Genomic DNA, 288,358 nt, shown 5'->3' on the forward strand with positions numbered 1-288,358 from the left:
AAATTTTTCTGGAAGAACAAAAGGTCTAGAATATCAAGGCAACTAAAGAAAACAAATGCTAGGGAAGGTGTCATAGCTCTATCAGACCTCAACTTGTATTATAAAGCAGTAATTATCAAAATCACTTGGTACTGGCTAAGAAATAGAAGGCTAGATCAGTGGAATAGTTTAGGTACTCAAGAAACAATAGTCAATGAGTACAGCAATCTACTGTTTAATAAACCCAAGAACCCCAGCTTCTGGAATAAGAACTAACTGTTTGACAAAATTGCTGGGGAAAATTGAAAAAATAGTCATTCAATGAAATAGAGGACTTTCAAGAATTCTTCAGAGCTGAAGAGAAAATTTGACTTTCAAACTCAAGAATCAAGAGAAGCATGAAAAGGTAAACAGGAAAGAGAAATCATAAGGGACTTACTAAAGTTTAACTGTTTACATTCTCACATGGAACGATAATATTTGTAACTCCTGAAACTTTTTTTTTTCTGTTTACTGTTTTCACCAAGTTTCCTTAAGAAATTCAGCACTCAAATATTAAGGCAAGCTACAGAACAAATTTATGCAATAGAACTTCAGCATTTGCAAAATTAAATTATGATACACAAGTTATGTATCAAAATCCACCACAAATTGAGGAATCCGAATACAGGGTTGTGTGTGTGTGTGTGTGTGTGTGTGTGTGTGTGTGTGTGTGTGTGTGTGTGTGTTTTGAAACTAGCCTCAGAGTCAGAAGTCTGATTCTAAGAAGACCTGGGGCCAGCCAAGTTTGGGGCCTGTGGCTTCCTAGCTGTGACCTCACTTCATCTCAGTAAGTTTCAGTTTCCTCATATGTAAATGAGCTAATTTGTAAAATTACCTAATCTGTACAATAGCATTCATAGAACTGCGAAAGCTATGAGACCTTACAGAAGACATTATAGTTGTAACATCCTAGGAATCCAGAAAGCACTAGGGAATGGATCCTGGTGGATCCATTACTGGTTGATATGAGTTATCATCAGGGATTCACAGAATTTCAGAGTTGGAAGGGACCTCAGTGGCCATGTAGTCCAAATCATATTTGAAAGTAATCCCCACTATAACATGTTTCATAAATGACCATTAATTCTCCTCATTTGAACCTTCAGTGATGAGGAAATTACAATCTCATTCCACTTTTGGACAGTTCTAATTATTAGGAAGTTTTGGGTTTTTTTTCTGACTTCACACCACAGTTTTTCTTTCTGAAATTTCCAGCAAGTAATTCTACTCTCTGGAGCCAAAGAGAGTAAGTTTAATGTTTCTTTCACATGACATAGCATTTCACATACTTGCAAATAGCTACCAGTTTCCTCTAAGTCTTCTCTTTAACCTGAGTTCAAATCTCACCTCAGACACTTGACACTCAATAGCTGTGTGACCTTGGGCAAGTCACTTAACCCCAATTGCCTCATCCTGGGTCATCTCCAGTTATCCTGATGAATATCAGGTCATTGGATTCAGATGGCTCTGGAGGAGAAGTGAGGCTGGTGACCTGCATAGCCTTCCCTCACTCAAAACAAAGTCAAGTGCAAGTTATGTCATCACTTCTCTGATGGTATGGTCTTCTTTAGCAACAAAGGACAAACACACACAAAAGAAATTTGAACTCAGACTGCTTACAGTTGGTTTACTCATTAGGTAAACTTAATCTGTAAAAATCATCTATGCATGTGGATCACAGAGTGGACAATAAAATGCAGCGTATTTAATACTTAAGAAGCTAACTTTCTAATGTAGTTTTATAACTATCAAAATAGGCACACCAATTAACCATTCAGTCATAGTTTAATGAACTGGTGAAAGAACACAAGAGTACATTTAATTTCAAAGACATAAGGTATTTAAATATTTTTACTTTTAGTATGTGTCAAAATAGAATGGTTTCACTATACAAAACATATCTGACAGATAATATTTTGGCAGCACATTCAATAAGCAAAGAAGCTATTAAATTTACATTAAGTTACACCTGTACAATCTTCATTTAAATAGGAAGCACATACTGCTAGAACATAAATAATAATCTAATTTCACATGAATATACACTAGATTGAAGTCAGGCACACTCACATAGTTTCTGCCTATATGAAAATTCACAGTTGTAAGAAAACATCACTAGGCCACCCCCATTAATTTTGCTAGTGTAGGTGTCCCCATGGCACACTTTCAAGTCACAGATTTTGAAGCCTATTAAGTTACTTTGTCCATCAGGATCAGTCAAAGCCACATCTTTATATTTAACACTAAAGGTTTGAAAAATATAAATAAAAAGTCTCTTAGATTAGCTGGTTAACTCAGCATTTTAAAAATACCTGTGAGAAGCACAGGAAATCCTAGCTCAGAGCAGCAACACACACCTATCCCTTTGCTGGATCTACATAATTACCCTTCATTCCTCAGTGAACTCAGCCCTTGGGGCTGGTTTCACAACACTGTCTACAATACCTGGATTTTAAAATAAGTCAGCTCTCAATTGTCAGGACAGTACCTTGCAATGCATGTAATAAGCACTTCATAAATACTTTAATGATACATCTGTGTTAACAGGGACAGGGACACTAATGTGAATAATTCAAAATAGCAAAGAAACCAAAATTCTTTGGAATGCCATTTTGATATTTTAATAGATTTTTCTGATATTCTGAGTAATCATTTTATGGTGTAGTTTTAATATCTTTGTTTAGAGACTTGACTCAGAAAGAGCAAGGAAGCTACTTAGGTTCCTCAACTTGTGTCTCTGTGCTTCCGATGAGTGTCAGAGAGAGACAGCACAGGGCCTGAGTTCTGGCCTCTCTCACATATCTTCCTTGGAAAGAGGGGTTTCATTTAAGTAGTTTTTCTTAATGAATAAGGAGACCTAACTAAAAACTTCCTTTTCTTCAGATTGAACTACTGCAGGCCGAAATAAAGCCTTTCAAAACTTATGGAAAATAATTATTCTGGAAAACTTTAAGTGAAGGGAATTTGCAATGCCAATGGCTTTTTGGTTTTCTGGTAATCTTTTCGATCCCTTTTCACCCTAATTTTCATCACATTTCCTGATGTTTTACAACACTATTTTTTTAATATTCTACACAATAAATTACATTTTAAAATGTTTTTAACACCTAACAAGATATCAATATATTAGTCTATCTTCAACATTTTGGTTGGGTCTCTTATTTTTCAAAATCTATTAACTTTCACAAATTATTTCCAAATACTATTAACACTTAAATGGCTCATGAAAGAGATCCTCTACCTTCCCATTTCTAATCCCATATGGTGAGTGATCCCTGGCTCTGGATTATAAACCCAAACAGAAAATCATATTGAAAGTTTAACCCAAATCAGTGAAGAGCCATACTGGATTTTGTTCCCTTTCAATGACCTAGTGTTATTTTAAATATTTTACATTCACACACTTCTACTTAGAGAAAAAGACATGAACAACATCTTCTCAGAAACATACTATGCAGAAATCACCTATTGAGACAACCATGCTCCCTCACTATCATTTTCAAATTTATTTCTATCTGCTCATTTTACTTACCAAAAGACAGCAAAAGAGAAAAAAAAGCCATAAATTTACATCAGCAAATCACATAGTAAACAGGACTTTAGGCAGAACGTTTTAATGATTTATGCTTTAGACTAAGACTCCAACTTTAATTTAGAAAAGAACAAAAGCAAACCACCATTAGGTAGCCTCATAATTATGAGGTCATCACTTTTTTACCCACAAAAATTATGCACAATATAAAAACTAACATATAAATGTTGCATACATAAAACACTTAAGAGACAGAAGCAAAAGAACTTTATATTCAGTACTTCACACCTTCAGCACTTCTTTTTATATTATTCTGGCAAAAGGACCTTTTCATGAGTAGTTTACTTTCCTAGATTAGATGAGAAACATATACTGTGCATCTTCCTCACTGATATGAAAGAGAATGAATGGTTATATAAGATCCATGTTAGAGAAACACAGGACCAGGCAGGAGACAAGATGGCAGAGAAAAGGCAGCGTCTCACCTGAGCTCTCCCAAAAATCCTTCTGAACACCTTTAAGTAAGGCCATAAAACAATCTGTGAAGTGATAGAACTCACAAAAAGATGGGATAAAATATTTTTTCAGCCAAAGACAACTATAGAAGGTTGGCAGGAAAGGTCTGTTGCATTTGGGTGAAAGTGGAGCACAGGACATGCCAGTGTAAATCATGCCCCAGCAAACCAGGAGCAGGCCTTGGGAGCCATTGAATCAGTGCCAGCAGTGGCTACTTCTGGACTCTTAGCCCACAGGTGGTAAGTGGGTAGAACCGATCAGGAGATTATGGGTCTCTGCTGGCACTGGGGGTGGGACTGTTGCTTTGACCATACTCAGATCTGGGACACAGTCCTGATGGAAGTCCCAGGGTGAGAAAAAGCACTAGCACACCAGAGTTGCAGCTGCAGGGGAGCAGGGACCCTCATCACAGTTCAAGGGCAGAAAATAGCGCTTGTGGTCACTCAGAACAAAGCACAGGCCAGGAGAGTAGTAAATACACCTCTCCTTAGATAGTACTACCTTGGAAGAACTAAAAAATTATAGGTCCCTAGAAGTATCTCTGAAAACAGCAGCACAAAACCCCTGAAGCTTGGGACAGTACGCCCTCTACTCTGGAAACTGAGCCCCACTTTCACAAAGAGTTAAAAGTTAATTAATTGGCTGGGAAAAAGAACAAACAGAAAAAAAATCTGACCATAGAAGTTACTATGATGACAAGGAAGATCAAAACATACTCAGAAGAAGATAAAGTCAAAACTCCAACATCCAAAGCCTCCAAAAAAAAAAAATATGAATTGATTTCAGGGCATGGAAGAGTTGAAAAAGGATTTCAAAATCAAGTAAGAGAGGTAAAGGCAAAATAGGAAAGAGAAATGAGAGTGATGCAAGAAAAATGAGTCAACAGTTTGGTGAAGGAGACACCAAAAATACTAAAGAAAACACCTTAAGAACAGATTAGGTAAATGGTAAAAGAGGTATAAAAAGCCAATGAGGAGACAAATGCCTTGAAAAGTAGAATTGGCCAGATGGAAAAAGAAGAACAATAATTCACTAAAGAAAAAAAACTTTTTAAAAAGTAGTATTGGTCAAATGGAAAAGGAGATACAAATGCTCACTGAAGAAAATAATTCCTTACAAATTAGAACTGAGAAAATGGAAGCTGATGACTTTATGAGAGATCAAGAAACAATAAGACAAAACCAAAAGAATAAAAAAATAGAAGACAAAATATCACACTCGAAAAAGAACTGACCTGGAAAATAGATTGAGATCATTTAAAAATTATTGGACTACCTGAAAGCCATGATCAAAGAATAAGCCTAGACATAATCTTTCAAGAAATTATCAAGGAAAACTGTCCTGATACTCTAGAACCAAAGGGTAAAACAGAAATTGAAAGAATCCAACAATTATCTCCTAAAAGAGATCTCAAAATGAAAACTCCTAGGAATATTATAATCAAATTTCAGAGTTTCCAGCTCAAGGAGTAAATATTTCAAGCAGAAAGAAACAGATTGTGAAGCCACAGTCAGGATAACACAGGATTTAGCACTTTCTACATTAAAGGAACAAAGGGCTTAGCGCATGGTATTCTGGAGGGCAAAGGAGTTAGGATTACAACCAAGAATGGCTTACCCAGAAAAACTGAGCATAATCCTTTAGGGGAAAAAATGGATATTCAATGAAATAGAGGACTCAAGAATTCTTGATGAAAAGTCTAGAGATGAATAGAAAATTTGATTTTCAAATACAAAACTCAAGAGAAACATAAAAAGCTAAACAGGAAAGGGAAATCATAAGGGACTTTATAAAGTTAATCTGTTTACATTCCTACATTAGAAGATGATATTTGTGACTCATAAAAACTTTCTCATTATTAGGGCACTTAGGTAGTATTTAGACAGAGGGCACAGATGTGAGTTGAATATGATGGGATGATATCTAAAAAAATAAAACTAAAGGGTGAGAAAGAAGAATGCTCTGAGGGAAAGAGAGGGAAAGAATGGGGTAAATTATCTCACATGAAAGAGGCAAGAAAACACTTTTACAGGGAAGGGGCAGATGGAGAAGGCAGAGGGGAGTGAGTGAATTTTACCCTCATGGCTCAGAGAGGGAATAACATACACACTCAATTGGGTACAGAAATCAATCTTATCCTCCATGAGAATAGAAGATGAAGGATATAAGAGAAAGGGGTGGGGGTGATAGAAGGGAGGACAGACTGGGAGAGGTAGGAATCAGAAACAAAACACTTTTGAGGAGGCATAGGGTGAAGAAAGAAAGAGGATAGAATACACAGGGAGGGAGAATATAGGAAAGGCCTCACTTCTCAAATATATAGAGAACCGAGTCAAATTTATAAATATAGGAGCCATTTCCCAATTGATATATGATCAAGATAAATGAAATTTTCAGATGAAATCAAAGTTATCTATAGCCATATGAGATTGTGCTCTAAACTGCTATTTATTAGAAGCATGCTAATTGAAATAATTCTGAGGAACTACCTCATACATTGGCTAATAGGACAGAAAAGAATGACAAATGTTGGAGGGGATGAGGGAAAAATGAGACATTAATGCACTGTTGGTGGAGTTGTGAACTCATTCAACCATTCTTTAGAACAATCTGGAACTATGCTCAAAGGACAATATAACTGTATATACCCTTTGACCTAGCTGTGCCTCTACTACTAGGTCTATATCCAAAAAGAGATAAAAAATAAAGGGGAAAAGGACCTATCTGTACTGAAATATTTATATCAGCTCTTTTCTGGTGGTGGGGAGTTGGAAATTGGGAGGATGCCCATCAATTGGGGAATGGCTGAACAAATTGTGCTATGTGATTGTGATAGAATACTGTTGTGCTATAAGAAATGATGAGCAGGATGCTCTCAGAAAAACCTGGAAAAGCTTATATGAGCTGATGCAAAGTGAAATGCACTGTGTACAAACTAACAGCAATATTGTGAGATGATCAGCTGTGAAAGACTTAGCTGTTCTCAGCAATACAATGATTCAAAGGACTTATGATGAAAAATGCTATCTATCCCCTGACAGAGAACTGGTAATATCTGAATACAGATTGAAACATATGTTTTTTTACTGGCTTTATTTTTCTTGAGAGTTTTTTTGGGGGGCAGGGTCTAGCTTTCTTTTACAACATGACTGATATGGAAATATGTTTTGCATGTCTACACTTGTATAACCCATATTGAGTTATTTGCCTTCTCAATGAGAGTGATAGGTAGGGAGGGAGAGAATTTGGAACTCAAAAGTTTTTAAAACAAATACTAAAAACTGTGTTTGCATGTAATTGAGGAAAATAAAACACTAAATAAATTTTAAAAAAAAACAGGTCCACTGTTCATAAAGATGTAACTGCTTATAATATCATAGTTTAGAAATATCCCATTCCTTTCAATTTGAATCATTTTTAATGTGAATAATTTTAATTTTTTTCAGTTCCAATAGTCAGCTAGTTATTGGGCCAGAATTTTAAAAAGCAATTGTGAGAAGGTCTAGATTTTCTGCATTAATCGTAATCAATATTTTGTAATTAGTGGAGTATGTAAAAAAGCAACATGTATACATGCCATTGTTTATTTGTTAAAATACACACACATACATACATACACACAGATGCACACACCCCAGAAACCAAGAATCCATCCAAATAAACAAAGAGATGTGATAAAATTAGATTTCATCTTGTGCAGAAAAAAATCATCATTGAAAACCACGAGCTGCCTAGTAGTCTGAAAAATAAATAAAATGATTAACAGATCAAACCCTTTCCTGTTTTGTTTTGTTTTTTTTAAATGAGATCCTTTCACTCATCGTACGCATGGACTCACAGATGTTTGATTACCCATACTGTTATGCCAAACAAGTTGAGTTAGAGCTTACAGGTGATAGCCATGATACTTATGAACAATACATGGAAATGGATAATAAATTTATTGAGTCACAAGATGATCCTGGTACCAGTTTGGTTTTTTTTTAATGTCATTCAGTTTCCTATTATGTTCAGTAGACATCAATCACAGACAAACATCTGACCCAAGCTCTCAAGCCCAGCGTCCACTCGAGGCAAAGCTTCTGCTGAAGGAGAAGCTGACGTCTGAGTTTTTGTATTTTCCCCAGGCACCAAAAGGCACTACGACTGCGGTGCTATTATCTTCAGTACCATACTGTATTGCCTATAGCATTTGGTAGAAGAAAAACAAATACAGGAAATTAGAGTTCGCACAAAGAAACTTAACTACTGTTGATGCACTGTAAGTACACCATGCTCTTTGGATGACTGATCCCTGCTTCAACTGTTCCCAAATACTTTTGATATTTTTGAGTCATTTACTAGCGAATAAATTCCACCTAACTGGTTAAAGTAATTGTGCATGACAGCAGTAGAAGGCATCAGGATCAGAGATTTAGAGCAGAAGCCATTTAATTCAGCCCCCTCATTGGACAGATGGAGAAACACAGACAAGCAAAGTCATTTGTGCAAGGTCACGTGAATCATTAAGGGGTGGACCCAGAAACCTGGCTTCTAAATACAGTGGTGTTTACGTTACACTAGACTCCATGACCACTCACTGATTTCAAGATAACTTTAATAATGAGATCAATCTTAGGGTGGTTGTTTATTTTTCCAATACAGATACAAAAAGTATACAATTATCTTTTTGGCAATTGTAACTTGATTGTCAGGGATTAATTCAAATAATACACTATCCAGAACCACAGGAGGCAGTTGCAACTGTTGTTAGATATATATCTAGTGTATTTTAAATAAGCCACATTCATTAACATATCCCAAAGTCAGTGAATCACCAAGATTAAAATGAATGTTAAAAATCATGTTTGCATGTAATTGGGGAAAATACTAAATAAATTTTAAAACCACAGGCCCACCGTTCATAAAGATGTTTCCAATTTCATACACAGTAATATCATATATTTAACTAGCAACTTCATCTAGCTAGGAAATAGTCAAGAGTTAGGAAGGAACAGGCAGCTTAACAGATTTGAGACACTCAAATCATTCCCTGAAAATCCTTCCAATTTCTAAGAAATCAAAAAAATTACTGCTCGTTAACTGCTTACTTAATATTTTCCAAAACTGGTATATTAGTTTTACATAATTCATAGCCATAATACAGGAAAGTAGAATTTTTAATGAATTGCATACACTATTGTACAGTGATCTTCAGTAACTGATGCATGTATGTGATGTACATACCTAACTTACAGACTTTCCTAAGAAGGATAGTTGGGTTTAGGGGAAAGAGCTCAAGTCAGGATAACTGAATTCTAGGTCCCAGTTCTGGCACGATCTCGCTGTGTGACCTTGAGCTAATCACTGAACCTCTCTGAGCTGCAGTTTCTCCCTCTGTAAACTAAAGGAATTATACTAGAAGAGTTTTAAAATTTCTTATAGCTCTAAAATGAAAACAAGCAAAATGTCAAATTCAGACATATGAAAAGAAAAATATTTTCCTGTATAATCTATAGCAAATTATACAGTAAAAGCAGAAGTCATAGATAATAATAAAATCACATATAAAATATACATATAAAATAAAAATTATAAAAATAGATAATAAAATAGAATCTATAATTTATACAAGTAACCTCGGAAAGAAAAAAATTAAACTGAGACATAAGAGAAATTTTTCTGCCCATGTGGCAGTCAGAGAAACTGGAAGTGGATTAAAGTTGTGCCTTTGACATACAATGTCTTTATTACCTCTCAGTGCCAAGGCACTAGCTGTATGAGCTTATGTTATGCAGGAGTGGCTCAACTAGAATGGTAGAGGGGGTTTCCCCACCAGAAGTTCCTTACACTAATGAAATCACAGGTTGGCACAAAAACATAAAGTTCTTCTATTCTGTGCTGAGACTTCCAATTTTAGCCATTTCACATAATTGCTCTCAAATAATTTCCCATGAAAACAGAACTAAAGTGACTGCCACATTACCTGTTCAGTGATAACATGGGCTGCTTCACTGGGGTCATGGCATTGATTGACAAAGTCACAAATCTCTTGACTATTCACCATGAAGTTAATTCCATCTGTAGTAAGGACCAGGAAGCTGTCATCAGCATGCTGCAGCTAGAAATAAACCCAAACATGATTATCAAGCAGAGTTTACTTGAGAATGACAGTGAATATACTTTATTTGTTGTGGAGTAGCCATTTATATACCAACATGATGGTAATTCTTGAAAAATACTTTTTATTTTCTCAGTTGATAAATGGTCAAAGGATATGAACAGGCAGTTTTCAGAGGAAGAAATTAAAGATATCTATAGTCCCATGAAAAAATGCTCTAAATCACTTGATTAGAGAGACACAAACCGAAACAACTCTGAGATACCACATCACACCTATCAGACTGGCTAATGATAAATGTTGGAGAGGATGTGGGAAAGTTGGAACACTAAGTCATTGTTGGTGGAGCTGTGAGTTGATGCAGCCATTCTAGAGAGTAATTTGGAACTATGCCCAAAGGACTGCAAAAATGTGCGTACCCTTTGACCCAGCAATATCTCTTCTAGGACTGTATCCCAAAGAGATCATAAAAATGGGAAAGGGTCCCACATATACAAAAATATTTATAGCAGCTCTCTTTGTGGTGGCCAAAAACTGGAAATCAAGGGGATGCCCCTCAAATGTGGAATGAATGAATAAATTGTGGTATATGAATGTAATGGAATACTATTGTGCTATAAGAAACGATGAACAGGAAGTCTTCAGAGAGGGCTGGAAAAACTTATATGATCTGATGCTGAGTGAAAGGAGCAGAACCAGGAGAACTTTGTACACATTAACAACCAAGAGGATTTTTTCTGGTAGACTTAGAACTTCATTGCAATGCAAGGACTTAAAAAATTCCCAGTGGTCTTTTCAGACAAAATGCCTTCCACATCTAGAAAAAGAACTATGGAATTCAATTGCAGAATGTAGCAGATATTTTCTTTTCTATTATGTTTTGGTTTGTTATATGATTTCTCCCATTCATTTTAATTCTTCTATATAACATGACTATAGTGAAAATGTATTTAATAGAAATATATGTGTAGAACCTATATAAAATTGTATACCGTCTCGGGGAGGGAGGAGGAAGGGAAAAAAATCTAAGTTATATGGTAGTGATTGTAGAACATTGAAAATAAATAAAATTAAAAAAAATAAATAAAATACAAAAATAAAAATACTTTTTATTCCTTAACAGCAATCAGAACAATATAAATGAGAAGGCAGAGGGGCAAATGTCCATTTTTCCAGGGAGAAAAAAAAAATATCACTCTCTACCCTTCTACCCATCCTTCCCTCCCTTCCTCTTTTTCCCTTGCCTTCCTTTCCTTCTTGGTATCTTTTTCAATTTATATAAATGCCATTCATAAACATGTACCATGCTTTTCTAATTAGATTACATACTTTTAAAAAGTTATTTTTAATTTATGGCATAAAACAAGCACTTCTATAACATAATATAATAAAAAAGATGATTGTACATGAAACTGCAAATTTACTGTGAACACCTTGTTATTCCTTTCAAATATACAACAAAATTATCACATACATCTTTTTTTCTTCCCAAATTATCACAGCACTTGTAAAACAATCCAGCAGTACTGCAATACAGTACAAAAGATTCATCTACAAGTCTTAATTTTATTGTATCAGATATTACTAACGATTATTTGTGATACAAATAATGACAGGAGTTAAGTATGCATATCATCTGCTTGCTACTAGCAACCATTTGTATACAACATAAGGTTTGCAAAGCACTTTACAAATATATTTTCTCATTTGACTTTCATAACAATTCCATGATTTGGGTAAGTTTGTGTATTATTTTTAAAATGGGAAAACTGAGTCTCAGAGAGATTAAGGAATTTATCTTGACCATGAACATATAGCCTTATGACTAGGCCTTGCTCCTCATATGATAACTCTGCCCCCACCCCCACCCCTTTTCCTCCTGAAAACTCTTCTTTAGGTTTTCTTGGTGGACATTGACATACTCAGATATATGAGTGATCCAGGCTCATGACTCTCTTTATCTCGATTAAAGATGCCTTTCTCTCCTCTTACGAGTTTGATTTATTTCAGGACTTGACATTTAATGGTGTCAGGAGCTTTTAGCTTACCGGTTCTGGGAATGAGTTTCTGGATACCCTAGTGCCAGCACAGACCCGAGTCCCTGGAACAGTAAATACTTAGTTCCACCTGAATCTAGACTCCTATCATTTTTAATTAAGTCATCTCCTTAATGGAGACTACTGGCAAAGACCCACGGGCAATTCAGGATATATTTCATCTGCCCCCTGTCCCTTAAGGGAACTGCAACCACTCAAATGGTTTTGCAGTACATTTCTAGGATCTGATCCCTGAAAACTGCTGGTTATGGTGGGGTTCCTTTGGTAAGGATAAAAATCAATCATTTAAAGATGTCCCTTGATGAGGAAGGGCCAAAAATCAAACACCCTGAATAGGAATCTTTTATTTGGTGGCCATAAGAATCCATTAAGAGGGAAACAGAATCTAGGCTTTCATTCACCAAGAAAACATTTAAAAATTCAAAATTGAAAAAAAAAAGAGGCTGAATTTAAAATATTTCTCCTCCAGGTAGGATTAGGCCAATTAGAATCTTAAAAAAAAAAAAATAGAAGCAAGAATAGTCTCTCAAGAGACATGATAGACCTGAGGGTACACTGCAGAATTTGAGTAATCTATATTTCTCTATGAGCCCTGTGTGTGTATCCCAGAATGTGACCTAAGTCTGTCTTTATGGAGTGTTAAGTTTGTATTTGTGTAAGTATGACTGGAGACAGCTAGTAACCCAAAATGAGAGCAGAAATGTCTGTTACAAGCACTATCTGTTGTGTGCTTCTACATGCTTTTCAAACACATGCTTCAGGAAAAAGCCTAGCAGGACAGACGTTTGAACCCAGCTGTCCTGTGGGCAGTGACTTAAATCGCTAGGGATAAGGAAGAAGACTGCCAGTAAAGAACCTCTGGGTCCTTTCTGTCATATCACTTGTGTCTAAAGTCACTTCTCCCATGACCAAGCCACAATAGCCCCTCCGAGGGGAATTCTGGCCACTCAAGAGAACGAGGTAGAAAATAAACCGAAAGATTTAAGCCTAGGTGAGCTTAAGGATTTTTACATGTAATGGGAACTAAGACTAGCAAAAACAGCATGGCCAAGAAGACTTCCTTAAATGAGCCAAAGGAAGCAGAAAATGGAAAAGCAATGAGGTCACACAAAAACTTCTCTAACCAGGATAACGAGGTATTTATTAGAAGGTGCAAGCTCTTGTCTCCTGATCTCTCCAGCTGGAGAAGTCACATCCTTAGATTTGATGAGCTTTCAGGAGACAGTATAAGAGGGAGAGAATCCTAACCACTTTTATAACAAGCTATGGAAAAGTGCTAACCTGGATGTGAGGTTAGATGCTCATCTTATTTGTGCCCATTTGTTAAAAACATTTCTATAACTGGTACCTTAACTGGTATAGCATGCCTACTGAGCACATCAAAAGAAGGGCAGAAATTGGACAGAGATCAGGTACCAAGATCGCAGCCTGTTTTTCTCCAGATGTTCCCCCCTCACCCTCTTTTCTAACCAATTTTAGAAGATTGAGAAACTGTTCTTTCTATCGACAAAGCATCCAGTAGAAACACAACAAATGCTAACAGACTAAAACTAAGTGTGGAAAGAAATTCTGTTTCTAACTCAAGAGGAGCAGCAGCTAGAGAGTAAGTAACTTTCCTGCTAAAGGCTAAACTTCAAATGAAAGTTTGTAGATTAGGTTCAATTGTAAATCTGGGGAACTGTCTGGCTATGGAATTCTGTTCCTTACAATTGCCCACCCAATATCTGACATCAGGGTAATGTGTTTAAAACTGAAAAAATGAGCTTTTTTTCTCTAAGGCATGCTTTGATCAAGGTTTCTGTGTAGTGACCTTAAATGCAATCAATTTGGAATTTCAGCAATTTATGTTTATAACGTATGTTACCATTGTAAAAAACTGTACAAGAAATGTTGGTATGAATTGAAAGACAATTCTTTTGATTGATGAATCACAAAGTATTCTCTCCTGATTCTGAAAAGTGAATATAAGTAAGCAGAAAAGAGAAGTATGATTTAATTTGGAACAATGCTTTGAGATCTTTGTAGACAACATAACAGAACTTGACTGAAAATTGCACAGTCAAGGCTTTCGTAAGCTGTTAACAGGGCTGAGAGAACCCAGAACTGCACTCTTATACTTGAACAGAAATATTAGCCACTGTAGGCCTTCTACAAGTTTTTGTAACTACTAAGAGCACCTTAACGGATTTTTAAAGGGATTTTCCCCACAAACTTCTTCAGAAACTGGGACTACGAACAGGCAGTACAGGTTTCTATCCCCATTTGGGATGAGAGAGATTTGAGATGCTTTAATCTCCTAGAGTAGAGTAACAAATCACATGAGGCCTCGAGGCCCCATGCCTGTGCTTGAGGATACCTGCCTGAATTGTAACTAATCAAGCAACAAAGTATGACTGTGATCAGTAAAGTAGTGAAGAAAATCATCTGGGCTGATACAGCTTGGGAAAGTAAGGTTTTATTAAGTCACTGAGTTTAACAACAATATGTGCTAAAATTATGAAGAATATACTTTGTAGAGTGAATATTGCCTGAGATGTGATTAAAATGTACAATTTGAGCAAGTAAAGGAAAGTTGTTTAGTTTGAGTAACAGGTTTTGGAAATTTGGAAAGGGAGAAAGAAGAAGGTTTGAGAGAAGAATATGGAAGGTAATAAAGTTTTGGTTTTCCAAACCATGAGATACACAAAAATGAAAAGCTAGGATGGGAAGGTTTAAAGTGGAAAGGTTGTTAGAAACTAATAAAAGCTGCAGCCTGATCTGAAAGCCAATAGAGGGTCATGGCATAGACTCTTTCTCTCTGAGACTGTAGAACCCAGACTTGGTCCTACTTAAGTGGGATAACTGTAAATGACTGCCATGTGAAAAGCCTTTGGTAGTGGATTGGCTGGTAATATGAAATGTTTGGGATAAAAAGTCCCTGTGTAAAGTATAATACTGAGTTACTGAAATCACGAAGTGAGATTGAAAAGTAGACCGAGTAATTGAATTGTTTTCTCTTTCTGATGAGATTCCTATGGAGTTCTTAGTCCCGTTCTTATTTAAATGCCACACCCTCCATCTTGGCCAGAAGCCATGCCGACAGACCACAGTAAAGGACGCAAGCTAGGAGACCTGCCTCAGTTTTACCCTTTGTAAATATCCATTGAAACAGAGCCAAGAGCTGTGAATTTAACTCGACAAAGTTTTATCTGTATTACCTAGTACTAGTGATGCAAAATTAAATACGTCTATATTGTGAAACTTTGCAACACCATTATCGATGGGAAAATAAATTCTCTATTATAATTTAAATACTGTTAGGTTAGAAATTCAGTTGTTAAAGCTGTCCAAAGGCTAGTATCTTTGTTAAGAATATTTTACTTCATTCGTATTACAAAAATGGGGATAAATCTTTTGATGTTTTATCTGATAAGGTTATTGAAATGTTTATAAATTTGTTTCAACTCTGTTGTAAGTTCTGTGATGCTTAAACCTGAGAACTACAGGAGTGAAAATACCAAGCACACCTAGTTAGAATGAGAAAGTCTGTTAGATCTGTTTAAATTTGTTTAGAATGATTTTCTATGTAAGGTAATGGGGAAATGCATTCAACTGAATTAAGGTCATCTGACTGGAAATGAGTTTTATTTCATGTTTTGAATCCATAATATTGTTTACAATGTGTAGATATACTATTAGGCATGCAGTTTTTCTTCTAATCTGGATGTTGTTACATTAGGAGTTGAACTGCTAAAGGAAAAGTAAATGTTTGAAAACTGCTAATATTCCGTAGTACAATTTAAGAAAGTGGAAACTTCCAGTTTATCTACAGTAAAGAGGAGGTTTTATTGGCTATCCACTTCGAAAAATGAATTTCCTCTCCCAATGCAAACAAGTTTTACAAGAGGGGAATGGTAATTAGATATTTATTTAGTTATGAAGTTATATCTGGAAAGGTCTATACTGAAGTTACATTTTAATTAACTTAGTCTTAACAAACTCCAGTCTTAAAGATTTATTTTTGCCTTAAAGGTTGAGTAAAAGATAGATATCTGTCAGTCTGGAGACTGACTCACTATCATATGCTCACTATCTATGTGAATTTACAAAATGGTAATACTTCATTAGATTCTAAGGACTCCCATTTTACATCAGGATAAATTTTTTGCTATTTTTGAGAAGGAGGAATATTAATAGAAAGGAATGTTAAGTAAAATCTTTTGTGATTTTTTTTTCCTAGAAGGCTGCTAATTTTTATTTGCTAGCTAATTTGTTCCAATAACTTGAGAGGATTGATAACAACTCTGTCCAGAACTACTGTGATCAGTGAGATTTTGCTATTTGAGGTGAAATCTGTTGGGATCTGGAATATTTTTTCATGAGTTTCAATTTTAGGTTTGGTGTGTTCTTTGGCCAACGTCGCACTGCTTCAAGAAAAAATGCCAGCAGTGCAACGGGAGTGAGATCTGAGCCATAAGACCAGTGGGTATCTATCTGTCCCTGGGAATAAAGGTTAGGAGGATGACTTTGGAAAGACTAAGGTTGGACTCTTCCTACGTGTGTAATTCTGAGCCTAGGTGTGTGTCTTGCCATATACTTGTGTTTATACTATTCTAATATATGTGCTGAGTCATTCTGAGTCCTTGAACTTTGGTTTGGAGGACCAGTATTGATGCTATAATACAGAATCATGGGGAGGATTGGGGAGTGAAGCCAAGATGGTAGAGTAGAAGGATGGACCTACTTTAGCTCTCCCCTGCCCAGCCCATAAAATACCTGTAAAAAATAACTCTTAACAAATTCTAGAGCATCATAAGCCACAAAACGACAGAGTGAAAGAGATTTCCAGACCAAGACAGCTTGGAAGGCTGACAGAAAAAGTCTACTGCATCATGTTCAGAACAGAGCACAACCCACAGAGCGCAGCCCAGCTTTGACCATGAGGCAGCAGGGACAACACTGGAGCAGGCTTCAGGGAGCGGAATCACAGGTAGCAGCTGCGGCTCCCAGATTGCTCAAACCACAAATGCCAAAGACAGATTCAAAGGTCAGTGAGAAAGCTCTTTCACCTGCATGAGAAGGGAACGGGGTCTAGCCCTGCCATCAGCAGCCACTGTAGTAGCAGCATCCACTTTCGGAGCCCTCGCACCTGGGAGCCAATGAATACACACCTCTTCTATCAAGCAGTCCTTACCTTAATTCTTTTTGTTTCAGGTTCTGCAATCACACCACTGTTTTTGAGATCCAAATCTCCAATGCTCCTTGTCATTGCAAGTCTGCCATTCACATGAGGCTGTCCCAAACTGTTCCAAGCTACAAAGCCACCACATTTCTTGATCCTTTCCATGGAGAAAAATTTAAAAGCTAATCAAAAAGGCAGGCTAATATTACTTCAATTAACTCTAAAAAGCTTACCATTTGTCAAAGGCCTTGATTCAACTTAGGAGAGAAACTGTTATTTAAATGCAAACCAGCATTTCTACCAAAAAAAAAAACAAAACCCAAAACAATGGAGGCAATACCTTTCTTTTTCATCTTTTCTCTCTGGAGTGTGGTCTGTGGTCAGCTTTAAGGGCTTTCCTTTTCTACATAAGAGAGCACGGCTATCCCCAACACTAGCTATGACCAGCTCAATACTATCCCGCAACAGGGCTACTGTTGCAGTGGTCCCAGAGATCAGCAAAGTGCCTGCAAATATTACATACAGGGGTATAAATTAGTGAGAGTGACAACTTGAACATACATACATATATACATATATATGCATATATATGTATGCATACACATATATATACATATATATGATAAATTTTTGCTGAAAAATTTTTAGTTAAGTCAAATAACTACAGAAACATAGCATGCTAATTTATCTGGAGCTGCACAAAAACGAGGTAAGAAAAGAAAGCATGCGTGGGCTAAGTGATTCAGTAAAAAGGTTTCACACAGAGAAGAGAAATGAAATTGAAACTAGGAAAAAACCTATATTAGACAATTAAGTATTACAATTTATTACCCCTTCTCCCTCAAAGTTCATATCTATTTAAATAAAGTGCAACTAATTTGAACTTCAGAAAATTCTGATAGCATGCATGTGGATTCTAGGATAAACTTTAAGCATTAAGTTGGGTAAGACCATTATGGGCCCATTTAGTTAAGAGGTCTTTACTCTAATCTGTGGGACCATTAAGTCTCAGATTGCCCACACCTCAGGTCTGGCCCTATTAAAATATAAACTGTAATAACAGGTTAAATTGAAATATACTAAGGAAAGTCAATCTCCATGTGCACATCTACTTTGGAACAGTGCCTTGACACAACTATTCTCATTTTCTCAAATGCTACTAATAAAAACTATCCTATGAACAACAAAAGGTCCCAACATACTTTCCCTAGGGCATTTTAACCAATTCAGCAACTGACATTATAGTCGTCACTCTATTTAAAAAGATGAATCCCTCAGATTTCTAGAGGGTCAGAGTTCATCCAAAAGAGACCTAGCACTATGTGTCTAAAACACCTGCTGCTACCTTGCTCTAATTTTGCAAAGTTATTAATATGCTCAGAATAAACACAACGATAATTAAATTCTACTATCCTTTCCTATAACCCATACTTTGTTTTCTTTTTTCCTTTTAGTTTAGTTTACTTTTAATAGTGTGTCTCTTGTGTTATGTTCTCTCCTTGACTGTTAGAGAAAAGAACGTTGGGTTTGGTAAAAACTTTTAAAATTTCATTGAGCCTCACTGTAAAGTAAGATTATTGCAAAGTAATGAGCTAAAAAATTCTTTTAAAAATTCTTTATTCATGGAATGACTTGATTTGATAGAGAGGAAGTAGGGCTTCATGTAGACCTATAGGCGATATGGGAATAGTCAACGCTAGAGGGGTGGTAGGAGAACAAGACACTAGTGCATTGTTGATGAGAATGTGATTCATCACTACCACGATGGAAAGCAATGTGGAATTATACAAATAAAGTGACTAAAAATCCATACCTTTTAACTAAGAGATTCGACTATGACACTTGTACCTAGAGGAGGCCATGGCTAAAATGGCTATACCACATCACATACCAAAATATTAACAGCAGCACTTTTTGTGATAAAGAATTGCAAACAAAGTAGATGCCCAGTGATTGGGGAACATGGTACATGAATGTAATGGAGAAGTATATTATTGTACAGAAGTGATAAATGTGATATAGAGAGATGCCTTGGAAGAACTACATAAATTGATACAGAGTAAGGCAAGCAGAATCAAGAAAACATTATACATGGTAACTACAACAATGTAAATGGAAAGAATGACCACAAAAACAAAAGAAAATAAAATCAAAGTTAATGCTGAGAAATTATAAAGAACAAGGATGACTGGAAAGAAGAGATATAAGAAGACACCCTGACCCCAACTGTTTGCAGAGGTAGGAGATCCACAAGTGTTGGATATGTTTGCACATATTTTCAGACTTCTTCAACATACTGATCAGTTATGCAAGGCTTTCTCGGAGAGGGAAGGAGCAAGATATGGGGAGAAATTATCGTGACGCAAAAAAAGAGATATCAATAAAAATTATTTTCAAAGGAAAGTGGACTCAGAAATTTAAATTGTTGATTTAAAGCAGGTATTGTCTTTGGTGAAATAATTGACTGAAATAGCAAGCAAATGATTCAATTTCATTGAGGCAGTTTATGTATTTTATATAAATATGTACTGATATTTATATAATTTGTACATTGTAGATGCCAACAAACAAATGTGATTTTAGTATTAAAGGGACTTTAGGGAAGATAAAATGTCTTGTTTAAAGTGAATGATTAAGGATCAACTGTATAATGACTGTTTTTCAAAAATTTTTTAAAAACTACTTTGATTTGGGACCAAACTTCATTAAAAAAAAAAAGGCAGCTTTAATTATGAATATAAAGCAAAAACATCTATTTAAAACTACATTTTTAATGAAATGGCAATTAAATAACATTAAAAGTTTTGATCATCTTCACATTTTATCCTTTGTTTTTGCAATTATCATAGAAAAGACTCATCCAATGGGCAAGTTTTATATAGGACCTAGAAGGTCTCTTTCTACTGTGAAAGTCAAAAATCAAATTGGAACTGCTGTATTATCCAAAAAAAAAATTTTATTTCTGTAAAGCTAAATAAAGCATGTTATGTGCTAAGAACAGGAGATGGTGGCTCAGTAGATAGAACTCTGGGTCTGTAGGCAGGAAGACCTGGGTTCAGATCCAGCCTCAGACACTTCCTAGCTGCGTGACTGTGGGCAAGTCACTTCACCTCTGACTACCTGACAAAATGGAGCCACTGGAAAAGGACATGGCAAACCACTCTGGTATCTCTGTCAAGAAAATCCTAAATAGGGTCACAAAGGTTTGGACACAATTGAAACAACTGAATGAAAAGATACTAACAACATAGCATTAATATAAGTACTTATTTGCTTTTTAATCAAACCTAAAATTCCCACTTGAAAGAGAAATTTTCAAACCACAGACTTCAAATTTAACTTGTACTTGATTGCCACTACTCTACTGGTAATATGACTGGATCATTAAAACAGAAATGCTACAATAACTTGTACTAACAAATTAAAGGCCAGACAAGTGCCCAAATGGCAAATTCAGATGCAATCTGCCAAGGATGCTCCTTTTCTATGTTTAAAGTCAACATATGGCAGTCACATATGTGATGGGCTGAGCCTAGAGAAATGAAGTTTCAGAAACTTAAGTAACCAAATTTTACCAGCATATTTTCTATCAAAAAAGTTCAAAAGCATTTCAGTTCTACCCAGACTAGCCACGCAGACCCCAAATCCTCAGATAAGAGTACATCTCTACAAATTATCTATTATATTCATAGAAAAAAATCATAAAATATGTTCAATCAGCATCCATTCTTATAAAACATTTAACATAAAAGAAAAATTCTCATTTTTTCCCTTATTATATGATTGTATTGCAACATATTCTTAATATTGGCTAAGCAATTTCTATAAGTCATCTTGACTAAGGTCAAAGAGGACGTAGGAAACTAGAAATCACCAGATAAAATCTGGCAGATCTCTTTCGACTGAAGCCTGGCTTAGAAGTGTTCGTAGAATACAGGTCCAAGTTCCCTGCCACAAAAAACAACAACAGAGGCAAACAGGAAATTCACTCAAGAATTTTGGTTAAAGGATTATAGTATAAAGGGGAGGTGTTTCTGTTTTGTTTTTACTTTGGTGAAATATTACTAGCCAAGTTATATAATATTTCAGAAAATTCCAAACCCATGAGTAAAATGCTCCATTTGGCTAGATCTACGGATATTTTTTAGTCCAATGGATTTAGAGTACTTCTCTTAATTTCTTTCTTCAAAGCGAAGGAAACAAAACTAATACGTATGAACAAACTGTTTTCGTACAGTGTGTTTTTGATCAACCAATTTATTTCACATTGATGAAACAGATTCTACATGCCATACTTACCATCCTAGAAGTTCCTAAAAGTGGTATTAAGTCTTAGTTACTTCTAGTTATTCATAGGTTCACATTCCTACTGTGAAGCCAGCTGTCCCTCTGGCAAGGAGTCATTTGGAACTTAACCAGGCTGTTCCTTGAACAAGATGTATATCTGCTTGCCAGGACTATTCTATGAGCCTTCCAGTGAGGCATAATCTTCCAGAGATCCTGTTCCACTAGTGTCCTCCCACAGATGAGCCATCATGGAAGGCTGAAGCTGCACTGTAAGAAACTTATACATCTATACAAGTACTTGCCACCTGATGAGGGTCATCTCTTAAAAATATTTTAAGATGGTGATCTTGAAGTTTCCTCTCAATGCTCATAAATTCCTTTAAGTTCTTATTTTTATCAAGTTAAACACTCTTACTAGGTTTTAACCAAAACAAACAAATTTAGTTATTCTAATGATCCAGAGTTTCCCAAATTTGTTTGGCCTACTACCTCCTTTTCAAAAAAAAAGAAAAAATTAATCAGCACCTCCCTGGAAATTTACTTTCTCTAACCCTTTAACAGTTTTTTTTTTTAATTTGTATTATTTCAAAAAATTACCACCCCAGGATTGTTGCAATGCCCTTGAGGGGTGGTATCACCCACTTTGGGAACCTATGGGTCGATTCTCTGTTATATCTGATATTATGATTTAAGCAGTCTACCACAGCAGACAAAATACCTTGGAGTCAGACAATAGGATTCAAATTTTGCCTGTGGAACTTACGACCCTGTGTCCTTGTGCACCTCACATCTCCTGGCCTCAGTTCTCTCATCTGTAGTATGAAGGGCTGGAGGAAATGACTTCTAGGGTTCTTCCAGCCCTAGATCTATCAGCTAGGATATATTCTGTACTGTTATTTAAGTGGTAGTGGTACGGGGACACATATTCTTGTTAAACTTGAACATCGTCTTCCAAACATTTTACTCCAAAATGCTTAGCTATTTTCACAATGGCCTGTTACACATGAACTATACTGGGACCAAACAAAATTATCTGATATTGACCCATTCTTTTAAAAATGACTAACAAGAGTCAAACAGTATTTGGATTCTGCCTCCCCTTTGAAGTCTCTCCTTTTGGCTCAGAAAGAAGCCAGCAACTAGATAATTAGCCCTGAAAAAATACAATATTCAATGTTTTCCTGAGGATTTTAATAAGAAAACCTTCATCAGAGAGCAGAGAAAATAACGGACTCTCACCACAAAGTCACTGTCTCTAAAACACAGAATTCAAGTGAAGTTGCCCCGAGAATCAGGAGAAATCTGTGTCCTACTCCTGACACTGTTCATTCTTTTTGTGAATGCCAGTCTCCTTATTTGCAAAAAGGGAGTAATCCAACCCCATCCACTTCCTTGGGACACTGGGAAAATGAAATTGGGGTAATAGATTTTAAGCTCCTCAAAAGAAAAGAGTTAATCAAATCCAGAGTATCAATCATCAAGCTAGCTAATAAGTCTAAAGGCACACCTCTTGTAAAAAGCATTGCAGTTCAGCTTTTTGCCCTTCCATTTCACAAACAACAATTTTCTTGTTAGTACAAAATACTCTGCCAATTCTGATATGGGTGTGCATTATAGAGCTTCCAAATCCTAAAAGACTCTATCTTGTGTGTACATTGTCCTTCAGTGTGAATGGAGCAACCCAGTAAATGAAAGGGCAGGGTCTGGCAATTCATCTCTCTTGTCTAAACCAATGGGAGCGATAGCCTTTTAGGGGAAAAACATGATTTTTCCAATGAGGATCAAGCTTTACTGTCTAGTAAATTGTTCTAAGCAAGTAAATTCTGAGGAATAATATGAAGTAACTTTTTAAAAGTTTAGTGGAACGTTACATACACAAAACTCTTCAGGACAATTTTTAAGTACAGTGCGAATAATCCATCAGTTTGGATTTCAACATATGCTCAAATTGATTCCTTCTATGACATTAAATAATTTCCTACTTAAAAGTCCATTTCAACATTAGAATAGCAAGCTTTTTTTTCAAGTGGTTACCTGGAAGAAATGTAGATGTTTTACTTACCATCAGCAGATAAGTGTGCATGCCTTATAAATGCTTTATCTATTTCTAGGAAAGCACTTGTCAACACAGTTTCCAAGTTCTTGTCCTTGGTAAGGAAATCCCTTTGTTTGGAAAAAAAAAAAAAGCCAAGAGCAAATATGATCATTTTACAGTTTTTGATCGTTTTACTTATTATACTTAGCTAAATCATTATAGACTTAACTATAACAACTTTAGTCTTTTTAGTGTCACCACCAATCACATTTACCTAGCGCTTTATACTTTTCAAGACATTTTCACATTCGTAATTTATTTTATACTCACAACAATCCTGTAAGACTAATGAAAACGTCTGACCAGGAAGTCAAAGAACTAGGCAATGGAGCGTATACCTTTATATCCCAGTAGCCGCAGAGCATGATAACCACAGGCAGTGTGACAGACAAAGAACTCTAAAGGACGTGGGCTCAAATGTTCCTTCTTTTACTTACTACATGCACAACTGTAGACCAATCACTTGCCTTTTGTGGATCTTGACTGTCTTGTCTGTAGAATGAAAGGCTTACTAAATGACCTCTAGGCACCCTTTTGGTTTACAGATCCTATGACCTAATTGGTACACATTCCTCTATTAAAACACTATGGGCATTCACCTGGATGTATTGTGGTGAACTCCTCATTCACAGCTAGTAACACAGCACTCTCTCAAGGATAACTAGGCCAGTGAGATTATTTAGTAGGATTCCAGTGACCACACTCAAGGAAATCTCCCTACCACTAATATCATCACACAATAGTTGTGTCAGAATACTTCAAATTTACTCTCTATAATTCAAAACCATATAGGCCATTTGAAATGGATACCAATAAAGCACTATGAATCCTGATCAATATTTACAAAAAATATATATATATAAAGCTCAAATAAGTATTTCTAAAACTCTCATTAAAAAGCAGACCATATAAAGCTAAGCACCAAAAGAGAGAAAAATACATATATTCCACTCAGATGAGGTTACATTCCACACACATAATCAAATGTAGTGGCTGTGCTTTGTCTTGCTTCACTACAAAGATGAGTTCTATGAGGGGGAGGGGGAGGGCTGCAGTTACTGGAAAGGGAGAGAATTAGAGAAAAAAATTCAATACTTTTTTTTTTTAAGACAATGGTAAGCTGCTTTTTCTATCTCTGGCCACAGACAAGATGTAACTTTCACTCTGCTATTTTTTATGCCAACACTGTTACATAGTATAAGATTTACACATGTCTCCAGTCTGAATCAAAAGCCTAAAAGGGCCTGACTAGGTCACCACCAGACGCCAGACAGAAAGCTTCTGTACATACATAATGTATCTTTCCATGTGCGTGTGACAGAAGTCGGCAGCTGCAGACCCACCGTGCCCGTCATACACTGCAAAGTACAGGACCCCGTCCGTCAGCTGCGCGAAGCCGAACCGGTCCTCGTTCTCTTTCCGTTTGCCGATCTGGGAGGAGCAGCCCACATTTTCCAGGCTAACTTTGGGAATGGGCTTTCCATACTTAATGCTCGGGGGGAGGAGGATTGGCTCATCGAGGCGGTTATCCCAAATCCCAAAAGTGTCCCATGTGGCTGGGCGCCCGCTGCCGTCCGCATCGAACCTAGAGGACCTCCGCGCAGAGGTGGAGCTGGGGCAGGCGGGGGTCACTCTTCTGTCATCCTGCAGCAGGCGCGTGGTCAGCAGAGCTCTCCTTCTCACCTGACACCCTCCACTTCTAACTAACAACAGGGCAGCTGTTGACATCACTCGATCCCAAGGAACTTGGCGGTTAAGAAAAGACCACTGGAATGTCTTCAAGGAAAATGGTACAACTAGGAGGAAAGAGAGAGATGGGCATTACAAGCAATTATAAGCAGTAAGTCACAAGCATTTATTAAGCACCTGCTGTGTGCCAGTGCTACGGTAGGTCTGTATGACACAAAGCCCAGAACAAAGTAGCCCTTGCTCTTTGACTAGCTGGGGAGTGGGAGGGAAGGAGCCCAGCATGTACATGTACACACACACACACACACACACACACACACACACACAACTTCGGGGCACAGGGAGGCGCTAATAACTGCACAATGTAAGAGAGGGGATGTACAGGGAGCCAGGGACTCTAAGAGGTAAGGTGAAGGAAGAGCGCTCCAGCATGGAGGTGGCCTGTGCAGAGGCTGCAGGAGGGCTGGAGATGAAATCTCTCGCGCAGAGCAGTTTTGCTGAACTATTCCCCCCACTCCATCCCAGACACACCTTTGTCATTCTTTGTCATGAGGGATGGAACAATGGGGAAGGAGGGAGGGGAAAGGAGACATTAAAATATAGACATGGTATGAAAACAAATGATGATACATATGGGAAATGACCTTGTGGTTTTATTGATGGAGGAATTTTTCTCATTCCTGAGTTCCCTATATCAATAAAATTACCTTCTCCACAACTTAGAGTCTTAGAGAGTTGCCTAGGGCACTGAGAGATTGTGACTCCTCCCCCTCCATCAACATAATCTTTTTTTTAACTTTGACCCCCAAAAAAGAATAGATATTTCCCAAAGTCTCCAATTTTTAGCTAAGACTGCACCTTAGCTATTGGAGTATCGTTTATTAATCATTCCAAGATACAGGAACGTAAGTCTTATATAACAAGGCTCATGAAAATTTTAGCACATTTCAACACCTTAAAAGAAAAACTAAAAATCTTTTGTCTTCGCCTTTGAGTTAGATTTGCATGAATTTTTTTGGTGTAGTTGATCTTGAGGAATGGCTGCACATAATTAACAATCTAGACAGAAACCAATTTACAAACAACTCCTCTATACAACATGATCATCCCCAGTCCCTCCCACTGAAGTTTCTCTGGTGGAAGGAGGGAAGGCGCCCCTCCTATTTGGAGAAAGCTATGTTCCTGGCACTCTGAGTCCTAAATGACTTTCTTCATAGAGATAAGGTTTTAAATGATGGCTAGTTTCTACAGTAATTTAAGTACCATTTTTATCTGTAATTATATTTATTCTGTATGTAAATATACATATAAACATACAGATATGTATAGACATGAATAGATGTGTAATTGTGTGGGACAGCTAGATGGCATAAAGTACTGGCCTAGAGTCAGGAAGACGAGTCTTCCTGAATTCCAATCTGGACTCAGACCCTAGCTGTGTGACCCTGGGCAAGTTAGCTAAAACAGTTTGCCTCAGTTTCTTCATCCACAAAATTATCTGGGAAACAAAATGACAATCTACTCCAGAATCTTTGTCAAGAAAACCCCAAATGGGTTCAGAGCTGGACAAGACTGAAAAAGGACTGAATAACAATAGTTGTGTTCCTCATTAGAACTTTGTACTTATATTCTAAATGAGGTTATCCACTTCCTTATGTTTCATGATGTGTTGTGGTGGAACCATCTCTGATCCAAGTACAGGAGTTTATTAAGATTGATACCTCTCATAAAGTGGGTCAAGTTCCAAGAGAAACCAGCAGCTTCAGAGAAAGCAAAATGGAATTTTATGGGGTAAAGATGCAATTACATAACATAAATTATGAATATGAAAAGGCAGGAGGGGTTTGTTAAGGGATTAGGTGATAGGGAAGGGGTCTCTGCCACAGTGGAACTGTGTATGCAATTACCCACAATGCATACATAAAAACCCACAGGGGTGGGGTATGTATGTATGATAAAACTATATTATAATAAGCCTCTCTAGTCACAAGTTCACCTAAAGGACACTTTTGCTGTTACTGTACAGGTACCTACTTAAGGGAAGTCCCTTCTATTGTTTTGGGATCCACATCCTGCTTGGGCATCCTGGTAGTGATGCTTTCTGATTGGCTGAACATTGTGGTCCTGTCTGAGACTAGATGGATGTGGTTGTGATTGAATGCATGGACACACCTGCTGTTTCTGTGGGAAGTATGAGTTCATGGACACACCTGTTCTAGTGAGCAGAGAGACATATGTAAACAAGTTAGGTTTTTGAGTGGCGGTGGGGGTGAGTGAGTGGCTAGGTAAGGGCAGTGGGCCTGCTGTTCAGTGGTGCCTATTTTTATGGGGATTCCATCACTTACGTCATTCAGAAATCTTTCACTATTTACACACACCTTCATTTGGTCTTGGAAGGTGGCCTTTCTCCTTGCCAAAGCTAACTACTCTCTACATGCACCCTGACCTTATTTTCTGTTGATTTCTCCAGACTTGCCCCCCTCTCCACTCCTTACTCTATTTTATCTTCAATCTCCTAGTTCTTTCCCACTGCCTACAAACTTACCCAAGTCTTCCCCATCTTAAAAAACAGCAGCACAACTTTCCCTTGACTTCATCATCCTTATCGCTATCATCCTTTATCTGTTCTCACCTAAGCTTCATGAAAAAGAGCCTTTCCCTCTCTTCCAAACCTTTTGTTAATCTGGCTTCTGATCTGTCACTCAACAGGAACTGCTCTCTCCAAAGTCACCAGTGATCTCTTCTCAATCCTCATCCTTCTTGACCTCTTTAAAACCTCTGATCACCTGTTCTCCTATTCCCTGTCTCCCCACTCCTCCTCACTCTCCACTGAGGGACTTTCAGCCAGGTTGTGCCCACTAACTCCTTAGGGGTATGCTAGGGCTAGCTCAAAATGGCTGGTGAAAGGCAACGATTACACTAATCAGGGCTGGATTTAGTGTTTTGCTGATTGTTTGGATTTTTAAAAGTGATGGATAAAATGCTAATAATGCAGATTAAACTTAAAAGCATATTATCCTGCATGCATTTTTTTAAAACAGAGAGCTAATTATTAAACTTTTGCTAATTGCCAAGTTTCTACCTCCAGCCTTCTTTTGTTTTCTGTGCTTCATGTGTAAAGAAGGTGAAACTCAGAAAAATGTGGCGGATGGAAAGAATATTTTCATGATAACTTGAACCTTCCTTTCTACAAAGCTATTTAATCTGCTGTTCCTAATCAACTGGAACCAGATACTACATCTGAAAAAGTTTATATGCTTTCAAAGAAATACAGATGTCAACCAATCAACAAGCATTTTATTGCTGCCGGTGCAACCCACCCCCACCCCCACCACAGAAGAAATACACAGTCTCAAATATCATAGATTTCCTGTCATCCGAAAGTTTACAGTCAAGATAGCCCATAAAAGAATGAATTAGCCTGAAGACAATAATCTTTATGCTGACAACTGAATGGAAAAAAAAAATCATCTTTCCATCAAATACCTCTGATAAAAGTCTGATATCTTACATAACATGGCAAAAGGATATGAACAAGTTTTAGAAAGAGTAGACAAATGAAAAATGCTCCAAATAATTATAAGACTAATGCAAGTTAAAATAAATTTATATATTCACGTCCCACCCATCAAATTGTGGTTTCTATAATGTCTAATCTAAAACTCTATTTTTTTTTTATAATATACAAAAGGATATGCTTGCTATTAAGGATTTCGATAACTTCATATAACATAAATCCTCAGTAAAAATGAATAAATTATTGTCAGTATCACTTGAACTAGAATGCATACATGAATATACATTTATACTTCAGTAAATTAGTAAATGGAAACCTTTTTTCTTCCTTAAACTTAGCATCCTTTTGAAGTCCCTCTAGGTAAACACTGACATATGTAATATACACACATATGGGAATGTATGTAGACATATATACACACATCTATATATGTGTGGATATGATATATATAAACAAATATACACATGCATATATACATATGTGTTTTGTTAGTATAATATATACTATGTGCATATGTGTGTATATACACATATATACATGTGTGTGTAGATATATATATATATGATAGGGAAAGTTATAAACTCCAGCAGAAGTTCCATTGTTTTCCCCCAAGAAGCACCCTCAAGGTCATTTATTTCCCTTGACATATGAAACAGCTAGTGCAGGGGCAAAGGGGAACCTCTCATATGATAGCTGCTGCCCCACATAAGCTACTCTGAGATCACAGGCCTCTGTGGAACTCAAGTAACTAGGTAACCAGCCAGCCCAGGTAACTACATTTGGTAATAAGAGCCTGCATCCCCACTGCCCCTAGTGGTGCTAGCACAATATTCTGAGAACTGTCTTCTTCATCTCTAGTGTTGCAACCTCAACGCTCATCTGGGAGTTTCACTTTATATTAGATGATCTGAGACTACAGCCCTGCACATAGCCCAGGTAGCTGGTAGACACATATAACCAAGGAATGTATTGCCGGCAAAGAACATCCTTCAGTAAACTTCATTAGAGTACATAAGGCATATAACCTGTTTCCTTCTACTCTGGGTAATGGGGTTAGTTAACCACAAAATGAATCATTTAAAAGCAATGGTGTCACACTCAAATAGAACTGTCCCTTTTGGTGATATACTGACTTACAAAACAACAAATTAACCTGATCTATATTGTACTGTATTTTCACTTTGTAAGGTATTAGGAACAAGATAATATGGTCAATTCCCCTTTAAAAAAAATTTCCTTTAATTCATTTGATAAAAGGAGTAGGGGAAGGGAAACAAACTAATAAGCTGTTGATGGAGCTATGAATTGGTGCAACTATTCTGGAAAATAATTTGGAATTATATGAAAAAAGTCACTAAGGTTTTCCAATCTTTTGCCCAGAGAGTCTACTTAGAATATACTTTATGGTAGATATAGAGAGAAACAACTCACTCAGAGTAAGACCTTGGAAAAGACCTTAGCTTAAAAAGGCCAAGGTCTCCCACTGTATTCTGGGCCATTTCCAGTCATCCTAATCTGTATCTTGCCGCTGGTCCCAGATGGTTCCAGTGGGGAGAGCGAGAATGGTGACTTTGTACAGCCCTCTCTCACTCAAATACAATTCACTTGCAAGTCATGGCATCATCTTCCTGATGTCATGGTCCTCTTCAAGAAGGAAGGACAAACCAAAGGTAGTCATAGAGAGAAACAACAAAGGATTTGATCCCAAATATATCAAAATGTTCTCAGCAGTATTTTTTGTGGTAGTAAAAACTTTTAAACAAAGCAGGCACCCATAAGAATGGCAGCACAGATTATGGTAAATTAATATGATACAATATAATTGCAACATAAGAAATGATGAATATGAGGAATTCAGAGAAACTTGGGCTGTGTAACCCTAGGCAAATGACTTAACTCCTCACTATCCTATGCAATTCTCTAAGACTAAGTTTCAGAGCGGGCACTGTTCTCCATTGGGAAAAGAAATTTTCTCACCAGGAACTCACTACACTGAAGAAATCACAAGTCTAGCTTAAAAAAAAAAAATGGAAATTTAAAAAATTGGAAATTAAAAAAAAAAGGGAAACTTGTATGAACTGAAATAAAGAGTAAAATAAATAGAACCAGGAAAATGATAGGCACAATAACAATAATGTAATAGAAAATAACAACAAAATCTCTCTCTCTATGTATACACACACACAGCCATATAGCTAAACAAACATGGTCCCAAACTCAAGGAAATCCACTTTTATCCTTTCCATTGAGAAGTATAAGCCTGCCACCATCATTGGCAGTAATCCTATCAATTGCTTTTGCTTGTTTTCCTTTGTTACACTGGCAGGTTCACTGGATGTGTAGTGGGGTACTGTGATATCAAAACAAAAAGCATTAACTTCAAAAAAAAAAAGCAACAGAAAAGAAAAAGTGGGACAATTTATGAGAATTGAAACAAAGCAAAGAAAGAAGGAAAATGCATCCGATCACAGGAGAACGTAAATAAAAAAAATATTAACAGGCAACTAAACTGAGAAAAATTGCAATAACTAATCTTGGTCCTAGGAGACAGATGCTGCAACACACATCTCTCCTTTAGGGCAGAGACATGGGATCCAGGTTCTGATCGCTGCTTATATTTTATTCAATTATATTTCTTTTTTTTACAAGGTAGGATTGTGTGTGCAAAATGACTGCAAATACAAAAAGCAAGAGGCATTAATAAAACTTTTTAGCAAATAGCACTGCCTGAGGGAAGCTTATTTTTTTTTCTTTTAGCTAGACTGATACTTGCTCCTACAACACAAATGGGATGAAATTTGCATGGCTAAGATTTTCAAAGCTATCTGATTCTCAGAACAACTCAACTATCGTAATATCCAATAGTATTATTGTATCCATGTTATGGCAGGGAACTAAAGTTGATTTTGAGAAGCTGAGGTCACACAGCTCCTAAGTATCAAAGGATGGATTTGAAACCAGATCTCATTGGATTCCGAGGCAATTCTTTTTCCTCTATAATTTGTTACTCTTCAGAATGATGACATTCCCCAAAATGCATTTCCCCTCCTGAAAGGTACACCATGCCCTAGACAACCCCTACTCCTTTCTCCAGATCTTTGAAAAACTTTGTGCTAAATTCAGACCATTCCTGATGTAACTGCTCAATGCTTTCCAATCTGGCACTCTAATCTGCAGCTCTTAAAGTTACAAGAAAAAAAATTAACACACTGATATTCTTTTCTTTTAATATTATGACTGACACTTTCCTTTTTACCTTCCATGTTTTAACAGTGAAAGAAAAAGAATTGAACCGGATATCCAAAAGTGGCGAAATGCCCCTAGAAGCAAAAATTAAGAATGGGGCTCAGTGGATCAGGAATCAAAAGAGAATGAAAAGCTCTCCGAACATAGTTCCAGGGACCCATGAACCATTTCTTTAGTAAATGCTGAAACCATTCAACTGCTACCTGTTTCTTCAACTCATACTCAACTTCAACTCAGCAGAAATATTATTGTTATGACCTCCTAGGTAAATTAAAGCCTTTTAAGAGATTCTCTGATACACTTATAATACTAAAAATACCTACATTTATACAATTCATTTCTATGTATGCCTAACATATATCACAGTCCAAATAGAATACTTAAACAGCTAGTTTTCCTGAAACTTTTCAGCTTACCTTTATTAGATGAAGAAATTAAGTAAGCTGGAAGTTAAGTGACTTGCACAAAGTAACACAGCTAGTAAGTGACTGGAGATGGATTTGAGCTCTGGTCATCTTGATTCCAGGAATACTTAGAACTCTGCCCACTATACCACCTAAACACCTCTAGGTCTGTTTTTAATCTGCAGAATTACTGCCTTGAACTAGATGTTGTCTATAGTTTCTCATACCTCTGGATTAAGGATTCTACGAACCTGTTCACAAAAAGTGACTATTTACTAATATAATGTGATAGAAATCTGTGAAGATTATGCAAAATATTTCTTTTTTGCATTAAAGAAAAGTCCTAAATTTTTATCACTCAATTTGACTTTGAAAAAGCTTTTTTTCTATGTCCAACATACATAAAACAATTTTATACTAAAATTATCTTTAACTTGCTGATCTAGTATTTTGGTGTATGGTGAAAGCAAGGGCTGAGGAACATGAGTGCGTACAATCATCCCTAAAAAGCTGGTAATATCAGGTGAAACAGAATTAGGTGAAAACAAGGTTGAAAGGACAGTTAATTGATATGGTCTATGAAGGTTTCCAACAAATGAAAACATCTAGACAAAAGAAAAATCAAGAAGGAAATGTTTCATTCTTTGCTTAAATGCATACCCTGCTGAGCGATAACTATGTACATCAAAGCTGTTACTATGACTTTATTTTTACTCCACCCATGCTGTATGATCCCACAGCAGTTAAACCACTCGAACTTTATTTTTTGAAAAGGCAGGATGTTGCTGAGTGCCTTTCACATAAGTTTCCACTTAAGATGGGAAGCCATTCAAACCTGCTCTGATTTTATGCCTTTAAACCCAAATCACTCAGGCTTTCACTGATTGACCAATAACAAGTCCCAGCCAAAAGCTCACTTGCTCTTAGGATGGCTCAGAGTAAGTGTAAATAACTGTCTTGGTTCCATCCAGAAACTCTGAGGGTCCCCATCTCCCACACTGATTATTTTAGGAAGGAAAACTAAACCATCTTTTGTCTCAATTCTTACCTAGCCTTTAATCGCTGAATGGGCATTGCCTCAGACAAACTGAGATCTGGGAAAGAGTTTTAAAAGGACAAGGTCTTCTATTGCATCGAGGGCCACTGGTCACTGAATTCTCATGACTGGAGGACAGAGTGGGGCTGGTGCAAACTTTGGACAGCCCTGCCTCACTTAAATCCAACTCCCTTGTAAGTCAAGACATCACCATCCTGACGTCACTGGTCCTCTTCTAATATGAAGGATGATTCAAACTACTCTCCTGAACTTTTCAAGGAAGTAAAAAAGGCAGCTTTGTGAGCTTTTAGGCAGTTTTAAATTCAAAGCATTCTTACCCTTCCTTGAGATCATCCCTCCAACACTAAAAGGATGAAATAGATACAAAGTTATTATAACATCTAGAGCCTTCACCAAGATGGAAACACATTGGAGAGCTATCTAGAATTACCAAGTCAAGGATGTGAACTTCAAAAAAATAAAAATCCCTTTTTTAAAAAGGTGGGGAGGGGAATCACAATAAATTTCCAACAGCCATTCAAGTTTCTCTTATATTTTAAGATAAAACACTCCCCAATGTTTAAAGCCAAATACCATCTTCACCAGGTCCCAGGTTGCCAGCTGGGAAGCTTATCTACTTGGAACAAGTAAGACGACCGACCGGTATGGTGCTTTAGGTTTCGTTGTCTACACTGTGTATAATGGACAAGAGTGTTTTTCTTAGCCTTCATCAGAAAACAAGTCTCGGTTCAATGGACCGAAGCCATCGTAGCCGTCCTGTGACACATACCTGGAAATGACACGAGCTAAATGCCACAATCCCCACGTGAATTTTAACATTTTCCTCCGCCCAAAGTACAAGACTGAGATGCAAGAACTGAGATAAGCCCCGGTTGGGCGCCCCTCCCTCCGGCCTCTGTTTTCTCATCTGTAAAATGACCCTGTCCGTCTGCCCCCTGGACCCCCTCTGTTCTGTGAATGGGTATGTTGCTACGAGGAGGGGCTCTGCTGCGGGGGGGTGGGGGGGACTGGAAAGGGGTAAGTAAAAGAAAAAAAGAGAAGGTAAAAAATGAATTTTAAAAGTGGGCGGGTGGGTGTGGGAACAAGGAGGGAGGCTTTCTGCCCCACGTTCCCCTTTCCTCTCCACGCTCGCGGCCCTCCCCAAGAAGAGGGCGGCGGTGCCCACGTCGGTCCGGGTGCCCACGTCGATCCGGGTACCCACGTCGGTCCGGACACTCCCTCCCCCCTGCCAGCCCCTTCTGGCCCAACGTCGGGGAAGCCCCCCGCGGCCGCAGCATCTTCACGTCCGGCCCGGAGCAGAGGCCCCGCTCCGTGGCTCGACCCGGCCCGGTCCGCCCCCCCGGCCCCCAGGACCTCACCCGCCGAGCCGACACTCGCCTTTCCAGCCGCCGCTGCGGCCACCCCGGGGTCCGGAGCCGAGCTCTCCCAGCGGACCTGAAGATGTGGAACGTCGGCCTCGGAGCTCCGCCGGCCACACCCCTGCCCCGCCCACTCCCCTGCTGCGCCTCGGCCTGGGCCGCTCCCGACCCACCAATGGGAAGCGGGCTCAAAAGGCCCCACCCCCTCCCCGGGCCGCTGCGAAGCCTGAGGCAGCCTCCAGAATCGGAACTGAAACGCCCGAGGAGGCCGCAGGGCCCGCACGGCGCCCGTCGCCCGGACTTTGGGAGGATCAGAATCTGGAGCCCCGGCGGAGCCCCCGCTCTCCCGGCGCTCTTACCTGGGGCCCGCTGCACGCCCCGCCGCCTAGCTCCGTGCAGCCGCGGTGCTGTCTGCAGTAACGGGGCCGCTTTGGTCCAGCCCGGCCCCAGCCTCCAGGAGCCGTCCTAGCCCAGGTCGCAAGAAGGAGCAACTCGAGCCTCTGGGCTGGCAGCGGGGCTGAGCCGAGGCGGGTTTGGCCGGGTGGCGGGCGGGCCGCCCTTTGGCCAATCACGGCTGCCGGAGGGAGCGAGCCTCCCGGCGGCTCCGCTTACCCTGGAGCTCATTTCCAGAGTGCAAACCACGAGGGGACGTCTCAGGCAGCCAGTAGGAGACGGAGATTTCCCCCCACCCACTCCCGGCCTGGAGGAGAGGGCCGTCCCGTGCCAAACGTTTCTGCGTGGGGATGTGCAGACTGTTAAAAGAAAAAGAGAGTGCAGCCCCGGACTCTTTGTTCGTGTCATCTAGGACCTGGAGAAGGATTTGTACGTGGGATAAACCGTCTCACTTGCCGCTATTTACTGGAAATGTAATACGATTTTAGGATTAAAAGAGGCTGGGAACTCAGACGTGCTCCATTCTAACCCGATGCCATCTCAAAAGCCAAAGAAAATGACCGCCACAACCCAGATCGCTTCTTGGAAGACCTTGAATTGCAAAGGGAAGGCTACGGGGTTGCATGGGGGAAAAACGCACTGTGGAGTTGGAAAGCACCTGGGTTTAAATCAGCTGCGTTTGAAAACTTAGGCGCTTCACTTAACCTTATTGGGGGCGGGGGAGCCTTGCTTTGCTCTGCTGCAAAATAAAAGATTTGGATCTGATGAGCTCCACAGCACCCTTCACCTTCAAAGCTCTGATCCCCTGAGGCAGTTTTGGACGGCTTTGATTTAGAGAAGTCACAATCCAGTAGACAGGGAGACGTTTCCAGTATCACATGGATGGCTCACCGATTTTAATAGTAAGGTTGAGAATGATAATATAGGGTTAGCATGCTCCACTTAGGAGTCTCCTGGCCCTTTCTTTTCAAGAAAAAAATGCTAATTGTTGGGTTTTAAACTTAATTAGATTATTTGAATCCATTAAACATTAATGGATTTGGGGGAAAGATTTGACACGATATTTTATCCCAAAGTCTTGGGACCAAAGTTAGGAAAAACTAATGATAGGTTTTGCTCCAGTAAACTTTTTTTTAAAGAGAAGACAAGAGGAAAGCTCCAAGGTGGATAATATAACACATTTAGAAATTATCTTCTGATTATTATCACTGATAGTCTTTCAACACAAACAGTAGCAAAGTTCATGCTCACTATTTTAATAAGTTTTTTTGGCATTGCTACATCTTTTCACTCCAAGACTCCTTAATCTACTTTCATATGATGTACAGGGTCAGTTAGGATAGTTTTAATTGTTTCTAAGCCAACACTGCAATTAACACTTATCTTTGATAATAACCCTATCCTCTGACTCAGACTTGAAAGTCAGTTGCTGCAATTTCGTATGCCCCCACAAATGAATCTGAACATATTTAGCACTAAAAAAAGGATAGAACCAGCAGTACCCCCCCTTAATTTCTTCTATTTTTCAAAGACTAGAAATATAGCTAGATACATTTCTAGATATCAGATTACTACAGAATGTTGTACAATTTCCAAAATAACTATTCCTATTCTATTTTGTTTAGGATTCAAATCTCCAACTCAAACCTCTTTACTCTATCTTTTCCGTAAAACAACAATTATAAACTAATAGTACTGAAAATAGTTACTTTGCCAAATTATGACCTGATTTTAGAACCAGAAACTAAAGCTATAAGAAACCTCAGAGACCATGTAGTTTACCTTCCTCCTGTGCTAATTTAACAGATGAGGAAACTGAGGTCTATGGAGGTTAAATGACTTGTCTACTGGTGCACAAATAATTAATCTTTAGAGGAGAGATTTGAATGCAGGTATGTTGGCTCCAGAACCAGTACTTATTCTATTGTACTGCCTCAACAAATTTTACTATTAAAAAAATACCTCACTATACTTCACAAAATATAAGTTGCTTTTTTGTAGATTTTTTTTGAAGGATGAAAGTGAAGGGAATAGGACCTGTACTCCTGAAATGTCTTTGAACTTTCCCATACATTTCAGCAGTCCAGATCTCTGGTGTTTGCCTGAGACATCTGGGTCATCCCCATCAATAAACCTTTAACCACCCTTTCATTGTGGTCCTCACAGTCTGTACCTGGCCCACTCCAGCCTACTTGCCCACCCAGAGCTCCCAGTCTCTCCGAATAAAAGTACCACTCTTACCCCCAGTAAATAGAGCAAATTCTATAAGAGTCTGGCCTGCTTGAACTGGCATCACAAATACCAAAGACTCATTGGGAATTTTGCCCACCCAACCAGTGTCACAATAAACTCACTACTTGGACTGAAAGAAGGTTTGAGCGGTTGAATTCTTCCCAGGCACACCCCCATTGCATTCCAGGATCCCTAGCACGCCTAGGCTGCAACAAAATCAGGTTTAAAATGAGAAGAAATTGTGACCACCACTTAAGCTAGAAAGTCACCATAATTCCACATTTCTCCTAAGGATTATTTTCCCTACTAGAAGTTAGATGTTGTGATATGATGAAAGTGATTTATTATGTTGCTTGCTGAAAAGAAAAAAAAATAGTTTTACAAATACAGCATTGTCAGTTTATGAGGTTAGTTATGGTAACTAAACCTGGGATGTAATGCTGTATTTATTCACAGTTTATTATATAATGTTCTTATTTTTTTTTAATTTTAAAAATATTTTTGTTTGATTTTCCCTGGTATTGCTATCCCCTTTCCTTCTCAGGGAACCATCCCTTATAATAATTTTTTTCCAAAAAAGAAGGAAAATGAAAAAAAACAGTAAAATCAAAACCCATATGAAAAGCTATCACATTTTCATATGTCATGAAAACACTAATGACAGCAAATAACTTGGAAGAAAATAGAGAAAATTCCAATTTTATCTCTCCCAAAGACGTGTTTTATCTCAGTTATTGTTTTCAAGCATACATTATTTTATACTACAATCAAAAGATAACATTGTATGGACCATTTGGTGATACCAAATCCATCTACAGATTCTCTAAAGATAATATTAAAAAATCACAAGTCCTTCCTGAGAAATAATTATTAAATAACTAATTGTTAATATTGGAGAGACAAAGACTGAAAGACATTTCTGATAATGAGACTAAATTAACTTTCTCGTCAATCTTGTTCAGACCCCATCCAGGTAGGTTTATGTTTTTTTATGTTCTACTCAGCTTTGGGTGGGAAGAGGGGAGGAGTAAATTCTTTGATTAGAGTGTTCAAGGCTGGGGGTAATTTGGAAATAAATGACCTAATCAAGAACACTTTCCCTACAGTCCCTTATTAGAACAGATCGACCTCTCTCTCATTACTTGTTAACCAATCAGAGTCAATTGCCACCCTCAGGAACACCAACTCTTCCATGGGTATATAAGAGTTGAGTGGGTCCCATGAGGAATCTTTGGCATGTAAGAGTGTCACTGACCCCTTTAATTAATTATTGTTAGCATGATTAATAAAATAATTATCCAGAAACTATGTCTCTCAAATTTTTTATATGCCACACTACCTAAGCAAATGTATAAGAAGCTAAATTATTTCATCTTGGAGTTGTTTGTTCTTACATTAATATCCTAATGGCAACTGAAAGTATATGAGGTATTGAATTAGCCAACTCTTACCGTGAGCCCCCTTCTGTGCTTAGCCTTCTTTCCAGTACTTTGTACTGTCCTGAGCTTGTTGATCATCTAAATGTCTATGATTAACATTCAACAAATACATCCTTTAAGATAGGAAAGTAGCCACAGAAAAATTCTCACCTTAACTCTCTATTTCTCTGTCTCTGTCTCTGTCTCTGTCTCTGTGTCTCTGTGCCTGTGTCTGTCTCTGTCTCTGTCTCTCTCTGTCTCTCTGTCTCTCTGTCTCTCTCTCTCTCTCTCTCTCTCACACACACACACACACACACACACACACACACACACACACACACACAGAGTCACACTCAGCATTCTCTCATACATTTAGGAGTCACATCTCCCTCTGCAATACACAGCATTCATCAGAGAGCTGTGCCTCCCCCAGTTCACTTGAATGGAAGTAGGTATCATACTAGCATTTCTGGTACCAGGAACAAACCAGGGTATCTTTTGAGAGGACCATGAAAATCAGGCTACATGGGGTAAGAGATTCCAGGACAACACTGTTGGGAGAGATGGGAAATACTGATGTTAGGACACAAGGTGTGTGTTTGTCCTTCGTTACCAAAAAAGACCATGTCATCAGAGAAATAATGACATGACTTGCACTTGACTTTGTTTTGAGTGAGGGAGGGTTGTGCAAGTCACCAGGCTCACTTCTCCTCCAGAGCCATCTGAATCCAATGACCAGATATTCATCAGGATGACTGGAGATGACCCAGGATGAGGCAATTGGGGTTAAGTGACTTGCCCAAGGTCACACAGCTAGTGAGTGTCAAGTGTCTGAGGTGAGATTTGAACCCAGGTCTTCCTGACTGCTACACTGGTTCTTTATCCACTGCACCACCTAGCTGCCCTGAGGACACAAGGAGCCAAACTGGGGAAGAACATACTTGAGGTACAGGAAAGCCTTGAAATTCCATGGAGGCTGATCTTCATAAGCTATTTATGTATTTATTACTCTAGGGTCAAGAAAACGCTGGTGCGTAGTAGGACTGGGCCCCAGAAAAGTAGCATAATTGGTGATAAGCCTCATAGGAATGGTAGTAAGGGAGTAGAATGAACCAAGAGGTGTTGTAGCAAGTTGGGGCTAGCTTAAGATCTCAAGATAACAATAACAACTAACATTCACATAGTGCTTACTGTGTGCCAAGCACTGTACTAAGAGTTTTACAATTATTATCTCATTTGAACTCTGGGAAGTAGGGATCATAAGACAGCTTTGGGGAAAGTGGTTGTTGTCCTTTGTCTTGGAAGAGGACCAAAATGACATCACCATTGTAAAGTGAAATTTCATTGCGTCCAACTGTGGCTGATCAGACCAATATGAGCTTGGAATGCTCTACCACAGGTTGGGCACAGATAATTCATGTGAATATTTAGGGTGGCTATCCCAAATTTGTGCATCCTGCGTTTACTTTGTGCTGTCATAATTCTGCTTTGCTCAAAGAGCACAGCACCTTTTCTTATGTGGGCACACCATGCTGAGCAGTCCTGTGCCAGTGTCTCCCATGTTGCACAGTCAAATCCAAAGTTCTTGAGAGAGACCTTGAGAGTGTCCTTGTATCATTTCTTCTGGCCACCATGTGATCACCTGACCCATGCAAGTTCTCCATAAAATAGTCTTTTTGGCAAGCGTACATTTGGCATTCGAACAATATGGCCAGCCCATCAGAGTTGCACTCTCTGAAGCATAGTTTGAATGCTTGGCAGTTCAGCTCAAGCAAGGACTTCAGTGTCTGTACCTTATCCTGCCAGGTGATCCTCAGAATCTTCCTAAGACAATTCAAGTGGAAGCAATTCAGTTTCCTGGCATGGCGCTGGTAGACTATCCATGTTTCACAAGCATATAACAATAAGGTCAGCACAACAGCTCTGCAGACCTTCAGTTTGGTAGTCAAATACCTCTTCTCTCCCAAACGTTTCTTCAGAGTCTTCCAAAGACTAAGCTAGCTCTGGCAATGCATGCATCAGCCTCATTGTCAATGTGTACATCCCTGGAAAGTACACTACCAAGGTAAGTGAACTTATCCACAGTATTCAAAACTTCTCCATTTGTTGTAATCGATGGTTCCATGTATGTATGGTGTGGTGGTGGCTGATGGACCACCTGTGTTTTCTTACTGTTAATTATTAGGCCAAAATCAGCACAGGCAGCAGAGAATTGATCCATACTTTGTTGCATCTCAGTTTCAGAGGCTGGATTGAGTGCACAATCATCTGGAAACAGAAAACCATGCACCAACACTCCCTCCACTTTGGTCTTGACTTGTTTTTTTTTTTATTTTTTTTTTATTGTTGCTGTTGTTTTAATTTTTTTAAAATTTATTTATTTAAGTTTTCAACATTCATTTCCACAAGATTTTGAGTTCCAAATTTTCTCCCCATTTCTCCCTCCCCCCCCCAAAATGCCAAGCATTCTAATTACCCCTATGACCAATTTGTCCTCCCTTCTAATATCCTTCCCTTCCCTTATCCCCATCTTTTCTTTTGTCCTGTAGGGCAAGATAACTTTCTATACTCCATTACCTGTATTTCTTATTTCCTAGTTGCAAGAAAAATACTCAACAGTTGTTCCTAAAACTTTGAGTTCCAACTTCTGTTCATCCCTCCCTCCCCACCCATTCCTTTTGGGAAGGCAAGCAATTCAATATAGGCCATATCTGTGTAGTTTTGCAAATGACTTCCATAATAGTCCTGTTGTGTAAGACCAACTATATTTCCCTCCATCCTGTCCTGCCCCCTATTTCTTCTATTCTCTCTTTTGATCCTATCCCTCCCCAAAAGTGTTGACTTCTAATTGCTCCCTCCTCCCACTGCCCTCCCTTTCATCATCCCCCCCCACCCTGTTTATCCCCTTCTCCCCCACTTTCCTGTATTGTAAGATAGGTTTTCATACCAAAATGAGTGTGCATTTTATTCCTTCCTTTAGTCAAATGTGATGAGAGTAAGCTTCATGTTTTTTCTCTCACCTCCCTCCTTTTTCCCTCCACTGAAAAGTCTTTTACTTGCTTTTTTTATGAGAGATAATTTGTCCCATTCCATTTCTCCCTTTCTCCTCCTAATATATTTCTCTCACCACTTAATTTCATTTTTTTAAGATATGATTCCATCCTATTCAACTCACCCTGTGCTCTCCATCTCTCTGTCTCTATGTGTATGTGTGTGTGTGAGTGTGTGTGTGTAATCCCACCAACTACCCAGATACTGAAAAAAGTTTCAAGACTTACAAATACTGTCTTCTTTCCATGTAAGAATGTAAATAGTTCAACTTAGTAAGTCCCTTATGATTTCTCTTTGCTGTTTACCTTTTCATTCTTCTCTTGATTCTTGTGTTTGAAAGTCAAATTTTCTTTTCAGCTCTGGTCTTTTCATCAAGAATGCTTGAAAGTCCTCTATTTCATTGAAAAACCATTTTTTCCCCTGAGGTATTATACTCAGTTTTGCTGGGTAGGTGATTCTTGGTTTTATCCCTAGTTCCTTTGACTTCTGGAATATCACATTCCATGCCCTTTGATCCCTTAATGTAGAAGCTGCTAGATCTTGTGTTATCCTGATTATATTTCCACAGTACTTGAATTGTTTCTTTCTAGCTGCTTGCAATATTTTCTCCTTGACCTGGGAACTCTGGAATTTGGCCACAATGTTCCTAGGAGTTTCTCTTTTTGGTTCTCTTTCAGGTGGTGATTGGTGGATTCTTTCAGTATTTATTTTGCCCCCTGGTTCTAGAATCTCAGGGCAGTTTTCCTTCATAATTTCATGAAAGATGATGTCTAGGCTCTTTTTTTGATCCTGGCTTTCAGGTAGTCCCATAATTTTTTAAATTGTCTCTCCTGCATCTATGTTCCAGGTCAGTTGTTTTTCCAATGAGATACTTCACATTGTCTTCCATTTTTTCATTCTTTTGGTTTTGTTTTGTGATTTCTTGGTTTCCCATAAAGTCATTAGCCTTCATCTCTTCCATTCTAATTTTAAAAGAACTATTTTCTTCAGTGAGCTTTTGAACCTCCTTTTCCATTTGGCTAATTCTGCTTTTTTAAAGCATTCTTCTCCTCATTGGCTTTTTGAACCTCTTTTGCCAATTGAGTTAGCCTATTTTTAAACGTGTTATTTCCTTCAGCATATTTTTTGGGTCTCCTTTAGCAAGGTGTTGACCTGCCTTTCAGGCTTTTCTTGTATTTCTCTCATTTCTCCTCCCAATTTTTCCTACACCTCTCTCACTTGATTTTCAAAATCCTTTTTGAGCTCTTCCATGGCCTGAGACCATTGAATATTTATTTTGGATGTTTGGGATACAGAAGCCTTGACTTATATGTCTTTCCCTGATGGTAAGCATTGTTCTTCCTCATCTGAAAGGATGGGAGAAGATACCTGTTCACCAAGAAAGTAACCTTGTATAGTCTTATTTTTTCCCTTTTTTGGGCATTTTCCCAACCAGTTACCTGACTTTTGGGTCCTTTGTCAAGAGTAGGATATACTCTGGGGGTCTGTAAGATCTCAGTTCCTCCAAGGTGGCACAGTCAAGCATGTACACTGGTCTGGGAGGAGAGAGAGATTTTTATGCCCAGAATCTTAGCAATTTCCTCTCCACAGCCACCTGGCCTGCAGTTCCACCAAGCCAGCACTGGAGGCTGATTTTCAGATAAGCTACATGGGCAGGGCCACCATTCAGTGTGAGATAAAGATCAGTTGCCTCAGGGCCTCTACACAGGGCTGAGGTAAGAATGGGCTGCTCAGTGGCCCCAGGGTTTTTATGATCCAACAATGGCTGCAGGCTGCTATAGGGGCTGCTATGGGAACTGCTGCCTGCCTGATGTGGCCTCTGCAGCTGCTACCTGAAGCCAGAGCTGTGGGAAGGCCCTTCTCCCTTCCTGGCCAGCTGAAAAAACCCTGTCACTGACCTTTGATGCCTGTGGGTTGAGGGATATGTGAACCACTGCTACTGAGACTGGGGATTCCACAACTGGAGATTCCACCTCCAAGGTATGTTCTCGAGCCACGTGCTGCTGGTCAAGGCTGGGCTTGGCTTCGCTCTGCATCTGGTGCAACTGACTTTTCCCATGGGCCTTTCAGGTCACCCTGGGCTGGAAATCTCCTCCACTCTGTTGTTCTCCACTTCTGCTACTCCAAAATTTGTTGAGAGTCCCTCTCTACAGGTATTTTATGTGCTGTGTGGGGAAACCCTGTATATGTGTGTCTTTCTACTCCTCCATCTTGGCTCCACTCCTTTGGTCTTGACTTGTTACCTTTTCAAATTGAAGAACTTACCATCGGTATGGTAGCTGACCTTGATACTATGTTCATCCTCTTTGAAATCATTTGTCAACATGGCTGAAAACATCATGCTAAAAAGCATGGGAGCAAGCACACAGCCCTGTTTCACTCCAATGGGGACTGGAAAGGCACCAGAGCTTTGCCCATTATCTACAACCCAGGAAAACAAGTTATCATGAAATTGATGTACAATATTGATGAACTTCTCTGGGTAACCAAATTTTGACACAATTCTCCATAAGACCTCATGACTAACAGCATCAAAGGTCTTGGTCAGATCTCTGCATTGTGTACAGACCTCTGTTCTGCTCCTGGCATTTCTCCTGGAGTTGTCGGGCAGCAAACACCATATCAATTGTTCCTCTGCCCTTTCTGAAGCCACACTGACTCTCAGGTATATGCCCATCTTCCAGGTGAAGGATCAGTCTATTAAGGATGACTCTAGCAAGAATATTGCCAGCAGTGACTAAGAGAGAGATGCCCCTCTGATTGTCACAGGACAATCTATTCCCTTTACCCTTATAGAGATGGACAGTGGAGGCATCCTTGAACTCCTGGGGGATAGCCTCCTCTTGCCATATAACCTGGAAAATTGCAGTCAGCTTTTGTATGAGCAATGGTCCCCCTACCTTGTAAATCTCAGCTGGAATAGGATCAGCGGTCTGTTGAAAACATCATGGAAGTGTTCAGCCCATCTCTCTAGGATCATGTCCTTATCACTAATCAATGTGATTCCATCAGCACTGAGTAGCTGTAATGCATCATAAGTTTTTGGTCCATAAATAGCTTTCAGGGAATCATAAAAGCACTTTAGATTGTTATTATCAACATAAAACTGAATTTCATCTGCCTTCTTACTGAGCCAGGAATCCTGCATCTCTCTAAGCTTTGCTTGTACTTTGCTTTTGACGGAATTAAATGCTGCCTTCTTAGAGGTAGATGAACTATCCTGCTGGTAAATCCTGTGGAGTTCTTGTTTTTTGTTAAGCAGCTTCTGAATTTCCCCATCATTTTCATCAAACCAGTCTTGGTGTTTGTGAGTATTCTGACCCAGATGAGCAAATGCAGTGCTGTACATCAAATCTCTGAGAGCTGCCCATTCCTTTTCTGCCCCACTGTTGCCAACTGTATGTTGGCTCAACTTTCCCTCCAACTCAGAAGCAAGCTGTTCACGCTCAGAGAAGAGCTCTAGTTGTTGACATTAATTCTTCTGGTAGCCATTTTGCCTTGGGGGTGGCACTTTTGATGCATGCGAATATTTAGCTTGCTAAGAATGAATCTATGATCAGTCCAGCACTCTGCACCACACATTGCCTTTGACACTCTCACATCTTGTCTGTCTCTTCTCCTTACAGTCACATAATCTATTAGATACCAGTGTTTGCTGCAAGGGTGCATTCATGAAGTTTTATTACATTTAGGTAAATGGAAGACAGTGTTGGTGATGAGAATTCTGGTCATGTGATGCACAAGTCTTTCAGCAGTAAATGACCATTGCTGTTGCTGTTTCCAACTTCATTCCTCCCTAGGACTCCCTGCCAAGTGTGGTAGTCTGAGCCTACTCTAGCATTAAAGTCACCCAGTATTATAAGCTAGTCCTCTTTTGGCACATTGACAATAAAAGTCTCTAGGTCTTCATAAAATTTTTCTTTGACTTTATCAGGGTATATGGTGGGAGCATAGGCAGTGATGATGGTGGCATGGTGTTTTTCTGTGAGTGGCAATCGCATTGTCATGAGCCTGTCATTCACTCCTTTTGGCAGGCATACCAGCTTGCTGATTAGATTAGTTTTGATTGCAAAACCCACACCAACTTCATGGCATTCCCATTTACTGCACCCACTCCCACAAAAGGTGTATCCAGCTCTGACTTCAATAAGCTGGCCTTCATTTGCCAACCTTGTGAAGGAATATTTCATATCCCTTGAATAAAGTAAGTTCACTCCGTCCTTTTGGTGACCTCTCAAGGAATATAACATATGTGAGCTGGCCATGTATTAATGTATCCCGGAACACATAGATAATACTTGGAAGATTTGGCTAATCCTCCCAGTATATGATTAATTAATTTATATCTTGTGGCCCCTGTATGATATCTCCTTGATGGATAAACACCTGCATTCCCATGGCTATGTGCCTGACTAGCTTGGAACAGTATACAGAGCCATTGGCAAAAAGCCTTCTTTGTCTAGATCCCTATAAAATCCTCTTGTTTAGTGTAAGTCCTCGGAATCTCACCCATGGAGAGGACGCTCTGCCTGGGACCACTTGTTCCCAATTCAGACCCTGAAAGCTGTATCCCAGGATTCCCCAGCTGAGAAAATTCAGGTGTTGGTGCTTCCCTGAATTGGTGATGTTTTTCTATTTCCTCTTATATCTATATTAATATTGCTACAATTATATTAGTATTAGGCTATATTAATTATTTCTGCTACAGCTCTAAACTGTTCATGCATTTGCCTTTTCTGTAAATCAATAAAATATCCAGCTTCTTCTTCTCAAATGTGTCTTATTGTAGGTGCGAATCTGAACCATATATTTCCTTAATCACACACCTTGTTTCACTTAGGGCTACTATTTGGATGTGATACCTGTTAAGTTCTCTTGCAATAAGAGCAGTTCTTCTTTCAGATCTACTGGATCTTGTGTTATCTCTTAGTGTGTGCACAATCCATGTGTCGATGGTGAGTGAAATCATCTTTGCAGATGTTTTCATACTTTTTTTGTGTTTTGACCATATAGAGGGATTCCTCTCCTGCTGCGGTAATCAGGTCAGGGTTGGGTAAGCAGGCAATGTTTAGGGCACCTTTTCTAGCCCCCTTCCTCACACACAGGTGAGCAGTGTTATCCTTAAAAGGCTGCTCAGACACCCAGGGGGCTGCCGAGTCCCACTGCTGCTTCCAGTGAGAAACAACCCTATGGCCTTGGCTGCCTGTGTGCAGGGTCGTGACTATAGCTCCCAGTGTATCATAATAGTGAAATGGTATGGGTGATGTCTTTTGATTCATACATAAATAGGATTTAAGTGAGGCAGAGTTGCATGAAGTCGTCAGCCCCACTCCCTCCTCCTGAGTCATCATAATCCAGTGGCAGGACAGATTTAAGACTGCTAGCCATGGCTCAGGATGCAGTGGATGACCTTGGCGTCTTCAGTGTCTAACCATGTTCAAAGCACTCCACGTGGCCTGCTTCATCTACCTTCATGGCTGTTGGAATAAATTGCTCTCATCTGCCCATTCCACCAGATGAAGTCTTCACATGCTTGGGGTAGACACCCCTGTAACCAATGGGTTTGAGAACCCTTGGTTACCCTCAACCTGGTTTGGTCTGTCTGCCGAAACAGTTTACCAGGCTGTGGCTGCTGTACATGCTGCAGCTTCTTGGAGCCATGGGTGAGAGTTAGGCAGAACAGGTAGACACCAAAGGTGGAAAGAGCCCTGAAAAGGCTCAGTAGTCATAACACCAGAGGTACTGGTCCTCCCTGAACACACCTTACACCCTGGGAAAAGTATAGGGAAATAAATACAGCCTACTCACATTCCAGTGTCAGATGACCTGCAGCAAAAACCTGGTTGTCTCATCCCAGTTATGGCTTTGACCACCATTAAGATGGCAGTTTAAGTGGGAGGAGTGAAATTCTTTTTTTTTTTTTATTTTTCATTTTTAACAGTTCATATCAAATAGCACAATTCCAACTTTCAGTCAGTCTATATTTCTTTTAAAGCATTTACAATATAGACCACAAAAGGATTTTTTTAAACAATAACCAACTGAGACACAAATAATGACTATGTATGCTAACGTCATAAGCCCTTGACCTAATTGTCTCCACACTATTGCTAACAATTAAAGGACCCTAACTTATTATTGTTGGTCTAAAGTCCTAAGCCTGATAGCTTAATCTTAGACTTGACCTCGGATGTTCCTCTACCAACAACCTATAATTTAATAGATCTGGTATTAAGCTTACAAACCCTTTGACTATAGGAATTTGCCACTAAGAGCAGGGACATTGCAGGGAAACAATATCTCCCCAACTTCATGTCAGTCCAAGGCAGGAGTAGGTTGTCAACTTGCATTCAGTGAGGCTTTCAGTCTGTCAGGTGTCAGTGGAGAAATTGAGTCAGGAGAATCCTACGTCAGCTCAGGCTGAACAGCCGCGCTCCCACCCTTCCTATGAGATCACCTTTTTCAGTTCATACCAGCATCTCACAGGCTTACTGACATCATGGATTGTAGGCTCAGACCACATTTGTTGCTATCCATACCTGGAGTTAGACTCAGAAGAACAGTCACTTAATAGTCCCATAGCATCTTAAAATAGCAAGTTCCAATAACCAGGTTTCAGATATGACTATAATTTCTCATTGGCTAAGGAACATATTTTGAGGCAAGTCTTAAGTGGCTTACATGCCTTTCTATACCTGTTCTAGTTCCTGCTTAAATAACAATCATAAACTCAAATTTACCATTAAAACCTTAACTTTTCCATCAATGTCAAATTTTACCCAAAGTTACCAGCCCCTAGGAAACTTAGACTAAAATTCATTTCCCCAAACTAAAGATGTCTCTGATTTAGTCTCAGTAATTAATTCAGTCAATTGTTTTAATACTAACTGCTTTTACATCACTTTGTAACATGTCCAATTTTTCTCCCCATCTCTCCCCTCCCCCCCCCAATACCTTGCATTCTGATTACTCCTTCCCTCAATGTACCCTCCCTTCTATCACATGCCACCCTTCCCTTATCCCCAACTTCTCTCTTTTCTTGTAGGGCAAGATAAATTTCTATACCCCATTACCTGTGTTTCTTATTTCCCAGTTATATGCAATAATAATTCTCAACGTTCGTTTCTAATACTTTGAATTCCATCTTCTTTCTCTCCCTCCCTCCCTACCCATCTCCACTGAGAAGGCAAGCAATTCAATACAGGCTATATGTGTCATTTTGTAAAAGACTTGCATAATAATCATGCTGCGTAATAGTAACTATATTGCCCTCTATCCTACTCTATCCCCCCTTATTTTTTTATTCCCTCATTTGACCTTGCCCCTTCCCAAAAGTGTTTATTTTTGGTTACTCCCTTCTCCCATTTTCCCTCTCTTCTATCATTCCCCCTACTTGTCACCTCCTCCCCTACTTTCCTGTAGTATAAGATAGATTTTCATACCAAATTTAGTGAGCATATTATTCCCTCCTTAAGTCATATGTGGAGGGAGTAGCTTCACTTTTCCCCTCTCCCCTTCTCCCTTTTCTACTCCATTGAACAAGATTTTTCTTTATCTCTTGTATGAGTTATAGCCTGCCCCATTTCATTTCTCCCTTTCTCCTCCCAGTATTTTCTTCCCTCGCCCCTTAATTTTTATTATATATATGTTTTTGTGGATATCATCTCTTCTGATTCAACACAACATGTACTCTCTGTCTATATGTGTGTGTGTGTGTGTGTGTGTGTGTGTGTGTGTGTGTGTGTGTGTGTACAATCCCTCCACCTACCAAAATACTGAGAAGAGTCTCAAGAGGTATAAATATTTTCTTTCCATGTAGGAATGTAAGCAGTTCAGGTTTAGGAAGTCTTTTATGATTTCTCTTTCCTGTTTACCTTGTCAAGCTTCTCTTGATTCTTGTGTTTGAAAGTCAAATTTTCTATACAGTTCTGGTCTTTTCAACATGAATGCTTGAAAGTCCTCTATGTCATTGAATGACTATTTATTCCCTTGAAGTATTATACTCAGTTTTGCTGGGTAGGTGATTCTTGGTTTTAAACCTAGTTCCTTTGACTTCTGGGATATCCTATTCCAATCCCTTCAATCCCTTAATGTTGAAGCTGCCAGATCCTGTGTTATCCTGATTGTATTTCCACAAATACTGGAATTGTCTCTTTCTAGCTGCTTGCAGTATTTTCTTCTTGACCTTGGAACTCTGGAATTTGGCCACAATATTCAGGACAGTTTTCCTCGATAATTTCATGGAAGATAATGTCTAGGCTCTTTTTTTGATCATGGCTTTCAGGTAGTCCCATAATTTTTAAATTGTCTCTCCTGGATCTATTTTCCAGGTCAGTTGTTTTCCAGTGAGATGCTTCACATTATCTTCTATGTTTTCAAGCTTTTGGTTTTGTTTTCTATCTGCTTGGTGTATCTCACAGTCATTCATTTCCCTGAACTCACTTCTCTCAGAGAACTATCTTGTTCAGTGAGCTTTTGAAACTTCTCCTCCATTTGGCTAATTCTACTTTTTAATGCCTCTTTCTTCTCATTGGCTTTTTGGACCTCTTTTTCCAATTGAGTTAGCCTCTTTTTAAAGGTGTTATTTTCCTCAACATTTTTTTGGTTCTCCTTTAGTGAGCTGCTGACTCTCTTTTCAAGCTCTTCTATTGCCTGAGCCAGTTTAAATTCACTTTGGAAGCCCTGGAGACAGGAGTCTTAACTTCCTGTGACGGTAAGCCTTGTTCTTCCTCATCTCAAAGGATGGGAGGAGACACCTGTTCAACAAGAAACTAACCTTCTATGGTCTTATTTTTTCTCTTTTTTGGGCATTTTCCCAGCCAGTTACTTGATTTCTGAATCCTTTGTCCAGAGATTAGACTCAGCTGCTTGGTTCCCCTGGGCTTTGGGCAGGGGCAGGGACATCACTCAGGGCTGGGGTTTAGATCAGCTGGTCCCTACTGCCAGAGGCTTTAAGCTGAGCCGCTTGGAAAACAGACCCAGGTTGCTTCCTGGCCTCTGTAGCTGCCTATAGTCTGCTGCTGCTGTTGCTGCTGTTGCCTAGGGCTATAGCTGGAGAAACCCCATTCCCTCTGCCTAGCTAGGAAAGCCCTCCCACACTGACCTTTGGAGCTTTCTTTGTTACTTGTGGGTTGAGATATCTGGGACCTTTCCTGCTAGGAACTCTGCCCTGGAGGGCTGTTCAGGTCCTGTTCCTCCCAGTGCCACATGGCCAGGGCTGTGCTCTGCTCTGCTCAGCGACCTATGAGATAGACCTCTCCTGTTGGTCTTCTGGGTTACCTCTGGCTGGAAACCTCTTTTGCTCTGTTCTGCGGCTTCTGCTGCTCTAGACTTTGTTGAGAGTTGTTTTTACAGGTATTTTGTGGGCTGTGGGTGAAGCGCTAGAGTATATGAGTCTTTCTACTCCACCATCTTGGCTCTGCCCCAAGGAGTGAAATTCTTAGGATGAGCTTACTTTACGAAATGTGAGCTGCGGTGGCTAATTGTTTTACCATCTTAGTCCTGGGGGACACAGACAAGGGATATGGGAGTTAGTGTGTCAGATTCTTTCCCCAATTTCCCATGACTTCACTCTGACAGGCTTATATGTCTTCCATTCTTTGTCTCTCTATGTATTCTCCCTTTCCCTTGCTGTCTCATGCTACACAATTAAGAAACCAGTCATTCTCACTAAAAGTAACTGATATGGACAACAGGGTCTGCTTAAGAGAATTTTATTCTCAGTTCACTAGGCATGAGAGTTTGGCACTTCCTTGGTGTCTTCATTGGTTACCCAACTGAGTGAGTCAAAAACATCCTTGTGAGTCAGAATGATGTGAAAATTATATATCGTGGGAAAAGGTTTCATAGTTTCAGGGTTTCCTTGACTTCTATGAGGAGGAAATGAAGAGAATGCTTTAGACTAGTGAGGTGTTAAAATGGAAGGATGACCTGTTTCTGTATATCTAGACCCCAAATTTCTAGATAAATTTCTTATACTTTCAAATCCCTAAAGAACCCTGAAACATAAGACTGGATTAGCAACTAGAAGTTGATTGATCTGGTATTCATTTCATGGAAACATTTTTTTCCTGAAAAGGAAGGGTAGAAGGAGGGAAGGAAAGAATGATGGTAGGAGGGAAGGAAGGATAGAAGAAAAGAAGGAAGGATAGGGAATTTTTAAAACACTCTCAAGCACTTTGAATATGTTATTATTTGACCTTCACAACAACTGAGTGAGTTAGGTGTTATTATGATTATCCACATTTTACAGATGAAGAAATTGAAGTCAAAAGTTTGTCCAGTGTCACAGAGTTAATGAGTGTCTGAGGCTGGATTTGAATTGAGTTCTTCCTTACTCCAAGTTCAAGATTCCATCTCCTGTGCCATACTTCCTCTCATTCCAACAATGTGATGTTTGCAATAACAGTTAGTTCAGTGATGTGTGAACGTCTTTGGCCAAGCAGTAATTTTGACATGGATCAGTTTTCCAACATTAAGTCTGTGCCTGTGTGCTTCTATTAACACTAGGCTGACTCACAATATCTGACCTTAACCAGATAAAAATCAAATGCCACAGTCTTGGGAGTAATTTTTTTTCGCTACTAAGCATGGTTGTTCTAGAGCTGGAGATCATTCATCCCTGGCTAGACTCACCAAACACTGGTATAGTCTGATTCCTTCTTTTGGTCTTTGGTTATATAGCCTTCCCATGCTATGTGCCTTGAGGATATAGAGAGAAGGAAATTATAGATATGACATATTCTCTTCTGTCCTAGGTGGAACAGGGAGGCCTGAATTCAAATGCAGCAGGTAGGTAGTACAGTGGATAGAGCAATGAGCTTGGAGTCAGGAAAAACACCTCCTCCTACAGGCTGACTGCCCACTTATTCAAAGTCATTTTGACTTTTTGACTTGATCTCTGATCCTGGATAAGTAACATAACCCTGTTTGCCTCAGTTTCATCATCTGTAAAATGAACTAGAAAAGGAAATGCCAAACCATCCCAGTATCTTTGCCAGGAAAACCCCAAATGGGGTCATGAAGAGTTGGACATGACTTAGCAATAATAACAAAGACAAGAAAACTATGTGAATTGTATATGAAACCTAACATTTTATCCTTGTTGATTGTTAGCTTTTGGCAATATGGATATGTTAGAGATGACTATGTTCAGAAAAATGTTTAGCCAATATAATTAAGATAAAACTTCCCTCAGGGCATTTCCATTTAAATTTCCCTAAAATGCATTAATGTTCCATGGAGTGCTACATTTATTTCAAAACTAGATAGGAGTTAATTTTTTTAAATGGCATAACTTTATTAGGGAACATGACAAAATCTAGATGGCAAAACTTCCTCTAAGCAAAACTTTCTTTTTGGGGATTTTATTTCTTTTATTAATTGTATCCCCAGCACTTAGCACAATGCCTGACACCTATTAGATGCTTAAGAAATGCTTTTTGGATTGGGTCTGCATTCAGGATCATCTCCAGTTGTCCTGATCTATATCTGTCACTGGACCCAGATGGCTCTGGAGGAGAAAGTGAGGCTGGTGACTTTGCACAGCCCTCCCTCACTTAAATCCAATTCACTGGAACGTCATGGCATCACCTCCCTGACATCATGGTGCTCTTCAAGAACAAAGGGCAAATAAGAACAACAATTAGAATGGGTATGTATATGAAGTTTATGTGTATAAGCACATACACAAGTATATGCACATGTGTATATGAACAGATACAAATTTAGTAATGTACCTACACAGATCAGTAGTTGAAGGTGGGGAAGAGAAGAGAACAAAACATTTATATTGTTCCTCCTATGTGCCAAAAACTAAGCTAAGCACTTTACAAATATTATCTTATTTGATCCTCACAATGACCCTGCAAGGTTGGTGCAACTATAATCCTCATTAGAGTTAGGGAAATTGAGTGACTTGTCCAGGGTCACACAGCTAAGCAATACTTTTTGAAACTATATACATATATTTTACTCCAAATTTTCAATTCAGTCAAAGCACTCAAAATCTCTATTTTTGCTTCTCAAATTTATTGTTCTGATGTTAAAAGAAATCTTGGGTTGGGCCTCAATCCTGGTCAATAATGCAAACTCAGGAAAAGAAAGGTCAAAAGATTTTATTAGCATATCTAGACAGCAGCTAGTTGGGTGCAGCTGCAAGGATTTCAAACTGTGATCTGATTTTATAGTCAGGAGTAAACAACTTTCATGACAGGGAAATACGTTTATTGGTTCATGTTGTTGGTTGTCCTTTGTCTTCTTTTTTTTAATTTAACATTTTATTTTCCCCAATTACATGTAAATACAATTTCCATCCCTCATTACAAAGTCAAGTAACTTGATACAGGTTACGCATATGCAGTCTAGCCATGTTGTGAAAAAAACAGACCAAAAAATCAAGAAAAATAAAGAAAGTAAAGAGAAGTATGTTTTGGTCTGCATTCAGACTCCATTGTTTCTTTCTCTGGAGATGGATAGCATTTTTCATCATAAGTCCTTTGGAATTGTCTTGGATCATTCATTGTATTGCTGAGAAGAGCTAAGTCATTTATAGTTCATCATCGTTCAATATTGCTGTTACTGTATATAGTGTTTTCCTGGTTCTGCTTATTTCACTTTCTACAGTTCAAGTCTTTCCAAGTTTTTCTGAGAACATCTTGCTCATCATTTCTTATGGTATAATAGTATACCATCACAACCATATACAACAACTTCCACTATTTCTCAATTAATAGACATTCCCTCGACTTCTAATTTTTTGCCACCACTAAAAGAGCTACTATAAATATTTTTGTACATATAGGTTCTTTTCCTTTTTGTTTTTATCTCTTTGAGGTACAGACTTAGTAGTGGTGTAGCTTCTGAGTGTGTGTTTTGAGCTTCGCCATCAGCTTAGTAACTTCTATACTCAGGATATTTTTCCTGCTGTTTGCTTATTTGTCCAGCCTCTTTTTTGACTTTTAACTATGCTAAAATGAGGCTTTACTTCTGGAATGGAAGGGGCACTGTCCCAAACTTCAAGTTTTTGTGCAGCTATTTTCAGAGGTAATTCTGGGGACCTGTAAGTTTTTGGTTGTTTCACAGTGGTATGGTCTAGGGGGAGGTGTGTTTACTACCCTCCTGTCCTGTGAGTGACCACAAGCACTCTTTTCCACTCTGGAATTTTGGCCTGTGTTGGCCAAAGGGCTGTACTGTGCTGTACTCTCACCCCAGTGCAACAGACATTTGTTGCCTACCTTCTAAGTTGTTTTGGACTGGAAAATTGTTTCACTCTGTCCTTTTGTGAGTTCTGCTGCTCCAGAATTTGTTTTGAGGCATTATTTAAATGTGTTCAGAGAGGTTTTGTAGAGAGCTCAGGCTAGTTCCTCCTTTTTATGCACCATCTTGGCTTCTCCCCACCTTCATTTTTAAAAAGGACCAATGACATTATAGGGTGATGCCTTGATTCATTCATGAATTGAAGTGAGGCAGAGCTGCATAAAGTTGTCAGCCTCACTATTCCAGAGTCATTGAAGTCCAATGGCAGGACAAAAGTCAAAACAACTGGTGATGACCCACTCCTAGGAGATAATGGATGAACTTGGCATCTTCAGTGTCTGACCAAGTGCTCCACAGGGCCTGCTTTGGCCATCTTCATGGCCTTTGGAACAAATTGTTGTCATCTGTCCATTTGCCTACTAGGGAGATAGATATCTCCCTAATTTATCTATGAGACTTGTTGGCGTGACCCTCAACCTGGTTTAGCCTGTCTGCCTAGATGGCTTAACTGGAGTGTGGCCACTGAAACCATAGGTTGGTACATATTGTTTTGGTGCATAGAATCACCAGGAGATGGGATTAGTGGCTCCTCAGCCCTTCCCCCGTTACAGTATCATAGGGAGAGAGGATCAGTGTGCATGTGCAATGGTATATCTAGACCACCACCTTCTGCAGGCAGGCTATCCGTGTACTTAGTCTAAGCAAACTTTAAACATGGCGTCACTCAGACTGCCAAGACAAATGACTGACTTTGCACAATCCTACCTTTGGTGTTAACTTATGTTTCTCCTTTGTTGCCTATTTGAAGTACCACAATCAGACCTATGTTGCACCTCTATCCTCAACTGCATCATCTTAATCTCAGCTGCTTATAATTTAGGGGTAGGTCTTGGGAGTAGTTCCTTACACTATAAACATACACAGCAAATAATCTCCACAAGGAAGACAAATTGTAAATCTACAAATACATCATTCATGAAAAATTTGACAGCCATGATGTTAGCACTCCCATGGAGACCAATAATCTTTCCTATATTCCTGGAACTAATTCCAGACGCTTTAAAACCCTTTGACAGGCTATCAAAGTTTTCAGGAACCTAGATCCTAGGTCCTATTACAGCATATACTCTCCCCCCTCTGCTAGGAAAAAGTCCAGAACTAACCTGTTTTGTTAGGCCACAGTCCTGTGGGCCTATACTTTGGTACAAAGTTTCCCCCCAGCAACTACGGTCTCATTGGCAAAGACGCAAAAACCTGCTCATTCTTTTCAGGAGGGGTAGGTGGTGTGTGACCTTGTATGTGGTGCTGAAGAGGCACTCTGGTTCTCTTGCTAAAGGGGAAGTGACAGAAAGAGGATGCAGGAACAGATGGCTACATGCTCCTGTGTGCTTCTGGTAGGGTGAGTGTGACCCAGAGGCCAGAAAGAACCCTGCTTATTTTGCAGTGTCCCTAACAATTTTTGGAAAGCCAATAGCATACTTTGTTATTGCATTAAAAATATAATCCCAGAGGGGCTATCCTAAAAGCCTGGTCCCCCCGAAGGAAATATTCTCCACATATCCTTGGTCCTTTGTGGATAGTCACTTTCTTATATAGGAACATGGTATAGTTACATTCTATCATTCCATTATCTGGCCATTTGTCCTGTTCTGTTTATAACACAGTTGGGGTAGCCTTATGGTACAGTGGGGCTGAAAACTAGGAGGTGTAACTAATGTTTCTTCCAGTCAAATATAAAGGATGTTGAAGAATTCTTCTTCCACTCTGTGGCAGAACAATTGACTCTGATTGTTTACGGTGCCCATTATTGAAGGCAAACAGTCACAGAAGCTCTGGTGGTTCTGCCTCACCCCTGCCAAGGGTGTTCCTTCCCTCAAGGACAAAGGGGCATGTACACATATCTAGCAGTTGGTCCAGTTAAAAGCATGGTTGGCATGTTGGAACAGATACACATAAGTGGTTGCTTTTTCTGCTGGAATGAAATCAATCACATCAGGCTTCACATGGGAGTGATATATTCAGGTCATCTACTTGGCAGCCTTGATGGCAGTATAACTTGCCAGGAGTCTCTTGGCCCAAATGAATCTCTTCCAAAGGTAGAGTTTATGTCAAGGCTGCTTCTTTCCAAACCTATGAAAGAGAAGTAGACAGAGAGATCACATATCTCATCTGGCTTTCATCTCTTGTCTCCTGCACAGAATTTCAGAAGGTACAGAGTCCTGACTACTATAATTGCTAAAGTTGGAACAACAAAAGGGAAAGCACCTGAGGGAATTTTAATTTTGTTTCCTGGCATAATTTTCCCAAGAGTCCTAACTTCCCTGTTTAGCCATTCAACTCCCCCTGTGAATGATAAGGGATGTATAGACTCAGGGTTATCCCAAAACACTTGGAGAGTTGTTTAATTATTTCTCTGGTAAAGTATGACCCTTGGCCACAGACAATAGTATATGGCAGCAGGTTAAACCTTATTAGTGTGTCCTTGATCAGACATCTTGTAACTATGTTTGTTGTGGTGTGTGTGGCTGGAAATGCCTCTGTCCAAGGGCTCAATTATTTGGAATACTAAGCAAAGAAGGGATCCTATCAAATTATTTTTATGAAACAAAAATCATATTGATACTTAAACCAGGAAGAGAAAAAACAGAGAAACTTAAGACCAATTTTATTAATGAATATGGGTACACAAATCCTAAATAAAATACTAACTAGGAGAATACTATAATATATTACAAAGATTATAGACTATGACCAAGTGGGATTCATACCAGAAATGCAGGGATGGTTTAATATAAGGGAAGCTATAAACATAATTGATTATGTCAATAATAAAAGTTTAAAAATCATGTGATTATATCAACAGATGCAGAAAAAGCTTTTAATAAAATATAACATTCATTTCTATTAAAACACTTGAAAGTATAAATATAAATTGATTTTTCCTTAAATTGATAAAAAAAAAAAAAGCATTTATCTAAAACCATCAGCAAGCATTATTTGTAATGGAGATAAGCTAGAAGTCTTCCCAGTAGGATCAGGTGTGAAACAAAACTGTCCATTGTCACCGATATTATTCAAGATTATGTAGGAAACCCTAGCAACAGCAGTAAGAGAAGAAAAAGAAATAGAAAGAATCAGAACAGGGAATGGGGTAATAAAACTATCTCTTTTAGCAGATGATACAATAATATACTTGGAAAATCACAAACACTGAACTAAAAGTTAGTTGAAACAATAATTTTAGCAAAGCAGCAGGGTAAAAAGAAAAGTCACATAAATCATCAGTATTTCTATATACCACAAGCAAGAAGAGATAGTAAAAGACACCCCATTTAAAATAACTCTAATATGAAATACTTGGGAGTACACCTGCCAAAACATCCCCAGGAACTATATAAATAAAATTATGAAAAAACTTTTCATACAAATAACTTATAGAATTTATACAAATAAAATCAGATTTAAGTAATTGGAGAAATATTAATTGTTCATGGATAGGCAGGACCAATATAAACAAAATGATAATTTTACCTAAGCTAATTTACATATTCAACACCAAGATAATTAAATTACTAAAAAAAATTGCTGAATTAGAAAAAATAACAAAATTCATTTGGAAGAACAAAAAGTCAAGAACATGAAAGAAAATAATGGGAAAAAATGTAAAGGAAAGAGCTTTAGCAGTACCAGATCTTAAACTATATTATAAGGCAGTGATTATTGAAACTATCTGGTACTAGCTAAGAAACAGAAAGGGAGACAATGAAACAGAGTGGACATACAATTTACAGTGGTAGATAAATATAGTAACCTTTTTGACAAGTATAAAGACTTAAAAGTTGGGGATAAAAAATTCATTATTTGGTAAAAATTGATGGGAAAACTGGAAAGCAGTGTAGCAGAAATTGGGCATACACCAATATCTTACACCATTTACCAAGATAAGGTCAAAATGGATATATGTCCTAGATATAAAGAGAATTATGGCAAGGAATTTGGGAGAACATGGAATATATTAAATGTCAGCCTTATTTATAGGTAAATAATTTATGAATAAACAAGAAGAGAGAGAGCAGAGTGAGGTAAATGAGGTATAAAATGGGTAATTTCAATTACATTAAATTTAAAAGGTTTTGTGTAAGTAAAACAAATGTAGCCATGATCAGAAAGAAAGCAGATAATTGGGGGGAAAATTTTATAAACTGTTTCTCAGATAAACATCTCATATCTCAAATATGTAGAGAATGTTATCAAATCTATAAAAATATGAATCATTCCCTAATTGATAAAATGGTCAAAGAATAGGAACAGGCAGTTTCAGATAAAAAAAATCAAAATAATTTATAGTTATATGAAAAAATATTCTAAATAATTATTGATTAGAGCAATACAAATTAAAATAACCTTGAGATATCATTTTACACTTATTAGATTGGCTGAAATAATTGAAGGGCAAAGTGATAAACGTTGGAGAGGATGTTGAAAATTGGAACTAATTCATTGTTGCTGGAGTTGAGCAATTGGAATTATGCCCAAAGAGTTATTAAACTGCCTATACCCTTTGACCCACTAAGACTACAGCTATTTCAAAAGATGATTAGGGTAAAAGGAAAAGAACCTATACTTTCTAAAATATTTATAGGAGCTTTCTTTGTGGGAGCAAAGAACTAGAAACTGCAGGGATGTCCATCAATTGGGGAATGGCTGAACAAGTTGTGGTATGTGATTATGATGGAATACTACTGTGCTATAAAAAATGATGAGCTGAATGATCTTAGAAACACATGGAAAGACTGTCACAAAAAAATGAATAGTGAAATAAGCAGAAGCAAGAGAACACTGTATACAGTAACAGCAATATTGTTTTAAGAAAGACTTGGAATAAGTTGTTTTGACTATTATAAATATTCATATGAACTATAAAAGGCATATGAATATGCCATCTGCATCCAGAGAAAGAACTGATAAATAAAAGTATTAAAGAATGATTTTACATATATATAATATTTGTACCTAATGGCAGCTATCTCTAGGGTTGTGGTGGGGAAAATTTATATGACTATTACATATTTCTATATATTATATATTTAAAAGAAATAGCAAGTTGTACATAATCGATTTGTAGTTTTGTGTGCAACTATGTTGTGGAAATGCTTGTTTTCTTTCATAAAATAAAAATAAGAATTTAGAGCATTTTTTTCATATGACTATAGGTAGCTTTGATTTTTTATTCTGAAAGCTGCCTGTTCATATCCTTTGACTATTTATCAATTTAGATATGACTTATATTCTTATATAAACTCGACTCCGTTCTGTACATATTTGAGAAATCAGGCTTTTAATAGAGAAACTTGGTGCAAAATCTGTGCTCCCTCTTCATTTTCTGTTTTCCTGCTAATCCTGGTTGCACTGGCTTTGTTTGGGCAAACCTTTTTAAATTTAATGTAAACAAAATTGTCCATTTTACATCCTTAATGATCTCTATCTCGTTTGTTCTTCACTTATCCATAAATGTGGCATGTAAAATATTCCATGCTCCCCAATTTGCTTGATCACGCTTTATCGTACATCATGTATCCATTTCAATATTTTCTAGATATGTGGTATGAGAATGTATGAGTCTATACCTATTTTTTGCTAAACTCCTTTCCAGTTTTCCTAGCAGTTTTTGTCAAATAGTGATTTCTTGTCCCCAAATCTTGCTCTTTGGGTGTGTCAAACAGTAGGTGACTATGGTCATGTACTACTGTATATTGTGTACCTAATCTATGCCACTGACATCACCACTCTATTTCTTGGCCTGTACAAGATTATTGTTGTTTTTTCTTACTTTGAATTTAATATTTTATTTTTTTCCAATTACCTGTAAAAAGTTTTAACATTTTTTTTAACTTTGGGTTCCAAATACTCTTTCTCCCCTTCTCCCTAATTGAAAAGGGCAAGCAATTTGATGTAAATTATACCTTTGCAGCCATGTAAAGCATATTTCCATGCCAGCCATGTTGTGAAAGAAAACACAGATAAAAAAAAAAAAACAAGAAAAAGAGAGTAAGAAAAAGTATGCTTTGCTCTGCATTCAGATTCCATCAGTTGTTTTCTTTGGAGATGGATATCATTTTTTATTGTAAGTCCTTCAAAATTGTTTTGGAACACTGTATTGCTGAGAATAGCTAAGTCATTCATAGATGATCATCCTACCATATTGTTTTTACCTATGTTCTCCTGGTTCTGCTCATGTCACTTTGCTTCAGTTCATGTAAGTCTTTCTAAGTTTTTCTGAGAACACCCTCCTTGTCATTTCTTATAGCACAATAGCAGTCCATCCCAATCATATACAACAATATGTTCAACTGTTCCCCAATTGACAGACATCACCACAATTTTAAATTCTTTGACATCACTAAAAGAACTGCTATAAATATTTTCAGTACCAGATTATTTTGATGATTACCATGCTGTGATACAGTTTGAAATCTGGTACTATTAGACCACCTTCCTTTACATTTTTGTCACTGCTTCTCTTGATATCTTTGACCCTTTTTCTTTGAGATGAATTTTATCATTTTTTCTAGCTCTATAAAATTATTTTTGATATTTTGATTGATATGACACTAAATAAGTTAATTTAGGTAGAATTGTCATTTTTATTATATTGACCAGGTCTACCCATGAGCAATTAATACTTTTCAAGTTGTTAAGATCTTCTTGATTTGTGTGAAAAGTATTTTGTAATTGTGTTGATATAATCCCTTGATTTGTCTTGGGAGATGGACTCTCAAGTATTTTATTGTCTATAGATATTTTAAATGGAATTTCTCTTTCTATATCTTGCTGTCGGACTTTGTTGGTATGTTATTTTTAAAGAGAAATTTCTATGCTGGTTTCAACACAAGAGGTCACCAAAGGATAACTTTGGACTCTGGCAAAAGTTGCCTTTCACTTTGACTACGGTGTCCCTTGTCAGCGCTCACAGGATAAAATTACAAATCAGTCACTAAGCTTAATAATTTGTGAAACATCTAAAGCAATAATTTTAATACCTAATGACAGCAGGGAGGAAAATGGAATGTTGAAGACATGGCAATTGGAGCTACACAATCCAGAAACAATGAAGAAAAGGAAACCTAGCCTATGAAAGTTACCCCCTGTAGCTCGAAAAGCCCCTCTCCCTCAGCTTCTGCTACAAGTAGGGGTGTGCTTCAGCTAGCTGAAACTGGCTTGAGAAAACCAATTGTTAAATCTTTATTGTGGGTACTAATTAATACCACATAAAATGACAAACACTACAAATCAGATCTTCATTTATTATTTTGCTGATTATCTAAACTTTAAAAAAAATATTTATTTATTTAAAAATTTTCTTCAACACCAGCCAGTTCAAAAACAGTCAGGGCTAAAAGAGTGGCCCTGGCTGATTAGTGTCTTTTGAATTCATTTGAATTCCGACTTCACAGTCAGTCGAGAGTTTAACTCTCCCTCACCAGAATATCTGTGCCTGTCCCAATCAGGGAGCCAGTCACTTTCATTAGATGTCATCATATCTTTTTTGAAGTAGTGTCTTCAATCTCTTCCACACTAGAGTTTGTATCCTTGTTATAGTAGGTTAATCCTAAAGCTTTCTTACCAGTGGTGAAGGTTCCCAAGTTTCCTCACTCGTTCCTATTTCCTTCCCTTATAGCCTTGATCTTAGTGGGATTTCCCCAGCAAAACTTCTGGGTTAGGGACCATACTTGTCTCTCCCTAGCCAGTAATAATTCTTTTACTTTCATTATTACTAAATCCATCAGCTGCCTCTCTGCCTTCCTGGTATCATCATTAAAAACCAAGGGTTCTGTCTCTAGTTTCTGAACATGCTAGACCAACTCATTTTAATTTTCCTTATACTTACCAATTCATCTTCTCTGTGACCATTAATAATGATATTCCCCATAGTGTTATCTTTATCCTCCATGGCAACCTGCTTTACCAACCACCAGGGGTCAGTGGTAGCCTTTTCTCTGTCCCACTGAAAGGACTTTCCACTTGCTACCAGGAGGGCTTTTGCTACAGGCTGCCATGTTACCATCTAATCACCCCATCCACAACATCTGCATCGCGCTTCTCGCTTTCCATTCACAGCATGAACCACAATGCTACTTTGATCTAATTGCTGTAGGCCAATCAAGACTCAGGCTGGTTTGGTAGTTCAGGTTTGAGACTAAAATGAAATAATTACAGACCAGGTAACCCATAGTCACTAGTTACTATAATAATAATAATAATAGCATCCAACTAAAGAGTGTTTACTTAGCCAGAACACAGGAGTGACGCTCAGCAAGGATACAATTTCTAGTAGATGTGACGTCCTCTCACCTCCATAGAACAGTTAGCAAAGTGTGGTGATTCACAGGCAGTGGGACATCAGTCAAGGCTCAGAGGCATTGACTCCTTGTGACCTTTTTTATGACTTTAGGTGATTGGAAAGACTTGTCAACAGCTTTCACATTACCACTCTGGACCAATCAAATCTCAGGGACAATTACCTTAACTTTTAGTTAAAAAAATAAAAGATAAAAAAACTTAGCCTAGCCTACATGGTGAATACCCTGGTAGATATTGTTTCTACCACAGCCCCCGTGGGTTCACTTATCAATTTCATTCATTCTTTCTCTGTGTGTGTGTGTGTGTATACACACCTATGTATGTATGTATATATATATATACACACATATACATATACACACGTATTATATACATATGTACAGGCTGCTGTACTTTCTCTTCTGAATCACTCTCTGTGAAACATCTCCATTTGCATGTTCATTCACGCTTAAAACTCAATGCATCCTAAACAGAACTTATTATTTCCCCCCACAAATCTTCCCAGCTTTCCTATTCAGATGCCTAGCTCTATGGTTTCAGAAACATTTTTCCTACTCTGTCACCCCCATAGCCAAACAGCTGTCAGGTCTTGTCAACTCTATCATCAAAACTTCTACTGACTCTGTTTCCTTCTCTCTACCCAAACAGGTCACCACCTTTATGAGGTTCAGGTTCTAATCACCTCTCAGATGGACTGTGGTTGTTCTTGCTGTTGTGTTCATCTTTCATTTTCGAAGAAGACCATGCCATCAGAGAAATGATGACATGACTTGCATTTGACTTTGTTTTGAGTGAGAGAGGGATGTGCAAGGTCACCAGCCTCCCTTTCTCCTCCTGAGTCATCTGGATCCAGTGACCAGATATTCATCAGGATGACTGGAGATGACCCAGGATGCACTGGGAGACCTTGGCCTTTTTAGGCCAGAGCTTTTCAAGTACTCACTTAGAGGGAGGTAAAGCCCATTGAGTGAACAGGCCTTCTTAAGAAGTAGTCAGGGAATGGCCCTTTTAATGAGCAAAAGAAAAAACACTAAATCACGATGGTAGGGAAAGAGAAACTGTTAACAGCCTTCTAATTATACTTCTGGCTTTCCACCCCTTTCCAATCTATCCCTTACACTAATATTCTCTAAACTGGAATATATAAGATGATCCACTGGGGTGAGGAAAGAAAAAATTAGAACTACTTCTATTTATTTTTGTCTTCAAAAGAAAATAATGAAGCTTTCCTAATATTGAATAGATGGATTGACAGTGGTATCCTCATTTGGCCTGTAGCTCAGTCATATGTCATGGATGGTATCAGAGAAGTACCCGAGGGAAGGGTTGAAATTCTATGACACAGAGTTGCAAGTGGCATCTTCACATGGTCATTCATCCTCAGTGTATTGCACTGTATTATAGTTTATATGTGCCTGATAAAGTGAATTCATGGGTTCCATTATCAAGTTCTAACCAAAATAATTCTCACAAAAATGGGAAAGTGGCTTGAAAGATTTCTGCAAATAAATCACAGATTGAAAATAAAGCTTAAAATTCAGGCACAAGCAAACAAGAAAATTACCGAGCTGCCATGTCTCCTACACCAAGTATGGGTTGCTCATCAGCCATAATACAAAGTAAAAATAATGTCGAGCTAACGAAATATGACAAGTAGGTCAAAAAAGAAACATTGAATGGTGCTTAGAGCTGTGCTCTAGACTAAGCTGTGCTTAGACACACAAGGCTTTGGACTAATTTGGGGGAATGGAAGGGTAAGGGAACAAGTATGCCTACTATGTGCCAGGGACTACTCTAAGCACTTTTTAAATATTATCTCCCAGGGCAGAGAAGACTGTAAAAACTGAGGCTCTGAGTGCCAGTCTCATTCAGGAAAAAAATGAGGATACATTATCAGTCCTTCATGGCATCCTCTTCATGAAACAAAGATAAAGGGGGTGGAAAGAAATTATATGGAACATTTCTAGCAACTCCTATGCTTGTAAGCATCCTAATGTTCAGTCTATTTTGGAAACTCTCTAACTTAAGCCTTAGCTTGTGAATGCCCATCTTTGTCTTCCACCCAGTCCCTTCCAGAAAATCTACTTTGGTTCATCTCCAAGCAAAACCATCGTACTTCCACTTGCTGAAAATAATGGGGAAACTTGAGGCACTTATCAAGATCGGATGGATGTGGAGATTTGTTTCACTTAATTATGCTTATCTTGTTTCTTTTTCTTTCTTGTGGAGGTAGGTAAATTGAATTTTAAAAATTTAATTAAAAAAATTAAGTGATTGGAAAGGGAAGCTTTGGAAAGATTCTTACAAGACACAAGTATGGGTTAAACAGGTAGTTGTTGTTGGGGTAAGAAATTAATAGGTATTCTAGCTAGGTCAAGACAAATTGTGTGGTAATCTAGCAACCAACTCTGTTTTGATAAACCATTTGTATATGTTACTTCAGCCACATCCTGCTTTGTTCCAGCCCCATCTCCCTCCCCCATGCCTTTAAGCAGTTTCAGTAAATACGTATAAGGAAGCACATACATATTATATGTATAATGTATGATATGTATATACATACATATACATACAACATATACATACATATATACAGTATATATTACAATATACTGTATATATGTATGTATATGTGAAGAACTTAAGAACAAGCTTTGCTTGTACTTATACCATGTGTGTGCCCTATTGTTTGCTATCCATTGCAAGGTGCTATTTCAAGGGCTCCTTTAAGTAAATCTCCCAATAAAGCTTGAACCTCTTTTCTTGGAATTCATTGCATTATAAGCAGCCTCTCTGCGACAATTGGTGGAGTTGGTAGGATTCCCAGGAAATGGGCTAACGAAGGGAGGAAAGTGATCAGAAGAGCCATGATAACTGTCCATGGGAGCATGGGTGAGGGTTCATCTAAGATTTGTGTGAGCCACTTCAAGGTGAGGGGGATGTCCTCAAAACGCTGCAAGCGTTGCCCACCTTCTTAGCTGAGATGAAATTGCTACTGGACAGCAATAGGTAAAGTAGCTTGGCTATCGTTAATTGCTTTGTGTTCCATCACTAAGCAACAGTTCACTACTGAGGCTGGATGGTGTCAATTGGGATAAAATCTAGGACTAGAAAGATATGTCGATTACAGCCTTCCAATTAATGAAGGCTATAGCTGAAAAGAGTGAAAAAGGAAAAGAGCACCTTTGCATGTCATTTTGTGAGGGCTAGAGGGCGTCAAATTCCAACAGTTAAGATCAGAGCTCTCTAACATTTCAGAACTGGCACCTAAGGACCAGGAAGAAAGGGATTCAGGTAAGGAGTGGTAGGTAGCATCTAAGTCTTAGGGGGAGATAGAAGATGCAGACCCTCTCCAATCATACCAAATTAGACCAGTACTAGAGAGCCGGCTAAAGCAGAGTTGTATAAGAAATCATTGCTCATTGAATTGAGCCTGTAGGGATGCTTGCCTGGACCCTACTGATATACCAGTATCAGAGAGTCACTGAGATTAACCCAAGAGAAATGGTCATACTATCTGCTATGTATGCACCCCTAAATTCTATGGGCCTGATGCAGAACCTGTTACAGCTGGGATGAGTAATGAACATTTAAAGTTAGCCCTTGCTCACTGGAAGGAACTTCATGGATTCTTTTAGTTTCCCTAATAGGGGCATCAGCCTATGATTTTAGGAAAGCATTGGATGAGTTGACTGAGATCCAGGATCTAAATTCTACCAGAACAAGGCCCAAGGCAAGTCAGAAAAGACTTCCTCAGCAAAAAGGCTGAAGACCAAGCAAATAAGCAAATGTGGCTTGATTTGATTTTGATTTCCTTGAGAAGGAAATAAATAATCTGAAGCAATGTTACAAAAGAAACCCCATCAGCAACATACTCGAATGACTTCATCAGCTCCTCCTGAAGAAAATAAGGTTCCAGACATGAGGAAAGGGACAAAAACCTGTGCCTTTCCCTTGTTACCTAGAAGCTTCTTGAAACTATAAGGGACCAGGTGCATGGGGGAGGTTCTCCAAGAGTAATGTGGGTGAAAAGACTAGCGACAATAGGTAGAAGTAACCTTACATTGGTCTGAAGTACAAAAAGCAGAGTCCTGGTCCTAGTAGCCACTGGGGTGGAATGCATCCTTATTTATGGAAATCCATGTAGGTGCCCTGGTCCCCTAGTTTACACTCATGTTACAGGAGTTCCAATAAATAAATCCCTTAATAATGTTTGGACTGATCACCCTGGGTTTATGTGCCTCTTTCCCCAGAATTTCCTACATCATAAACCACCAGTCTCCAACAAGGCAGAAAAACAATACTGTACTGTCAAAGTTCTGCAGGGAAAAAAAAGCAATCTGAAAAAAGGAGAAAAAACACATTATCAGAACTTAATTACTTTCTGAAGAATATAAAATACCCTTTCCTGGCTGGCCTACACTTCTTTCTCCAGACTGCAGAAAAATCGTACTTTGTCTTATGCTACATTAAACATGGAGAATTGTCTTACCATCTCCAGAGGAAGAGCTTCTTCCTGCAATTCCTGGATTTTATACTGTTGAAATTTCCAGTGCCCTGGGCGACCTGTACTTCCTGCACATTGTTCATAGAGACTTAAAGTTAGAAAACAGTTTGCTAGGTTTACCTGAACATATTGTCTTAACAGACTTTGAACTCTACAAAAAGAATGTAGAACACAATAGCATAACAGGCGTCTTCTGTGGCACCCCACAGCGCCCCTGAAATGTTCATGAGAAACCTTATGACTGAACAATTGACTTCTGTTGTTGTCATAGTCACTCTATGGCCTGCCTCCTTTCTACAGTCAAAATATAAATGAGACATCAAACAACATTTGGAACACAACCATTCAAACTGAAGCAAAATATTACAAATTCTACAAGATACCTCTTTGTGGACCTGTTGCAAAAAGATGGAAAAGAAAGATTTGGGTCCAAGGATGACTTTATTGAGATTAAGAATTGTATCTTCTCCTTTATTACCTAAGAAGATCTCATTAAGATGACTCCTTCTTTTAAAGCAAATGTAAGTGGACCCACTTTTCCTTTCCTTTCCTTTCCTTTCCTTTCCTTTCCTTTCCTTTCCTTTCCTTTCCTTTCCTTTCCTTTCCTTTCCTTTCCTTTCCTTTCCCTTTCCTTCTTTCCTTTCCTTTCCTTTCCTTTCCTTTCCTTTCCTTTCCTTTCCTTTCCTTTCCTTTCCTTTCCTTTCCTTCCCTTCCCTTTCCTTCCCTCCCCTCCCCTCCCATTCCCTCCCTTTCCCTTCCCTTCCCTTTCCCCAGTCCTCTCTCAAAACCTTAAACCTACTTCACTCTGAAACTGCCACTCCAAGGGGCCCCTACCAAGGGATCCTGGACGCCCCTAGCTTTACAGTCATTATCAATAGTAACTGCTGCTGTTTCCCACCCAGCCTGATGTCTTTCTTTTCCTTGACCTCACTAAAGGGGCCATGCCCTATTTCTTAAACAGGCCTATTCAATGAATGGCCGTTGCCTCATCCTAAAGGAGTACCTGCAAAGACCTAGGCCTAAAGGGCCCAAGGTCTCCCTTTGCATCCTGGGCCATCTCCAGTCATCCTGAGGAATATCAGATTGGCAAATATGGCAGAAAAAGAAATGTCAAATGCTAGAGGGGATGTGAGAAAATTGGGATGCCCATGCACTGTTGGTGGAGATGTGAACTGATTTAACCATTCTGGAGAGCATTTGGAACTATGCCCAAAACTGTGCATGCCAGCAATACTACTACTAAGTCTAAATCCCAAAGAGATCAAATGAAAAGGAAAAGGACCTACGTGCACAAAAATATTCATAGCAGTTCTTTTAGTGGTGGCAACGTTGCTGTTACAGTGTACAGTGTTCTGGTTCTACTCAGATCACTTTGCATTAGTTCCTATAAGCTATCCCAGATTTTTCTGAAACCATCAATGATCTAAAATAATTCCAAAGGACTTAGAAAAATACAGTCCACCTCCAGAAAAAGAAACAATGGAGTCTGAATGCAGATTGAAGCATATCTTTTTCTCTTTATTTTTCTTGCCTTCTTTTGTTGTTAAAAAAAAAAAAGACAATTTGTGTTACTTATAAAAACTTGAATATTTGCCCATTTGCACATCTTGGAAATAGAATATTCTGACCTGATTAAAAATCTTCCAAATAAACATTTTCAAAGAATTTTAAACCCAACTTCTTTTTTAAAAAAAATCTAAAAATGCAATGTGAAAATACAATGCTTCTGATTAGTTTTCACAGTGCTTAACATTTGGCTAAGCTGACTATCTGCTAGCCTAATTTAAATGAAATGTTTGTATGGAACTTGAAAATGAGTACCACAATTTGGTAGTTGCAGCTGATGATACATTTTTTCTCCTTTGACTTATATATCTTTTTTATCCATAATAATTATTAAAAACAAGTAAATTGATTAAAGATAAATTGATTTAGAATAAGAACTTCAAATGGCTATATCATCCCAAAATAAAAACTCTCAGGAACACAATAGGCCAAACCTAGAGCTTCTAGGTCAAAGAAAATAATTGTTCAAGCTGTTAAAAAGGAAGTATTCAAGTATCAAGGAGCCATAGCAAGAATCATACAAGATTTAATAGTCATTACCTTAAGAAACAGAGAGCTTGGAATGTGGTATTCCAGAAGGCAAAAGTTTTAGTTTTATAACCAAGAATAATTTAAGCAGAAAAAAACTGAGTATTTCCCCCTACAGGGAAGAAAATTGACCTTTAGTGAAATAGAGGACTTCTCAGATGCATTTCTGATGAGAAAACTAAATAGAAACTTCAAAAGAGGCATAGAAAGGTAAATATGAGTAATTAATTACAAGGGACTAAAAAAAGATGAATTGATTATATTCCAATATGGAGAGATGATTTGTGTTTCAGCTGCATAACCATATCATAAGATGTCATACAGGGAGTCTAATAAGGTGGAATACTTAGGAGTGATTTAAAAAAAATATGTTTTGATGACCTTAAGAGAAGAAAGGAGGAAAGGAATATACTAGGGGGAGGAAAAGAAAAAAAGAGGATGAATTATTTCATACAATTTGGGTTATAGGAGTAAAAGGCTATACAACAAAGAGGAAAAATAGAAGGAATGGGCACCTAACTTCTGAACTGGGTAAAAGAAGGGAAGGGGAAAAAATAAGCATGTTATAGAACATCCACTATGTGCCAAGCACTGTGATAAACACTTCACAAATATCATATATCTTTATATACACATACACACAGAGAATTGGGTGCAGAAATAAATTTCACTTGATGGTGAAACATAAGGGAAACATGAGAAGAGAGAGAAGGATATAGTGGGAGAGTAGATTAAAGGATGGATTAATCTTAGGCAAAAGAAACTCTGACCACAGACAGTGGGCTATAAAAAGGTGTTTAAAAGAAAATAAAGGATAAAAAGCTAGAATTCATTCTAGAAGAGGGAAAAAGAAGAGGGGTAGAGGAGAAAGGCAGATTGCATCACACTTAAACCACTGGTGCTGAACTTAATCCTTCCCTCTTACCACCCCTTCTTTACAAAGAGGGTTGGAAAACTGATCAAAACAATTCCAACCATGATTCCAGAGGACTCATCGTAAACTATGCTACCCGCCCGCTGACAGAGAGGTGATACGGAGAATGTACAGATTGGGACATATCATTTTTGGACATACTTATGGGATTTTGTTTTTCTTGAGTATGTATATTTGTTACAAGGGTTCTGTTTTTCTTTCTTTTTCAGTGTGCAGCTCAAACAACTCACTTCAGGTGAATGTCCCCGTGGGTGGTGAAGGTATGGGAGGAATCCCAGACAATCAACCACCTACTAGAGTTTTTGATAGTTCTTCACAAAAGGCTTCCGATGGGGCAAATATATGGTAATTCTTCATAATCACCATGGTTCTCCCATAGAGATGGAGGTCCTGACTTTTGAGTCAAGTAACACTATCATGCTGTATTCAAGGGAGTAATAACCTTTTATCTGTCTTACTACAAATGAACCTGACTTGTGATGAGAACTGGTGCCTGTAGAAAGAATAAGCATCTGTGCTGTAGCTCTGACATCCATAGGGCTACACTGACTCATTCTTACTGCTTTACATGGGCAGATGCATTGTGAACTGCAAATATTTGGTAGCACCCACCACATGGACCCAGTTGTTAAGATCTGGGACACACAGTGTGGGGAAGTCCGGAATTTCTGGTCTTTTTTCTGTCTTAGGTCACTCCTTCAAGGCACAACATTATTTCTTTTGTTTTGCTTATCCTTCTATTTTAAGTTTTTCCTTTCCTTTTCCAATGCTTCCTCTATTACACTTCCCAAATTCCCCAGTTGTCCAATAATCGTCCTAAAGATGTGTAAGTAGTGAAGATCTTCGAGAAGAACTTTAGGACTTTTTCACCAAGTAGAGACATTGTATTGGGAGCAATATCTTAAGGCTACATCCCAGGCATATTTGGCCAATTTTGCCTTAAAAGGTATTGAAACTGCTAATGGTAGACCATCCTGATAATAATCTAGTATTTGACAAACCCAAAGATCCAAGCTTTGGGGACAAGAATTCACTATCTGACAAAAACTGCTCGGAAACTGGAAAACAGCTTTGCAAAAACCAGGTATAGATCCATATCTCACATCATATATCAAGACAGGTTCAAAGTGGGTACATAATTTAGATATAAAGGGTGATACCACAAGCCAATTAAGGGAGTATGAAATAGTTTACCTGTCAGACCTATGGATAAAGAAAAAACTTATGACCAAACAAGAAAGAGGGAGTATTACGGAATGTAAAATGGATAATTTTTATCACATTAAAAAGGTTTTGCACAAACAAAACCAACGCAGCCAAGAATAGAAGGAAAATAGAAGACTAGGGGAAATTTTTTATAGCATATTTCTCTGATAAAAGTGCCTCATTTCTCAAATATGTAGAGAAATGAGTTAAACTCATAAGAATACAAGTCATTCCCTAAGTAACAAATGGTCAAAGGATACGAGTAGATGGTTTTCAGATGAAGAAACAAAACCTGTCTATATTCATATGGAAAAATGTTCTAAATCATTATTGACTAGAGACATGCAAATTAAAACAGCTCTGAGGTACCTGCCACCTCACACTTATTAGATTGGCTAATATGACAGAAAAGAAACATGATATTTGGAAAGGATGTGGAAAAATTGGGACACTAATGCACTGTTGGTGGAATTGTGAATTGATCCAACCATTCTAGAGAGCAATTTGGAACTACACCCCAAAGGCTCTAAAACTGTGTGTACCATTTAATCGAGCAATACTAATACTAGGTCAGTATCCCAAAGACACAAAAAGAGGGAAATGATCAGTTTGTATAAAAAGATTTATAGCAGCTCTTTGAGTGGTGGCAAAGAACTGGAAATTGAGGGGATGCTCATCAATTGAGGAATGACTGAAAAAGCTGTGATATATGATTGTGATGGAATACTATTGTGTTATAAGAAATGATGAGCAGGATGCTTTCAGAAAAACCTGGAAAGACTTACATGAAGGGATGTAAAATGAAGTGAGAAGACCAGGGAAACAATGTACAGAGTAATAGTGGTATTGTATGATGATCAACTGTGAATGACAGCTATTCTTAGCAATATAATGATCCAAGACAATTCCAAAGGACTTATGATAAAAAATGCTATCCACCTCTGTTCGGCCTACAGGCCAATGAGTTACCCGAGCCTTCTTACCTTTCACAGGTCTTTGGTGATCAGCTGGATAAATGTACTGAGAGAAGAGACTTTCCAGAGTCAAACAAGGGTTAGGCTTTATTCAGGGTCTTAGTTACGTATCCATATGCAGGGCGAGTTCTTCCCCAGGAGAAAGGAACCCTCCTCCTCCCAAGGGGCAAGGATCATACAGCAAGAGGATGGGAGCGGAAGCGGGGAGGGGCCCTCTTCCCTCTAAGGGCCCTGCAGCAAGAAGAGCCCCCGGAGGGGACCCCACCTCAAGAAGAGGGCCTTCAGGCTTTCCTGTCCCTACTTAAGCTCTCCCGCCGCATAGTTTGCATGTGAATACTGTGTGTGCTCTCAGCCCCTAGCTAATTAACAACAGGTGTGCTCAGACCATGGACCAATCTCAAGGGTGGGATGCTCTCCCTAGCAAGTTTCCCACCGAGAAGAGGTGGAAATACACAAGATAGCTCATGTTACATGCCTCAATCCCCAGCTGTTCCCTGGGGGGGCCTCGTGAGAACTCTGAGGTTTAGAAGCCCTCACTTTTACCTGCCCGAAACAGTTCACGTGAAAACTGAGCTTACACCCCAACACACCTCCAGAGAAAGAGCTGATGGGAGTCTCAATGCAGATCAAAGCATACTTTTTCTTGTTTGTTTTTCTTGTTTATATTTTCTTTTACAATATGACTCATTTGGAAATATGATTTGCATGACTGCACTGGTATAACCTATATCAAATAGATTGCTTTCTCGAAGAGGGAGGAAAGGAGGAAGGGAGGGAAGGAACCCAAAATATAAAAAACCAGATGTTAAAACTTTTTACATGGAATTGGAAAGAAAGAAAATATTTGAGAAAAGAGCTAAGTTAATAAAAAGTAGAATACAGAATACATTTATTATACCTAAAAATAAATATATAAATAATTTTACTTTAGCCCATAATTAGTCAAGAAATATTTCCTTTCTAGTGAGCTCCACTTTCTTCCAGATGCCTATGTATTTATTCTAACTTTAGAGGTGAGACCTCTTCCACCAAGCAAGAAAGGGTGTTGTTAGATACTTCCACTGACCATGAATTAACTTTTACTGAGGGATATTTACTGAGAAGATAGAGAAGGGGGGAAAAAGTATAAGCACATCCCTTCAAACCAAAAACACACTCCCCATCTTGGTCCGGTGGAAATTTAAGGTAGCTGGTACAAAGCATTCATCCCACCACAATTCACTTTTGAATCAACATAGACTCACTGTTAGACTGAGTCCTATGGGGCAGTCTTCATTGAGCTTAGCTACTGACAAACTGCAGAGAGTATAGGCTATAGGTCCTTGAGCTTTCACATCATATCTGTTTCATTTCCAATATTCATTCACTGACGAACAGGAAAGAACAAATGCAAAGAAACAGACTCCATGTTTTCGATAGTCATATGATATTGGTTGAGGAGATGGTTGGCAGAAGGAGATTATTGTTGCCACTACTTCTATACACAGGGAGACTTACAACAGTCCTTGTCTTAATCACTGCCAGGAAAGAGAAGTCTCTTTGGTTTGTTAATGTCTGCATTCCCAGCAGTGGCTCAGCAGTCAATCAAACAAAAAGAAACCTTGTCCTTTGTTAGGTATCCATGTGGTCAAGGGACTAGGTCTTCATTAGCCAATATCCCATTATTCTTATTTTATCCCAAAGATAGAATGAGGCTACTGCATCTTAAGAGATCATTGGGTTATAGAGCTTATTAAAAATGCATATGTACATTTAGATGACTAATAAAAGTTAGTATAATGTTGTGAAAAGTGCATTGGGCTTGGAGGTAAAGGATCTGAGTTTAGTTACTTACTACCTTTGTGATATTAAGCAAGCCATCTAATCCCCACAAGGTAAGGGCGTTGGACTAATGGTGTCTAAGAGCTCTTCTAATCCTTAACTCTCATCTACTATTATTTTGGTCTGAACCAAGAAATAAATGGATAGTCAGAGCAAACTGTTTCCTAGAAGACTGGTCTACATAATGGTGCATATTGATTCCCTGTTGCCTTACCCCACAATCTCTGGAAGGTCTTTATAAGAGCTTGTAATAGAGTCAAAGAATTAAAGTCATTATTAAACATTCACTGTTAAGCATTATGCAAGACTCTGGAGGTATAAATACAAACATAAAGGTAGTCTCTATCCTGGAGTTGTTTACATTCTAAGAGAAGAGTCAATAAATTAAAGGAAGTGGTGGCCAGTAAAGAAAGAATATTTTAGTTTGGCAAGCGAGAGGGATGGCAAGTGAAAGACATCTCAAAAACTCCAAACAGAAGCAACTGGGGCAATCAACGTGAGTGACTGACTCCCCATCAGAGAGGAGGAAAGAAGTTCTCCCAAAGGTGAACAAAAATGTACCCTTAGCCTTAGGAAATGGAATTTCAGGAAATTCCCAGGCCATTTTCAAACAAGTTTTTGCTGGTAGATGTACTTCAGGACAAGGAGAGTGGCTTCTGGCCAACAAGGATGCAACTAAAGGAAGGCAAAACTCCAGCTCCTAGCAGGTCTGGCAGCTCTTAAGATGTGAGAAACTAATATCATTCTAGATAAGCTGGTTCTCCTGCTTCATGGTATTCTTGTATGGAATTGTACCCTAATAATTAGAGTATGCTATCCCATTTCTACGTCCAACCTAACTCCTGGAGTTTCCATGGGCTCTCTAACCCTGACAGCCTCTGGAATGACCAAAAAAATAATAAACATGCCCTGTGCCTTTCCATGAAAAGAAGGAATTATCAGTTTCTCTGCTGTAATGTCAGCATAAGATCCCCACTTAAACTGGCAAGTCTACTTCATTTTTAGACAGAAAAAGAAATGAAAGGGGGGATTTCAAAACATGAAGCCCCTTTTCATGAATCTAAGAGTATTGCATACATAAATTTTTATGTAAACTTTGACCTCTGCGACAATCACAGTACATGTCCACAATGATGATCATCCTTTTGGTAAACAGGTATCCCAGATTGCCTAAAACTATACTAATTTTCATCCTTCCTCCCTTCTTTCCTTTCTTCCTTTCTCTCTTCCTTCCTTCTTTCCTTCTTCCCTCCCTTCCTTCCTTTTCTCCTTTCTTCTAGGATGGATATTCATTGTATTGAACCATTCATGAGATGCAAGATACACACAAGACAGATACACACAAGATGCACCAAGATGACTAAGTCATATTCTCTGCTTTTCTCTTTCCCTGGGCAATCAGATACTTTTAGATCCCAATGTGGATCAGGCTTTTCGACTTCTTTCATAAATCAGCTTGAACGCACAGAGTCCACCCTTCTTGCAAAAAAGCTGGAAGATATATTTGAAGAGTCAGCCAGTTTGTCAAGTGGATTAAGGATGGTTCTTGCATTTAAAATTTCCTTTCCTTTTAGATTTCAGATATGGAATTTAAGTACATTTGTTCTCACACATTCTGACATGTATCAGTTTTATCTACAAGCAGTTTTTATCCCAAAGGACTGATTTAAGATATTTAAGGAATACTCAAACCATTTAGTCTGACAGCATAAGACTAAGTCTTGGGTCCCAAAGAAACTAAACAAAATTTTCATTACAAGATGATAGATTCAGATCTGGAAGCAACTTTGGTAGTCATCTAGAGAAGCACTTCTTAAACTGTGGGTCACGAAAAATTTGGCAACAGTAAAAGTTGAACTCAGATGACCAGAAACTATTTAAAATCAAATGTGTAATGAACCCAAGGTGTTTCTGGCAGTGTTTGCTGGTGCAGCCTTGGTTCTGAACATAAAAGTATATGCACTGCATATGCCTTCTGGCTGCACAACACAGCAAACACTGTTGAAAAGTGAATAGGGGTGTCTAGTAGAAAAAGTTTAAGAAGCCCTGGTCTAGAGCAAACCACTCTTTTCACACATGAGGAAAATGGTGCCCAGAATGGTTAAGTGACTTCCGAAGGGTCAAGAAGGTGGTAAATGGCAGAATCATAGAATTTGTCCTGATAGCCTCTGACTCCAGACTGAGGCTGAACTCTTTCCACATTGCCAGAAGTTCTCCTAATCCTCTTGATCATTAATAACAAAATAAAAGACATATCTTGCCCAATGGCAGGGAATGTTTTGGTGGATATTTATACCTATGGAGAGACAAAAAGGAGATAGCTTGGAAACGCTTTTTTCTGGCATTGAGTTATCTTCTTTCATTCTCCGTTCTCAGAGAAGATCGTGACATCAGGATGATGATGACATGACTTGCAATTAAAGTGGATTCAAGTGAGGGAGGGTAGTAATTCAATAACAAAGTAGAAGGAGCTTTTAACTTAGGGTCTATGAGCTTTAAAAAAAAATTGATAACCATATTTCATTATAATTGCTTACGCATTTTCTCTTGCTTACATTTAAAAACAATATTCTGAGAAGGGATCCATTGGTTTCACCAGACTGACAAAGGGGACTGTGATACCAAAAAGGTAAAGACAGACACTCTTGATGTCATGGCAAGGGTACTAAGTGGGAACCAAGGGCCCTTGTGATCTCAGTTCATGACCCTGCTCTAACTCCAGTTAATTCAGGAAGATAAAAGTCAAACTTTGTGACTCAAAAAAAGTCTAGTAATTCTTCTAAGAAGCCAACAAGATTTGGAAATTACTTCGTGTTTATTCTGTATATACTCAAATGTGCACAACAAGTTGTCTGAGCTAACATAAATTCTGCTTTCATTTTAGTTTTTAATTCCCCCAGAGACTGGGCAGGGCATGGTACATAGCAGTCAGTTGTTAATAAAGGTTTCCTGTTCTGGCCAGGCTTGAAAGTAGCGATAACAATAGTGACGACTTTGGGCCAGTCACTCAATTTTTAGGGGGGCCCTCAGTTTCCTATCTGTAAAATAAGGAAGTTGGACCATCACTTCCAAGTATTACTGATCATTTAAATTCTGCCAAAATAAACATGCTTGCTTTGGAATGATATTCACAAATCTCTGCCTCGAAGGACATTTTGTTCAAATAGTATACTACTGACAGTTTGTGGTCCGAGAGATCTGTTTGTTTGGGGTTTTTGCAACTAATAAACACAAGAAAAGAGGCACCTCTGCAATTTTTTCTTGGAGAATGGAGGACCCAGAATTCAACCTTAAATCCATGGAAATAAAGATTTTCCTTTGACATACTTATTCCTTCCTTTCCCTTTGCAGTAATGTTTAATTAACATCTAGGTTCTTTAACCAAACGTAGGAGGTGATACCAATGGGGCCATTTTGAAGAAACAGGGACATTTGCTGATGGCAATGCTTATCACAGTTGCTGAATGGAAAGAATCTGGATGTGGAGACATAGGATCTGGGATCTGTTACTTGCTACCTGGATAACCTTGGATAAATACTGTATTTCACCACGTAATCATTGCAGGTTTTATGCCGATTTTTTTGCAAAAAAATGGGTTGTGACCATTATATAAATCTTTTGGGAAAAACAAATGTGTGGTACTTGTCTTTTAGTTTCCACCAGTCTCACACCAACTTTTCACTCACCAAAAATTATGTTTCCGCAACTGTTTCCATGCTGCTTACTTTCAGCTTGAAGCATGCAAAATAGTTTTTATATTTACCCATAATCAGAAAGAATTGCTTTGCACATTAATATGTCACAGGCAGATGAACTATACAGTTTAGGAAGCATGAGAAGGTGCAAATTTTACCATACTATGTGACTTTCTCATGGCTTCACCTGCCTGCCCACTCCCCTTACGCCTACAACTCTTCCTTGGGTTGAATACTGCAGTGCTCTAAACAAACCATGCAAGTCAGTTTTTGGAAATATACTGACAATGTGTGTGTGCTGAAAATTCTAGGCTTGGGGCTCACAATATACAAGAGATAAATGCACTGGTCACTGGTGAATGCTTTGCTGCTCTGTTTACCTTTTAAATGATGTGACCAATGGAATTGAACCATGCAACGATTATGTGGTAAAAATTTATAAACCAATTTTTGGACTAAAAAAAAAAACAGGGTGCAATGATTATGTGGTGGTGACGATTATGGGGTGAAACACCATAACTCACCCTTTCCCTCACCTTTCATTCCCTCCAATGATGAAGGTGAATTGGTGACTTCTAATGAGGCCTCTATTCATTCCGAATGTAGGTTCTGATGACCAGATCTACCCCTTTTGCCCCAGTTTCTTCATCTGTAAAATGGGGATAATAATACCTCTACCTATAGGGTTTTTATGGTTACAGTTTCTATTATTTCCCTTTCCTCTTCTTCATCTCCCCACTTTGAGTTTAGCAAACTAACATGGAACACTTCCCCCCAAATCTTAATGTTTTCATTATTGTAGTAAAATATAATTTTAACTAATATGAACCATGAAACTATAGAACACTACAGAATATTCAGTCCACAGATGAGAAAACAGATTACTTGACTTGTCCAGCGTCACAGAACTAAGAGGTAGAAAGGACCTTGGAGGGCATCTGATACTCTCTGTGCCCTGACTGAAACTCCTCCATAACCATTCTACAAGTGGCATTCTAACCTTCAGCAGTGATGTACTCATTCCACTTCTGGATAGTTCTGTTTGGAAGTTCTCCCTTCTATCACACCTAAGTCAATCTCTCTGAAAAATCCATTCTCTAAGATATAGAACATTGCTTTTGGCCCTGCCAAGGTGAACAAAATTGATGCTTTTCCTCAGACAACATGCAGCATGATACACTGAAAAGAGTACTAGTTCTAATGGCAGGGGCTCTGTGTTTGAGTCCTGACACATTCAGAGATAAATGTTTAAGAAGCAGTCCTCTGGGGGAAAAAAATCTGTACAACACAGTTTAAAATTTCGTTTGCATTATTAACATTTTCTTCATTACTTTTTAAAGTCTAAACAATTGACAAAACAATAAGTCCAGCATTTATTTGCCAATTTCTGGGGCATAAATGCTCAGTGGAAATTAAACAATTAACTTTCTCTGAGCCTCTTTGAGTTAGCTCCAGCACATCCCTACAATTCTGACCAGTATGACCTTGAACAAGTCACTCAAGGAAAACTGGGCCCCAGTTTCCTCATATACAAAGTGAGGGAATTGAACTAGACAGCTTTTGCTGCCTCTTCCAACTCCAAATCTATGATCTTATGATACTTGGAAGATATCTACAAGTCTACTTCTTTGTCTTCTACACTTCTTCAACCTATTGCTGTATGGGCTCTCTTCACCATCCTGATTGCTTTTTTTGGATAGACTACAGCTGTACTTGTCTTTTATAAAAGGAGTTCCCAATACTCTAAATGCCAACTATATTTTAATGAATGGAATGCAAGATCAGATTTGGCTTTTTGCATGCCAAGTTATGTTGGTTTGCAGCTAAGAAATTTTGAGTTTGAAGCTCTCTAACACTCTTAAAGTTTTATATATATATATATATGTATATATAACATATATGCATATATATACACACACAAATACACATATACATGTATGTATATACATATATATCTACATCTTTCTATTTATAGATAGATACATACACAAACACAACTCATTGCCTAGCTACTTATAACCATCTGAGTCATAGTTTATCTGTGAATAAGGGAGCTGGACTTTAGACTGCCTTTAGATCTCTTTCAGCCCTAAATCTATAATCCTATATTTATAATAGCTTACAATTATATAGTGCTTACTACGTGCCAAGCAGGGGCAGCTAGGTGATGCAGTGGATAGAGCACCAGTACAAGAGTCAGGAGCATCTGAGTTCAAATTTCACTTCAGACACTTGACACTCATTAGCTGTGTGACCTTGGGGAAATCATTTAACCCCAATTGCCTCATCCTGGGTCATCTCCAGTCATCCTGATGAATATCTGGTCACTGGATTCAGATGGCTCTGGAGAAGTGAGGCTGGTGACCTGCACAGCCCTCCCTCACTCAAAACAAAGTCAAGTACAAGTTGTGTCATCATTTCTCTGATGGCATGGTCTTCTTCGGCAACAAAGGACGAACACACACACACATGTGCCAAGCACTGTGCTAAGTGTTTTAAAATTACCATCTCATCCAATCGTCACAACAACCCAGGGAGATAGGTGCTATCATTACCTTCATTTTAAAGATGAGGAAACGAGGCAAATAGGGGTTAAGTGACTTGCCTAGGGTCACATAGCTAGTAAGAACTGAGGCCACATTAGAATACAGGTCTTCCTGACTCCAGTCTTGGCACTCTATCTACTGTGCCATCTAGGTGACTTTTACATCTAGGATTCCCCACTTTTATAGTTGATTGAAAACCAGGGACAAGAAGAATAACTGTAGGAATTTATGTTTGTCCCTGTTACATTCTATCTTCTTTGGCCTAGCATTCTAACCTGATCAGATCCTATTATATCCTAACTCTGTCATACAAATGATTAGTTATCTCCTCCAGCTTTAGGTTGGCTATAGATAGGATGGAGTAGGTTGAGAGGAGGGGAACCACTATGATCGACTGATCAAAGAGCATGGGCTGTGGACTCAGAGGTGTGAATTCTACCTCTAACTCTTTATATATTGGGCAGTTTACAACTTCTGTGGGTCTTGATTACCTCCTCAGAAAAATAAGGGGATTGGACTAGCTGAGGTCTTCCCAGCTCAAGATCTACCTACTATCTTATGACCTTGTTATACAAGGATTAGCTGAAGGCAGTGGAGAAGGTTAGCCTGCAGAAGACAAGAAGAAGTAAGAAAGAAGAGATGACTGTCTCCATGTTTTTGAAGTCCATTGAATGAGAGACAATGAATTACTTCATTAAATTCAAATTTTAAAAAACTCTCTATCTGATAAAAAATGCTGGAAAAGTTGGGAAGTAGTCTGGCAAAAAGAGACTTAGACTAACATCTTACATCACACTCCACAATACATTCTAAATGCATAGACCTTAATGTTAAAGATGATATTATAAAAAAATTAGGAGAAAAACAGATCATATCTTTCTCCCAGTTATGGGTAGGATAAATAATCTTTTTTTTTCTTTTCGGAATTTTTAAAAAAATTTATTTGTTTGTTTTCAGTTTTCAATCATTTCCATATGTCTTAAATTTTCTCCCCTTCCCTCCCTAAGATGGCTTGCAATCTTATATGGATTCTACACACATATTCTCATTAAACATATTTGCACATTAGTCATGTTGCATAGAAGAATTAAAACAATTTGGAGAAACTATGAGAAAAACCCAAACTAAACAAAACATAACACAAGAGAAAATAGTCTGCTTCATTCTGTGTTCTGATTCCATAGTTCTTTCTCTGGATGTGGGCATCTTGTCTCAAGAGGTCAGATAATCTTAACCAAACAAGAGATAATGCTAATTACAAATGATAAAATAGAACATTTTAATTACTTGAAACTGAAAAGCTTCTGTACAGACAGCATGAATGCATCTGAGATAAGAAAGGAAGTAGTTGGATGAAAAAAACTATCAGATTTCTCTGATAAGTGTTTGATATTCAAGATTTAGAATCTCTTTCTCTACTCTACTGAATGTGTGTATGTATGTATGTATGTATGTATAATAGTCATTCCCCAATAGATAAATGGTCAAGATATATAAACAAACCGTTCTCAAAGTAATTACAACCACATTTTAAAAAAATATTCCAAATGACTAATAACAAAAGAAATGCAAATCTAAACAACCCCAAGCTTTCACCTTACACCTGGAAATCAGAAAAACATTTTTAAAAAGTGATAGTCAATGTTGAAGGGGTTGTGAAAGATAGGCACAATGATACATTAGTGATGGAGTTGTAAAATGAGTTGTAAAATGATACAACCATTTTGTATCCAAAGTAATGTGGAATTAAGCAAAGTGAATAAAATGTTCATAGCCTTTGAACCAGACTCCATTCCTGGTCTTATTCCCCAAGGAAGAATTTTTTTAAAAAATCCCATATACACCAAAATATTTATAGCAGCACTTTTTGTGATAGCTAAGAATTGGAAATGAGGTAGATGAACATCAATTAAAAATGGCTAAAAAATTGTGGCACATGAATGTAATGATATCCAGTAAGTAAGAAAGTAAGACTTACTGTGCTAAGAAATGATGTATGATGAATATAGAGAAATATGAGAAGATATTTACGAGCTGATGCTGAATAAAGTAAACAGAACCAAGAAAACAATATATACGATAAATGCAGCAATGTAAATGGGAAGAACAATGGCACGCTAAAAAAATCCAAAAGTAAATGTTACAGGATTATAGAAATCAAGTGACGCTTGAATGAAAAAATATGAGAAGACACCCTTCGTGAAGGTGGGAGGTCCACAGGGGTTACACATAACACATGTTTTTGGATTTTTTCAATACATTGATCAGTAGTACTGGCTCCTCCACTCTTACTACAGAATATTGTGTGTCCTATGGGACTACACTTTGGGGACTGGAGGGAGAGAAATACATGAGATACTATGGTGATGTAAATGGAACTCTATCCCAAAGCCATTGGTATGGGGTTCCTGTTTCAGCAATCAGAAGTTATAATTCTAGGGACAGAGCTCCCATGTGTAAAGAGAGATCCCGTGTGTGATGAGGCCTGTCCAGTACATGTAGCATGAAGCTTGGCTATGTGCCTTGAAGGAACTCAGAATGGACATCTCTTGTCTTCTCCCACCACTTTTCTCCAAGGGATACTGTAATTCCTGTCAGGAGGGGAAGTTGGAAATTGGGGCCAGAGACTACTCTGCTCTCCTTAGAGAGAGGGTACTGAGCTAGAATTATATCTATCTAGGACATGATTAGGTTTAATCTTATTGGTCACAATTTCTCATTATTGGGGGAAGGGGGAAACCCAGTTCTATATCCTTCCCTCCTCCTCCCCCAATACCAGTTCCACAATAAACACACAGAGAATAGAAAAAAGCCTCATTTATCCAAATTGTAGCAAAACAGAAATCAGAGAAGGTATACACTGGATAATATATTCCAGATAATACAGAGTAAAGGAGCTCTCTCAGTGGTACTGAATTAGATCAGCTGAAGAGAGAGAAAGGGGGGGGGGGAAGAGAGGGAGAGAGAGAGAGAAAAGAGAGAAAGAGAAAGAAAGAGAGAGGAGAGAGAGAAAGAGAATTCTTTGTTCCTCCTTGCCACCTCTAGGATCTCACTCTCCTCCTTCAAAGTTCACTAAATCAATATTTACCACCCAATTAATTCTGGTAGCTATTATCTACTGACCTCCAAGATATTCTTCTTTCCCCAGTGAATTCAGTGCCTGGCTCACAGTTTTTCCTCTCCAAGTCCTGCCCTCAGACTTTGGGATTTCAACATATTTTTTGATATTCCCACAAACAGCCTAGTCTCCCAGTTGTACAACTTATTTCCCATGACCACTCTTCCTCAGCTACACATGGAGATGGTCATATCATTCATCTTGTCATAACCCACAAATACAATTCAATACAATACAATACAATTTATTCAGGTCTTACTGTGCACAAAGCACTGTGCTAAGTGCTAAAAATACAAAAGAGGTAAAAGATAGCCCCTGCCCCCAAGGAGCTCACAATTTAATGGGGGAGACAACATGCCAACAAATACATACATATTGAGTTGTATACAGGATAAAAGGAAATAATTAACAGAGGGAAGGCAGTGGAATTAAGAGGGGATGGGGAAACCTTCCTGTAGGAGATGGAATTTTAGCTGAGACTTAAAGGTAGCCAGGGAGGTCAATAGTTGGAGTGGAGAGAAAAGAGCATTCCAGGCATGGGAGACAGCCAGAGAGAATGTCCAGAGCCAAGAACTGCAGTGTCTTGTTTGTGGAATATCCAGGACACCACTGGCACTGGATCAGAGTGTGGGTGAAGGAGTTAGGATAAGAAGACTGGAAAGGTAGAAGGAGGTTAGATTTTAAAGGGCTTTGAATGTCAAACTGAGCAATTTGTATTTTATCCCTGAGGCAATAGGAAGCCACTGGAGTTTACTGTGTTTGCATGTGTGGGGGTAGTTAGCATGATCATACTTGCATTTTAGGAAAATCACTTCAGTAGCTGAATGTATTGGAATGGGGAGAATCAAGCCAGGCAGAATCACCAGCCTGAGGGTCTTGCACTAGAGAGATGGCAGAGACAGATGAGAGGAGGCATATTTGGGAGATGTTGCAAAGGTGAAACTGACAGACAGGATGGGGGGGGTGAGATAGTGAGGAATCCGGGATGAGTCCTAGGTTGTAAGCCTGAGGAACTGAGGATGGCATTACCTTCTGCAGTAGGGAAGGTTGCAGAGGGGAAGTTTTAAGAGGAAAGAGAATGAGTTCTGTTTTGGATATATTGAGTTTAAAACATACACTGGATATCCAATTTGAGATGTCTGAAAGGCAGTTGGAGATGACAGATTGGAGTTCAGCTGAGAGACTGGGTAAGCATAGACAGATTTAAGAGCCACCAGCATAAAGACAGTCATTAAATCAAGCAGAGCTGATGAGATCACCAAGTAAAGGAGTATTTTTAGAGAGAGGATTCTGAGAGAGATCTACAGTTGAAGGGTGTGATCTGAAGGAGGAGACAGAGAAGGAGTGGTCAGATAGGAAGGGGGAAAACCTGGAGAGAGTGGTATCCTGAAAACCTAAAGAGAAGAAAATATCAAACATAACAGAATGACCAACAGTGTCAAAGTTTGCAGAGAGGTCAAGGAGAATGAGGACTGAGAAAAGGTCATTAGATTTGGCAATTAGATCATCATACACTGCTTATATATTCATGAACTCTGAAATTCCCTTATCTGATCAAAATCTATTGCCATTTCGCCTATCTCTCTGCCTTGAAACTTCTCTTTTCTTCATCTTTGTTATGTAAGGACCTCCAGTCCTTAATGCCACCATACTGGCTATACTTTTCTCCTTTCCCTTTAAAGATATCTATACATCTACTCCTTTGTCTTTTATTCTCCAGTTTAAACAATCCCACTTCTTAAACCAATTCTTTTTTGGTTTTATTCAATATCCTGATTGCCCTCGTCTGGATGATCTGCACTTGTTTCTCCTAAAATGAGATTTTACTCATTTATGTGAAAATACTCCAAATGTCCATTATGTTTCTTTTAATGGAGCCCAAGCTCTAATCAGTTCAGCTCTGCACTGTCCCTTTTTCTTGAGTCCCTCAGCCTTTATCTATCACCAATATTTCCCTGGCAAGCCTCAGTCCTGGGTTACTCCCACCATCTTCTGACTTCACTATTGCTATCTACTATTTAACAAAGCTAGAGAAAATCACAAAACCGTGTTTATAAGATCCACTGCAATATTATGTTCCATAATCTCAACTGGGCCCTCACTATGGCAAAGCAATTCCTTTGTATCTCTTTAATTAACTCATTATCCCACTCACCATCATATGATTTCTAAACTTTTTCATCCACTCTCCAATCTTTCATCATTCTCTCTCCGTTTTCACAGCTGAGAATGGATTCATATTTCACTGAAAAAACCAAAGCCACTTACACCTTTCTTCCTCATCTCGTATCCCTTAAGATGTCTTCTATTTCCTCCTTCACCTTTGTCTTACATAAAGGCCCTTTTTGGCATGAAAAACTGTTCTTCCTGCACAACTGATCCCATCTTCTCTAATCTAGCAAACTACCTCCTCAATCACCCTAACTTTCTCTTTCTTCAATCCCTCCTTGACTCCTGGCTGCTTCCTTACTGCCAGCAAGTATGTCCATGTCTCCCTACCATGATCCATCCTTCCCCTGTAGCTAATCATCTATCATACCTCTCCTCACTTTTGTGGCTAAACTACTTGAAAAGGCCTTCTAGAATCAATGTCTCCATTTCCTTTCTCTTCAATGTCTTCTTAACTCTCTATTGTTTGGCTTTCAACCTCATAATTCAACTGAAACTGCTCTCTCCAACGTTACCAGTGATCTCTTAGTTGCTTGTCCTTTTCTCAGTCCTCAAACTTCTTGGCCCCCCTGCAGTCTTTGACACAATCATGTTGTTCTTTTCTTGCTTGCTTTTCATAACATTGCTCTAACCCAGTTTTTCTCCCACCTGCCTGTAGCTGTTCCTTTGTTGGATCTTCATCTAAGTCATGTCTAACAGTAGGTATCTCCCAAAGATTTGTTCTGGGCCCTTTTCTCCCTCTACATTATTTCCCTTGGAGATCTCATCATCTCCAGTGGATTCAATTATCATCTCTATGCTGGTCATTCTCAGATCTATTTATTGAGATTTAATCTCCCTCCCAGTCTCTCCATGTGAATCCTTAATTGCCTGTTGGATGTTTTGAACTGATATCCTGTAGATATCAAACTCAGCATTCCACAGCTGAACTCATTATTTCTCCTTCCCCAACTCTTTCATTTTATAAATTAAATCAAAATGACTTGAGCAGAGATTTTTCAATAAACAAGGGGAAACTGTAATTTGAATTTCTCTCTTTCACTAAACAGCAACGCTTGAAAATAAAAAATCATCTTTGATGGATATTGGTCAAACAAATGCAGACTACCTAGTTTTTCCTCTTACAGTACAAGTCCTCTTCATCTTTTTCATAAAATCTATGTCAAAACATTTCGATCAAGAAAGACGACCCCTCTACCCTCTTTCTTTCTGTCTTCTTCAGTTTCTCTCTATCCATGAAAAAAATAGTTTCTTGAGTTTCAAGCTCTGAATAGTCTTTCCAGAGACAGTTAAAACAGTCATTTTCAGAATATTTCATTAATAGTAACAATAATAGTAATTAATAATAGTGATAGTAAAAGTATACCTAGTATCAATAGAAGTCCCTAGTGAAATAGCTGCTAGATTTCTCCATTCAGTCAAAAATTTTCAGTGCCCTCAAAATCTTTTGTTGAAGTACATCAAATCCACTTCCATCCCAACCTGGTGGGGAGAGAAAGCAGTGAGAGAAGGTGATTACTACATTAGGGGCTATTATTGTAATGCCAGTTGGAAAAGAGGTCAAATACATATTGATTAGTAGGGACAAAAGTTCAGCAAGAAACTACCTTGAAATAATATTTTCAACCAAGGATTTCAAACAAATTTAATCTCTTGGGCTTTTGTTGTTTGTTTCATCTTGTGTATCAGTTTCCTTTCTTATTTTTTTAATTTCCTTTGTACAACCTTGAATATATTTGTCATATGAGTATGTCAATACTTCAAGAAGGCTTACTTTTGTAGGTGTCGATAATTTTCCTACCAATGCTGATAGTAACACCTTTCATGATACAGCACAAAGTTCTTGTCCGTTGGTATGATCCAAAACTTCATCACCCCAAAGTAAACCTAGTAATGAGCAGCTGTGGACATGGTAAAGCTCATCTTCATACAACAGCCACGTCTACAATAAATGCCCACACTGTCAGTCATACTCTTTTGTCCTGACTCTTTAATGGTGTAGAGTTGGAAAATCTTTGTGGGATATTGTGTCACACAGATTTCTTCCAAGAGGTATAGGTGATAAAAGGCTGCTCTCAGAGTCAGGACAGCCTGGGTCCAATCTCTGCTTCGGATTCATACAGATTATGTGACTCTGGACATGTCCTAATCTCTCATTGCCTTAGGCAATTCATTATAAATCTGTATGAGTTGAGGGAATTTCTATATTGAGGAACTCTCCACACTGACGAAATCACAGGCACAGAAAAAAAATTACATTGAGCATAAATCTATCCACGGAGACATCTGGACCAGAATTCATTGAGACTTAGATCAAAAGTGAATAGGAAGAACATGTTTAAAGCAATGAACATCTATAAAATACCAGTCTTAATATATATACTTTCATAACTATCAAATGGGCCACAAGGAATTTCAGAATTATTTTTTAAACTCAAGCATTGTGTAATATTTAAAAAGCACAAAGTCCATCTCCCTAATATAGTTAATAGAAAGATTAACATTTCCTCACCAAAAATGAGGAATGGTATTGACCTTTACGCTACATGATAAATGGATTTTAATAAAACCTAAGAAATAATTTTAGAATAGGCAGATATCACTTCACTGAACAATAGTAAAAACTGTAACACACCATTCATTGACTTTACTTCTAAAAGGAACTTATTACATGGCTGAAATCCAGGAATGGAATCCAAAGTACATCCATAGATGGTATCTGCTTGAATCTAGGCAGCAATATGTCAGCAAAAAAGCATTAAACAAAATGCCTGAGTCATGCTTATTTGTGGAAATAGGAAAGTTTATGAAAGCAATTCAGGACTTAGTCATTGCCAAGGGAAGTTACAGAAGTACTATCTTTAAGGAACCTGAATCTGGTGATCAATGTGGCTCATACAAGGACATAGTAAAAATGACGTGAAACATTGCAGGCTACAAAAATCTACCCTACATTGTGGTGGGTGAAAGATGAAATTACTGAGGAAACAAAGATTTGAGCTTCCAAGCATTTAAATTTATTTAAGCAGTGCATGCCAAGTACCTAACAAATTGGGAACAATCACCTTCCTCAGCTTTGGCACTGGACCTCGAATACAGGAGGAGACAGACTTTTATACATTAAAAACAATTAATTAAATAGCACTAGTTAATTAAAAGGAAATGATTTGTCAGGATACATTATTAGGTAACCTTATTTCTAATTGGAGAAAAGATTAGGGACAGTCCAAATTCAGAGGGGAAGAACAAACAGGTACAATTCCCTGAAATCAGGAAAAAAAGGTGTTCTACTCCCCCCAAGCATCTGAACCCAATCAAAGGAACATGGAAATAATTCATCAATATGGGGCCAACCTGTGTGAGATGTATAATTGAGAGAAAACTCCTTACATCAATTTTTGTATCTACTAGCATAATAAAACTGAAAATGAGCTCAGTCAGTGCATTCAGCACCTAGAGATGGGTGGTTGCAGGAGAAATTCAAAGGGAAATAGTATGTGTCAATGGAGATAATGGCACCTGATGGCTTGGTCTAATGGAGCCAATGCTCAATCTCCCCATATGACTTCCACAGGCTGAGGAAGTTCTCTGGGAGCACATTTTTACCAAATTGGCTACATTTAATAGAGTCTCCAGATGGGAAAGGTTATTTGTTCAGTGGCTGAGATGGGTGAATTCCCATTATAGTCAATTCCCCACAGGGATCTACAAGGGACAGAGTGAAGCTCCTAAAGTAAATGAGTTTGATAGATTGGACTTATGGGTCCCATTCCATAATGGGCCCAAACCCTGTGATGAACCTACCTGTGGGCAATTAGATCCTACCCTCTGTGGTGGAGCCCCACCAGAATAGCTTTAGACTTTAGCTAGGAGCCTCTCTTGCTGCACACCAGTATCGATGTGGGCTGATTCATTTGTGAAATTTGAGTATATGGTTGAGATAATTGTGATCTGAGAAAATCCTGCTATCAGTATGTACAGGCACTCTGGCAGTGGAGGGGGATGAGTCACAGAACATGCCACCTTGCTAGGTGGACAAAGGACACTAATACTCTCTCCTGGAGGGAGCTTTAGGTGTGGCTGCTGAAACATGGGATTGCTATGAAAGTAACTGATGGCTAGCCCATGGAAGTACTAGTAAAATTCAGCACCAGGGCACCAGGGGCTCTGCAACCTAACCCAAGCCTGAGACATCTTCTATATTCCTTATCTCATTTGGATAATTCAAAGGAATGATATTGAAAGACAGGGTATCATCGACTCTTGGGAGTCAGTATCAGTTCAATTCCTTTCAAGGGCCTCTATGCAGGTTACTGTAGGCATAACCAAATTAAAACACTTGGAGTTACCCAAACAAGCCCATACAATCAACACCAAATAGTAGTAGGTCCCCAAGGAGGTAAAAGATGTTTCTCCTCTAGTGATGCAGATGTAGAAGTCGAAGCATTTAGTTGTATCAGTTCCCCTTGGGCAGGCCCTGTAATGCCTGTGAGGAAGGCAATTGGCCCTCACTCAGCAATTTATGGTGAATGATAGGCCAGTGACTAAAGTCAACTTGTCTACCACTATAGCAGTTCCTCATTCCTCAGTGTCATAGATCTGGTAGCCAACGCTCACAGTAAGTAGCATGGGTTATTGACTTTACCAAAGGTTTTTAATTTCCCCCCTTATTCCTGTATCAGAGACTAGTCTAGAACAGTTTGCTTTCACCAATCAGTGTATCTTCACCATCCTTTCCCAGGGCTACTTATTCTCTCTCAGACTGCCATATTATGATGGGCAGAGACCTGAAAGAGGCCTCCTTTGCTGAATGCATTGATATGCACCATTGCATTGACAATACAACATTGATCAGACCAGATATGGTCATACAGGCAGAAGTACTAGATTAGATGCTGGCCCATATGAGGGAAAAGTGGTGGGAAATCAACCCTAAGAAGTTCTAGGGTCTAGCCTACTAAATCAAATTTTGGAAAATACAATGGGTAGAGAATACCCAGAGGATTCTAGGCACAGTTCAAAATAAACTACTAACACTTATTTCCCCATGATCTATGAAGGAAACCCAAAGACTTGTTGGATTCCTCAAGTTTTGGAGTACCCTTATTTATTAAGTCACTTAAATTTCTACTACTTTCAAATGGTGTCTCCAATAGGTCACAGTCATGAAAAATCTAGAGTAGGCTATCCAGCTGTCTCTTCACTTAGGCTCTTATGACCTTGCAAGGACAATATTTCTGAAGATGTCTAGCCAGAAAGACCAAGCTGAGTAGAGCTTTTGTTTGTTTGTTGTTTTGGTGAGGTAATCAGGGTTAAGTGACTTGCCCAGACTGGAACTCAGGTCCTCCTGACTCAAGGGCCAGTGCTTCATCCACTGCCCCATGACTAGAAGTTTTGGCAAGCACCAGATGGCCAGAATAAGTGACTGTCAGGCTTCTGAAGCTGCAAGATTCTCAAAGTGACCACTCATTAAACCACTTTTGAAAAGCATTTATTCACTTCTTTCCGTGCCAGTGTTGCTACTGAACAGATGACACAGCACCATACTACCACCCTTTGTCCAGAGTTGCTTATTATGGGTTGAGTAATACAAGATGGTCCCTCTAACAAGATTAGTAGGTGATAGGAATGTCCAATTGAAATGTAAATTCAAAATCACACGTCTGGGGCCTTTTGGTGTTAGTGCCTCTTATAACCAAGTACCCAAAGACTGAGCCTTCCTGTCCAGATCTTGGAACTCTGTCTCCTCTGCTGACCCAGTGGGCCCCTATCTATAAGGACTTGACTCCTGGGGAATACCATTTTGCCTGGTTGCCAATGACTCCGTCTGCTATGGAAGTGAAATAGCCATTAAGATTAGCTGAGCTCCAGCCTCTATGACTGGTGTGTGAGAAAGACTTGAGGAGATAGAGTGATGAAGATCTTTAGCTATACTGAGGAATGGCAATGGGTTTAGCCCAGTGGTCTGGGATAGAGAGCACAATACCAGATAATCAAAGACTCTCCCCATTTGGGGTTAGGACTAATGATGCCTTCCACTGCATACAGTTGTTTGTGGGGCATAACATCACCCACCGAAGACATATTTTAAATAACTAAGTTGGAATGTTGCAAGAATAGAAGGGGTTGAATTGGTCCCTGGGGTGGTGATGTTACATGTTGTGTGGGTATGGAAACATATGAGCCCCTTGGAGAAAGAAAAAGTTCTCCTTGTTCCAGGTGGAGCACCTACCTACCCCAAGTGACTGTTGACCTGTCCCCTACGGGCAAAATGGCATTTTCCTATCTCAAAGCAAGAGGTCTGACTCCACTAATCAACAGCTTTGTGCACCTGAGTACCCAGGTCACATGTCCAATTTCCTAGAAGTTGTCTATGACAATTTTTTCTGGTTGCCTTGACCTCAACATCCTTATGCCTTCTGTACACCCTTGGAAGCTTATAAAGCTTATATCCACTTCAGTTGATAGGCTTCTTTTTCTCTGAGAAGACTCAGGCAACTCTTTCCCAGAAAGGGCCTGGCAGAGATCAAGTGATGGTATTGTTAGGAAGTGCTATGCTTTCTAACCTCTTCATGTTAACTGTTCAATAATTTATGGGTGCCTCATTAAATCTTAATATCAAACAGGACCTAGCATGGTCATGGCTTTATGTCTTCCCCTAACAATTGGTGTACAGTACTCCCAGGGAAGAAATCCCCTCAATCACTGTAGACTGGCCTGTATAAATTCTTGTCTTGATCCAGCACACTGTGCTCCCTCTCAAGACACTTTTATGTTTAACATCAAAAGGAATATCTGTGAAATAAAGATTCCTGAATTGCAATCTTCCCTAATTTGAATTCTGCTAAATGGTGTTGCAAAAAATCTACAAATAACATTTATGCATTAATGCACTATTTGGTGGACCTGGGAATTGGTCCAGCCATTTAAAAAAGCAATTTGGAACTATACCTCCCAAAACTTCATGCCCAGCTACTGCTAGGTCTATTCTCCAAAGAGCTCAAAGTAAGGGGGAAAAAACCTATACATACAACCTTTCTCATAGTAGCAATTTTTATAAAAGAAAAAAACCAAACATACCTGAAAACTAAGAGGGTGCCCACATACTATGAAATAATGAAATACTATTGTACTATAAGAAATGATGGTTTAAGCAAACTTTGAGAAGATCTGCATAAACTAATGTAGAATGAAGTGATCAAAACTAGGAGAATGGTTTGTAGGATATCATTATAAAGGAAAACAGCTGAAAGGTATAAGAATTCTGATTGATGCAATGATAAAAGACAATTCCTAAGGATTGGGTGATAAAACATACTTACCCAAATCTTGACAGAGAGGTGATGAATTTAAGATGCATTCTAAGATGTGCATTTTCAGATATAGCCAATGTGGGAATTCGTTTCGCTTGATGAACATGTAATGGTACCTGGGTAGAGTGCCTCTAATAGTATCCTCTTATGTGGAGATGCTGAGGAGCCTGTTTCCAGAAGAGTCTGATGATGTGGAGTGTCAGTGCCTTGTAGAGATTGTGGAACATATGTGGACAATCTGTAACTGACTCTTTGATGGTCTGTGGAGGCATTAAGCCATTTTTTCTTTGACTTCAGCATTCCTGGGGGAAGTTGGTAACTCTTTCCTTATGGCAACTGGTAGAGAGAGGGATTGGAGCCTACAATACTGGGAGTTCAAAAGGTCCAGAAGACACCTTGGAATCCTGGTATTTCAGAGTTCAGATCTGTAGCCAGTGTAGCTCCAACATCCTGTAGAGCAAGGAATTCTCTTTGGAAGTAACCTTAAGGATGTCAGCCCAGCTGCAGCTGAGACAAGGACTCACCTGGCATTGATTTGACTTATAGATTTGAATTTGTTGGGATAGATACTATGTAAAAGTTGACCTAAGCTGAGCCTAGTTTCCTCAGAAACTGGGGTGGCTTAGAGGAGAGCATGACCCTACTGTACTGGGGAAAATGTCTGTACTTTATTCTTCCTATACCTTTGATGGAAATATCCGTTGCAGAAGCTACTCAGTATTAAGTGGTTAAGTGGAACTGAGAAACACAGCCAGTAGGGGATTGAGCTGATGGCAATAGAGAATAGATACTTCCCAAACCACTTGGGTTACCCTGGAACAGGGTACAGGCTACAGGGGACCTCGAGGTCCTCAAGTGCAGCCCTTTGACGGAATCCAAACTTCACAAAACAAATCCCCTTAATAAAAGGATTTGTTCTGTGAAGTTTGTATGCAGCATCCTATTTGTGGGAAAGTAAGCCAAAACATGCTTGCCTCATCACAAAGGATTCATTTTTATTGGGGGGGGGAAGGGTAAATTGGCTTGGTATAGGCAAAGAATAATGTTTCCTTTTTAAGTTAGGATATTTTTTTCCCTGAAAGGGAAGTCTGTCCCAGGGGCTTGATTGGCTCAGGAGGCTAATGCTCCAGCTGCTTTTTCTTTGAAGTAAATTTCTGGTAACTTTTGATCTTATCAAGTTTGACTTCCTGGTCAACTGAGGGCATAAAAGTTTCTCACATGCAGAGATTCTGGACCTTTGGACTTGGTGAAGTCCAAGACTGAAGGAGTCACCACACTTTGCCTTGTGGTGGCAGTGGATGTGGGGAAGTAGGGAAGGAGAGATCTACCCAAGCTAAAGGAGTAACCTTATTTAATATTCTTTCCATGCCATGGGTAAGTAAATCTTTTGTTAACTGTTGAATGAATGAATGAATGCCTTGGTTTTTTTGCTACAGCACTGAACCTGAACTGATGTGGTACCTGCCTGAGATAGGTCTGACCATTACAAATAGCATAAAAAGACAGGAAGGGAGGAAGGGAGGAAGGGAGGAAAAAAGGAAGGGAGGGAGGGAGGGAGGAAGGAAGGAAGGAAGGAAGGAAGGAAGGAAGGAAGGAAGGAAGGAAGGAAGGAAAGAAGTTCATTGAGGCTTTAAGTGGAGAGGAGAGAGGAGAAGGAATCCAGAAAAATCACAGATAAGCAGGCTAGTTTTGAAAGCTATTGTTTGGTTGTTCAGTCACATCTGACTCTTTGTGACCCACTATGGGGTTTCTCGGCAGAGATATTAGAATGTTCACCATTTCCTTCTCCAGTGAATCAAGGCAAACTGAGGTTAAGGCCCAGGGTTACACAGCTAGTGAGTGTCTGGGGCTAGATTCGAACGTAGGTCTTCCTGACTCTATCCTCTCTACCCAGCATTCTATCCACTGAGCTACCTAGCTGAAAGCTTAAAAGCTAAAGGATGAATTTATTATATACCTAAAAAGAAAGCAAGCAGCATAGAATAAAGACCCACAGTTTCATTTGTACAATCACCCTTCTTTTGCTCATTGAGCAGAAAATATATTTACTTATTTGCTTGTTTCTTCTGCTCATTTTTAGGTATTTCAAAAGTTTGGAATAAAAATGTTTCAAAATAAGAATAAAAATCAGCTCCTGTTGCTCTTTTCAGTAATAAAATGACAGTTTATGAATTTGATAGATTGGTGAAACCAAAAAAAAAAAGACAAACTGAACGCTGATTTTATAAACCAGTAGAGTGGAAATATTTAATATCTTTCAGGGTTAAGTTCTTGACATTTTGATTTGTCATTTAAAACCGTGAATTTTCTTCAATGACATTTGATGGTACATTAATCAGCTTGCCAAATTATAAGTAGGAAGAAAATACAATCTGACATAAATCATAAAAGAACATGATATAGAATATATAGAGGATGAAACAAAAGGCAAGATTCACCTGCTGGGTTCTCTTACCTAAAATAACCTAAAGGATTTGGCTGCTTGTCGTCCTCACTTGTAGAGGACCCAAATGGCACCTATGTCAGGGCCAATGTATAGTGTGTCCGACTATGGCTGGTCAGACCAGTATGAGGTTGGAAGGCTCTATCACATGTTTGTCCACATGAACATCTGGAGTGGAAACGTCTCTAAAGTTGCATGTCATGTTTCCTTTGAGCTACTGTAATTCTGCTTTGGTCATAGGGCATAGTACCTTCTTTGATGAAAGCATACCATGCTGGGCAGTCCTGTCATTGTCTCCAATGACTCATAATTGATTGCAAAGTTCTTCAAGAGAGACCTTGATAATATCCTTATATTGATCCTTCTTACCTCCGTGTGAACACTTGCCTCATGCAAATTCTCCATAAAAGTCTTTTGGGAAATGTATGTTTAACATTTGAACAATGTGGCCAGCTCATTGAGGTTGCCTTATCTGCAGTTGGGTTTAAGTATTTTCCAATTCAGTTTGAGAAAGGACCTCAGTGTGCAGTACCTTATTTTGCCAGGTGATCTTCAGAATTTTCCTCAGGCAATTCCAACATAAACATTTTGATTTCCTGGCATGGTGCCAGTATACTGTCCAGTTTTCACAGGCATACAACAATGAAGTCAGCATAACAGCTCTCACTCAGTTTTTTTAGGCAGCCTAATATCTCTTCTGTCCCACACTTTCCTCCAGAACCTCCTAAACACTGACCTAGATTTGGTAATGCATAAGTCAACCTCATTATCAATGTATACATCCCTGGAAAATGTACTGCCAAGGTTGAGTAAACATATCCACAGCATTCAGATGACTGGTGGAGAACCTCTGTTTTCTTGGTTTTCATTGACAGGCCAAAATTAGCAAAAGTGGCAATGAATTCATCCATACTCTGTTCCATCTCAGCCTCAGAGAAGTGCACAGTCATTTGTGACCAAAAAGTCTTCATCAACTCTCCTTCTACTTTAGTCTGGGTTTGTAGCCTTTTCAAGTTAAATAATTTGCTATCAGTGCAATAGCTGGCCTTGGTGCTGTTTTCATCCTTGTTGAAGATATGTGACAACACTGCTGAAGATGTCATGCTTAAAAGCGTGGGAACAAGCACACAGCCTCGCTTCACTTCAATGGTCACTGAGAAAGTGCATTGTCCACAGTCTAGATGGCAAGCATACCATCAAGAAAGTGGAGTACAAGACTAGTGAATTTCTCCAGGCAACTAAATTTTGCCATGATCTTCCACAAGCCCTCACGACTGTCAATATCCCTTGGTCAGAAGGATGCAGTTGTATCTAGACCTCTGTTCTGCTCTTAATGTACCACCATGACTCCACTGTAGTTTTTGTGTGTGCACGCATGTGTTTATACAGGCTTTAACAAAGATGCTGACAAGCTTGCTTATTTTTTCTTAAATCACCTTATTCTCTTCTGACAAAGTGTGTACACACATATTAAAACTAAAGCTGTGACTAGTAGTGTTTGGTTTAAAAAAAAATAGACATACTAGAACTTCATCCAAATGAGTGTTCCTTTCTTTTAAAAAATCTATTTTTTATTATGAACTTGACATTCAAGAGACATAAAGAGTCATATATACAGGACAGAAGGACAGAAAAATATCAAACTCCAAATCTATCATTGTGTTAATTCTAGTCTTTCAAAATTGCTATCCTTTACAATATTGCAGTCACTGTATAAATTGTTTTCCTACCTTCACTACATACTTTGAATATGATTTGTGGCTTTCAGATCAACTCATTTTTCTCCCATTTGGTTGTATGCCTCTGATTCAACAGATTTTTCTGTTTTATCAAAGGGAATGGATTCTTTCAAATAGTTAACAAGTATTTATTAAGCTATCACTATGTTCCAGGCACTGTGGTGAGCAGCTAGAAAGAGAAAATAGAGGAAAGGCAAAAACATCTTCCCTCAGTCAACAAACATTTATTATGTACCTACTATGTGCCAGACATTGTGCTAAGTGCTGGGGACACAGTAAGAAAAAGAAAAACACTCCCTGCTCTTGGGAAGTTCACAGTTTCATGGGAGCGTGTGGGCAGCAGGTGAACAAATATATATATAAAGCAAGCTGTATGCAGGATAAATAGGAAATAACTAACAGAAGGAAGGCACTGGAATTAAGAACAGTTGGAGAAAGTTTTCCGTAAAAAATGAGATTTTGGTTAAGACTTAAAAGAAGTCAGGGAGGTGAGTGGTTGGAGCAAAGGAGGAAGAGTGTTCCAGGCATAAGGCACAGCTAGAGAAAATGGTCCAGACTGGAAGGAAGGTGTTGCCGGCTATGGTAATAAGGAAAGGAAAGAAGGGGGTGGGAATTGGGGGGGAAAATGAGTTCCATTTTGAGCATATTGAATTTAAGATGCTTATTGGACATCTGATTCAAGATGTCTGAAAGAAAGGCGGTAGGAGATTTGAGATTGGAGGTCAACAGAGAGTTTGGGGCAGGAGAGTTAGATTTGAAAGTCATCAACAAATTAAAACCATGAGAAGCGGCACAGAAGGGCCAAAGATAGAACTCTACAGGAGACCTACCATTAGAGGGCATGATCTGGGCGAGGATCCAGGAGTCAGGCAGGCAGAAGAACCAGGAGAGAGTGGTGTCCCCAAAACCTAGAGAGGTTGACAGTATCAGAGGCTGCAGGGAGATCAAGGAGAATGAGAATGGAGAAAAATCCACTGGATTTGGCAACTAAGAGTTCATTAATCATTTTGGAGAGAACAGTTTCCATCTAATAATAAGGTTGGAAGCTAGATTAATTGGAGGAAAAAATTAGTGAAGGCATCTATTGTAGGCCACCTTTCTGAGCCGTTTAACTACAAAAGGAAGAAGAAATATAAGGCACTAGTTAGCACAGATGGAAGGATCAAGTGAGGGTTTTTTTCAGAATAGGGAAGATATGTTTGTAGACAATGGGAATGTTTGTAGACAATAGAATGTTTGTACCCAATAGGAAATGAGTAAGTAGAAAGGAAAAGAATGACAGTAAGGGGAAAAGTGAGGATGACAGAGGGGTCAGTCTATTGGAGGAGACTGGATAAAATGGAACTACTTTAACAAGAAGAGGGGTAAGCCATGGTAAGGAGTAAGGTCACTTCATCATGTGAGATGGGGGAAGGAGCAGATGGTACCTAATTGATAGGAGATGAGGGAAAGGAGAAAAGAGGGAACTCAAGGGGAGTGACCTCAATTTTTTCTGTGAAATGAGGCAAGGGTCTCAGCACACAGGTTTTAATTATTCCCTTCACATTCTTTATCCTATATATATAGTATTCATACAGAATTATTTGCTTGCGGTCTCCTTTCGATTGTAAGTACCCCTCAACACTCAGCTTTGTACCTGGCATGTGTAGGTGCTCAATAAATGCTTATTGACTGACTGCCCTTGCTCATGTGGTTTGTTCTCGGTGTATCTTAGCTTATACTACTAATGTACCTTCCTGGTCACTTGAGAGTTCTGGCTGGCCCTGACTCTTTGGATTGGTAGAACAGCAGCATTACCAATACTGGACATCTATGCTTAGCTGAAACAATTACATCCTCTAACATCAGGTTTGCTCCAATAGTTCTCTTTGTAGTTAATTACATTGTACCATCTTGGTGGGACCCCTTGTCTTAAGATAATGGAGGTCTCTCTCTGAGACAGAAACAGCACAACCCTGTGCACTGCATTTCCTAGATCTACAAGGTGACTGTGAAATGTTTTAAGGAAGAAAGAAGTTGATTTCCCTAAACTCACAGTATTCACATTAATGTATTTCTTCTACACCTGCTCTGAATGTCCTTCCCCTGCTATGGCTAAGGACATTCCTTTTACTAAATGTTATGTAAATCCTGTCCCAAAGTCCATTGGTATGGGACTAGTCCTGTTGGTGGAGATGAAGGCCCTGTTCTTTGGGGACTCTTCTGGATCCTACCCTTGTGGGAAAACTCCTAGAAGCCTGTAGTATGGCAAGCTGGGGGTGGAGACATGATGGAGACAGCCAGCTCCACTCAAGTCTTTCCAGAATCTTTTGCTTCAGCAGTCTACAGTGAGATTAGCCTCTTCCATCTTCTCTCTTGAAACTGGAAGCTGGGAGGCAGAAGCATTGGATACTCAAAAAAGACTCAAAGGGGGACTGCCTTTGGAGAGTCCCAAAGGCTATTAACCAAAGCTTTCTCCTCTTGCCAACTGCACCCTGCTTTTCCCACAGAGTGGGGCCTCCATCTCTACCACAAAGAAGAGTTCCATGCCAATGTGCTTTGGGACATTAGAAGTTCTATGACTCTCTCACTTCATTCTAATGATCACAATCAAAATCAAAGACAAAGTGATAGAAATCCAAAAAAAATGCTATTATACAAAACATCAAAAGTGTGGTACCTCTGTAGTCCTATCTCAACTACAGAAAAAAATACTGTGATATTGTATTTGTTATATTTAATATTTATTTTAAATGGTTTATATTTTATTTTTTCCAATTACATGTAAAAACAATTTTAAACATTTGTTTTTAAAAAATTTGAGTTTCCAATTCTCTTCCTCCCTCCAACCTCTCTTCCCTTCCTGAGACAGCAAGCAATGTGATATAGGTTATACATGTGCAGTCGTGCATAACATATTTCCATATTAGTCATGTTGTGGAAGAAAACAGACCAAAGAACCATGAAAAAAAAGTAAAATATAGTATGCTTCAATCTGCATTCAGACTGCATCAGTTCTTTCTCTGGAAAGGGGTAGCATTTTTTATCATAAGTCCTTTGGAATTGTCTCAGATAACTGTATTGCTGAGAATAGTCATTGCTAAGTCATTCACCTCGTACAATATTGCTGTTACTGTGTACAATGTTCTTCTGGTTCTGCTTACTTCACTTTGCATCAATTCATGCAAATTTTTTTATGTTTTCTGAAAGCATCCTGCTTGTCATTTCTAATAGCACAATAGTATTGCATCACAATTATATACCACAACTTGATCAGCCTTTCACCAAGTGATGGGCATTCCTTCAATTTCCAATTCTTTGCCACTACAAAAAGAGTCATTATAAATATTTGTGTACATATAGGTTCTCTTCCCTTTTCCCCCTTTGGGATACAGACCTAGTGGCATTGCTGGGTCAAAGAATATGCACAGTTTGATAGCCCTTTGGCCATAGTTCCAAATTGCTCTTCAGAATGGTTAGATCAGTTTGAAACTTCACCAACAATGCATTAGTGTCCCAATTTTCCTACATTCCCTCTAACATTTGTCATATTCCTTTTTTGTCACTTTATCCAGTCTGATAGGTGTGAGGTAGAACCTCAGAGTTGTTTTAATTTGCATCAGTGCTTGGGAATGGTTTTAGATAAATGCTACTTATTTTATGGAAAGCTCCATTTATTCCTATGCTTTTTAGTGTTTTCTAATAGGAATGTTTTGCTTTGTCAAAAGTTTTTTCTGCATCTGTTGAGATAATCATGTGATTTTCGTGGTTTTGTTACTCATATGGTCAATTTCCTAATATTGAATCAGTCCTGCATTCCTGGTATAAATCCCACCTGCTCACAATCTTTGTGACATATTGCTGTAATCTTCTGGCTAGTATTTTATTTAAAATATTCATTAGGGAAATTAGTCTGTATTTTTCTTTCTCTGTTTTTGTTTTCTTTGGTTTAGGTATCAGCACCATGTTTGTGTTGTAAAAGCAATTTGTACTGAATTAGTTGTACATACTGAACTCCTCATGGTATTTTTGTATTTTTGACCAGGATGGTACAGTGGCCTAAGCTAAAATATGCTGAAAACAAACCACACACAACGAGCAAAGGTAGTTGGTGAATAATTAGCGGTGCATTGAATACTGTAATAAAACACAGTCCTACCAAGGTGAAAAACAGAGAAAAGGAAAAACAGAGCTTTCCTATTAAGAGAAAGTCTAGCCCCAAATGGACTTCCAAATCACTGAGGCTTTCCCCACAGAGATTGAGAACTTGGATGTTAACCAGAAATCATGCCCTCCCCTTCATGTGAGACACCAAACTATCCTGGAGGAGAATTCTTCAATTATTTCCTTCAGCACATAGTGCAATCTTGGATAAAGACTTAGAAGACATTCTCATAGAATTTGCAAAAAGGTAGAGGTAAAGCTATTACATTTGTATGACAAAATTAAAGATTTCAAAAAGTATTAACCTTTTAGGTTAAATATAGATCAATATATATGTAAATGATATATATATGTGTACACACATATATATAAATGATAGGTCAATAGCAACAAAATTAAAGAGATAAGTGTAATTTTTAGAACTGAACTTCAAAAAAATCAAATTAACTAGAATGAAGTAAATGCAGTATTTGTAATTTGTTTTTTTGAAGGGTATATGAATCTGTTTGGGGAGATCTACTTTAATAGCAGTTTATATGAAAAAGCCCACCCTAGTGAGCTTAGTTTGTTGCAAACTTAGTATGGAAAAAATCACTGAGAGGTATTTATTTGTAAAAACAGATAAGGGGATAAATGGAACTTGAACTTAGAGTCTAATAACTGTGAGATATGTTCATTAGGACCCCTACTCTATTCCAATTAGTATTAACAAGTTTAATATTTTACATAGGATAATTAGATAAGATAGATTCTTATAATGGGTCTTTAGAGTAGGCCTCAAACTTTAAGGTAATGTTCACTACTTCTTCACCAGTTGTGAAGCTCACTTGCACACCCACAAGAATGCTAACAAAGGTATCTCTTTCCTGTTTTGCTCAAATTCCATGCCCAAACCCAGCATGACTGGGATGCCTTGACTTTTTGGAAAGTCCTCCAACTTATTTTTGTGCCTCCGGACCACCCTCTCTTGCTCAACATGGGCAGGTGACCATCTTATGACCCCTTGGTCACTGGAGATGACTCTTGCCTTGCCCATTTTTGGCCCTTAAGAGCAAACAATGGTCTATCAACCAATGAGATACTGTATTTTACCATGCCTATTTTGCATATTTGGTTATCAAATCCAATAAAAATATGGTCTAAGGGAACAGGGGCATTTCAGATCTTCAGAGGAAGATCTGAGGCCCTTTTCATTAGAGGGCACCATGAACCTTTTAATAAAGTACTCAGAACTCTGCTTTAGTTTCTTTTATTGTAGGCTGAACAATTTGGAACTCCACACCTACAACACTCATTATTCCTCCCCCTTGTTTTTCCCAGGTGTTTACTGCATGGGTTTAAGCCAGAGGTGGCCTTCTAGGTACTTGGGTGCGGCCTTTTGACTGAGTCCAAGTTTTATAGAGCAAATCCTTTTATTAAAGGTTATTATTAAGACTCTATTACATTCAGATACTGCTAAATGTATTTAGCCATTCCCAATTGATAGGTATCTACTGTCAGAATTCTTTGCTATTATTAGAATATCTTTATTATATAATACTTTGGTGTACATGTGACTTCTTTATCTTATATAACTTACATATCATATACAGATACATCCCTCTATCAGATTATATGCCTGGGGTCTAGATCCACATCCAAGAGTATGATTGTTTTTGCCCTTTTCTTAGTAAAATTTCAAATTACTTTCCAGAATGGTGATTGATCTAATCCAGGGGTGGGGAACCTTTGGCCTCAAGGCCACATGTGGCGGCCCTCTAGGTCCTCAGTCTTTTGACTGAATCCAAACTTAACAGAACAAATACTTTATTAAGGATTTAAATTCTCTATATTAAATTCAAACTCTAAATTCTGCTTGTTTTCATTTCATCATCAGTTCTTTTCAAATAGTTCTGTTTCTCCTCAACCACTCCCATTCCACCACCCATACCCCCTACAGCTATGTGACCCAGAACAAGCTGTTTCTCCAGTCAGGACCAGATTCCTCACCGGTACCCTGGGAATAAGATTTGCAGTGTCTACCTCCAGCATGGAGTTTGGAAAAGATTGTGTAAATGTCAAAAGTGCTTTACAGGAATACTGCGTTGAAGAGGAAGTTGGATAACATCTCTAGAATCCCTTCTGACTCTTAAAATATGAGTTAAAATATGTTGACTATACATAGTAAAAAGAACACTGTACAAACCATCCTGTCTGATGTCTTCAAAAACACCCTTCATTAGCCTTGCCCCCAATGCCCGGAATGATGGCACATGCCGTCCTCCTCCTTGGAGAATATTCAGTTCAAAGATCAGTTCAAATGGTGTCTCCTACTAGAGTTTTCCTCAACCTTGTGGTTACTAGTGCTTTCCCACCACCAAATTACCTTGAATTTATTTTGTGTGTATATGGGACAAATTGTAAGCTGCTTAAAGACAGGGGCTGTTTCAACTGCCACTGTGTGATCTTGGACAAGTGGCTTAACCTCTCCGGGCCTCTGTAAAATGAGGGCAGGACTAGTAAGCTTCCAAAGTCTCTTTTAGATGTAAAACTATGATTTTTGTCCTTCTATGCCTTGTGACCGGCACACAGTGGGTGCTTAATAAATGCTTGATAAAAATATTTGTTGGCCACTAATTTAACCTTTCAGCAAGCATTTTTCATAGCGCTGTGGATAATTCCTGACTCTGACCCACACTGACCCATGTTGGTATGACCGTGGGCAGGTGCCTTACCCTCAGCTGTAAGCTGGGAGCTGGGAAGGGGTGTGTAGATTCACTAGCCTCTCGGATCTCTTTCAACTCCAAATCTAGGATCCTATAAACTCAGCTCTTTGGGTAACCTTCTTATTTAAAGTGATTTTCTTCAGTATTTTTGAAGTCTCCTTTAGCAAGTTGTTGACTCGTTTTTCATGATTTTCTTGCATCGCTCTCATTTCTCTTCCCAATTTTTCCCCTACTTCTCTTACTTGATTATCAAAATCCTTTTTGAGCTCTTCCATGGTCTGTGACCAATTCGTATTTTTCTTGGCTTTGGATGTAGGAGCTTTGACTTTGTTTTCTCCTTTTGGTTGTCTTTGGCTCTTCCTTGTCACCCAAGTAAGATTCTATGTCTTATTTTCCCCCCACTGTTTGCTTATTTTCCCAGCCAATTACCTGATTTTTTAGCTCTGTTAAAATAGGTCTCTCCTTCCAATGTGGAGAGTGTATTGTCCCAAGCTTGGGGTTTTGTGTAGCTATTTTCAGAGGTACTTCTAGGGATCTGTAAATTTTCAGCTCTTCCAGGGCTGTATGATCAAAAGAGAGGTGTTTCCTTCTCTCCTGGTCTGTGACTGACCACAAACACTCTTTTCTGCCTTGGAACATGAGGATGTCCTCTCTACCACCACCACAAGCTCTGCCACATGCCAGCACTCCTCTTTGCCCCTGGAATGCCATCCAGGACTGCGACCCAGATCCAGGCAGAGGCAAAGTAAGAGAATCCTGCCTCAGCACCAGCAAAGAGATCCCTGCACTCTCCTTCTGATCAGCCACTCGATCCCCCACCATCTGTGGGCCAACAGCTCCAGAAGCAGCCACTGCCACTGCCACTCTGCAGCTAAGACCAGATCTTGCTTCTTCCCTCACCCAGGTCCCTCAGACTTTTCCTACTGACCATCTAAGGTGTCTTTGGCATTTGTGGGTTGAGCAGCTGCTGGTGATTCAGTGCCCTGAGGCCTGTTCTGGCCAATCTATGCCAGCATGCCCACACTGGACTGCACTCTTCTCTCAGACCCGTGCAACAGGCCTTTCCTGTCAGCCTTCCAGGTTGCCTTGAGCTGGAAATTTGTTTCACTCTGTCATTTTATGGGTTCTACTGCTCTAGAATTTGTTTAAAGTCATTTTTTAGAGGTATTTGGAGGGATTTTGGGAAGAGCTCAAGCAAGTCCCTGCTTTTACTCTGCCATCTTGACTCTGCCCCAAGGTAACTTTCTTAAGACTAAGACTTTAACTTAAGACTTCTCTCCAGGGAAGATTGGCACTGGTATTGGTAGAGGGGCTTTCTTTAGTCAATGAAACCACAGATTCAGTCCCCATTACCCTGCTGAGCAGACCGTGGTGCTAGGAGGCACTACTAGCTTACAAAAGAGCATGTTCCCTGCCCTTAGTGCATGGAAAAGGCAAATAAAATTAACACGAACAATATTATAGAATGATCACACAAGGATCTTAGCTATGCCCTCACTGGGGCACACACCTCCTTTTACATCTCCCTAATTGATTCACTAGCCCACTCACCAGAGACTTTCCCAAAGCGTTCTTCAGATTCTTCAAATCTCTCTTCAGACCTCCCATGGATCCTTCCCTCCTACCCTTTCAGCTGAGACCCTTGCCTCCTATTTGAGAGAAAAAATGGAGACCATTTCCCCAGAGGTCTCTTTTTCTCCCCTCATCTCTCATAGTCAGTCAACAAACATTCGTTAAGTACTGAGGATACAACAAAAGGGGAAAAACCAGTCTTTGCTCTCAAGAAGCTCACTGTCTAATGAGGGGAACAACATGCAAACAACTACGTACAAAGAAGATACAAACAGAGTAAACTGGATAATCTTCAGAGTGAGGATCAAGTTTCTTGTAGAAGGTAGGACCGATCTGAAGGAAGTCAGGAGGTGGAGATGAACAGGGAGGGACTTCCAGGCAAGGGAGAACTGACCAATCAAAATGGGAATCTGAAGGACGGTTGCCTTAGAAGAACTAACATAAGCATGGGGGCAGTGCAAGGGTGGGAACAGAGGAGAATAAGGTGTAAGAAAACTAGCAAGGTAGGAAGGGGCCAGGATATGATTGCCTTCCCCCAGTCTCCTATAAAGATGTGACCCTGCTCCTCTCCATATGCACAGCGGATTCCATTCCAATCTATCTTCCCCAGCAGACTACCTCCCTCTAGTAGAATAACCCTACTCTCTCACTAACTTTCAGGTCTATTCCTGTCTCCTGGCTGCTTCCCTCTGCCTACAAATGTCTCTTATGGTTGGAACACCCAAGTCTCCTCCATCTTCAGAAAACCCTCCCTTGATCTATCTACCCTATTAGCTATTGTTCATTATCTCTTTTTAATTTTTTTTATAGCTGAACTCCTTGAAAAGGCTGTCTAGAACTGGTGTCGCCAGTTCTTCTCCTCTCAAGGGATTGAGGTCTGCCTTCTGAACTCATCATCCAGCTCAAGCTTCTCCCTCCAGAAGGTACCAATGATGGAATTACCAAATCCAATGGTTTTTTCTTAGTCCTCATCCTTCTTGGCTTTTAATAGTTGATAGCCCTTTGATATTTTCTTCATCAGAGATTTTTTTTACACTGATTTCTCTTGGGGGATGCAAATAATTTGGGGACATTGATTTGACTTCCATGGATTTATGAATCATTTTTACGTAGATGATTCAGCCGACCCTAACCTTTCTCCTGACCCCATTTTTAGAGGCCTACTGAACATTTTGAACCAGTTATCTCATAGTACAAACCTTAAAATTAACATGACCTAAACTGAACTCATTCTCCCTCCTCTCCCCCCATTCCATCTTCCTCATTTCCCTATTACTGTCAGGGCTACTGCCAACCTCCCAGCCACCCAAAGTCACATCCTCCACTCTTCTCTCTTACTCCCTTCCCAATACCTAATCTATTGTCAAGTCTTGTTGAATGGCCTTCCCAACGGTCATCTCTCCCCATTCCAGTCCAACCTCTGCTCAGTTGTCAAACTGAGTTTCTAAAACACCATTTTGACTCACCCCTTTACTTAATAAATTCCAGCAGATCTCTATTACCTCTAGGATCCAATTTTTAAAAATCTCTTGTATTTTAAAGTCCTCCCTACCTTACTCCTCTGATACCCAGTAATGCCAGCTTCCTAGCTTCACACATCTAGGATTCCAAGACTTTTCCACCCCCTGTCCCAGTCTGCCACTGCTCTCCTTCCTCCAAATCTCTGTTCAAATATCACCCTTGGGCAAGAAGCCTTTGCCGATCCCGTCTCCATACTCGTGTCAGCCCTTTGCTTATCTCCTATTTATTCTTGTGGCTTTTTCCCTGGCTACATAGTAGTTTGCAAGTTGCCTCTCTTCCCCTCCCCCCTATTTAATTGTGCTAATAGAAGGCAGGGACTGTTGGGTGTTTCTTTGTATCCCCCGAGTACACGTTGATTTGAGACGACTGGATGGACTGAATGAAGACCTGGGTAAGTCGGAAGCAGCTGGGAGCCAATGCGGCCTCAGAGCCTGGCTGCGCGACCCTGGGCAAGTCCCTTAACCTCTGTTTGCCTTGATCAGCTAGAGAAGGGAGTGGCAAAGCGCCGCGGTGGCTTTGCCAGGAGAACCCCCGGACAGCGTGGGCCGCGGGGTCCCGGGAGTGGGGCAAAACGGTCAAGTCCGGCCCGTCTCTCTCACACCCACCCCGGCCTTCCGCGGTCCCTTCCTCGGCCACCACCAGGCCGCCTCCCCTCCCGACGCAGCCGGAGGAGGCTGGAGCCCTGCCCTGCGGCTCTCGGGGTGTGGCCCCGCGAAGCCTCCAGCCCTTCTGGCGCCCCCTCCCCGGCTTTCCGCCGGCCCCTCCGCCCTTATCTGGAAGTGTAGCTTGGCTTTGCAGCAGGGCGGGGGGGCCGTTTCCTCCTCCAGCTCCTCCTCTTTCTTGCCCTCTCCCTCCTCTAAACTCCTCCTGCTCCTGTCCGGGCTCCGGCTCCTCTATCGAGTCCGGATAACGGTGAGTAAGGAGGGAAGCTTCTCATGCTGGGGTTCGTGGCTTGGGGCAGCCCCTCCTGCCTCCCTTATTCCCTTCGCGCCCTCCCGGCAGCTTAGGAGGAGGCTTGGAGGAGGGGGCATAAAGGAAAAGTGGGCAGCGGCGCCTGGCGGGGAAGTGGGGTCCTCTGGGGAGGAGGGGGTCGGGGAAGCGCGAGTCCCTGCCTCCGCATCTCTCTCCCAGTCCTTACCGGTGCACGTGAGTTAGTGCAAACGTAAATTTGATTAAAAACGCCCGCTGGAAGAACCTGGCATCTGATGTTAGACTTTGCAAGGACCCGGGGCAAAGAAGAGGCAGGCTCCGGTGTCTTTACTTGTTGCTCTGTAGGCTTGGGGTTGGGAAGGTTCTGTTTAAAAAGTCGGCCGGAGCCTGAAACTGACTCGTGTTCATTGCAGAGGCTTCGACCGTGGTCTTTCAGTTTCCCCTCCAGCCCCAGGGTGAAATTGTTTAGCTTGGGATAGACTTTGTACCCCGACCACAATTTAACGCAGGCACGCAAGCGGTGAAATCACCTGTTTCCCATTTGGATCATCCTTGATTGTGTTTTGTCACGCATTTCAGCGTCTTATGGATCTCTAAAACGAAATAGCTGTTTTTATAAGCTTTATTTTGGGTTCGCAGTTTTCACCGCATCTCTTGGAAAATGGAGAAACTTTAACGGGATGTTCAGTTTTTGTTAACTTCAGTGGTTTTCCTTTTCTTCAAACCCTAAATACAAAATGAAAATACGAAATGTTTAGTTTGAGAAAGGACGTTTCCCCAAATATAGCAGGGTTGGATACCGATAGAAACATTTTTTTACAAAACACTGACCTTTCCTCCCCCCTATCCCTTAATTTAGCCTTCTTTGCATGAAAATCACACTTCCTGAAATGCATGTTCTGCTTCTTAGAAGCCCAGCTCCTACCGTGTAAGAGGAAGGCACTTAAGGCAATTGTACTCGTCTGTGTTCTTACCATTTCCCCCTAGAATACTAGCTCCAGAGGGCAGAGGTCATTTCATTTTTGTTTCCGATCTCCGGCACCTTCCAAAATACCTTACACATGGTGGGCTCTTAATAAATACTTTCTTATTGGTTAGCTGCATCTGTCTTTCGAAATTATCCAGAGCTAAGTTTAAGATTAATATTTTTAAAAATATTGATTTCTAATTAAGAAGACTATGGTTGAGAATGTAAATGTTGATCTGTTTTTAAAAATAGAAGTGAAACCTTAAGGAAACTATTACACATCAGCATATGTAATATATTAATTTTATTAATTAATACAGTTATCGATATAATATGTAATAATATAACTAATGATATCACATAATTATAATTGTTAATATATTTAATGAGTATGGGAATGGGGAGTGTGCTTATGGGGTATGGGTTTGAGAGCGGGGTATGGGGAGTGGCTGGAGGGCAGAGAATCAGGCAGTAACTAAGATTAAGCAAAATTTAGCAAAATACAGCTCTTGGTACCTTACATATTGACATTAATTAGAATCTTGATAATGGCTAAGGCATAGGGAATGTGTGTGTGTGGTTTGCAATTAAGGCAGTTTATTCTATTTAGCATTGTTTCACAGATAACACACAGGTGGCCCTGGAATATTTGGACTCTAGCCTCTAACAGGTTCACTCTTGCTCTGGTCAGACAGGAAGGACAGGAAGTCAGCTTTGGAGGGATTAATAATCTTAATTATTCTAGTCTAGTCTTCTCAAGAGGGAGTTGCTGATAACAGGAGCGCTAACTCCTTCAGCATTGCCTAATTCCAGCAGGGGCAGGTGGGAAGGGGGATGGCAGCTACCCATACATCTTGATGGGGTCAGTCGAGACAAGCATAACTTGTACACTCCCCTAAATCCCCTCAATCGTCAATGGCAGCCTTTTGAGGCCCACACAGCATCATACTGTCATATTTCCCTAGGGGTTCCCCTATGGTTTCCCTGCTCACTGAGCAGTGCCCACTTCCTTTATAGGGCAACAGACAGAGAAGGCGTCTTGCCCACATTAAACTCACAGGTTAACTTTAGCAATATCGCCATTCTGCACAGTAAATATCAAATTATGTCACTCCATATCTCATGGTACAGCCAAAGTAGGATTGTTTTATCACTATGATTTTAGGAATTACTATCCTAGGATTCTTGGGCCTATTCTGGGAGTTACTATCTAACACCTGGAAAACTAGACATTGCCATGACCATGGATTCTGAGAAATTAAACTCTAAAAAGATAACAAAATCCTCCTTACATCCAAGCAATTATGTGTTGAAAGAACTCTGATAGCTAGATCCTTGCCTCAAGAATGGGGCAAGTAAGGCATGGCTATAATACTGAGTTCCAGGACTCTGCTGGGTTTCTTATTTGCCACCTTCTTGATCAGGTACAGGTCTTCCTGGCCTGCCTGCTCCATATTACAACATGGCCTTAGTAGCTGAATTAGAGAAAGATTCAAAAGAAAAGTTCAAAAAGATTTTTTAAAAAACTCCTTTATTCGCCAGGAGAGACATAAGTTCCAGAACTTGCCCTTATGACCCCTTGGGCAACTGTGCCGTCTTTGTGCAGAAGATTAGAATTTAAAAGACAACCTGCTTTTTTCCTAGTAGTCATCTATAAGGAAGAAGGAAATAGAATGAAGAAAGCATTTTTATCATCTCAATTCCTTCCTCTAAAACCACCTTTTTAATGAAGAAAGGCAATTTGGGGGAGGAAAAAAGTATAATTAGGACAAAAGTGAGGAAAAAAATCAATTTAAATATAATCTGCGAATAGGTATACAGGGGAAATGATTAAATGATTTAAATTTAAATCATTTATTTAATTTAATTAATTTTAATTAATTTAATTAATTAAATTTAATTCATAAATGATTTAAATGATTAAACACCTCAAAGTGAGAAAAGATGAGATTTGTAAGGGAGAGGGGAGAACCTGGCCAATGGTCATGAACAGGTAACTGACTCTCCATTAAAAGGGGGATTCTGTTGTAAAGATTCATTCTCTCCTTGTCTTGTCCTTGGGATGTTTACCTTTGCCAAAGTTAGGCTATTTAAAGAATCACAGAACTTGACAGTCAGAATGGACTCCAACTCAACTCATGTATGAGCCAACTCTCTCTCTCTCTGAGGCCAACAGCTGGTCATCCAGTTTAATGAGAATAAAACCTATTCCTGCCCTCCCAATTGCCTATTCTCCCCTTATGGATAGTACAGATAGGTCCTGACTAGTGGGAATAATAAATCCCCTGAAGTATATTTGAATTGGCACTATTCGAAGTTTAATTGTGTGAATATTATAATTGGGTATACAATGGAAATATGTAAATTCAAATAATGTGACCACTTGATTCATTACTTCTCCTAATTGGGACCTGGTTTTTGTATTAAGGGAGCTTAAATTTAAGTTTCTTCTTTATGGTTTCTACCCACTGTTTCTAGTTCTCCCAGCTCAGCCCTTAGATGTAGTTATCATGTCTTCCATGTTGTAGTAGGAACAGTACCCTAATCCCTTCCTTTATACTGGTTAGACTTAGTTTTCTTTTAAAGGTTTTGAATCCATTCTCCAGATTCTTGCTTGTTGACTGAGTGCGAGCACCAAGTACTCTTTCAGATGTTTGACTGGTGAAACATTATGGACAGCAGGTGTAACTTGATGGTTCCTCAATGCTCATCCTTGTTGAATATCCTTCTCCAGCTGTGGCCAAATAAATTATAATAATGCCAAATGATTCATAAGTCCCATTTTGTTCCAGTATTGGACCTAAAATACTGGGATGCTGCCTTGAATGACGTCCGCGCTACACCAGTTGGCAGTATTAGAACACTATAAACTAATAAGTGCTCTGGAAAGGTGAGCTGTGACTAGCCTTCATATTTCTGGTGATATTTTTGGTGATGTCTCTGAAGAGGGAGCCTTCCAGGGAAAGACTAATATGAATATTAAAAATAGCATCTTGAAGATAATTGTAATAAATTGTCTTTTAGGTCCATCTGCATTATTTTAGATGTACCTGGACTTCCAGCCTCTTTTGCATGAGATAATTTTCCCCATTCTTCTCCCTAGATGTCCCTTCTTACCTATTCATTTTTTTTTTGGCATCATCCAAATTTGATCGACTGCCACATGCTTTTTTATGTAGACTCCTTCTAACTACTCTAATAATGATAAAGTTCCTACAAGATATGTGTATCATTTTTCCATATAGAAAGGCACAAAGTTTAATCTTACTGAGACCCCTGTGATTTTTCATGTTTTCCTTTCTGTCCTTTTTTTGAGTCTTGTATTTGAAAGTCACATTTTCTATTCAGCTCTGGTCTTTTCACCAGAAATGCTTAATTTCATTAAATACTCATTTTTCTTGGTTGTAATCTCAGTTCTTTTGCCTTCCAGAATAATATATTTTAAATCTTTTGCTCCTTTAATGTGGTAGTTATTAAATCTTGTGTTATCCTATGACTCCACGCTATGTGAACTATTTCTTTCTAGCTACTTGTACTGTTTTCTCCTTAACCCGAGAGCTCTAGAATTTGGCTGCCACATTCCCAAGAGTTTTCATTTTGGGATCTCCTTCAGGTAGTGATTGGTGGATTCTTTCAATTTTTATTTTACCTTGGGTTCTAGGATATCAGGGCAGTTTTTCTTGATAATTTCTTGAAAGATTATGTTTAGGCTCTTTCAGTACTCTAATAATTTTTAAATAATCTCTCTTGGTTTTATTTTCATGGTCAGTTATTTTTCCAATGAGATATTTCAAATTTCTTCTATTTTTTATTTTGTTCTTTTGACTTTGTCTTATTGTTTCTGTCTGGATTCTAGCCTGTAAAGATATTTTTGAATCCTGACTGACTGTCATATTGTAAGAGCTGTTTCTCACAAGTCATGTCATTTGCATATTTGATAAGTATGCTTTTATCCAGATCGTTAATAAAGATGTTAAACAGCATAGAGCTAATCGCCTATCTCTGGACTTTCCCCAGAGGACATTGTCCGAGTTAATATCAGTCTCTTTATGACTGCTCTTTGCTTTTAGCCACTCAATCAGTCTTGAATCCACCCAGCTATAATTAGCACATCTCTTCTAAGATTTTAGTGTGGGAGACTTTGCTAAAACCTGAATACACTCTATCCACCGCATTTCCCTTATTTATGCGTGACATAGAGGCAAGTAAGATTAGTGAGGTAGTAAAAGGTTATGGTTAAATACATCTGACCTATGCCCAGAGCAGGGACATTGCATTGTATTCAGAAATGAACTTTGAACTATTTATGTTAGAAAATGTGCAGTTTTGCTGAAACAGCTATAATATAACTGTTACGGATTATAGGCCATGGGAATGTGAAGTGGAAGGATTCCTAGATATCCTCTAGTCCATATCCTTCATCTTAGAGATAACAAGACTGAGGCCCAGGGAAGGTACGTTGATGTATATGTTCTTAGTGCTTGAATGGTTCCTATAAGCCTGGAAGGCTTAGCTTGGCATTTGCTTTCTGAGCATCAGCCTAACTTGTTGCCCAGAAACTTGTAACTAGGCAGAAGATTGGTCACCATTTTTTTTCCCACAGCAGTTCATGAAGGCCTTTGATTGTAGTGTGTGTTAGAAAGAGGAACACTCACTCACATGGGTAGAACTGGAAATCATGCGTTTGGAACTGCTTTAGGCAAGGGAAGTCTTTTAAGTTGGCTTCGATTTTGGGGAAAGATGATCCACATCTGCTGGAAGAAGTTTTCTTTCTTTTAAGTTAGAATGGTTAATTAAATTTTTTAATAATTAAATTTTTTATAATTAAATAAATTAAAAGCTAATTGTTGCCTAAGGGGTAAGAAGAAGCTAGTCTCAGAGCCAAGATGGCTTGGGTACAGATCCTACCCTGATACATGCTGGTTGGGTGACATTGGACAAGTCAGCTTTTTAGTTCCCTCAGACAACTAGTTAGGACAGGAGTGGGGAAGCTGTGGCCTCGAGGCAACATGTGAACTGTCCCTTTGGATTCAGTCAAAGGGTTGCACTTGAGGACCCAGAGGGGTCCTCTTGAGGACACTTGAGGACCTAGAGTATCACATGTGGCCTTGAATCCCCCTGGTTTAGGACTATAAATTGCAGGCATTTTTCCAGGAAATTTTCTTATCAGAGATGAAATCGAGGAAGCAGTAAATAGTGTAGTTTGACTAGAATGCAGAATGTGAGACAAGGCTGGAGAGGTCCGAAAAGGTCAGCTAGACCCTTGAATTTGAGGCTCAGGAGTTTTCCCTTGTGTGGGGGGTATAGCGGAAAGAGCTCAGACCTTGGTATCAGGAGACCAGGGTCGAGCGCCTGTTAGTATTTGGGTGACCTTCTATAAAACAGTGAACCTCAGTTTCCTCATCTGTGAAATGGTGATGATAATGTTTGCGATATTTTCTCATGGATTATTGTGAGAATCCGATAAAATAATTAAACATTTATTAAAACACTTGCCATGCTCTGAACTTTGTGCTGGACACTGGAAGCATACCCCCAAATAATTTACAGTCTTACATATACTCCAAATATGTTTTTGTTATAAAGTGTTTACCTCACTTTCATTTTCAAATTTATCCTTCCCCTTCTCTCTCTTTTTAAAAATGTAAAGAGTATTTTATTTTTTCCGATTACATGTAAAGACAATTTTTAGCATTCTGAACTATCTCTTGAAACTAATTTTAATTTTATTTTTTAAAATTTATTTTTAGTTTTCAAAACTAAGAATTTTTTAAAAGAATAGGGAAAAAGCATTCAGCAAAAGCAACTAACACATCAGCTAGGTAGGAGAGCATAGCCTGCACTCATGTCTGTACTTTTCCATCTCTACAAAGGAGGAAAGAGATAGCAGGCCTTTTTCAGTTCTCTTGCAGAGCCAATCTTCTTGGCCGCATGTTTATCTAAACCTTAACGATGGATATGTGAGTGCAGAGGACTTCCCTCTCTCTTATTACTTCTTTAATGCTCTGTGCTTTAGATTATTTTTTAGTTCCTGGCTAGCTTTTACAAGTTAGAAAACAATTAAACGTTTCTGGTGGGGTCATCATAGTGGAAAATGATGAGTGCCACTAAGTGTGAGGAAAGATTGGAGGCATGGAAACGGATGGTGATGGCTTTAGGGCAGTGGGAGTGGACAGGAAGTGACTGATAGAAATATTTTGACTTAGATATTAAGATGTAGTAACTGATTGGATGTGGAGGGTTAAGGATGGAGGACAAAGTCAGAGAAAACTGAGGTTTTATGTCCTGGTAACAATAGTGGTGCCATTAACCTTGGTTGTGAAGTTAGAAGAAAAGACAAGTTTAGAAGGTTTTATAAAGCTAGATCACCCTTATATGGAGATATTAAGACAATATTTCCCTAGCGAAGTAGGTACTACAGACGTTATCTCCGTAAAATATAGATACAAGATAATCTATAAGATAAAATAATCTATGATTATAGATATAGATATGTCACATATATATCTCTATGTGATATAGATATAAAATAATCCATAAGATTATAGATATTGATATATGTCACATCTATATCATATAGATATAAAATAATCTATAATATTATAGTTATAAATATGTCACATCTATATGAGATATAGATATAAAATAATCTATAAGATTATAAATATAGATGTCACATTTTTATCTCTATATGATATAGATGTCAGTCTATATCTCTATGAGAGTTATAAAATAATCTATAAGATTATATAGATATGTCACATTTATATCTCTATGATATAGATATAAGATAATCTGTAAGATTATCTCTATAAGAAAATTAAGACTCTGATTAAGTTAACATTTATTAAACTTTCCTCTTTATAAGGCCCTGTACTAGCTGGAGAGAATATAAAGAAACTTGAAAAATAGTCTCTATGACCAAGGAATTTACATTTTCTTTAGCAATACAACTTATAAAGAGTAAAATAAGGTAAACTATGGAGAGAAAGACCCCTAATAATTAGGGGAATCAAGAAAAGCTTCCTTTAATCTTGTTCACCAACCAGTTCTCAAATTTTGCTAATTGAAACCTCTGTTAATTTTTCTTTCATTACCCTTTTCTGAATAGTCATCACTGCCTCAGGACCCCATCATCTCTTGCCTAGAATACTTTGTCTCTCTTGGGTCTTTCTCCTTTCCAATTCATCCTCCACATGGGTGTCATGGTGACGTTCCTATAGATCATGTCACTCCCTTACTCAATGACTAGCACCCTGTTGACTTTAGAATCAAATAGATACTCCTCTCTTGGTAGTTAAAGCCTTCACAGTCTGGCTTCAGTCTTTCTTAAACAAGAAAAGATTTTTAAAGATTGAATGAGATAATATCTGTAAACATAGCATGTAGTAGGTACCCTATAAATGTTCCTTCCCTTCCCTTATATGTCTAGCCTTACTACATATCATTCTCTTTCACATACTCTGCAAACCATCTAGAATGTCTTTCATACTATTATTCAAACAGCAACCCATCTGTCTCTTCATATTTTTGACGCAGGCTGTTCCCCAGTATCTGGACTATGCTCTCTGTATGCATCACCCTCTTAGAATTCCCAGTTTCTTTCAAAACTCAGTTCCATAGTAATACTCCCAGGAAATCTCATCATGAGAAAATCCATCCTTTGAGACAGCACAAGCTTTGGTGCTCACACCTCATGGGTACCCAGTACCCTCCACCCCTCTGATTGGGGGATCTGGAGGGCAGAACAAATCTTCCACTTAAGGAGAACTCCCAGCCAAGTCTATATTTGCAACAGCTGCCCTCCTTGGCCTCTACATCTGTACTGGGTACCTCCTTCCTCCACCTCTCCCTTTCCCCATCCTCCCAGACTGAAAACAGGTTTACTTTTGTGTCTTACCTCCTGTCTCTGAGCTTTCAGATTGTCTGAGCCTTGAAGGAAGATGGAGATTCCGAGGGAGCTGCAAGGACATAATGAATTAGAAAAGCCCCAGGGGAAGGTTTTTTGATGCCAAGACAGAATCTGCATTTTATCCTGAAGGTGGGAGGAAACCATTGAAGCCTTCAGGATCAGGAGGGTGAACTTTAGGATAGCGAATCATGCTATATTATGGAAATGCTTGTTCATTCCATAAATTAAAAATTAAATATTTTTTTTAAAAGCTAGCTGGTAGCTGTCGGTGGCTATATGAGATATCGTGCAGGTAGAATTGACTGTTTAGACACTCACTTTTCAGCCTCCATGCTGGAACTTGTGGCTCCTTACCCTACCCCTTATTTACCATTGTTCTCGTCAGCATCATGGATGATCTCTTTATTGCTAATGCTGGTGACTTTTTAAAAAATCATTATTATTGACCTCTCTGTGGTGTTTGAAAGTGTTGACCACCTCCTGTCGCTGGACACTCTCTTCTCCGTGGGTTTTCGTGACAGTATCTTCAAATTCTCCTCCTACTTGCCTTACTTTTCTCAGTCTTGTTTGCAGGGTCACGATCCATGTTCCATTCCCTTTGTGTGGGTATATACCAGGGCTCTGTCTTGAGCCTTCTCTCTCTCTCCCTCTCTCTTTGTCTCTGTCTCTGTCTCTCTCTCCCTCTCCCCCTCTCTCTGTCTCTGTCTCTCTCCCTCTCTCTCTCCCTCTTTCTCTCTCTCTCTCTCTCCCTCTCTCCCTCTCTCTGCCCACTCTCTGGATGAACTCCCCACCTGTCATCTCTTAATGATGACTTATAAACCTATGTATGGAACCCTCATGTCCCCAGCTGCCCAAATCCTATTTTTAGGAATCATCCTTGACTCTTTACCTTTCCTACCCCCATCTGGTCAGTTGCCTCATCCATTCAATTCTACCTCCACTGTGTCTCTCATATTGATTTCTTTCTCTTGACTCGTACTACAGCTACTCTAATTCAGAACCTTAATTCCTTACTTGCTCTCCTAGGATAGTCTTTTAATTAGATTGACTTCCTAAATTTAATCTCTTCCCTCTCTGTTTTCATGGAGAGTTATCAAATACCCATTGATAGCTTCTGCTGTGAAATTGATGTTCTTAAAGTTCCAGTCTGACCAGGTCACTCTCCCCATCCTGAAGTTTCAGTGGCTTCCTTTTGCCTCCAGGATAAAATACAGATTTTGTTTCGGTATCTAGAATCCTTCATGCATGACTTCAGACTTTCTTGACAGTCTAATTATACATGACTGCATCTTATGTCCCCAGGGATACTGACTATTTCTATATATTACATTCTGTTTCCTTTCTGTGTCTTTGCATAGCTTCTCCTTAATGTTTAGAAGGTGCTCCCTGTATAGTAAATAGAGTTAGAGTCCTAGCCTTGGGGAGATCCACAAAGTCTAGACTTTGATATATATTGACTTATGACCATGGCAAGTCACTTTACTTAACCTTCTCAGTGCCCAAAGCAACTCGCTAAGATTTGATCATAGATAAAATCACAAGTCAGTTCCGTGTGTGTGTGTGTGTGTATGTGTGTTGATATAGTTGAACCCAGCATGGCTTTTGTTCTATTGGTATAGCTTTCAAGAATCCAAAGTCACATCCATGCTATGAATGTACAGGTATTACCCAGATTTTACAGATGACTGAAGCTAATTGAACAGTTAACTCATTCACACAGATGTGTGGCTCCAGGTGTGGAGTAGGAAATTGGAAATATGGTACTGAAACTCAGACACCAGGCTTCAGACATAGACTTGAATATTATCTACTTAGAAATGACAATTGAATTTATGGAAGTAGATGAAGGGAAGAGGCTGGGGACAAAATGTTGAGGGAAACCTATATTTCAAGAAGAACTATCAAAGAAAACCAATTAGACAAGTAGGGAGGGAACCAGTATATTTAAGTGTCATTGAAACCAAGGAAGGGGGAAAACTTTAGAAAAAAAGGAGTGATCTGCAGTGCCAAGTTGTATAGAGAAGTCAGGGAAGCTGAAAAAAATCTATTGAATCTGTCAGCTTTGTGGTTGAAGGTCATGACAAGTGGTTTTGGTTTTTTCATTTAGTCAGATAATCTATTCAAAATAAGTAGAATGAGAAAGTTCAGAACAGTTACTGACAGAGGTCAATCAGTTAATCCACAAGTCTATATTAAATCCCTACTATGAAAATACAAAGACAAAAATTAAACAATCTCTGATTTTAAGGATGAGATTCATAATAGTTAATAAAGGGTTACCATGGAATTGTGAAGGTCTATATTGAAATTAGAATTAATTTGTACTGTATACAGTCAAGATGTCTTAATTTTTTTGTTGTTGTTGTTGATAGGTCTGTGTTGTGAAGGTCTATGTTGAAATTAGTATTAATTTGTACTGGATACATTCAAGATGTCTTAATTTTTTTTGTTGTTGTTGATAGGTCTATGTTGTGAAGGTCTATGTTGAAATTAGTATTAATTTGTACTGGATACAGTCAAGATGTCTTTAATTTTTTTTTTTTTTTGGTTGATAATCCAGGTACACTGGCTTACTTGTCATCCTTACACAGGACACATCATTTGCTGACTCCACTTCAGTGCCTTTGCCCTAGCTGTTGTCCATGCCTGAAATGCTCTCAACTTCTCACTAGGTATGCTCAGTGGATAAAGCTGGGTCTCATTTGTTTCATTTTGCACTCTAAGTCAGTCTTCTTTCTGTCAGGAGGTAGGTAGTAACATCATTAGTCCTCTGGAAAATATGGTTGGTCATTATGCTGATAAGAATTCCTAATTCTTTGAGAGTTGGTTGTCATTGTATAGATTATTCTGGTTCTGTCGCTTCACTCTGAATCAGTTCATGCAAGTCTTCCCATGTTCATCTGAAACCATCACCTTCATCATTTCTTACAGCACAATCATTTTACACAACATTTACGTACCATAATTTGTTCATCCATTCCCCAATTTGTGGGCACTGCCTCAGATTCCCATCCTTTGCTATCTCAAGAAGAGCTAAATTTTTGTACATACTTAAATTTTGTTTTACTTAGAACTAATTCTTCCTTTAATCTGCCATCACTTTAATTACCCTCCTCCCTTACGACCTTTTCCTCCTATTTTCCTTTTGAATGAAATATGCCTCTAGAGGTACCTAATTCTATGTGTGTAGTCTTCCCTTCTTTGATCAGTTCAGATGAGAGTAAGTTTGAAGTGTTAACTGTTCTTCCTACCTCCTCCTACTTGTTTGTATAGGTGTTTACTTGGGCGCCCTGATGAGGTGTGATAATTTTCCCTCACCTTTTTTTCTCTTTCCCTCCCCCCACTAACTCCCCAGTGTTATTCTTTTCCCCTTTCCATTCTTAAAATTAGTGGGATGTAACAGAATTATTTCCAAGCCTTGTCTCATAAACTCTCTTTGACTCATGATGATGGTGATGATGATGATGATAACAACGATAGCATTCGGAATGGACACGTCATCTTGCCACATTTGAATGTAACCCATTTATCTTTGTGTAGGCCCTTATTGCTCATTCATATTTACTTTCTTATGTTTCTCTTAACTCCAGTATTTGAATTTCAGAGTTTCTACTCAGCTCCTGACTTCTCATAACAAATGGTTGGAAGGATGTGTAGGCTTTTTTTTTTTTGGTCATGACATTCAGAAGTCCAGTGATTCTTAATTTTTTTCTCCTTAATCTATTTTCTAGGTACGTTGTTTTGGTTATGGTAAATTACTTTTTCTTCTGTTTTTTCAGTCCCTTGACTTTGTTTTAATTTTTTTTGTTATTTCACAGAAGATAATTGACTTCTCTTTGGTCCATTTTGATTTTTAGGAAATTTGTTGCTTGTATACCTCTTGTGCTAAGCTTTAATTCCCTTCTATTGTGCTATAAGAAATGATGAACAATCAAATTTCAGAAAAACCTGGAAAGACTTACATGAGTTCGATGATCAACTATGAGAGAGTGAGCTCTTCTCAGCAACACAACGATTTAAGACAATTCCAAAAGATTCATGATAAAAAATGCTATGTACATGGAGAAAGAACTGTGGAGTCGAAATGCAGATCAAAACATGCTATTTTCACTCTTTTTGTTACTTCTTTCTTACGGTTTTTCCCTTTTGTTCCAATTTTTTTCACAAGGTGACTAATGTGGAAGTATGTTTATTATGATTGTACATGTGTACCCTATATTGAATTGCTTGCTGCCTTGGGGAGGGGTTAAGGGGAGAGAGGGAGGGAGAAAAAATTTGGAACTCAAAAATCTTATAAAAGGGAATGTTGAAAACTAAAAGAAAAAAGTTGTTAATTCCCTTTTAAAATTCTTTCATAGATCTTATTTCCTTTCCAGTTTTTTCCTTAAGTACTCATTTAATTTTTAAAAAACAAAAATTGAACTCTCTTTCAATAATTCTCATTGTGTTTGTGCCCAAATTGTATTTTTCTCTGAGACTTTACTTATGGGTGTTTTAGAATCATTCTCTTCTGTGTTTGTGTCTTGAGCTACCCTCTCACCGTAAATAGCTTTTTATGGCAGGATTCATTCTTCCAGCCTACTCCCTGACTTCTATTTTGTTTTGGTTTTGGTTTCTTCACAAGGATTCAGTCGGGTACATTTTCTAGATGTTTTTGGAGGGAGGAGCTCATTGTATTGCTTCCTTCCGCTCTTCCATTTTGTCTCTGGTTCTAATAATGTCTTCATACACACAGATACTGCCAAATATTTGATATTGTTATAATATAATTGAGATATAATTGAGTTACAGTCATCCCTCAGAAGTCATTCATACAATTCTCTTAGATTCTTGTCTGATACGTGCTTTTTTAAAGCATACATGTAGATATATATCATATATATATGCAGTGCATATATATAGATATATATTATATACATAGATATACATCATATCATACATATATATAGATAAATATCACATATATGCATGTGCATATGTAGATATATACACATACGCAAATTGGAGAGATGCACGCGTGTGCAAAGCCTTGACTTGGACATAGGGGTTCTTTACCTTTTTTGGGTTATTCACACTGTTGATGGTCTGGATTGTTTCTCTGTGGATAAAATAAAACACAGAATTACAAGAGAAGCCATTTATGTTGAAATGTTATCAAAATGCTAAAAATAGTCCACAGCAAGTTCACTGACCCAGCGTTAAGAACCCTTTCCTCCTTTCCCAGTTTTGCTTTTAACTCCCTGGACTTCTCTCTCCATCATGTAGTAGCTGCTTCCCCAACCTGGAATTTTCCCTTCTCCTCACCCCTGGCCTTCTTATTCTGGATGATACCATCAGCCGGACAGCTGTTTTCTTTGATTGATTGGTTCCTCGTAGAAGCTTGTATTGAATTCCTAGAAAGTGCCAGGCACTGTTCTAAGCAGTAGAGATGCAAAGAAAGCCAAAATGGCAGCCTCGTTCATTTCATTTTTCCTCATTATCTTGTTCCATTAGAATATTAGCTCATTGAGGGCAGAGCTTGGCCTTCCTTTCTCTGGAATTTATAATCTCAGGGCTTAGCACAGGAACTGGCACATAGCAAGCACTTAGAAATGATAAATAGAAGTATGTATAGAATAATTTTACACTTAATTTTATCTAATTTTTATTTAATTTAAATTTAATTTAATTTTATCTATCTTTTTGTGTCTAATGGTAGTCATCTTTAGGGTGAGGGTGGACGGAGGAAGAAATTAAAAAAAAGAAAGGAATTTATATTTGAAAAGAATAGCAGGTTTTGCCTAGGACATTTGCAGTTTCATGTACAATCATCTTTTTTTTATTGTACTATATTATGGAAATGCTTGTTTTTATTCCATAAACTAAAAATAAAATTAAAAAAAATTACTTGTTGAAGAACCCCTGAGCTAGAGGTCATTATGAGTTCTATTTCTCTGAACCTCATTTTTGAGAGTCCTGAAAAGGGCTTAATTTTTAAAGACCTTTACAACTGTAGGATCACAGAGTTGGAGCTTATAAGAAGCTTAAAAGCCACTTACTCCAATAGCTGAGACCCAGAAGGATTAAGTCACTTGTCCAAGGTCACACAGCTAGTAAATAGCAAAATTGAGTTTGAACTCTAGTTCATTGATCCAATTCTTAGTGTTCATCGCATCTTCCCCCATTGCGTGCAGTGTTATCTAAAAGGAATAAAGGTCTCTGTCTTTGAAGTGTACACAGAACTTGGAATTTTATGTTGACTAAATAATTGTTTTAATATTTTAAAGTCATTCTTGTGGTTAAGTGTAAAGACTGTAATTTGCTAGAATAAATGCCATCCTAAGCCCTTTGTAAGCATATATTGAGCATTGCATTCCTATCTCCTAGGAAACAGTGGCCCATCAAAAATTAGGAGATAATGAGGGACAGGGTACAACAAAGGTGTGGTATACATACGTACGTGACCTTGGCAGATGCATAGTCCAGTTTCATGATGCTTGAGGAAGGTGGTTGTATTCTGTCAAATTGGAGTAGTACACACACATGTGTGTATACACGTGTGTGTATATACACATGTATATGTATATATCTGCATATGTAGACATACACACATATACATGTGTGTTCATACATAGTTATAGATATATACACACATATAGTTTTCCTATATTCCACTGGTATACACGTATATACACATATTCATAAAAATATCTATACATATACATCTCTCTCTCTCTAGTTTTCATCTTCTCTCTTTTCAGTTTAAAGTTCTCCTGATTAGATTTGTAAAATTTCAGACAAAGATAATTTTACAAGAACTAACTCTTTATCCCAAGTTAAAGACCATAGGTTTTTAGCTTTGTTCCAGAAATATTTTAAGCTGTGCTATATCTGTTTGTTTTATCATATTTTTATTGGTGAATTGTGAATATACCCCTAGCTAGATCCTTGTAGCAAAGAATTTTTAAAAAGGGGAGAAGGAGGAGATCAGCAAAAGCAGCCAGCTTATCAACTCTGTCTGGAAGGAAGGTGTTGACCTTGACAATTATAAAGTTGTTTTAAAAAGGAGTGGTTCTGGAAGGGAATGATAATGAATTCTGTTTTGGATATGTCAGATTTGAGATGTTTTACAGGATATCCAATTAAAAGTGTTCCGTAGACAAGCTGATATGGTGCTGGAGGTCAGGGAAGAGACAAGGATTAACCATGTAGATCTGGGAGGCTATGATCTTCCACAACTGGCCTTTCATTATGCCCCCTAGGCCCAATTCTCTGTTACCCTTAACCTAGCCCAGACTTTCATTGTCTGTTACTTCTGGCTTAGAAATGATCATTTAACCTATGGATTTTTTCACTCTCTGTTTTTTTGTTTGTTTGTTTGTTTTTGTTTTGGAGGAAGAGGAAGGAGAGAGGGGCTAGTGGCTGTTGCCCCCCCCTCCCCCCCCCCCCCACACACACGAAGAGGCTCACTGACGCATTTTTTAAAATTCATAGAAATGAACAAAAAGACGACCTGAAGGAATCATAGACAAGCAAGAGAGCTTTGAAAGTTAGATGAAATAGATTTGTAATTTAAAAGTCCTCTTTTCCTGTCCTGTTCATATATATGCAAATGCTCATTTTATTTGGGCTTTAACTTCAAAATGAAAATGAAGTAAATGAATGGATGCCCACTCTGTTTACACTAGAGGAATTTTATCTCATGCCTCTTGCTGCTATGGTCATATCTGCTTCTAGTTAATTGCACCTTCTGTCATGTGCTTAGTGTTCAAACCCAAGAATGACCAAAGTCCATTAGTGCCAATTTGATATACTCAATAAATTTTATATTATGGAGAGCTTTACCTCAGTTGACTTCAATTCTCCTCCTTAACTATACGTCACAAAGTTTTTTTTCAATGACGTCTAGGGAATTGATGACTTGGCTCTATAAGTAGGAGTTTCTGTTTCCAAGCTATTCACAATGCATTGGAGCATTTATGTTAAATATTAACATTTTCAGTTTTTAAAAGTTCAGGTAAGAGGTGATGAAGGCCTGAATTAGGGGAGTGGCTCTATGAGAGGGGACTAGTGTAAGAGGTCACTTGTGGAGTCAGAAGATAAGGTTGGTGACTAATTGGGTGGAGGAAAGGGAAAGGTCAAGTATGAGATTGCACACTTGGGTCAAGGAGAGTAGTGTCCTCACCAGAAATCGAGAAGCTTGAAGGGACAGTGAGTTCAAAATGAAAGATAAAATTAAGGTCTTTTCATATATCCAAAACAGGACACACGGGTATAGACGGTACGCATCTGAGGAGTTCTAGAGAAAGATTAGAGTTGTATTTGGAAATCATCTATGTAGACACAATCATCAAACCCATAGGAATGGGCTAGTGGGAAAAATGGAATATGTGAGTTCAGATGTTACTTGTATGACCTTAGGCACATCGTTCAGTGTCTCTTGTTTTATCCCATAAATTTAAAATAATTTTTAAAAAACAGTTTATAGTGACAGATGAGGTACTGTGGGGAGACATCTTCACTTAGGGGCTGGACATGGGTGATGTTTCTGAAAAAGAGACTGAGAGAATGTTAAGGTAGGAGGAAAACTCAGGAGCTGGGAGATGTACTGAAGAAGATACAGTCTAAATGATAAATGATTAAAAAAAAAAAAGCATGTTTTAAGGATAAAATTGTGATGTAAATGACCAGATCCAGGCTCTGAAAACCCACTTGACCTGTCCTTGAATCTTCCCTCTTGATCTGGAGTTTGCCCGAGGCTATAATCCCCTCAACTGGCCTTTCATTATCCCTAAACCCAATTCTCTGTTACCTTTAACCTAGCTCAGGTCTTCATTGTCTGTTACCTCTGGATTGTCTCCTGCTACTTCCCACCTTTGATCCTATCAAAACCCGTTCTTTTGGTTCCTGGCGTTGTGAGACCTCTAGTCACCCCAGCCTACTGGCAACTCCCATCAAGACCTTTTCTCCAATCACCCCAGACTACTTGGCCAACCCTAGATACCTCCCACCATCTTTCTGTATATAAGATTCATGTTGCTTCCATGAAACTGTTCAGATTCAGTGTGCCCTGATTGCCACCACAAGGGTCACAAATGCTCAAATTCTTTAAGAGTCCAACCAATGCTGACATTCCTTGAGAGTCTGGCCAATACGGTGAATTTTTAATCATCTTTGTTTTTCTTTGACTGAAAGATTTGAGTCGAATTCATTCGGGCAGGACCTGCGTGTCACTATTTTGGGGTCCCAGCACCCCCAAACCACAACATAACCATTAATGGATTGTCTGCTTTGATAAAAAAAAAATTTAAAAAAGGTTTCCTGGGTAAGGTTACAGACATAGGATCACCATGAAATTCATTCATCGCATCATTCAAAGGCAAGTCAATAAAACAGAAGTGTACAACTTGCTACCGATGTCACCAATGTTAGTTTTATTAAAACAAGACTTTTAAATTACAGAATCTTTACAGTTTCTTATAATGAAATAGTGAGTGACCATGTAAACATTTTCAATCACGTAGAAGCTTGCTGGTTATCCTGTAGTGCGGTACGTATAAGAATTGTCAAACTTAAAGATTATATATAATTATATAATACATAGCTATTGTTATATATTCTTTTACATATTATACATTACCCATTTATAACAAGTGTTATAAGTCTACTGATTCTTCCTTATAATGTCCAGTGACTGTCAGTCATATACTACCTAGGAGATATTTTTGAAATCATAAACACATTTAATTAGTCTTTTTAGGATTAAAGTGCTACTTTAACATGAGTGAGAAACTTCTGCGGCCCTCTGATAACAGTCATCAGGCAAGAAATAAAACAGGGAGAGGCATGTTCACCCAAGGTAATTTACTGCTATGGTGGAAATCCCACTACGAATCCAGATCAGAGTTGGGGGTCACAGGATACTCATAGGCAGATAACATTATGTTAATTGCAGCAGCTCTTTGGAAGAGATGTTATCATTCAAAGGAGTTTGACTGGCCCCACTCTGGAAAGATCAAGTTGATAAAGCATTTCTATAGCCCAGGTTTCAACATGCATTGGAATGAGAGTCAGGTGGCAAGGTCAGCTATTTCCCTTAACCCCTTTCCCCTTCCAAATCTTCTCAACACACACCCATTTTCATGTTTGTATATATAGATATAGATATAGATATATATAGATACATATCTATATCTATATATATCTGCTTGTAAATTCTAATTATGTGAGATAATTTTCCCCAACATTCTTCTGCCTCCCCCTCTCCTGGCCTTCCCCTCATTCTTTGCCTCTTTCCTTCTCTTAGGAGATTTATAGGTAAGAGCCATACCAGGGCTTTGTCTAAGCAAATAACCTCTATGACCCCTGATGATGATTGGGCACAGAAGTCCGTGTATATCATTATCTCCCTGTATTAGAATGCAACCTTGTTTATTTTATGATTTATCGTTTTTTATTCATTTATCTTTGTTCATTCGTGTTTAGCATTTTACATTTCCCTTAACTCTTGTAGTTGAACTTGAGTTTCTATACAACTCTGGTCTTTTCATCAAGGAACACTTAGAAGTCCTCTCTTTCAGGAAGGGTCCATATGTTCCCCTCCAGTATTATACTTAATTTTTCTGGTTATTATTTGTATTTGTAAGCCCATATCCTTTACCTTGTAGAATATTGTATTCCAAACTCTCTGCTTCTTTATAGAAGTGCCTGATAAATCTTGTGTGATTCTGGTTGTAGCTTCTTGGTACTTGAATTTTTTCTGGTGGTTGTTTCATTATTTTTTCTTTGACGTGGAAGTTTTAGATTTTGATTATGATATTCCTGCAGTTTTCACTTTGGTATTTCTTTGAAGTAGGTGAACAGTAGAGTCTTTCTAGTTCTACTTTTACCTCTAGTTCTAAGAGATCTGGATCTTTTTTTTTTTAAAGATAATTTGAAGTAGGATGTCTAGGCCCTTTTTTTTTTGGTCATGGCTTTCAGATACTCTAATGACTTAAATTTTTCCTCTGTTTTCAGGTTAGTTGTTAGTTTTGTTATGAGATACCTTATTTCTTTCTATTTTTTCAACCTTTTGACTTTGTTTTAATATTTCTTGTCTCTTAGGGTCATCCACTGCAATTTGGTCCATTCTGATTTTCAGGGAATGTGTTGCAGGGTAAGGTTTTATACCTTTTGCATCAAGCTATTAATTCCCTTTCTAATTCCTTCTTGCCGATCTCTCATTTCTTTTCCAATTTTTCTCCCTCAGGAGTCTTCATTTAATTTATAAAAACTTAAACTCTTAAAAAAATAATCTTGCTTTATTTCTTTCAGTAATTCTGGTTGAGTTTGTGCCCAAGCTCTGTTTCTCTCCAAGGCTGTGTTTGCAGATGGTTTGGAGTCATCTTTTCTTCATTTATGTTTTGAACATCCTTGCTACTATTATAATGCATCATGGCGGGGTTCTTTTTTGTCGTTGTTACCTCTTGTCCATTCTTACAGGCTACTTTCTGAGTTAGATTGTGAATTTCCTCGAAGGTGACAGTTACAGTCTTTTGTTTCTTTTTGTATCCCTAGCACTTAGAAGTGCTTATTAACAAACTGATTTTGAACTTGATATCAAGGCTGGGCTGTGCCACTCTTAAGGAGAAAGTCTGGGTTGATGCTGTGTCTGCTTTCTTGGAGGACCCAACATCTCAAGGTCAGGATGGAGAAACCTGCAAGCTTTCATGGCTACCAGAGTGGTCTGATTCAGGACCTCCTATTTGGAGTTCTGCAAGTTCCTGACCTGGGTTTTGATCACAGCAAGAGTAGATGCTGCTGGACTCTCTATCAGCCGGCCAGGTTCAGAGCCACAGAAGTTCCAGCTTCCCTTTGTTCTGGGCATCCTGCCCTGGTGATCCCTCTTCAAGCCAAGTCCCTGCTCCATGCCGGGGTTCTGTTTGTTCCTGGTACCCTTATGGTTCTTTATATTTCGCCTGAGCTTTGTCTGCCTTTCACGTTATTTTCCACGTGTAACATTGGCATCGTTGTGTCTGTTTCTTTGGTTCTGCTTTCTTATTCTGCCCCATTTCTCACAGCATCCCTATGTTTTCATGAATTTTTCATATTCAGTATTTCTGTAGTTCTTCCTTGAAATTGTAAAATTTAAATCTTAAAATTCTTGCAAATCTTCATTTACCATGTTAGTTTTTTCTTTTCAGCAACTTCCCCAACCATTGAGTGCTTATGTTTTGGTTGCAAGTGATTATGAAAATACCATCTTGTGCCCCCAATTTTTCAGGATTTCATAAGGCATAAAACTTCAGGTTTTTGGGTTTTTTTCAGTTCTAACCCCAGGACACCTCTCACCCTTGTTCCTTTCTCTCCACGTACACAGCCACCACCCTAGTTCTGTCTCTTATCACCTCTCCCCTGGATTACTAAGATAGCATTCAGAGTGTTCTTCTTGATTCAACTGTCTGTAATAATCCTAAAGTCTGGGTTTGACCACGTCAAGAAGTTACAGTGGCTCCCCATTGCCTCTCGGACCAGATATAAGCTCCTTCTTTTTGGCATTTAAAACCCTTTTTGACTTGGCTCCAGTCTACCTTTCCATCCATTGCTGTTTCTCATGCACCCTGGTTGATCTGTAAGACATTTGCCTCGCATGTTTACAATGTTCCTTTTCCATTCCACTTTTTAGAATTACTTTCAACATTCCTTAATTATTTGTAAATATTGACATACTTCTGGGTGTACATGATGTCTCTGGATGGAATGTAAATGTGGAATTTGTTTCACTTCTGTTTTTGCGTTCCCTGATTCTTTACCACATGAGATCACCAGACGGTCATATTTTTCAAATTTTACATTGCTTGGGGAGCCTGCCGCATTTTAGAAGCAGGCCCCAAAAGGCAACACGCATCTCCCTTCTTTCCGGTGGATTCATGGTACTCCATAGCTTTCACACTATTTTGTCTCTAAATAATTCTTTGAGGTCAGGATTATTTTCTCCATTTTTCAGAAACAGACATGGCTACTCTAAGAGATTAAGTGATTTGTGGAAGCTCAGACCTCAAGGAAGACCTCCTGATCCCAGCTGAATTTTTCTCTACTTTTATTCCATTGAGATGCCTCCATAACCCTCAGTAAGGGATTGAGGTGTAAAGGTCAGAATGGGATAGACTGAGTGCTGGATGAGACCTTAGAGATCCAGCCCTCTTGTTTACACGTGAAGAAGCTAATTCAGAGAAGCTGAATGAATTGTTCAGGGTCACCCAGTTAATCATTTGCAGATCTGTGAGTTGGATGTAGGGCCTCTGACTCCAAATGGACTGTTTGGGGTTTTTTTCCCCACCAAGCCACCCTGTATCTCAAAGTGTGATAGAACACATTGTTAGTATTATCTAATCTATTTTCCCCCCTGTGGATGCAGGAAGGCAGAATAAAAATATATTTGTCAGTGGAAACAAAAGGCTGTAGCCCTGTCAGTTCCCCCAAACCTGTCTGTTTCTTCAGGAGAACAGAGTATTGATTAATTGCAACCACTTCTTAATAATCTGATGCAAGGCCAGTTACTATTGCCTGTTATTTCCTGTTCGATACAATCCCAGAACTTAGTATAATCATTCGCTTTTAGTTGCCTAAATGGCCGTCCTTTTTATGGTCACTTATGTTTTGAAGAGGTACAGTAAGTTGGTTCATTGAAAATAGGTCTCCTTTACTGAAGTGAAATTTTCTTTTATCTTCTTTTGGGTACTTTTAATGGGTGACTTTTGATGAGATCAAGACCTTGCTGATGGCCTTTCTCTTTTCTTCATAGAGAGAGACAAAGACTGCAGAATGTCAGCATCTGAGGTTCAAGTTGTAGTCCCAATGTCCCAAACAAACATCAATGGCCCGGAGGAGAGTGCTTCAGGGATGTTCCCAGGAATGAAGAGGCAACCGGAGGGCACCGTGTTGAGTTTTCATAACATCTGCTATCAAGTAAAAGTGAAGACTGGCTTCATAGGTTGTCGCAAGGTCGTTAAGAAAGAAATACTCAAGAATGTCAAGTAAGGCCATGAGTCTTATTTGGGGGCCACCAGCCACTTAGTTCCACCTTGCTGTTTCTTGACCACAGCACACCTTCTTCTCTGTGTGGGCTTTGTCTGTAATTGGTCCTCATGTCTATAACTCTGTACTTCCTGATTGCCATCTTCTGGCTTCTCCAGTTCCCTTCAAGTCTCAGGTAAATTCTTACACTGAGCAAGAACCATTTCATGGTCCTCCTTAATCCTAGTGTCTTTCTTCTGAGATTATTTCTAATCTTTCTCATTTATACACACACATACACACACGTTTGTGTGTATGTATAAGTGTGTATATGTACATATACACATGCATGCATGTATACATATACAGGTGCATGCACATATGTATGTATGTGTATATATGCATATATGTATATATATTTATACACATATATACGTACGTAACTCACATACCATCTCTCTCTATATCTATATCTATACATATACATACATATATCTTATTAATACATAGTTATTTGCATGTTGTTGATCCCATTAGTCTGTAAGCTAGGACTGTTTTCTACCTCTTCCTTCTATCCTGAGCATTTAGTGCTGGCATATAGTAAGAACATAGGGGCAGCTTAGATGGTGCAGTGGATGGAGCACCAGTGCAGGAGTCAGGAGGACCTGAGTTCAAATCTCACCTCAGATACTTGACACTCACTAGCTGTGTGACCTTGGGCAAGTCACTTAACCCCAATTGCTCATCCTGGGTCATCTCCAGATGAATATCTGGTCACTGGATTCAGATGGCTCTGGAGGAAAAGTGAGGCTGGTGACCTGCACAGCCCTCCCTCACTCAAAACAAAATCAAGTACAAGTCATGTCATCATTTCTCTGTTGGCATGGTCTTCTTTGGCAACGAAGGATGAACACACATAGTAGGAACTTAATAGCTGCTGACTGGCTTACGTTTGTAACGACCTTTGTAAATGACTAATAACAATGAGTGCTTATTACTTACCAGACACACTGGCACTGTGCTAAGGATAAAAAAAAAAAAAGATTAAAAAATGTCCCTGCCCTCATGGGTTTACATTCTATTTCTTGCTTTCCCACTTTGCTTATAGTAGCAGCCTTTATATCTAAATCATGTACCCATTTTGACTTATTTTTGTATAAGGTGGCAGATATTAGTCTGTGCCCAGTTTCTGCCATACTATTTTCCAGTTTTCCTGGCAGTTTTTGTTACATAGTGAGTTTTGATCCCAGAAGCTGGAGTCTGGGTTTATCACACAGTAGATTACTGTAATCATTGACTGCTGTGTCTTGGGTACCTAACCTGATCTACCCTTCTCTTTCTTAGCCAGTATCAAGTAGCTTTTATGATTGCTGCTTATAATACAATTTAAAATCTGGTATGGCATGAGGGTTTATATTCTAGTGAATAAGACAAGATGGAAATAATCTGTGGTAATTTCCAAGGGGAAGGCATTAGCAGCTGGGGAGACTAGGAAAAGTCTCCTTCTGAAGGTGGCATTTGAGCTGAGCCTGGAAGAAGCCAGAGAACCACGGGGCAGAAGGAAGGGGCCACCTTGTAAGGCCAGTCTGAGGTGCGATGAGAAGCTAAAGAAACTGGACGAAGGCGACAAGTGTCTGTGGTATTCTCCTTACTGAGTAATTGTTTAATATGTGTTTTATACATCCACACAAATGGCCAGTGGAAGAGTGGGTTTGGTTTGCATCGTCCTGACATAATAGGACTGGAAAACTTATAGAATCTGGTTCATTCCCCTCCAGTGATTGAGAATAGGCACTAGGCTTGCTTCATACCTGCTCTGTCATTGGCATCATGTAATTATGTTCAGGGAAGACATTATTCTCTTTTAAACATGAGGTGAACAGCTTTGCATAGAGCTCCAGAAAGAGCTGGAGGGTTGGTAAAAATGACTAATCTTAAGTAGTCCAGGTGAGAGAGGATGAGGATCTGAATAAAGAGGTAGAGCTAAGAAGACAGATGAGAGAGTTTTGGCAGTGGTAGAATTGATCAGATTTGACAACTCATTCCATCCCAGTGGAAGTGTTACAAAACTCAATGGAGATAATGAATGTAGAGCACTGCAAATTTTAATAATGATTTCATTTCCTGAGCCTTCTTTTGTCCTCTTGTTGATCTCAAGGAATATTTATAGAGTGAGATGGAGGGGAGGGATGTCCTGGTAAATACTCAAGAACTGAGCTTTCTGGGAAAAAAAATGCATATACACATACACTTGCGTTATTAAAATTTTCTTAAGTCTAGATGGGATAAGTATGCATTATTAGCACTTTCTTAAGTCTAATTCAAAAAACTGTGACTGATGATCCCAGTCTGACCTTCTCCCTATTTTTGTATGGTCTGCAAGCTACAAGTGTTTTTTATGTTTATAAAGTTTTATTATGGTTAGAAATATAAAAAGCATCCTTAGCTCACAGGTTGGACAAAAACAAGAAACAGGCTAGATTTGGCACTTGGGCCAAAGTTTGCTGAACTCTGGTCTAGACAGATCAATAATACAATATATCAAGCCCTAGCTTGTAGTGATTGCCAATTTCTGAGGTGTAACTGCGTACACTGAAAATTTGATCAGTTTTGTTGAGTAGATTAGAACAGACTAGCACATCCCTCCAGTATTCTGGGAGAGGCAGACTGGTGTCTACGTGATCCTTCACAAAATTTCCCTCATCCTTGATTTCTTCTTTTTCACTCTTAATATCTTCTGATGATCACGGATAGATATGTGGATATCTTCAGAAGGCACAGTGTCCCATGCCACAGTCTTCATTTCTGGTTTTACTTAACTGGATATCCATTGACACACTGGGCAACATGGAGTTGACTTGTACTTTCTCCTTTTCCTTTCATCACTCAGGGACTTCTCTTCCTTTGATGTTCACTCCTTCTATGAGTCTTAGGCAGGTTTTTGTCATCTTAATCTACTTCCCTCCAAGTCATTTTTCCTTCTTTTAAAAAAAATACTTCTTAAAAATAGTATTTTATTTTTCCCAATTACATTTCAAGACAATTTTTAGTATTCATTTTTTACTAGATTTTAAGTTCCAGATTTTTCTCCTTCCCTTCCCCGCTTCCTAAAACAATAAGTGATTTGATAGGTTATATATGTGCAGTCATATAAAACAACATTTCCACATTAGTCATATTGTAAAAGAAGCAGAAAAAAGAAAAAACAGACGATGAAAAAACTGAAGAAAGTAAAAATAGTATGCTCAGATCTGCATTCAGACTCTTCCTCTGCCTGTGGATAGCATTTTCCATCATAGGTCCTTTGGAATTGTCTTGGATTGCTGTATTTCTGAGAAGAGCTAAGTCTATCACACTTGATCACCGCACAATGTTGCTGTTAACTGTGTACAGTGTTCTCGTCACTCAGCATCTTTCCAGGTTTCTCTGAAGTCTTCCTGTTCGTCACTTCTTACAGCACAATAGCATTCCATTACACTCATACAACAACTTGTTTAGCCGTCCCCTGACTGATGGCCATACCCTAGATTTCTAATTCTTTGCCACCACAGAAAGAGCTGCCACAAGCATCTTCTCCACCTGGGAATGGTGACCAGGCCCTCTGCTCCTATGTGGCTGTGCTACCTATGTCCCTGAAAGTGTGACTTGGGCACGTTTCCCTTTGGCCACAAGGGTTAGTGCTTCTTTCTGCCTTGGACCTGAGATCAGGGCTCTTGCTCTTCCTTGTGAGCAACTGGAATTGTGTATACACAATGCAACAGAGTCCTGCACCCAGGACCAGCAACGGGTCTCCTATAACCTCCTTCTGACCAGTTGCTCAATCCTATTGTCATCTATGAACTGAGAGTGTCTGAAGTCACTGCCACCAGCGAAGGAGCTGTCTCCAGGGATTGGCACTGGCTTGCCAGGGCATGCTATGAGTTGAATTCTGGGGTGGCTACTGCCCTGGTGAGACAGGCCTTTTCTGATGACTTTCTACATCGTTTTGGGCTGCAAAATTGATTCACCCTATTTCGTCCTTTTGTTGGTTCTGGCACTCCAGATTTTGTTTTGAGGCATTCTTTAAATGCTGTTTGGAGGGGAATTCAGGAGAGCTGGCTGAGTCCTTGCCTTTACTCTACCATTTCGGCTTCTTCCAACCATTCCTGATGGAAAGGATCGAAGCTGTGGAAGTTCAGATGCAAGAGTGAAGATGAACATAAAGTGGTAAACATGAGTAAACAAAGATCAACGAATGAAAAAGACTAAACTGCTTACATACTAATACAGAGACATGATAAGTGTGTCCGCTCTGTGCCCCATAGAGGAAATCCAATTAGACAAAACCTGAGCATAATTCTGTGGTGTCTTGAGAAGAATGGAAAAAGACAGGAAGAGAAAATAATTGGGGAGAACCAAAGAATGTTAGGGAAAATTGTTTCACATCATTAGGGTGCACAGCAGACACCCATACAAACAAAGTGTGGGAGGGACACAACACTTCAGCCTCAGGCTTTCATCTGAACTGATTAAAGATGAATACACACGCTCACACAATTAGGTGTAATAGAAATGCATTTCATTCAACAGGAAAATAGAAGGGAAGGAGAAAATGAGGGAGGGGAATTAGAAGGAGGCTAAGTTAGAGGAGATGTAGTTCTGTAGGCAAAGAATGGGAATCTGAGAGGTTAGCCATTAGTTGGGGGAAAGGATGAGCCAGTTATCATATACAGACGTGATCAAATACTGTTGTGTTCAGTAAGAAATGATGAAAGGGATGGTTTCAGAGAAGTCTTGGAAGACTTGTGTAAACTAATGCCATGAACAGTTTATACAGAGATAAAAATAAAAAATTAAAATTAAAATTAAAAATTAAAAAATAAAAAGACAAGTGACTGAAAAAAATTAGGAACTCTTGTCAGCATAATTATCCAACCACGATTCTGGAGGATTAGTGATGAAGCATGCTACCGACCTCCAGACAGAGAAATGATGTATTTAGAATGCCAAATGAGACAAATGGATTCATTTTTAATATGGCCAGTGTAGAAATTTGTTTTGATTAGCAATACATGTTTGCAATTGTATTTGTTTCCCTTAAGTGCTCAGATGAGGAGGTTGGATGAGTGAACAGGTAAGAAGACAAATTTTTACTGATTGGAAAAAAATTATATCCATATGCAATATGAAAATAGAATATATGATGTGTGTATAATATATTTATAATTTTTATGAAAAGAATATTAGATTTAGAGTTGTGTGATTGAAGCCTGGCCCTGCTCTTCATTATCTCTGACTTCTGTGAGTGAAAACTTTGGTTTCTCATTGGTAATAGAGATGGTTGCAACTAGATGTCCAAAGGCTCCCCAGCTCCATATCCTCCACTTGGCATTGTCCAACGGCCACTTGCTAGAAGCATTAGTAATCCACCCCACCCATGCAATAATGAACTGCAAAGGGACATGGGCTTAGCTATAAATATCTTTTCGGTCTTTTCTATCTATCAGCATAAGCTTATCTACCCAAAAAGAAGCCTACAGGGAAACTTTTTCCTTTGGATATATGTTGTAATCTCTCTCTCTCTCTCTCTCTCTCTCTCTCTCTTGAAATTAGGTTTACTGAAAAAAAAGAACAAAAGATTTGTTGATAAAATTAAAAAAGCTAAATTCCTACGTAGAAGACATTTGAAATTATACTGGGAATGTAGAAGATTTTCAAACTCTCATTTAATTGAAATGATTCATGTTTTTTGGTTATTATTGAACTTCCTTGACCCTCCACATCTGGGAGAGACTCCACTTCTTCTTGTATGGTCATGACAGAGCCGCAGCACAAAGCAAAGGAGGAGTCATCTATTACAATAGTGTTGATTTTTTTCCTATCTGCAAACTCCATGGAAAAGCCTTTTTACTTGGATTTATTCATTTTGTCTCTTTAGAATGCAGTGACCTCAAGAAAAGGGGCTTTATTCATATCTTTGATATGTTTTCTGTTCTGACTAGTTACCCAAAAAATTTAAGATAATTTTTCAGAAGTTTTTATAATTTATAATTATAATTTATAATTCTAAAAATGCAATTTTAAACAGTTAATGGAATCACTTTTTTTTTTAATGAAATGGTGAATCAGTGTTATGTTCTTTTTTATAGTGGGATCATGAAGCCAGGCCTCAACGCTATTTTGGGACCTACAGGCGGTGGCAAATCTTCGTGAGTACTGAACTAGCAGAAAGCACGTTTTTCTATGAGAGTAATCTTTTTTTAATATAAAAACATATTTAAATTCTCTTTCCCAATTCTCAAGTATTAATTTAATGTCTAGTCTGTGCTTAGTACTGTGTTAATATTCTTGGAAATATCAAATAGTTCACAATCTAGTTGGAGTAGGGAAAATTAACGTATTTCGAGCAAAGCAACTGTTGTTGACTTCTTATTTGAGAATCTTAGATACAAAAGAAGCTGAGTGATAGCAAGCATCAGTTAAGTTCATTTTAAAACAATTTTAGGCTGTGTTTGTCAGTGCATGGATTGTGAATGGGAGACACTCCCATTGTTGGAGGTCTGATCTGGTTTATGGACTAGTCACCAATGTCAGATCTTGGAGATGCCTAGTAAGTAGAAAATCTTGATTTGGAGGTATACTGATTTCCCATCCAATAAACTTCCTAACTTTTTTTTTAAGAATGTAGATCATTCTTACATGAACTGATGCAAAGTGAAATGAGCAGAACCAGGAGAACATTGTACACAGTAATAACAATATTGTATAATGATCTGTTGTGAACACCTTAGCTATTTTCAGCAATACAGTGATCCAGGACAATTCTGAAGGACGAACGGTGAAGGGTGCTGTATGTCTCCAGAGAAAGAACTGGGGGAGTCTTAATGCAGATTGAAGATACTTTCTCTTTACTTCCTTTATTTTTCTTGGGGTTTTGGGGGAGTCTGTGTTCTCTTTCACAGCATAACTTAAACAGAAATATGTTTTGCATGACCACACATGTATAAACCTATTTTAGATTGCTTGCCTTCTCAAAGAGGGGGGAGAGAATTTGGAACTCAAAATTTGAAGAAATGTTAAGATTGTTTTTACGTGTAATGGGGAAAAAATGAAATGTTAAATAAAAGAAATAGTGGTATAAAATTGCTAATGTATAATGAGAGTTGAACTGTTGTTCAAGACCTGCCCAGGTTCAAGATGATAGTAAGTCGTGCTTGAGTTTGTATAATATGGTGGAAAGAGTGCTGGAGATGGAGTCTGAGGAATGGGTTTTGATTGACTCCGATACTTGAAATGCCTTGTAATCTTCAGCAGGTACTTGAGTTTTTCTGCTTCTCAGTTTCCCCAGCAGTAAAACTGAGATGTTAATAATTGTATTACTTTTCTCATGGGTGGTGGAAAGTCCTTTGTAAATTTCAAATAAGTGTGAGTTATTATTACTTCACAGGTTCTTGGATGACTAATTATATCAGAATTCTGGTTGAGGATTTTTACGTCTTGTAGAAAGCAGAGGGGTTCTTAACCTTTTCTGTATCATCGACTCTTCTGTCAGTGTAATGATCCCTGTTGGGCGCCTTTTTAGAATGCTTGTTGCCTATATTCATAATTGAGGGAAATGCTAAATTTTAATTAGAGATTAGTGAAAATAATTGTGTGAAAATTGTTTTCCCATCCAGGTTTACAAACCTCCCTAGAACCTAACCATGAACCCTTGGAGTTCTATGGACTCCAGGTTAAGAAAATCTGGTAATGTCATCGGCAGATATTTGTGATATTTTTTGAAACTTTTGATTTATCCCTCTCACCACTGGGAGTTTTCTTCTGTGTAGTTATTTATGTGACAAATATTGGAAAAAGTGGACTTCCTATGAATCTTTCCTATAGGTGGGGTCATGCCAGATCTTTATATTTTGGAAATTTAAAAGATGATAAAGATCGGGGCTTTATTTGTTGCTTTGTTGATTGTCTACACTTAAGAAAATAATGGAGAATTTTTCCCCTTTTTAAAAAAATATTTATTTTAAAAATTCCTTTCTTTTTAAATTAACTTCCAGATTCTTTCCTTCCCACCCCACACACTGAGAAGGGTAGCAAATGACGTAACTTACACATATGAAATCATGCAAAGCGTATTTCCATATTAGCCGTATCACAAAAAGAAAAATAAAGTGAGAAATTGTACTTTAATTTGCAATTCATCAGTTCTCTCTCTGGAGGTGAGTAGCACTTTTTTTTCATCATGAATCTTTTGGGATTGTCTTGGATTTTGCATTGATCAGAATAGCCAAGTCTTCCACTGTTGATCATGGTCAGGATCATTGCTATCCTTGTGTACAGGGATCTCCTGGTTCTTCTCACATCACTTTGCATCAGTTCATATAGGTCTTGGCATGGTTTTTTTTTTTTTTCTGAAACCACGTCCCTTATAATTTCTTATAACACAATAATATTCTGTAGCAATCATAAGCCACAACTATTCAGGCATTACTCAGTGGATGAGAATGCCCTAATTTCTAATTCTTTGCCATCACATAAAGAACTGCTATAAATATTTTTGTACATATAGGTGCTTTCACTTTTTCTTTGGTCTCTTTGTATCTTGTGTTGTATTTGCTGGGTCAGAGAGTGTGCACAGTTTTATAGACTTTTGGGCATAGTTCCAGATTCTTCTACAGAATAATTGGACTAGTTTACAACTCTGCCAACAATTTATTGGTACCTGTTTAACCTCATGCCCTTCAACATTTGTCATTTCTGACAGTTGTGAGGTGGTGCTTCAGATGCTTCACTATTTTCTGTTTTACTTCTGACCACTGCCTCCCTTCATCTCCCCTCCCTTTTGCTGTTTCCTATGTTCTTATCACCTTCCCTTACTATTTCCCTGTTGGATGAGATACTTTTCTGTACTCAGCTCTGTGTGTGTGTGTGTGTGTGTGTATGTGTATGTGTATGTGTACACATCTCTATTCTCTCCTCTTTGAACCGATTCCAGTGAAAGTGAAGTTCAACTATTGCTTACCTGTGCCACAATTTCCTCTCCACAGTCAAAGCTTTTCCTTGTGTTCCTCTTTTATTTGAGATAATTTTCTCCATTTTACCTCTCCTTTTCCTGTTCTCCCAGTACATTCCTCTTTCTCACTTTATTTTTTTTTGAGATCATCATAACTATCTCACACTTCTGCCCTTAGTCTCTGTAGACTCTTCTAACTGCCCTAATAGTTACAAAGTTCTTAGGAATTATATGTATCATTTTCCCACATGGGAATGTAAACAGTTGATCTTGATTGAGTTTCGTATGATTTCTCTTTCATGTTTAATTTTTAATGCTTCTTTTCATCTTTGTGTTTAAATGTTAGATTTTCTATACGGGTCTGGTTCTTTTATCAGGAATGCTTAGAAGTCCTCTTTTTCATTAAATATCTGTTTTTTCTGTTTTAAGATTATACTCAGTTTTGCTGGATAGGTTATTTTTGGTTGTATCCCTAGTTCCTTTGTCTTGCGTGTCATACTACAAGCTCTCTGCTTCTTTAATGTGAAAGCTGCTAAATCTTGTGTGATCCTGACTGTGACTCCATGATATTCAAATGCCTTCTTTTTGTCTCCTTGCCCTATTTTCTTCTTGAAATTTGGCTCTAATATTCCTGGGGGCTCTCATTTTGGGTTCTCTTTCAGATGGTGATTGGTGGATTCTTTGAATTTCTAATTTACCCTCTGGTTCTAGGGTATCACGGACATTTTCTTTTATATTTTCTTGACATATGTTTAGGCTCTTTTTTGATCATAGCTTTCCAGTAATACAATAATTCTTAGATGACCTCTCCTCAGTTTGTTTTCTTTTCTTTTTTCAATGGTGATTTTATGTGTGTGTGTATGTTTTTTTATCATTTACCAGTTCCATTTTTAAGTCATTATTTTCTTCAGTATTTTGAGGGGCAGCTTTTACCAAGTTGTTATTTTTCTTTTAATAATATTCTTGCATCACTCTCATCTCTTGCCCCAATTTCTCTCTATCATCTTATCTCATTCTTTAACTCTTCCAGGAATTCCTATTAGGCTTTTGTCCAATTAGCATTTTGTTCCTTTGAGGCTTTACTTGTAGTTATTTTTTTTCATTGTTGTCTTTTTTTTGAGTTTACGTCTTGTTCTTTCCTGCCATCATTGTAGTTTTTAATGCTCAAATTATGTTTTTGTTTGCTTGCTCCTTTTCTCAGTGTATTCTTGGCTTTAAACTTGTAAAGGCTCTGCTCATTTAGGGGGTGAGTGGTAGCGGGGGAGACACTATCCCAAACTTCAGGATTTTTCATACTACTGTTTTCAGAGCTAGTTCTGGGAGTCTGCGTGTTTGGTGCTTCCCAGGTGATATGTCCTGGAGATAGGTTTGGTCACTGCTCTCCTTGTCCATGGTCTGGTCTTCACTCAGGAAGAGCCACTGCTCCCCTGTAACTAAAAGTACTAGAGCTCCTCTTGGCCCTGGAACTACTCCCTTGTGACTGGTCACAAGCACTCCTTTTGGCCCTGGAATTATCACCTATATCTACTTATAATAACAGAGTGGCCAATCATTGCTGGATACACCCTGTGCCAGCGTAGGGTCCTCTGTCATATCTTTCCCACTAGTTGTCTGACCTTTTTACCATTCCTGGACTGAGAGCACCTGAAGCTGTTACTATTGTCCAAGGCCCACTCCTGGTGTCCTGCTGCACTCTGGGCCTGTGTCCACCCCAGTGTCACAGACCTCCCTGAGTTGTCTTAGTTTGGAAAAATGTCTCACTCTGACCTTTTGTTGGCTTTGCTGCTTCAGAATTTGATTGGAGGTATAATTTTAAAGTTGTTTGTAGAGGAATGTTGGGAGAGGTCACCTGGGTTACTGTCTTTATTCTGCCATCTTGACTCTGCCTTCCAGTGGAGAAAATGTTAATGCAAATTAAACTTTAGGGTATGACATAATTACCCCCACCCCCCAAAAAAAGAGCCAGTTGTTAAACACTTATAAGCCCACCCCTGAAGGGTTCTACTGTCTGTTTCTGCAGCTTGTATACAGGGTTCTAGATTTCTCCAGAAGTGACGCTTTCGGAGACATTCCCTTTTGCAGCTGTCGTTTTCTGATTAATTATTGGAGTTCTGTGCCTTTGAGTATACTGTTGATGGCCTGTCATCACTTAACAGGGGCTCCTCACTCTTCCTAGTTACCAGCTCTACACAAGGATGAGCAGGGAAGTGGGATCACAGAGCCATGATGCAGCCTTAGGAGGTGCTCCAGAGTTGTATTAATTTAAATAGAAAAGAAATTGAGGATTTAAATAAATATACTATTATATATTATATAGTTAAATAAATGTCTGTTTCTGTATTCTGTGTTATTTCCCAGTAGTGTTTAGCTGTGGGATTATTGATCAACTGATTTTTCTTAATTGATACAGAATGTTGGATTTATGCTTATGTCTTATAAAGTAAAAAAAGGTTTTCTTTTATTAAGGATTTAGCACAACACTTTCCTCCTTGCAGATTGTTAGATGTCTTAGCTGCTAGGAAAGACCCAAATGGATTATCTGGCCATGTCTTAATCAACGGGGCTCCTCAACCTGCCAACTTCAAATGTAACTCAGGCTATGTTGTACAGGTAAGCACTGGTAAGGGTGATGCTTTGGAGTTTTGGTGCTTTTTGTTCTTTGTCGAGCTGGAGCCATCTCTACATCATCTCCCTCTTCATTCCCGGAATACTCCATGGCATTGACTGATTATGCAGAGAAATATGGCACGGGGCTGATGTTGAAAATATACTGATCAAATGATCAGCAGCAGGAGAAATAAACTATATTTGAATACATTTTGGACTAATTTTCCCTCATGTTCTTATTTTTTCCTACTTCTGCTTCCCCTTTTTCTTTTAATTGTGTTTTCTTTTTTTAAGTATCACTTTGTCATACATTAACAAAATATCACTATTTCTAGAAACAAAAATGTATAGAGGAAGAGGATTGTATGTGTAACTGTGCACCCACTTTTTTCTTGTGCATGAACACATCCCCATCACTTTATGATAAGTTGACTTAGTTAAATTCAAAATACTATTTATATATGTGCCTTTTGCATTTAGAGGACTGGGCAAAGTCATGCTAAAATATTGCCTTCATGGAATTTATAGTCTAGTATACGAATGTGATTCTTAAACAGATACTGTGAAATTATGTATGGTAAGAATATTGCAAATCAGAGTTGGAGCAGTCTTAGAGGCCAACTAATCCAAGCTGTACCTGACTGAAAATTAGGAGGATACAAACCACTTGCTTCATGAGTTGGATTTTTGGAGGGCTTGGGTAGTGGCAGTGGGTGGGGAGATAGGTGAGGGTCGTTCATGATGAGTTGGGGGAAGTAGTGGGGCAGGGTTGGGCTTTTAAGAGTGGATAGGTATTTACTGTTAGGTAAAGAGGGAGGAGGGCAGGATGTTCCAGGCATAAAGAATAAATAGGTGGAAGTGGAAAAATAGAGTGATGTGTTCAGGAGAAAGAAAGACATCCAGTTTGGTAGTAGGATGGAGAAAATGAACGGAAGTGATGTGAGATTAGTATGCAGTGATATAGTAGCCTCACATTGCAGAGGACTTGGAATGTCAGTCAAAAGAGTCTGAATTTTATTTAAGGGCGTAAGGGAGACAAAGAATGACTTGACTGGATCTTTTTATAAGATTAGACTCAAGGCATGAGGGAGTTTTGGAAGGGGGAGAGAAAAGAGATGAGAAGAACTTAATAGCTAATGTAGACGTGTGGGTCTTGTGAGGAAGGCTTATAAACATGGGGTGGTGGGCAAAGAGCAGGAGCTGTTTCCACAGTTGTATTGCTATCCCTGGGGCCTAATGTAAGTAGGCACTTACATTCTTGTTTGATTGAGAAAAGATGTGTGTGAGAGATATTGTCCTATCATTAGGATGGACAGGATCTAATGGTTATCATTGGCCATGAGAGGCTAGGAGAGGAAAGCCCTTGTTTTTTAAACATGAGAATGTGCAAATGTCTTCATGCCTGGAAAGGACAGGGTTAGGGAGTAAGAGGAGCATTTTGTGGAATGTGAGGTGTTGAAACTCAGGACCTGAGATTCGTTATTCCACTCATGAATTTGTGATAGCATCAATAGGGTTGTCCTCTCCAGTGATGCTGCTTACATTCTGGGATGACTCTTATGCATCTGTCTTCTTCTGGAAGACCTAGGTTCCACCTAACAGAGAGAGCTTCTTGTTTTCTTCTGACATTGAGAAGATCCTAGTACCTTGTGTGCTTGGAGTGTGTGTGGAAGGATAGGAGTGAGGAGAGACTTGAGGCAGAAAGACCAACCAGCAGGTAGTAGTAGTCCATTGGGGAAGTGAGGAAGACTATACCAGGGTGTTTCTAGTGTTAGGAGAGAAGGGGATGTATATGACAAAAGTTATTAAGATTAAAATAGCAGGATTTAATAACCGCTTGGATACATGGGATAAGAAAGATGAGAAGTTGAGGATGATGCCTAGCTTGTGAGCCTGGGTGATTGGGAGGATGAGAGTGGTACCCTCCACAATAGAAAAGAGGGGAGAGTTCGGAGGAAAGGTTTGTTTTGGACACTGTGGAGTTTAAAATGTCAACAATGTATCTAGTTAGACATGTCTGATAGGCAGTTGGAGATATGAGTCTAGAGGTTGAGAGAAGATATTGCAGGCCAAATAGACCAGAATAGGGCTTTGCGGTGAGATTATTTCAGTTTTGGACCTAGCAAGTATAAGACGTGAACAGGACGTCTAGTCTGAGATGTCATAGACAGCTGGGAATTTGAGAGTGATGTTTGAGAGAGGAGATGATTGGACACGTCAATTTGAAAGTCTTCTGCTTGGGGATGACAGTTGGATGCAGCAGAGCTGATGAGAAAGATCACCAAGCAAAATGAAATAAAGGGAAGAGGTCTCTCAATAGCAACACTTGGTTGTATTTTTACCTCCCTTGGACCCCCATGATAATCACCATTCCAAACAATCCAACAAGAAATCCCATGTTTGTTTCATTCTCTTAGATAAATTACTTTGTTTGGGAGTAAGTTAAAAGGCTTAATAAAAAGTAGAGACTACAAGAACTTCACTAATAACATGTAGGGTACAGTGTCTTGTTAAGCAGTATTGTACTATGGGTGTTTATAGTTTCTAATATAAAACACATTTTGGGCTGTGATAAGTTTGAATTAATTAAAGGAGCTGAGGGAAATAAAACCCTGACACTTACTTTAAATACCATTTTTTCTCATAAGGATGATGTTGTGATGGGCACTCTCACAGTAAGAGAAAATTTACAGTTCTCAGCGGCACTTCGACTGCCTACAAGTATGAGGAACCGTGAAAAGAATGAACAAATTAACCGAATTCTCCAAGAGCTCGGATTGGAGAAAGTAGCTGATTCCAAGGTAATGCATGAAAGTGGATAGTCTGAGACCAGTCAATACTGAGTGTTACAGGATCTATGTAGTTGCATTCCTTTGATCTAGAAGTTTTATGACATAATCTATATCGTAATTTTCATAAATGACTTATCCCAGTCCATAAAATGGCTAATTATTACATAATTATGAATTATGTAATCATTACATACTTATTTTTAATTAATTATTGTGATAATTATATCATTACTATGTAACTATGTAATTATTACAAATTTCAATATTAAAATTTTAATTAACCTGAATTGCTATAATAATCGTGATTATAATTCACCTTGGTATAATACTTTAAAGTTCACAAAATATTTTCCTCATGTCAGCCTTGGCATGTAGGTGGAACTAATTTATCCTCATTTTCCAAATAAGAAAACACAGAAAGGTTACATAATGATAATTATTGCTAACATTCATGGTGTTTACTATGTGCCTGCCACAGTACTAAGTGCTTTACAGATATTATCTCATTTGATCCTCACAACAGCCCTGAGAAAAGGGGCAGATGAGGAAACTGAGGCAGAGGCTAAGTGACTTGCCAAGGGCCACATAGCTTGTCATGTCAAAGACTAGGACTTGCCAGTGTCCCTTACTTAAAAAAAGTGTTCTTCCCACTGTGCTACACAATTTATTGTCAATAAGTATTCAACATTGGAGATTTGAGAGAGGCAATCCTTTTTTTTGAAATTTTTTTTTTACTTTTTAAATTTATTTGTTTTCAGTTTTCAACAATCACTTCCATAAGTTTTAAATTTTCTGCTCCTTGCTCCCCAAGATGGCATGCCATCTTACATGAGTTCTACACATACCTTCTTATTAAACACATTTTCACATTAGTCATGTTACACAGAAGAATTAAAATGATGGGAGAACCCATGAGAAAAAACAAAACAAAACACAAGAGAAAATAGTCTGCTTCATTCTGTGTTCCGATTCCATAGTTCTTTCTCTGGATGTGGATAGTATTTTGCAGCAAGAGTGCTTTGGGAATGTTTAGGTCCTTGCATTGCTGTGAAGGGCTTAGTCTACCAGAAACAGTCCTCACACACTGTGGCTGTTACTGTGCATAATGTTCTCCTGGTTCTGCTCCTTTCACTCAGCATCAGGTCGTAGAAGTCTTTCCAGGTTTTTTGAAGTCTTCCTGTTCATCATTTCTTATAGCACAATAGTATTCCATTACATTTACATACCACAGCTTATTCAGCAATTCCCCAATTGATGGGTGTCCCCTCAATATCCAATTCTTGGCCACCACAAAAAAAGCTGCTATAAGTGTTTTTGCACATGTGGGTCCCTTTCCCATTTTTATGATCTCTTTGGGATACAGTCCTAGAAGTGACGTTGCTGGGTCAAAAGTATGCACATTTTTGCAGCCCTTTGGGCATAGTTCCAAATTGCTGTCCAGAATGGTTGGATCAGCTCACAGCTCCACCCACAATGAATTAGTGTTCCAGCTCTCCCACATCTTCTCCCACATTTACCACCTTCCTGTTCTGTCATGTTAGCCAATCTGATAGGTGTGATGTGGTACCTCAGACATTTGCATCTCTCTAATCAATAGTGATTTAGAGCATTTTTTTCATATGACTGTAGATGTCTTTAATTTCTTTGAGAAGCAGTATTTTAAACAGGGGTGGGGAATGGATTCAGTCAAAGGGCCATACTTAAGGACCTAGATGGCCTTAAGGCCGCAGGTTCCCCACCCCAAAATCATTTATTCTTATTGTATATTTATTTCATTTACGGAGTGGAGGGTGGACCAAGGTCCAGAGACCTCCCTTTTGTCATAGAACTGCAATTCACAGATCTAATATCATTTTAAAAATATGTTGTTTTTCTCATTCTTTCGTCAGTTTTTCTTACTTAGTTCCTTTTCTCTTTCTCCCCATTACTGATATCTTCTTCTTCCCAATGATAAATAGAAAAGATTGCTAAACTGCTTTGGGGGTGATCTGAACCATTGCTCTAGGGGATAGATGAATAGATAAGAAATCTCTCATACTATGTTTATTTGGTCTCTTGTGCAAGTAGATCCCTGACATTCAAGAGATTAAATCCTGTTAACTCTTTCTTATGTAGTTTGTATATTATCCAGGCCCTATTCTTTGTAAACCACAAAGCCCTGTACAATATAAGGTGTCATCGTTATAACTTGTTGTGGTTGTGGTTGTGGGCTGTTGCCAATGCCTTCATCCTTTTGACTCTCATTATTTCTTAGTAGATGATTCATGTGAATATACAGCACTCTTGCTAAATATCTATGCAATGGGTCAGTTGCAGTTAGTAGTAAGAAAGGCTTTTTAGAAGAGATTATAATTATAGGTAAAAATCAGATTTTTGTGTATCAAATATCCATGATATCACCATAGTCAAAAGTGAGTGAGTAGAATTTTATTTATTTTTATTGGCTTCCTGACTCTGTTGTCTTTTATATCAAATGTCTTCAACTTATGTCTAAGAATGACTTTGTAACTGTTTTTTTTCTGTAAGCTTCTCTTTGTTTCAGATCAGTCTCACTTTCTCAATTCTTTTCTCCCTTTCTTATCTACACTCTAGTATATACATCTACATCCTATACACATTCTTGTATTCTTCTCTGTAAGTCACTCAAAACATATCTTATGCTTAGAGGTAGATAGTAGGTATAGAGTAAAGCATACAGAGGCATAATCCATTTCCTTAAGAAATTTAGTCTCATAGTCCAGGTTAGTGGTCTCCAAATTTTTAAATTTCCTATTTCTATCTGTAAAAAATTTTTGAGAACATATACCAATATGTATATATTTATGGTGGAGTGGATACAGTATTGGACCTGGAGTCAGGAAATCTCATCTATCTGCATTCAAATCTGGCCTCAGACCCTAGCTATGTGACCCTGGGCAAGTCACTTCACTCTGTTTTCCTCAGTTTCCTCAACTATAAAATGAACTGGAGAAGGAAATGACAAACTCCTCCAGTATCTTTGCTAAGAACGTCCAAAATGGGGTCGCAGAAAGTTGGGCACAACTGAAAAATGAATGAACATTTATTTATAAGTTATGGATATCTACTACTATACTAATAGTTTTGTACTTCATAAACTTAGATAAAAGTAGATATTTTAAAAGCATGAGATAAAAAAATAATGTTTGAACCTAGAGTCAGGAGAGAACCACTGAAGTTCATTGAATAGGAAAGTGACTTGTTCAGTACTGAGCTTTAGGAAAATCACTTTGGCAGCTATGTGGAAGGAAGGTTGATAAGGGGAGAGAATTGAATCAAGGAGACCAGTTAGGAGGCCAGAGGTGATGAGGGCTTGAAGTAGGCTGTGTGAAGAGAGAGGAGAGACAGATGGAAGTGATTGTGGAAGTAGAAATGACTATTTTTGACAGCCAACTGGGTTTGGGGTGAGGAAAAGTGAGCCATCGGAGGTGATAGTAAGGTTGTGAGCCTGGCTGACTACAAGATGAAATTGTTGGGAAGAGTGAGATCTGTGATTATAAATCATAATACATTCAGGTCTACTCATCCTGAGAACCTCTCTCCCACCCAAAATGAAAGGAGGGAAGGGCAGAGTTCTTGGTCATCAGCGTTAAGTATGTAAGCCATGTACTGAAGTAGCATTTGCAGTCATGGGGTTATCTGATGGGGGAGAATTTTTCTAATGGTACCTGTAGCAGCTGTGGGTGTCTGGATAGCAGTTAGCTGCCCTGAGAAGCCAACTCTCTTTTTTCTCCCTGCCCTGTCTGCACGGTGGACAAGCCCCAGGATTGGCTCTCATGAGGTTGATCACATACCTCTTGGGATCAGGTACAGCCCCCATCTCTGGAGCTCCCTAATCTAGACAAGACACATGAAAGTGATTGACTGAAATATGTTAGGATAAAATGTGTTGAAGGGAAAGGTTGAGATAGAGATTAAAAATGCTAATTGAAGTCTGGACAGCTTTCTAGAGAAGGTGACCATGTGAGATGGTTTTTAAAAAGGTAAGAATAGGTGTGGTAGACCACTCTTTTCTGATCTGTTAAGGTTCCACCTTTCTTTTTAGCTCCCTGCTCAAGGTACTTCATATGAATCTGGTCAGCAGCAGGGGCTTTCTTTTTCTTTCTCCTATCTTTATCTTTCTTTCAGATGGGAATTTTACCAAATTGAGACTGTGTCTTCAGTGTTCAATTTGTTGAATTAATGACTTAGTACAGAACTTTTCTCTTTGTGAAATTTGCTGCTCTCTTGCTTTAGGTGGGAACTCAGTTTTCTCGTGGTGTTTCTGGAGGAGAAAGAAAAAGGACAAGTATTGGAATGGAGCTTATTTCTGATCCATCCATCTTGTTTTTGGATGAGCCCACGACTGGCTTAGACTCCAGCACAGCAAATGCAGTTCTTTTACTACTGAAGAGGTAAGGATGGAGGAAAGACAATCCATTTACCTGCTGCTGGTCCAAGAAGCCTTTGCTAATTCCCACAGTTATCATCGCTCTCTCCCTCTATTTTATATTTATATGTGTACAAGATATTACCCCCATGCAGAACCTCAGCTCCTTGTAGGTAAGATTTTTTGTTTGTTGTTAAAACCCCTTGCACATTGCTTTGTGCATGATGGTACTTAATAAACTCTTGCTATATTAATCTAATTGAATAAAATAGTCACTTTAGGTAGAGATACTGTCAGAATTTTTCTATTACAGAATTATTCTATTGTAATAGAAATTCTTTACATAAATTTGCATGATGCAAATCAAACTGTCTGGTGGGAGGCAGGACCCTGCACTGGCCCGGGGCACTCGCTTTGGCTCCTGGCAGGGGTGGTGATGGCAGTGGTAGCCTTAGTGTAGCCTCCATGCCAGGGATCCTCTGTTTCAGGGCCATGGAAGGAGCCCCATCAGGGAAGGGAAGAGATCTGCAGAATGGTCCATTTACATTGAATGAGAATTGACTTTTATTTTAGGGATGTGATTAACATTATTTTGAACGACCAGTCATAAAATAGTAAAATGCTATGAAATGCTAGATGAACTTTATGTCTGGACTTGAAATAATCAGTTTCAGCCTTCCTTGATGGTACAGAAATTTACTGTAAATTTCTAGGACACTGATTTCAGCGTTCTTTTGAGGCTTTTTCCTAGGAGACAGCTGAGTAGTATTTTGTCTGGTGAAGATAAAGGAATGAAAAATAAGTACATTTCAGGATTCAGAAGCTGCTCTAATATATAATATATCCTGTAAACTTCAAAAGCAAATTTCATTCACTAAAGATCATGGGAAAAGGGCATTCTGACTGATCTAAGTGTTAAAAAAAATTTGGAAACCAGCTGCTGGTTTCCAGCAAAATTGGAAACCAGCAGCTGGAAACCAATTTATTGTGTTATATCTTAGTGAGATATGTTTCAAAATGAAGAGCAAAATTAGTGTGAAAGAGAAAAGAGAAAACTCTAATGAACCAAAGGAGAAACTCACAACCGTGTCGCCTTTGAGGGAGCACGTTCTCCATGGGTTCACTGATGCCATTTTCTGTTTTCAATTTAGGATGTCTAAGCAGGGAAGAACAATCATCTTCTCTATACATCAGCCTCGCTATTCCATCTTCAAGTTGTTTGACAGTCTCACCTTACTGGCTTCTGGAAGATTGATTTACCATGGTCCTGCTCAGGAAGCCTTGGAATATTTTGCTTCTTCTGGTACAGTAGACTCTTTTCATGTACTCATGAAAGGAATTGACTAGAGGATTAAGGTGCCTTCCATCTATAAATCTTACATGATATGGTTCAAATTCTCAGGATCCTAAAAGAAAAAACTTGATAGGGAGGGCTGGCAGTGGTAGTAACCAAACCAAACCAAAAAGGCCAGATTATCATCCATCTGTGATGTGTAATCACTACGGGTTTGCCTGAAACCCAGTTATCCGGGTAAAACATTACTACTATTAAGTTGCTGTGTCTTCTTTATCCTCTGTTTTTTGTTCTTTGTGATTGCTATTATTAATCCAGATTCAGCCTATGTAGGTGTAATGGAGATAAAATCAGTATTGTACCTTCCCACCCCCTCATGCCAGCACTTACTTTGAAGTGTGTTCTGTATTCCATAATAACTGCATAAGATGAAAATCACATAGTCAGAATTAATCCTTGATGAAAATCTCTTAGATCAGGAGCAAAGATGGTGGAAGCGCTACAGCCAAGCTGTCTCCACATTCCCCTTTAAATAACTTTAATTCAGATTGGATTCTGGAGCAGCACAGCTAACGAAGGTCGTGGTGAGATATTTTTCCATCTTGAGACCACTTAGAAAGTTGGAAGGAGTCTGTGATGCTGAAGTGGGGGCTGGCCCAGAGTAAAGGTGGCAGTAGCACCAGCTGTAGACTTTGGAGGTGGTTGTGATAGCAGCAGCAACACCTTCTGGAGCTCAGTCCAGAGACATTCAAGGGATAGGACAGCTGGTCACAAAGAGATTCCAGTGGAACCCTGTGCTAGTACTGGGTGCAGTTCCTGGAACTGTTTGGCAGCTCCGTTGCTCACACTCACTTCTGAGTTGCATTTCCAAGGGGAAGAGGAATGTTTTAGGTCACAAAGGAGCAGGATCCCCGAGGAGCAGTAGTGCTTGCAATTACAAAGGATCAGGGGCCCTTCATGGATAAGAACCAGAATACAGACCAGGAGAGCAGTGACCACACTTCTACTCAGATCACACCACTTTGGAAACACTAAAAACTTTCAAACCCCCAGAACTAGCTCTGAAAACAGCAGTGCAGAAAAGGCTGAAACTTGGGAGAGCACCCTCTTTCCCCCCCACCCTCCAAATACCAGGAACAGAGACCAACTTTATAAGGTTCAAAGTCATGAATAGGCTGAAAAAGTGAGAAAAACAACAAACCTGACCATAAAAAGCCACTATGATGACAGGGAAGATCAATACCCAAACTCAGAAGAAAACAACGATGTCAAACCGCTACAACAGAGCCTCAAAAGAAAGAAAATGTAAATTGGACATAAGTCCAACAAGAATTCCTAAAAGAGCTAAAAAATGATTTAAAAAAATCAAATAAGAGTGTTAGAGAAAAAATTGGGAAATGAAAGCAATGGAAGACAACTATGAAAAAACAATAGCTTATTAAAAGAAGTACAGAAAATACTGAAGAAAACAACACTCTAAAGAACAGATAAATGATAAAAGAGTTATAAAACTTCACTGATAAAAATAACTCCCTAAGAAGCAGGCTTGGCCACAAAGAAGTAGAGGTACAAAAGCTCACTGAAGGAAATAATACCTTAAAGTTAGAATTATCCAAGTGGAAGCTAATGATCCTCTGAAACATCTGGAAACAAAAAAATAAAGAATGAAAAAGAAGAAAATGTGAAATATCTCATTGGAAAAACAATTGATCTGGAAAATAGATCAAGGAGAGATCATTTAAAAATTGTGGATTACCTGAAAGTCATGATAAAAAAAAAAAAGTCTAGACATCATATTGCAAGGGATTATAAAAAAAGTCCCTCAAAGCATTGATAAAGTACAGTATGGTGTCTTTAAACAGTTGCAATTTCAGAGGAGGTGTGTTTGTCCTTCACCCTCGAAGAGGACCATGACATCAAGAAGATGACATAACTTGCAGTTGACTTTGATTTGAGTGAGGCAGGGCTGTGCAGGTAACCAGCCTCAGTTTCTCCTCCACAGTCATCTGGGTCCAGTGGCCTGATATTCATCAGGACGGCTGGAGATGGCCCAGGATGCAATGGGAGATCCTCTAAGACTTTATGTAAGAGGTGGCATTTAAGCTGAGTTCTGACAGGTTAGGCATTCTAAGAGATAAGACTAATAAAGACCTGGGGACAGCCTGTACAAAGGTATGGCAATGAGATCTGGAATGTCCTACGTGGGGAACAGCAGGAAGGGCAGTTTGACCAGAACACAGAATGTATGAAGAGGCAGGTTTTGTAGTAAGTATAGAAAAGTGTCTGGAACCAGCTTGTGAAGGGGTTTAAATGTCAAACAGAGGAATGTGTATTATAACCTAGAGGCAAAAAAGAACCTTTTCCAGTGGAGGAAAGACATGGTGAGCAGGAGCACAAAAACCCAATGAGGAAAGGGTAGTCAACAGTGGAAAATACTGTAGAGGAACCAAGAAGGATTAGGATTAATCCAATTTTAATTGCCAATAGATTGGGTGATTTTGGAGTGAGCTACAATGCAAGGGGTTGAAAAGTGAATGAAGTAGAGGAAGCAGAGGCAATAAGTATAGACAGTGTTTTCATTTATGAAAAGGAGAGAGAAGAATTATTGTTAGAGTTAGTGTTAAGAGTTGAGTGAGGGTTTCTGAAGGACTGGGGAGAAAAATGGAAAAGAAGAAAATGTGAAATATCTCATTGGAAAAACAATTGTTCTGGAAAATAGATCAAGGAGAGATCATTCAAAAATTGTGGATTACCTGAAAGTCATGATAAAAAAGTCTAGACATCATATTACAAGGAATTTTAAAGTCCCTCAAAGCACTGATAAAGTACAGTATGGTGTCTTTAAACACTTGCAATTTTGGAGGAGTTAGGTTTTCTTTAAAAGAAGAAAAGCTATATAACTATTGCTATGGGAATAACTAAATAAGTTTAATTGAATATAAATTTGAAACTTGTCAGAAAAACTGATAAAGCAAAAAATACTCTTGAAAGGGCTTCACACGTAAGTGTGATTATATTAGAGGGTGATCACGCTGTCACAGAACTATTTGTTCTTCCTTGGCCACAAGACAAAAAGGACCAAAGTAAGTCAAAGGTAACATAGTAGGGACCGTTTAACCAAACTGAAATGCTGGGAAAGCCAGCTAAGAGTATCCCTCTCATTGACTGTGCTGACCTAAGCAGAATGAAGGCATATATTGTAGCTATGATGAAGAGAAAGTTCTGGATTCATACCACTGAGATGCTTGCACAGTGAGAAGCACACAGAAACTGAGACCGGCAGAGGGAGAATCCCATTTTCCCATTTTCTGTCTCATGCCAATTTTATGCTCACCCTAGTATATATGCTCATTGAGTAGAAATGGTGGATGGAATTATTGGTACTACTTAAATTGTTTGTGTGTGTGCCCTCTCTCTCTTTTTCTCTCTCTCTCTCCTCTTCCTCCCCAGCCCCATCTCTAATAGCTGAATTTGTGGGAATTAAATGTAAAATTCCCTTATTAGCAGTTAACAAATAACAGTTGACTGCTGAATGAAGTAACTTGGAGGTACCATAAAGGAGGGGATCTCCCCAGAGTCTTCCCTAATCATTACCAGGCTATTGGAACTTTGTACCATCACCTTCTTTTTATCAACCCCTCCCAATAATACCTTCCCCCTCCCATTCTAACCCTTTCTCTTCCCTTTCTTCAGAGAGAGATTGATTGATGGATGTAATAATTGCCCTGCCCAAGAATCTTTAATGACTCTCTATTGCCTCTAAGATAAAGTTCAAGGTCTTTAACCTGGATGAAGGTCCTTCACAGTCTGGCTTGAAGGCCTTTTTTCTGTATTACTTCGTTTGTAGATCAGCCGTTCAGCCAAACTAAGTTCCTGGCTGTTGCACACTCTCCATGCCATATCCTCCCAGGAGGCTTTCACGTAAATTGTCCTCCTACCTGGAATGTCCTGTAGATCTCCACCTTTTAAATGCCTTTTCTTCCTTTGAGGCTCACCTCTGGTGTTACATTATCCCTAAATCAGTTAATCAACGAGCACCTATTATTAAGCACTTATTTTTTCCCCAAATGTCAAAAGTTAAAGAGATATCCTGCCTTCTCTGAATTCTCTCCCAGATAGTACTTTCTCCTTTCCTAGATCTCTTTAGAGCATTTTTTTTTCCTTTTCCTCATTAAATCCCTACTTTGTATGATTCTTACCTATGTATATGTGGTATTGCCTTGAGAGGAGAGTCCCCCTGAGACACCAGCACCTTATCTTTGCTTTTCCAGCTTCCCATGATAGGCTTTTCATAAATGTGTGAATTGATGAATTTGTCTTGACGCAGATCTTGACAAAGGGTAGCTAGGGGGTAGAGCACTGGGCCTGGAATCAAGACCTGAGTTCAGATCTGGCCTCAGATACTAGCTGTGTGACCCTGGGCAAGTCACTTCACCCTGTTTGTCTCAGTTTCCTCCTCTGTAAAATGACTATGAGAAGGAAATGACAAAACACTCCAGTATCTTTGCCAAGGAAACTCTAAATGAGGTCACAAAGAATTGGACACTATTGAAACAACTGAATAACAACTACTGAAAGACCTTGGCAAATAAGGCTAACCCTAGAAAGATTGATTTTGGCCATATAGAGGGCAGTATTGAAGGAGAAAAAAATAGGGTTTAGATTGAGATAGATTATGTTGGGAAAAGGGCAATCTGTGTCTTTGTCTAAGTTGGAGTAAAGAGCATTAGAAACGTGCTGATTCTTTGTAAATGGATATTATGTATCTCTATATGTGTGTCTGTGGGGGGGGTGGGGGGTATAAGTACATTGTATACACCGATGTTTGCAACACCAGTCTATAACTTGGTAAGTTTGTTCCCTCTTTCAGGTCAGGCCAGGGTGCAAGGTGGTTCTGCTTTTTAATTCTACTTCACAAGTAGTTTCCTCATGATTATTTCCTTCCTTTTTTTTTTTTTTTTCCTGTTTCTTCCTTTTCCTCCCAGAGGTGAGTCTTACCAGATTTGAGAGGTGTCAGGAGAAAATGAAGCCAGTATAGGACACCCACTTCACTGGCTATTTCCCTTCTCATTTAGTGTGGGGATGTCAGAGGGAAGAAATACCCAGGCCCCAGGATAGTCATAATTCTCCTTCAGTGTATAGTAAAGCATGGGGTATAATTACTTAGCCAAGGTTGATTGAAACTATTTTATTGGATTATCAGGGTGGAAGGAAAGAAAACTAAGTAAAAAGAAAAAGTAAGATTTTTGGACTCTTTCTGCCCCTGGACTGATTGCTTTCCTTATCCCTGTAGATCACTACTAACTAACCCATATCCCCCTACCCCCAGTTACTGAGAGTGGCCATGTGTGGATTCTCTTTGTAGGCTACCATTGTGAAGCCCATAATAATCCTGCAGATTTCTTCTTGGATGTCATTAATGGAGATTCTTCTGCAGTGCTGTTAAACAGAGAGGAAGGAACTAATGAAGGTAAATAAACAGAAAATGATTTGTGAATTAATTAGATTCATAGTTTCATGTCCATACTAATTGGCTGAAGTTAAGAAACTGACTCTGTAGGGTTATGAATCTCAAGCTTTGATAGGAAAGTGTGAAATAAGCAATGAACATTTAATTTTGTTATCTGAATTTTAATAATCAGTGTTGCGGCTGGCTGACAAATAAGACGTTTGTTTACTGCTTATCTTGTGTCCACAGAACATTAGTTTTGGTGGTAGTTTTGTGGGTGTTGTTTAATCTGAGTATAAGGATTTTTGAGTTTCCACATAATTGATATCAAGGACCAAATATTAAAATGGGGATTTGAATTCATCCCCCCCCCAAAAAATAAAGAAAAATGATTTGTTAACATTTCTAAAATAGAGTCACAAAACTTCAGTTCTGCAATTATAATAAGTAACTATTAAAGTAATGTTGCTAACTTTTTTCAAATGTGTGATTGCCTAAACACATATATTTGGGAGAAAATATTTGGGAGTTAAATTATTTTTTTGTGAATTAAATATGAACTTTAAAATAATTTCCTTTTGTAAATTTGTTTAAATCAGGGTAATAATTATTTAGATCAGTTGTACTTTTAATAATTTTAACTTCGCCTTTTCTTTTTAATCCAAAGCCAAGAATCATGAAGAACCTGCACAGCATGATAAACTCATCGTAGATAAATTAGCAGAGAATTATGTTAACTCCAGCTACTTCAAGAACACTAAAGCAGAACTGGACACGTTCTCTGTGGGGATTCAAAAGGTCAAAATTACTCCTTTCAGGGAAACAACTTATAGTACCTCCTTCAGTCATCAGCTCAAATGGTTGTCCAAACGCTCATTCAAAAATTTGCTGCGTAGCCCTCAGGCTTCCATAGCCCAGGTAAAGTTGCTCCATCTTTTCAAACAGATCTAGAGGATGCACCAAACTAAATCCTCATGGAGAAATCCATAAAAACGTCTTTAAGAGAAAAGTCACAGTGAAGCATTTGTCCAGTCCAGGTAGGCTTAGAAAGACTAACACAGGGAGGTCTGTGACACTCGGGAAAGGTCAGATAAGGAGAGTTCAGGGTATTCCAGTGCCTAAGGAAGAAATAGTGCACCAGGGTGAAAGAAAGTTCCACAGCCATACCAGGGTACCCCCAGGCCTATCCTGGGCTATTGTAATGTAGACAGGTTCAGACTGACAGTTTTGTCCCCCACTGTCCAACTCAGGGTCAAAGATCCAGGATAGAGTGAGAAAAGGACCTGCGCACCACAGTGGCATTCCCAAGTAAGAAGACCTTGGATGGTGTAAGGCGAAAGGAGGAAGTCCAGGAGCCAGCAACAGCAATGTTGACTCAGACCTTAGGCACAAAGTAGAGTCTCACTTTAAACATGTAGCCAAGCCTGTAGAAGAATGACTAGGGTGGAAATCCCAGACCAAAATGGCACCTATGCCACTCTGAGCCAACAGAGTTTTCCTGTTGGCTGGTGGGAGTAGAGCCCAGTGGCAGTCTACTCTTGCTCAGACCCAAACCCAAAACCAAGGGGGATTAGACCACTTTGGGAACACTAAAAACCTGCAGGTCCCCAGCTAGTCAACACAATACTCAGTACCCCAGATTATCAAGAGAGCTAGCTCAGCCTTCCCTTTAAAAGTACTGCAGAGATAGAAGGAATAATGTCAATGAGAATTCTCTATACCACTGACATCCTAGTTCTAGACTTGGCCTACATTTCTTCCATCTTCTTGCCTTCTCCCAATACACTTATGAAACAAAGACAAGAGGGATAATTTTACCTCAGAATTCGTTATTTCTTCCTGCTTCATGACTGCCTCTAAAAATATGTTGGTTTTAATTTTATGACACCTTAGTACTTAGGAACATGCTGAGGATGAAATAAGAGAAGTCAGCAATTTTTACCCCAAAGAAAACATAGTTCCTGAAGATGTTGGAGGAAAATGTGGAGACCAATCAGAGAAAAACCATTCGTGTGTGTTTGCTCTTAACTATTTACATTATGTCTTGTAACTAATTGTTTTATGAGAGCTTGGCATGTCAGTACCTGGAATGAAAGATTTTTGTTTCTCCATAAAATGTATTACAGGGCACATAGTAGGTGATTAAAGCTTGTTGATTGATTTGTACATAGTAGGTAATTAAAAGCTTGTTGATTGATTAGCACATAGGTGATTAAAGTTTGTTGATTGATTAGCACATAGTAGGTATTAAAGCTTGTTGATTCATTACCACATAGGTGATTAAAGCTTGTTGATTGATTGTGACAACTTTCACTCTGGAATGTTTTACAACTTGCCAAGATTAATGGACATATCTGTTAGCTTTTTTCTTTTTTGAACCTGGATCTCCCTGTGTTGCCCGGGCTAAATAGAACTATATACACTTGTGGGCCTGACCCTGCTGCTGATCAGTGCAGAAGCTCTGGCCTCTCTTTCCAGCTTAGGTTACTTTACCCTTCCATAGGCAGCCTGTTGGTTTCCCCCTTTTCTCCCTCCCATGTTCCTCTGGGCTCCCCACGTTGGTGCCAGATTCAGTAAGGACGCTAAGTTGACTTTAGCCATATTTCCCCATTAGCAAGGGTTACAACATAGCAGTTTTCTCAGAATTTATGTGTATTAAAGTTCCTTCCCTCACTTGCTCCGTCATTTCCCTCTCTGACTGATTTCCTCACATCCCCATTACGATATGGCCTCTACCACATCCTTCAGTAGTATTTAAGGATTTTGTACTATAAAGAAGCTATGATTATACTCCAAAGAAAAGATTTTTGAGGCACATTGAACAGTAAGATTTATTTTCAGATCCTTCACTTTATACTAATATAGTATATTAAAATTTCTATCATAGTACAGGGGTTCCTGGGTTGTAGAAAAGCATTATATACAGGTAGAATTTTTTCCCATGAATTCTACCATTCCTCAGTATCACTTAAATTTAGGGAATGCCTTACATTGGACAGAGTGCTTTGCTCATGAATTAGTAGTTGGCATGATTCCCATTCCCAGTTTTCAACTGAAACTGGATTTAGAAAAGTTAGACCTGACGTCCATAGTCATCTAGCGAGTGGTTGAGGCTGGAGCTTCAGCTGTGGTCTTTGGCCTCAAAATCAGGACTATTCCTCCACACTGTGCTGCCTTCCTTTATCACCAGTGATGAACTGAAGAGGTTTTTATGTCCTTAATACCATTTGTCATAAAAGTGCCCTTTCCAGGCATATTCTTTGGTCTGCTTTACAGGGGGTTGTACTTGTCTGTGGAGAAACAGAAAGCTTGATAGAGATGGATGAAAGATATTAGGAAAAAACCCAAGTCTGCCCACATTTCTGCCAATACAGATTTCCAGGGAGGAATTCACAGAGAGAGATGGTAGCATGGAGCCCTCCTGCCCTACAGGGGAAGGCTGCTTGAGCGATGTCGTGGCAGGGATGGTGCAGGGCAAGGCACTCACCCCTCATGGGTGGGGCAGGCAGGTCTCCAGCTAATACCCATGTCCTTGTGGTATAGAATCCCTTATAAACATTTTTAGGAGCGCTTTCTTATTTTACATGCTAAGAATAGTGAGGAAATCCTGTTTTTACATTGGGGTATCATAAGCAAGGTCAATTAGCCTCAACTACCAGTTACAAAATCCAAGGAGAAACTACTAGTCACATACCTCTTTCTCTTTTCATTATTTAAAATCAACTGAAGTCACTCCCATTCTCCTTGCCCTTCTCACTGCTCTCCCCTGTCCCCTACCTCCACCCGAGATGTTCCAAAAATCTTAGTGCACTTTAAAGTTGGGACACCATGTATTATCCTCTGGTTCCAACAAGACAACATGGCACAGTAGATAACTTGTCTTAGAGTAAAAAAAATCCTGGGTTCAAATCCTGCCTCAGACAAAAGACTCTATGACCTTGGGAAAGGAATTTAACCTCTCTGTGTCTCGAGCAGCTGTTTCAAATTGTAAGTTGTGGCTCAAGTGATGATTTGTACTGATAGGAGGGCATTTTCTTATTGAGTATTCCCTGTACCAGTGAAACTGCAGACCCAGTCTAAAAGAACCCCTCAACAAAGTTTTATTGAATGTTTATATATGTATGTATGTATATATGTGTGTGTATACGTATACATATATATATTATATATATACACACACACTGTATCGTTTTATGAGTTGCTTGGTGTACGTTTCAAAAATGAGGAATGGTTCACACCTTTAAAGATCTTATAGGGCTGCTATGACCAGTTTGGGGTTTGTTTTTGCTTTAATGAAACCTTAATTTCTTGCCTTTACTTTGTGGAGCTTCCAACCGAATTTGTCTGGGCTCAGATTTCCCTGGGGTGTCAGTCATTTTAAATGCTTCCATCTCCCTCCCCTGTATTCAGCTAACACTATATTTCTTTAATGTAATCTAACATATTACATAGTGTCTCCCAATAGAATGTAGCCTCTTTGAATGTGTCAATTTTGTATTTGTTTCTCTGGCTTAATGCCTGGCACATTATTGGTGCTTAATAAATGCTTGGTGATTGATTGACAGGTACTAGTTGGTTATTTTTTAATAAAAAAATCTATTCTCTCCTTTTAAAGACATTAAACAACATTTAAAGACATTTTTAGGATGATTTTTGAGGGTGTGTAAACCTCTGACTTTATTGGTGCAGGGAACCCTTAGTGAGGATGCTTCCACCATCAGTGCAACTTTGAGTCTGAGAAAGTGACCAGGGATACTGAGAGGTATCTGGGCAGATCGTTTACCCTGCATCCATCCATACCCAGTGTGTATGTGTCAGAAACTGGGCTAAGACCCAGGTCTCTCTTCCTCTGAGGGAAGCTCCCATTACTACACTAAGCTTCTTATTAGAATATGTTCCATCTTTTTATTACATGAATTCAGGATTTGTTAAGTCAGTAGTTTGCTCTCTGATTCTAAGTATGCTGTATGCATCAGTTTGGAGAAGAGCTAACATTTTTCCCTTGTTTTATAATAACTTTATTCTAAGTTAGTGACAGAATGTTCCTATAATTTTTCAACTTTAGTTCTTAAATGTGTCAAGTTTTTGGTTTTGCTTCTAATGACAACATTCTTTGCTCTTTCTCTCCCACCCCCCCTCTCTTACAAAGGTAATTATCACAACTGTCCTTGGATTGGTTGTAGGTGCCATTTTCTTTGGGCTGAAAAATGATTCCACTGGAATTCAGAACCGGTAAGTAACCCAGCCCCAGAATGTCTGTGAAGGGACAGTAATAATTTTATTATAATTTATTCTAAATTTATTATAATTTATACTTTATATATAATTATATAATGTATATTATCTTTTTTATTCTTATATGATTTTTATTTTTATATTTTATTTATATATTTTTAAATGTTACATAATTATATATAAATGTATTTTACATATTATATAATTACATAATATATTTTAAAATATTTTATATATAACAAATTATATGTAATTTATATATTACAATTTATTATAGTAATTTTCAGGTGTATAAAGGGCTAAATGTCTTCCCTGAGTTGAAGGAGGCTGAGCCAGTAAATAGAATTATCATTAGAACTGGCTGTCAGTTTTCATCCTGGTTTTTTTTTTCTACTCCACTTATAGGATCCCTTTTTCTGGTTGTTATATTGAACGGTAACTACCATTATTGGGGTTCCTAGCTAGTCTCAGTTAGGGCTAGTGTAAAAATGCAAAAATTGCATTAAAAGTTTTATGTCATAAGAAAGTGAATACAGTCTTCACATGTATTACTCAAAACAATGTTGTCTGTGAATGGGAACTGTTAAAGAACTGTGTCTCCTACCCTTTCTGAGCTTTTTTTGCCCTGCCACAAACAAAACAATATTATTTTCTGACATTAGCACTGTTTAATGCCACTTTTTCCCAAATGGGGCACAGATGTCTGTTTTCCCTCTTAGTGTTAGCAAAGCGTTGATGATTCTTCATTTGTCACCCTGGTTGATTTGGAAACCGCATGGGAGGATGATTGTGTTGGAGTAATCAGGAAAAAAGAGCACGCTCTATTTACAAAGGTCGGGGAAATGGGTAGTGCGTTTTAGCAAGATTCCCATCCAAAACGTTTGAAAATAAAAAAATAACTTGTCATATAAAGGGATATTTTATGTTATCTGGAACATCTAATCTTATGAAGTATCTCCCAGATATTATACAAATGAAACGTTACCATGATTAATGCCCAGTTCTCTTAGTTTAAGATCGGGACTGCTAGGTGTTATAAATCCCCTAAGAATAAAACCACAGTAGGATAGGGACAGTCTGGCTTTGCAGCATAAATGGCCTCAGTGACATTGTGTTCTAACTAAGTCTTTGGTTATTAACATAACATAACATAATGTAACATAATATAGCATAGCGTAACATAACACAGATAACACAACTTAACACAGCATCATATAACATTATATGATTATATATTTTTATATATAATTAAATAATAATATGATATAATAATATTATAATTATATAATAATATAATAAGGCTTTTTGATCCCGTACAAGTAAATGGAAGACAGGGGTCATTATTAATTGCTAGAAATAATAGTTTTTGTTACTTATATACAGAATCATATCAGCTTAATGTAGGGTGTATGGTTGGCCCCAGGTGATTTTTGAACAATTTCTTCTTTCACAGAGCCGGCGTCCTCTTCTTCCTGACCAGCAATCAGTGTTTCAGCAGCATCTCTGCAGTCGAGCTTTTGGTTGTGGAAAAAAAGCTGTTTATGTTAGTAAGCTTTTTCTGAATAATAATCAATGATGATTTCCCAAATGCATATTCTGGTGTTCCTTTCTATTATTTTCCATAATGGATGAATGAAAAAGCTTATATATATATTTTAAAATAAGTGCTTATTATTGGGATAAGTGTTAGGGGTACAAAAAGAAATGGGCCAGTTCCTGGTGGTTCATGTTGGGCAGAGGAGCCATGTTCCTCTGACCCTGGGCCGTGGGTCTTCCATCCCCTGCTGGATGGCCTCTGAGGGAAGGTGTCATCATCTGCTGCAAAGCCGTGACTTCCATGAGTACCAACTCCTGCACCAAGTTTCCCAGCTTTCCCTTTGACCTCAGGCCTTTTTTGCCTACCTACGTTTCTTCTTACTATAGAGGGCAACACCATCCTCCCAGTTCCTCAGGCTTGCAACCTAGGAATCATCTTCAAGGACTCACTCTTTCTCACCTCCACATTTCCAGTCTATTGCCAAGGCCTGTCAGTTTCATCTGTAACATCTCTTGACCCTGCCATCCTCTGATGTCGGCCCTTACCACCTCACAGCTGGACTATCACAGTATCCTGCTGGTGGGTCAGCCTCCCTCCATTCAGCCACTAAAGGGATTTTCCTAAAGTATAGATCTGACTTTGGCAGCCCCTCTACTCAGTAAATTCCAGGGACTCCCTCGATCCAATTCTTTGTTTGGCCTTTAAAGTACATCATAACCTAACCCCCTTCCTACACCTTACCTCTGCCATGTACTCTCCATTCCAGTGACACTGGCCTCCTGTCTGTTTCCTAAATAAAATGTTCCATTTCTCAACTCTGGGCATTTTCTCTGGCTGTCCCCCATCCCTGACTTTTTTTATGTCCCAAGTAAAATCCCAAGCAAGCCTTTTCCAACACCTCTTAAATCATCCCCTCTATTTTCCTGTTCATCCTGTAATAGAACTTTTTTGTATATGTTTACTTATATGTTGTCTTTCCCATGAGTTCCTTGAAGACAGGGACTGTCCTTTGCCTTTTTTAAAATCCCTATCCCTTAGCACAGTTCCTTGAACATATAATAGGCTCAATGGTTATTGATAAGTTAATGTCAAGGAGCTCATGTTCTGCTTGGAAGAGACATAATTTTTAGCAAAGTTCAGTTTTAGGGTCAATGGAAAGGAAGCCAGTAATCTTCGGAGTGCATTGGCCAGTGTGACAGCAACGTTAGAAGGTCAGGATGGTGTAGTGATAGGGAAGACAGACCTTAGGATGTAGTGGCACAGGTTAAGTACCAGTGGTCCTCCATATTAACCAGAAGGATTATTGGGAATGACTCCCTACTCATCCAACCAGTGTACTTAACTCTACCTCTCTGTACCCCTCAGGATAAAGAAAAAAGGTGAGAGGAGTACCTCTGGTCAAAGGGGAATAGGAGTCTTGGGGTCTTTTCTTCAGGGATTAAAATGAGGGGGGAGGTCAGCATCCAGCTAAGATAAGGAAAAGGAACCTTGTCAGTAAGGTTAACGGGTAGAGACCCTGCTCTGTTACACCCTCTGATGCCAGGTAGGACTGGTGCCTGGAGAAAAGCATGATTAACCTCTGAAATAGCCTTGGGGCAAAGGAAAAGGGTTCAACTGGAAGAATTCACATCAGTGACAACCCATCGAGAAGACTTCAGTGACCAGCTCCTTTTAGCTGCCAGCAGCTGTCGTCTGACTGACTTTCTTTAAAACTGTTAGTTTTATTGCTGGTTTATTGGAATCCTATAAAATCATAATTCCAGATAAGTTATTATTAAATTAAACTTTCTTCAATATTTCTGATGGGCAAAATAAAAAATAGAAAGCATGGCAACCATAATTATTTTTTTAAATTGTATTTTTATTTATACATTTTGCTTTTGTTATACTAATTTCTGAATGTATCTCTTCCTTATTAAGATGCCCTTTATAACAGATTAAAGGGGAAGTAAAGGGAGCAATTTCAGCAAAACCAGCCACCATAATGCCATTGACAGAGTTTTAGTTACCTCCTCGCCCATATCTGCAGTGAAGGGCATGAGCCACTTCTCTGAACTCTTTCTTTGGGACTCCATTTGGTCTTTGTCATTCTTCAGAGTTCAATTTCACTTTATTATTCTTTCAGTTTGCGCTGCGGTCGTGGGTTGTGCATACTGTCCTGCTTTTTCTTACTTCACTCAGCATGAATTCGTCCAAGTCCTTGTATGTTTCTTTAAATTCTTCATCATCATGTCTTTATAACCGATTTCTCTTCCATTACATTCATTACTTACTGAGCCATTTGGAAGACCATGGGCACCATTTTGTTTCCATTTCGTAAAATTCCTTCCCTCCACTTCATAGAGTTCTTTCTTTCTTTAAGACGCAACTGGGCTGCCATTTTCTGTGCGACCCCTTTCCTGATCCTTTCTTTCCAAATTACCTTGTTTTTAATACTTTCTTTTTCTTTTTTTTAATTTACTTTATATTTATACTACGTACACTTGTCTTTGCATATATTGTCTTCTTCTTGTGAGTAGGAATTGTTTTGCCTTTTTACCTTTTTTATCCCTAGCACCTAGACCAGTATCTGTCACATAGCAGGCACTTAATAAGTAATTGCTAATTAATATTGTATTTTAAAATTAGTAACTATGCAATGGTTTTAGCCCTTAATTTAGAAACTTATTTTTTTCCCCAAGAGGTAAATTCAAAATGAGTTATTTTTCATTCTGTGGATTTAGAGTTTGAAATCAATTTGGAGGTCATCTGAACCAATCCCCTTATTTTGCATTGAGCAGATAGTGGGTCCCAGTTCGAGTGATTTGTTCATAGTCACACAGTAGATAAATACTAGAACCAGGATTTGAATCTTTTTCTCTTGACTCCAGGTACTTTTCTCTTTTTTATCACTCTCTAAGCTATTTTTTTCTTTAGCACATAAAGATATTTTTTTTTCTTTTTTAATTAATAGATTTTGTTTTGACACAGTCTGGCTATTCCAACAAGCGCCCACACTTGCCTCTGAAAGTACTTACTCCAAAATAATTAAGCAAAAACACATGTGAGAGGGAATCCCACTTCTTGAATTTATTAGCAGAAAGGAAGGATCTGAGCTTTGTCATGAATAATTTGGTACCAACATTATCTGTTTCTTTTGCCTTCTACGTTCTCATCATTTACACAATTGCCATTGTATATAGTGTTCTTTTGGCTCTCCTTTCTAGAATTTCTTCTTGAATGGAAACAATAAAATAGTTTCTTATTTTGAATATAAAGTCTTCTAATTTGCTGTTTAAAGCCTGACAAGTTATTTTCTGGAGCTCTTAAAATTCTGAATTGTTAAGCTGTCCATTGTGGTCTATGTCTAAATATCCGTAACATTGTGGTCTATGTCTATATATCCATAACATCTGTTTTTGGTCTTTTTTAGACATGAGTATGTCAGTGGATACTACAGAGTTTCTTCATATTTCTTTTCGAAGTTGTTAATTGATTTATTCCCCATGAGAATGTTGCCGAGTATCATCTTCACTTGTATAACTTATTTTATGTTAGGTAAGTAACCCAAAGACAAGGCTGATCAAAGCAATTGAATTTTAGAAGAAAGAGCTGATCTCTTCCTGTTACTTGCCCCATAATCAGCACAGTGCTCAGCCTATAGTAGGAACTTGTTGACTGACTGAAATTAGATTTATATATTTTCAATATTAAACTTTGATCCTCAAGATAAAAAGCCACCTTTTAAGTAGACCTGCTTTGCAATTTGGATTCTCTCCGCAAGGGCTGAGATACTCTTCTTAATGTTGGAAAATTTTTTTTCCCTCTAATAACAAGACCTTATTTATAAGAGTGTCTGAGCTAATGCTTTGCATATTAAACTGATGAAAAGAGAAAGACTAAATTTCGATATCTGATATTTTTAAAGTCCTCATTTTTTGGACTAGTTGTCTATCAGGGGATGATGTGATTACTGGATTTGGGCTGTTAGAGACTTGAGTTATCATACATTGCCCACTAAATATTAAAGCAGTAATAAAGTCATTCAATGAAGAACACATCCATTTATCTTCTTTTTCAGTTCTTTAAACAGAAAAAATAACCCAGTTCAATTAAGCAAGCATTTATTAAGTATACACTATATGCAAGATATTTTCCTTGCTATGGGTGATAAAGCATCTTCATAATCGTTATCTACTTCCCCAAAATATATAAACCAGCCAAATTGTAGGCCTTTTTTGCAGCTGGTTATCAGCTTATATGGCATATTGGATGGACTCATCTTCCTGAGTTCAGATCTGGTTCTGACACTTATGTACTTGTTTCATCCTGGTCCTATTTACCTCAGTTTCCTCATCTGTAAAATGAGCTGGAGAAGGAATTGGCAAACTCCACTACAGTATCTTTGCCAAGAAAATCCCAAATATGGTCACAAAGAGTTAGAAATGACTGAACAGAAGCCCTTAATAAATACTTGCTGATTGATAGGGATATTGTGTTTTAAAATTAGTTACCATGTAGGGGTTTTAGCCTTTTAATAGTTTAGATAGCTACATGTAGACTTTTTGGTATCCCAGGCCTGCATTCTGCACCTTTCTCGGTCCTTAGGGGACTGGGAAATCAGAACTAAACCTTGCTGTGTCTGGAGGAAAAAAAAAAAGTCATGAGGTATAGGAGATGTTTCATAAGCTGTTTGCCAGTTCCATGTTTATCCTGGTTTTTATTTTGCCTGTAAGACTTTCATCCCTGGCACTCCTTTTTCAGAGGGGAGAGTAGTTTACTGGATTAACTTTTTGTTAGTCAGTTCTTGAATTTTTTGGTAGAGCACCTTTGAAAAGACCACCTTCTGGTGCATAAACATGTGCTTAATAAGAGTAAGAAAAGACAAAGGCAGAAAGATATATTACCAAGATAGCATATTATGTTAGATGAAAAGGCTGTCAGTTAACAAGTATTTTTAAATGCCTGTTGTTAAGACATAAATTAAATAGAATGTAAGTTCTCTGAAAGAAGGGGCAAAAGCCAGAAGAAAACTAGATTTCTGCTTTGTATCCCTGGCCCTATAACATGATGTTTTCTAATATACCATATTAATGATATTATATTATGTATTATATTACATCATGTTATAATATTATATTTTATAGAATTTTAGATCAGCATTTTATAATACCATGTCTCAAAAAGACGTTGCAAACACTGGATTGTCTTCCTGTTTTCTTTTGTCCCATGCTAAGGACTGAAACAGGAGGTGGGGGCCTTCTTCATCATGATGTTTACTCTGATGATGGTGGCCTATACTGCCAGTTCTATGGCCCTGGCCATCGCTGCCGGGCAGAGTGTGGTGTCTGTGGCCAATATCCTCATGACCATCTCGTTTGTTTTCATGATGGTGAGTGAGAACCATTGTTTCATGATGTTGTGGGGTTTTTTTTTCTGTTGTTTCTTCAGTTATATAGAAACTGATTCTTGCACAGTGTCATAGAGGAAAGGGGAAGAATTGCTCCTCCATCTGATTTTAGAGCAGGGCATTTCCTTCTCTCTTCCCATCTCAGACTTTTTACTGTAGAGAGCAGATATAATTAATGGCATTCTGGCTTAGAGAATTGCCTCTGACACCCTTGAGACGTTAAGTATTGCATGGTATATGACAGAGGATGCGGGGCTTGAACAAGGTCGTCTGGATTCCACATGCCTTCCAATGCCTTTACAAATGATCTTTAAAAGGACGAAAATTCAACTTATTTCATGGAGGTGGGGTTTATCTAAGCAGTCCAGTTTCATGCAAATACTAAGAGGCATAATGGATTGATAAGAATAGTTGGAAAGAGGTATTATTTATCTTTCTTTTCTATTGTTTTTGATTCAGTCAGGGTTAAGTGACTTGCCCAGGGTCTCACAGCTAGTAAGTATCTGAGGTCTGATTAGAACTAGGTGCTCCTGACTCTAGGACTGGTGCTCTATCCACTACACCACCTGGCTGCCCCATTGTAGTCTTTAACAGCAGTCATTAGGACATGAGTTCCAGTCTCTAGAGAAGACAGCTAAGTTTCCGAAATCTGTTGCCTTTGACATTAGCCTAAAAACTGTGACTGTTTTTCCTTTTTACAGATATTTTCAGGGTTGTTAGTAAATCTCAGAACCGTTGCATCCTGGATTTCATGGCTCCAGTATTTTAGCATTCCTCGATATGGTTATACAGTGAGTATTTTTAGTTGTGGTTGTTCTATGTTGTAACTGAGATCTTGGCCCTAATTATGGAAAATCTGAAACTAGGAAGCCACGCGGACAACAAATCAAAATCACCTTCTGTTCTCTATGGAATCAGACTCTTCTCTATTTACATTTTTATGAGATTCATGTTAAGGAGGTGAGGAATTTAAAACTAAAGAGTCCTGTAGCCAGTGCTCCTTTACCTTAGAGGATTGTCAGGGTGGGAAAGTTTGACTCGTTGCTTTTCAAAACCTACAAAGGCTGGAAAGCCCAATGTATTTTAAAATCAATATTCATGGATCAAAGAAAAAAGATCTATATTACACAAGTATTATAGCAGCTCTTTTTGTGGTGGTAAAGAATTGGAAATTGGGGGGGATGCCCATCACTGGGGGAATGGCTGGACAAGTGGTGATACATGACTGTGATGGAAGACTACTATGCCGTGAGAATTGATGAGGATGGTTTCAGAAAAAACCCAGAGAGATTTATAGGAACTGATTCAAAGTGAAATGAGTAGAACCAGGAGAACACTTTTAAAAAATCTATTTTTAAAATTTCTTTCATTAACTGTTTCCCTGATACATTTTAAAACATTTTTAACATTCATTTTTTAAAATTTGAATTCAGATTTTCTCCTTCCTTTCCACCCTTCCTCTACCTATTGAGAAGGCAGGTAATAAGATATCTATTGTACATGTAAAGTTATGTAAAACATTTCCATATTAGTCATGCTGCAAAAGAAAACATAAACACACAGAAAGAAAAATACAATGCAAAAAATATGCCTTATTGAATGTAATTTTATTGCATTATGGTCTGAAAGGGGTGCATTTAATATTACTGCTTTTCTACATTGGTTTATGAAGCTTTTATGTTTTAATGGTCAGTTTTTATGAAGGTACCATGTACAGCTGAGAAAAAAGGTATACTCCTTTCTATTTCCATTCAGTTTTCTCCACAGATCTATCATTTCTCACTTTTCTAAAATCCTATTCCTCTCCTTAACATAGTTCTTGTTTATTTATGGTTATTAGATTTATCTAGCTCTGAGAGGGGCAAGCTGACATCCTCCACTACAGTACAGTTTTATTGTAGTTTTCCTCCTGGAATTAAGTTAACTTTTCCTTTAAGAATTTGGATGTAATACTGTTTGGCGTATATATGTTTAGTAATGATACTGCCTCATTGTCTATGGTGCCTTTTAGCAAGATGTAGCTTCCCTGTTAATCTCTTTTAATTAGAACTATTTTACCTTTTTCTTTGTCTAAAATTATGATCGCTACCTCTGCCTTTTTTACCTTAGCTACAGCATAATAGATTTTGCTCTAGCCTTGTATTTTAACTCTATGTGTGTCTTTTTGTTTCAAATGTGTTTTCTTGCAAAAAAAACACATTATTAGATTTTGGTTTCTATTCCATTGTGTTATCTGCTTCTGTTTTATGGGTGAATTTAATCCATTCACAGTCATGATTGCTAACTGTACATTTCCCTTCATCCTATTTTCCTTCTATTTGTGCTTCTATCTTTTTTTTGTTCTGTGTTATTTCTAACCACTGCCTTCCTTTATTCATTCTTCCTTTTATCACCCCTCCTTTCTCTTATCGTCTTTCCTTCCTCTTCCCTGTTGGGAAAGATAACACTGTACCCAATTGAATGTGTATATATTTTTTTCTCTTATTGAACTAACTTAGATGAGTTGAGGTTCAAATGTTGTCTGCCATCTCCCACCACCATTTTCTGCTCCACCATAAAAGTTCTTCTTTTATGTAATTTTCCTCCTTCTTTCTCCCTCTTCTCCCTTCCCCTAGTACATCCCTCTTTCTCACTCCATTTTTTGAGATCATCCCATCATAACTGACTCACTTCTGTGCCCTTTTGTCTATGTAGAGTCCTTCTAACTGCCCCCAAAATGGTTAGGTTCTTAAGAGTTATATGTATCATCTTCCTATATGGAAATGCAAATAGTTTAGCCTAATCAAGTCTCTTATGATTTCTCTTTCATGTTTAACTTTTTATGCTTCTCTAGAATCTTATATTTGAAAGTCAAATTTTCCATTTTACTCTGGTCTTTTCATCAGGAATGCTTGAAAGTCCTTTATTTCATTAAATACCATTTTTTCCCTGAATAATTATACTCAGTTTTGCTGGGTAAGTGATTTTTGGTCGTAATCCTAGCATCTTTGCCTTCCAGAATATCATATTCCAAGCCTTCTGATCTTTAATGTAGAAGCTGCAAAATCTTGTGTTTTCCTGACTGTGGTACCACGATATTTGAACTGTTTCTTTCTGGCTGCATACGCTATTTTCTCCTTGACCTGGGAGCTCTGGAATTTGGCTATAATATTCCTGGGAACTTTCATTGTGGGATCTCTTTCAGGAGGTGATTGGTGGATTCTTTCAATTTCTCTTTTACCCTGTGCTAGTGTTAGGTGCAGGACCATATGATTTTTGGCAGCTTCATTACCTATAGTCACTTCCAAGGTACAGTTTAAGGATAGAGTCATAAGGAAGCAGGAGCCCTGGGGAGCAGTATCATTTGCAAATAAGAGTGGCAGCAGAAAATTGGGTAAATTTAAGTCAGATGGAAGAATACTTACAAAAATATAAACAGCCTAGATTAATAGTAGAGGAAATAGAATATCTGATACATTTTTTTTTTGTTTTTTAGAGATAGAAATTAAGCATTCTTAAGAAAAAAAGCATTAGGCCCAGATGAATTTACAAGTGAATTCCACCAAACATTTAAAGATCAACTAATTCCAACATTAAATAATTTGAAATAATTGGCAAAGAAGGGATCCTACCAACTCCTTTTATGAAACAAATATGATACTAAACCAGGAAGAGCAAAGAGAGAAGGAGAATTATAGATCAATTTCATTGATGAATACAGATGCCAAGAGCCTAAATAAAATGCTAGGTAGGAGAATACAATAATATATCACAGAAATTATAACTGTGACCAAGTGAGATTGATACCAGGCATGCAAGGATGATTTAGTAGGAGGAAAGCTGTTAATATAATTGATTGTATCAGGAAAAAAGTAACAAAAGTCGTATGATTGTATCAACAAATGCCAAAAAAAACCCTTTTGACAAAATGCAACACTCATTCCTATTAAAAACACTTGAAAGCATAGGTACAAGTGTGTTTTTCCTTAAAATGATAAGAAGCATCTACCTTATCAGCAAGCATTGTTTGTAATGAGAATAAGCTAGAAGTCTTCCTAATCAGATTAGGAATGAACCAGTAATGTTCAGTATTGTATTAGAAATGCTAGCAGTAGCAGTAAGATGAGAAAAAAATTGAAGGCACCAGAAGGGATAATGAGGTAATAAAACTCTTTTTGCAGATGAAATGATACATTTGGAAAATCCTAGAGTTTCAACTGTAAGGCTAGTAGAAACAAATGTAGCAAAGTAGGAGGATACAAAATAAACCCACAAAAATCAAAAGCATTTCTGTAGATCACTAACAAAATCCTACAAGAAGAGATAGTAAGATTTTAAAATGTAGAATAATTGTAAAGAGATCCTAAAATATCTGGAATATGCCTGCCAAGACAAACCCAGGAACTACATGAACGTAATGATGAAATACTATTCATGCAAATAAATCAGATTTAAATAATTGGAGAAATATTAATTGTTTATGAGTGGGTAGAACTAATATAATAAAAATGACAATTCTACCTAAACTAATCTGCTTATTTAATGCCATCCCATTTAAATTACCAAAACAATTATTTTACTGAGCTAGGAAAAAATAATAAAAAAGTCAAGAATATCAAAGAAATTAATGAAAAAATGTAAAGGAAAGAAGTCTTCGCAGTACCAGATCTTAAACTGTATTTTATAAGGTAGTAGTTATCAAAACTATCTAGTACTGGCTAAGAAATAGAAACATGGATCAGTGGTACAGAGTAACATACAATACACAGTACAAAACTGTTAACCTTGCATTTGACCGATGTAAAGATTTAAGCTTTTGGGATAAGAATTCACTATTTGGTAAAAATTGTTGGGAAAACTAGAAAGCTTGGCAGAAACTAGATCCAAGATAATATCACAATGAACATGTGACTTAAGTAAAAAAGGTGTTATCATAAGTAAATTAGAACATAGAACATCTTACTGATCAGACTTATGGATAGAAGAATTTATGAATACATAGGAGACAGAATTGTGAGATGTAAAATGGAGAAGTTTGATTATACTAAATCAAAAAGTTTTTGTACAAATAAAACCAAATAGCCAAAATTAGAAGGAAAGCAGAAAATCTGGGATTTGTAGATGATTTCCCCAGGTAAAGGTCTTACATCTCAAATATGTAGAGAACTTTGTCAAATTTATAAGAAGTCATTCCTCAATTGATAATTGGTAAAAAGATTTTAACAGGCCATTTTTGAATGATATAAGCCAGCCTATATGTAGTCATGAAAAAACGTTATAAATAATTATTGATTAGAGAGATGTAAATTAAAACAACCTTGAGATATCATCTCACATCTCTCAGATTGGTTAAAAATGATTGAAGGGTAAAATGATAAGTCAGTATTTGGGGATGTGGAAAAATTTGTACACGATTGGTGGAATTATGAACTGTCCAGATATTTTGGAGAACAATCTGGAATTGTTCCCAAAGAGTTATAAAACTGTATACCCTTTGACCCAGTCATACCACTATTTGGTCTGTTTTCCAATAGGATCAATGTTCTGAAATATTTATAGCAGTTCTCTGTGTGTTGGCAAAGAATTGGAAATTGAGGGGATGCAAATCAATTAGGAAATGGCTAAACAAACTGGTATATAATTTTGATGGAATACCACTATGCTTAAGAAATGATAAGCAGGTTGATTTTAGAAAAACATGGAAAACTTGTGTGAAATAATGAGGAGTTAAATGAGCCGATCCAGGCAGTCAGAGCAATGTTGTTTGAAGAATAACTGAACAGCTAAGCTAGTGTCAGTATTATAATATTCAAATCAACTATAAAGGGCCTATGAAGGAAGATGCTATCCACCTCCAGAGATAGAACTGAGCAGTAGAAGCATGCATAGTATAGTTTTATATATCCCTGTATTTATTTGTGTGTGTGTGTGTGTGTGTGTGTGTGTGTGTGTGTGTGAGTGAGAGAGAGAGACAGAGAGATGATGGCATTCTAGTCCAGTGCGTGGTTGGGAGAAGGGATGGAAACAGCTTAGAACTTAAAGTGTAACCAAAGTATATAAAAATTTAAAAATGAATGTTAAAAGAAAAAATTAATACTCAGGTTAAAAATATAGAGATATGAAGATAATGATTTGGAAATATTGAATCTTTAGACTATTTTAACCATTTCTTTTTTCTAATGTTCTAGGCTCTGCAACATAATGAATTTCTGGACCTAAACTTTTGCCCCAAACTCAACACAACAATTCCGAACATTACTTGTGAATACGCAGTGTAAGTTTAAATCTCATCCAAATTTTGTTAGTAAAAAAAATTTCCTTTTCTTTATTCATCTCAATGAGGTGTTTAACTTCTTAAGGTCATTGTGTTTGATCAAACAATTTGCAGCACATGATATTTATTGATTACCTTTAGTATTTTAGTTATGTAAAGGACACATGGGCATATCCAAGATACTATTTCACTGATCAGAAGAGAGGGTGATAGCCACACAGGGTATTAAGTGAACAATTGCTTGCTGATGCTGCCAACCTAGTGTATTGATGGATGAACTGATCGATCTTTCAGCATGCATGTTTTAAGCACCTACTTTTGCTAAACAAAAGAGAAAGAGTCCCTAAGAGCATGAAGATGATATAGTAACTGCTATAGTACCTACTGTGTGCCCTGCACTTTACTAAGTGTTTTACAACCATTTGATTCTCACACCAAACCCTGCAAAGTAGGTGCCATTGTTAGGCTATTGACCTGTTGAGGGTCACACAGCTAGTAAGTGTCTTAGACCTGATTTGAACTCAGGTCTTCCTGACTCCAGGCCCTTACTCTATCCACTGTGCCACCTAGCTGCACACATACAAGTGTACATGCAATAAATAACAAAGTGATTGCCTGGGGCAGAGGCACAGCTTGGGGAATCTGAGAAGATCTTCTATAGGAGAGGATGTAGTTGATGCAGAAGATCTAGGTTTAAAATGTGCTGTGTGATTGGGCTATTCATTTTAGGGTTTTTGAGTCTTGTTTCCTCATCCATAAGATTCAGATAATCCTTCAGGGTTACTTGTAAGGATTAAATAAGAAAATGTGTGTAAGATTTTACAAATGACAAATCCCTATGTTAGTATGAGGTGTTTTTTTTTTTTTAATTATCACATCTGTGTTGGACATGAACCCTTGCAAGTCCTTTTACAGGTACAGGGATGGATTGCTGTGTAAAGAAGAGGGGAGGGGTATTGTATGCTTGCAAATGAAAGGGGTGTAAAACCCAAATATACCAATTAAACGTTAAAATGAAAACACTTTAGACAGACAATAAAATGTGGAGGGAAGAATATTTAGAGCTGGGAGGGGCATTAGAGATTAACCCTTCTCGTGTGGACATGTTGATGTGGCTAGCTTTGATCTTAATGCATTTGTAAAACTTCAGTTTTGGAAAAGAAACTGAGGGAAATATGGGAGAAAAGACTATATTTGTAATTATCTTTGAAAATACTTATCAGGCATGGTGACATGCCTGGAATCCATGTTACTGGAGGGGCTGAAGCTGCTGAATTTCTTGAGCTCAGGTGTTCTGAGCTATAATGGGTGGAGCTAATAGGTGTTCCCACGAAGTCTAGCTTCAAGATGGTGAGCCCCTGAGAATGGAGTGGATGGATGGGCTGCCTTTGGAAGGTGAACTGGCCCAGGTTGGAGTAGGTCCAGTATTCTGTGCCTTTCTGCTGTGATTTCAGACCTGTGAGTGCAACTGTTCAAACAGCGTGGGTAATCTAGGGAGACCTAGTCTTCCAAAAAAAAAAAAATACATTAGCTAGTTTTCATCCTTGGTTAAGTCTGTATAATTCCACTGGATAAGGGGGAATAATTTTTAAAAAATCTTAGTTTCTCAAAAATAAAACATTGGGTTCTATAGTGTCCTAGTTAAAGGCTATGTTATAAACACAATTATTGGAGCTTTATTTTTTGAGTGACAATGGGCGTTTTCTCAGGTTCTCTTTGAATGGGTAATTGATTCACTGACCTTCTTCTGCATATTAAGCAGTCACGAAGCCAATGCCTTTTCTTGTTGGGTTTCAGGTGCTCTGGAGAAGACTTTTTGAAAAGCCAAGGCATTGACCTATCTCCTTGGGGCCTGTGGCAGAACCATGTTGCCTTAGCCTGCATGATCATCATCTTCCTCACCATTGCCTACTTGAAATTGTTGTTTCTGAAGAAGTTTTCGTAAAATATTTTGTGAGATACGATGTTATTCAGCCTCACAAAACGTTTTTGATTATCGTAAAACATTCGTTGTTCGAACTTGCGTTGCTGAAGGATGATTATCACTTAAATTGGATTTAATTTTATCGTGATTAACTCCTATGTCTCTGTAGCCTATTTTCAGTGTCAAGCCGTCATAGAAATTAGGTTTGCAAAATACTAAAATTACTGTAAGAAACAGCAGCATAAGCTAATAGTATCATATATACCTCTCAGTTTATACTCGGTAAGCTTGTAGAAAAAACACTAACTCATTGATCATCAGTGAATGATAAGTATTTACATTACTGTAATAGGAACTCTGAAATGTCTTGGGACATTAGGTTGTACGGGTTTGTACTTGTCATGACAATGGACCAAAATTATTGCCCTTTAATAAACATTAAACTGGAACTTACTTGATTTTTTTTCTGGAGCCACAGAATCTAAAGAACCTGTACAAAAGAAGTTGCATTGTGCATAGAGATTGGGACTAAAGTAGAAGAATGGATTTTCTAACTCTGCTTCTCGTTAGTTGTACAAATCACCTGTAAATCAAGCATTTTTGAAACACCTGTTATGTCTGGCATTGTGCCAGGCGCCGTGGATACGCAGATAAAAATGAGACAGTCCTTTGTGTTCAGTATATTTGCATTCGTTGGGGTGGGGTGGGGATGGGGAATGATATGTACGCATATAAGTAGATACAAGAAAAATAAAAATCTGTTTGCAGTAGGGGAGACGCCAGCATCTGTGGAGACGCAGCCTCCTGAGGGAGGTTGTGTTTGTGCCTTGAAAGAAGGTGGAGATTCCAAAAGGTGAAGAGGAAGTGAATTCCAGACTTGAGGCCTGGCTAGTAATTTCGTAGTGTGTGAGATCACAAAGGCCAGTTTGGCTAAATCCTAAGAGCACACGAAGAGAAATAGTACTGTTTTATGCTATTGTATACAGCCATCTCAGGACCTCAGATATGTAGAAGGGGAAGTGGTTCTCAGCTCTCCCGAGAAGACGGACAAAAAGTTTTGTGCCCCAGTACGATACTTATTGTACTCAGTATCAGTTGACTAAAAATGTATGTAGCAAAAGGGGACTGTATTCAATAATGCTTTTGAGTGAATTTATTTAATTAGGACTATGTATGTTATACATATATATTTTAAAAGACATTCAGTTTACAAAAGGTATGTTTCTGCATATTCTGAATCTTTAATGAGCAGATCCTTTGCAACAGCTGTGGGGCCCACAAATTGGAGAAGCACTAACTAGATGAGGAAAATCTGTTCCTTATGGCTGTGGAGACTTGAATTTCAAATAAGTCCTTATGGTCACATCTGGCCTTAAGGATTTAGTGATCCTGAGATAGTTCATGTACCTTGTCATTCCCTCCACCCTGAGTATTGTCCACCCTGTAGAGCCCACAGCCTCAAATCTGGCTGCTCCTGGTCTCTATAAGGTCTCATGAATCTTTGCCAATGTTGTGGGGTAGGGTAGGATTTTGATACGCTTTAGAAATCTTGTCACTTTAATCACTGGAATCAGTGTATTATTAGGTACATTATTTTCTCCAAAAGTATTCTCTATTGCAGTATTGTAGTATGGAAAACAGAAGAGAGGTGGCTGGGCATCCAGACCAGAGTACGGAATTTACAACTGGGAAGACCTAGGTTCCTAGCTTGGTTACTTAAACTCTCTGGGTGTCCGGTCCTCATCTGTAAAATGAAGTTAGATTACAGATGGTTTCTAAGGCCCCTTACAACTCAAAATCTGATTGTATGATTTATGATTATTAGAATATTGTGGTAACGAGTAAATGAGAATTTTTTTCCTTTTAATAAAGACCACTCATACATGTACTATTATATGTAACATACAAAACTTTATTAAGAAGTAAAGTGCTCAGAGTTAGAAAATGATTAAAATGCTTGATTGCTGTAGAAAACTTCAAATATGGCTGAGCTTCTTACTAAGGCCAGTAGAGGGTAAGGGTTGGAAGGAAAGGGAGATGGAGGCAAGATTACTTTCTTCATTGACTAAGGAAGATGGCGACTGTAGTGAAGAAAACATGACAGCTATAAATGGAATCTTTACATTTATAATTAAAATAACATAATAATAAAGAGTATTATAAAAAACTACTACTGGCCATGATTACTTTTTGGCACATAGTCAACAAACATACATGGATATTCCATGAAATTTATTGCACTTCAAGATGAAGTTTGTTTCTAAGTAACATATTGTTCTATACACACACACACACCCCTAGTGATACAAGTACATTGATTTCTTATTTAGTAAATAGGTTTTCTTGTGGTGATATAACATATTGAGAAAAAAGTATAATATTAGAAGGAAAATATGTGCAAAAGTCAGGCTGAGGAAATATTTTGAAGGAATGTGGCATATTTTCTCTATAAGTCTAAGGGATCATATTTGCTTCTGTTTTCAGTGAATGGATGACCAAGAAAGTCATTCATGTGAACAACTTCCATACTCCAAAAATCCTAAATAATCCTGCCCTACCTTCCTTCAGTTCTTGGTGTTAGGATCAAGCCCTAAGATAGTTTTATCTCCTCTTCTTGCTTGGTTATTTTCAGTCATGGCTGTCTCTCTGTGATTCTGTTTGGAATTTTCTTGGCAAAGATTGGAATGGGCTGCCATTTCCTTCTTCAGCTCATTTTACAAATGAAGAAACTGAGGCAAACAGGGTAAAGTGATTTGCTCAGGGTCATACAGCTAGTAAGTGTCTGAGGTCACATTTGAATTCAGGAAGACGAGTCTTCCCGACTCCAGGTCCAGCACTCTATCCTTTGCATTAAAATAGCTTTCAGTTAATTACAGAACTTTTCAACTCTCAGATTTTGTTTTCTTCAGACAAACATATCATCTCTATTTCAAAAATTGAGGCTTCAAAATTTGGCAGCTACAAATCCAAAATAAACCAAACTTTCAGTGATGATCTGTCAATACCAAAACTTCCTTTCTATAAAGCTGGGTCATTCTGGTTATATGCTATCCTAATATTAACACTTTAACAAAGTAATTCTTATACAATCTGAATCTTTTAATACATGAATTCAGTAAGTTAGTCTTGATTTGTCCATCTGGTTATATCTTGGTTTGAGAAGTCTAAAGATCTTTTACTTTTTCTTTCTCTTGCCTAAGTGTACTACAAAATTCAGTCTGATTTAATTTAGGGAACCACCAGCACTCCACATACCTTCCAATCTTGTTTGATGACTTTGTGTTACAGAGACCACCTTGAGATCAACTTGATCGCTATGTATCCCCATGGATCCTTCCAAACCAATATTCATGTGACAGCTCTGCCATGTTTTTACTTCTATACACAGGCTTAATAAACAACACAGGAAGTGGGCAGTGATTATAAATGTTAAATAAATGTGCTAATCAAGCAAAGAAATTTCAAGCAGGGCCATTCAACCTTTGGCTTAAGAGCTCCAGTCTCTCTCATCCTTCATGGACATTTCATATTAGACACCTTTTGAAACAAACAGTTTTTGCAAAAAATTACAAGTAAAGGTAAGAACTAAGCTTGATATGACACAACATGTTCAGATCAAGCTGAGCTGAAGTTAGCACTGCCATGTTCCCTCAACTGTTCTGCAAATAAGACATACGGACTTAATTTGGGTTTGGAAACAAAATTCTACTCTTTTTTATCCCCCTAGAGCATTATTACTGCTGGTTTGAAAGGTTACTTTATCATCAAATGATGTGATGTTGTGAGATTCACAACAGCAACCCAATATGGCTTTCAACATTCTTCAAAAAGGATCTGGCCATTTCTGTACTCAATAAAGAGAAAAAAAAAATCTTCCTTCATCTGTGGGAAAAATCTATACACAATAAATTAAAGTGCAGTGGAAAAAAACAATTGGTCAAAGGGACCACCAGCATCAGACTTTGGTCAGGAGGTATAAATTGTATATTCACTGCTGCAGTTCAGGATGTGTTGGCTTCTCGTTAGGAAGGCACAGACTATCCATGGACACTGGTGCCTCCATTTCCTCCTCCCCCTTCTACACCTTCTGTAGACTGGGACGATGAGGGACGGGAACTCCTCGGACGCGGCTGGCCATTTGGCCCCACAGGAGTGCCTGCGCGTTGACTTAGCTGGGAAGCTGCATCATCTGATTCCCAGCGTTCTAATTCTTCTCGCACCAGGCGCTCCATCTGCTCCCTGTGGATTTCATTATCTCGACCAAGTCTTTCATCCTAAGGGTGAAGGAAAAAGCAAAGATGATAATGGGGGATGCAGAGCTTAGAAACTATAGAAAGGATGAATGCCTTCTGAAATGTGGGAAAGTGTGAATGGGGTTTAGGGATCTGGTTGAGATTAGGAATAAAGTCTTATAGTATATTGTAAAATGAGGGTGCTTAATTCCATAGCATTTAAGGTCCTTTCTAGCATTAAATCTAAGATCTCATGATCTTATGTCTACAATCCATCTTCAGAAATATGAACTTATTTATGTTTAATTTGTGATATCATCTATAAGCATTTCATTACGTTCAAAAGATACTATGAAAGACGAGAGTAAATGACTGAAAAAGAAGACAAAAAGCACATAGATTTTGATTTCTTATTTACAACAAACTTGGGTTCATTTATTAGAAATATTAGCCAAGTCACAGAGCAATATTTTATAGCATTTTTGTGTGAAATTTGTTATTATGCCCCTAGAGAGGTGGAAAAAAAATAGGTATGCTTTCTGTAAAAAAGAGGGAGGTTTTCATGGTTAATTTTCAAACCAAACTCTTTCCTTTATAGGCAAAGATGATTCTACTCGTCAACAACTTCCCTAATAATGCAGTGGGTTTGTGCCAATCCATTCATATGCTCATACTGTTTTGTCTTTTGACCAGCCGCACATATCAGCAAGATAATGACTAGAAGTAGGGGTGTAAGGTATAGCCCCCAAACAGAACTAAGTGAAAAGATGCACCAGGACCCCTGTGCTCTGGAATGGATGTCCTACTGTGTCAAGCATGACTCCCTGCTTCTCACTGTGAGCCTATGAAATACCCACTCTTGGCTTTGGACTCACATTATCTTGGTGCTGCTAGAATTAGCAACTGGCCCCCATAATGCTACTGTACGAGGCACGACCACGATGAATACTGTAGACACTGCTAATGAATTTGTATTCTACTTCAGTGATGTCACAGAACCTCTTACCTCCGTCACTCCATCCAGCAGCCTTCCTAATACTTCCCGTCGTTTCAGTTTGGCCCTCTCCATGATTTCTAGTTTCACGATCACAGCATCAATTTTGGAGACAATGCTGCCAATGGAGTGTTCCATGCGGTCTACTCGTCTAACCAGTCTGCAGGAAACCAGTGATTATGAGAAGGCACAGCAACCACTACCTTCTGGCCAAATGGGTGGGGTGGGGGTGGACTAGGGATGAAAAGGGCAAGCAAAATTTAAATGAAACTTGAACAAAGTACTTTATCAGACCTCTCAAATGGTGATTTCAATTATGAAGCCAAGGTGGTGATGGGAAGCAGTGTCCATAGCTAGGGAGAGCCCCATTAATAAAAACAGAGCCAAACCCAGTCTGCTTACACTTGAAACTCTTCATAGGAAACACCACTGGAGCTGCTCCCCCTCCTTCGAGAGCTGTGCCCACTATCCTCGTCATCATCCTCTTCGGAATCATCCAGGTTCCGTGGGAAACTGCGGAGGCTCATGGGTCGGGGCAGAGAGCTGTGATCCAAATCCAGATCCTCCTGCAGGATGGACATACCCCTGGTAAGAGTGAGCAGGCTGAGGATGGAGGCAGGATGAAAGCTAGCAAGGCAATGAGTGTTTTTTTAGTGCCCACTATAAGCCGGGCCCTGGAGACACAAAGAAAGGCAACAGTCCCTGCTCTCCAACAGGGGAGACAACATGCAAACAACTGTGTACAAACAAGTTGTAGACCAGATAAAGTGGAGATGAACAGAGGGAAAGCAGTATATTAAAAGGGGTTGGGATTGCAGAAGATGGAATTTTGCTCGGACTTGAAGGAATCAAGGAGATGGAGATGGCATGGGGGAGAGCCAGTGAAAATGCCTGGAGCTGGAGGATGGAGTGTCACCTGTCATGTATGATGGACAGCATGGAGGGCAGTCTCGTACTTATGGAGTACATGGGAGGGAAGTCAGGTATAAGGAGACTGGAAAGACAGGAGGGGGCTGGAGTTTATAGAACTGGCAGTAGGATGGGGGGTGTTGGTGACATGGTCTTTAGGAAGATCACTTTGACAATTGAGTGGAAGATGGACTGGGGTGCTGAGACCTGTGGCAACACAGCAACCAGCAGGCTGTTGTAATAGCCCAGGTGTGAAGTGGCAGCGTCCGGCATCAGGGACACCACAGGGTCAGGAGAGAAGGGGGTGTGTATGAGAGATGTGGAGGGGAGAATCAACAGGACTTGGCAGGAGATTGGATACGGGGCTTAGAAAGGGTGAGGAGTTGATAACATCTAGGTTGCAAGCCCGGCTGACTGGAAAGATAGTGCTGCCATCAAGAGTGATATCAAACTTAGGAAACGAAGGGAATTTTGAGGGAAAGATCATGACTTCAGTTTTGGCCATGTCAGGCCATGTCTGGGAAACACCCAGTTCAGGATGTCCAAAAGGCAGTTGGAGATACGATACTGAAGTTCAAAGGAGAGGTTGGGGGTGGATATATAGATCTGAGAATTATCTACAAAGAGATGGTAATTGAACCCATGGGAGCTGAGGACATCACCATCTCATCAGCAGCACAGAGGGAAAAGAGGGCCTAAGGCAGAGCCTGGGGGACACTCACCATTAAGTGGGCATGACCTAGAGAAGGAGTCAGCCAAAGAGTTATAGAGGAAGTGATCAGAGGGTGAAGGAGACTGAGGATCTGTGGTTTGAGGGAAAGGAGAACAAGGAGAAAAGAAGAGTCACAAAAACAGAGACAGAAGAAAATTTCAAGAAGGACTGACTGGCTGTGTCAAAGGCTGCAGAGGTCAAAAGCGTGAGGAGCAGGGAAAGGCTGCTAGAGCCAGCAATTAAGAGATCATCTATTGGTAACTCTTGTTGAATGATCAGGCTGGAAGTTATACAGCAGGGAATTAAGAAGAGGGCAAGAGAAAAGCAAGTGTAGCCATGATTATAGACAACCTTCTCCAGGAATTTAGTCACAAAATGGGAGGACAGATAAAGGGTGATGGCTAGATGCATGATCGAGTGAGGTGTAACAGCTATTTGTGACAACTTCTACCTGCCCAAGCTGCTTCTATGGAAACTCTTCTTTTAAATGGAAAAGTAGACTTCTCAAATCAACCACCTTAAGTAAGCTTCTCCCTACCCTCAGCTTACAGGTACTAAGAGAACACATCCCATTCAACAAGCCTTTATTAAACACCTGCTACATTCCAGGCACAGGTGATGTAGACAGCAAAGACCTAGCCTCAGAGACAGGAGGTCTTGACTGGTCTCTGTCACATGCTGGCTGTGTGTGACCCTGGGCAAGTCACTTAAGACCATAATTATAAAGCAAGTGCAGTTCTGCGTTTGTTAAAGGAATTTCTTGATGCAGAGTTCCCTCCCCTGATGAAATCAAGGGTCTACTTCTGTGCCTGAATCCTCCCTTTCCCTCCCTTCCAATGTTTCCAAATGTGTTAGTTGCTATTATATAAAGATCAAAAAAAAACCCTCAAATGTGAAGAATGTGTAGATTTGCTGCAAAAATGCTACAAGAACGAGTCCCTCTGAGAAGTTACCCACGCTCCCCCAAACTAGACATACCCTCTCTTTCTCCAAGTCATCTCTCATCTGCTGGTGTTCATGTTCAGTCAACTCTTGGTCACCGTCCTGATCGTATTTTGTGAATATCGCCTCAATCTCCGCATCTGTGTGCCCCTTCCTGAAAGCAGAGAGAAACAGGGAAGAGATCAGTGAGATCAGTGGTCTGGCACACACACAAAGGAAAGCACAAGAAGAGGTGAATTCCTTAAAGGAAGCCAGACATCTCCATAGCAATCGTTGCAGAAAACACTTGTCCCTGACTTGGTGCACGTGCATTTAGACATCGCTAGGAAAACCCCAAGACAAAGATTGGATACTGACAATCCTGGGGCTTCAGAAGCAGGATTCTTACCCTTTTAGATCTTGGCGAAGTTCATCAAAGTTTAACTTGCCACCACCTTGCTGCAGACTCTCTGAGATATCATCCACAGTGTTTTTTTTAAGTTTCAGTTTGATCATAGCTTTATGACAGCCCTAAAAAAAACGAGGCATATTCATTTTATCCTAAGCTGCATTTTATTCACTTCCACCCCCACGCTTCCTCAGGGTAGGTGGGCAAAGCAGGTAATGCCATGTTATTGCCCTGTAACAAGTGATGAAAGGGTCAAATTCAGAGCAGCCTTGGAGGACTTGCCATAGCAAAGGGAGCAGAACCAGGGAAACAACGTAAACAAAGGAGTTGTAAAAAAATGCAACTCTGAAAGTTTTAAGAATTCTGATCAAAGCAAGGACCAAGTATTCCAGAGGCCTGAGGAAGCAGCACGCTACCTACAGACCTCCTCACAGAGAAGCGATGGACTTAAGGGGCAAAGAAGACATTTTCAGACATGGCCAATGTGGCAAGACATTTGACCTGACTACATCTTGTTACAAGGGTTGTGTTTTTCTTTTTCTCCAATGGGGTTAGGGAGAAAGAGAATGTAAAATTAAGAGGAGATAGAGAGAGGAAAAAATGCATAAAAGAACAAAAGGATGGTTACAAGGAAACAGGACATCTTTGAAATTTATACACTGAATTTCTTATGTATTTAGAAAGCAAAAGTAAGCTGTATATAATATTCATAGTTTAATGTAAAATCTTTTCTTCTACACTGCACATAAAAATCGCCATTTTACTTAGTTTCTATGTTTAGAATAAGAAATTAACAAAAAGAAAAAGTAATGAAGAAAACATGGAAAGAGTTATATCAACTGATTCAGGGCAAAATAAAGAGAAAAGGGAGAATAAGACACAACTATTGTAACAATTCATGCAAAATGAGCACTCAGAAGAAGCTGAACTCTGAAGAGTACTGATTCATTTGAGAACATGAGGCCAAGTGCTATAGATGGGTGAGGAGATTATGGCTGGGGAAAGCGCTATCTCCTATCATATGCACTCACTGCGTTTGTATTTGGTTTTCCTTAAATGTCTGTTACAAGAACGTGTGTGTGTGCACGTGCGTGTGTGCATGTGTTTTCAAGAAAGTGACTGTGGTGTAAAAACAAAAGGCACCATAAAACGTGTTTAAAATTTCCAATCAGTGCTTCCAAAGTCTGTCCTCCCAATAAGGTCATATGGAAACTACAGAAAAATGGTTACATAGTTTTTACTCAAAGACTCTCCAATGATCAAACAATTTAAATGAAAAACTTTTTAAATTTTTATAAATGTCTTTTTATTGAGGAATCCAGTCAACCATGAAGCAGTTTTCTGAATAAATTACTACCTTTCTGATGAGATCTGACAGTTCCATTTCAGTCTTCTGCTGAGCCATATCAGACTTCACTTCAGAGTAGGTGTCATTGATGATGGCCAAAAACATATTCTGTTTAAAAAAAAAGAAAAAACAAAGGAAGATGTATCTTAGAGACCATTTTCAAAAAATAATCAGAAAACCCCCATGGGCCTTTTTGTCTCTCTGCTGTAATCTTGCAAATATCTGAGAAGTTTCTGATAGTTTTAGTAAAAGATGCTGCAAAACATTTCCAACTCATCAGCCAAACAACAGGCATTCAGAAGCACCTACTAAGTGGTAAGGTGCTAGGCCTCCAGACACCAAGGGACAATTCCTACTTTTAAGAAGTTTTGTTTGTTTGTTTTTAACTAGGAGAGAGAGAATTCCATATGGTCACAGCAGCACAAATTCTGATGAACTGTTCATAAAAAGTACAGATAAGAGTACCTGCAGAACACATACAAAACAAATCCGAGACACACCACAGGATTCTCGGATCATCCTATCTAGCCTCTCTCCAGATCTCCAGTCTTGCATCTCCAACTGTCTACCAGACATCTTGAACGGGATGTCCCCTAGATCAAACATGCCTCTTCTTCTAATTTTGCTGTTATTGTCAAGGACACCACTCAGCCACCCATGTGTGAGCAGTGAATTAAACCCAGATCTTGCTGACATCAAGACCAATATTCTTCAATGGCACATCTCTCTTTTAAATAAAGCTGAAGAACAAGACTTTCTGAACAGATATCATAAAGTAAAATATGGCATTCTGTTTTTCCAGACTACTGTTACAGTGCCTTCAGTTAGCCTCTTGATTTTTCTTAGAAAATGCTTTGTATTTATTACTTAAGTCTGCATTTTTAATAACTAATAAAGATGTGGAATACTTTAGCATCAGGACTATGCAGGGTATTTACTGGTTCAAAGAATTATGGCTGAATTTGATCAAAACAACAGGATTATAACAAAGCCTTTGCTAATGGTTGGGATTTCCAGTGTTCTTGTATGTTGTAAATATGTACATGTTCTTTTTTCTCCTAAGTGAAGTTTTTTTTAATTGATTTAATCATAAATATGTTAGGAAGGAGTAATACTTTTCAGATTAATAACAGTAATAAAAGATCGTGTTATATCATGTTCAAATGGTTAACCAAGTAGTTCACTTACAACCTTATGAGATATTAGTAGCATATTTTTATGTCAGGAAACAGAGACTAAAAAAAAATAGTGATGTGCTTGTGGTCATCCAGGTAGAAAGTGACAGAGGTTCGGAGCAAGGAGACCTGAGTTCAAATCCCACCTCTGATATATACTGGCTATGGGGCTGTTTAACTTCTGTCCTAGGTAATTAAGACTCTAAGTGGTAGAGTCAGTTTTCTGAGCTTTTCATTAATTCTAGCAGCTTCCTGGTTTGTCTTTCATAATCTGTCTTGACTACAGGCATATCGATGCCACATAAGTGAAAAATTGGGGCAACATTCTTTAAAAAAAAAAAATCTGACTTTTCCTTTGCAAGCTGCAGGGTTGAGAAAGACAGTTGCCTTCTTCACTTGGGTACTGGAAAGAATGAGATGATTTCCAGATAACTGGTTTTCTTCACAGACTACTCTCCTTAGTAAGTTATCAAAATGTTTTCTGTATATGATTAGGGTTTTCTATTCCTACACCTGCATTGCCATAGTAACCAGGGCTTTATCAATCTACTGTGAGAACTTAGAGCCTTGTGGCTATATTTATTAAAAAAATTCCGGGGGCAAGATGGCAGAGTAGCAGGAGGCGCTGAGGGAGTTTGTGGCGGTGACTGGGGCCAAGGAGGACCGGGCCCTCTTCTTCCTCAAGTCAGCCGGATGGGACCTGCAGATTGCCCTGGCCAGCTTTTATGAGGATGGAGGTGATGAAGACCTTGTTTCACTTTCCCAACCAGCACCCAGTTCAGTGTCCAGAGGCACAGCTCCCAGTGACAACAGGGTGACATCATTCAGAGACCTTGTTCATACCCAAGAAAATGATGAAGATGATGAAGAGGGTCAAAGGTTTTACGCCGGATGCTCAAAGAGAAGTGGACAACAGATTGTTGGTCCTCCAAGAAAGAAAAGCCCCAATGAGTTGGTAGAAGATCTCTTCAAAGGTGCCAAGGAACATGGAGCAGTGGCTGTTGATCGAATGGCCAAGAGTCCTGGCAAGAGTAGCAAGCCAAAACCATTTGCAGGGGGTGGATACTGTCTTGGGGCAGCCCCAGAGGAGGAGTCTGTCTATGTAGCAGGAGAAAGACAACAATTTTCTGGCCAAGATGTGCATATAGCATTGAAGCTCTGGAAGAGTGGATTCAGCCTGGACAGTGGTGAGCTGAGAAGCTACCAAGACCCATCTAATGCCCAGTTTCTGGAGTCTATCCACGGAGGTGAAGTACCTACAGAGCTACGGAGGTTATCACGTGGGGGGCAGGTCAACTTGGACATGGAGGACCATTGAGATAAGGACTTTGTAAAGCCCAAGGGAACCTTCAAAGCATTCACTGGCAAAGGTCAAAAACTGGGCAGCACTACCCCCCAGGTACTGAACACAAGCTCTCCAGCCCAGCAGGCAGAAAATGAAGCCAAAGCCAGTACCTCCATCACGATTGGTGAGTCAGAGCCCACGACCAACATCCAAATCAGGCTCGCTGATGGAGAGACTGGTACAGAAGTTTAACCACCGTCACAGGATCAGTGATATCCGGCTTTTCATTGTCGATGCCCAGCCAGCAATGGCAGCCATGACCTTTGTTCTTATGACCACCTTTTCCAACAAAGAACTGGCTGATGAGAGCCAGACCTTGAAGAAGGCCAACCTGCTCAACGTTGTCATTGTCCAGCATTTAATATAACACCTGCCCTCTCCCCCATACCCCTACACACACTCTCTCTTTTTCCTCGTTTCTGTCCACAGCTGTCTGCTGCAGTCACTCTGCCCTATGTGCACACTGTGCAGTGCAGTGTCACATCTTCCCTTAGCTCTGGGTTCTTAGATATTGGTTGGACATTTTATTTTATCTTTAGTTGCATTTACTGCATTTTTGTGATGGTCAGTGAACTTTAAAAAAAATTTAATAAAAACAAACACAAATTTGAAAAAAAATAGCCTCTGTGTAATATTCAGAATTGTTTGGTGGTGTATATCTCTTAATTTTTGACTAGGATTTCTAAAATAGTGGAGGTGATTTTGAATGTCACCAATGGATCACATCATTAAAGTTCATCAGATTTCTCTTCCTCCTAATCTAATTATAGAATATATTCTAGGACAACTGTGTGTATAATGCCCCCAAAGTATATGGAGATCCTTTCAACTATTTTATTTTTAGGTGTCTAACAAATCTAATCTCTTATTCTAGTGAATATATCAAGTTTAAAAGAAGGAAAACAAAACCCTGAGCAGCTCTCTTTACAGTGATTCCATGTGATTTTATCTGTTTAGCTAAATAAGTATCATATTTTGAGATTTTAAAAATACTTATATATTAAAAAAACCCAACATTCTTGTGGGGTATTCAGAGTTGTTTGGTGTCATATGTCTCAATTCTAAAATAGTGTGTTTGTGTGTGGGGGGGATGGGGAGGGCAGGGTAGATTGTTACCAACGGATCACCAATGGATCTATAACTTTCCAGAGGAAGTTTCCAATTTGGGGAGTTCCCTGCACCAATGACAGACCTCTCTTTTTCTTATCCCATAGTTCAAGAAACTGAAATGCAAAGGGCTAACTTGCCCCAGCCATACTGTACAGCAACTAGCAGTAACTGACGTGTGATTCTTAGTCCAATACTGCAGTCCTCCTGGGTTTCTCTCTTCTGAGCCTTGCCTGTGCCTCTAAATTACCCCTGCGAGGGTGTCCGCTGTTAATTTAAGGTTTCAGGCAGAGCCCTTTATGGCCATTTTAGGAGGACAGTCTGCAAGATGGAAGGGTCACAGAGCAGAGTGCCTGTGGGAGTGCCTGCTTTCTCCCAACCTTCATTCCATTCCCACGATTGTTAGGAGCCTAAGAGGAGAGATGCTGAGGTGTCTCCACTTGGGCTTCTGAATCTGTTGTCTGGGCCAGTTAAGGACGATGGGAAATAATTTAGGGATGGTCACTACTCTTCCTTTCCTCATTTCTATACCTCTAATGGGCTTTCTGAAAGAGGGTCCTGCATTATTAGGCTATCTTCCTAAGGCAACTCTTTCTTAAGGTCAAAGAAGTATTTTCCTTCTTTTTCTTATCATATGCAGTAAAAAACAAATGAATTTAGGACCCTAAACAGAGGATTCATTAAGTCTCTTATCACCAATCTAACAAAACAAATATCTAATTGGATTAAAAAATAAGTTTAGACTCTGTAAGGCATTACCTACTAAATAATGGCAGATTTTAAAGGAAGATTCTAGAATGATATACTATAGCATATGCATAGTAATATAATATATGCATATTATCTGCTGGCCACTAAAATTCTCACTTTGTAGATGGGAAAACCTAACGGAACTCAAGCGCTTGATCTAGGGTTAATTGGTGCAGCCCCTGCTCCCCTTAGCTGGGGACAAGAATGAACCATCTGGGTTCCACTTTCCTTTCTCAGGAACAACCATTCTCATCTTAGCAATTTGTTCTAGGTATTCCTCCTGTTAACACCACTTTTTTTTTTTTTTACTATATTCGACTTACTATATTTCTATTACTAATTAAAAGTAAATATTGTTAGACAGTAGTGCCAATCTTTTCTTGTCTCCTTGCATCATCTGTAAGAGCCCCCAGAAGCCCTCTCATCCAATGCCTTCATTATGGTTAAGTGACTTGCTTGGGATCCAGTCTCTTCCCCATTTACTGCCCTTCGCACATCTGACCACCCAACTGGTTGCTCTTTCATCTCTGCCTTTGTAGGGACCATCCTCCATGTCTGGAGTGCTCTCCTCCAGCTCCACACCATTCACTCCTTACAAGGCTCAGCTCCAAAGCCATCTTCCACAGGACACCTTCCCAGTCTCCTCACCACGTGAGCCTTCATTCTGCTCTGCGTGTATCCCATGTGCACTGATTTATTTACATTTTTTCTTCTAATTAGTCTCCTTAAGAGCAAGAATGGTTTTTGTGTTTTGGCTTTTTTTGCATTCCACAGTGTATGGCACCTTGTAAGCACTAGTAAACACTTGTTGATGGAGTAAGGGTCAGAGGTGGGAATTAAAGCCAGCTTTCCTGACTCCAGCTCCAATCTATTTATTCCATCATACGCCCTCTTATCACACCCTACCTGACTTTGTTTTTTATTTTTGTCTGTGATAGGAAGATGCTTAAAATATGCCATATACACAGAGCAAGATCCCAAAGTGGAGTATAAAAGAAAGGATTGGTAATTTGGGAGACACCTGATCTCTTCAAACGTCAGTTACACTAAATTAAACTCATCATCAATAACTGACACCAAAAATAATGCCATCCTAAAGAAAATAAGAGTAATCCAACACAGAAAACAAAAGTTAGATTTGGAGTTAGAGAACCTAGGTTTTAATCTTAGCTTTATAACTTATTACCCTTTGTGACTAAAGTAAATAACTTCCCTCCCTGGGACTCATTTTCCCCACTTATAAAATTAAGAGGATGGTCTAAATGACCTTTCTTGCTGTAAATCGACATGCCTGTGACCCGAGGGACCTATAACTAGACTCTGATGGTGATGAACATGATTGACTTTAAAGATGTGCTGCAGAGGAAAGAATGCCAGACTGATGTGCCACCGACTGTCTGTGTGACCTCAGCGAGTCACTTAAACTGAGGAGAGTTGGATTAGATGACCTGGATGATCCGTTACACAGACAGACATACACACACATACACACATCACATATATACATGTGCATGTATATGCATATATGTATATGTAAAATCATCCTAGAAAATAAGTAAGAAAGTACTAAAATTTTCAGTACAATAAATCCCAGCAATTTTGGTTGCAGAAAAAAAGTTGAGAAAATGAATTTCCCATTTATCTTTTGCAGAAGTAGAGGACTATGGGAATGGAATATTGCTTACTATGTCAGAAAAGAACGTAAAAAAGCAATTCAGCAAAACTAATAAATCAGTCTTATTTTCTATAGCAAATTGGAGAATGCTCAAATACCACATGTGAAGCTATGGATGGTCTACTGGTTACAACTCATCCTCGTCTCTGATGAGGTGAAAACCCCCAAAGAGCAAACAGCCACAGAGGGTAGGGATATGATGCATCTGCACACATTGAAGACCAGTCCTCACCACTTTCCTCTTTGCATCCATTTCAACAATAGCACAGTATCTTTGGAATCTTCCTCAAGACTGTGGCTATTAAAGGACTGGATTTATACTAGCAGGATCTCAAAAGTAAAGAACAAGGGGAAAGAAAGGCAGGGATTGGAAAGCAAATAAAAGCACAAGGCACTTCAGCATAAACAGAAATGTACATACCAAAAGAATGAAGAACGTGAAGAACACAAAGGTCGTGAAATAAATGGGTCCCAAAACTCGATTAGCTTCTTCAAGTTCTGTGAAGTTGAAATCTCCCAAAATGATACGGAACTGAGTGAAGCTACAAAAACAAAACACACGTCTGCCAGTTGATTTAACATTTTTGAGTTATGATTTCACAGTGTCGGACCTTATCAGCAACACCAGCAACTGCCAAACAGCAGAAGTAACACATATTTTGTCAGCTTCGAGAATCATTAAGCACTTTGAGAGGAACTGCACCATTTATACCAACTGATTTCTAGAAATAGAAATGTCTGTAACTTTATAGTTGGACAGTGAAGGAGGAAACTGCACAGATAAAGTAGACTACAAAGTGACATATCCTACAAGTTCAGAGGATACCTTTGTCAATTCTGGTAATCACAAAAACCAGGGTAGATTCCAACAGAAAATCTGCTTAAAACTGAACTAGAAAAAGGTTATTAAAGGCTCTCACCACATGCGAAGTGCCCAAACATCTCTTCTCAGCACCCCAAGTGCGGGTCTATGGAGCTGCGATGGAACTGAAGATGTGTTCAATGCTGGCAGTGTGGATCTTAATGAAACCTAACCAGTCCTTCATCTTATCAGACAACAGCATTCATAGGTTGCCCCGTTACGGGCAAGAAACTTGCCTACTCTCTTCCCATTTCCTAATTACTCCATGTGGGTTATCCTCTCTCCAGAGCATGATGTTTCCAACAGATACTTGTTTTTTGTTTGTTTGTTTTTTGGGTGGGGGGAGGGAGAGAGAAGAAACTTATGTGGGAAATTCTAAGACTCAAAATACCATCTGAATGCTCTTTTGAAAAATAAGGCTCACAGAGTTTTATTCACAAAATTATTTGAAAATAAAAGGTAAAGCTACAACTTTCAATGCAAACAAAGAACTGAACTCACAGTTCTATAATGGCTAACGTTTACATTTTGGTGCTGAAAAGTCCTGAGGGTTAAGACTATTTTAGTAGAGAGGGTTTATGGAATTAAAAGCTAAATTTCATTGAGCAACTGGTGGAATGGACTGAATGTAAACACCTAAAGGCTAGCAACCCTCGTAAAAAAGGTTATTAACATAAATACCAACCTTCTGGGAACAATGACCATCTTTCTAATGCTACTCTAATACTTCTGTGAAAGTCAGTTACCTTATTACTTAAAATTAAAAAACTTTTTTTGGTCATCAAGGAATGGTCAAATACTTTCACAGAGTCCCCAGCACACAGAGATCATGGCCATGCAGCCCTTCTGAAAACTGTACATGTACTTACATACACTCCTGGAAAGTGCTGAAGTCATCCACCTGGGTGCCAAAGACAAGGTAGGCCAACTGAGCATAGGCAAGAAAAATAATCAAAAACATAATTGCAAAGCCAACAAGGTCCTTGGCACAGCGAGACATGGTGGTGGACAGCTGGCTCATGGTTCTGTTAAAGTTGATGAATTTAAAAAGCTGTAAAAGAAACATGAATTGGATCTAAGAATTCTACCAAGTATCAACTTTCTTATGACTATAACCAGGCTTTATTAAACTTCATTTCAAGTGAAAAAGTGCTCCCCTCACAAAGGTTAGGAAACATAAAGAACCTGCTCCTCTCTTCCCTCTCCACCCCCAAATAACCAGCCAAGTGCTTAGTAAGCACCAATCATGTACTCAGAGTAGTGCTAAGAGATCTGGGGGACAAAGGGAGCAAACTCCTAATCTGGGGCTAAGCCACCTCCACTGGTAAATGGCAGATACAATGAGCCCATTATACAGCTGGCCCCAAGTATGAGGACCAGACGATTATATCCACCTTGCTGCTGCCCTGCCTCTCACCATCTGAAATCGTACCTCCAGGCTAGATTCCAGAACGGATCACCCATCTCATCCATATCCAGAAATTGAGGGAGTTTATGCCCTCATCTTTGAAACTCCCTGTGTAGTGGTCTTGACTGAGTGACCAAGGGCAAACTCAGCTAGCCCACTGCCTCCTTGACTACATACACTTTATCTTATACACCTCTATTATGCAACACTTTCCTTTTCTTCCCCAGTATAGTTTCCTATCCCTCCCATTTTTGCCTCTTCTTAGAACCATTAGAACAGAACTAAACCATCTAAAGACCTTCATTCATTTGTTTTCTCTATGACCTTTAAAGATAGTAGGGTTCTGAAAAGACAGTTGTATCTTATACCCCTATTAACATGAAACAAATATTAATTCCCACATATTCCCTTTCAATTAAACAAATATAGATACATATGTTTCTTCGGAAGCTTGCATTCCCATTTCCAAATGTCTGATCAGCTCTGGCCTTTTCATCAGGAATCCTTGGAAATCCTCTATCCCGTTAAAGACACATTTCCCCTTTCCTTTTTAGCCTTGTTCCCAAAGATTATACTCAATTTTGCCAGATAAAGAATACTTGGTCATAAACATTTATCAGGATTCCCATGCCAAGACCACTCCTTTCTTTTTACTATTAGGAGACTCCCTGTTTTCCAGAGCTAAGGACCAGTAAGCAAGCTGTTACCCAAGCTTAGCATAACATCAATCCTTTGCGCTCACCCTTTGAATGATCTCTGCTGCAGCAAAATTCTAGCTTTGTTTCCTACCAGTTTGAACTTGATAGTCCCTGAAGTTGGACAAACACCTGCGGATACCACATCCCAATGATGAAGCCCTGCTATGAATCACACTTGCCTCATTACTACTGTAATCCTGTCATCATCACTACAGCTCACTGCATAGTCACTACTATCTATCTATCTATCTATCTATCTATCTATCTATCTATCTATCTATCTATCTATCCATCCATCCATCCATCCATCCATCCATCCATCCATCCATCCATCCATCCATCTATCTATCATCTCCCTATCTATCTCAAGACTCAGCCTTACTGCAATGAGTCTCCTTGGTATTAGAGCAAATGTGTGTCTACTTTCCCTCTTCCAGTGGAATAAAGAAAGCCTGTTGCTCATGACCCCTGTAAGCTTTTTGGTATTTTATTTTTTAAGAGTTAACAGTTGGTATATAACGTCTGGGATCTATTCGGTATTTTCAGAGTTAACAGCAGTTGTATAATTTCTATGGTTCTTTGGTAACTTATTTTGTTTGTCAGCGAGCAATGGGGGTATTACTTCTGTGAGCTCTTTGGAATTTTATTTTTCAGCATTCAAGGCAGTTGCATGACTTCTGTGAGTCTTTGGTCATTTATTTTCAGAGCTGACACATTTATCCCTTGTCTTTGGAAATATTTACATCCCAAGGTCTCCTCTTCTTTATTGTAGTTGCTAAATCTTGTGTAATCCTTCCCGTGACTCCTTGGTATTTGAACTCTTTGTTGGCTATCTGTAGTATTTTTTTCTTTGACCCAGATGCTCTGGATTTTAGTTATGATGTTTCTATGAGTTTTCATATTTTTTTGAGTGGTATCTCCGGGAGTTTTACTTACAGTTGCTTCAGACCATGAAGGGGTAAGGAAATCAAGGGAAAAGAGTGGCACAGGCTTCAGGTATACAGGCAGGAGGACAAGGGATGCCATGGAGAGGAAGCCAGGGAGTTATGTACAACAAAGGGCATATCTACAGGTGAATCCAGGGGAGGGAGAGGGTTAAAAATGAGATCCAAACCAGCCAGATCATGGTGGGCAGCAGAACAGGGACATTTCTTCCCCTGCCCCCACAAAAATGTCACAGTGCATGCAACAAAATAATAAAATGTATGTACAAGGGCTAGGGGCCATCTCCCAACAAAGCCCTGAGGAGGGAGAACTTGCGGTTTCCCAGGGTCCCTGGAGAAGATGCAAGCAGTTGTTTCTCCCACCAGTGCCCCTCCTCCAGGAGCCTGGGGTGGGGGCAGCAGAATCATCTTATCAGGGAGAATCCTGGGGCTGAGGTTGGAGGTCAGAGGTCAGTCTCAGCCATTGTCCTTGATCGTGTGGTTGAGCTCAATGACGTACTTCCCCTCCTTGTATTTCTGACTACTCTCAAAGGCCTGTTCACATTTCCAGCCCAGGGTGGTCCTGCAGCTCTCACAGCGGATATCAGCCACCACATGGAGTCCAGGTAGTAGCACATGCTCTTCAGCTGGTCCACAACCCACGTTCACCACAGAGTTAAAGAGGTAGGCATGGCCCAGGCTTCCCTGGAAGGACTTGCAGATGAGGTCATCGTGGTTGCCCAGGTGTGCCTGACAGTGGGCACAGCTATATCTTCGGTGACAGTCATCCATATAGGCTTGGAAGGTTTTGGGCTTGGAGATCCAAACCATGGTGGGGGTTGGGGACAGCAGCCCCACCTGGGGAGGGGACCATGGTGAGCAAAGGGAGCCCAGAGCCTAGGTGCGCAGAGAGTTGGGGTCAGGTGGTGGGGTACTCCGGAGCTGGGATGCTGTTCCCCACAGTTTTCATTTTAAAGTGTCTTTCTGGAGATGACCAGGTGGATTCTACTTCCACTTTGCCCTCTGTTTCTTAGGGTTCTGGGTAATTTTCATTTATATTTAACTGAAATATGATATCCAGATTTTTTTCTGATCAGTCTTTAGATACTCTGACAATTCTTTTGCAAAGTCTTTGCAAACCTTAAAGGACGATAGAAGTGCTTAGAATGGTTATTATTCTCTCCTTGATCTGTTTTCAGGTCAATTGTTTTTTGGAACTGTATGTCTTGGATTTTCTTCTTTATTTTTGTTCTTTCTAAGCTTTTGGTTTTGCTTAAATGTTTCTTGTTGTGCTGCTGCATTGCTGTTTTCTGTCTGGCCCATTTTAATATCTGGAGCCCGAGTCAGGTTTTCTACCATCTGCCATTTTTCCCTTGGTTTTCTTTCCTGCTTAGCTTTTCTGTTCTGTATCTCTTCCTTCCTTCAGTTCTTCTTGCTAGAGGACTTGTTAAAGTACCACTATCCTTTTCAGGGTTTACCCTTTGGTTGTCTTTCAAATCAATGTTTTTCCTTATGGTGTTCAGAGTTTTCCATGGTTTGCTCTGGGGGGGATCTTCACTTGGGTCAAATTCCACAACTGAATGAGGTGGGCAGGATAGTGGGCTGGACAAAGCCTTTCCTTCCAGGGACTTTGGGGCTATTCTGGTCCCCACCAAGGCTGTTCTGGAGCTCCAGCCCCTCTCAGTTTTTAGCTATACTTGGGGTTCTTCCTTCCCGCTGCTGCACTTAGGGGCCCTGTTATAGTATCAGGCTGGATTTTGCCCAGGACCTTTCTCCCACATCTGGACTTGGGCCACTGGTGCTGCTTGACCCTGCTTTATATACACCAAGGCTGGTCTCTTTGCTACGCTAAGTCTGAATGTTTAGAATGGGTTCTGCCTGGCTCAGTCTGGGAGTGCTAGGTTGTACGTACCCTACATGCCCACAGGCTGGTATTTGGAGCTGGGCTCAGACAGTCAGCCATGGGTTTGGTCTGGTATCAGGGGCTTTTTGGTTCACTCAGGGTGTGCCACACACCCAGAACCCTCAAATGTGGCTCTCCTAAAGCTACAGCCTCAGGAAAGGTTTGGCTGGGGCTGGGTATTACTGAGCTCAGGCAGGGAGAGCTGGAACTCCCCTTTGCGTTTTGAGCCCCACCTCTGCAAGTCCGTGGGAATCCCCTTATAGATTCTGGGGTTTGGTGGGGGATTCTAGAGCCGATCTATTCTATCTCTTAGTGTGCATTCTAAGCCATGATGCAGCATTTCAGGGGGCTCTGGGATCCTCTGTATCCCACAATCTTCTTGGTATGCTAAGTGAGGCAGTCAGTACTCTATACAACACCCCCAAATTACCTGGTACTTATTGCACATGTACTTAGACACATGCTCTACACCCAAAGAGAGGTTAAAATCCTTGACTGGAGGTGCTATTTCTTTTTTCTCTTTGTTTCTCTGGTGCATGATGCATAGTAGTGAATCAATAAATACTTAACAATTGCCTGAAATGGGATAAAATGCTGGGTTCTGCAATCTGGAAGCCGAAATAGGAACCTGGGCTGTAAAAACCCACAGTAAATGACTTAACCTTTCTAGGCCTAAGGCTTCCCAACCATAAATTGAGGGTGGGGGGCATAGAGTGTGGAGGCTGCGCTAGAGATCGTCATAGGACCCTTTAAGCTCTATGTGGCATGTGTTCCAAATTAAATTTGGAATAAGATTCTGTAGAGTCTTGCTGGAAAGGAGATGCTTCTCAGGGAGCACTCCCATGCTCCCAGGGAGCACCACCTGCCCTCTGCCCCATCATCCTCACTTTTCAGCTCTGCAAGAATCAATCATTTTCTACTAGTCAAACTGGGCCCCATTCCAGTGATCAGTCAGCAGTCCAGAGCACTTGTATGTTTACTCTGGGCTGGGGCTGTAAAGACTTCCTCATATGGAACAAGAATCTACAAGCTTCACTTACTGACAAACACTAAATCCTGCAAGAATATATAGTAAATTTTAGTAAACTGACAATGAGATCAACTATATATCTGCTAATCGCACTGTTAACTTTACACCTTAGAATGTGAAACACGTGGATTACCTTAATCCAGACAAAGAAGACCATTACTGCTGTCACATTGTTGAACTGTATCTGCCAGTATGCTAGAGGCTCCAAGTTGGGGAAAGTATTTTGATCTTCGAGGTATTTCAGCAACAGTTCCACATTGGATTTCCTGTAGATGTCAATTCCTATAGCCACTACTGACAGCTAGGGGAAAGAAAGGCGATCAATATTTACAAATTCCATTGTCTTAAGACCATGAACTTTAAAAAATTATTGCCATCTTTTATTTTTCGAGCACCTCATCTGGCAATATATACCTCTCCATGCCCTTCCCCAGAGTCATGCCTTCCAACAAGGAATGAAGAAAGAAGAGGAAGAAAGCAATTCAGCTGAACATATCAATGGAGTTGGACAAAACGTGGGATGTTCTGCAACCACGGTGATCCGCCTTTGCAAAGGGAAGGAGGTATATTTTTCCTTTCTTCAAATGAGATCATATTTCTAGAGTATTTAGCACAGTGCCTAACACATAGTAGGCACTTAATGCTTGTTTCCTTCCCTCCCTTCCTATTTTCTTTAGGATCCAAATAAGTCATTATAATTCACACTGCTACATGGATACCACTCAATATAAGGTTTAGTCAGAAATCATGGGGGCTGCCCAAAACCAGTCAGTCAGCATATGTGTATGTGCATGTGTATGGGTATGTATATGTGTGTGTGTGTGTGTGTGTGTGTGTGTGTGTGTGTGTGTATTTAGGAAATAAAACCTAAAGAATAATAATCTTCAAATAGATAGCTCTAAAAATAAAAAACAATTTCTCAGATTTCTCCCTAATGGGCACACTGACCAAAATTCTAGGTCATTCGCATTATACAACTTTTAAAGTTGTACATGCTCTTCTCATTATAATATTATCTACCTACTTTGAGGAGGAGATGTGTGTGTGTATGTATATGTATATATGTATATGTATGTATGTATGCTTATATATGTATGTATGTGTATCTAAATAAACAGCATGCTTCAACATGTTACAGATCTCTGGTTTCATTAGTGTCAGTATCACATCCACAATGCAGATGACAACTCCTCCATCCATTAGGAGATGGTGTCTCTGAATCACTGTAACCAAATAAGTTATTACCCAGGAGTCAATCTGGTGATGAGCCTCTCCTAACTTATTCAAGCCCTGCAATCCCATCACCAGTTTCACAATCAAATCCTTTTCATATTAGAGACCCATTAGGGCTTATCCCATACTGCCCCAGACTTCAAGAGGCTGATCTTGCACATGATGAAGAGGCTCAGATAAAAAGAGGCTTATAGTTTTGATTTTGTACTGAAACTAAATTAATTACACAAATGAAATCGGTATGTGAACAACTTAAAGGAATTTCAAGTGGCAACACACTGCACGTGTGAGCAAGATACTGTAAGAGCAATGTATTATGGCTACTATCATTTCAGAATCCCTTCCCATCGTGGAGCCAAGTCTGGATAAGTAGATGATTCGCTACTTTTATAACTTATAGGAAAGAGAACTTAGCTCAGAAGAAATATTTGGCTTAGGCAAAATGAAAAAAATACACACACATACACTCATACACACATAGATTGTAGATATTATGTTATGGGACTAGAGAATCATCAAACTCTATATAAACTGAGAGGCAGATAGGCAGGAATCTAACGGGATCTAGAGTCGGAGGACCTGACTCCTGCCAGTTGCCACTCTGTTACTTTCATGTGGTCTTGGGCAAATCACTTCACCCAAAGAGGACTCAGTTTCCTTATCTGTACAACAGATCCATTTCAGCTCTAAATCCATTCTCCTATTAAATGTGAAGACTTGTAGATTCTCTACAAGAAGGTGCTAGGAAATCTTTTAACTGATATTTTAAAAACCATGAGTATTATTTACACAGTAGTAAGAATTCTGATCAATACAATGACCAACTATGACTCCACAGGACTGATGGTGAGGTATATTACATACACTGACAAAAGGACGGAAGGACCAAAGTATAGAACAAGGCATTCGTTTTGGGTCACAGAAAACATGTAGATTTATTTTGCTTTGCTATGTTTATTTCTATGCATTTTCTGTTTTATGAGGGGAAAAAGAGCTAGTGATAGAGTTGCCAAAGAAAACAAGAAAAAAGGGTCATTGAAGAAAATTTAAAATTAAAGGGAACTGAAGGGCCTTCAGAGGGAAACAGACAAGCAGGCAAGTTTTGAAGGTGACATGCTAAATTTATTATGTACTTTTTAAAAAGAAAAGCAAACTGTGCATAATATAATTTGTGGTTACAAATATAACCCTCCTTTTCTGCACTATTTTGCAAATAAATGTTGGTCTTTTTTTGGTGCTTATTGAATTCAGAATTAAAAGATAACTAAATTAGGTATATGGTTACTGCCTCAACCTACCGCAATAATCACGATGTCCAGACAGTTCCAAAAACTTTTGAAATAATGCAATTTGTGAATACGAATTTCCAAAATCTCTTCCACTATATAGTAAAGGATAAAGAAACAAAAGGTGATCTCACAGGCCGCCAGGAAGAAATCAAATGTTGAGATGTAGTGGATAAGCTTCACTGGCTGAAACCGCCAAGATGTTATCACGCCACCGGTAGCTGGGAACTCAACCAATAATCTATATTGCAGTAAAAGAAAAAGCCATAAATAAACATCTCCAGATGAAGATGGCAGTCTATTCTCATCCAGCACATATATGTACAGCATCATAAAAAGCAATGAGTTAGATTCCACAAACCACACCCAAAGCTGCCTTGTTCACTGCAAGGTCACCCTTGGGACGTTACTAACTTACCAATAAGTGCTTGGAATGCACTCCAGCCCCACGGAGGTGGGGTGGGGGGCACTTTTCAGAGCTTCACTCAAACACCACATCCAACAGGAGGTCTTTCCTGATTTCCTCCCAGCAGCTTCCCCTCCAAATTACTGTAGATTTATTCATGTTTATTTTGTACATATGTTCTGGCCTCCCAGATAAAACATAAAGTCCTTGAAGGAAAGGAATGGCTTAATTTTTGGTTTTGTCTCCCCTCTACCACCCAGTGCCTGATGCCTACTGAGAACTTAATGAAAACTTACTTCATTGACTGGTATCCTTAGGGTCTCACAAAATATCTCACTGCCTGAATGGAGAGAATTTAACTATTTGGGATACTAATGAAAACAAATTTTTTCAGAAAATGACCCTTAATTGCATTAATAGAATCATATGTTTTGACCTAGGAAGGTCTTTGGAAAAGCACCAAGAGATGGTAACTTCCTACAGGGCAGTAGACCTTTGCAGCAATCTCTTTCCCAGGCATGAGCTGCTAGAACATCTACTTGGTTTGAAGGATATGTTTTTCCTCCTTCACTGGATTTAAAATGACACAGAAAGATTGGATATGGATGGGCCAAGCACTGGATGTAATTCTAAACCTAGCAGAACAACCGTTAGCACTCACTAACAGATAATGACTGAAAGGGTCAACGACTTAGCTCCAGATGTTAACAGTCATCTAGCAGCACTGAGTCCTTTAATAATCCAGTCTGGAAAGCTCTTCTCATTAAAGGGCTGTTTTTGACAAAGATGTGAAGTACACTTGTGCACGCAATGTCTCTGATGATGGTGGTAAATATTTAAACTTGCTAAAGATCTTTCTGATCAACTTCATACTATACAAAGTTCATACCACTAGTGATACCAGGGGATGCTAAAGTAAAGAAAGCTAGCCAGTGACTCAGTCTCCCCACTACACTCATTTACTGTCAGACTCAGAATATTTAATTTATTCCTTTACCCTTCTCTATAATTTGGATGAAAAATACTGACCTTTATTTATGTCAGCCTGGCAACTAAATTCTAAACAATCCTGCAGAAACCAGATGTCAGTATGGACGGAGACCAGGATGTTAACCCAACCTTAGTTAACCCAGCCAACTAGTTGTATTTGACTATGAGGGAGTCACGTAACCTCTCAGGGCCTCAGTTCCCTCATCTGTAAAATGCAGGAGTTGGAATTAATGATCTTGGAGATTCTTTACAGCCCTAAGTCTATGAACTTGGTCATGGCTCTGGCACTAACTGGATGTGTGACTTCGAGAATTTAGAATCTAGGCATTAGCTGCCCAGTAATAAAATGACCAGAAAGGACTAAACGATAAGCTCCTTTCTCCATCTGTCTCTCTCTGGGCTTCTCACTGAACTTGTATCCCGGTTGATAGCCAGGAAGGTGCAGGCTGCTGCAACTCTAGTGGAGGGGGGAAATACACTCCTAACACTGAGAGCTGTAGTTCTCAATCTTCCACCGCTTCATTCTTAGTCAGAAATAAGCTATAATAATTTTTAAAATACAGCATTCCAAATGTAAATCTCTCACTGCTGGATCCAGAGCCTGTGGTGAAAATTTCGAGAGCACCCTCCCTAGCTAAGAGTAAGACACAAGCACCCTAGGCAATTCACAATGAGGGATTGGGGGTCTTGACATCCCACATCCCTCTTTAAGAAGAAGCCTTTGCAACATTTCTCTAATGAGGAGGGCCACTTTTGCTGAGTTCCTGATGGGATATTAAGTTATTTTTAGCAAAACAAAAACCGTAATCCTGGGGTTCAGGTCAGTTTCTCTGGCTGGACTCTAGGGGCTCTCAGGTTGTAGACGGCAAGTGTAAGGAAAGTGCAAAGGCATCTTCCCCTCTAATTAGCTCTTCCAAACAGCAAAGTTTCCCCCCAAATTAGCTCTTAGAAAAACAGGTAGAAGTGTAGACTCTGAGAGCTCTTCTGGCACCCACTCAGGCCTGGTCTCGACCAACCTTACTGCAGCCAAGCAGAGCCTCTTGTATGAAATGATACACCTGTATCATCCTCTGAGTCATGGGTCCCTGTCCTTAACTCCTTCAGTACTGATTGTCTGTACCTCTAATTTAACACCTTAAATATAACTTTACATAATTATGCATCATAGCTGTTGCTACTAAAGGAGAGCAATGTACATGAAGTGCTATAAAAGATACAATGATATGTAATTCTGATGTTCCAAAAGATGAGGCCACTTTTTTCTTTCCTAATTAATTTTTCTTTCCTAATTATCTCATTCACTCAACAAACATTTATCGAAGGCCTAGTCTGCGTTAGGCACTGGGTTCAATATCTGTGTATCCCCTCTCACCTCAAACCTCCATCCAGTGGCTCCTAGAGAACTTAGGCTTTCAATTAAAGTTTAAGAGTATAAAAATACACAGTCCTATCATTAGCACTGACCTACAATATCTCTACATATAATCTGAGTGGGGATTATGATCTGGTATAGATTAGTTCCATCTTCCTTCTATCAATGGGAAACTGATGTTAAATGATTTGCCTAACGACCTACAGTAAAGACATTAAAAGCTAGAACCAAAACTGGCCTAGGAAGGCCCGATGACTTCATGGTATTGTTCTGTGATGGAACAAAATGGTCATACTTCATGTTTGCAGCTCCTGTTCATTGATCCTCTATAGCCAGAACCATAATTTAACAGAGAAATGAAGATGGGGGCTGGATTAAACTGAGGCTAAAATACAGGGCAACTCTTCCAGCCCTTTTGTTTTTCCCTTTTTCCTTTTTCCATGACAAATTTTTCAGGATGAGTGAGAATAACGCCTCAGTGGAATAGAGTGAACACACATGTAGAAGTTCTGTATAAATGTGCCTAGGAGAGGCATACTTCTAATATATAGTTCCTTTACACACTCACTCACCTAGCACATCCTGACCTAGCATCTCTAAAGTGCTCTAAGATTCTGAGAAGGCAGTGCCATCATTCATAATCAAAATATAGGAAAGAAAGTTCAAGGGTAGCTTTTATTTAAACACACACAGCCAATAACACAGAATATAGATGGAGCTATTTCGCTGCTTTTGCCTTTTTTGTCTTCAAAGAAACCACATACCATTTCCTGTTTAGGTATGTTCTAAACAGAGTTCGGCAGTCATCGTAATTCTTTCTTTTTGTAAATAAGTACTATAAGATTTAACATGTTATTTTCTGCAAAAAGTGGTCTACAAATGTTCAAATTTAGGGATAAAAAAATCTAGTTGTGTGAGCATATCAAAGTTGAATCTTACAAATAAGGAGGAGACAGGATTGTTATTAAATCATTAGCACCATGAGTCTTTTGGAATTAGCAACTGAAGATAGTCGTTCTGTATGTATCATCCTGTTCTGCATAGCTGCCAGTGGTAGCTGGAGACTACTGCTTTCCTCAGTCCTACAACATTGCTGATTTCATGCACAGTGTTTCCTTCATCCTGTAAAACCTTTCTCATCCCTAAGATTCTGCTTCCCCACCCTTCAATCATTTCCTTCTCATGCAGCCTCAGCCCTGAAGAATTCCTTACATCTCTTAAGTTGTTGAGAGAAATATCTGCTTCTAGACTTAATCCTTCCCCCTCACACCATTTACAATTAGAAATAACTGCATGAACTCTCATTTTTGTCTGTAATTTAACTGTCCTTGCAAAAAGTTAAATATTTTTTGATCCTTTAGGTGATGAATTATCTGGTTGTCAACCCATTGCTACGTCTTTGTACAGATTAATCATAACATCCTAAAGATAATCTAGTCAATCCCTCATTTCACAGAGGAGGAAACCGAAAACTACCTAAGTTCAGTGACAGGTGTTTGTATTAAGCCAACAGTGGGAAAGTCAGAGCACCTTGTCTTCTCTTAATGAGGATTATTTTTATCCAAAGTTGATCTGTCCTCTGAAACACAGAAGTTGAGAAATGCATTTAGCCTCTCTTTAGTCTGTACTTGGCATGAGTTGTGACCTTGGTTGTTTACAGAATATTTAACACAATCCTCATCCTACCTGAGTTCATATGTTAAATGGAACAGATATCAGCCGAAGATGGCAAACAGGAAAAGAAGCGTTGACTAAAGGTCAGGGTCATGAGATATGACTGTGGCACAGAGATGACTAATTCTCTTAATTCATAGATGGTAGAAAAACAGAGCTTTTGTCTCCTCCCAGGGGTGTTACACTAGATAAAGATTCCTACTCTAAGGTTCTATTCTATGATTTTCATCCATATACCCAAGAAACACTAAGTATGCCATGAAATGCTTCTGCCCTTTCTTTTCTTTATCAGTACAACCCATTCTTTTCTATCCATCTTGAATCTTACAACCCTTATTTAATGAAATACAAGGTACATTTTTAAGTTGTGAATACTCCAAGAACATATCATCATGTACATCCACACACAAAACATAAGCAAACCAAGATTTACAATATGATCACAAAAAGTACATACCTGACCACACAAAAAAGATTGATGTTGGCATTGTATACTGAGAAGTCAATAAAAGTTGCCCTGGTCCCTCTGTCTAACCAGATGTTTTTCTTCAGACTAGCAATCTGTGCTGCAGTTTCCTCTCTGGTTTTTGACAGGTCCAGATAATAGCCAGCCCCACTGTAGGTGGCAATCAATCCCCAGTGACTACTCCCATTTAAGTCTTTTTCATTTGTGTATGTCCAACTAAATAAAAAAAACAAACATTACAGTCATCACTTTTAGTAACTATAAATATGGACAGAAACTATGTAATAAATCAGGGTCAGTGACAAAAGCAACCAAGAGAGCTTAAACTCCAAACAGAGACAACATCAGGAACGAATATTTTCTATAAACGGATACTCAACAACAATTGAACATACAGAATTAGTGTTCTCCAGAAGTTTTCCAGAAATAACCCATCTTATAATATTATTTAAAAATAACTCACTGGTGAAATTTACACGGTCAGGAAATAGCCATCCTAGAATGTAATCAGCATAAATATGATATATATATATAAAATAACGTTCATTCAGAACCTGTGATTTACAACTCTCAATCATTGCGCTACATTGTAACTAGCACATACATCACTTCTTACAGCGCAGTGACATTCGCTGAATGCATGTACCACAATTTGCTTAGTCATTCCCCAGTCGATAAACCTCTATTTTGTTTCTAATCCTTAGCTATCAGGAAAAGTTCTAGTACAAATATTTTGATATATGTGGGGACTTTCTTCTTATTGAGTGCATTCGAGAGGTATAAGCCCAATAACGGAGTCTGTGGTTCAAAGGGAATGGACATTTTAGTCACTTGTTGTCTGGTTGACTTCTTAAACATGATTTGCCTTTTGGTGTACATATATATATATGTATATATATATTTAATAATGATATTGTCTATGGCTCCTTTTAGCAAAATCTAGCTATCTTTTTTTATTAGGGTTATATTTGCTCTTGCTTTGTTTGAGAATATGATTACTGCCTCTGCTTGGTTTTTTGTTACTTTAGTGTGAAGCATAATAGATTCTGCTCCTTATTTTAACTGTATTCATCTTTCTGCTTCAATTTCTTTTTTGTAAACAACATATTGTTATATTCTAGTTTCTAATCCATTCTGCTCTCCTCCATTTCACAGGTGAGTTCATTCCATTCATCTTCACAATTATGATTGCTAATTTTGAATTTCCCTCCATCTTACGTTTTTCCTACCCCTCCCTGCTGTATCTCCCTAAATCCCCCTGGACTGTAAAAATGACTCACTGTGACTTTTTCTTGGATTTCCCAATCAGAATTCTGCCTGATGTTTTTTACATCTTTGTGGAAGAGGTTTATTGGGAGAACTAGGATATACTTCTTTCCATTACTCCTCCATCTTGACTCCACCCCTACATGATAGTATTTACAAAGCTATCACACAAATGAGGAATTAGAGCTCTTCTGCTTGGCCCAAAAGGGCAGAAGTAAGAGTAATCTGCAGATGTATCAAGTTGGGCTTGACGTAAATGCAATGGGACACCCGACCACTGGTCTGTTACACTGTAGAGAGGATTCTTTGGCCACTCCTAACAGTTTCAAAATTCTATGATCCAGAGACTGAAAGGACAACATATAAATTAAACTTGTGGGTGAATATGTTCTAGCATCTGTTTGGCAAAGTCTAGGATTACAAGCCCTGGAAAATGACAACATTTTCTATTTGCTAAAAAATGAACAGAAGCATAGGAGAAACAGGAGAGAGTGCACAGATGCTCATGAGGAGAAAGAAATACGCACGCTGTTCCATGTTGGAGGCCAAATGGAGCTCTTTCTTCATTGCTGACAGAATAGACATCATAACACTCTTTAATCTCCTCTCTCAAGTCCGGGGGGATAGAGCAAGACCCATTTCTGACTTTCAGTTGCCTGATTCGGGGCACCCCCAAGAGCAGGTTCTCATAGTAAATGAAACTCCGATTTTCAGCTACCATTCTGTTGTTGTACCACATCTCCCAATAGAGGCCATCTAGCAAAGAGCCCTCTGTGAACTGAAAGGAAAAGGAAAGGTCTGAAAAGTCAAAATATCATTAAACACCTTTACTGTTGCCAAAAATTTCCATGTGGCCACTAGAGTAAAAACTGAGTATTCACATCCCTAATATAATCAGAATTCCCAGGAACCAGAGGGTCACTGAAATAAATCTATTGTCATAACTATCTCCCAATTATTTCTGGTTCTTGCTAGTGTAGATCTGCCTTATGTTCCCTATTCTTATCCTAGCCAGTTATGGTTCTAATAGTTTGCCCCAGGGGAATAATAAGATATACTTATTTACTTGAGTCTCCTGGTTACACATGACATTTTGTTATGTACATCAGTACTTTTCAAAGTAGGGCAGCTAAGATGTGAGTGGATAGAGCACTGGGCCTGGACATAGATAAAAGTCTGCATAATCAAAGCTATGACTTTTCTAGTAGCAATGCATGGCTGTGAGAGTTGGGACTATGTCCGTAGGATTGACAGTTTCGAATTGTGGTGCCAGAGAAGATTTTTGAGAGTTCCTTGGAAATCAAATCGGTGAATATTTGAAGAAATTAATTCAGGTTATTCACAGGTCAAATACCAAAGCTGAAGATTAAATATTTTGCCAAGTAATGAGAAGAGAGGACTCAATGAAAAAGACTCTGATGTTGGGAAAGACTGAAGGCAAAAGGAAAAGGGGATGACGGAGGATGAAATGGATGGTGTCATGGAAACCACAAATATGAAATCGGACAAACTTCAAGAGATGGTGGAGGATAGAAGAGCCTGCCATGTTATGGTCTAGGGGGTCACAAAGAGTCAGACACAGTAACACTTTTCAAAGTATGCTGCAGAATTCCTCTCCTATAACTTGAACACAGAAGATCAACAGTTAAGGGAATGTCCTGAGAGATCTCTCCTGCTTGCCCAGAACCTGCCTATTTCCAATGAATTAGGATATAAAGAGTAGAATTTTGCAAAGTATGTCATAAGACCCCACTGGCACAGACAAAGGATACAATTTTTTTTTTTGACAAGTTCCACAGCTTTGATTGAGCTGCAAACTCTGTATGCTGAGACCATTCTTCCTAGCGCCAATGCCCAGGTCCTTGTTCCTCATGCCCTTGTTAGGATGTGAATTCCAAAAGCTAGACTTCTAAACCTCATTCCTGGGTTTGGGAAAACAGGCAGTGGGATTTCCACCTAACTCTCCTAAGACTCAACCCAGACTAAGTATTGCATTTCAAGCACATATGTGGTGCTAACTCTAAGCTCTCGAGCTAAGGGCTTCCATTTCCCCCAAAGTCTTTGGATCAGCAGTGACTGAGAGAACAGTCATAGAAGTTTTGAACCTTCTACATTCCCTCTACCAAGGGACGAAGAGGAGAAGGGGCCTTCTAGGGCTCAACCAGATCTCTGGATGTCCCTAGGAACCAGGGTCCTTTCTAGCCTTTGGGAGAAATTGTCATTGACCTTGATAAATATTAGAGACGGAGAAAGGAACTTAACAGGATCAAGGCAAAGATGTAATTGTGGGAGAAACAGTGCTAGCACCTTGTCTTCCCAATACAGAGAATTCATGAGCTGGGTTCATGAGAGAATTCTTGACTCAATGGAAAACTCATTTAATTTTTCTACAAGATCAACAGCTCTGATCCCAAGTATTAACAGGGCTTTTGCTTATTGAAAAATCTACATTTTTTTCATGACTGTGAAAAGCAATCACAGATCCATAAGAATTCTCTGAATTTCACATCCTCTGCTTATCTTTTCTTCTATGCACCACTACCTTGTCAATTCTAACTCCTACTATTTAAACATTTATGATAATTTTGACAAAGCTGAATTTAAGTTTCCCTCTGAAAATGTTTTTTTGTAAAAGCTTTGTTAAGTAAATTTAGCAAAAAATAATTTGTAGGGAGAAGGTTGAAAAGTAGTTGAGAAGGGAAAAATATCTTCACACACTTAAAAGACACTATGAACAAATATATTCATATTTCAACAAAAACCTTACCATTACCCAGCAAATCTTTCTTTTCAACCTTTGTAGACCTTCTGGTTACATTTCTAATAGTAGTTATTCCAAATGTTTTTGATACTAATAAAGTTCCTAATTCCCTTCTGGACCTGAGCAAGTAATCCCTGTCGGATTCATTTTATTTAATTCTGCCAATATTTCTGCTGTGAAGGTCAGAAATTCTGCTTATGAAAGCAATGAAAAAAATTAGGAAAGGATTTTTTTCTTGACTCTTTCAGGAATATTCTGCTGTGGTTTCATGTTCTCTTAGGAATCCACAGATTCTTCTGCTTCATCAGGCATTGGTTCAATTTCCTTTGTCTTTATATACTGAATCAGATGTTGTTCAGGGTCCTTTAGATGTACTGGTGACCATCTTTCACACTGTTATTAGTATCTTTCCTGGTGATTTTTCTGCTTGTGCTCAGGGTTAACTGAGTTTTCTTCCTCCTAAGATTATCAGTAAATTTGCTCTTTTCCCCTTATATCTCCCTATCACTCAGTTTTTGACTCCTCCTTTAATGGAGGTTCTATTGAAGGTTGGACCTTAACGCTATCTTGCTCTCCTCCCAAGTTGAGGAAATCACTTTTTTATTGGCCTTAATTCCTGCCCACATGAGTTCTGGGGCTACAGACCTGGTTCCTGATGGAGGCCAATGTCCTTCCCTTCAGGCCTGATGCAGTGCCCGCGCCCCCATCTCCACCCCCACCCATTGGTTCAATGCCCCGGGTTCCCTCTAACTGAGCTCTGCCTCCCTAAGCAGAGCAGGTTTCTGCTTTACTATACCTCCCCGAGACAAGTTAGTGGTGAGGGGCAGAATTGAGATCTAGTGCTTTGTTGCCACAGAATCATGGAGTGTGGGTATGAATAGTGCAGCAATGAAAGACAAGGAGCATCAGGAAAGGAATTTCTGAGTGGATCCCACAGTATAAGTTTCAGAGTAAAGAGTGGGGGGTAATTACAAGACAAAAGTCTGACCTTGAGGCAAACTTCCCAGAATGTCCATGAAGGGTGAAGTTACACGGCTAAGTTAGGGACAAGAGTTTAGACTCACAGGCATGGGAGAGCAAGTTAGTCTGTGCCAGCTTGATTATGTCTTAGAATTCAAACCAGTTTCCAATTTTACACCTCTTCAGGTTTCTTAGTGTTTTAATCTTTGTGTGTAGTTTTGAGGTTTGACAAAATATTAAAAAACTATTTAGCTCTCCATCTTCCTTTCTAACCTTCTCTCTTTAAGGTCTCTCTCTTTTGTCACCTCAAATTTTATTCATATGTTTGCTCATTGTCTCCTTCTGACCTCAGTTAATAGATATTTCTGATTTCATTATATAAAGTAATATCTCCTTTTGATTTGAATAATGTTATTAATAGGGTAAGAATGGTTCACTCAGAGTAAAGATGAAAGACTTATCTTGTTTTCCAGCATCTAATTTGCATGCAACTAAGATGAGGTCTTTAAGATCGATAGCTGGAAACTCTTACACTTAAACTGTTTAAGGACTAGGGGACAAATAAATGTCACAAAATGGTGACTTGGATGGAAGACATGTTCACTTTTTGTTTCTTACCACGAAGCAGAGAAGAATAATTTCATACTAGAGGTTCTAGTACAGCAGAAGAGACCTCAAAACTAGGTCTGAGAAGAATCCTCAGAACTGAGACCAGGAAGGGACTCTGGGATGGTTCTAGGAACAGACCTTGGAGTCTTGATTGCTACTTCTTATTTATAAGAAAATGCCTTGCCACATGCTGCGGTGATCTCTGAGGATGCCTGAGCTTGGAGCACAGCTGCGTTGGGAACTGAGCTGAACTGAGAGCTGAGGAAAGACCTCAGATTGCAATAGGCAACAGAACTGAATCCCTTAGTTAAAAAGTAACTATTAAAAGTAGAATTAATGTAACAAAAATGGAAACTGTTGGATGTTGGAGAGGATGTGGGAAACTGGGACACAAATTCACTGCTGGTGGAGTTGTGAACTGATCCCAGCATTCTGGAGAGCAATTTGGAACAATGCCCAAAGGGTCAAAAAACTCTGCATACCCTTTAATCCAGTAATACCACTGCTAAAGTTTATATCCCAAAGACATCCAAAAAAAGGAAAAAGGACCTATTTGCACAAAATATTTATAGCAGCTCTTTTTGTGGTGGCTAAGAACTGGAAATCAAAGGGATGTCTATCAATTGAGGAATGACTAAACAAGCTGTGGTATATGATTATAATGGAATATTATTCTGCTACAAGAAATGACAAGCAGGATGATTTCAGAAAAACCTGAAAAGATTTACCTGAACTGATGCGGAGTGAAGTGAACAGGATCAAGAGCATAGTAGCAGCGTTATCGTTTGATGGACAACTGTGAATGACTCAGCTCTTCTCAGCAATGCAATGAGCCAAGACAATCCCAAAGGACTCATGATGAAGCAGGCTACCCACCTCCAGAGAAAGAGCTGATAGTGACCGAACACAGACTGAAGCAGTGAGTTTTCACTTTCTTGCTTTCACTGTTTTTCTTTTACTCAAATCTTCTGGTACAGAATGACTCATATGGAAACGTTTTACATAACTGCATATGTATGACCTATATCTGACTGCTCACAGTCGCAGGGATGGGGGAGGGGAGGGAGCGGCAGAGTTTGGAACTCAAAACTTTAAATAGAAATCTAAAAACCAAAATTGGGGGAAAAGCTCTAGAAGTTAACATGGTGAAGTAGTGGCAGCTGAGGGGTAGAGCGCTGGATCAAGAAGACCTGAGTTCGAATCTGACCTCAAACACGTAGTAGCTCCGTGACCCTGGGCGAGTCACTCTGCTCGCCTCAGTTTCCTCCTCTTTAAAACGGGGACAATAATGGCACCTACTTACCAGAGCTGTTGTGATGATAAAATCATATTTGTGAAGTGCTCTGCAAGACTTAAAGAGCTATATAAGTGCTAGCTTTTATCTGTTCATTCATTCACTCACTCATTCATAAATTAGTAAGGGCCATGCATGGTGCTAAAAGCTGTGGATTAAAAAAAAGACAACAACAGACCTCAAAATGTTCATATCTGAATGGGGGAGAAAACATTAGGCATATACAAGAGATATCCAGTGTATACTAAAAGTAATCTCAGAGGAAAGGGCAGCTGGGGGGAACGGGGAAAGGCTTTCTGAAGAAGGAGGGATTCAGACTGAGTCTTGTAGGTTTTCCCTTGGTTTCTGCTTTATCATTTGTTATGTCATCCACTTTCACAACTCCTACTTCTACACAGATAACTTGCACATTTTAATTTCTAGCTCTGACATCTCTTTCCCCACAATCAGCTCTCTCCCCTCGGATTTTCCTGTTCTTATCAACAATGTGTGTGTGTTTCTCCTTCGTTGCCGAAGAAGACCACGCCATCGAAGAAATGATGCATGACTTGCACTTGGCTTTGTTTTGAGTGAGGGAGGGCTGTGCGGGTCACCAGCCTCACTTTCTCCTCCTGAACCATCTGAATCCAGTGACCAGATATTTATCAGAATGACTGGAGATGACCCAGGATGAGGCAATTGGGGTTAAGTGACTTGCCCAAGGTCATACAGCTAGTGAGCGTCAAGTGTCTGAGGTGAGATTTGAACTCAGATCCTCCTGGCTCCTGCACTGGTGCTCTTATCCACTGCACCACCTAGCTGCCTCTTATCAACAATACTATTCAATTCAATGCATGTTACCTTCTTCAAACTCTGGTTTACATAACTGAAGATTATAATCTGTCAATTCTTCTGCCTGTGTTTCCAGCAATTTCCAAACTCTGTCATCTTTTAAGTTTATCAAAGCCAAATTTTCCTTCCATTATTTATAATAGTCTGCATTTGAGAAGAAAAACTTTCAAAATTACTATTTGTACTATTTGTACAATGTGGCAAAATGTGCTGCCACATCCACAAGCAAATGTTGATTGAAGTAATTTGTGGCCAAGCTTAGTGAATATTTTTGATTGCATCTTTGACGTTATAATTTCTTCCAGAAGTCAGTTAAGTAAATTAAATAGATGCCTCTAATTTTAGCAATTTGTTGTTCAAAAGTTTTCCTAAAGTAGCAGACCTTAGTTGCAATGGATTAGTCTATGGATTGCAATAAAGATGCTGTATTTAGTGGCAAAAAATACATATCCGTGTGTGTGTGTGTATGTGTACATATATAGGTATATAGATACACACACACACATATGTATATATGTGTGTGCTTTTACATTCTCACTAAGTGAACATACATATAGTTGAGTGACTAAAATCAGTAATAACTTAAATGCAACATTATTGTCCTTGGAGTATTTTTTTAATAGCTGGGCTAAAATAAAACTTAAAAAACTGTTTTAAAAAGATTCAAAAACAGCTTTAGTCATACTTGCTTTCTTATTTGACCACAAAGAAAAGAAAGTGATCAAGGTAGCCTCTCAGAGTTCAAGGATTTTCAAGGTCAACAAAAGAAGCCCTGGTTTAAATTTGAAAGTCTGGTCTTCATAAGTCCCCATAAAAGTGTAAGGCGCATCTATCACTTCAAATCCATGTTGAGAATTTTCTTTCTGAGAAATATAAGTTCCAAAAGACATCTTTTTTCCAGAATAAGCTTGTTTCAGCCACATTTAAAATGTATTGATCAATATATCCACCTTCTTCAATTATTTTCTTCAAAACACCTGGATATTTAGCTTCTGTATCCTCCGCTGCAATCATCATGTGTCCAGGAATTTTAATACTCTGTCACTAAATTCAGTGTTTCAAGTGAAGAAACCAAACAACGCTTGCAAAAAGACCTTCACTTTCCATTTCACTTCCATTGTCTTTCATTGCCTTGAATAAACTTGAAGCTTTTTTCTGAATGACTACTCCGCTAAAAGAACTGCATTTCTGATTGCCATCTCTAATCGAAACAGCTAAAAGACACTGCATTTCTCTCACTGCAATACTATATTCTTTGTGGTTGTTTGCAAATCACAAAAAGCTGATATTAAAAAAAAATATATTCTTCTTTCCTCCTAATTACATGTAAAAGTGTTCAACATTTGATTTTTTTAATATATTCAGTTCCAAATTCTCTCTCTCCTTTCTCTTTTTCTTTAAAAAAAAATTGCCTGCATGTTTTATAATATTCCATATCATACATTCAGGCATTCCAATATTTCATCCTGTTTTAGATTACAAGGGACCACTTTATGTCATTCAATTATACCAAATTTTTGCTTTAATATAATAACAAGCCTCTTCTCTTGCATTAACTATATTTTCTATCTGAAGCATTCTTCCTTTTGCTCATTTTTAATAAAAAGAGTCTTTTTCTAAAAAAATTAACATAACTGTTGGTAATATGGTTTGCAGCAGTATATCCTATCTACATGCGACAACAGACAAATGCAGACTGATGATACAGCAGCATGTTCAAACCCTCATCTAATTCACACATTTCAATCACTGAATTTTGCCTTACATTCAATGGGACCTGGTATCATTTGATCATTTACACTAAATCCAACTTTGCATTATTTGAAACTCATATTAATTACCACCCAGCTGTATATTGCTGCAATTTTAAAACAGAAAACAAAGCAGAAACAAAGATAATGACATGGCCTGCTTGTGGTTTGTGTGACCACCCTCAAAGTCACTTATGATCATTTCTAGCAGCTGTTTCACAAGCACATGGCTCATTTCCCTACTGAGAGTGTTAAGCTCCCCAAGGACAAGGCTCAGACTTTAGCATCTGCCTACTATATACCACAAGCCTGGCTTTGATTCCTGGAAAAATTCTAGAAAATGTTATTTAAGAGATAGTATGTGAGCAGCTGGTAAAGAAAAACAATGGCCACAAACAGCCAGGATGACTACGGAAAAAATTTCCAAAAGTCACACCAGGCTAATTCCATTTTCTTTTGTATAGGATTACCAGACTGCTAGGGGAAGGTAGGTGGTGCAAGAGAATAGAGCGCTGGTCCTGGAGTCAGGAGGACCTGAATTCAAATCAGGGACTCAGACCCTTACAAGCGTGTGACTCTGGATAAGTTATTTAACCCTGTTTGCCTCAGTTTCCTCACGTGTAAAATGAGTTGGAGAAGTAAACTGCAAACCACTCCAGTATCTCTGCCAGAAAACCCCAAATGGGGTCATGGAGAGCTGGACACGACTGAAGAAACAACTGAATGACAGCATTAGCCCACTAGACTGGGGGTCTACTGCCATTGGGTTAAAACAAATCCACTAGATCAATAGAGGAGAAATCCAGTGTGGCTGGAGAGCAGTTCATATGAAGATGATCTGGGGCTTTCATGAACTGCAAGTCCGATATGGGCAAACAGAGCATCAGGGCAGAAGGACGCTTGTTTGATGTCAGGATGCATTAAGATGCCCTGTGTACAAGAGAAGGGAGCTTCACAGGATCATAGATTTAGATTAGGACAAGCTCTTAAGAGAGTCATCTAGTTTAGCTTCCTCATTTTAAAGATAAGGAAACTGAGGCCCAGAACGGTTAAAAATACTTGCTCAATGTGACATAGAGCCACAGATAGATCTCTGGCAGAGCCGAGACTGAAGACTGGTCCTCTGACTCCAAATCAAGGCTCTTTCCACCTCGCCATCTGCCTCAATGAGCACAGTTACCCTGGAGAGCGGGGTAACCTGACTGATGAAATGACACTTTTCAGTGATCAAGAGAATTCTTTTCAAATACCTTCCAGAAGTCTTCCATCGTGGAGAGTGTCTTGAAATTTGTTTTCTCCATTTTAGACACAGGTGTTTCTAAAAAGAGCTGTGACATGACCCTGGTGTAGTAGTACATGCTGGAGCTCACCATCCCATAGGTCACTGTAAGACACAAAAGGAAGTGGTAACATGAATGAACAATTAAATATACTCAAAACCCCAGGTCCATAGTGTACCTTGTGGATATCCTGAACGATTGGCATCCCATACTTTCAGGCTGCTTACAAAAAATACAAAAAAATCTGCCAGTGTTCTCTCACTGCCTGATTCATTATCCAACCATCATTTATGCAAAAACAATCTGGCTGGCAGAACAAAGATAATAAAGACACAGCCTGCTTGTGGTTGATGTGACCACCCTCAAAGTCACTTATGATCATCTCTAGCAGCTGTTTCATAAGCACATGGCTCATTTCTCTTCTGAGACTGTTACGCTCCCCAAGGACAAGGCTCATACTTTATATATCACTTCACTCAACCTCCAATACAAACTCACTGCCCCACTGCCAGAGGCATATATATGTATGTGTTATATATGTGCATATACTTTTGACATACATAACATCTCCTCTGAAAGAATTTTAAGCCCCCTGAGGACTTTTTAATCTTTGTATCATCAGCACCTATTGCTTGCCACATGGTTAATAATAATTAATAAATTCTTATTTATTGCTTGACTGGCTTCAAGGGAACCTTAATGCATTAAGCCAAATGGTTTAAAACTGAAAAGGGACGTAGGATCACAGATGAAGAGGTTAAAGGGACCTTAAAGGGCATTTAGTCCATTCATTTTATTTTACAGATGAGAAAACCGAGACCCAAAAAGGCAAGTAATTTATACAAGGTCATACAGATAGAAGATGATAGAGTCAAGTCTGCACTTAGATCCTTGACTCCGGATCTGGTGCTGGTATATCATGCTGGTGGTTTAGACGTCAGCTAAGTTTGATGCCCTTATTTTTACAAGTAACAATGCTGAAGTACAGCTAAGTGATTTGCTCAAGGTCACAAATGTGACAAATGTGAGAGGATTTGGATCAGAATTTTGGCTGACTCCAAATTCTGTGCCTCTTTCATTTCCACTATTCCCTACCAAGGGTATAAGATAATACACAGTAAAATACCCCAGCTATGCAGCTAGAGTGTTAATCAAACCATATCAAGTCACACCCTTCAACTTATCTTTCCATTTCCCCATTGTCTCTGCCAGATAAAATACAGTTTACATCTTCTAAATTACTTTGAATTTTAGAGCTAGAATTAGAATCTTTTTAAAAGAGCCATTCATGATTTTTTAAGCATTTGAGATTAGATGCTTTGCTGTACATAAGGAAATTAGTCATTATTGATATGTCAATAATCTATTTGTAGATTATATATCTACTTAATATATAATTCATATGTATGTGTATACTGGACAACTAGGGACCTCTAGGAAGGTTACACATGGGGACAAGCTGTGGAGCTCTAGTAGAGAGAGGGATAGACAGAATCCCTCTGCCAAGAATTACTTTAAGGTGTTTTGTATCAAGGGGCCAGAAGGATAAAAGAGTTTCCTAGACAGAAAGATTGCTATAGCATACATAAGGCAGGTAGTGATACCAGGGGTGATGGACCTACTCTACACCCACCACATAATGACTGAATGAGACAAGTCACATTCAGCATCACTGTAAGAACAAACACAAGGAGCCACCTCACCATTTCTCATTTCGAACTTTCAAAGGAGCCTAATATTTGCAGGTTTACATTTCGACTTTGGTTGCTCAATCATTACTCAAATGGAGAATTTGAACTATTTGAAAAGTCATCGTATACAATCACTTAACTATTTGTCATGTTCTCTAGATAGTAATAAAAAAAAAAACTCTTCAAAGCTTTGAAATTGTAGGCTCTTTTGGATTCCTCAAAGCATAACTGTAACCTTCTTTAAATGGGCCTTCTCCTCTTCAGGAGATGTTTACCTTCACAATATCTGAAATGCCATTTTTGCCCCCCACATACATGGGTCTCTTAGGAAGACATCATCCTTCATTCTATGCTGATCTGAGTCGTGGCAGAAACTGGATGTGCTCTCCTAAGATTCTTCATTGTGCTTCCTGCCAGATTTGCCACAGACAAGCCAAAGGCTTAGCATGTATACCTCTTTAAGTTGATTACCTCATAAATTCTCTTAAAAAACATTTATTTTCAATATTCATTTTTTTTTAAATTTCAAGTTTTAACTCTGTCCCTTTCTCCAAGGCCTTCCCCTATACACTGAGAAGGAAAGCAATACAATATCAATTATACATGTGAAATATACAAAACATTTCCATTTTGGCCACATTGCAAACAAAGGAAAATGAAGTGAAAAAGCCATACTTCAATTTAGATTCAATTTGAATACTTTCAACTATCTGTTTATGAACATATTTTCAATGTCCTGAATTCCCATCAGTTCCCAAGTCAAAATGAGAATTCTTCATAGACATCTGTGACATTCACATCACTCTATAAAGTCACACGAGATTCTCCACATTCCCCAAGAACTGACTCATGACAACTTGAAGACACAAAGTCTCTCCTCCATTAAGTAATGAAAAAGGCAGAATTCAGCTTGCAAACACTTCTAATAGCAATGTTTGGGAGAGGTCATATGGCAATATATCCACTGGATTGGCACGAATAAGCAGTTTTCAGTTAGAGCTATATTGGATGATAATGGGAATGAATGACAAGAAGGGGGAGGAATTTCAAGATGCTCTCATTACCACTGCATCATATTAAGGTGACATCCTCCCTGTCTCCAGTGAATCTGCTGATCCATTAATTAACCAACTTTGAGTCTGCTCTTGTCTTTGCCATAGGCGATCTTTGATATTCAAGGAAAAGGCTACCATGTTGGAGCTCCAGACATCAACAAGGGCAAGTTCTTCATGAAAAGAAAGACAGCCATGCCAAATGCACCCAACATCAAAGCAGTGATCTCATGATAGGAAATCTTCTCCTTTATTCATTCAAATCCAGCAGATCCATGACAATTCTATCTTGGCCCTGTAGAGAACTCAAGTTTAAGTGGCTTGTCAGGTTGTGAGGTGCTTTGAGATGTGAAACTACTACTCTGGGACTTGTATCTGGAATGGGAAGTTATCACACTCCAACTTTTTCATTTTTAGAGATGGGGAAACCATTCATGTAGCCATGTCCAACTCTATGTGACCCCATGGACTTTGTCCAAGTGGTTTTCTTGGCAAAGATACTAGAGTAGTTTGCCATTTCCTTTTACAATGTGTCCCCATTTTACAGATGAGAAACTGAGGCAAATGGGGGTTAAGTGACTTGTCCAGGGTCACACAGCTAGCAAGTATCTGAAGGTGGATTTGAACTCAGGTCTTCTAGGTTCAGTGCTCTATCCACTGAACCACCTACTTGCCCAAAGAAAGTAGCCTCGCCAACAGCTAGTCAAGGATTAGGACCCAGCTTCTACTCTTACTCTCAATCCAGTGTTCCTTGCATGGTAACATGCTAATTTATAACATCATAAACTTCAGAAGGCAGATATCTTTTCTGTTTGGCTTGTATTGCACAGTAGCTAACATCACAATAGTTATCCTTGCATTTAATGAGTAATATTTGAATAAAGTCAGAGTGTAGAGAGATAGGAAAGACCTCAAAATAAGGAAGACAGAGAAGAAAAGATACAATCTAAAGAAAAAACGGATTTTAAGTAGAAGAAAGGAATGATCAAATTTAAAACAGAGGATGAAAGAGAATGCGCCTGGGTTTTATGAAAAGAAAAACTTCACTAAGCAGGTAATCTGGGCTACCAAAAAGGAAGAGTCTCTGAAAATGCCTCTCCCCATAACTCACCTTGACCATACTCTCACTGAACTCTAGCATCCACAATAAGGGAGGATAAGTTTATTAGCCCTCAGTTATAACAGGCAGAAAGTACTGCAGGAGTAGGGCAGATGATTCTTCAGCTACTGTTTAGCAGGACAAAAGGAGGGAAACACGTGGTTATGTAGCACCTACCATGTGCCAACTACTGTGCCAAACCCTTTATAAATTATGTTTTTTGATCTTCACAATGACCGTGAGAGGCTGGTGCAATTATTTTTATCCTCATTTCATAGAAGAGTAACTGAAGCAGGCAAAGATTAAATGACCTGCCCAGGGTCACACATCTACTGAGTGTCTGAACTAATGTAAAAAGTAACCATCTGTGAAGATTAATATACTTCTGAGGTTAAAGAATATTTTATATTTCATGTGTAAAGATTGTGTTATGATCCACTTTAACATGAGAAATAATTTGAGGTACTTTTCCAATAGTGAAAATGAATTCTTTCCCCTCTATTTTATAGGTTGAGAAAAGAAACTGGAGAAGAGGAAAGACCTTGAGTTGATGATGACCATTTCCTACTGAAGTTTACCCAATATGAAGCAACTGCCATAACGAACAGGATTAAAAAGTTTAGAAAGCACCTCAGCTAGCACTCGTTCTTTTTGTCAGGCAGAGAGAGACACCAAAGGCAACAAGTTTATATTTTAAATTTATTTGCAAAATAATAAGGTGAAGAATGGATAAATGTTACAAGCAGTATCGCCTCACAAAATGATGAAAAGCAGTGCAGTGAAAATGTGTCTGCAGAAAGCTTGCCAAATCATCCAAGAGAATGCACAGATGAAAGTAGAAGAAAAAAAAAGAAATGGAAAATTCAATTCAATTAAACAAATATTTTTAAGCACTCAAATGTAAGGTACTAAAAAAATGAAACAGTCCATCTTCAAAGTTACATTTTGCTGGGAGGAGAAAAGAATAACATGGAAAAGTTAAGACAGAATAAATACATGGGACAGAACTAAATAAATGAAGTAATATTAATTGTTCAAGGGTAAACAGAGACAACAGAATGCAAAAGGCCACAAAATTCAAATTAATTTACTTACTCGGTGTCATACCAACTGAACTACTGAAAGATTTAGAGTTAGAAAAAAAACAATAATGAAATTCATCTGAAGAACAAAAGGATCTCAAAGGAAATAACAAAAAAGTGGGAAGGAAGGAGACTTAGCAGAACTACCACTGTGCTACAAAGAGGAATTACTGAAACAATCTGGTATTGGTTAAAAAAATTGGTCAAAATCGGTTGAACAGTTGCCACACAATAAATACACTGAAGGAAGAGAACACAACAGCCTTGTCTTAGATAAATCCAAAGATATCAGGACACAATTATTTGACAAAAATTGCTGGGAGAAATGAAAAGCACCTTGGCAAAAAAATTTGATACAGATCAACATCTCATATCTATACCAAGATAAACTCCAAACGGATACATGAACTGAGACATTGAGGATGACATCACCAATAAATTAGAGGAGCAAGGAATCCTTTTCACAATCAGTACAGAAGTTCATGACTGAACAAGTGATAACAGTTATCAGAAAGTAAACGAGACAATTTTGATTATGTAAAATTGAAAAAAAAATTGCACAAATATAATGTAGGAAAATTAGAAGGGAAATAGGTGACTGAAGAAAAAAATCCTTGCATTATGTTTTTCTAAAAGTGTCCTCATATCTAAGATTTGTAGGTCAAAGGATATGAAGAAATCTAAGCTACTACCAATGTGAAAAAAATGAAGTATGAAAAAAATGTTCCAAATCGCTAATAATTAGAGAAATGCAAATTAAAACAATTCTGAGGTTCCACGACAAAAGAGGAAAATGACAAATGTCAGAGGGACCTCAGGAAAAGAGGCACAGTAAATTCATTGTTGGGAGAGCTGGGAATTAGCTCAGGCATTCTAAAATTATGCCCCTAAAGCTACTAAATTTTGCATACTCTTCAATCCAATTATATCACAACCAGGGGTGTAGCCAAAGAGATCACAGAAAGAGGAAAAGGACCTACCGTGGACCAACATATTATAATTGTTCATTTTATAGAAGTCCCAAAATGGAAACTAAGGGGATGCCGACTTAATGGAAAGTGTCCAAACAAATTGGGATTTATGAACAGAATGGAATACTATCACACTGTAAGAAAAAACAAAATGGGTAGTTTCAGAGGAAACCAGAAAGAACAATACAATCTGATACAGAGTATCAGAAAAATATATAAAATGACAGTATTGTGAAAAACTTCAAAAGACTTTAGAATTCTAATTAATACAATGATTACCATGAGTCAAGAGGACTTAATATGAAACCAGGCCTTCATTTCTTTTCTGTTGTGTTTTCATTAGGAACAAGCTCTAGTCTAGCGTTGCTTACAGTATCATTTAAGTTCATTTTAATGCATGTTCAACTTTTAAAAAAAAATCTATTTAGTCTTTTTTTTCTGGACCTAAAAAAATTAGGTACAAGTGATATAATTTTTTCCTCTGTGTCCTTCAGTAGGATTTGAGTTTTACTTTCCTTTTTAATACCAAATAAATATTATCATAAAGCAGTAAAGCAGACACACAAAGAAACGTTCTTGGTTGCTATGCTTATTTAACAAATTTTGGTATTTTTTCCTTTGTTAGGCTGACATCTTTGGAATAGTTTTGGATCTTCCTGAGGTTCTTTCTCATCCTTCCTTGATCTCTTTGGCTATACACCTAGTTGTAGTATAATTGGGTTGAAGAGCATGCATAATTTAGTAACTTTGGGGGCATAATTTCAGAATTCAGAAATTAATGAAATAAAGTTGCATTTGGCATACTGTACTATAGCTACAGTATAGTCTCAGTAGAATTTTCTTTGATACTCTTATTCCATCAGATTTTTAATATATATTTGCATGTATATACATACATTTACATATGTACATACACATACACACACATAACTATGCTATACCTGTTGTTCAGTGTTATCTAACTCTATATGACTCTACAGACTTTTGCCCATGGGCTTTCTTGGCAAAGAAACTAAAGTTTTACAGATGGGAAACTGAGGCAAAAAGGGGTTAAGTGACTTGCCCAAAGTGACACAGCAAGCAAGTGTCTCAAGCTAGATTTGAACTCAGATTTTTCTGAGTCACTCTATCCACTAGCTGTCATCATCATCATTAAGCAAGGCATAAAACAAACAGTCACATCAATCTATCAATAAGAGCCTACTATGTGCCAGGAACTATACTAGGTATACAAAGGAGACAAAAACGTAACAGATATTGCTTTCAAGGAGCTTACATTTCATTGGGAGAAACAGCATGTCCACATGAGTGCATACCTCAGCAGAAAGTAATACTTAAACTATGCATTGAAGAATTCTAAGCAACAAAGGAGAAAAATGAGCACATTCTACATGGGGTGAAGTGGGGAATCTATGCAAAGATATTGGCTAGAAACTGGAACGTTTATATGGGGAACAGCAAAATGTTTGCTCCTGTCATGAAGTTAATGTGTGTTTTCAGGAGAGTAGAAATGTAGAATTCCTTTAAATTGGTGACTTTCTCTAGATGCTCCTCTTTGTGGATAGTCTTGTGTTGGTTGCAATAATCAATCAATCAACAAGCATTTATGAAGTATCTATAGTACACCAGACACTCTGCTAGGGATGGGGTCACAGATACAAGGAATGAAACAGTCCCTATCCTCAATTTGATTATATACTGACAAGACCCAGAATACAGTGCTCCTCAATAAGATCCAAAGCTATTCAGAAGACGTTGGCCAAATAATCTGTATGGGAAATATCAAATAAATGATGTGTATAGGCATGCAATTGGATGGTCTATCCTGTGTATTAACCTATTAGCATATTTATTTTGGATAGACACTGAAGATAGACAAGGAATTGGATTTGGCGCTGAATATAAGAAAGAGACTATACTATATTTGGGGAAGAATTTTCAGTATCCCAAACTATTCCTTATACAAAACTCATCTGATAACATGAATTGTCTCCCAATTGATGCTTTGGATGCTCTGGATACAAAGATTAATAGACCATAATTTCAGAAGAGTTGTATTAAAAATTAAAGTCATTTTACTGATATGGAAATTCCTTCCATCAGTAACCTATCAATAAAAGATTCTCCTTGAGTTAACTGACCCTGGGATTGCCAGGAGGCTAAGGGATTTGCCCCTGGACACAGAAGTACTATGTGTTGGAAATACCTTGAACTCCTAAGTTGCTGAGTCCAAGCTGAGTTCAAATGAGACCAGTCTCACTGATCTGCTGTCTCAGTCATACAGGAAATCACCCAGGAAACATACAGCAGAACTGAAAAAGGAGATGGATGTTTTAAGGGGAAGCATACGAAATGGACAGTCTCTGTGTTGGTCTCGTACTCACAAAGCATGATAAGATCTAGAGGGAAGTCCTCCACCACACTGGGCAGTGTCTACAGAGGATTCACAATGTAGAACACAGTCAAAAATGTGTAAGAGAAGACATGGTGAGTACATAAAATGAGAAAATATTGAAATCTGCATTGGTGGAGAATTCGTCATTCATATTGGTGAGTTCAAGGATCCATTGACGGACTGAAGAAAGGAAATTCACTTGTATTCTTCCATTCAAACTTTTTTTTTTGAGGGGGCAAGGTAGAGTCTAATAATACTTAAATGATCTCTCCTCAATCTATTTCCCAATCCAGCTGTTTTTCTGATAAGCTATTTCACATTCTATTTTTTCATTCTTTTGATTTTGTTGGATTGATTCTTGATGTCATTAGTTTCTATTCGCCCAATTCTAATTTTTAAGGAATTATTTCTTCAGTCAGTTTTTGTATCTCCTTTTCCATTTGGCCAATTCAACTTTTTAAGGAATTGCTTTCTTCACTGAATTTTGTACATCTTTTTTCCATTTTTTGTGCTTCCTTTACCAAACCATTGACTCTTCTTCAAGATTCTCTTGCACAACTCATTTCTTTTCCCAGTTTTTCTTCTATCTCTCTTACTTGATTTTCAAAATCTTTTTTGAGCTTTCTCCAGGAGTTCTTTCTGGGCCTGAGAGCAATTCTATTTCTCTTCAAGGCTTCTCTGTAGGCATTTTGACGTTGTTATCCTCTTCTGAATTTGTGTTTTGAGCTTTGCTCTTACCATAGTAGAAACTAAGGGCAAGCAGGCAAATCTGAGGTATATTGTATGAAAAAGGGAGAGCCTAATAAGAGTCACAGTACTCAAACCCAGTGCCTGTGGCTTCATCAAAATAGTGCTCTAGCGACTGAGTTGATCAAGTTTATGGTTATTTACATAATGCAATAAAAGTTATCTAAGAAGTCAGGTGCAACTCAAGACCACCTTTTTAAAAATTCACTTTTCTATGGAACTACATATGAATCCTAAAGAAAAGAGATGATATAAACTATACTACTAAATGAAAGGATGCTGAAAGAATATGGTAAAAGTACACACAAAAACATAAAATGTTACTTGGTTAAAACTTTGAACTTCTGAAATTCAAAAAATGTGACATTTAAAAATATATTTTAAAATTAATACACCCCAGACATACTCATAATTAGACATGTGAATTTGGGCAAGTCATTAACCTCTTTGGACCTCAGCTTTTCATTTGAAAAAAAATGGGGTGACACTGGGCGATTTCTAAGAAATTTTCCAGCTTTATGATTTTTCACCAAAAACATACAGGAAGTAAGAAAACAGGATTGTGAATGGGTAATGCTTTTATGTGCATAATGTAAGGCAAGTCTCCTTTTGCCTAAAAACCACTTAATAGAAATTTAAACCCAGTTATTCAGCTGAGTGACCTGTTAATCCTTAAGTACATTACTGCTTAATATTGGAGTGCTTTAACTCTGCAAAGAACAAACTTTGAATGAAATGCTAGGAAACACTCACTCTTTCATATTTCCCCTTTCCTTTCCTCCCCTCCTTTTCCCCCTTCTCTCTTCTCTCTCTCTCTTTCCCCTTTCCATATAGATTATATGTAATGTAGTATAATCACATATTACATGTAATCATGTTACATATGGAGAGAATATATTATACATAATATGAATTATATATGGGGAGAGAGAGAGAAAAAAGTGAGGGATGGGTAAAGGGAGAGAGAGATATGAGACCAGAAACATGCAAACAGACTTTGTTCTATGGTGAGAGGGGGTTGATACCTGCACCTGGGTATAAGTAATTCCACCAGATCAAATGGTGAGTCTCCTAGCCCCAAAGATGGCATCAGCAGAGAAAGTATATCTAACTATAAAGAGGTAGAAGCACATTTCTGAAACAAATGCTGTTGATCACAATCCTCAAGAGGGAGCCAAATTGCTCCTGAAATCTTGGAGATAGTATTGGGACAGTGTTGGGTTCCTAGAGTTGGAGACAAAATGCTTTCTAGAGAGATAAGGAGGAGTTTCTGGAAGTGCCAGCTTTTTTGAAGAAAATAGGATTAAGCCCTAGTTCTCCAGAGGGAGAAGTAGCAAGAGACTTCATGTCAGTACAGAAGAGTCAGAGCTTTGTGCTCCACCATACTGTGAGCATCTGGATGTACAGGTCTGAGGGGTAGGGTTTCTCTAGTCATTTCTAGTTATTTCCCTTTCACATGAGTATGACGGACTGTACAGGTGCCTGGGAGGAAGAGAAGACTCACTACTCGGAGCTTACTGAATCTTTCATTTTTCCATAGTGTAAAATAATGACTATTCTACACTCAATATACCTCATTATCCTGAGTGCCTAAAAGTAAGCTGAGACCTTTATGTAAGCCTGAGGGCTTCTGGACATGAGTTATACTCAAGGATTCCTGGAAAGAACTCTAGGTGGGGCAAAACGAGTCACAGAGGGATGATTTTTGAGAGGCCCCCAAAATTGAACCTAGTATAAATAACAGATTTTTTTAGGGTAACTCCTACTAATAGGTTATCTGGGTCTAAAGCTATGATCAGTTCTGTGACTTTCATTGCACATTGCTAGATCGTGCTTCAGAATGTTTGCTTCCTAACTTGCCATGCCATAAGCCTACCAACACCATATTATAATATCACTTTCCCTGCAGTTTACCAATACTGAACTTTTTTTAAGGAACAGCATTTTTGCTATTATAGTAGGCATAAAGTGGAATCTTAAGATTATCTTGATCTGAATACCTATGCTTATTAGGTAGCTTGGACATGTTCGATGTAGTTACTAACTCTGCATTTCCTTGTTGGAAAGTGGCCTGCTTATATCTTTTGACCAGTTCTCCAGTGGAGTGTGTATATCAACCCAATCATTAAGATCATAGTTCTAGAAGTGTAAGGGACTTTAAAAGACCATACAGTCCAACCTTTGTCATTTTACAGATGAGAAAACAGAGAACTGGGGAGGCCGAATCACTTGCCCAAGGCCACACAGGCAGTAAATTCAAAAGTGAGATTTAAATCCATGTCCTTAGAACCTGGCGTCCTTCAGGCTCCTATTTAGTTCTTTGCTGTTTGGTCATTTTTCATTCATGTCTGACAGTTCATAACCCCATTTGGGGTTTTCTTGACAGATACTGGGATGGTCTGTCATATCCTTCTCCAGCTCATTTGACAGATGAGGAAACTGAGGTAAACAGGTGACTTGCCCAGGGTCACACTGAGGCTGGATTTTACCTCAGGTTCTCCTGACTTCAGGCCAGCACTCTATCACATAGCTACCCTGCCTATTTTGTTAGACTATGGCATATTCAAGGTTTAATATAAGATTTCATTTTTGTAGTTTGCATATCTATTTGCTTTATTGCTGTTAACTACATTTCTAATTTTAAAAACAAAGGATAACATTCTGGACTTCCTAACTGCTAAACTCAACAAATTATTTGCCCCTCACGGTATACTTATAGTAATTATTTTGTATTTTTCTTTTTGTTCAGATCTATGATTTCATTAACATAGAGAACTCCTGGTGAGGAAATTCTTTCCATGGATGCAAATGAGAAGCCTATAGTCTTAGAGGCCCATCTTGGGTACCATTAAGTCACTTGCCAAAAATCACATAGCTGGTATGAACTGGAGTCAGAACTCAAACCTAGTTCATTATGGCTCCATGGCTGGATCATGCCATTCTATTTCTCATAGTAATTAGTAAAATCTTTTATCTCAGTAAGTTTTGTAAAAGAGTACAATACCAATTTCCTTAACTTAGCATTACGTCAGACTTAAGTGACTTAAGTTAGCAATGAACTAGTCAATCAGAAAAGGCTGAAATATTACTTAATATTTAATAATGAACATGAGTCCTTCATTGAGTTTTGAATTGTACTGAAAACAATGACTAATCAGAAAGAACATTTACTCTGACCCTTTGAGTGCAAGCATATTTTCTTTTAAACAGGCTTCTGAGGGAGCAAATAAATTTTATAATGGAAAGAAATGGTCTACTTACAGATACATAAAACCACAAGAAAGAGAAAGTATGTAACCAATTCTCGCAAAACACTTTTCAGGTATTTCTCTCGGCTTATGTTGCTTTCTTCCATCAGTCTTGTTCCCCAGAGACCTTAAATATTGGAAAAAAAAACATAAAAAGTAACCTGTTTCATTCAGATTTCAGATATAACATATATGGCAAGGAAAAACCTAGAAAATCATAAAAGAGAACTACCAGTTAAGGTCATTAACTATTTTTCATTACAAAGGTTATACAAGGTTACAAGGTTACATGGTTATATGCTACAAGGTTATATGATTAACATGTTAACTAAAATTTACATCTTAAAGATTCATAAAATTGAAATTCATAGTGTTAAGGGTATTGGTCAACATAAAAATTCATCTAAATCAGGGCCTCTTAAACTTTTTCCAATCACAACCCTTCAGCACTACATCAAAAATCCTAAACTTGTAGGTCAAAGAAAATATACTGCAAGCAGCCAGAAAGAAAGAATTCAAATACTATGGAGTCATAGTCAGGATTAAGCAATATTAAGCAGCCACTACTATAATGGAGTACAAAACTTAGAATATGATATTCCAGAAGGTAAAAGATCTAGGTTTATAGTCAAGATATACTCTGATTGGGGGAGGGAGGAGGGAGAGAAGGAGAAGAATGGACCTTTACCAAAATTATGAATGGACGAAAACACCAGAGCTAAGCTAAGTGGAAAATTTGACATACAAACATAAAAGTCCAGAGAAGCTTAAAAAGTTACATATAGTCAAGCAATCATAAGGGACTAAGGAAGGCTTTATAACTGTTTATATTCTTATATGGAGAGATGATTCATGCATTCCTCTCATAACAATATCATTATCAGGGGTCATAGAAGGCTTCTAATTAGACAGAGGATCTGGGTGAAATTCTCTTATGTTTTGATAATCTAAGAGAAGTGGATAAAGGGGAAGAGGCATGCAGTAGGGGAATTAGGGGAAAAGGAAAGGAAGAATAGGTAAAATTACCTCACATAGCCAAGGTGCCTGGATTCCCAATACCTAGCACTGTGACTCACACATAACAGGTGCATAATACAGGTTTAGAGAACTGCATGATTCTAGAGTAGCTATACAGGCATAGAACACATTCTACTACATTTTATCTTAAGGATAGGTTATTGTTCTAATCCGTGCAATTCAATGACTGCAATTCAAATTTCTGAGCACATCAACAAGTGATGTATTGATATAATACTCCTCCATCATTCTTATTAGCCAATGAGCAAACCTGAGGAGAGCGCAGTCAGGTAAATGAGCAAACTATATTCCTAGATGTTGTCAGACAATAAATTACAATAACAGCACTAATGTTCTCTTTTATACAAAGTGTTCATAAGAACTCATATTTTCTAAATCCCCCTTTATACCATAATAAAGAGAAGAAAAAAGGTCGGGGATGAGACCCACAATTTAATTGGTAAAGAGAACTTTTAGTTGAGCAAACTCTCTACCAACACAATTGGGCACTTTCTCTGCAATTTACAGTGGTAGAGATTTGTCTTCTCCTCACATGTAGGGAACAACGGTCAGAGTACATCATGAGACCCACGTGCAGCCGACCTGAGCAACCCTAAAATCCTGAAAGTATTTCACAAGACCTACTACAACCAGTGAAGAGCACAGCCTCTGGGTTAGGGAAGAAACATTCTTCAGAACAGAAAATCTCCCTTTCTTAGCGGAACTTCTTTTAAAAAACTTCCTGTACAAACAACTTATAAAGATTTAAAAAATCTGATTACCACAGTGACCAAACATGATTCCAGATTATATGATTTCAGAGGACATACACTACCCACTTCCTTACACAGAGATGATGGCCTCAGTGTATAAACTGGGGCATATTTTGGGTAGTCAACACAGGTAGTGATCTGGCTTGGTAATGTCCATCATACAAGAGCTTTCTTTTTTCTTTTTTTTAAGAAAGGGAGAAGTGGGAGGAAAAGACATAATTTTTTGTTAATTGAAAAATATATATTTGTATACATATACGTGTGTGTGTGTTCACCAAACTTGGCCCTAAGGAAGAGATAATGAAAAGTCACCTCTTTCCTCCTTCTTTATAAAGGCAGTGGACAATTGGAGTGGAACACTGTATAAAATGTCAGATTTTTGTTATATTTGTTCATTTTTTTTTACATTTTTTGGTTAACATTTTTACATTTACATAATTTTGTACATTTCTTAATTTTTCTGAACTTTTTTTAGTCTTAAAACTTGTTATCAGGAGTGATGATTCTCTGGAATGAAGGGAGGGAAATACTGGGGAATATGGATGTTAAAAAAAAACAAAAGATGTTAATAAAAATTTTTTTTAAAAAGGAAAAACCTGTCTTCACTCAGTTGTCCTTTCAGACTCTTCAGCCCTTTGCAATCTGGCTCCTGACCTCATCACTCAACTAAAACTGCTCTCTCTAAAATTACCAGTCTCTTAATGACCAAATCTGGTAATCTTTTTTAGTCCATCTCAGTCTCATCTTCTCAGCTGAGAGTGGGGAAAAAGAACTAACTGTAATTTCTGAGTCCAGATCCTCCTGATGGCCTTAAACAGATCCTATTCACCACCTGAGGCTTCCTTCCTGTCACATCTTTTTCATTGCAAACCAAGGAATTAGGCCTGAGTTCTGTAGTGACTCACTGAACCCATGACAACTATACAAGTCATGTTTATTTTCCCCAAAAGCACAGCTTCCGGCTTCCGAATTTAATTTGATTTCTAAGTTGGAACTCCAAGAAGACATGGATATTCACTGAGAGAAGTCCCAGGAGTTCCTTATGCATGTGAGTGATCTCGGACCAAGCAAACAATTATTATCAAACACAGCTGCATGAGAGAATAGCACATGTGAAATACTTTCAGGTTCTATACAAGATTCTTATTCAGATAGAGAATGGGTATAGATGGCCTCTGAAATGCCTTCCAGTTCTGGAATTCTGTGATCTCCAGGCCTTCCATTCCATTCTCATCTCTAATTCATCCTGCACACTACTGCTTGATTAATCTTTCTAGAATACTGTCCTCATTAGGTCATTCTCCAGATCAAAAGCTGTTGATACCTCAAGGTTTACAGAGTGAAGTTTAAATTCCTCAGCTCAGCTTTCAAAGACCAGCACAATGCTACCCCAAATTATCTCATTTCTCACAAACCCTCTTATATCTGCACAATCACAGAATCTGAATTGGGCCTCCAGCCTCTACCATCTAGTACAACCTCATTTTACAGCTGAGGAAACCAAGGGAAATTAAGTGACTTGCATAAATTCACACTAATATTAACAATCAGATGGATTTGAACCCAGCCCTTTGAATTGTACCATTATCATGAACTGTATAGCTCACTCTACCGTTAGGATATACATTAAAACACATGAAACATTTAAATATAATTTAAGTATGAGTCTCCTGGTCTTTTGCACCACACATTTAAATTCTACATTCTCAGGGTTTAAAAGTTCAGCATGACTGTGGAGGAAAGAAAACATTCCAGAAGAAAGAGACTTGCTGGATAAGTTTTAGAAAGAAATATTTCATAAAGCTTCTTTCCCCAACATCGAAAGAGCATATGATGGACAAAACATTCCAGAAGAAAGGGACTTGCTAGATAAGTTTTAGCAAGATTTCATAAGACTACTTTCCTTAAAAGACTCTTTGAAGGAGTACGTGCTTTTCGAGTGGTTAAATTCACAGTGTGCAACAAAATCCAATTCTCTGTTGATCCTTCAAAGGAAAGCCCATATCCAATGTTTGGGTCGGTTTGTTTGTTTTTCCCAGGCTGCCTGGGACCAAACTTTTCTACCTGATCCGCTAATTGGATAACTCTCACCCTCCCTTGGGGACCGCCCGAATAACTTCCCGCCCCGCCCCCATTCTCTACAAATCGATTACTCAGTTCCGATTTGTCAATTTCAGAAATCTACCCAAAATCGAGACCAGGAGCCCCAGCCGACGTTATTTTTTTCTCTCAGCAATTGTTCGAGTAAAAGTCCCCCCGCCCGCCCTCCTCCCGACAAAGCGAAGGCTTTTTGCAACATAGTTGCTACGACGCAGTAAATATGTAACTGCTGCAATATATAGTAATTCCAGAGCACAGTGATATTGACTTAAAGGGCTGCACACATTCACGTACAAGCTCAGGCCCGCGTCCCGGGGCCGGCCTCACCTCGCAGTGCCCGCAGCAGCCTCTTGGCCCCGGACGCCCGGGCCGGGGGCGGCGGCGGCTGCGATCCGTCCAGAGGGAGGTGGCGGTGCAGAGACTCTCCAGGGCCCGCGGGGCCGGCGCACACGGTCCCCGGGGCCTCCCTCCTCCGGCGGCGACCGCTCGGGAGGCTGCCGCCGTGGAAGCTGCCCAGCCCCAGGCCGGGGCCGGCGGAGGAGGCGACCCCGGACGAGGCTGCGGACCTACGGCTGCCGGGTCTCCACTCCACGTCCATCTCCACCACCATGCCGCCCTCCTCCCCCTCCACCTCGTCGTCATCGTCGTCCTCGTCGTCGTCCTCCGGCTCGAAGCCCGGGTTGTCCCGGCTCCACGCCTGCCTGGAGCACGCCGACAGCGGCGGCGACGGCGACGCCGAGGCTCCAGCCGGGGGGTCCCGGGAGGCTGCCTGGCGGAGTCTCTCCATCTCGATGTCGAGACCCCGCGGCTCCCGGAGGCCGCCCGCTGAGGGGAGGCCCGGGGCCGCGAGGCTGCAGTCAGCGCCGGGGGCGGACCCGCTCAGTCTGGCGCGGGCCGCCGAGGGCTCGGCTCTGCGGGGCGCGCCCGCCTCCAGCTGGGGCTTCACGCGGCTCGGGTTGACCATGGCGGGCCGGCGGGCGGCGGGTCACTGCGGCCCCGGTTCCGCTCCGCCAGCGGCGGGAGCCATGTTCCTTTCTTCCCCTGGCCGCCGCAGCCCGCCGCTCCCCGCCCCCGACTGCTCCACATTCCCGCGGCGGGCTCGGCTTCCTCCCCCCGCCCCCGGCCGCCCACGCCCCCATCCCCACCCCCGCCCCCCGGCTCGGAGCGCTGCGCGGAGCTGGGACGGCAGGGGTTGGGGGGGGAGGGCGCGCGCTGCCCCTGGCCTGGCCGCCCGAGGCACGGAAGATGCTCAGCCCAGAGGATGCTCCAGGAAAGGTCTGATCGGTCTACAGTCAGTCTGGCGCCTACTGTGTGCCAGGCACGGTGCTGAGCCCTGAAGATACAAAAAGGGAGCTTACAGTCTTAAGAGGGAGACTGTGGAAACAAATATAGATCAGGCAAGCTCTATGCAGGACCAACAGGACATAATTAACTGAGGGAAGGCACTGGAATCAGGAGAAGCCGGTGAAGGTTTACTGCAGAAAGGGGGATTTTGTTGTTGTTTGCCCTTAGTTCTCCAAGAGGACCTTGACGTCAGGGAGGTGATGCCATGACTTACAAGAGAACTGGATTTAAGTGAAGGAGGGCTGTGCAAAGTCACCAGCCTCACTCTCTTTTCAGGAACCATCTGGGTCCAGTGACAAGATGCAGATCAGGAGGACTGGAGATGGGCCCCAGAAAGGGGGATTGTGATTGGGAATTAAAGGAAGCGAAGAAGGTCAGTAGTTGGAGAGGAGGAGGGAGAGAACCTTCCAGGAACTAAGACATCGGGAGAGAACGCCCAGAGCCCAGGGATGGAGGGTCTTGTTCCTGGAATAGCCACATGTCACAGAATAGAGGAGTAGGTGGAGGAAAGTAAGGTGTGAGAAGGCTGGGAAAGCAGGAGAGGGGTAGATTATGAAGGGCATTAAATGCCAAATAGAACATTTTGCACATGATCCTGGAGGCAATTGGAACCTCTGGAATTCATTGAGTGGGGGAGATGATAGGCTTCGATTTAGGAAAACCACTTTAGTGGCAAAATGGAAGAAGATTGGAGTTGGGGGAGAGGCAGGCAGGCCCCCTAACAGGCTACTGCAATATAACTCAGGATGGGGGCCGTGTCAGGATCCAGAGAGAGTGCAAAAATGAAATCGAAAGGTTTTGGCAACAGCTTGGATATTGGGGGTAGGGGGTTGAGATCGTGAGAAATTCAGGATGGCTCTTGGGTGATAAATCTAAGGACCTGGGAAGGTGTAGGCAGGGTGTTGTTTAAGGGGTAAGATAATGAGTTCTGTTTTGGATGTGTTGAGTTTAAAATTCCTACTAGATATCTAGTTTGAGGTGTCTGAGAAGCAGTTGGACATGCAAGACTGGAGGTAAGCTGAGAAGGTAGAAGAGGATTGGTATATTTGAGAATCATCAGCATAGGGATGGTCATGGGAGTTAATGAGTTCACTAAGTAGAGAAATGTAGAGGGAGAAGAGAAGAGGACATCTACAGGACACAGCAAAGGAGCCTGAGATAGGTCTGATAGATAGGAAGAAAACCATGAGAGTTAGTGTCCCAAAATCCTGGAGAGGAGAGAGCATCAAGGAAAGATGGATTCAGCAGTATCAAAGGCTGCAGAGAGGTGAAGAATGAGGATTGAGAGAAAAAAGCCATTGGATTTGGAAATGAATAGATTATTGATGACTTTGGAGAGAGCAGTTTCAGGGGAATGATAAAGTCAGGAGCCAAGTTGTGCGGGATAAAGAGAGTGAGGGGAGAGAAAGTAGAGGCCCCAATCTTGGACATAATAGATATAGGATAATAGTTATCAGGGATTTGCAGAAGAATCAAGTGAAGGGGTTTTTTCAGAATGGGGGAGACATGGGTATGTTTATAGTCAACAGAAAATGAGCCAGTAAAGAGGGAGAGATTGAAAATGATGAGAGTGAGGATGACAGAAGGGGTGATCTGTTAGAAGAGAAGGGATGGAATATCAGCCTCCTACGGGAGGCTTCAGCTGATTTCACACTTCCCCAGCTTCTAGTTCCCTCAACCCCTAAATTATCTTATACTTGTGTATAAGTCATATTTATACATTGAAGTTATACTTCAGAGCTATTTTGAGTTTGGTTCCAGGCCACTACAATAAAGGGAAAATTACAATAAAGCAATGAAATTTTTGCTTTCTCAGTACATATAAAAGTTAATGTTTAGTCTATACTGTAATCTATTAGATATGCTGTAGTATTATGTCTAAAAATACAATGTACATACCTTAATTTGAAAACAGTTTATTGCTAAAAATGCTAAACATCATCTGAGCCTTCAGCAAGTCACAAAAGTACCTTTGGAGGGTTTTACCCCAGTGGTGATGGCTGCTGATTGATTAAGTTTGTGATTACTGAAGGGTTGGGTGGCTGTGACAGTTTCTTAAGACAATAGTGAAGTTTGCCAAATAGATTGATTTTTCCTTTCACTTGAACACTTAGAGGCCACTGGAGGGGTATTAACTGACCTCCTTTCAATATTTTTGAGTCTCAGGAAATAAGGAGAGAGACAGGAAATGGTCAATAGGTGAAGCAGTCAGAACACATTTATGTATTAAGTTCACCATCTTATATGGGTGAGGTTCTTGGCACCCCCCAAAAATTACAATAACATCAAAGATCACTGATCACAGATCAACATAAAGATATAATAATGAAAAAGTTTGAAATATTGTGAGAATTACCAAAATGTGACAGAGAGATACAAGGTGAGCACGTTATTGGAAAAATGGCACCAAAGACTTTGCTCAATTCATGGTTGCCACAAACCTTGAATTTGTAAAAACAGACAAATAAAATAAATACAAGGACACTCAATAAAACAAGGCACAATAAATCAAGGCATGCCTGTATTTACTTTTAGTAGATGGAGAGCTGGCCATGGACCCAGAAAGATCTGTCATCCACATCCTGGCTCTGTCGCATGGCACAAATCTCAACTTCTCAATTCATCGAGACTAAAAGTTTCAGAAGGTCACAACCTATGTTGATAGAATTTCTTCACCTGGGAGTTTCCATGACAATAAAACTGTAAGTCCAGTCCTTCACTCTAATAACATGTTGTCTCTAATAAAATATAAGCTCCTTGAGGGCAGGGATAAATACCTTTGTATTCCCACTACCTGGCACATAGTAGGCACTTTTTGCTAACTGCTTGTTGCTTATTATACCTTTATGGGCAGTTGATTACTTTGGGATTGCTTTTATGTAGACGATAAATCACGCTATTATAATAGTAAATTTATATCTATTCTAGAGGCATCAAGAACCAGTGGTTGCTTTTGTTGCTGCTTTGAGGAGTTTGTTTTAGATGAGAAATCAAATTCATGTTCACCTGCAATCTCTCTAAGCCCCCAGGTAGGAAAATTCCTAACATTTTGCCAGAAGTTTTATTCTCAGCCTAAATTTACATGTATACATATACATATATACATATGCATACACACACACGCACACAAGTGTGTGCGTGTGTGTGTGTGTGTGTGTGCAAATCTCTCTCTAATTATCTTCTGGCCTCTTTGTGGTTGAATTAAATTCAGGTTTACTGGAAAAGTTTGGGTAATGAAACAGCAGATTATAAGACAGGCTCCAGGAGTGGAAAAGTGCAGCTTTCCTTGGGACCTCCATCCATTCTTGAGGAGCAGACGTGGTGGTGAGTGAGAGGCTTCATCAGCTCTGGTCTTCTGCTTCATAATACCTGTATGTCTAATGATCATCCTTTATAGGTCTTTTTTATTTTGTCATACCTCAGTCATTTCCCCCCCTCTTTTTGCTTCCAGTTCTTGGCTTGCCACTATATGACCCTACTCCTATCAGAATCTCTATGTGGTTCTGAGGTAGCTCTTCCTTTTTTTTTTTTTAACGCATTCCTTAGAGTTTGAGCAAGTCTTTCACAAAAATATCTTTAATTGATTCAAGCAGGTTTTTAACTCTGTTCACTTATGATTGACTGATTCCATCAGGAAGAGTTCTTTATTAACAAAGTAAATACTTTTAAATGGGTGAGATAATTAATGGAACCCTGACCCTGATGTAAAATTAAAAAAAAAAACAATTTATGTCTTGGTATGTAAAGTAAACTGAAATTGAGATGAAGCTGTCTCCCTTTCAACTCCCCCTGCACACACACAGTTAATAGCCACCTGTCTATTGTGGACCATAAGAGCAGCTACTCACAATTATTTAAAGAAAAAGAGACACAATCCAGAAAGAGAGGCTCAGGTTCAGAAAGGGTCCCATGTGCTAAAGCTTCTTTGGCCAGTGACTTAAGGCCTAAGCTACCTTGATGGAAGGTTTTATTGACCATCTTGCAAGAAGGCTTTTTTCCATAGAAATAATAAGTTGGTTAAACTCATACTATTCCTGAAATCTTGAGAAACCATTGATAGACCCATGGCATTGTGCTATTTTCTGTTCTGTATTCATCTACATGGTTTGGAACAGGTTAAGTCCTAGGGAACCTCTCTGCTGAGAGAGAGCTTAGGTTCCAAGTTCTGTTATTCATTAACTCTCTTTTACACATTAATCCCCAGCCCAAAGCTTCAGGGACAAATAAACTTATAGAAAATTAATTTATCTCATGTCTAAGGTTTCCCCAAAAAGGAAGGGTCAAAAGGTACTCAGTGGACTATATAAATCAGACATAGTACAGGCAATTTATTCCTATATACAAAAGAAATGCTAAATATAAGAATAAGTATGCATTACCAGAAAGACTGAAACCAGGATTCATTAACTTAATTTCTAACTACTGCTACAGTTGACAGGGAGGTAGATACTTAAACCTCATCAGAACATAAAGTAGTTTTCAGGACTTCATTTCACCTTGACTACATTGTCCAAACAATTCCCAGTACATGTTTGCTGGTAAAGCTTGGGTCAATGCTCTTCTGAGTGGTCATTCTCTTCAAAAGCTCTAGATTAGTTGCTAAAAACTGTTCCCTTCTATTCTAATGGGACCTAGAACCCCCAGACCTCTTGAACTTACAAGCTCATCTCTAAGCCTGGACATATCCATTTCAGGATAATGATAATAGTAATGATGGTTAACATTTATAGAGTCTACTATGTGCCAGGCACTGTTCTAAGTGCATTACTGTCATCTTATTTGATCCTCACAATAAACCTGTGAAGCAGGGACTATTATTATCCCCACTTTACAGAGGAAACTGAGGCAAACTGGTTAAGTGACTTACCCAGGATAACACAGCTAGTAATCAACTGAGGCTGGATCTGAACTCAGGTCTTCCTGACTCCACCCCTGGCACTCTTATCTCCTGAGCTGCAGTATGATTGATTATTCATATAAAATCAGGAAAGATCAAATACAAGAGAAGAAAAAAGTAACCAGGGATCTAGATGTAAACTCATTTATTTCCATCCCCTACACTTGTTGCCCTATGGGTATAGTCAACATGATGCTCAGATAGAGAATACCCAGCCCCACCTTCACTTGAAGTCTCAGTCACATATTGCCACTTGGAGAAACAACGCAGAGGTACAAGAGAAGGGCAGGGAGAAAACAATGCTTTTTCCTCATATTTAACAGAGGTAAGAGAGTGGTCAGAAAGAATGGAGGACTGTGGCAGTGCAAAGTCATGGAAGTCAAGGAAAGAGAGAATATCAAGAGGGAGAAATCGTTAACCATGTCAAATGCTGTAAAAAAAAAAAGTTCAAGAAATTTTTCTTTGGCTTGGACAAAAAAAATAAGCCATTCCATTTAATAACACTAGTCATTTTGGGAATTTTCTCACATAAAAGTGGCAGGTAAGGAAGACCTTTAACAATGGAAGGAAAGTGGCTGTGGAGTGGCAGATAATTCTTGAACCTTAATTTCATCAGAATTGGTTTAAAGGAGAGAGAATATGTAAATATAGATATAGATATATGTATATACATATATACAAATCCATATAGATGCATAGATATTATGTATACACATACACTCAGTTGTGTATAGAAATATAACTTATGAAATAGGGAAATAGGAGAGGAAGGGGATGAGAAAAAGAGGTGAGAAGGTGATAAAGGGAAAGGTGGATTCAGGGAGGCAGTGAGTACAAACAAGATAGATAAGGAGGAACAGGACAAGAAGACAGACAAGGGCAGGGGAAGGGGGGGAAGAGACTGAGACAGACAGAGAGACAAAGGGAGACAGAAACAGAAGATAATGGGGTGGTGGGAGGGACACAGTAATTCAAATTGTGAATATGAATGGGATGCTCACCCATAAAATTGAAGCAGATAGCAGAATGGATTAGAAACCAAAATCCAACAATCTGTATTTTGTTTTGTTTTGTCGTGAGACACACTTAAAGCTGTACACAGAGTTAAAATAAATTTTCTGCTGGAGCAGAATCTAATATACTTCAGGTGAAGTAAAAAAGGTAGGTATAGTATTCATAATCTTAGGAAAAGCAAGGCAAAAAAATAGAACTAATTAAAAGAGATAATTGGGGAAACTGCATGTTGCTAAAAAGTACAATAGACATAAAAGTAATATAAAAAAGTTTACATCAAGTTTCTCTGATAAAGACCTCATTTCCCACATTTATACTGAGTATAGAATTGAATCAAATTTATAAAAATAAGAGCCATTCCCCAATTAATAAGGGGTGAAAGGGTATGAACAGATAGTTTTCAGAAGAAGAAATCAAAACTATCTATACTCATATGAAAAAAATGTTCTTAATCACTATTGATTAGAGAAATGCAAGTTAAAACAATTCCAAGGTACTACCTTGCAGCTATTAGAAATGATAAATGCTGGAGGTGATGAGGGAAAAATAAGTACACCGATGAATTGTTGGTGGAGTTGTGAACTGATCCACCTGTTCTGGAAAACATATAAACATATTTAACTATGCCCAAAAGGTTATAAAACTACATAACCTTTGACCCAGAAATACCACTATTAGGTCTGAATCCTAAGGAAAAAAGGACATATAGGTACCCAGAATATTTATAGCAACTCTTTTTGTGGTAGCAAAGAATCAGAAATTTAGGGGCTGCACATCAACTGGGGAATGTTTGAACAAATTGTGGCATATGATTATGATGGAATAGTACTGTGCTATGAGAAATGATGAGAGGGGTTGGGGCAGCTAGGTGGTGCAGTAGATAGAGTACCAGCCTTAGAGTCAAGAGGACCTGAGTACAAATCTGACCTCAGACACTAGCTGTATGACCCTAGGCAAGTCATTTAACCCCCATTGCCTCAAAAAAAAAAAAAAAAAAAAAGAATGATGAGGGAGATGCTTTCAGAAAAGCCTGGGAAGACATATATGGACTAATGCAAAATGAAGTGAGAAGAATATGAAGATCATTGTGCACAGGAACAACAAAGTTGCAAAGATGATCAGCTGTGAAAGACTTGGCTACTCTGATCCAAGAGAATTCCAAAGGACTCATAATGAAATTTGCACTCAAGAGTTTATCAGTTCTCTGTCTCTGGAAACTCCCCGTTGCTACACCTGGAGCCTGTTGTTCTAACCAGAAGTCATCACTCCCTGAGCCTCTTTAGCCTTTTTCATGGACTCTCAGCTATTCTGCAAAGCAACTTACATAGCAGCTTCTCAAGGCTTTGCCTTTCATGAAACTCCCTTCCTATTGAAGTATCTTTAAACCTTGTCTCTTCAGTCCCTCCTGGGGCAATCCAGTACTCTAATGCTCCAAAGTGTGTGAAACTGCAATCCCTTGCCTCAATTAAAGACCCTTGTTACTGCAATGTTTGTAATCTTTTATTTTGAGTTGACATATCTTAATCTTCCTCTCCTCCTTGCAAATTCATTTAGCTTTTTTCCTTAAAAGTTATTGAAACAATTCTTGAAACTTGATTGACTCAGGGAGCCTAAAGATTTAGGCTGACATAATTCCTTCCTGGTCACCTGAGTACAAAATAGCTTTGTGCCTTCTGATACATGGCTGGTGGGAAACAAGGCAACTCAGACAAGGGATTCAATCCCAGCCTAGAATATAGCCAGAGAAACCTGGGTGTTAAGTGCTAATTATCACCCCCATTTTCCAGTTGGGGAAACTGAGGCAGAGAAGTGGTTAAGTGACTTGCCCAGGGTCACACAGCTAGTAACAGAACATGGGATCTGTGAATGGATAGGAGAAAGATGCAAGATACAAATAGATTTGGTAACTAATTGAACCCTCTACTTCAGTGGTCAAACTCAAATAGAGATGGATCTCAGCAGGCAACATAATGACTTTAGAAAACCACATATTAACATTATCTATGTTGTATTGTATTTTTATTTATTTTGGTAAGCAGTTCCTAATTACACTTTAATTTGGTTGGGTGGGCAATTTAAGGCACCTGCAGGTCTTTTAACATTTCAATTTAAACTATTTCCCTTCTGTATCACAACCATCTAGAATTACACAGATGTAATATGATGAAGAAAAATGACACTTGCTTAAAATAGACTTCCAGATAAATTACAAGAAAATTACAGGTGAGCCTTGATTAGTACAAATAATAAATCTTGTGAAGTGGTTCCTATTTGGAGCTATAATTATATAAAATAAGCTAATTGGTTTCAACCCAATAAAAATATGAAGTTTAAATTCAAATAATGTACCCATTTCACTGGACTCATTATTTACACTAATAGAGATGTGCTATAATATATAGCAAATGCTCCCACCAACCACTTTTCTTAAAAAAAATCTTATCAATTAAAAAAGATGAAAGGTTGCAACATTAGCTTGTCATATATAAACGAGTGTGGTATTCAGTCCAGATGAATGGTAAAAGTTTTCCTACCAATTCACTTAATGTTGTTGTTGTTTGTCCTGAGTTTTCGAAGAGAATGATGACGTCAGGAAAATGATGCCATGACTTGCAAGCAAATTGGATTTAAATGAGGCAGGACTCACTTTCTCCTCCAGAGCCATGTGGATCCAGTGGTGATATGGATCAGGGCAACTGGAGATGACCCTGCTCACCTGATGTACAAACATGGAAGATACCACTCTGTACTAGAGACATTATTGTCCTTCCTACCAAACTGGTTAGTCCTTAGGATTCTGTAGCTACAATTCTTTGCCAGAGAAGGGACAAAGCCCAAAGGGATTCTGAAGGTCTTACTGCCATCCACATGTGAATAGCTAGGCCTGGCTTGAGTTCGGAGACTCCTCAGTGGGCTGTCAAAGCACCACAGCATCAACATCCAATGTGAACCAGTTAGTCAGAAAGCATGTATTGAGTGCCTACTATGTGCCAAGCACTGGGGTAATCACTAGGCATGCAAAAGAAAGGCAAAAGCCAGTCTCTGCCTACAAGGAGCTCACAGTCTAACGGAGGAAACAATGTATAAATAACTACGTACGAAAGATACATAATGGATTGGAAATAATTAAGAGAAGGAAGGCACTAGAAGGTAAGACTCCTGCTGGAACTTGAAGGAAGTTAGGCAAGTCAATAGGTAAAGATAAGGAGGGAGATTATTCCAAGCATGCTGTATAGACAGAGATCCACAAGAAGGCCAGTATCACTGGATCGAAGAGTACATGGAAAGGTTTCAAGGTGTTAGGAAACTGAAATTGTATGAGAAAGGGTAGGTTATGAAGAGCTCTGAATATTAGAGAATTTTGCATTTGTTACTGGAGGTGATAGGGAGTCACTGGAGTTTATTGACTAGGGAGTGACCTGTGATTTCACAAAATTGCTTTATGGTAATGCACAGGCTAGGAGGACATACAGTCTATTGACTGCTCCTGGACCTGGAATGAGTTCTTCTCTTCCTCTTCTCCTTTGATTTCTCCCTATTTAGTTCTCTCCTACCTCCTCCCCCTAACTTTGTTTGCAAATTTCCCATGCAACTTCCTGGGTGATTCTATTACCTGCTGAGCTTTCATAAAGAATCCTATCTTGGTACAGTATATCCCTTTATCTCCATTATCCTTGCTCCCAATTTTTAAAAAGAGTTCAGTGTGAAGGATAAAATTAGGCTGAGCGCACTGCGGCATCTCTAGGAACATATTGCAAATTGTTATTAAACAGGTAATTATCTTGAAATTGTAGGAACACCTTCAAAATTACATGCAGTAGACCTGACACATAGGTCATCTATGGGAGTATAATTAGAGTTGCCTAGGTCCAGAGAGGTTAACTAACTTGCAGAAGTCATATAAGTGTTGACAACTGAATGGGAATAGAAAGGAATATACCTTTTTCTCAGTGGTACATGGTACCTTTGCAAAAATTGATCATATATTAGAGCATAAAAATGTTATAGTTAAATGCAGAAAAGTTAAATTTATATTGTGAAAGTTTGTTTTGACTGAGTCTGATAGTATAATTTCAACTCCTGCTTTTCTGGATCTACCTGATCCATGGTAAATTTTGTTCCAGTCTTTCATTTTTATTGTGCATATCTTTGATTCTTAGGTGTACTTCTTGTAAGCAGCAGATTTGGAAATTTGTTTTCTTTTCCAATCTATTATTTTTTCTTTTATTATATTGTGCACTACCTTCACATTGAAAGGTATAAGAATTATGTTTGTATTTTCTTCCCTTTGTCTCTAATAATGGGTTCCCCCCAAACTCCTAAATTTGAATTTTTACCTTTTTCCTTGGCAAAGAGTATTCTGTCTCCTGAATTATTCTAACTTAGTTTCCTCTAAGCCAACTCTATTCCTATGGGCTTTCTTCCACCCACACCCTCCAGCTCCTTTCTTCTATTTCTTAGCTTTCCTTAATTCTCAGTTTTGTTTAGATTTTTAGTTTCTCTTTCTTCCTTTTATCTCTGAATCTCATTCTTCCCTTTTTGTTCTCTCTTAGGTGATCAACTAGTATCTTCCCTCTCCCTCTCCTCCCCTTCAGCTGGTTTTCTTAGTTTAAAAATTTTTCATTTTCTGCTCTTTTTTCTAAAAATTATTTTTTCCCTCATTCTCTTCATTGTTTTTCTTCTCTTTATGTCTATCCTAGACTTTTATTCTTTGATTCATTGCCCTTATACCTTTTTCTTCTTCTTTCATCGCTATGTGCCTCATGGAACTAAAGTTTCTAAGGTACTTATTTTGAGTTCTCTCTTCTAAACAGTTTCTATGTTGTTGTCTAGTAGACCTTCCACCAGCAACCTCTTTCTGTTGTGACTTACTCTTACAAATTCTAGTTCCTGCACAGAGAGGATAGGAATATTGCCCCATGATAAACATTTACCTTTGTCCATGATCATGGAATGCATTTTTCCTTTTCATGATCATTTTCATAACATATCCTCCTTGGGTTTATTCCTTCCCACTTTTATGGGTGTCATTTTCCCCTAGGAACTCTGATTCCCCTTCTACTGAGTTGTCTCTCAAAAGTATCATATCCTTATAATTATACCTATTTAAGACTCCCATCTCCATTTATAGATTATCTCTCTCTCCCCGCATAGCAATATTATTCAGTGGGAATCCTTTCAACCGAACCAAGATTTCCCCCTTTCATTCCCCTCATTTCAATCTCTCTCTTTGCCTCTTCACTTATTCTTCTCTAACTAGGCCTCTTCTTACTGAGAGAATATAGAAGTCATTTTTCAAATTTCATTGTTAACTTTCAATTTGATTAGGGCACATTATGTATTCCTCTCCATCTTTTTGCACCCTCTCGTTAATTCAATTTAGTACTACAAGACAAATAAACAAAGAAAAAACACTGATTCATCCATTGGCAAAGTGTTGTGAGGTTAAGACTACGATATTTGATATGATATTTTTTTCAAAGTCACTTATCTTTACCATATTTTTATCACTTATTTTGCCATCATCATTTCTACTTAAACTTCTCTTTTACCCTTGTATCCCTGTGTATTTTTCCTAGGAGTTTCCCTTTTGGGGTCTCTTTCAGGAGGTGATTGGTGGAGTCTTTCCATTTCTATATTACCCTCTGGTTCTTGAGTATCAGGGCAATTTTCCTTGATAATTTCTTGTAAGATGATGACTAGGCTCTTTTTTGATCATGGTTCTCAGGTAGACCAATAATTTTTAAATTATCTCTCCTGGATCTATTTGTCAGGTCAATTGTTTTTCCAATGATATATTTCGCATTGTCTTCTATTTTTTTTTTTGTTCTTTTACTTTTCTTTGATAATTTCTTGATTTCTCATAAAGTCATTAACTTCCATTTGCTCCATTCTAATTTTTAAGTTACTATTTTCTCCAGTGAGCTTTTGGACCTCCTTTTCCATTTGGCCAATTTTGTTTTTTAAGGCATTCTTCTCATTGGCCTTTTGAACTTCTTTTACCATTTGAGTTAGTCTATTTTTAAAGGTATTATTTTCTTCAGCATTTTTGGGGGTCTGCTTTAGCAAGCTGTTGACTCATTTTTCGTGAATTTCTTGCATCACTGTCATTTCTCTTGCTAATTTTTCCTCTACTTCTCTTACTTGATTTTCAAAATCCTTTTTGAGTTCTTCCATGGCCTGAGACCATTTCATATTCTTTTTGGAGGCTTTGGATGTAGGAGCCTTGACCTTGTTATCTTTCTCCAGTTGTATGCTTTGTTTTTCCTCATCCAAAAGGATGGAAAAAATACCTTTCACCAAGAAAGTAACCTATTGTCATTTTTTCCCACTTTTTGGACATTTTCCAAGCCAATAACTTGACTTTTGAGCTCTTTGTTAAGTGGAGGGTATACTATCCCAAGTTTTGGAGGTTTTGTGCAGCTTTTTGCAGAGATATTTCTAAGCACCTATAATTTCTCAGTTCCTCCAAAGTGGTATAATCAAGGGAGAGGTGTTTACTCCTCTCCTGGCCTGCACTCTGGTCTTCAAGCAACCACAAGCACTCTTTTTTGCCCTGGAACCATGAGTAGGATTCCCTCCCCACAGCTGCCACCAGCTCCACAGCACCAGTGTTCCTTCTCACCCCCGGACTGCCACTCAGAACTGAGACCCAGATCAGTTTCTGGATTCCCCCATCATCTGTAGACTGAGAGCTCTAGAAGCACCAGCCACTCAGCAGTGACTGCTGTCATTCTGGGGCTGGACCACGTTCCCTTCTCAACCAGGTGAGAGAGCTTTCTCACTGACTTTTGAAGCTGTCTTTGGCATTTGTAGGTTGAGAAGCCTGAAGATTGCAGCAGCTCGTGGAGATTCAGAGCCCTGAGGCCTACTCCAGTCCCATCTGTGCCAGTGCAACATGGGCTGCGTTCCACATTCTGCTCTGAGCCTGATTCCTGTTGGCTTTCCAGATTGTCTTGGGCTAGAAATCTGTTTCACTCTGTCATTTTGTGGCTTCTGCTGCTCTAGAATTTGTTTAGAGTCAATTTTACAGATATTTTGAAGATCCCTATTTGGGAGTAGGTCCCTGCTTCTATTCTGCCATCTTGGCTCTGCCCCCACCCCTGTGTATTTTTAGAAAGAAACCTTTTAATGGTCTCTTTGTTTTTACTTTGTTATTAATTGGTATCTTTTTCTCTTTTTTTTTTCTTGTTGGGAGGATAATTTATGTTGTTATCTGTGCCTTTTGTTGCATTTCTTCAAGTTTTTTTGTATTTCTGTTGACTGTAGTCCTTGCAAAGCAAACAATTTATACAGGTCTTTTTTGCTTTGTAGGGATGCTTCCAATGTCTCTTATTTGTTCATTCATTTGCAAATATGTATAGTTATTCCAAACAAATTTCTGTTTTAGCCATGTTCTCCCCCTCCAAAAAAAAGAATAAAGCAAGAAAAAAGAAAGGAAAAAATATATTTCAATCTGCATTCTGAGTCCATCGTTTCTGTATCTGGAGGTGGATAATATGTTTCATCATGAGTCCTTTAGAATTGTGGTAGGTTATTGCATCGATCAGACTTACTAAGTCTTTCAAAGTTAATTATCTTCATAGTATTGCTGTTAACTTCTGTTCCCTTTACTTTGCATTAGTTCGTACAATTCTTCAGGTTTCTGAAACTATCCACTTCATAATTTCTTACAACACAGTAGTATTCCATCATATCAATATACTGCAACTTGTCTAGCTGTTCTCTAATTGATGAACATTTCCTCATTTTCCAAATCTTTTATGACCAAAAAAATGAGTTACTATAGATATTTTTGTACAGATGAATGAGTCCTTTTCCTCTTTCTTTGATCTCTTTGGGGTATAGACCTAGTAGCTATATTTCTGAGTCAAAAGATATGAATAGTTTAATAACCTTTTGGGTATAGTTCCAAATTACTTTCCAGAATGATAGGGCTAGTCCACAGCTCTACCAGTGCATCGGTGTGCTTGTTTTCTCACATCCCCTTCAGCATTTGTAATTTTCTGTTTTCATGAATTTTGCTCATCTGATGGGTGTTTTTCTCTATTTATTGGGTGCATTTCTCTATTTATTAGTGATTCAGAGTATTTTTTAATATGACTATTGATAGCTTTGAATTTGTCTTCTGAAAACTGTTTGTTTATATCCTTTGATGATTTATTAATTGGGGTATGCTTCTTATTCTTGCAAATTTGACTGTGTTCCCTATGTATTTTTAGAAATGAGATCTTTATTGCAGAGATTTGCTACAAAGATTTTTTTCTGTTTTTTTTCCTAAATTTAGTTGCATTAATTTTGTTAGTACAAAAGGTTTCAAACTTCCTTAAACTTTAAAGTTTAAACTTTCTTAAACATCTAAGTTATCCATTCCACCTCCCTTAAACATGTCTATCAATTGTTTCATCATGAATTCTTCCTCTGTCCATAAATGTGACAGATAATTTCTTCCCTTCTCCACTAATTTATTTATGAAACCACCTTTTATTTCCAATCTTTTTTATTTAATGTTCATCTTTTTTTCATTAATAAGTAGGCTTAGGTTTGCAAGGCATTGAATCCCAAACTCTTTTGTTCTTTAGAATATATTATTTCATTCAGTCCTTTTGTTCTTGGTTAGTATAGAATGTTGTTGTTTTTCGGTTGTGTCTGACCTTTATGACCCCTTTTGGAGTTTTCTTGGCAAAGATACTAGAAAAGTTTGCCATTTCCTTCTCCAGTTTATTTTGCAGTTGAGGAAACCGGGGCAAACAGGGTTAAGGGATTTGCTCAGGGTCACACAGTTAATAGGTGTCTGAAGCTAGATTTGAACTCACAAAGATGAGTCTTCCTGACTTCGGGCTCAGTGCTCTATGCATTATGGCTATCATCTAGCTGCCCCAGTTAATGGAGAATAACCTTGAGTTATTCAAATTTCCTTTACTTTATATTTGAATGACTTTCTCCTGGTCACTTGCAAAATTAATTGTTGCCAATGGAATTTTAAATTTAACCATTAGGTGTCTTGGAGTTTGCAGTGTAGAGAAGCCTTTCTAGAGGTGCTTTGTAGATTCTTTGCATTGGTACTTTTTTGCTGCTGTGAGAAATTTCAGGCAATTTTCTTGCATTATTTTTTGCATCAAAGAATTCAGGCTTTTTGACTTGCTGTGTTCTTCTTGGGGACCTGTGATCCCTAAGTTGTTGCTACCCATCCTGTTTTTGAGATTAAATGTATTTTGACTTCTTTTGACAGTATTCTTTTTTATTTTTTGTAATTTTTTAAAATTTTGTATTCATTTTGACCTTAAATACAAAAAGGCAAGGAAAAAAAGAACATTTCCATCTACAAAGCACAACATAAAGAGAGGATTCAGTATAAAACCATGAAATTTCCATTTCACATGGTTTCCTTTTTTTTTGAAAAACCATGTAATAAACACTACACATCATTTTCAAAGCTATACCTCTTTTCTGGGCTTCCTTTTCAGTTTTCTTTTGTTCTCTGCTGTGCACTTTTAATTTTTTTCTCCCTCTGTCCCCACTGTGCCCTAGAGAAGGCTACCATTAGACACACACACACACACACACACACATACACACACATATATACACACACATATATATATGTGTGTATCTGATAAATAGAAGCATGTATAGTGTATGTACTGTAGAACTGTACTATACATACTTCTATTTATCAGTTCTTTTTTCTGGATATGGACAGTATCTTCCTTCCTAGGTCCTTTGTAGCTGACTTAAGTATTTGTAATGCTCAAAATGACTTAGTCTTTCAAAGTTATTCTTAGAATAATATTGATGTTATCATGTACAATGCTCTCTTGGTTCTGGTTATTTCCTTCTTTATTATTTCATGAACAGTATTCTTTTTTTTAGCAATGCTTGTAAAGATAAAAGACTGGGGCTGATCTTAGGATCAATAGTGGCCTTCCTATTTCATGAGTCCCTAAGAGGACCATTGCTACTTTATAGCACTAGGAAATGACTAGAAGATGTAGAGAAAATTAAGGACAGAAAGTTGAGGGAACCGTGGGAAACCATGATAGGTTTTGTAGCAAGGAAGAGGGTAAGTAGAAAGGTGTCAATTACTCATTTTTAAACCTTCCCATAACTCAAACTCATATTGCTGGATGAAACGTCAGGGATAGGGAGGAGAGGAGGAGTAGATATATTTGTATTAGGTCAATAACTCACTGCCTCTACCTCTAAAAACTGTCCTGTTTATAAAACCAAGAGAAGTTATTCATTACATAACTATTAAAATTGAAAAAATATGGAAGTTAAATTGGAGAAATTTTGTACAGTGGAGAGAATTTTAAGCATCTTGACACGTATTCTTGTCTTGACTAACTTGATTTTTATTCTTCTGGTAAACACCTTGTGTACTTGAACAAGTGGGGAATAAGTAGTTGTATAGTACCTACTATGTATCAGGCAGGCACTATGCTAAGCACTTTACAAATACGATCTCATTTGATCCTCACAGCAACCCTGGGGAGTAAGTGCTGTTATTCTCCCCATTTCATAGTTGAGGAAACTACAGAAAACAGAGATTAAGTGACTTGCCCAAGTTCAGACAGCTACTAGTGTCTGAGGATGGATTTGAATTCAGGTCTTCCTGACTTCAGGCTCAGTTTTCTATCCCCTATGCCACCCAACTGCTCCAAATCTTTCAGACATTCTCCACCTCTACTATTTAGATTTATAAGGGATTTTAGAGACCATTTAGTCGAATCTCAGTCATCTTCCAAAGGAGGAAACCGAGTAACTTGATTAAAGGGACTCTTAGTAAGCACAGGAACCAGGACTCAAATACTGGATCCAAAATCCAGTGTTTTTCCCCCTCTACCATATTACTCTAAAGTTTCCTCTTCTATACAAGGACATCTGCTCTACCTACTTGGCAAGGTAGATTTGAGGCTCAAATGATATAATATTTGTGAAAGTATTTTTAATTACAAATAAATAAAAATGAGAAATTACACAAATGAAAGTTACTGTGTGTTATAAGTAGGAATTCTAATTATAATACTTATATTACCACTGAAGAACTGTAGGATTTATTACAACTGGGACTTCGTTGGCCAATGGGCAGAACCAGGAACTTGTCTTTTGCTCTGTGGTGTGGATGGGCATTCCCTACCTTTTCCCTTCCCATTACCATTTTCCCCATTATGTTCAGGGACTGAACATCAGATCAATATTACCATTGTAATTACCTTTACCATTGTAAAGGGCATAGTAATCTAGACAATTGACTAGATTGTGACTTTACTAAAAATATAGGAGATTCTGAGTTTGAGACTGCCCAGATTGAAGCTACATTTCACTTTCTCTCCTACTCATCCAACCATGTCCCTATTACCCTTTTGATTTCTTTATCCAGCTGTTTTCTTCTACTTCCCATTCTTGCATTATTAACAAGTTACCCTTTATATTAACCTGTTCCCTGTCCCTGGAACTTATTTTGTATCTAATTTTCTATGTGTTGTTTTTCTCTCAATAAAATGTTCACTGCTTGAGGACAGGGGATATTTCATTTTTGTCTGTGCTGGGCACATAACACTAAATGCTTATAGAATAATTAGTCATTAATCACTTGAAATATACAAAATAAGTCTTTGATTTTATCTGATGATTTTTTCTAATATTTTATTTAAAATAAAATCACAACAAAATATACACTGATTAAAAAACCCCAAAATGTACAATATCATAAAGCTAATAGCTCATTGATATATGCATAAAACAATTTCTTCTGCCATTATATATTCTCTTCAAAACAGAAAAATAAACACTAATATCCTTTTCAGCTAAGAAATAGAAGTGAAAACTACAAACTTTCATTAACCTGGTGGTTACCCCTTAATTAACTATAGCTAGAAATCAAACCCATTATGTTTCCAAATGCACATACAGATGTATTTACCCAGAAAGCTTAGAAATAAGTATTAGCTATTCTCCTCTCCCTTCCCCCAGCCATACTGCAATACTTTTATTTTTCTGTCCTTTCTAAAAGCACAGTTGAGATTGCCCACCCCTATTAATGAACTTCAGAAGATGCGCTATCAACTTCATGGGAAGAATGAAGCTTCAGATGTTTAGTATTTTCAGCACTCTCCTGGTCATTGACTAGGAATTCTTGGCTGTGAGATTCTTGGCTTCTCTTGTTGAGTTGTCGTTTGTGAAATTCTTGGCTCTCTCTGTCAGCTTCTCGACTGTGAAATTCTTGGCTGACTTTGTAATTTTCTTGACTGCCATGTGAGTCACCTTGCTGCTGGCTGTCATAGTTAATCCGTTCAAGTTGATAGCTTTTCAGTTGCTCATGACTTTGGGTTTCTACACTGTATTCATCTGGGTGGCTGGCTTCATTGCTGTTCCAAGCAGAAGCCTTAGGAAAGTTTTGTGAGACAGGGTATACCTTGAGGGCCTTTTTAGACTCATAGCTTTCTATTTGGGATGTAAGATCCTCTTCTGTAACATCATGCACCTGTGGCAAAACAACAAAGAAAGAAAATTTCAAGGAATGTTTTTCTTCAGTGTGCTTTTGTACCTCCTTTCCCATTTGGCCAATTCTACTTTTTAAGAGCTATTTTCTTCAGTGAATTTTTGTGCCTCAGAAAGATTTCAAAGTACTCCTACACATGAGTCTATCAATCAATAGTCTAATATGGGCTAAAAATTGCCCATGATAGAAAGACAAAAATAAAATACTTCCTCCTCTTCTGACTCTCTAGACTTTCTCTACCACACCTCAACAGCCACCTAATACTGAAGATTCACTCTATCCTGGTACTTCTCATATTGATAGTACATAGGGCTCCAGTAGCCCCTTCCTCTGATTGGCTGCTGCTTTTCAGAACCTCCATTTTAAGGAAAGCATCTAGGCCAGCCACGTCTAAATGCCTCTCCAGGCTCCATCCTGACACTGGGGATTTTCTCTAGCATACCCTTATGTGGGTAACCTCTCGCCCCACACCTTCATCAGCTCCCTTTTACGTGTTACTTTCCCCTGTTGTAATATAAGTTCCTTGAAGGCAGGGACTGGCCTGTATTTGTATTCTCAGCTTTTAGCACAGTGCCTGGGCACATAGTAAGTGCATAATAAATGTTTGTTGCCTTGACTTGCGGTCAAGGACTTCACATTTTACCAGAGGAGACAACAGACCCACATAGAAGTTTATACAAAAGAAATAAAAAATTATGTTCAGGGGAGGGATATACTGGCAGTCCTTGGGTATCAGAAAAGCCTCATATAGAAAATGGCACTGAGATTCAAGAGAAACTAGGGATTCCAAGAGACTGTATGAAGGAAATCATACAATGATTCGGGTGAAGGAATTTTGTATGTGAAGGACAGCGATGAAGCCAGTTTGACTTGATTATTTAGTGTGTGAAGAGAATTAATGTAAACCATTTTTAAACTATGGCTAACAACATGGAGGGGGATTAATTTTAGCTAAAATGTGTGTTTGCATAGTTATTCTATTTTTTAGTCTTTTGAGCTAATGCTTTTTTTGTATATGATTGCCATACTCTAGAGACTTTTCTCCCAAGAAAGTCTAGATGGAGTAAGATAATTGATGGAGACCTTGGCACCATTTTGAACCATGATTTTTAAGTGAAAACTGCAGTGTTAGAGAAGGAAAAGTGTAGAAATTTATGTGGATTTTCCAAAAGCACCAAATAAAACATTTTAAATAATAATTTTGTATTGGATATTGCTTTCGTTCATTTATTCCTTAAAAGGGAGGCTTTTTCGTAACCATCTAAAATTTTTGTCAAGAGAATTTACCTGTTCTGATGATCTGTGGAGTGCTCCCAATTTTGACTTCAGTCCGTAAGCCACACTATCTCCTCTGCCACCATCACCTCTTGTTGGTCCATCAGTTACAAAACTTGGTGTTGCTGGGGTATCAGTAGGAAAATCAGTGACCACCTCATCAGATTCATCTGAATCATCAGAATCAATGCTTTGATGTCCTTCATCTCCATCTTCGTTATCATCATCATCAATATCATCTGGGCTTTCATCAGAGTTTCTTGGGAGTGTCTAAAAGTCAAAAGTTTTTTTTTTAATTTAAAGATCTACATAAATGTTAGCTATTGAACTCTACTTGAAAAATTCATAAATTATTTTCTTTATATTTATACATCATAAAATATTCTCTTTCCAAAATGCTTCATATTTTGTAAATAAATTATTTGGTACACTAGTAGTTATTAGTTTGGATAATTGAAATTTGACTGAATGCACGTGTCAATACATTTCCATTTCTAACCATCACCTAAACCAATCAGTTAGTATCCATAAATAAGAAAATATACCGCCAAGCATTTGTGTTGACACTTCTGTTTTCATTCCAATGGCTTATTTAGTTTCCTCTCCAGGAGCTCTCAGTACATCACAATGGTGGTATTAAAAAAGTTAATATATGATTGTGATCAATGACACAATTGTATCATTTGACTCAAACATTGCTTTGACATGCCAGTGGCCCTATGAAGATTGGAGCTATTTCATAAACAATCAGATTGGAAATGAAAATATAAATAGAGTCAAAAATATTAATTTGGTTATTGTTCAAGGGCATTAATTTGTCACTTGATGAGCACGAGGTCATGTGTATTCGTAGACTTCAAACAAAATTTTTAAGCCTGATATTAATGAATCTTTATTTTAGGACTAAATAGATAGGAGATATGTTAATTCCTTAATGATGGGCCTTTTTGGAGTTATGTGATCTGATTTTACTGGTCAAGTTTGAAATGAATTTTTGAATCAAGACTGTCTAAACATTGAGCTTTGATGCTAGACTTTTATGTCAGCTCTGCTATAAATCCCTAATTATTATCTCTTGTAATAATTCAGATCACTCCAATTTATACAGCACTTTAAGGTTTACCAAGTACTTAACAAAGAAGTCTAGGAGGAATTCTCCAGTGGATTATCAGAGGTAGAGTATCTAGATCAGTCTTCCTGCGAGAAAGAAGTTTTATAACATTTTTTACACCCATTGAATTCCCTATGTTGGGAAAAGTTGTGGAGGTGAGAACTAACCTCTTGTAAGTCTTCTGTACTTTCTTCAGAGGACACTGAATTCTAAAAAGGGAAAAGATCAAAATAGGTTGATTATCTCCTTCTGACTGACATTCAAATGAAAATCTTTGTTCATCAACATGAAAATGACCCATCTTACATAACATAACATATGAGGACATCCATATGATTTATCCATATATAATACAGTTTTAAAAACTGCTAAATATTCTGTACCTTATTGCCTTGGAGAGGTGTCTGAGGTATAAATAGAAATCAAACCACTGGTTTCTTATATTCAAACACTTTGCACAGTGGTGCCTTCTGAGTTCATTTTGTAACTGCTCTATCTAAATAGCTGTATCTATACACTCATATGTCTTTATATATACATATTTTATTATTTACATATTTACATGCATGTTTTGTCCTCTGTTAAAAGATAAGTTCAGTGAGGGCAGGGAATATTTTTTGCTTTTTCATTGTATCTCCGAACTTAGTACAGTGTTTGGCACATAGAAAAGACTTAATAAATAACCTGTAGATTGATTAGTGGGGATGATGAGGAGATATGTATTTACATATATAAATGTATATATATATACATACATACAGGAATAAACACTTGAATTATATATTTAATCATACAAAATTTTCAAATACCTGTGTGGCTAATAATGTTTCCTTCTGGGAAGGGTCAGCACTCAGCCATGTGGCCACAAAGTCTGGATGTTTGTTATAAAGCTATAAGAAAAAAAATGCATGTCTATCATTATTAGAAGGGAAACGTATGCCCCTGTAAGTGATGTTGTATGAATTAGGGAGCTTTAGCAACATGAAATACATAAGAATAAAGATATAATTAGCTAAGAATCCTGTTACCTTTGTATCTTTCTTTCAAGAATTTGTTTGTAATTGCTGCTCCTTTGATAAATATTCCAATTCACTGACTCTTCTCTTAAAGTTCAATTAAAGGCAGATATAACCTTAGATAATTGTCTACTTTCCACATTACCATATATGTCAATGAAATTACATTTGCTCTGTGCCCAACATTTATGGAAAATTATGATTATGATAGGAATGGTGGTGGAAATGACAACAGAAGGAAGAACTTTGAGTTTGCTCATTCACATCCTGAATATCATTCTCAGCACTCAGCTACTGGTTACTACTTGGAGTTTGTGTTGCTCTCTGACTTCTCATTCCACTTAAGAGACATTGTTAGGGTACCTCCTTGCCTTATTTTATGTTCTCTGGGCATGGTAATCTTCTCTGACTAGAACAGAGGGGTAATCTTCTCTAAAAATGCCAACTTTCCTATTTCATTATGATAACAAAGCATTTTGCACTCATGAATGAATTAGGAAAAAGCAACATCTCAAAAATCCTGCTGATTCCTTCATTAAGCAACAATCACAATGATCCCAGATAACTCAATTTTAGCCTCTATTCTATCTAGAATTTTACTATGTGTTCTACAGGGTTAGTACCCGGGGGCAATGCCTGTTTTCTGTTGGACACAGTTTTATCTAGGAGACCAGCTGCAATTAAGATGCTATGAAACCAATAGTAGAATGTGTATGATTTCAACCGATGCCTATTTTATTTGGAAAATATGATTTGAAATCATCTGACAATATTCCTCGGACAATGGACTCAGAAGCAAACATCTAAAGAGATACTGCCTATGCATTTGGCCACATAGTCTTATAGACTAATGTCAGAAATGTATTTTAAATTCTACTTTCTCTTAGGGTGATCAAACAATGGATTGAACTCTTATAAAACAATATATTGGCCACAAAAGGGCACACTTAAACAGAAAGGATTCATGAATTATTGTGGTCCAGAGAACTATTTGCTTTTTTAAAAGGCCTAATTTTAACTTCACAAAGGAAAAATCATGCATTCTTAAACAGGTGGTAAACTCCTCAGCTAGGTTTTGAGTATAATATTGTAAGGGACCTTATTCTATACCCAACTGTACACAACAGTGCTGTTGCAGTGCTGGACCCAAAGCAGGCTTTGTAAAAATAAATGCTCATGAATTAATAAACTCAAGTTAATAGGGAAAAGTTCATGTTACCATTTTGTGAGCAGGCATTATTGTAACAGATATTTTGGGCAGTGAATTTTGTAAAAGTAGGCATATGTGTGTGTGTGTGTTAATCCTTTGTTGCCTAAGAAGACCATGCCATCAGAGAAATGATGACATGACTTCCACTTGACTTTGTAGTGAGTGTGAAGTGAAGTTAACAAAAAGATATTTAAAGGAAACTCACCGGCTTTTCTTCTGAGCTACCAGAATTGATCTGCTGCTTCACCTTTGAAACAAGAAAGATGAAAAGAGATTACAGTACAACTTTATTTCTAGCACAGAAAGAATCTATACAATTTATTCAGGTTTAGTAATGTAATTGAATTGTAATATTTACTTACAGGAAATGCAGAGACAATGCCAAGTAAGCAGAAGCAAATCACTGCAGTCCTCATGGTGAATTCTTCCTCAGTGTTTCCAAGGATACCTTGTAATATCAATTTAACCACAGTGATTCCATATTCTAGAGGCTCTTTCCTTTCCATTAACATTTTTAAAAATTTCTCTGTTGAGTTGAAATCTGAAAAGGAGTTCTAAAACCCTGTGCTACTATTTTTTTCCCCATTCCTGACAGTCAAAAGGGAATGTTAAAAACTGAGTCATCCAACATCGAAAAAGCATGAGTACATTTTACAATTCATTAATAGTTCTAATTCTCTATGTTAGACTCATTCTTAGCTGACAACATTAGATAATAACTTAAACTTAACATCAATATGCCAACCATATATGCAGTACATATCTTTCTCCACTTATAAGAGAAACCAACCAAAAAACTGGATGCGTTTTTATCATCTTTTCAGCTTGCATTTTAAAATAACATAACTCAATTTTAAAAAATCCTAGTCAGATTGTTTTAGCCTAGTTTTAAAACATGATGAGCTTTTGTAGGAGAAAAATAACTGAATTTAGAATAGCTTCGTCTAATCACCCAAGTAGAAATTTTAAGAAGTAAAGTGGTAAAACAAACAAATAAAAAATCTAATTACCTGAGGTGGAGTTTGAGCAAGAAGATTGTTCAGGTTCTCTTCAGGATCTGATGCTCCCTCCTCTTCTCTTCAGACTGCTCACTTGTTGTGACCTCCTAGAATTTAAATGCTGTCCCACATCTTCTCAGCCAATCACCAAGGGGTGGAGGAAAATGTCATGAGGTTTGTGCCACTGTCCCGCCCACCTTCTCCCACACTTTCCTTCTGGTTTTGTGGTTTTATAAAGCAAATACAAACTACCCTATAGTTAAAACATTACTTACATACTCTGTTATTTCCTAGCAGTTTCCTCCGAGGGTTTAACACATCATTATATAAGAGACTCAAGGGTAGGTGTACATAAAATAAGCAATACAAAAGCAAAGAAGACTAGTTTCTGGAAATGTTGAGTTTATGACTTAGCTATTGGGACAACATAGTATTTCATGACAATAAGTCGGCAACAAATGACAGATAAGATGAATGTATTTTTGTTTCTTGCAGAGTAAGTGAAAGCTTGAGATCAGAAAGTGGAAAGTGGGTTGATTAGAGTGAGGGGATCTGGTTTTCAGTACTGATTTTTCTACTTACTACCTGAATCACCTCAAACAAGTCTCTCAATCTCATCTGGCCCAAGTGAAAGGAGAGAAGGCACCAAATACTGGTTCTGTCATTTAGTAGCAGCAACAAATCACTAAATTTATCTCAGCCTCAGTTTCCTAATAAAATAGATGGTAATACTATCTATCCATTAGCACATTCCATCTTACACAGCAGAGGTTTTGAACACATGAAGATGTATGGACACAAGCTATCATTATGGACAATGTCTCAGATTAGTGAAATTGGACCGACACACCAAGTGTTCATAACTGTCTCTTCTGTAATTAAGAACCATTCTATACTCTTAAGAGAAGCACTAACATGACAATAAAACATGCATATGTTTTATATACATACATCCACAATGTGTATGTATACATATGCAACACATACACGTATACATGTATAGGTATACACATATGCATTGTGTATGTGTTTGTATTATGTATATGGTATAGTTGTGTATCTGTGTATATATAAACATATGCATATATATATGTATATGCATATGTACAAAATACACTGTGTATATGTATATGTGTGTGCACACATGTATCTATACCTATCTATATATTATATTCTTGAACAACTTTAAGGGAGATAATAGTTTTGTTGCATTATTGAAATAATATGAATTGTCAGGGCTTACTTGGTAATATCAGTGGAGAATCTTACTTCTTGTCATAAAAAATAGAAGCCTACTCTAGATATTGCTAAGATAAAGACTTAAGTTTCTATAAGGTTTTGCTTTGGGGGAAATGGTGATGTTAACTTTTGGCACTGTTCATCTCTAGAATGAGTCCCTACATAAGGTTTGTACATCTTGAATAACAGGAATGTCACATATACAAAAAATGGAAACATTCTGAATCATATTTAGAAATTAAATCCTAGCTATCTTCATGGCTCAAAGGAACCTCTGAGGTACCTAATCCAACCCACCCATGTAACAGATGAGACTGTTAAGACCCAGGGGTGTTAAGGGACTTTCGTAGATCATACACACTGTAAGCTCAAGAGGTAGGATTTGATTCCAAGTTCTCTAACTCCTGAGGAGAAGGGAGGGCAGAAATTAAACATATATAGACCACCTACTAAGTGCTAAGCTCTTTTACAAATATTATTTCATTTGATCTAGTCCTTTGGGTACTACACCTCTTGAGTTCTCATCCAACTTTTCTTGTCCCTCAGCTTTGTGCCCCCCAATTTATATAGATGATAATTTTATTAATTTATGAGCCTTTTAAAAAATTCATGTACCTAAATGCATGTGTGAGAGAAGAGGCTAGAGATGCTGTTTAAATGCAAGGACAGAATTTTTAGAGTTTCATTTCTGGCTACAATATTTCATTGTCATTGGAGGTCACTTAGCTTCAATATCATTTTCTCAGTTGTGAAATGGGGGGATTACAGTACTCATTTACTTCACAGAATTGTTTGAAGGATTGTATGCAAAGTGAGATGTAAGATAAATGGGCCGCTTTATTAGCATTTTCACAAGTCAGTTCCTTTTTGACCTGAAATCATGCCAAGCACTGTTTTAAAATAGCCACAAAAATCCCCAACCCTCTAGATGTTCACACTTTATTCCCAATATTAATGGAAAAACCCACAGTTGTTTTTTGTTTTTTTTTTTTAGAATTAGGAAGAAAATAACATTGGGTGCAATTCCAAATGAGTTAATCTTGTTAGATTTGCTGTCCATGGTGGGTTATATACATATGTGTGTATATGTATATATATACACACACACACACACATACATATATACACACACATATATATACACATATATGTATGTATTTATGTATACATATATATGTTCTAATAATACATACTTTATAAATGCTTGTAAGTTTTCAAGTGTTAAAATAAACTTGTAAAATATTTCTCTTACAACTACTTTTTTAATTATCTGATTTCTTAAAAGTATTACCTACATGGGCCTGATGTTATGAATTCCTTGGAGTACATTTATATATTCTAAAAGGCTTCACCTAGTTACAGAACTCATTGCAATTTACTCTTTACCCTCTCCTATAATTTAATATAAAATTGTAATAAGAATAAATTTCTGCAACTTTTCCTAGACTGAACCATGTAACCCCACTTATGAGTTTCTTGGGCATATCTATAAAGTTCCACAAGATGGCAGTATTTCGAAAAATGATCTTTGAAGCAAATAGCAGTGATTTGTTTCTACTGAGTTTCTTGTTGGAAGGGGTACACATTCATATGTTAAAAGACAAGACCAAAATTAGTTAGTGTATGCCACTTTCCCTTGGTGCTTACAGAAAGAAATTTTCCTCAACAAAAAAGCAGTGGGAAGGAATAAATAGGTCTAGACAAAAGTATTTTTTCTTTTCCATGCAATGCCTTGAGTCTCTGTAAGCTGTCAGGTAGGCCTCGCCATCTTTCTTGCAATTCATCAAAAAATGGTATTGGTTCTGAGGTTCTACAGAGTGTAAAACCTTATAAATTTATGGTTAAGGAATTTTGGGGGCTTCTTTGTAGTTGGGAAGGTAGAGAGCATGTTTTTGACACATAGACAAACTGGATATTCCTGTTTATAGCATCAGCAAGTTAAGCATAAGAATAGGGAATGACTTTGTGATTTTAATTGTTTTGCTAGTGAGGAAACATCCTCCACGACTCAGCACTTTCTCTGCAACTTTTGATAAGAGATATAATTACAGCGAGCAGTAAATGGACACTCCCAACAGCCATGGGCTGTCCAATACCCCATATGGATTTCTGATTACTGGAAACATGGTGGTCGCCAGAGCAATAAACAGCAGAAACTCTGCGTAGCATTTGGAACCATGACCCCAGCTGCTAAGTTACTCACTTCTTTCTTCTGTACACCTTTACAGTCTCACTCAAGGAAGATAAGCCATAAAGACAGCGTCAGTTAAACTAAAGAACATCAATGTGTTCGTACCAACAGAACTCTTTGTCCAATAGGAAGGGTGGACATTTTCCTCAAATATTTTCTAGGCAGAAGATGGTAGAATGTATTTTTTAATAGGCAGTAAAACCCAGAACACATCCTTGTTTATACATGCAAGTACACATCTATCTGCATGCATCTTGTACATGTATGTGAAAGATGCAATAGAGTGTAGATGCTAAACAATGGGCAGGATATACTTATGTGTATTAATCAATATATGCATGATGGAAAAGGATATACATATATATACATACATACATATATACATACATACATATATATATATATATATATACAGAAACAAACTATTATAGTTAATCTATCAATAAGCATGCATTGAGTACCAACCATGTGCCAGGCTTCATGCTAAGCACTGGCAATATAGTCACAAAGGTGATAAAGTCTCTGCCCTCAAGAAGTTGATATTCTTCTGAAAGCATATGACATGTTTACAAATGAGTAAACAAATGAATATAGCTCTCTATCATCTATATTTATATCATATCTGTCTGTCTTGTTTTCTACCCACATTGATTGACCAAAGGATACTACATAAAGAATGGAAAGAGCTCTACGTTATAGCAGTTTCTTAGTTTGGGTGTCCAGGAAGTGTTACCAGATACAGATGGTCTGTTTTTTAAGAAATACATTTTTATTTGTATCTTTTTCATTTATATTGACCAAATTTACCCTTTATATCCCTTCTCCTCTGCCCTCCCAGAGAACAACTCATATAACAAAAAATATTTTTTAAAGAAAAAAAAAGGAAGAGGAAAAAAATTCAGCAAAACTGATTGACACATGGAAAAAGTTTTAAAATATATGCAATGTTCCATACTTAAGAGCCTCTCACTTCTGCAAAGGAGTGGAGTAGGGTTATCTTTTCCTATTTCTTCTTGGGAGCCATGCTTGGTTTTTGTTTTTGAAAAATTTGAAATATTCACATTCTTTTTGACAATAATTTTTATTGATGTCTTTTGCTTTTTAAATCACAAAATTTTTCTCAGTTTTTCTTGCTGTTTCCTCCCAGAAACTCATCTCACATAACAAATAATATTTTTAAAGAAAAAAATAGAAAAGATGTAACAGAACAAATTCATGAAACAGATCAGTAAGGTGAAAAAGTCTGAAAATGTATCCTATGCTAATTATATATGTGTGTGTATATATACTTATACATATATGTATACATATACACACATATATGCATGTATATGTGTGTACACATATATATACCTATCTATCTATCTATCTATCTATCTATCTATCTATCTATCTATCTATCTACCTATATATACAGATACAGATACACGGGCATTATATACATACCTCTAGACCTCCCACATCTGCAAACAAGTGAGGTTGAAACGTCTTCCAGTATCTCTTCTTTGGGATCATATTTGTTCCTTGTGTTTTTGAAACATTATCTTTTGATGTTTTTATGTTGGTTCTTTCCATTTACAATGTTGCAATGATTGTGTACAATGTTTCCCTTGGTTTTATTTACTTCACTTTGCAACAGGTTGTGTCTTTCCATGTGTCTTGAGTGCTACTATAAATATTTTGTCATACGTGGGGATTTTCTTCTTGTCAATGACCTTCTTGGTAGATAAGAACAATACATACATCTTGAGGTTAAAGAGTATGGATAGTCACTTTATTTGTATAAATTGAAATTTCCTTCCAAAATGGTTATACAACGTCACAGCTCCACCGACAATGTATAAGCCTGTCTTTCCAAAACCCCTCAAATATTGACTTATTCCTATCTTTTTCCCCCCATTTTCTGGGTGTGAGGTAAAACTTTAGGATTGTTTTATTTTTCATTTCTATTATTTATTATTATTATTCTTGATTGTAGAGTATGGACTAAATTGTTGGTATAAGTTTGATTTCTGTCAGATCGTTTTCTGGTTTTCCTTTCTGACTTTTTTTTTTTAACAAGATAGAGAATTTTTTCCAAGTAATTTTTTTAATTTATTGAAAATTAAGTTATTGTTTTTATTTGTTTCTGATTTTCCCTTAACTAGTCTGTTCTGTAGATCTGCTCTGCTCTCCTTTAACCATCACCAAATAGTTTTGATGATTGTTAGTTTATACTATAGTTAAAGTCTGGAAGTACTATTCACCTGTCATTACTACTTTTTTAAATTATTTCTCTTAATATTCTAAATCTTTTGTATCTCTAAATGAATTTTGTCATTATTTTATAGTTTTGTAAGGTATCCTTTTGATAGTTTGATCGGTACAGTATTAGTACTGTAGCACCATTATTTTTGTTATATTGGCTTGGCCCAGCTATGAGCACTGAATATTCTTCTAGTTATTTTAATTAATCTTTGATCATTTAAGAAACACTTTAAAATTGGATAATAGATTAATGTTTTATACACTTATTTTGTGCATTTAGTAGTTAATTTGAATGGTATTTCATTTTCTCTTATGGCCTCTTAGATTTTGTTATCATCATATAGAACCATTCATGATTTTCATGGGATTATTTTGGAACTAGAGATCGCTTAGCAATTAATTATCTCAATTACTATCTTTGCTGATTTCCTAGGATTTTAAAAATAAATCACCATGCCATTGACAAATAAGATTAGTGTTATCTCTTCTTTATTTTTTTGCCTTTAATTTTTTCTCTTGTCTTATTGCTATTACTAGCATTTCTAGAACTACATCAAATAACAGTGGGGAGGATGGGTACCCTTGCTTTATTCCTGATTTTATTGGGAAAACTTCTGGACCAAGACATATACTTTTAACCCTCCCCCCCAACACTGTCTCTATAACACCAGCACGAGAAGAGAAAGACCCAGACCTCAGAAATGCTCATTCAACAGTAACATTTCTCCCAGCATCAGTCAGGCTCTCCTAGCTCTCATAACACCATTCTCACCATCTACCATAACATATAGGCTAGTTTGAGCCAAGATATATTAGTCTCCTTCCTACCTTTTAGGTCCTGAAATGATACAAAGGAAATGCTACATTAGTTTCCATCCTATTCTACTTTTCTTTGTAGCAGCTCCTATGTGGTAGTTCTCATGGGAATTTCCTGCATATGGTATCTACGCCTTCTACTACCTCTTAGCCTTGATTCATCCTTCCTTTTGACTATATTAATAATAGTACTTTCTCATTTCCTCCTCCCATTTTCTCACTAGGACTAAAGTCCTCCTCTAATGTTTCATCATGGTCTCTGGGTGACCCTGAGTGCTAGAAAATTTCAGCAGGTCTTACCAGCTGGAAGATTTTGAATATAAACCTTCAGCTAAAGCAATTAGTGAAGATCATTTGCAGGGACTGTGATTTGCATTTATGCAAGGCATGTCCATATTGATGACATGATGGATCCTTTAAGCACATCATTATCATATACAGTATTAGAGTGTGAATTCTTTAGCTCTAAGTATGTACTATTGATGTGAGCCCATCTCCCATTTCACTTGGATGACAAGATTATGTGCTGCAAAGTCTGAAACTGGAGTATGTTATTTAAAAAAAAAATAATGTGATGGAAAGAACCAAGAAACCAAAACTCTCATTTGAACATGAGAAAAAAATTATTTTTAGAATAAAATTTTAAATTCTCAGCCATCATATTTTCCACCATTTCAGGTTATTTCTGATATTTTTCCATAATTTTAATGAATTTTGGACATATGTATGTGTGTTTGTTTACAGAGCTCAAAACACTAGCTGTGTGTGGCCTGTGTCCTTAGTATTTTTTCAACAAAGATATCACCAAAATGAGATATTGTGGCATGCTTGGTATGTAATTGCATATTTTATCTAGTTAAGGAGGAAAATGAATTAATAAATGCTCTTGGAATTTCTTAGAGGTTAACCAGAGAGAACCCAAGGGCCAATTACAGACAATCTGCACCAAAGTCCTCATTTTATAAATGAGTACATAGATTGGAGGTTCACATTCCCTAGATTCTAAGCAGAGTTGCCATAATATGCTTGCCTTGGACTTTAGCAAGCTCTGTCCAGCTCTAGACAGTAGGTTTCCTGGGCAGGGAATCAGGAACTCAGTCCAGAGTGTGGGAAGCAGAGTGCCTCTGCTCTTGGGAAAAGAAAACTCACCAAGGGTCTGCTAAGATAATCTGCCCTTCACTACCAATATTAAGACAAAGGGAAGAATGGGGATTCTCCTTCCTTCTTTCATACTCTTTAGTCTGCATGTTACTCTTTTTTGCCCCTTCAAAGTTAGGCTTAAAGTTCTTTAAACTGATTTCACATGTACAGCAATTTTAGTGGTAGAGATAGAGAAGGAATTAGCAGAGAGAAAACTCTAGTAGGCTCTTTGTAAGTAAGGATCACATCTTAAACATTTTAATATCTTCTTCAATGTTTAGCACAGTGTCTTGACCATAGTAGGCCCCAAAACCAAAATAAAACAAAGAGAAAACTTTTGCTGAGTAAATGGTACAGGATATTATAATCTTAAAAGAACAGTTCTAATTTATTTTGCTGCCCTGATATTAAATCTACCCAATTTAATAGGACATTAAAGCAGCAAGGCTCTCTTTTTAAAACTTTTTATTAATATATTTTGTTTTCATATCATCTTTACTTCCAAAAATGTCTTTCTCATCTCTCTCCCTAGAGATCCATGCCTCCTAACAAAGAGTGAAAAAGAGAGGGGAAGGGGAAACCCATTTTAGTACGGCTCCTAAGGATCACTATCTCAATTCTCACTCTCCCAGATGAGTCTCAGGTGCTAGAGCCAGGCTATACCTCTTCCTTAGATATGACTTTTAAGGAGGTTGGGGTGATTTTCTAATGCCATGGGATGAGCCCTCACCAGTGTGTTTCCCTCTAGACATTATTGATTGAGATCATTTTAGTCATCCAGCCTTAAGTAGATTTTTAAAAGGTGTGATTACTAAGATAGCACAATTGGTACAAAATATCCTCCTAAAAGTCTGTGATATGGTCTTCCACAGTTATAGAGTATCCAGGGAAAAGTGGACTCAAGCTTAGCATATATGATAAAAATGTAAGTCATAGCTCCTAGTTGCTAGAAGTTCTTTTCTTTCATTTGGGGGATATTCAAGAAGTTTCCCTTAAGCATGTTGTAGTTTCTTTCCTGAGACCCTTATGAAACTATGTCTTTTATTTCCTTGACCCCCAATGGAGATATTGCCATTCAATGATAGAGAGATGCTGCTAGGACCTTGATAGGAGATTGGGAAAATCATCATCTTTCATACCTTGCATATCTTTAGGTCTCTTCAAAGATTGCAGCATCCTCCATCAAAGGGGAAGGAAACTTAGGTCAAGATCAAAGCTAAAGGGTTTCTTCTTCTTCCTCAGATGATTCATTCTCAAGGATTTACTGGAAAACTTTTTTATTTCCTGGCTTGCCCTTCTGGAACTCAGTGCTTTTATATGGAATCTAGAAGAAAGGATGAAATTCCTTAGTCAATCAGACTTCTTATCTGGTGTCATTTCAGTTCACCCAATGCCTTTCACTTTTTACACTTAGTCTAAAGGGCTATGGTTTATACTGAGCATCATTAGGTAAACTGAGGTGGAGTGACTTGATTGGTTTGCTCAATTCATCCTTACATCAGCAAAGCTGAGTCAATAGTGAGTCAATAGCACATGCCATGTTCTACACCCATTGTCCTTTCACCTCTTCTCTTTTCTTCAACAGTGTTCAGTTTTCTTTTTATATTCTTTCCATTTACATTATTTTAGTCATTATGTAAATTGTTTTTCTCTATCGGATACCCCACATTTTATTATGGAAGTAATTGATAGACTAGCATCCATACTGAGAGGGAACCGCATGTACTGAAGAGCAACCCTGACCTGTCCCTTAACTGGTACTATGATTCACATGAACAAAGTGTAATCCACTAGAATGGAGTAGGCTGGATTGCCTTTTTGAACCTCATACTTTTATTTTAATGACTTCAAGCTTCTTCCTAAAACAAAGTCCGATCTTTTAAACAATATTCTTAGAGTGATGCTATATGGATTTCTATTTTAAAAAAGACGTCTAAAGAACTGAAAATAAATCTGACCCAAAGGGCAATGGGGCAATGTAGGGTGAATCCTGAGCATGGGCTAAATCTAAAGATTAATCACCCAAAGAAGCATTTTAGAAGTTATCATCAAAGATATATATGATAGGATATATAAGATATATATGATAGAAAGATGGGCCAATCACATGGTAAGAATGTATACTAGGGGATAGCCTGAATGCTCTATTGGTATCCACATAACATCAAAAGAAGTTGAAGAAGTCTTCCCAAAATGTTGGGAAGAGGTGTTCTAGAAGATTAAGTTACACAGGAATGGCAGACATGGTTGGGTTGATATCTGAATTGTTAGAGGTAGTTAATGGCCTCACAGATTTATCAAAATATTTCGGATTGCTCCAAAGCCTGAGGGAATTTGGTGCTTGCCATATTTACATAATAAAGACAGGAATTTGTAGCAAAGTCTTAAAGAAGAGGATGATCCCTCCATGAAGCTCCACTTAAGGCATTTTGTTCCTCTTCTCTCCTTCCCTTTCATTTGCATAGGATAACCTAGAATCTTGGGAATTTATACCTCCAAGTCACATAGTGATTGAAGTTAAGGGACTGAGTTTTGGCTCCAGAAGTATGATCCAAAAATAGAGTTTAGCTTAGACTGGTTTAGACTTTTGCTCCTGAGGTTGGTGTGGTGGCTCATAGCCTCAGCCATGCCTGAGGAGCAAACTCTACCCTTATCAAGGAAAGGCTTTCTAGCCCCTGAGGAGGCCAGCCAGAGATGAAGCCTAGAAGGTAGAAGCAGAGTAAAGTTTGGAGGCCACGATATTAGCGTAGTACCATTCAGGAGCAATCATGCAAAAGTCGTAGTGTTATCCCAGCAAAAATAGCCTGAGGACATTAACGGAAGCCCTCACAGTCAGACAATCCATGACTGGATCCATCATCTGCCTTTTATGTGCCCGTTCTTGTGTTGTAAATGCAGTCTTCTTTTAGAAGCTGGGGCTAGAACTGGTCTTGAGTCTCCTTCCAAGAAACCTGGCATATGATCCTAGTCATCCAGTTTTCCCCTTTTTCTGAGTGCGGCAAAACTTGCATTACTCCACTGTGAAGTAATCTATGGAAGCTTACTGTCTTCTCTGCTACTCTGAGACACTGAGATCTCACTCTCTTCAGATCCTGACTATTAGAATATGAGTTGATTTCTTTGTCATGTTCTTGGTCAGAGTGTCTATGAGATCCTGTCCCATGAGATCAAATTGGGTACATGTTCTCCTACCTATTGTCCCTGCTCAGAGCTCCTGCAGGTTTTTAGTCTTGTGAGATTGGGTTAGATACATATCTCCATCCCCCAATCTTCCCTTATTCCTTCTTCTCTTTCAAAGGATGATTCAGATTATCCACAGGCTTCTGACTCTATGAGACTGGGCTGATTTCAGGTCCCCCTGGCCTGTCAGCATCCAGAGGAGCAGCAGGTTTCAGACTGTTTACCAATTAACTCAGCCTAGCTTCCCCTCTGTTGGGATCCTTCCCTGAGAATCCACCTTCTGACTGTCTTCTTGTAAGGTACTGGACTGAGTGAAGGAACTTACAGTTTCTCCTTGGTACATTTGATCATAGCTACTTCTGGTGCCTTTTTAAAGATATATTTGCTTTAGTGTATGCAGGGAAGTACAGTTCCCTTACGATCTTTCATATTTTCATTTTAAGTAGAAATTCTCTCTCCTTAATTTCCGATCTTTCACATCTACTGGATTCCCTACTAAATCTTCCAGGTCTAAATCTTCTCCCCTAACATTCCAAACCTATGTAATGGAGAGTGGCACGTCCCATATAACTAACAGTTTAATGGACTCTTCTAGAAAATAGAAGCTGAGTGCTGGAGGAGAGAGACCCAGGGCAAGAGTGGGCTAAGCAATCTCTCTTCAAGTTTTATTTCTTTCCTTCTCATGACTGAGCTGATGAGGTTGGACTCATGCATAAAGAGGCTTAGGTTTAATGCTCTGGCTTTTATTTAGCTCTCCTGTTTATTTCTGTAACTGGCTTAACACTGTCTGTGTGTGTGTGTGTGTGTGTGTGTGCGTGTGTGTGTGTGCGCGGCCGTGCGTACACATATATACATGTGCTTGCAGTTGCTACAGTTAATTGTCAATCCCAGTCACTTCTCCCCTGATCTGAGCATGGAATGAATCTATCATATTCATTGCAGACTATCTCTCTTATCTGTCCTCAAAATTCTTGCTACACAGAAGACCATCATGGATAGTGAGCAAAAACTTTTATCCCAATAGTCCGTCAACAACAAGCATTTTTAATGTATTTACTATGTGCCAGACACTGTGCTATAAAACAGGAATTGGAAAAGGTTAGGGTAGAATGAGATAAAATTTCCACTTAAGTAAGCTATCTCATTGGAGAAGTCCATTCTTAGTACAATGGTGTTACAGGTGCTTGAATCAAGGGGCCTGTTAGAGGATGAGGAGGGTTGGCTTTACCTACGTCTATCATTCTGAGGGCTCCATTCCCAAAAGTTTCTACCTTTTCTCTCTTGCCCTCTCAGTCTCAATTTCTTCTCTGCTATTTCTCCTAAGTCTGTATGTAGTATTACAGGTCTATCCACCTAGGAAAGGGTTGTTACATCTGAAAAAACCTTTACTTGATCCTGTTATAGTAAAAGTTTACAAGTCTGGGTTTTATGAGAGAGAGAATCTAACCCACCATGAGGTCTGCAAGACTGGGGGTCAAGAGGTCAGCAGTCAGACTGAAAGGAAAATAAATTATTAGTGAACTAAGGAAGATCACATTGATTAAAAATGGCTTCAGCTTTACGAGGTACAGACTGGACTTTTATATTTTTAGGCTAATTTAGAGTAAATGTCCAATCGGCAGCTTTCTGTGGCAGAACAGAAATGGAGGAAGTATGAGAGTTTTGAGGTCAGGTGTGTTCCTTTGGGAAATGTATTTCTCTATGTCTTATCATAATTCCCTGCTCTGGCATGAAATGCTTTCCTATCAGCTACTCTCTGTTTGGCTTTGATGTTCAGGGACCATCACGATAAGCTGATCCCTTGAACTCTAATGACCATGCAGATGGACTCAATTTTTGATTTGTTGTTCCTTCAGTTCACTTGTATTCAACTCTTCATGACCTCATTTGGGGTTTTCTTGGCAAAGATAATGCAGTGGTTTGCTATTTCCTTCTCCAGCTCATTTTACAGATGAGAAAACTGAGGCAGGCAGGGTTAAATGACTTGCCCAGCTTCACACAACTAGTAAGTGTCTGAGGCTGGATTTAAACTCAGGGAAATGAGTGTTCCTGACTCCAGGCCCAACGCTCTATCCACTGAACCACTAGTGTTTAATACTTGATATCTTTCAACTCCCTTGGCTGCCTCTTTCTTTTGATTGGAGGGCTGGAGGATGGAGTAATAAATTCCTCCTGAAGCCTTCCTTTTGGGAAGTTAGAAGGCTCAGGGGATAAAGTGCGGGGCCTGTAGTCAGGAAGACCTGAGTTTAAATATGGTCTTAGCCACTTAACATCCTGTAACCTTGGTCAAGTCACTTAACCTGCTTGCCTTAATCCACTGGAGAAGGAAATGGCAAACCACTATATTATCTTTGAAAGAAAAACCCCATGGATAGTATGGTCTGCTAGGTCATGAAGAGTCAGACTACTGAATAAGAACCACAAAATCTTCCTTTCTAGAGGGATGACTTCATTTTTCAGCAGCAGCTCTGCTTGTTTTCCACTCCACTTCCCAAGTTTCTGTTCTGGGTACCCCCCATCCTGTTCAGTCCCCTTTTGTGTATTGACTTCTCTCATCAGATTTTAAGCTCCTTGAGGGCAGGCATGTTTCCTTTCATGATGAATGGAGTCATGTTAATGGATAACTTTCCAGGAATGGTGGCAGAATTTATTTGATCATGATTCCAGAACTAAAGAGTGGGGAAACTGGAGGTGGAACACATCAGCAGGAGGAGGTTACTCAGTCAGCACCAAAGCTCTTGGGTGAAGCTGTCAACCTAGCTAGGAAGTGAAATGAAATATGAGTGGCCCTGAAGCAGTAGACACCATACAGGACAGTGGTACTCCAGGGCAGAACTATAGAGAGGAAAGGGTTAAAACCTCCAAGACTTAGTTTCTGGTGCTGCGCAAGGCTGCTGGCAATGCTACCAAGGAGATTTCTGGGGGGTAGAGACTGATCATTAAGATTCCAATTAGCAAAGCACACAGAGTATGGGCCAAGCGTGCTAAATACCTATGCCATGCTCTATTTGTGCCCATACTTTTGAATCCTGGATCTGTCAGTTAGTATGCTAACTGTCCTTCCAACCTTGTGCTGTTTGCAAATTTGAAAATGATGCCATCTGTACTTTTATCCAAGTCAATGAAAATAAAATTAAACAAGCCTGGATTCCTGGAGAACTTCACCAGAAGCCTCTTTTTAAGTTGGCATTGAACCATTAACGTCTTTGGGTCTAGAAGAATCAGAATTTGGCTCACATCTCTTCCAAAAAGAGTGATCAATTTTCCTGTAAGCACAAAGGCTTGATTATTGCTAATTATTATAATAATATTATGAATAATATATTGATATTGATTGTTAATTAAGGATAGGATTTTAAAAACCTGACATAAAGTACAGAATGAGCTCATATCTGAGCTGGGAAAATTATCTTCTCCTTTCTTGATATCAAACAAGCTAATTTCAGTTGGATCCTGCCTTCTCAGAATTCACTTGAATCAGAGTACCAGTGAAGGAATAAATTTGAGTTGCCTCTGAATACGCACTACTTATTCTTAGAATGTAAACTTCTTGAGTGTAAGGATTTTTTCATTCATTATATTTGTGCTTGGCACATAGTAGGTGCTTAATTGCACTGTTGATTGGTTGATTGATTATGCTCCTCCTTTGGAGATATGCTTATGGTCTGGTCTGAGGCCTTCTTTCTAGGCACACTTGAATCTGAATATATTTGTCTCTTCTCCCACCTTCTCTCTGAAATCTGAATACTTTCTTCCTCCTCTATCCTTACTCTCTCACTGGAAATCAATCTTTATGGCTATCTATCTGGGACTAACTCCAATTATGACTTCTCTCTTTGTGCCTCTTATCTCTGTCCTTTTAAAAGTCAAGCCCAGGGGTCATAGGTATGTGATGTGTTTGTCCTTCATTGCCAAAGAAGACCATGCCATCACAGAAATAATGACGTGACTTGCACTTGACTTTGTTTTGAGTGAGGGAGAGCTGTGTAGCTCACCAGCCTCACTTCTCCTCCAGAGCCATCTGAATCCAGTGACCTGATATTCATCAGGATGGCTGAAGATGACCCAGGATGAGGCAACTGGGGTTAAGTGACTTGCCCAAGGTCACACAGTTAATGAGTGCCAAGTGTCTGAGGTGAGATTTGAACTCAGGTCCTCCTGATTCCTGCACTGATGCTCTATCCACTGCACCACCTAGCTGCCATGTGAACTCTATAGGTTAATAATATGAACTCAATAGTTGTCGTTGTTACCATATAAAAAAGAAGCCATCAACCTAAGTTAATGCCAGAAAAAAAATTAACTCCTCAGTGGGGGCAAAAGCCCTAAAGGATTCAGTTAAAGGGCTACACGTGAGGATCTAGATGGCTACATGTGGCCTCAAGGCCATATGTTCCCCACCAATGACCTAGGATAAGAAGAATTCACATGTTACGTAGAAAATTCACATCTTGTCCAGAGAATTCTCACCTTATCCAACTTCTCACATATCCACCTAAAGTATGTTTTGCTCTTTTGCATTCCCCATTTATCCTGGCATAAATGACCAAAGATTTAATTTCTATTCCTTTCCCTCATGTCCCAGGTCATATTCTCAAACACTACAATTATGTTTTGATTCATGGTTGCATCTTGATAAAGATATGTAACTTATAAAAGTGTTTTTCTCTCTCTACTGAATCTTCAGAATGAATGGGCCCAGTTAAATAATGTCTTTGTCTGATTTTGCTTTTTAATGTCTACCCAAGTAGCTTTCCTATTAACTCTGGCTAATTTGTAAGGGCATTTTTCTCAAGGACATGTTCATAAAGGTAAACATAGCCAGAGGGTAGGTGGCTAATGGGAGTCATCAAAATGACTCATATGTCTGGTGTGGCAATAGTTGCAATTATGATAGAAATTCCCAGACTCAGTGATTTTTTATCAGAACTTAAGAGAAAATCAAATATTAACCCTCCCAACACTGACCCAAATCATTTTCAGTCTTCTGTGTTTGGGAAACTGACAATACCTCTGAGTTCAAGCAACCAACAGGAAATGCAATTGGCAAAGCTGTCAGCCGTAAGTATTGGGCAGAGTGTATCCGGAAAAAATGATGTTTTTCTAAGGTTTTATATAGCACTGTGTTGATCTATATAATGCCCAGCAATAAAAAGGAACATTTATTTGTAGACATTCACAAGAGGAAAAGTTTCGCCACAGGTAATGCAACACATCATATCAGTGTTTTATTTTGAGCAGAGCAGCAAAAAAAAAAAAAAATGCCTTCTGTTTGTTTAGGTATGATACTACAAAGATTGTATTAACATATTTCTCCACTTTTCTAAATGAATGTAAAGTTTAAAGGGTGGGTTTGGCCATAGTCTGTGGTTCCAATGAGGAGGTGTTTACCAGCATCTAGTCCTGTCCTTTTCCCACATGCCCTCTCCCAGACCCTGGCTTTGTTCCCATAGTCTCAGCCCACGTTACCCACTTCCCATACATTACATGTTTGGTTCAAGTGAAAAACATTTCCATAAAGTGATAGCTAACATTTCTTGTAGCTTAGTGGTCATCAGATTTCCCAATATTTTGTGATTTTTATGTTGTTATATTTGCACGGGAAGACTTCCCCAAATACATTCCTTTATGCTCTCTAAATAAGAATCTGGACATATTGCATCACTGAGTGCTCTTAAAAGAATTTTCTAGTCAATTGTTAGGTTGTTTTCCATAGATAGATATATTTCCTAGCATTCTTAGGAACATTATGCATGGTACTTTATGTTAAAAACTTCTCTGATATGTGGGAAAGACTTCACATGACTGTCAACCTCCCTGGCTTCTTTTAAACCCCAATTAAAATCCTACCTTCTACAAGAAGTCTTCCCCAACTCTTTTTCATTCCAGGTATTCCTTCCACTAATTATTTTTTATTTATTCTCTATGTAGGTTGCTTTGTATATATTTATGTTTATGTCTGTGTATGTTTGCATACTGTCTCTCCCGGTAGATCATGAGCTTCTTGAAGGTGGGGACTATCTTTTGTCTCCTTTTGCTCAGCATGGTGCCTGAAACCTAGTAGGTGCTTAATAAATGTTTGATTGATTGGCCACTCACAAGTCCCCACTGATGTGTTTCCATTTGATCAGCCAGTGGACAAAATAGTTCAAAATAAAAGACACTTATTCAAATAGCATCACAAAGGAAGTGACAAGAAAATATAGATTACCACATGTAGAGAAAAGCATGTCTAGAAACATGTGGCTAAGGGACATGTACCAGGGTACATTCATAGAAGGCATATCTCAGAAATCCATGTATCCCAAATCCATAAATGTCAAGTATTCCTATGATGCCATATGTGGCCAGAGTACACATGTGACCCAGAACTCTCTATCTATGACACTGCAGAGTTGCCTATGTTTCCTGGTATAACTCTTTGCAAGGTGATGATCATATCTCTGATCTCTGCTGTCTCTGCAGGGTATCATGTCTCCCTGTCTCTGTCGAACATGGCCTCTCCCTTCTCTGTTGCATTGTTCCTGTTGGCTTCATGATTGCTGAGCTGGTCTCTGCTAAGCCTTCAACTATTTGCTCCCATCTGGTAAGATTCTCTCTGACAAGGCCAAGCTTTACTGTATGTGTAAGGGGTGCAGTAGAAATATGTATCTGCTCCCTTTAATATCATTAGTCTAGAGGGAATAATTTTTATGTTCAGACTGAAAACCTGACAACTATCTCTTAATCATAGTGTATCCCAAGCCATATATCAAAGGTTTAAGTCCCTTCCCATCAAACACCATTTCCACAATGGGCACCTGCAGCAAATAGAAAATAAAATTCATTTATCCAAACTGATAGCAAAAAGGAATCTGAGAAAGTATGTACATGAGAATATATATCAGACAGTATACAGAATAAATGAGTTCTCCTATTGGGAGTGAGGTATTTCAGTTCAGCCTAGACAGAGGATCCTAGATCTCACCCAAGGGGAAAAAGTTTGGGAGTTGGTAAACATATTCCATAAAGGCCAAATAGTAAATATTTTAGTTTTTGTGGGCCTAAGGAAAATAGAGGATATGACATAGTTATTTAACCAGTGATAAAACACAATTTTTATTGACAAAATTCAAAATATAATAATAATAATGGAATCTGATAGATTATAATACAGTTCTACTAATAAGAATGGAATGGGGGGTGGGAACATTTCACTTAATTGCAATTCAAGTTAATGTTCCCTATCATCAAAATTTATTATAAATATCATCAGTTAATACTGACGGGGTATAGGGTATGTTCAGGGAAGACTAGTACCTCTGGTGTGAGGGTTGCCAAGTCATTTTTAAGGCTGATTTTCACCTTTGGTGTCTATCTGTGTCTAATTCTCACCTGTGGCTCCAAGAAGCATTCATGACCACCATACCCTGGTAAACCATTTCAGCAGATTGTCTAAAACAGGTTAAGAGTAACTGAAGTGTCTCGAAACCCTTTGGTGAGTTAGGAGGTGTCTGCCCCAAGCATGTGAAGACTTACTCTGGTGAAATGGGAACATGAGAACAATTTGTTCCAATGGCCATGAAGCAGGTGTTGTGGAACACTTAGAGCTTGGTTAAACATCATAGACATCAAAGTCATTCACTGCATCCCAAGCCATTGACAGTCATCCTGACTCTGTCATGCCTCTGAACTGTGATGATTCTAGAAGAGAGAGAAGCCAGCCACGCCATGCATCTCTGCCTCACTTAAATCCAAATTTATGCAAAAGTCAAAAGAGATTACCCATACCATTTTACCATTTTTACCAATCTCAAAGCCTTGTAGAAACAGGCAAGAGATGAAGCGGCAGGTGTGGATGCACTGGGAACTGTAGTCCCTACCCTGCACACAGGAGGCCCAAGGTACAGGATTGTCTTCTTACTGGAAGCAGCAGGGGGATTTGGCAGCCCTCCGGGTGTCTGAGCAGCCTTTGAAGGACTGCCCTGCTCAACACCTGGTGTGAGGAAGGGACTAGAAAAAGTTCCCTAAAATTTGTTTGCTTTACCCAACCCTGGCCTGTTTACTGTGGTTGGCAGGCCTTTCACCCTGTGGTCAAAACATAAAAATATGTACAAAAACTTGTGCGAAGATGATTACACTCATCATTGGTATATGGACTTTGTGCACACTTATGGACGACACAAAATCCAGTAGAACTGAAAGATCAACAGCTCTTGTTGCAAAAGAACTCACCTGTTGTCACATCCAAGAAGCAGGCCTGAGTGAAATAAGGCTGGCAAATGAAGGTCAGCTTACCAAAGTTGGAACTGGAGACACTTTTTTTCTGTGATGGGGAGTACTATGAAGTTGGCATAAGTTTCACAATCAAAACTAATTTAGTCAACGAGCTTGTATGCCTTCCAAAAGGGGTGAACAGTAGGATGATAATGTGATTTCCACTTGCAAGAAAGCACCATACCACTCATTTATGCTTATGCTCCCATCATGATGAACCCTGATGAGGTCAAAGAAAAATTTGATGAAGACCTGGAGACCCTCATCATCAATGGGCTGAAAAAAGACAAGCTAATAATTCTGGGTAACTTTAATGCAGGAGTAGACACAGACTATCAACCAAGACAGGAAGTCCTTGGGTAGAATGGAGTTAGAAATAGCAACACCAATAGTCACTTAATACTGAATACTTGTACATCTCAAGACTTCTTCATCAACCAGCACTGTCTTCCATTTGCTTAAACACAATAAAACTTTGTGGATATACTGTCATAGGAAACATTGGCATTTAATAGACTATATCATTGTAAGGAGAAGAGATAGATAGGATGTGAGAGTAATGAAGGCAACTTGTGGTGCAGAATGCTGAACTGATCACAGACTTATCCTTTCTAAGGTAAATATTTAAATTCAACAAAAGCAGTGACCCCAAGCCAAGATGACTACCAGAGCACTTAATGTCAACAAATTAAAGGGCTTCTCTGATTGGGAACAGGTCATTGTTAACTAGGAAGGAAAGTTGAGCCAACACACAGTTGGCAACCAAGGAGCAGAAATGGAGAGAGCAGCTTTCAGAGATTTAGTGTACAGCACTGCATTTACTCATTTGGACCAGAACACTTGAAAACATCAAGACTGGTTTCATGAAAGTAATAGGGAAATTCAGAAGCTGCTAAACAAAAGAATCGTCTCCATGGGGTTTACCAGCAGGATAGTTCATCTGTCTCTAAGAAGACAGCATTTAGCTCTATCAAAAGTAAAGGACAAGTGAAGCTTAGACAGATATAGGATTCTGGGCTCAGGACAAAGGCAGAAGAAATTCAACTTCAATCTAATTCAATCCAGAGCAATCCAAAGTGCTTTTATGATGCCCTGAAAGCTATTTATGGGTCAAAGATATACGATGCATCTCAACTACTCAGTGCTAATGGAGTCACATTGATTAATAATAGGTGATAAGGATATGAACCTGGAGAGATGGACTGAACACTTCCATAGTGTTCTTAACAGACCATCATCAATCAATGCTGAAGCTATTGACCGTGTACCTCAGGTGGAAGTCAGTCCCTCCGTAGTTGAAATTCCAACTGAAGAAGAGGTTTTGAATACTGTTAGACTCCTCTCATGTGGCAAGGGCTTGGTGTGATTCTCTTCCAGCTGAGATTTACAAGGTAGGGGGCCCGTTGTTTATATAAAAGCTGACTGAAATTTTCTAAGTTATATGGCAAGAGGAGGCTATCCCTCAGGAGTTCAAAGATGCCTCCATTGTCCATCTCTATAAGAGAAATGTTGTCCTGTGACATTCGCAAAGGGGTCTCTCTCCTAGTCATTGCCAGCAAAATTCTTGCCAAAGTCATCCTTAATAGGCTAATCCTTCACTTGGAAGATGATCATCTACCTGAGGGTCAGTGTGGCTTCAAAAATGACCAAGGAATGGCCAATATGATATTTGCTGCCAAACAACTCTAGGAGAAATGCCAGGAGCAGAACAGAGGTCTGAACACAATGCTTATCAACTTGACCAAGGCCTTTGATATTGTCAGTCAGGAGGACTTATGAAAGATCAAGGCAAAATTTGGTTGCCTGGAGAAATTCATCAGCCTTGTATGCCAGTTCCACAATGATATGCTTGCACAGGTTCTAGATAATGAATGATGCTTTTACACTTTCCCAGTCACCAATGGAGTGAAGCGGGGCTGTGTGCTTGTTCCCATGCTTTTTAAAGTCATGATGTTCTCAATGAGGGTGAACACAGCATCAAGGACAGCTACCACACTGATGGTAAATTATTTAACTTGAAAAGGCTACAAGCCAAGACTAAAGTGGAGAAAGAGTTGGTGTGTGACTTTTTGTTCACAGATGATTGTGCACTCAATGCAGCCCCTGAGGCTGATATGCAACAAAGTATGGATTGATTTTCTGCCACTTGTGCTCATTTTGGCCTCACAGTTAGCACCAAGAAAACAGAAGTTCTCTACCAGCCAGCACCATACATTGAACCATCAGTTACAGCAGATAGTGAGATTTTGAATGCTGTGGATAGGTTCACTTAACCTTCATAGTATCCTTTCCAGAAATATACACATAGATGATGAGGTTGACACGTACATTTCCAGAGCTAACTCAGCGTTTGGGAGGCTCTGAAGGAAAGTGTGGGAGAGAAGGGTGTTAGACTGCCTACCAAACTGAAGATCTTCAGAGCTGCTGTGCTGATCTCGTTGTATGTTTCTGAAAGCTGGACAGTATAACCAGAGCCACACCAGGAAACTGAATCACTTCCACTTGAATTATCTTAGAAGGGTTCTGAAGATCACCTGACAGGATAAGGTACTGGACACTGAGGTTCTTTCTGCCAAGCCTTCAAACTATCACACAGAGCACAATTCTGATGGGCTCACCATATTGTTCAAATGTTAAACATACATTTGCCTAAAAGATCATTTTAGAGAGAACTCCCACAAAGCTATGCTCACACAGAGGCCAGAAGAAGTGATACAAGGACACTCTCAAGGTCTTTCTGAAGAACTCTGGAATTGATTATGAGATATGGAAGACACTGGCACAGAACTGCCCAGCATGGCAGACTCATATCAAAGAAGCTGTCATGCTCTATTAGTGAAGCAGAACGAGGCACAAATTTAGAGAAATCTTCACTCCAAATGTTCATGTGGTCTATTTCTGCCCAACTTGTGGTAGAACCTCTCAAGCTCATATTGTTCTGAACAGCCACAGTCAGACTCACTGTACCATGACCCCAACATAGTGGTGTTATTTTGACCCTCTCTGGGCTTCAAGGTTAACAACCAACCAACCAATTTCTCAGAGTCAAAATTTCTGAGTTATGCAATCTGGGCTTTCCTCTCTCTGTTTTTTTTTTTTTTAATTGCCACAGCTAAAGATTCCTCTTTTCTAATTTGCCTCACTCCCAGAAAAATGTCAGTTCCTGCAGGTGATAGAGAAGATATTTCCCTATGGCAGGACTCCCTACTACCTGTTATGTAGCGCACTACTGAGCTATATCCTCTCCCAGTCTTCTTACTTCCTCATTTGCCTCAGGATGTCCTTCCTAAGTTCATATCTTCTCACTCCCTCACATGTCAATAGCCCCCAGAAATTCTCATGTTTAATAGAACTCCTCTTGTAGGTGAAGTGCTCTGAGCTTCTGTCCATAATACTCAGGCACGCCTCTCCTCTATTATCTTTTCCTTATTTCTGGCTTCAGTCCTGCCTCTTTGTGTACATTTGGTAAGTAGTCTCTAAATCATCTTATCAGGTCTGACTTTATTTTTTTCAAAAAATGTTTCAAATGCCTCTTTATAATCTTTTTTCACTTATGGTTAAGCTCAGATTTGTAGGGCCAGTCACCCACAGTTGCAACCTGAGCTCCATTGCCCTTCAGAACACACTCTTCTATGCCTTCCTGGTGAGTTCAGAATGGTCTGGTGTTACTTGAATTTCCTTTCCTTTGTATTTGAATATCTTTCTCCTGGTCATTGCCAAAATTTGTTATTTCTGAGTTGAATTGTTAAATCTAATCACTATATATCTTGGAGTTTGAAGTCTTGGGATTTTTTTCAGTTGGAATGCAATCTTTCAATTGGAATTTCATTTTCTTTGTTCAGAACTTCTGAGCAATTTTTGTATCCCTAGAGCTTATCAAAGTGTTAGCACATAGTAGGTGCTTAATAGGTATTTATTGATTGACTTGATTTTCTTGTATTATTTCTTTGCATTAGGGTGCTCAAGTTGTTTTGACTTGTCATGTTCCCCCTCCTTGGGGGGACCTATAATCCTTTGATTGCGTCTGCACATCATATCTTCAAGATAAAAATATTTTGCTTGAATAGGGAGTGCATTTTCATAAATGTTATTGCTTTTTACTTCTCCTCTTCTAAATTGTCTTTCACTTAAATCCAGCTCACATGTCATGGCATCACCTTCATCATGTCATAGTCCTCTTTCAGAATGAGGGACAAAGCACAATTTGCATTACCAATCAATTGTCCTCTCTTTTGTTTTTTTGTTGAAACTTGCCACCACAGATTCAAGTTTTTCTATTCTTCTAATTATTTCTGCTGTGCAGGCAGAAGATTCTGCTCTCAAAAGTCTCATTTCTCTTTGAAACTACTCAAGAATAGTGTGGTGTGGTTCCACCTGCTTTTCAAATTCCACAGGATCCTCTATATTTATTCATAGATGCCTGAACTTATTTACTAGTTGTGGGCGCCATATTTCCATCTACTATTAGTGTTTTCACTGTGTTTAAGGTCTTTGAGTTTCCTTCTTCCTGAGATCTTTGATAATTTCGGTATTTTTTTCCTCTTTACTTTCCCTTATTTCACATTTTTCTGATGGTGGTTTCCATGGGAGACGGATCTCAAAGTGTCTCAACCTCTTCCCATGCTTGACAAATTCGCAGTCCACCAGCCTACATCTCTACCTTAAGTGACTTTTGGAAAAACAAAATTGGCCCCAGCTAGATGCTGGGTTCTTTCCATCAGAATTAGTGGATTGCCACACCTCCCACTTGGTGTCCTTTCCTGTGTCCTCTATCCCTTAGGTCTCTGACCCAGAGGTACAGAGCATTGCCACAGTAGTGTTATTGTAGCCTGAGATGATTTCTATCTTTTGGACTTTTAATCTCTGAGGTTCTAGGGGATGGGTGGGGAGTGAACCTCAGCTAGGTATTAGTTCACAGAGTTTTTTACCTTCTTTTGGGTTACTGGTGTCCGTAGAAGTAACTGAAATTACTTTATCTTTGTGCATAATTTTTGTTTTGGAGAGGCTAAAGAGATCATAAGCATCAAAAGAAGGATCTAGTCTTCTATCTTGTTAGTCCCATGACCTGAAGTCAGACCTGGTTCATTTTCTATTTGTATTTATGGGCCACAATATGGAGTCAATCATTTCTTAAGTACTTGGTCATGTCCTAGGCCCTGGAGATAGCAAAGAAAAACAAACCAGTCCCTGCTTTCAAGGTGTTTACAATCCAGCCAGAGGAGACACCATCTACAGATATAGGCATGTCTAAAATAGACACAAAATGGATCATTTTGAGTGAAAGGCACCAGTAGTAGAGGGAACAAGAAAAAATTTCATGAAGAATTAAGGTGTAACAGATCCTTAAAGAAAGGTAAGGATTTTAAGTGATAGAGGTGGGCCCAAACAAGCAATGCAAGTGAAAACAGGGGACAGAGAAAGCCATAAGGACAATTTACCTGGACATGTTCATGCAGGAAAGTAGGGATGGAAAAGTAGGTTGGAACCAGGTTTGAAGAGTTTTCCTTGCCAGTGGATTTTGTATTGGATCTTGGAAGTGATAGGGAGCCACTGGAGTTCATTGAGTAGAAGAGTGCTATAGTCAAACCTGTGCTTTGTGGAGATCACTTTGGCAACTGCGCGTCTTAAGGTAAGTCGTTTCAATTCAGCCAGTGGTGTGCTAGTTAATGTTTAACATCTGGCTCTGAAAAAAAGTATGTATAGAATTGGAATGGGGAAAGAGCTGGGCAAGGAAATTAATTAGGAAGCTATTATAATAGTTTAGGGGAACATTGATAAAAGCCTGAACACATTTGGTGACTGTGAATAGACAGCAGAGAACAAATATGAGAGAGGTTGTAGAAGTAGAAACAACAAGACTGGACATGTGGAGTAAGAGAAAGGGATTAATAATGGAATTTAATGTTTCAATTCTCCCAGATTGAATATGTAGTGTCACCTTGGGGCTCACTTGTACAATTGGCATTAGTGCTAGACAGGTTGAGTCATCCTCAGTGGGGTGACAGTATTTTCAAGGTTCAAGGAGTAATCCCAAGGGTGGATATCCTGCCAATATTATTCTGAGAGCCCTTGCTGGTGAGCTTCTGCTTAGTAGTAAGGCAGTAGATTTAGTCCTTTAGTAAAGGCATTTATTCAAATAGCAACAAAAATAAGAATTGCAAATTACATTCTTCCACAAAAAATTCCTACAGTCTACAGTAAGGGAAAGAGTAGACATGAACTTAAAATACTCTGGTAGTGAGGCATACGTACTGGAAATACACATGGCCAAGGCAATTCACAACTCTCAAATTACAGAGTTTTAATGTCCTTTCTCTTTATGGAGATTCCTCATGATAGTTTCAGAGGGACTTCATGTCAGTGAAGGACAAATCATTCTACTGCTATTTGCAGGGCATGAAGTCTCTATAGGTCTTACAAGTTACCTAGGCTTTGTCCTCCTAAGGTGTCTCATCTGGAATGGCCATTCTGCTGATGAATTGAACAAGTCATTTTGCCCTCTCCTCACCTGGTTTAGCTTCTGCTAGACAGGGTTGAGCAGGGCATTTTGCTACTGGACAGCTGGTACCAGGCTACGCTGGGAAGTTTGCTTGGATGCTGACGTCTGCAGGACAAGAATCCCTGCTAGATACATCTCTCCCTTGGCTTCTCTGAGCTCATTCTCTAATGCAAAGCTGCAATCTTTTCTACCTGCAGTTATCTTTCTCCTCTGTGTTTCCAGTTATTTGTTCAACTGGAACGTTATATAACTCTTTCAGTGTGAGCAACAACCATTAGCTGAGGATTGGTAGAACCTTCTTCCATTTTGACTCCCTGAGATCCTTATTTTTGAGGCTATCTGGTGCTCTTAGACTGGAGATGGAAGAAGCCTTGCCTCTTTTTTCAACAATCTTTGTTCAAAAACTTTTTCCTCTTAAGTCAATCATTCAATTGTGTCTTATGGTAAGTCATTTCCATTCGGGCAGTGGTGATCTAGTTAATATTTAACAACTGCTCTGAAAAAAGTATGCATAGATCTATATAAGTTTATTATAAATTGTACTGATATAAAGATATATGGCACAAAATTTACAAATAATAATAAACTACACAATTTTAAGCGATTCTCACAGAATGTTTTTGTTAACTTTTGCTGAACTCTTTTATCAGTAGACAATTTTTAACCATGATTTGACGAATGGGGTTGTGTTCCAATTCCCTAACTCGTTTTCCAATAAGTTTGTCATTAAATCTGCCATGTGACTTGCTGTTAAACTATTTCTCACCCTCATGCTAATTATATTTCTTAAGTTGAGATTTCTTTCAGCTTCAACACCTCTGTCTGTGATTACATGAGCTCCTTTGAACTTTGTGCATGGCCACAGGGACTGGAACATTGATTGATTCTGTGATTTTTTATCTACAAAATCCCCTAAATAATTCAAATCAATTTTATGTGTTAAAATTGCACTTAAATGATATAACTTTTTTCACCAGCTATTCCTAGTGAAGTTAGTTCTTCACAAGACTAAGTAGATTTTTCAAATCAAAATAATTAAAAATACTTGCATCATTGTTTTTGTCTAATTAAACACAAGTTCACTGTTGAGGTATATTTTTATACTATGTATAAAAACATATTCCTAGGAAGAACATTAAGGAAGGAAAGAAACAAGAATTTATTGAGTCATTTACTTTGTGCTAGACACTATGTTATGAGAAACATGTGAGATAATATTTGTAAAAATGCTTAGACTTTTCTAGCACACTATATATTTTTACTCCTTTCTTTTCTTTCCTTACATGGTAGAAGAAGCATTGTCTTTCGGATTTCTTTATCATTATTCCATCTGGTATGAATGGCAAGGTTTCACTGGAAAATGAATGTGGGAGATGGGTGTTCTACATCCATTGCCAGCAGCAATTATGACCACAAGTCTGACAAAATAGGCACTTGATAAATGTTTTTTGAGTAAAAATTGTGCAAAATATACTATCACAGTTAGGAGGTTCTTAAATTAGTCTTTTATGGATGCCTTCTAAATGCAAAAATAAAATTTAAAATTCTTTCTAAGCATTTCTAATTCATTGTATTTGTTTTCAGTTCTTACCATCATATAGAATACTTAATGGCATTTTGCTACCCACAGTCATTTTATATTAGCGCTGCAAAACAAACACTAACACAGACTTCTTAAAAAGACTATAAAGACAATTGAACAAACATTTTATTAACTCTAATGGCAAGTAGAATAGAATCTTTTGTTGTTTTTGTTTTAGCATAGCCAGAAAGTACAATACCTCTGAATAATGTGATTAAGATCTTTCCCACCCATTGATGGCCCTGCCCATTGTGGGAAGCTTGATTAGGGGAGTTGTTTTGTAGGAGGGTCCCAAGTACCTTTTGTTTTTTTCTATTAAGGCACTGGGTCAAAGGGTTGTGATGTCCTCTGGCTCTGAAAAAGGTATAAATATTCCCAGTGGAGTTTTATTTTGGGGCTTAGTTTTTGCAAGAAGGTTTTAGTGCCAGATGAGGACTCTGGGAAGCTGCTGAGGAGCCCCCTGGCTTTGAGAACCCAGATGTCATGCTTCCCTCTCTGTTAATGATGGTCAGACTGCTGTACCTGTCTGTTCAATTATGGTCAGGTAAAAGAAGCCATGTCTGTTGATTACTTTGGGGTTTACTGACCAGAAGTGTTTGCTTGGTCAGATGAGGAGTCTGGGAAGCCGCTAAGGAGCTCCCCAACTTCCCTGGGCTTTGAGAACCCAGATGCCATGCTTTCCTCTCTGGTAGCTATGGTCAGGCACTTGGAAATATCTGTTGAATTCAGGCAGAGGAAGCCATGTCTGTTGACCTTTAATTTCTCTGTATTTTCTTTGAAGTTCAGAGTGCTGACTACCCAAAACTAGGTGAATGATATATGTGCTTGGTTAAAGGAATGATACATGTCCTTGATTAAAGAGATTATTAACCCCTCAAAACTTGCTTTCCTTTTTATGAATGCAGATCTAAGAACTTGTGATAGCAGGCCCCCCATTTATGTTGGGGTGCTTACCGTTACATTAACATTAAAGACATAATGGATTGGTTTGTGTACAAGAAATTAATCAATTTAATTTTGTGAATTGGGAAGTAAAGAGACCTCAAGAAGTTGGTAGTTTATAAAAGGTAATGTGCCCTTTGCCCGTGGGAGTAGAGGGCAGCACTGTATTTAGCAATTTTTTCAGTTTGAACAAGTAGCACAGAATGTTCTTGAGGCAAATGGCATGAAAAAAACCCAAATACTTCTGAA

General features: G+C 38.6%; 5 protein-coding genes, 2 long non-coding RNA genes and 2 pseudogenes across 13 annotated transcripts; 5 read left to right on the top strand and 4 right to left on the bottom strand.

Moving 5' to 3' along the window:
• Window positions 1–7,639: 7,639 nt before the first annotated feature.
• On the bottom strand, window positions 7,640–35,496 carry PPM1K (protein phosphatase, Mg2+/Mn2+ dependent 1K). 2 transcript variants are annotated; one of them, XM_072625514.1, is made up of 7 exons: window positions 35,400–35,496; window positions 25,061–25,565; window positions 23,737–23,837; window positions 17,728–17,893; window positions 17,400–17,544; window positions 10,035–10,169; window positions 7,640–8,252 (listed from the first exon to the last, which is right to left on the bottom strand). In XM_072625514.1, the coding sequence occupies exons 2-7, from the start codon at window positions 25,495–25,497 to the stop codon at window positions 8,121–8,123; spliced, it is 1,116 nt and encodes a 371-aa protein (XP_072481615.1). In that variant the 5' UTR covers window positions 25,498–25,565; window positions 35,400–35,496; the 3' UTR covers window positions 7,640–8,120. The 2 variants fall into 2 exon arrangements, with proteins under 2 accessions (XP_072481615.1, XP_072481616.1); XM_072625515.1 differs by lacking the exon at window positions 35,400–35,496 and adding an exon at window positions 35,041–35,137.
• Window positions 25,529–32,986, top strand: LOC140514975 (uncharacterized). Its single transcript, XR_011970785.1, has 2 exons — window positions 25,529–25,609; window positions 32,249–32,986. It is a non-coding gene; the product is annotated as an uncharacterized lncRNA (long non-coding RNA).
• Window positions 35,497–65,343: 29,847 nt separating the features above from the next.
• Window positions 65,344–72,932, top strand: LOC140514770 (serine/threonine-protein kinase Sgk1 pseudogene; annotated as a pseudogene).
• A 22,429-nt stretch (window positions 72,933–95,361) lies between these two features.
• On the top strand, window positions 95,362–178,341 carry ABCG2 (ATP binding cassette subfamily G member 2 (JR blood group)). Of its 6 annotated transcripts, none has more exons than XM_072622346.1 (17): window positions 95,362–95,504; window positions 107,543–107,655; window positions 131,825–132,056; window positions 138,165–138,224; window positions 143,521–143,635; window positions 146,281–146,433; window positions 150,679–150,836; window positions 151,963–152,114; window positions 157,471–157,575; window positions 158,222–158,472; window positions 162,704–162,786; window positions 164,243–164,332; window positions 167,739–167,863; window positions 169,543–169,697; window positions 170,417–170,506; window positions 175,883–175,968; window positions 177,766–178,341. In XM_072622346.1, exons 3-17 carry the CDS (start codon window positions 131,845–131,847, stop codon window positions 177,911–177,913), a joined length of 1,983 nt encoding a protein of 660 aa, XP_072478447.1. In that variant the 5' UTR covers window positions 95,362–95,504; window positions 107,543–107,655; window positions 131,825–131,844; the 3' UTR covers window positions 177,914–178,341. The 6 variants fall into 6 exon arrangements, with proteins under 6 accessions (XP_072478447.1, XP_072478442.1, XP_072478446.1 ...); XM_072622342.1 differs by lacking the exons at window positions 95,362–95,504; window positions 107,543–107,655 and adding exons at window positions 108,927–109,165; window positions 120,623–120,734; XM_072622341.1 differs by lacking the exon at window positions 107,543–107,655 and having other exon boundaries at window positions 95,483–95,504.
• Window positions 178,342–179,783: 1,442 nt separating this feature from the next.
• Window positions 179,784–235,731, bottom strand: PKD2 (polycystin 2, transient receptor potential cation channel). Its single transcript, XM_072622340.1, has 15 exons — window positions 234,975–235,731; window positions 230,771–230,884; window positions 218,443–218,576; window positions 209,514–209,764; window positions 207,712–207,936; window positions 202,825–203,053; window positions 200,427–200,594; window positions 195,201–195,382; window positions 193,891–194,011; window positions 187,427–187,525; window positions 186,070–186,191; window positions 185,718–185,835; window positions 183,521–183,684; window positions 183,131–183,278; window positions 179,784–182,166 (listed from the first exon to the last, which is right to left on the bottom strand). The coding sequence occupies exons 1-15, from the start codon at window positions 235,609–235,611 to the stop codon at window positions 181,930–181,932; spliced, it is 2,949 nt and encodes a 982-aa protein (XP_072478441.1). The 5' UTR covers window positions 235,612–235,731; the 3' UTR covers window positions 179,784–181,929.
• On the top strand, window positions 189,197–190,346 carry LOC140513052 (NSFL1 cofactor p47 pseudogene; annotated as a pseudogene).
• Window positions 197,748–198,289, bottom strand: LOC140513054 (protein yippee-like 3). The gene has a single exon (XM_072622349.1). The coding sequence runs from the start codon at window positions 198,189–198,191 to the stop codon at window positions 197,838–197,840; it is 354 nt and encodes a 117-aa protein (XP_072478450.1). The 5' UTR covers window positions 198,192–198,289; the 3' UTR covers window positions 197,748–197,837.
• Window positions 235,732–238,529: 2,798 nt separating the features above from the next.
• On the top strand, window positions 238,530–239,326 carry LOC140513055 (uncharacterized). The gene is made up of 3 exons (XR_011970055.1): window positions 238,530–238,693; window positions 238,920–239,020; window positions 239,203–239,326. It is a non-coding gene; the product is annotated as an uncharacterized lncRNA (long non-coding RNA).
• Window positions 239,327–253,524: 14,198 nt separating this feature from the next.
• SPP1 (secreted phosphoprotein 1) lies at window positions 253,525–260,110 on the bottom strand. Its single transcript, XM_072622348.1, has 7 exons — window positions 260,030–260,110; window positions 259,382–259,467; window positions 259,225–259,266; window positions 257,603–257,683; window positions 256,961–257,002; window positions 255,695–255,952; window positions 253,525–254,389 (listed from the first exon to the last, which is right to left on the bottom strand). Exons 2-7 carry the CDS (start codon window positions 259,433–259,435, stop codon window positions 253,943–253,945), a joined length of 924 nt encoding a protein of 307 aa, XP_072478449.1. The 5' UTR covers window positions 259,436–259,467; window positions 260,030–260,110; the 3' UTR covers window positions 253,525–253,942.
• Window positions 260,111–288,358: the final 28,248 nt, after the last annotated feature.

The sequence above is a fragment of the Notamacropus eugenii genome, chromosome 7 (assembly GCF_028372415.1).
Source record: "Notamacropus eugenii isolate mMacEug1 chromosome 7, mMacEug1.pri_v2, whole genome shotgun sequence".
Taxonomy (NCBI): Eukaryota; Metazoa; Chordata; class Mammalia; order Diprotodontia; family Macropodidae; genus Notamacropus; species Notamacropus eugenii.

What these genes read in the sequence shown, in the direction of transcription:
- PPM1K (XM_072625514.1), bottom strand. Translation starts at nt 25,497, where the DNA reads ATGTCAACAGCTGCCCTGTTGTTAGTTAGAAGTGGAGGGTGTCAGGTG. An exon ending in AGAAAAGATGAAAAAGAAAG is followed by an intron (nt 17,545 to 17,727) that starts GTATTGCCTCCA and finishes CTCCATGGAAAG; the next exon opens with GATCAAGAAATGTGGTGGCT. An exon ending in CCCATGTTATCACTGAACAG is followed by an intron (nt 8,253 to 10,034) that starts GTAATGTGGCAG and finishes CAAATGCTATAG; the next exon opens with GCAATACAGTATGGTACTGA.
- ABCG2 (XM_072622341.1), top strand. An exon ending in GAAATACTCAAGAATGTCAA is followed by an intron (nt 132,057 to 138,164) that starts GTAAGGCCATGA and finishes TCTTTTTTATAG; the next exon opens with TGGGATCATGAAGCCAGGCC. An exon ending in AGAGGAAGGAACTAATGAAG is followed by an intron (nt 157,576 to 158,221) that starts GTAAATAAACAG and finishes TTTAATCCAAAG; the next exon opens with CCAAGAATCATGAAGAACCT.
- LOC140513054 (XM_072622349.1), bottom strand. Translation starts at nt 198,191, where the DNA reads ATGGTTTGGATCTCCAAGCCCAAAACCTTCCAAGCCTATATGGATGAC.
- PKD2 (XM_072622340.1), bottom strand. Translation starts at nt 235,611, where the DNA reads ATGGTCAACCCGAGCCGCGTGAAGCCCCAGCTGGAGGCGGGCGCGCCC. An exon ending in GCTGCTGCGGGCACTGCGAG is followed by an intron (nt 230,885 to 234,974) that starts GTGAGGCCGGCC and finishes CCAATATTTAAG; the next exon opens with GTCTCTGGGGAACAAGACTG. An exon ending in AATCTTTTTTGTGTGGTCAG is followed by an intron (nt 203,054 to 207,711) that starts GTATGTACTTTT and finishes ACTGCAATATAG; the next exon opens with ATTATTGGTTGAGTTCCCAG.
- SPP1 (XM_072622348.1), bottom strand. Translation starts at nt 259,435, where the DNA reads ATGAGGACTGCAGTGATTTGCTTCTGCTTACTTGGCATTGTCTCTGCA. An exon ending in GCATTGTCTCTGCATTTCCT is followed by an intron (nt 259,267 to 259,381) that starts GTAAGTAAATAT and finishes CTTGTTTCAAAG; the next exon opens with GTGAAGCAGCAGATCAATTC. An exon ending in TCCACAGATCATCAGAACAG is followed by an intron (nt 254,390 to 255,694) that starts GTAAATTCTCTT and finishes GTTTTGCCACAG; the next exon opens with GTGCATGATGTTACAGAAGA.